Source organism: Cydia strobilella, chromosome 9 (genome assembly GCF_947568885.1).
Source record: "Cydia strobilella chromosome 9, ilCydStro3.1, whole genome shotgun sequence".
Lineage (NCBI taxonomy): Eukaryota > Metazoa > Arthropoda > Insecta > Lepidoptera > Tortricidae > Cydia > Cydia strobilella.
This window is the reverse complement of record NC_086049.1, coordinates 842,913-1,131,270: the sequence shown is the minus strand read 5'-3', so window position 1 is coordinate 1,131,270 and position 288,358 is coordinate 842,913. Positions and strand designations below refer to the sequence as shown.

The window sequence follows — 288,358 nt, the reverse complement described above, 5'->3', positions numbered from 1 at the left end:
GGGAGCCTTGGGGTCCGCTTGGCAACTAAATCACAAGAATTGGCGTAGGCACAAATTTTTACGAAAGCAACTGCAACTGCCATCAGACCCTCCAAAACAGAGGGGCTTATTTGGGAATAGCCCGGTTTCCTCACGATGTTTATCCTTCACTGAAAAGCGACTTGTAAAATATGAACAAGAAATCGTCACGGGGTTATTTTACCGTCATTTTTTGCGGGCCTAATGAGGAGTTTTCCTGGAATACTTAATGTCCCGCGAGGTTTTTTTTAGTCCCACCTCTCCTCCATTTTATTGCTGGTTTTTCTTCTCCGGGAGAAGGGTTGGCCACAGCACGGTATGGGGGCTAATATTTGTATCAAAGTATCAACCACATTAATCAATTTTACGTTTTATGCATATTAAGTTACCAAATAATATGTAATTAGTTTGGTTATTTCCTCTTTTGATTAGTGGAAATATCGCGACTTATCTTATACTTAAGCAGAAATTACGTAGCTTAATATTGCCTGGCATGTTATCTAATATCTACTCATAAATATATTTTGAAATTGCTCGAATTACTTTTCGATAAAAGATACTGAGTATTTAGAAGTTATAGATATGTGTCCCTACGGCAACCTTAAGTACGTACCGCATAGCCAATATCAGACACATTTACACTTTTCCTTGTCATCGCTTTTACTATAATAATAAACTAATACTAAGCCAATATGAGACACATCTACACTTTTTCAAACGCAAGTGCCAAAAACTAGTACAGTCGCCATCAGATATATCGGAGCGGCCAAGGTGCTCACAAATATCTGAACACGCCTCTATTGTCAAGGCGTTAGAGTGTAGTGTATGTTCAGATATTTTGAGCACCTCGGGCGCTCTGATATATTTGATGGCGACTGTACATATATTTATAGACGGAGTGAGGTAAGAAGTAAATACAGTAAAGTTAATCGAATTAAAACTATCGTGAGACATACTTGGACATACTCACTTTACGGTTTCACTCACGTATTTTTAGTCACTCGCGCGTCATGTTTCGGAGAGCCTGGGTCTCCATTTTCAAGCACTAACAGTGCATGAGTAGGTATAATAACCGTAAAATTAGCTAAGGCTATCAGTTAAACATAGGTCTTATTAACTTTAGGGTCAATTAATAACTGTTAAAATTTACTTCTTACCTTTCTCCCACTATATGGCTGCCTTTCCACTGAAGCGGAGACGAGCACGGCATCACGGCTCATCTCCGCATGAGTGAAAAGGCAGCCTAAAACTGCTGCACAGCGTAAGGTCGTGCAAAAAGTCCTCTCCCTGAGGCTCAGGGAGAGGACTTTTTGCACGAATTGGACAGCTGCTCAGGCCCTGAGCAGCTGTCCAATTGAGCTTAACGTCACTGTCGTCAGTATCAGCTTAGTAACCCATCAATGACAATATCTCAAACGGCATACCGATCGCGTCCACCTCACCCGAATAACATATGATAGTGAAGTGACTCATTCGGCCCTGTACGTATGTGCTTTATTTTTATTGGTTAACGACATGTTTTTGTTGAAATGTGTTCGGTTTAATTTAATTCGTGCACAGTTGAAAAATGTAACCACTTGAATGTTTTGATTGTGACTAAAATTGGCGCATACGATCAACTCATTAATCTTAACGTCGAGATGTATTATAAATTCAATATACGCGATATAATCCGTTTTCATAGTTTTATTTCATTAATCTTATTATGTAAATTCTGTTTTTAATTTCCACATACTTAAATTATAGTTCGATTGCCACAAATTGTCAAACCGATACGTCATTTTAGTACAAAAGTGTTACAACAGCAAGATTATGTGTACCATAGTACCATGCAGTAAGATGGCCCATCAAGCTGTAATTTTAGTACATTTAATACGGATAAAACAGAGCAAGTTCCCTAAACCCTAAACCAATACTGCGTTTTATTAAGTAACAACCATGCAGTCAACCACAGAAACCGAAGACAGCGGATTCTCAGTCCAAATAAAGCATTTTCTGGATAGCAGCGAGGTAATTTATACGAATAAATATACTAATAATATGTATGTAATAGGTTCTAGGGCGGCAAATGATGACTCACAGTCCGTTGCAAGGGGTGTGGAAAATCGATGGCAGACGAAACAAATCGCCATACAAGTGCACCCCTGCCTGCACCTACTCGTAAGGACGATTGACTGCACCTACTTTCACAAGTTTTTGCTAATGTAAATATTTGCACACATTTGCAGTCTTTCACACACGACATCAATAAGCACTATTATTACGATATTTACGATAGATGACCAAGCTAAAAAGGGTGAAACAAAACACCTTAATAATTAATATTAGTTATTTGTGCAACAAGAGAGGAAAGTTGGTTTTTCTTGCGAGTGTTGATCGCTCAAGATTCTTAGAAATTATAGAATCTTTCGCTTACTCGGGACTCAAAAACACGAGATGTAAAATAACTTTGCTCTCGTGTGACACATAATTTTTCACCTCAGTAGTGAGAACATATTAAAGGTTAAAATATATTTCGGATTTGTAATAGACCCCGAAGTATGAAGTGGCAGTTCATGGCCTTCACTAAATTAAAAAGCTACTTTGGTTTACTCCCTGGAGTGGCGAAAATCGCACTTTCCTCACTCCAAGGAGTGACGAAAGTCGCACTTTCCTCACTTCAGGGAGTGACGAACGTAGGCTTGTTCGAGCTGCTGAGGTGAAATAGTTATTAGTGCAACAAGAGAGGAAAGTTGGTTTTTCTTGCGAGTGTTTATTTTGAGTCCCGAGAAAGCGAAAGACTCAAAAACACGAGATGTAAAATAACTTTGCTCTCTTGTTGCACACATAATTTTTCACCTCAGTAGTGAGAACATATTAAAGGTTAAAATGTATTTCGAATTACACAGAATAAACAGAAAAAAAAGTATTATAATATGTACGATACGATACGAGACGAGACGAGACGAGACGAGACGAGACCGGACCGGACCGGACCGTACCGTACCGTACCGTACCGGACCGTACCGGACCGTACCGTACCGTACCATAAAAAAATGTAATAAAAGTATGAAGTTCATGGCCTTCACTAAATTAAAAAGCTACATTGTTTCACTCCCTGGAGTGAGGAAAGTCGCACTTTCCTCACTCCAGGGAGTGACGAAAGTAGGCTTGTTCGAGCTGCTGAGGTGAAAAATGAATTGTTGTATAAATGATGTTCGTTTTATAATATAACTTTAATTTAATAGCATTGTATTGTCCTTGTTTACAGGAAAAGTTTATAGCGGTGAATCAACATGATAAACGTGTGGCGCAGCCGATGACGCATCTTCCTTTTAGGGCACCGTCCGTTTGACCAGGTTTGACCTGGAATATTTCTAGTGCTTGTCATTTTAATTATAAGGCTTATTTCCGGCCCTTGAGGTAATCCGCATTTAGTTGTTAGTGGTATTGGTAGGAACTTTTTTGAGTCTAAATTTGAAAAACTCGACTCGTTATATTACGCGACACTGCGCTTAAAAAACTTTCGAGTCTTAAGTCCCGAGTCGAGTCCTTTATTGAGTCATTTAAGCGCAAACTATAGGCGTAATAAGCGTTACTGATTGATGTGTACCATACCACAAGACCAATATTATACCCATGTATCTGATGAATCATAGAAATGGCTGTTGTAGGGGGTAGGGTTACTTTCCATATAAAAAAATCTACATCCACAATCCAAACATCACCCTAAAAATCCTGACATTTTCTGGAGGGCTTTTCTCCAAACTCCACTAGAATCTTGAAGCTTTGAAATCTGCTGTAGCTAAAAGCCACCAAAATATGCTCTACATATAGCTACAAGTCTGTAGTTGGGGTTTCTAAAAACCCTGACATTCGCGAAGTCACCGCGCAACCTTACGACGAAAAATCCTGACATGTCAGGGGAAATCCTAACGTATGACCCTCTGTGTGGGGGTGAGGGTCTATAATGTCTATCCAGCTTTAGACGTCTTTCAGCTCGCCTTCTTGTCTAGTGAAGCCAATGAACTTGGTGATTGCATTGCTTATGCGCGTTGCGAATCGCGACCTTGGTTATGTGACGACGCGTGCGCGGAATGCGAATGCCACTTTAATATTCCACACTACCAACTGTAATTTGACCCTCAGTTTAAAATTAACTGTTGGAAATCAGAGGTAAGCCTTATACCGGTCTGTGTAGTGGATCTATTTGTGTCTGTCTTCCAACGTTTAACTACATACATCACAGGATGTCCGGCCAGGGGTTCTATAGAATGTTAAAAATATCACTAATAAAACTACCAAGAAGATAAACTAACGTGGATCAACCAGATGAATATACCTAATATTGGAAGAATATGTATATGCCTTACACATATAACCGACCCCTAGAATCTCTATGGATGATCCCATTCCCATTGGAATTGGACGATCTAACACGATCCCGATCCCTTTGGGCTGCCCTAAGGTGATTTCCGGATTACGTATTAATTGCTGTATGATCCTATTACGTACCTACTGGATTTTTCTATCCAATAAATTCACCTTGGGGATTGAGCTTATAGACTATAGCTTATAGCTTCTATCACCGATGAATCTTTCAAGATCTAGGCTAGGTAATCACTTTAAGGTTATTATCTCAGGTGATCTTAGTGGACTTCGTCAAGTTTTGGAAATTTTAAGTGAAGTTGTCTAAATGACAGAGCATCGAATCTACAATCACGATCTATATCGACTGCGAAATGCGAAATTAAACTCCAATAAAAGTCTCCATCTATTTCACTTGCATATTACTTAGGTATGTCGAGCGACTGGGATACAGATTCTATTCCCGTGAGATCCAAATACGTAGATAGACTAGTCAACTTCTTTTTGGAACATATAGCTTCTGTCCGCGACTTCGTCAGCGTGGAATCATGATTGATAAAAATTACTCCATGTCCTTCCCCGGACCTCAAACTTCAGATTCGGTTTCGGTTCAGTTTAAACGTGAAAAGGTATAAGAGACAGCTAGACAGACATAGTTACATTTTCATTTATAATATTAGTAAAGATTGGAAGAATATTCGTCTAGAAAATCTAAAACCGTACACTGCGCTACCATTGAGGTTATTTCCTTTCTTGAACTGTTGCACTAACGTCCTGTCCTGTCATCATTCGCGATCACCTTCGCCATCTAGGTTGTAGCCGTAAAAGGCCTACTCGCAACGTCGGCCATTTTTGGTCGTCTACGTAACAACAGCGACGAACGCCTTATCCAGGCAGGGTTTTCTCGTGCTTGGAGTGCTTATAGCGAGTTGACTGCTCGAGGAAACCATTTTATATCTGTGACATAAGCCTTATTGCGAAAAGCAAAAAGACGCATCTTCTTGATCTTCGATGTTCGCGGTATGCGTGGGTGCATCACTGCAGTCAAACTGCAGTTAACTTTTGTGGAGCGGTACACAGTATAACATAAGGTAACTTTCTTCTTTAATTGATAGATCTTCATAACTTTCTTCCCACCTCCAACGGACTAATGTAAAAGCGGGCGGAGCGGCGGAAAGCGCCGAAATTTTAAAGCGTAATAAATATAAGAGCCTCGGTAGAGAGTACCATTTCGTTCCATTTGAAGTTGAAACTCTAGGTCCATGGGGTCCCAGCGCGCACAAGTTGTTTGCAGAAATCGCGAAGCGTCTGGTTGACGTAACTGGTGACCGAAGAGCTGGCGACTTCCTCGCACAACGTATCAGCATTGCGATACAGCGAGGAAATGCCGCCAGCATCCTTTGTACAATGCCTCAAGGGCCTATTTTAGATTTAAGCTAGTTATTAATTTCTTTTACGTAGTACACACTGTATATATCTTGTATGTAAATAAAGAGTTTTTAGTTCATTGATAGATGATGTAAAGATGTGAAGACAAAGGTAGATTTTACGGGGATCATTTCCGCCGCAACCATTAAAACATTTTAAACAGGATTAAACGTTAAAAATGACTACGTGCATGGAAGCGATTGGAATATGCCACCCCACGTACCACGAATACCATAAAAAAGGCTTCGGCAATAGAAAAATTGGCACGAACTCGAATCATCCGCTGTCTGTGCCCGTGTATGGCTTAAAAGAGTGTGGTTTTGCCATATTTCATGCCTGTGTGGACTCATTGCAGTGGACTGTGCGATGATCAAAAATCCTAGGTTCAAACCTCGTAGGGCAAAACAAATCGTTCTCAAAAAATGCAAAAAGATTACAAAAAAATCGGTCATAGGATCCTTATCCATGAGTCCATGACCCATGACTAATATACATTGAATTTATAATCAAGTTTTCCTTCCTGCAAGTGGCTCAAATGACACTGATAGAAACAAAATAACTTAAGTAATAATTAAGTAAGTACAATTTAAATTTAAATTCGAATGTTTAGGGATAAATAAATAAATGTTTAATTGATGAGAGATCTCTTCCATCCAGCTAACCTTACTCAGTGATTTTTTACTAGCTTTTATTTAACTCGTCTTGATAATTTAGTATGTAGATGTAGGTATGTATGTTAGTTTGTTAGTGTGGGACGCTGCACGCTGTGGGTCAAATCTGGGAAGCAAAATTTGCCCCACTTCCCGATTACCGATTGAGCTGAAATTTTGCATACACGTCGGCACTACTTTAAAAAAAACTCGTACTTATTTTATTCTGTCAATAATAAAAAAATGTGGTAGGGTAGGGTAGGAAAAAAATTGCCGGGTACAGTGGCTCACTCAACCACTGTACAATGGGCTGTGCTCTGAAGAATTGTTTGACATGATGCCAACGGCCGCTTTCTATCACCGCACCGCTCGCCATCGGCAGGGTGTTCATCCTCACACCCTAGCACCTAAATGGTCGCGTACTGTGCGGTTTAAGAGGAATTTCCTCCCGCGTACGATTCGGCTGTGGAATGAGCTCCCTGCCGAGGTTTTCCCGAGGGGCTACAGTATGGGGTTCTTCAAAAAAGGAGTGTACAGATTTTTAAAGGGTCGGCAACGCGCGTGTAATATCTCCGGTGATGCAGGCGTCCATGGGCGGGCCGTATGCTTGATTGCCACCGACGTGGTATAAAAAAAAACTAAAAAACATAATACCAACATGATAGAGGCGATATTGGAGCGACAGAGCCACTGTTCGAGCTGAGCCACTGTTTCCTACTCTACCCTATCTAATATGTATGGGATGCATACAGGGTTAACTGCCTTTCAACTTTGAGTAGTGGTGTGAGATACGAGATGTTTTCAAAGTAAATATATGCCGATATGTAAATCGGATGACAATGCAATATTGTGATGACATGGAGCTGAATCTGATGATGGAGACAGGAGGTGGCCATGGGAACTGAGTGATAAAACATAAAACAACGCAAACTAATTGTGTTTGGGATTGTTAGAATTTGCTCGATGATTATTAGTTGCCGATGGAAAGAAAAGTACAGTCAAAGATAAATAAAATAAAGTTTTTGCTAAAATAGTACATTTCGATGCTAGTGCGGAAAGTATGTCATTACTCCACGAGTACCGAGATATCTTGCCACGAGCCGCAGGCGAGTGGCAAGACTTGGGACGAGTGAAGAATGACATTTCCGCACGTGTATCGAACGACGTTTTTTAATACAGTTGCGAAAAAATAAGAAAAATAACAAGTAAGGAATTCGAAACTTTTATATTATTAATTCTGTGACATCATTGACATTGACATTATGAAGAGGTGTTTTTTTAGCTGGGTGTTATTATTATTGAATCCACTTCAATGAAAGTTATTTTTAAATGCATATTCTATAAGACAGAAACAATTGTAAATATAAAACATTGTACTATTATTACCCAAATATCGTTAATTACGATTATTTGTGTCGTACATTTATAAAAACAATATCGAATGTTGCCTTTGGAAACTTAAAGTAGAAAGAAAAAACGCCTCTTCTTTGACAGGCGTTCCGTTCCATTCAGACAACTTATTAAGAACGGTTTTTCAATATTCAATATATAAAAATATAGACGTGTTATAATGATGAAGAGGTAAGTAATAAAATATGAAATATGTATATTTTTCGTATTCTTACATTAACAGTAGGTTTTTATGTTGATTACGACGTTTAAAGGAAACTAATATTAACACTCATCAATAAGTAGTCATGAATTGGAACAAGTATAAATTTAAAAAAAATTGGAAAGTAAAAAGCACTAGTTCGCGAAAACCAACTTTCCGCACGCTAAACAGCTACGTAAAGTAGCACTTTTTGAGCAACTGTATTGAAAACTTATTATTATTATGTATTATTATTTATTTATTATTATGTAATAACTTAACTGGCTCGTGGCAAGATATCTCGGTACTCGTGAAGTAATGACATACTTTCCTTCCGCACTAGCATCGAAATGTACTATTATAATTACCTACAAGTTATAGGGTTTTGTTTATTAGCGGATTTGCAAAGTAATACTTTTAATTGAATTGAAATTTATGGATTTCCGCAAAGTAATGCCCGATCCTATTAATCGTTAAGTGCATGGCGTTACTAGAAATTATTCCATCATACAATATGTCGCTGACTATACAAGTGGTGCAAACAACAACACAGGGCGGAAGGAAGCAGGATAATGATAATAAACTCAGTAAGTCGTGTCAAGGCGGTCGAGTTTGTTCAATAACGACTCCATATATTATTTAGTAACTTCCACCATCTTTATTCTGACACTTAAATCCTTACTATGGATATTGTAAATGCGAAAGAAGACTGCCCATTTGTCTGTCTATTACCTCTTCCGAGAAACGTGCAAAGACTGCAAAGTGATAATCATGAATCAACTTTTAAAACACTTAATTGATTTCGTGTCCCTAATAGACTCCCAGGAAAAATCGATTTTTCAAAAACCATGTTGATTTTTTTCCTTTTTTGTTTACAAGGGCATTATTAGATACATAAGTATTAAATTAACACATTAAAATTTACAACTTGATCAGATAAAAGTTACATTTTGTACGGTAACGCAGCAGAAAAAGTTTTCTCCCATACAAAAACCAGGGACACACCATTTTTGTATTTTTCTGCTGCGTTACCATACAAAATGTAACTTTTATCTGATCAAGTTGTTAATTTTAATGTGTTAATTAAATAATACTCATGTATCTATAATAATGCCCGTGTAAACAAAAAATCAACATGGTTTTTGAAAAATCGATTTTTCTTTGCTAGGGAGTTCTAAAAGTTGATTAACCCTACGAGACGGTCTACTAATAAAAATATGTAGTTAGTAACAGTACTAAAGTACTAATACAAACACTTCATATATAATGCCTACGCACATATTAGTACAGCTACAGCTAACGAGAGGTCGCTAAACTTGTTGATGAGCCCTTAATTGACGGGGGTTGTTTACCCTGTCTCGGTGCTAATGAGTCATATTCATTCTGACAATAGGTATATGTAATTAATACTCATTTAATAGACTAGAGCGAGTAAGTAATTAGGTATACAGTGGGTACACAAAAGTAAGCCATACCTATTGCGTATATCGGATAAATAACACCCAACAGACTAATGTCGATTTAATTGTAAATTAGTATTTTATACAATCGTGATATAATCGCTTTTCAGTCGAGTACCGTGTTTAGGCCACTAAGCTTGCTGAGTGGCCTAATGAAGGTACGAGATTGAAAAGATTGATTATATCACTATTGTATACAATATTTTTTCTACGAGTCATCTAAAATAATACTTTTTCTACTATAAAACCTAAATAATTAAAGAAAATTAGGTAGGTACATGGTAAGTATCTCAGTAGTACAAAAGTATTACTCGTGAAATAGTCGCGCGTTGGTATCTTCAGTAATAACATAACTAATATATGGGTGTCTTTTGTCTTTTCCACTGGACCGCGGCGCCACGTGATTGGTCAAATTCATTATAGTTGACTAAACCGTTTCGAAATGAATATTATAATTTAGTTGGAAGCCCATACATTAAAAGTACCCAATTACAGTTTGGTATACGAAATCTTAATTCAACCATTACAGTCGACGAGTAGAAAAATAATTTATGTTATATATTTTCCTTTCTTACAAATACAATACATAAGTCATTAATGACAAATAAAGACAAACAAGTACCTTTTTAAAACAAGTTTTAGCTAATTCAGGCTTGTAGTATTATGAATAACGCTTGTAAGAATGGAATAGGTAAAAAGTAAAATAAACAACATATGGTTTTTAAAAACCATCTGATGAATGTAATCGTATTTGGCAAGGAATTTGATATAGTGTAGTTAGTGACTTAACCGTCTAAGCATCTACAACCGATTTACGTGCCTCCCACGCAAAAGGGTGCATTCATTTTAAATCTCGATAAAAAAAGGCGCAACCGGTTTGTATTTAAAAAATACGCGCCGATTAAAACGATCACCGGACTTCGCCAAACAGCTCGGTAGGTATTTCTTTGGCCTCTAGGCGCGCGTTCCATTTGTGTCCGTTGAGTTTTCAAATTCAAATCACAATTCGTTGTTTCATATCTGTTGTTATATATACACCTAAATGTTCATGTCTCGGATGCTACTATGTAGAATGGGTATAAATATCATATTGTTCCTTATAAAATAGGATTCGAATAATCGAATGCATGGAAAATGAGTGTTCCCACTTCCCCGTGAACCAAGTTTGACAAGGAACACTAAAGAACTAGACGAGCGATTGCGTTAGCTATTTATTACGTATTAAATGATTTAGGTATCTAAAAATTACCAGCAAGTTGCCAAGAGTCAGAATTGGTGCGCAAACGGTGGACACCGTAAACTTTTAACGCTTATATGTATATATATGTAATGTGAAAAATATAAAAGTAAACACTAAACATTAAATATGCTTATACTTACATGAATAACGCGATTTGGTAGATGACTTCATCATATTCCCTACCAAATTCATTCTTCAAGAGAAGAGGTTTGTAATTATGATTTCGGTCACATTTCGGTATTGATTATTATTACCTGGGTACGCCATGCTGCATGCTGGGTGGGCCATGGGAATGAATCTCGTAATTTGCGTGAGTTTAGCTAGGTAGCTATAGCACCAAAAAAAATTATTAAATACTTATTATCAAAAAACACAAAATACGATATATCCATTATTATTAATTGTTAAGTACTTACTTCAAAACGTCTTCAAGACATTTTTTTACTTTTAACTGGATGACTGTTTTTTATTAATTAGGGTGATTAGGGTCAACTCATCAGAGACTATATAGAGTGAAGAAGAAGTAATTTGCCAGTATGCTGTTTACCAGAGACAGCAACCGAAACTAACGACATCTAGGTTGGTGTGCGTTATTGTAGTAAGACCCATTGCCCTCTAAAATCTCTAATTAGGAAACCTATGGTCGAAGCAACGTAAGAATTTATTTTTGTCAGTTTTCCTAGTTGATGGAATGGTAATGGCAGTGTGTATCTTTATGTAGTAGGTTTATTTCAATATACCGTAGGCCGAACATGAGAAATACCTAGTAGGTACCTCAGAAGTATGATCGTGTTAAACTACAGAGTAAACGTACTCCTAGCATTGACCTTGATCCAACTGTCGGGTCTCGTTTAAATTTCGAACGTTACTCCATTATCTGCCGCACGTCAGCATTACATCATCCAGACAATCGTGCTGTCATCACTACGTCAGACAAAAACAGGATTCAAAATTAAACCGTTGGTATTGATTATATACTGATGCAAACACTCATATCTATTGTTAGATATTTAAGAAATAAGTCTTTTGTTGTTATGTGAGTTGATTAATACTACAAACTTTATGGATGACAGGTAAGTACCGAACGTAGTTAGGTAGGTACTTCCGAAATTCGAAAGTAAGCGCAAACGCCGGACCTAGTACTTGTAAAGTGATTCGTTCAAGTTTTGCGTGCTTCGTTATTTAGGGCAATGGGTCGATGGATATTTTGTATTGATTAAAGATATTTCAAGAGCATGACGTTGCTGAAGCCACGCCATAATATCTTTCACGCAACCTAAGTCCTGTAGTGGCTCATCATAAATATTTCGTACTTATATTATGGTAAAAAAATAGAGTTTTGGGAGCTTAGGGGTGGGATGTTTGGGAGCTGTAGGTGTACTTACCAAAAAGTCATCAGATTTATGGAAACAGAAAATATAAACGACATAATAAGGTCCAGTTTACCCATCCGATACACGTGGAGAGCATAATTATTGCTATATTCTCTACACTACTTATACTATACTATAGTATGTAGTATATTGTATATTCATAAGTTGGCAGTGCATTTTTTTACTTTTCATTCATTATTACAGTTTACCTTCATGCCTTGTAAATAAATAAATAAATATTATAGGGAGATTCTTACACAAATTGACTAAGTCCCACGGTAAGCTCTAGAAGGCTTGTGTTGTGGGTACTCAGACAACGATATATACTTATGCAAATACTTAAATACATAGAAAACATCCATGACTCAGAAACAAGTATCTGTGCTTATCACACAAATAAATGCCCTTACCGGGATTCGAACCCAGATACCCAGAATAACTTCCAAGTTTTAGCGAAAGGTTTAGTTTTTACAAAAGTGTCTGCTGCTATCCTGATACTAATTGACCTATTTCTTTACGATGTTTTCCTTCGCCGAAAATTCACTGTAATTCGAACAATAATTTGGCCGCAGCTATTGAATATTTCAGGTTTGATTATTATTCAGTCAGACCTCTCTTCTCTCTTAAGCATCTGCAATAATGCGCTCCAAAGTATCCGGTGCACGCTTTCTTTATCTTTAATTACGCGGCGTGCTCAGAATCCGTGCCAGTAATGTTACAGTTTTTCACCGGCTTTACACAACCACCAACAATGCCACGTTACATTCAATTATACGATCGCGAACAATCGCGCGGCTCTCATTAAAGAAGACCTCTCGTGAAAGTGACGAGACTATATATGAATAGAGAAAGTATTTCGAACTGTATGTGAACAGCTCCGAAGTCCGATACGAAAGTAACTAGACACCCATCTCCATATTTTTGCGCTAATTAACACAAAAAAAGAGCGATCGGATGTTTCGACGGGCGAAACGCTATGACTTAAGTAGGTACGAAGATTCAAAATAAACGTATGCTTTGCCTAACTGTTATATGTGGACCTTTGGTTGGATGCATGCAACTTCACAGATAACTAGAGCTTATAGGTAGGTGTCTAAAGTATGCTTATCATTATCACTATGCGGACACGATATACCTAATAAGGTTAAAAGTATGGACAATCTTAAAACACAGTATAGTCATATATCCTCAAAGGCTCTGCCAAACTTAATGGAACACAACATCTTACACTACGTTTCTTCAGCTTAATATCCAAATAGATCGAACTCTACCTATAGTGCTGAAGCTTTTGAGGCTTTGAGATCGTGTCCTAATTTGCTCGGAATTGCGCCATAAATTTACATCGATTGCGATTGGGCTTGTTTAACCTGTCCCTTTTTGGACATTGTGATTTTATACGTATTGTAATGGCATAATGAAATATGGGTCACGCTGGGCAGGTTCCCACGCCCTTTTTTCTATTAACAATAGCAACGGGTGTGGATGCAGCGTGATATGTCCATATATGGCGAATTCCTCCAGACATGCAGTGGAGCGGATAAGAGATCGCGTGCCGATACGCTCGGCGAACATGCTACTTGATTTCAAATGACATCCCTGTCAAAACATCTTAGCAGCGACCAGGTGTAAGTATCCATTAGTGGGGCGTGTCAAAAAAATATTCGTGGGCAGCCGGAGCTATTTTAGCTTTCGTTTTCTGCATGATCTGTGGGAAGACTTCTGAACTGTCTGAAGATTAGGCAAGCCAGCGGAAATATCGAGCTTTATGGACGCTCCTCCACTGACATATATCTAATACCGTGCCATTGCAGCTCAAATGTAGGAACATTTATAAGGATTATTTGACTGAAAACTACATATAACAATTCATTAAGTGTAGTATTTTTTTCCAAGCTACCTGACAGTTCCGTTGTAATCTGCTGGTTAACAGCCTTAATTTGGTGCACTTGATGACCTATTCACGAGATAAAGCTCGAGGAAACAACCTTGCTTGGCTTAAAAGGTAACACCTTACTTTAAAGGTAGTTATGTACGTCCAACCAGGCACACGTGACTTAATATGGAATATACTTATATGCTTAGAAAACTACGAGAAACGTTTCTGATTTTTTAAGCAAACAAACAGGCAAAAATCCGGACCATCTGGCGGTAATAAGCTGACGTCTATGGGTGCTTGAGATTCTGACTAAAGAGATCATACTAACAAGTTATTTATTTAGATTCGATGTACATATTAACTAAACTGATGCAGTCCCACGCCATTACCATAATACCATAGTACATCCTTGGGAGCTCTGGCAACCAATACTTTCATAGTAATATATAAATATACGATAACGCGTATGTGCCAAATATAAACATTCAAATTTGTCACGTCGAGCGCGATCATAGTTTTTATTTCCCCCATCACGCATTCGCATTTCGCACTTAGCCTATAGCTTTTCCAGTGGGATGTAAGCGTCTCTGCCGCAAATCGTCATAATCATCATCTTTTATTGCGTTGTCCCGAAGTCCCGACACTGTCACCACGGGCCACAGCTCACTCTCGTCTGGGACTCTGGGAATTGGGATCCGCTCGGCAGATTAATCCCAAGGATTGCCACAATCACCAATGTGGTTTACAAATAATGCTGACACTGGCCTTATTACGTTTCTTGCGTAATAAAAAATGCAGACTCGGTAAATTGACGTATGTGGCAAATATTTATTCACGATCGTCATGCGAATGTTCAGCAGTGATAAGGAGAATTAGGTAACGCATAGCAATGCACGTTTAAAAGTCTCTTCGGACGAAATAACAATTTCTAGCGAAGTAATTCCGTGTTGTAGAATCCCATGTCAAACGTTTCGGTATGTTGTGTCCATTTTTATATTAAAGGGGTGGTAAAGCTTAATAACTATTCGTATTATGCTTCCTGCAATACGCAGCCACATCTCAAAATTTATGAATATTGGAGATGGAATCTTAATTAAAAATAATAAAGTTAGGTTTCCATTAAAGATTTTGGTGCCCAAGTAATAATATTACTTATTCTGTGCCCAAGTGCCCGTATTGCTTTGCAGACACCATACTATATGGCTGGTTACGAGTAGGTACCTAATAAAGTCCTCGGAATATATATAGAAAATCAGATTATAACTTACTATTAATATATGTCATATAGCTCTTATAAAGAAGCTCATTCGATATTATACTCGCTTCTATTGGCTCGGCAACGCACATGTGACGTCTTTATAGTAGCTGGCATCCATAGGCTACATGTTCACTTACAATCTTGTGGCCCGTACGCTCGTTTAAAACAACCATAAGTAATGAAACCTGCGAGCTATAGAAACAAAGGGCTATAACGGCATCTCGTTAATTTGATATCTACCAATCTACTCTCTCTGCATCAGCATTGAGTTTTTTGACTTCAACACCCGATTTCGGGGTATTGTATATCGATGACTCTTGCAACTTAATTGGCTGCACTTGAACACATTCCTATGTAATTAAATCAGAATGATTTATTTTTTATAATACGTATATAAACTATAAAATATATAAATAATATAATCGTTTCATATCTATATGAAATATGAAACGTCTATGTTTAATTCAATCACTTTTGCCGTTAGTAATTATAATTAACGTTGGTAGGTATGTAATTATAGTATGTATTATTATATTATACCGCTCCAGTGTCAAACAAGCATACCTATGGTCTGACGGTAAGTGAACCTTCACACCTGTAACTCGTGAAGTGTCACATGCGCGTTGCAAACTCTTTAGAAAAGTGTATATAATATATACTCCTTTAATGGGGTTGGCAACTGTCAAAGATTTGCAGAGATGGCGCCATCATAGCTTGCCCCTTTTTCTATGAGATTTGGCTTAAAAGGCTGACATCCACGGCATTAAAAAAACAAAAATTTGACTAAATTCTAAAGATTGACAGGGCAAGCTATGCTGGCGCCATCTGCTAATTATTTCGGCCGGCCAACCCCATTCTATTGTATTCTAGGAGTTTTCATTAGGTAGTTTACATTGTTTCTTGGTATTGGTAATGTAGGTAAATAATATGTTTTCGTATTTATTGGTCTTCTTGAGGATAATAAACTACTGCATTTTCCTTAACATGTTCTAATTATACGCTATATACTTATTTATTGAACTGATGCGTCGCATGCCTACAGCCCTACACGTTAAACATAATGTGACCATATTTTATTTGTTTTAAATAGGCACATCATCATAAACGGTAGAGAATAATGAATTAATAGTAACTTCGTTTACTTATTAATAATATGTTAAGTAAATAAGTATAATTATAATGATGGCAGTATAGGTACAATAATTATCTGTCTACAAGACGGGTCTCAAAATTACTGTAAAAAAACTGTTGGTCCCTAAGATGCACAAAGTCTGAAGTGACAAAATAAGTACTTCACATTAAAAACGCCAGTTAACTAATATTTAATTTAACTGATCAAGTGATCAAGTTAAGTGACTAATATAATTAACAAAACCAATCTTTGGTGCGATAATCTAAATAAAAATATGAATCAGTTGTTTATGACTGTTTTCCAAACAAATCACGATGTCACGTCATCTACACAGACCACCCGTCATCTATCATATGTACCTACAGTAAAGTTGTACACAGCTCTCGATAAGCAAATTGTATACCACACATACTTAAATCGCTGGTTACCTCGTGACTGCTCTCGTTGACCATAAAAAGAACAACAACCGCCTTACATTGGTCTTGTTTGGCCAAAACGACTGCAAAACATTTTTGGAACGCCCCTCCAAACCAAAGCTTTTTACAAGGCCCCGCTGGGATAACGCAAATTTTTATAACCGCTGTTCGAAATTTAAATTTCCTTATAAGTTGGTTGCCGTTTGCCATTTCTACAATAAAATTACGTACACATACCATCACATACATAATTAAATTACGTCAACAAGATAAGATCACACCATATGATAATATAATACCTACTTACCTAATACTTTTATTGTACTCGTAGCTAGCTTTCGTTCCCAAATACTTATGTTGTATCCAAACATTTAAAATTATTTACGTAACGTAAAACAATGCACTAGTTTAAAAACTAAATTTTTATCTGGAATTTATTCTCACGACTTTTACCGTGTGAATTTATTTGGCTTTAAATAATGTCTGCCTGTCTTACATACGTAGGTATGTGTGACGTGATATTTTATAGCCCTTGCACGTAATATAGCCCTTCCATTCCATTCCTAACTTTAGTTCGTAAATCGTATCGTATCTACTTTTAATATAATTATGTAGGTAGGTACCTATGTATCTAAGTCAGCGGTTCTCAAACTTTTTTGGTGACGGAACCCTTATGTAAAGCGAAATATATGGCGGAGCCCTAAATTAAAAAAAAATCGCTCGTCACTACGTGTGGACCAGAGGGCCTACCGCGAACCACGTTAGACGTGTTGCCTCTCTGTCACACTTACGTCCTAATTTACAAGTGCGACAGAGAGGCAACACGTCGAACGTGGTTCGCGGTAGGCCCTCTAATATATATATAGTTTGTCGAAGGACTACCTCAAGTGCCTCATTTCAAACATAGACATGACATAGACAGAAAGAATCATACCATTTTTGTCTTACAATAGTACTAGCACCCAAAAGAAAAGGATGATTAAAGTTTTTTTTGTTCTTATTTACTGACAATTTGGTTTACCCAACTATAATTATGTAGGTGTATACAGGGTGTCTCTGACCATGGTGCTTTAAATTCAGAGCTCGATTCTACTCGCTAAAGTGAGCTACTTTTATCATGGACCAACCCCGAAATCGCGAAAAAAAATTGGCTTTTTTACATTTTGGCTGATCAGATGTCGACGTTTTCTATGGAAAAGCCAAAAATTTTTTCGCGATTTTGGGGTCGGTCCCATAATAAAAGTAGCTCACTTTAGCGAGTAGAATCGAGCTCTGAATTTAAAGCACCATGGTCAGAGACACACTGTATATATCATTATCATTATCCACTCATTATCGTATACGCTGTAGATGGCTGTAGTACAGCCAAAGTACTTACAGCGTATCTATACGACCGTTGTCGAGTCTAGCATGTGGTCTACCTTGCAACGCCACCTATTATAATTTTTTAGCAGACTAGACGTTACGTCTAGAACCATAGCAACGATATTAACCGAAACAATTCACGTGTAGCGACATCTATTGGTTATTTTCCAATTTAGTATATCAATGAAGTAGGCTATACACGATATGCCGGGACTCTCACAAAAAGACCAACGTAGAAAAAGCCACAAGTATTTGCAATATTTGCATACCAAATTACGAAGTAAATTTTATTCAAGGACTGCATACGATTTTTAATTTATAACTGAAAATATAGTTTGTCAAAGGACTGTCTCATTTCAAACATAGACAGAGAGAATGATACTATCTTTGTCTTACACTAGTACTAGCATCCAAAAGAAAAGGATGAGTATAGTTTTTTTGTTCTTATTTACTGACGATATTTTTTTCTACGTCGTGTGTAGCTAACTTAATGGGAATGGCGCTGTTGTCGCAATCATTAAAAAAGATACGAACAAATGAATAAAGCATAAGCATTTGTCATACTTGTCACATACTAAATAAAATAACGTAATTTTGAATCAGCTGTTTATTTACTGCAGACCGTAAGGGCCCATGACGTTTGGAAAAATCTCATCCTTTAACTGGAACACATGTACTGGACCAAACAATGGAAATTATATCATCAGAAATATGACAGAAAATAGGTAAGTATCATACAACAACACTCGAAAATGTAGTTACCTTTGTTTAGGTTTGCGTATCATTTATATCAATTAAGGAATTCCCATTTTCAGAAAAAGAGCAAGGGAGGATGACTATTGCGAATTTATGCCTCTATCTAAGAGAATAAATAACTTGCATATAAACAACAACCTTGCCAGCACGAGTAACTCGCAGACGCAAGAATCGAATATGGCCAATAACATAAACCTCGAGAATGGAATCTCTTCACCTAGTTCATCGTCCGATTCCGAAAGAAGACCTAGTTATGATCCAGGAATAAGTGCAGCCCAAAGCAATTACTACTATGATAACAAGTTGTTGTTTGAATTGCATTTAGAAAGAACTCAAAGATCAGGGCAGCAATACCCGTTTTAGTGGTCCTGATGGTGGACATTTTGTGTGTATTTATTGTGAAGCATGCCATAGTATGTATGTTACTTTATATTTAATATTAATTAATGATATTAAACCTTGTTCATACATTCTTGTTGCTAATTTTATAATGCTGATTGAAGTGGATTTATTTCGTCGAAGACTGTTGTCAATCACCTCTTTTAACCAAGGAAAAAACGCCCCTATGATCCATAGTGGTACCACGGATGTAGAATTAATAAGCCGGATTGAGTACACTGGCCAAAAAGTGTGTCCACATGAGAAGTCAAACGAGAGCCTTGCATCTCGTTCTAATTATGGTGACCATAAGTCATATGTATGTGGGATATTAGGATAAGTCGAAATGCCGTTGGCGTCCATTGTCGAACTATAAAATGGTCACGTTTTTTCATTTGTGGCAGACTACTTTCGCACTCATGGTATGTTCATATACGTGATGGTGATGGCTTCCCTTTTGCACACTTCAGCTATTTTTAAGCGTAATCGTCATCGTAGATCTGTGATTGTAACAATTTTTTCCAAATTTGCCGCCTTTGTCTACTGACGGAAATATGTGTCCAACCTAAATAGAATCGATTACATATATAAATAGTTTGAATCAACGTTTCACTAATGTAATGTTTATGGACTTTGGATTTAAATTTAGGCAATTATATAGCTCTCATTACATCAACCAAATAATTAAACATGGCGGAATAAATATATACCTTTTTAGGTAAATTCATTTTTACATTAAGTACGTAATAAGAATCCTGTAAGACCGATTCACATCGTGCCGACATCATAGTCACACTAATGCAGCGGTTCGTAACCTGGGGGTAATTACCCCCGCGGGGGTAAAACTGGCATTTTACGGGGTTAAAACTGGTATTTTACGGGGTTCAAAATCAAAGATAACAAAGACCTATCTATAAGAAAGAATATTAATGACAAAGATAGATATAACTCCGTAATAGATAGATACAGTCTAAGGATAAAACGAAAATTTGATTCTCGATCAGATGGCGCCACTAGTTTTGGGATAATCTCTTATAGAGGGCGTTGACGGTTTCGTTTGTTATTTATAATTTTAACGCATATCAGTGAAAGAATATGGGTCAAAATCATATAAAAATAATTAATGCAAATAAAAAAATCATTTATCCATATTTAAATATATTTTAACGTATTTTTATAAATCTTCATTTTTAGTTTTAAAGTATGTCGATAGATGGCAGTGAATTTACAGTGGTTACAAAATTTTATATGACAGTACCGCTCTATCTTATTATATCCTCTTTGTTAATGATTATGGAGGAGGGATAAAATCGAGTTCCCAAGTTAGTCAAAGGGGTGACAGTACTGAAAAGGTTAGGAACCACTGCAGTTGCACTAATGAGTTTGACAATTGGGGATACCAATTAATATTCAAAGTTACTACAATGTCTACCATACTAAAATTATTGTTTTTTTTTTGTTGTCCCATGCTTGGTTTAATCAATTAATTATATTTACATCATAATTATTTATAAATTAATTTCAGTAGTATATATTAATATAAATACTACCACTATAGTATCTTAACGTTGGCAACATGTGCGAGTGAGACACGGGGCTCTGGTTTGCTATCTCATGTGGACCGTTTTCTCTTAGTCTGGTAGGAACACCTTTCTGGCTCGGTGATAAGGTTCAATTTAGTATGGCAAAAAAAGTGACAGCTCGCTCCACCTTAGGTACAACTTCGTGAGTGGTACAAATCTGCTTGAATGAGACAGACGGGTAGATAATTGCTTCTCACTCTACAAAATAACTGCCTCTTGCTTTTGTGAAATGAGAGTTAAGCTGTTAAAAAAACGCGGAAGTGTTTTCAGAAATTAAAAAACGCCTCACGGTACCTTGTGAACTTGAAAATTAGCCAATGGCGTGTGAGTAGTTTAGGCCAGGCGCCCTCTGGCGTTACATTTTCTAATCTCAATAACAGTAATGGCGGACGGACTCAATCCATTTGAGAGAAAGGATACGATGCTGTTTACATACACTTGTTAAATGAAATAATTAAATTGTGATCGGACAGAACCTTTAAACAAAACATTGGTGTCCATACCACGATTACTGGAGGTAAGTGTTATTTTGGCGTTTGTTTATTACGTGAGAATATCCGTGACCTTATTTCTGAATCGTGTTGTGGCAAGCGGTACTATATTGTACCGTTAGTCGCGGCGCGTGGCCGCGAGAGTGCCGCTGCCGTCGACAGAGTGCCGGACGCAGCAAGCAACCCCTCCTCTCGCGATTTCCTGGCGGTGGAGGAAGGAGTCGGGAGCGGGAGTGATTTTGTGTTCGGAGGTACATGGAGGGGATCCCGCACCTTGGTGGGGATGCGTCGCGTGCGTGGTGGGCACTCGCCCGGCGGCAAGGAGTTGGAAGGGGTGAATTACCTCTTGCGAACTGCCCGCACTCGACCATGATCAAAACTTCAAAAAGTTTTATTAAAATCCTTGTACTTTGTATTCGTTAATTGCGTAACTAAAAATTCTTTGAACGGCCATTTTTGTTACATGTCCTTTGTCTTGATGCTGCCCAATTCAGTTATCTTTGTTATCTGATTGGTTGATCAGTAGCATAAACATAAAAATGTTTTGTTTACCAAAACTAACAAAGCATAACAGGTACCTACGCAAACCTACGGTTACTCTGAAAACTGTAGATTTATTTTAATTCTGTATTAAATTGAGGTCATTGACACTGCTATGTAGGTTCGTTCGACTTCGACCATTTTTAAACTTTCTAATCTTAATTGTTTGAAAAAGTTTTAAGTAAGTAAGTTAAGATTTAAGTAGTCCTTGCTTTGAATAATAAAGGCGTTTACGCTAAAAACGTTTAGCAATGCAACAAAAATGCGCATTTTCGCATGCATGAAACTAATAACATCGCCAAGTTACTCAACAAGCAAGTTTGCACTCACTGAACCGGAGCCACACCTTGTATGTCTTGTGAAAGTTCAGTAAAGAGAAAGTGAGTATCATGTTAGACACACGCACACAGTACGAGAGTGTACCGCGTATAGCAAACTCGCCTGTCTAGTAAACTTTCTTTAACCCACTTTCTTCGTCTCGTTGAATAAATTTTAGTGTAGTGTCGCGTTTGGTGGCCGGTAGTGGTATGCCGTAGCCCTACCATCTACCATCCCAGCAGTCCAGATCCCAGTGGTGGGATAGTGGGACGTGGGGATCGATTTAAGTGGGACAGTGTTTTTTCCCGCGCGGCGGCGACGGCGATATGTGTGACATGCAGAAAATGCCTACCAGAGATGATGCTTCTTGGTATTATTGATGTTTTCACTTTTTTTGTAGTGATCATGGATAGGTTTTACGGAACACCAATAACCTAAGTTTTTCTTAGTAATTTTTTTTATATAAATTATTATCAGCTCATCGTCATTAGAATTATTTACAAAAATGTATTTCGGAACTGAGATTATCTAAAATACACAGATTCAAATAGGTATTACATAAATGTTTCCTGCTTTCACTTAAATATTACGTACATATGGCGAAGCAATTCAAATATTTATGCAATTTGAAAACCCCAATTATTTCGCAGGTGCCTAGTTATTCATAACATTCAGTAAGAACACCTATGAATAAAAAAAACATGTTACTCTTTATATGTTAAGTGAAAAGGTAATTCAGAACATATTTTAAACATTACACAATTGAACTAAATGAGTCGCTTAACTTCAAACTCGGGTAAATCCAACTGTCAGATTTTGCGATTTTGGTATACGAAAGGTAACAGGGTAGATATTTCCTAAGAGGGTTGAATGGATCTATCCGAGTTTGAAGTTAAGCGACACAAATAATAAATCCTAATAATGTTATACAATACATAATATAATTATCTATGTACAGTCGAAGGCAAAAATATCGATCCAGACAGATGGCTCAAAAATATGTGAACACGACTTTATTGTCTAAGGTGTAAGAGCGCACACATATTTTTGAAACTTTTAGAATGTATATATATTTATGCCCTTGACTGTACATACTTATTAATAAAAACTGAATAATATTTGCTGCATAACATGATATGCTCCTGCCAAGTCAAGATCATTTATTTTTACATGCTTCAACATGATTCTGGATACAGATAAAAATATAAACACTTGCCAAGAATATTACTAATTGCCAGGATGCTCACAAATAGCTATGATATAGATAGACACACCTCTATAATCAAGGTATTAATTAAACTGCATGTTCAGATATTTTTGAGCACCATGGCTGCTCTGATGGCAACTGTAACCACAGCAAAGCACCGAAATTTTGAAAATTATCTATTAGTGTCTCGATTGAGCTATTGAGCAATGCACATGCTAAATAGGGATACTAATAGGAGCAATAGGGTATTTGACTACCAGTCAAATCAGATTATTTTTTCGAACTGTCAAAACGAATACTGCGGTAGCCATCCTGGACTGTATTAGGATATTAAACCAAATAAGAACTTTGCATTGTTTTATCTGAAAAACATTAGAAATAACCGTCATCCTTAAATGTTCCAGTGACGAAGACTCGGAGATGAATTTCGCAGCATTCTCCACAGCGAATGCTGCGGGCACACACTTTGTGACCACAACCGGGCAGCTACCAGTTACTAAGCTACAGCAAAATGTCGCCAGCAATGGAAGCACTCTGCAACAAGTATGTTTTAATGAATCTGTTTAGTATACTATATTATAAAAACTATTGAAAACGAGGTATTTACCATTTATATTTGTTACGGTGTATTTGCCATGTATCTATATGTATGTGTGAGTGTGCCGAAATATCAGGAACCGAGTCAAAACAATTATACATGTTTAATACCTCATTTCAATAGTATTTATAATCTTAATTATCATTTAATTTAGCTTGAAATAGTTTATTATACTATATGAAAAACACGCATTACTGATGTTGGAGCCAAGCTGAAATAGGACTGGGCCGGCCACGTCTGCCGCATGCACCCACAGAGGTGGGCCAAAATAACCACGGTATGGGTGCCGCAAGACGGGCGAGGATCAGGTAGGCCCGGACGGAGAAGGCGGGACAACCTGGACGCATATCTCAATGACTGGCCGGAGATTGCTCAAAACTGAGACAAATGGAAATCGCGGGGGGAGGCCTTTTGCCTGTATAGGCTTATAATAATAAGGGATCTCATATTATTATCACTGTGGCTGTAAAATCATAATAAAATGTTTCCAGATGGTGGGCATGGTGGGCACGGACGGCGGCGTGCAGTACGTGCGCGCGGACGGGCTGCAGGCCGCGCCGCAGCTCATCACGCTGCCCATCTCCCTGCCCGGAGCCAAGCCGGGTCAGTAGTGTAGTTCAGTGTGGTGTGAGCATGTGACACACGGCAGCAGTACGTGCGCGCGGACGGGCTGCAGGCCGCGCCGCAGCTCATCACGCTGCCCATCTCCCTGCCCGGAGCCAAGCCGGGTCAGTAGTGTAGTTCAGTGTGGTGTGAGCATGTGACACACGGCAGCAGTACGTGCGCGCGGACGGGCTGCAGGCCGCGCCGCAGCTCATCACGCTGCCCATCTCCCTGCCCGGAGCCAAGCCGGGTGAGTAGTGTAGTTCAGTGTGGTGTGAGCATGTGACACACGGCAGCAGTACGTGCGCGCGGACGGGCTGCAGGCCGCGCCGCAGCTCATCACGCTGCCCATCTCCCTGCCCGGAGCCAAGCCGGGTGAGTAGTGTAGTTCAGTGTGGTGTGAGCATGTGACACACGGCAGCAGTACGTGCGCGCGGACGGGCTGCAGGCCGCGCCGCAGCTCATCACGCTGCCCATCTCCCTGCCCGGAGCCAAGCCGGGTGAGTAGTGTAGTTCAGTGTGGTGTGAGCATGTGACACACGGCAGCAGTACGTGCGCGCGGACGGGCTGCAGGCCGCGCCGCAGCTCATCACGCTGCCCATCTCCCTGCCCGGAGCCAAGCCGGGTGAGTAGTGTAGTTCAGTGTGGTGTGAGCATGTGACACACGGCAGCAGTACGTGCGCGCGGACGGGCTGCAGGCCGCGCCGCAGCTCATCACGCTGCCCATCTCCCTGCCCGGAGCCAAGCCGGGTGAGTAGTGTAGTTCAGTGTGGTGTGAGCATGTGACACACGGCAGCAGTACGTGCGCGCGGACGGGCTGCAGGCCGCGCCGCAGCTCATCACGCTGCCCATCTCCCTGCCCGGAGCCAAGCCGGGTGAGTAGTGTAGTTCAGTGTGGTGTGAGCATGTGACACACGGCAGCAGTACGTGCGCGCGGACGGGCTGCAGGCCGCGCCGCAGCTCATCACGCTGCCCATCTCCCTGCCCGGAGCCAAGCCGGGTGAGTAGTGTAGTTCAGTGTGGTGTGAGCATGTGACACACGGCAGCAGTACGTGCGCGCGGACGGGCTGCAGGCCGCGCCGCAGCTCATCACGCTGCCCATCTCCCTGCCCGGAGCCAAGCCGGGTCAGTAGTGTAGTTCAGTGTGGTGTGAGCATGTGACACACGGCAGCAGTACGTGCGCGCGGACGGGCTGCAGGCCGCGCCGCAGCTCATCACGCTGCCCATCTCCCTGCCCGGAGCCAAGCCGGGTGAGTAGTGTAGTTCAGTGTGGTGTGAGCATGTGACACACGGCAGCAGTACGTGCGCGCGGACGGGCTGCAGGCCGCGCCGCAGCTCATCACGCTGCCCATCTCCCTGCCCGGAGCCAAGCCGGGTGAGTAGTGTAGTTCAGTGTGGTGTGAGCATGTGACACACGGCAGCAGTACGTGCGCGCGGACGGGCTGCAGGCCGCGCCGCAGCTCATCACGCTGCCCATCTCCCTGCCCGGAGCCAAGCCGGGTGAGTAGTGTAGTTCAGTGTGGTGTGAGCATGTGACACACGGCAGCAGTACGTGCGCGCGGACGGGCTGCAGGCCGCGCCGCAGCTCATCACGCTGCCCATCTCCCTGCCCGGAGCCAAGCCGGGTGAGTAGTGTAGTTCAGTGTGGTGTGAGCATGTGACACACGGCAGCAGTACGTGCGCGCGGACGGGCTGCAGGCCGCGCCGCAGCTCATCACGCTGCCCATCTCCCTGCCCGGAGCCAAGCCGGGTGAGTAGTGTAGTTCAGTGTGGTGTGAGCATGTGACACACGGCAGCAGTACGTGCGCGCGGACGGGCTGCAGGCCGCGCCGCAGCTCATCACGCTGCCCATCTCCCTGCCCGGAGCCAAGCCGGGTGAGTAGTGTAGTTCAGTGTGGTGTGAGCATGTGACACACGGCAGCAGTACGTGCGCGCGGACGGGCTGCAGGCCGCGCCGCAGCTCATCACGCTGCCCATCTCCCTGCCCGGAGCCAAGCCGGGTGAGTAGTGTAGTTCAGTGTGGTGTGAGCATGTGACACACGGCAGCAGTACGTGCGCGCGGACGGGCTGCAGGCCGCGCCGCAGCTCATCACGCTGCCCATCTCCCTGCCCGGAGCCAAGCCGGGTGAGTAGTGTAGTTCAGTGTGGTGTGAGCATGTGACACACGGCAGCAGTACGTGCGCGCGGACGGGCTGCAGGCCGCGCCGCAGCTCATCACGCTGCCCATCTCCCTGCCCGGAGCCAAGCCGGGTGAGTAGTGTAGTTCAGTGTGGTGTGAGCATGTGACACACGGCAGCAGTACGTGCGCGCGGACGGGCTGCAGGCCGCGCCGCAGCTCATCACGCTGCCCATCTCCCTGCCCGGAGCCAAGCCGGGTGAGTAGTGTAGTTCAGTGTGGTGTGAGCATGTGACACACGGCAGCAGTACGTGCGCGCGGACGGGCTGCAGGCCGCGCCGCAGCTCATCACGCTGCCCATCTCCCTGCCCGGAGCCAAGCCGGGTGAGTAGTGTAGTTCAGTGTGGTGTGAGCATGTGACACACGGCAGCAGTACGTGCGCGCGGACGGGCTGCAGGCCGCGCCGCAGCTCATCACGCTGCCCATCTCCCTGCCCGGAGCCAAGCCGGGTGAGTAGTGTAGTTCAGTGTGGTGTGAGCATGTGACACACGGCAGCAGTACGTGCGCGCGGACGGGCTGCAGGCCGCGCCGCAGCTCATCACGCTGCCCATCTCCCTGCCCGGAGCCAAGCCGGGTGAGTAGTGTAGTTCAGTGTGGTGTGAGCATGTGACACACGGCAGCAGTACGTGCGCGCGGACGGGCTGCAGGCCGCGCCGCAGCTCATCACGCTGCCCATCTCCCTGCCCGGAGCCAAGCCGGGTGAGTAGTGTAGTTCAGTGTGGTGTGAGCATGTGACACACGGCAGCAGTACGTGCGCGCGGACGGGCTGCAGGCCGCGCCGCAGCTCATCACGCTGCCCATCTCCCTGCCCGGAGCCAAGCCGGGTGAGTAGTGTAGTTCAGTGTGGTGTGAGCATGTGACACACGGCAGCAGTACGTGCGCGCGGACGGGCTGCAGGCCGCGCCGCAGCTCATCACGCTGCCCATCTCCCTGCCCGGAGCCAAGCCGGGTGAGTAGTGTAGTTCAGTGTGGTGTGAGCATGTGACACACGGCAGCAGTACGTGCGCGCGGACGGGCTGCAGGCCGCGCCGCAGCTCATCACGCTGCCCATCTCCCTGCCCGGAGCCAAGCCGGGTGAGTAGTGTAGTTCAGTGTGGTGTGAGCATGTGACACACGGCAGCAGTACGTGCGCGCGGACGGGCTGCAGGCCGCGCCGCAGCTCATCACGCTGCCCATCTCCCTGCCCGGAGCCAAGCCGGGTGAGTAGTGTAGTTCAGTGTGGTGTGAGCATGTGACACACGGCAGCAGTACGTGCGCGCGGACGGGCTGCAGGCCGCGCCGCAGCTCATCACGCTGCCCATCTCCCTGCCCGGAGCCAAGCCGGGTGAGTAGTGTAGTTCAGTGTGGTGTGAGCATGTGACACACGGCAGCAGTACGTGCGCGCGGACGGGCTGCAGGCCGCGCCGCAGCTCATCACGCTGCCCATCTCCCTGCCCGGAGCCAAGCCGGGTGAGTAGTGTAGTTCAGTGTGGTGTGAGCATGTGACACACGGCAGCAGTACGTGCGCGCGGACGGGCTGCAGGCCGCGCCGCAGCTCATCACGCTGCCCATCTCCCTGCCCGGAGCCAAGCCGGGTGAGTAGTGTAGTTCAGTGTGGTGTGAGCATGTGACACACGGCAGCAGTACGTGCGCGCGGACGGGCTGCAGGCCGCGCCGCAGCTCATCACGCTGCCCATCTCCCTGCCCGGAGCCAAGCCGGGTGAGTAGTGTAGTTCAGTGTGGTGTGAGCATGTGACACACGGCAGCAGTACGTGCGCGCGGACGGGCTGCAGGCCGCGCCGCAGCTCATCACGCTGCCCATCTCCCTGCCCGGAGCCAAGCCGGGTGAGTAGTGTAGTTCAGTGTGGTGTGAGCATGTGACACACGGCAGCAGTACGTGCGCGCGGACGGGCTGCAGGCCGCGCCGCAGCTCATCACGCTGCCCATCTCCCTGCCCGGAGCCAAGCCGGGTGAGTAGTGTAGTTCAGTGTGGTGTGAGCATGTGACACACGGCAGCAGTACGTGCGCGCGGACGGGCTGCAGGCCGCGCCGCAGCTCATCACGCTGCCCATCTCCCTGCCCGGAGCCAAGCCGGGTGAGTAGTGTAGTTCAGTGTGGTGTGAGCATGTGACACACGGCAGCAGTACGTGCGCGCGGACGGGCTGCAGGCCGCGCCGCAGCTCATCACGCTGCCCATCTCCCTGCCCGGAGCCAAGCCGGGTGAGTAGTGTAGTTCAGTGTGGTGTGAGCATGTGACACACGGCAGCAGTACGTGCGCGCGGACGGGCTGCAGGCCGCGCCGCAGCTCATCACGCTGCCCATCTCCCTGCCCGGAGCCAAGCCGGGTGAGTAGTGTAGTTCAGTGTGGTGTGAGCATGTGACACACGGCAGCAGTACGTGCGCGCGGACGGGCTGCAGGCCGCGCCGCAGCTCATCACGCTGCCCATCTCCCTGCCCGGAGCCAAGCCGGGTGAGTAGTGTAGTTCAGTGTGGTGTGAGCATGTGACACACGGCAGCAGTACGTGCGCGCGGACGGGCTGCAGGCCGCGCCGCAGCTCATCACGCTGCCCATCTCCCTGCCCGGAGCCAAGCCGGGTGAGTAGTGTAGTTCAGTGTGGTGTGAGCATGTGACACACGGCAGCAGTACGTGCGCGCGGACGGGCTGCAGGCCGCGCCGCAGCTCATCACGCTGCCCATCTCCCTGCCCGGAGCCAAGCCGGGTGAGTAGTGTAGTTCAGTGTGGTGTGAGCATGTGACACACGGCAGCAGTACGTGCGCGCGGACGGGCTGCAGGCCGCGCCGCAGCTCATCACGCTGCCCATCTCCCTGCCCGGAGCCAAGCCGGGTGAGTAGTGTAGTTCAGTGTGGTGTGAGCATGTGACACACGGCAGCAGTACGTGCGCGCGGACGGGCTGCAGGCCGCGCCGCAGCTCATCACGCTGCCCATCTCCCTGCCCGGAGCCAAGCCGGGTGAGTAGTGTAGTTCAGTGTGGTGTGAGCATGTGACACACGGCAGCAGTACGTGCGCGCGGACGGGCTGCAGGCCGCGCCGCAGCTCATCACGCTGCCCATCTCCCTGCCCGGAGCCAAGCCGGGTGAGTAGTGTAGTTCAGTGTGGTGTGAGCATGTGACACACGGCAGCAGTACGTGCGCGCGGACGGGCTGCAGGCCGCGCCGCAGCTCATCACGCTGCCCATCTCCCTGCCCGGAGCCAAGCCGGGTGAGTAGTGTAGTTCAGTGTGGTGTGAGCATGTGACACACGGCAGCAGTACGTGCGCGCGGACGGGCTGCAGGCCGCGCCGCAGCTCATCACGCTGCCCATCTCCCTGCCCGGAGCCAAGCCGGGTGAGTAGTGTAGTTCAGTGTGGTGTGAGCATGTGACACACGGCAGCAGTACGTGCGCGCGGACGGGCTGCAGGCCGCGCCGCAGCTCATCACGCTGCCCATCTCCCTGCCCGGAGCCAAGCCGGGTGAGTAGTGTAGTTCAGTGTGGTGTGAGCATGTGACACACGGCAGCAGTACGTGCGCGCGGACGGGCTGCAGGCCGCGCCGCAGCTCATCACGCTGCCCATCTCCCTGCCCGGAGCCAAGCCGGGGTGAGTAGTGTAGTTCAGTGTGGTGTGAGCATGTGACACACGGCAGCAGTACGTGCGCGCGGACGGGCTGCAGGCCGCGCCGCAGCTCATCACGCTGCCCATCTCCCTGCCCGGAGCCAAGCCGGGTGAGTAGTGTAGTTCAGTGTGGTGTGAGCATGTGACACACGGCAGCAGTACGTGCGCGCGGACGGGCTGCAGGCCGCGCCGCAGCTCATCACGCTGCCCATCTCCCTGCCCGGAGCCAAGCCGGGTGAGTAGTGTAGTTCAGTGTGGTGTGAGCATGTGACACACGGCAGCAGTACGTGCGCGCGGACGGGCTGCAGGCCGCGCCGCAGCTCATCACGCTGCCCATCTCCCTGCCCGGAGCCAAGCCGGGTGAGTAGTGTAGTTCAGTGTGGTGTGAGCATGTGACACACGGCAGCAGTACGTGCGCGCGGACGGGCTGCAGGCCGCGCCGCAGCTCATCACGCTGCCCATCTCCCTGCCCGGAGCCAAGCCGGGTGAGTAGTGTAGTTCAGTGTGGTGTGAGCATGTGACACACGGCAGCAGTACGTGCGCGCGGACGGGCTGCAGGCCGCGCCGCAGCTCATCACGCTGCCCATCTCCCTGCCCGGAGCCAAGCCGGGTGAGTAGTGTAGTTCAGTGTGGTGTGAGCATGTGACACACGGCAGCAGTACGTGCGCGCGGACGGGCTGCAGGCCGCGCCGCAGCTCATCACGCTGCCCATCTCCCTGCCCGGAGCCAAGCCGGGTGAGTAGTGTAGTTCAGTGTGGTGTGAGCATGTGACACACGGCAGCAGTACGTGCGCGCGGACGGGCTGCAGGCCGCGCCGCAGCTCATCACGCTGCCCATCTCCCTGCCCGGAGCCAAGCCGGGTGAGTAGTGTAGTTCAGTGTGGTGTGAGCATGTGACACACGGCAGCAGTACGTGCGCGCGGACGGGCTGCAGGCCGCGCCGCAGCTCATCACGCTGCCCATCTCCCTGCCCGGAGCCAAGCCGGGTGAGTAGTGTAGTTCAGTGTGGTGTGAGCATGTGACACACGGCAGCAGTACGTGCGCGCGGACGGGCTGCAGGCCGCGCCGCAGCTCATCACGCTGCCCATCTCCCTGCCCGGAGCCAAGCCGGGTGAGTAGTGTAGTTCAGTGTGGTGTGAGCATGTGACACACGGCAGCAGTACGTGCGCGCGGACGGGCTGCAGGCCGCGCCGCAGCTCATCACGCTGCCCATCTCCCTGCCCGGAGCCAAGCCGGGTGAGTAGTGTAGTTCAGTGTGGTGTGAGCATGTGACACACGGCAGCAGTACGTGCGCGCGGACGGGCTGCAGGCCGCGCCGCAGCTCATCACGCTGCCCATCTCCCTGCCCGGAGCCAAGCCGGGTGAGTAGTGTAGTTCAGTGTGGTGTGAGCATGTGACACACGGCAGCAGTACGTGCGCGCGGACGGGCTGCAGGCCGCGCCGCAGCTCATCACGCTGCCCATCTCCCTGCCCGGAGCCAAGCCGGGTGAGTAGTGTAGTTCAGTGTGGTGTGAGCATGTGACACACGGCAGCAGTACGTGCGCGCGGACGGGCTGCAGGCCGCGCCGCAGCTCATCACGCTGCCCATCTCCCTGCCCGGAGCCAAGCCGGGTGAGTAGTGTAGTTCAGTGTGGTGTGAGCATGTGACACACGGCAGCAGTACGTGCGCGCGGACGGGCTGCAGGCCGCGCCGCAGCTCATCACGCTGCCCATCTCCCTGCCCGGAGCCAAGCCGGGTGAGTAGTGTAGTTCAGTGTGGTGTGAGCATGTGACACACGGCAGCAGTACGTGCGCGCGGACGGGCTGCAGGCCGCGCCGCAGCTCATCACGCTGCCCATCTCCCTGCCCGGAGCCAAGCCGGGTGAGTAGTGTAGTTCAGTGTGGTGTGAGCATGTGACACACGGCAGCAGTACGTGCGCGCGGACGGGCTGCAGGCCGCGCCGCAGCTCATCACGCTGCCCATCTCCCTGCCCGGAGCCAAGCCGGGTGAGTAGTGTAGTTCAGTGTGGTGTGAGCATGTGACACACGGCAGCAGTACGTGCGCGCGGACGGGCTGCAGGCCGCGCCGCAGCTCATCACGCTGCCCATCTCCCTGCCCGGAGCCAAGCCGGGTGAGTAGTGTAGTTCAGTGTGGTGTGAGCATGTGACACACGGCAGCAGTACGTGCGCGCGGACGGGCTGCAGGCCGCGCCGCAGCTCATCACGCTGCCCATCTCCCTGCCCGGAGCCAAGCCGGGTGAGTAGTGTAGTTCAGTGTGGTGTGAGCATGTGACACACGGCAGCAGTACGTGCGCGCGGACGGGCTGCAGGCCGCGCCGCAGCTCATCACGCTGCCCATCTCCCTGCCCGGAGCCAAGCCGGGTGAGTAGTGTAGTTCAGTGTGGTGTGAGCATGTGACACACGGCAGCAGTACGTGCGCGCGGACGGGCTGCAGGCCGCGCCGCAGCTCATCACGCTGCCCATCTCCCTGCCCGGAGCCAAGCCGGGTGAGTAGTGTAGTTCAGTGTGGTGTGAGCATGTGACACACGGCAGCAGTACGTGCGCGCGGACGGGCTGCAGGCCGCGCCGCAGCTCATCACGCTGCCCATCTCCCTGCCCGGAGCCAAGCCGGGTGAGTAGTGTAGTTCAGTGTGGTGTGAGCATGTGACACACGGCAGCAGTACGTGCGCGCGGACGGGCTGCAGGCCGCGCCGCAGCTCATCACGCTGCCCATCTCCCTGCCCGGAGCCAAGCCGGGTGAGTAGTGTAGTTCAGTGTGGTGTGAGCATGTGACACACGGCAGCAGTACGTGCGCGCGGACGGGCTGCAGGCCGCGCCGCAGCTCATCACGCTGCCCATCTCCCTGCCCGGAGCCAAGCCGGGTGAGTAGTGTAGTTCAGTGTGGTGTGAGCATGTGACACACGGCAGCAGTACGTGCGCGCGGACGGGCTGCAGGCCGCGCCGCAGCTCATCACGCTGCCCATCTCCCTGCCCGGAGCCAAGCCGGGTGAGTAGTGTAGTTCAGTGTGGTGTGAGCATGTGACACACGGCAGCAGTACGTGCGCGCGGACGGGCTGCAGGCCGCGCCGCAGCTCATCACGCTGCCCATCTCCCTGCCCGGAGCCAAGCCGGGTCAGTTATAGGACAACATAACAAGCTCATTGCTTCAATACTAGTCAGAACTTCGGAAAACACATCTGTGTCTGATTTCTGCCATACCAATTGACAGATTTGTCCACTTGACACATCTGTCGGGGTAGCTATTTACTCTTGTGTTAATCGACAATGTAATGATGATGCATTCGCTAAATAATTTTTTTTTTCGCGATTTCGTGGTTGGTCCGATAGTAAAAGTTGCTCAGAATAATCCCAAAACCTCCCTGGTAACGGGAATACACTTATTTTTTTATCCACCCTGTATATGCCAATACGTCCAATATTATCACTGACATAATTGTCTACCTGTCTAGGCGACCCGCAGCAAACTGTCCAGATCCAAGTGCTGAGCCCCAACATCCTCCAGCAGCAGCAGCCCAAGTACCAGATGCAGATCCCCATCCAGGGCTTCCAACAAGGTAAGGCCTGTTTCTAATGAGGACCCATTTGTAATGAGGGCTACCACTGTAGACTTAGGTCCAGAAAAACAGATCTCAAAATTCTTCTATGCTTATTTTTATAAAATCAATACATTCTAATATACACAAAGGTATTTTAACGTTTAAATGTGCCATTTTTTTCAATTATTTTAGTCGGCACTTTTTTTAAACCACTAACATTTATTGAGCTTTTATCTATTGTTCACCATGATCAATCAAAGATAAATAAATAAAAATAGTTTATTTACCAAAAAACTATACATTGTTTTATTAACCTATGATCTCCACACTAGGCTAGGCCTGTCTTGTGGAGTCAGTTGAGACAATTCCAATTTTTAATTAACATCTTCCTACGCTGAAGTTTTGACATTGTGCTAATACTAGGTGATACATATAGCTTAAAGTATTATATAAAAATAAAAACTTAATCTATACAAGATAAATGACAATTTAGGTGGACAAAGATTTACCACAATTATGAATAAGGAGTGAAAATTCCCGATAAAAAAGCTTGAAACCCCCAAAATTTCTATGCATTTGACATTTTGAAAGACCAAGCGGCGAAATTAAACGCAGTAGCCCTCATTGCGTGACCATCCCCAAACTATTAACGACCACATCTTTTGGGAGTTGAGTTGGGTTTCCCGGGTGGGAAATTTCCCCCAGTCAAAGTCAACAGTTAAAAGACCTGTAAGAATGGTGTCCAAACTAATTCAACATTTTTCCATGTCCATAGTCGCTCTTAGAGGTAAGTAGAATACGTTGGTAAGTCGGACCAAGCTTGTTTACTCGATTATGGGCCAGTTGCACCAACCAAAATGAACAGACTGATCAACGTCAAGCAGCACAGAACTATGAAACTTCCCATACAATAAAATTTAGTGAACGCTAAAACGGTGACAGTTGGTTTGGTGCAACTAGACCTATGCATCGTGTCACATTGTTACCAAGCACTGTAATTTCAAAGGATTTGTTTTAGTTTCTTAATCTACTACTCAACTTCACTTGCACAGACAGACAGACAGACAGCGAAGTCTTAGTAATAGGGTCCCGTTTTTACCCTTTGGGTACGGAACCCTAAAAAGAAAATCGACGAATATGTAGCAGTAGGTACTAGTATACGATATAAATTATGTTCTTTACCTAAGTTGAGAAATTTGCGTAGTTAGATGTACTAATTGTACTATATTATGCAATGATTATACACGGTTGACAGTTGTTTATTTCATTATTACTGTTCACTACTGCATGCAGGCACCATTTTTTATTTCAAGCAAGAACTATAATATTGAAGAAAGTACTTTAGAGTCACTTAGTTCATTATATTATGCGTGTATAGCCAGCGTAGTACTAATGGTTATGGCACACGCTAATTACTTGACAGTTCTCGTCCACCCTCCGCCTACGAATATTCACATTTTTTCATGCACTGCACAGTTCAAATATGGCTTTTTTTTTAAATACTAAGTCGGTGGCAAACAAGCATACGGCCCGCCTGATGTTAAGCAGTCTCCGTAGCTTATGTACGCCTGCAACTCTAGAGGAGCTCCCCGCACCCTCGTTGAGCTCTGGCAACCTTACTCACCGGCAGGAACACAACACTGAGTAGGGTGTAGTGTTATTTGGTTGCGGTTTTCTGTAAGGTGGAGGTACTTCTCCAGTTGGGCTCTGCTCTAGATCTGGAATGTCATCCGCTGTGCTGTGCCCTAACACACAAAGCGAGATGTCATTCACAGTGCCCATACCTGATACCTCTCTTTTGGACGTAGTTTAAGGACATACTCGGGTCTGAAAAACCCCTTTATTTACGGTATACGACGCTCTGCCGCGTTGCTATTTAAATATAAAAGTAACTACTGAATAAAATATAGTCGTTTCGGATATATCGGAGTGCCCAAAAATATCTGGACATCCACTTTGACATCTTGATAATAGAGACTCGAATTTATGTGAAAATCTTGGCTGCTCTCCGATATATCTGATGGAGACAGTTCACAAAACTCATGAGCATTGCGTTTGTTCTAAATCCATATTATAAATGCGAAAGTGTGTCTGTTTGTTACCTCTTCACGCTTAAACCGCTGAACCGATTTAGCTGAAATTTGGTATAGAAATATTTTGAGTCCCGGGGAAGGACATAGGGTAGTTTTTATCAATCAATCAATTTATTTTGCTATAATAAGGGTTGGTTTACAGGTGTTATTACAATAAGTTTTTTTATGTACACTCTTTAATTAGCTCGAATTTATTAGTCCGAATTTATCCCAGAAATCATCTTTTATGGGGGTGAAAAGGGTGAGTGGAAGTTTGTATGGAAATAGATAAAAAGCAGATTGTATAAAAAATAAGCTACCTAAATTACTAACTCCACGCAGATGAAGTTGCGGGCAAAAGCTAGTCGTCCATAAAGTTCGCCTTTATGATCCATGGGTATCGCTCGCTGTTAGATGATAGGTCTGGGAGGTGTCTTTAGCAAGACGACTGGCACAAGCGTGCCAATGGTCTTATAAAAATAGGATGCCGAAGACTGTGCAAAGTTGGGGAGAAAAAGCTGGCAATGGGACCCTGGGCTTCGAAGTAATAGTGTAGCATGCAACCGGAATAAACGCTAAGACAGGGCGGATACGTTATACGTCAAAAATCACTTGCGTTTCTATGTGTGAACGGCACTTCTGTACACGCGTCATGCGTCATTGTGTGAGTAAGTTGCTTAAAAATAGTACTGAGAGTACGCCAGAAGTCCGCCAGATTTCTGTCGCGGGGCGAGGTAATTCGAGTCGGGGCGGGGCGGGGCGGGGCGTGGCCGTGCTGTACGATAATACTATTAGTTATTCTGTGACTAAGATGAGAGGTGTTGTGTTACATGGTCGGTTTGCTTGTTGTTGTTGCAGGCGGCGCGGTGCTGACGGTGGCGTACTCGCCGGACAACAACGACGCGGGCATACAGCTGCTCGGCAACACGCTGCCTGAAGGTGAGGAAACACTCTGGTTTCCTAGGAAAGCGGGGACGTCATATAGACGGACGTCTTTATGGTGACGACACGTGGAAAGTTCCACGGCCGTATAACACGTCGGCCACCAATCATTTATTGAAATCTCGTGGTACAGAAGGTGCATTTGAAATTTCGTCGTCCTCGCTGCTCCAGTTGAAGTCGGAACTCATTTTGAATAGAATAGAATAGAATAGTTTTTATTCGTAAACACACAGACAACAGACATACATTTAATAGAACATAGTGAAAATAAAGTGTCACGAAATGGCCCCATCTCAGCATGGTGCTGGCGACTTCCAGCGCTGATCTTCCGATGAGACCATCAAGTGAGAATCACGGAAGCTAACAGACAAAAAGAAAGCAACATAAAGGAAAGAAACATAAAATATGGCGAAAAATACGCACAGTTTACACAAACTAATACAAAAAAGAGATACAATATGACGACATAAGAACATAACATTAAGTAGAATAAAATTACACGGATTTTGCTCGTCGGTCCGGTCAATAAAACCCCAATAACTATAATATAATTATAGAAATGGCTTCACCGCTTTCCTAGGAAACCAGAGCTTTACTCTCAACGCCCATATCATGCCCAAATTCTCATAACAAGCGTTCATGACGATTGCAATCAACTTTGATTTTAGTATGCGCGTGTTTTGCTGGCTATTGCAGATAGATGTCATACATAACTTTTAAATTGCTCGTAAATCTTGCAAGTAATAGTGTTGTGGTTGTCGACAGGGCTGCAGATGCTGGCGGCGCTGCCTCAAGACATGCAGCTGGTCCAACAGATGCAGGACAACAAGGAGCAACTCCAGCAGACCATCCAACACCAGGTACGGACAGAACAAGAACATTTCTATAGCGGAATATTTTGGCTGATCAGATGTCGACGTTTTCTATGGAAAGACCAAAAATTTTTTTCGCGATTTTAGGGTTGGTCCCATAATAAAAGTAGCTCAGTTTAGGGAGTAGAATCGAGCCCTGAATTTAAAGCCCCATGGCACACTGTATATGCAGGTGATGCCCTCTACAGTTCATGCATGTTTCCTATAAAAACCAGTAAGGCTGTTAGTGTTGTTACTTGTTAGTATTATATTTAAACCTTTTACTGATACATTTTGCAGGTGTTCATAACACCGAACCAGCAGATAGTGATCAACGGCCCCGAGGACACCAAGCTGAACAACAACAACACCATCACCAACAACAACCAGGGCGTCACCAACATCGTCATCAAGGAGGAGTGCGACGACAACGCTAACGATGACGTGAGTTTCATTGTTTTATTTGTGACAGTTTTGGATATGGATAAAAATATAATACAGATTTGCACATAGACATAGTAGTTATAGACATGAAACCGAGCGACTAGGGGTAAGAGAAAGACATATTCATGTATTGGCAGGTTAATGTATGGAAGCATAATCCTTTTTCTCTTTCACTTTTATAAATTTCGGTATTTCGCCATCGCCTCCTACCTATGCTACCATAACCCGACCATGAAAAAAAAACCCGGTCGGTGATAAGGACAAAGCATGGCACTCTTTCTCTTTCCTCTTATAGGAAACGCAATAAGACTATCTTTCTCTATCAAAGATTGTCAGGATTTGAATACAAATGGATTGAATTTGACAAATCATGAATTCTTTATGGATTTGCACCAGTTATTTATATTTTGCTGAGAGCTTTAAGTTCTGAACTCTGAAAGAGTTGTATTTTTAGGGTTCCGTACCCAAAGGGTAAAAACGGGACCCTATTACTAAGACTTCGCTGTCTGTCTTTCTGTTTCTCATGAACCGTGAGAGCTAGAGAATTGAAATTTTCACATATGATGTATTTCTGTTGCCGCTATAAAAACAAATACTAAAAACAGAATAAAATAATTATTTAAGTAGGGCTCCCATACAACAAACGTGATTTCTTTGCGTAATGGTACGGCACCCTTCATGCGCGAGTCCGTCTCGCACTTGGTTGGTTTTTTATTAACTCTGACCACTCTGAATTTGAATACTAGAATTCGAACTTACGATACCTCACCTGTAAAAATGGAGATAATAGATTGAAGAACCGATAGCCGCTTGTCTTATAATTCTATATGTAGTGGAAAAGTAGGAGATACGATTCAAAACTTGTCAAAAATCGATGAAAACCTCAAGTAGCCCCTTAACTTCGGGTCATTCGGGTGCTATTTTCAACAAAAGCCTTGCACAAATAATTTATACATGAAATGTAATTTGTCAGGAGAGCTCGCAGGGCACGGAGTCGAGTGAGAACTTGCAGTGGCAGATAACCAGCTCGCAGCAGGACCTCATCAAGTACTTCAACCAGTTCCAACCACAGGTACGTACCGTACTGTGCCATCATGTCATTCGCAAGCATTGTTCGGATTAATCCCTGCTCGCTTAGTGCTCAAAGATTGATCTTGTTATATTGTTTCGAGCAGGTGATGGGAGTAGGTAGTGAAACACCATAAACGTGATAGTATAAGAACGTCTATTCTCTAAATGCCTGCCTATATCAGGCCTCCTTCACTCGCTCAAGGTCACGCGCTATATGCCTACCGCTCGGCGTATCGTCGACGATACAACCGACAGAGGGCCGCCGAACGCCCGCCTGAGCGCTCGCACCGCGCGTTTCCCGCGCCTACGCTTCGAAATGCCGAAACCACGAAATTATTGTGCAGTAGATGGGTGTAAAAGTCAAAAAACAAAGGAAAATTTGTCGTATTTACAGAGTAGTATTTTAAATCTATCTTTATGAATTTTGTCACCATTTATTTCTTTGAACATAAGTAGGTAAATCGTAAATGAAGGAGTTTTTTGAGTCAGGTAATATAATTGTTGTTTTTAAATATTTAATTGACTAATAAAAAATATGGTTGATTCGCAACATTTGTTTTATTACAATAATAACATAAGTAACAGTACAACCCTAGCGCATTCTTACGATGACGCGTTGGCACGTGACTCGCACGGCGAGCAAGGCAGTCTCGACTCTTTGTTCGCGTAATTATGGTACATTTCTTCTCGTCCTGAGCAGCAGGTATTATTATTAAGATTTTGTAGGCTATTATAGCGTAGGTATTTTCGCTTTTGTATGGGAATAATGTATCTGTTACTTAGTAACTATTTATTAATCTGTGCCTATATATACATGTTAGGTTGCGCTGACTCGAGCAATATGCGTTTATGTCGCAGTAAACCAAATCGTTACTGCTAAACACGGAATGTGGACATTTGCCACATTACAGTGCGAAAAATAGGAAATTCGCAACGAGTGGCGATAAATTAAAACACCACTGAAGGGAGTGTTTTAAATCGACACGAGTTGCGAATTACCTTTTCGCACATGTATCGTACAATGCTTTACAGTACATATAATAAATCCGAAAGAACTATAAAGAGTATGTAACTTGACCGTGACGTCATTGTTCTGTATTTCATAGAGATTCCATAGTGGCTAATCGTTTTGACAGTTCGATAAAAGAAACTAATTTGACCACGGAGTAGGATTTGACTAATAGACCTGTACCAATAACTTCTGAGGTTATAAGAATATTAATGTTGCTTATTTTTTATATATAGTTTCCAGACCATATACTAAACCTAAAAATAATATTTTGTGTCATCCTAGGTATTTGCTTAGGTAGAAATTTAGGTATTTCTTTTTTCAATCAGCATTCTGTAAAAAAAAAATTAGAGACGAAATTCTTTGTTTCCCTGTAAAGGCAAAGTGGCTTCCGATGTACACACGCATTTTGTGTCATTTTCATCCACGGGTATAATGGCATTTAATAAATACCTAATATTGATCCTAAAACGCCTAAAAAAATATTAGAGTCGGTAAGTGAAGTGTTGTACTTTACAGAACATTGTTATATGTTATTCAAACAAATCTGTGTCAAATTCATCCACCGCTTTTATTAAAAAAAAAATTTTTTCTAATTAACACCCTGTATCTGCCACAAAAAAAAATTCATATTATTAAGTTTACGTCTACAATATTATAATACCACATTGAGACATCATTCATAATTTGGGTCATTTTGATCCACGGTTTTTTTACTATCTGGCAAAATAAAACTCAATTGAGCAAGAAGGGCGTGCGCGGGGAAGGGTACCTACGCGGGTGGGGTGCTTATTATCAGCTGGCGACTGAGATCTTAATACTATCTCCTTTACCCTTGTTAAGACCAACCAAGAGATGGCATTATGAGCTGTCTCGCCACTTAGTTTTGCGATACAGTGTATTTATTTCATTCGGAGGCATAATTACATTGTCTTATCAATCTTACCGTAGTAGGTATATAAATATAATTAAAAATAAACTGTAGGCTGCACTCCTCATACTGACCAACATTTGTGACGTTCCTAATCAAAAGGTACCACTTTCTCTGACAGGTTATTTGTATAAAGATATAATCAAATTTCGTCTTTATGGTAAACGACAAAGTGGTACCTACCTTTTGATTGAGAATGTCACATCAGCGACTTAAAAATTACTTTTGTTTCGATTTTTAGTAGACTAAGTTTATTTTAAGACGCAATTTATTGTGATTTTTGTTATGTTTAAGCGTGGCAAGCAACATTAATTACATTGATGATGATGTTCATTAAATACAATATTTTTTCATACTATACTGAACTGTCACCCTATACATGAAAATGAACAGCCGCCCTCTTGACAATGATCATATATTACTGGTCAGGCTTTAATATGTGTCATAATTTAGTAAAGTCCCCTTTGTGGATTCTAAGTTTCCGAGTTACAGCAGTTTAGTGAAAGCGTTTTTTTTTAAATATAAATTAAGGGTTGAATAAAGAGGAAAGAAAATTTGATTCTTTTTGCGCTACGACGCACGGTTTAGGAGATACAGCCCTATAAAGTTTTTTTTATTGTTTTTTTCTTTTTTTCTTTTTTACATTGTGTTTTTTGTATATTACTTTGGGGTTTCATAAAGGGGAACGAAAATTTAATTATTTTTGCGCTACGACGCATGGTTTAGGAGATCAAGTCCTATAAAAAAAAACTTTTTTTTTGCGTTTTTTTTGTATAAATTAATGGTTACATAAAGGGGACCGACAAGTTGATTATTTTTGCGCTACGACGCACGGTTTAGGAGATACAGCCCTATATAGATGTTTTTCTTTTTCTTTTTTACGTTTTTAAATCTTAATTAAGGGCTTCTTAAGGGGAACGAAAATTTGATTATTTTTCGCTACCATGCACGGTTTAGGAGATACATCCCTAAAGTTTTTTTTGTTGTTTTTTTTTCTTTTTTTGTCATTGCGTTTTTTTGTTATTACTTTGGGGTTTCATAAAAGGGAACGAAAATTTTATGATTTTTGCGCTACGACGCACGGTTTAGGAGATACAGCCCTAAAATGATTTTTTTCTCTTTTTCTTTTTTGCGTTTTTAAATCTTAATTAGGGGCTTCTTAAAGGGGAACGGATATTGATTATTTTTGCGCTACGATCACGGTTTAGGAGATACAGCCCTATAAAGTTTTTTTGTTATTATTTTTTTCTTTCTTTTTCTTGTGTTTTTGTATACTATTTTGGGGCTTCATAAAGGGGAACGAAAATTTTATTATTTTTCGCGCTACGACGCATGGTTTAGGAGATACAGCCGTATAAAGATTTTTTTTTTAAATTTTGCGTTTTTTTAAATATAAATTATGGGTTGCATAAAGGGGAACGAAAATTTTATCGTTTTTGCGGTACCACGCACGGTTTAGGAGATACAGCTCTATAAAGTTTTTTTTCTGGTTTTTTTTTTTTTTTTTTTTAAGTATTAATTACGGGTTTCTTAAAGGGGTTTTTTAAATTATTTTTGCGCTACGACGCATGGTTTAAGAGATACAGCCCTATAATGTTTTTTTTTTTTAAATTTTGCCTTTTTTATTAAATATAAATTATGGGTTGCATAAAGGGGAAAGAAAATTTTATTATTTTTGCGCTACGACGCATGGTTTAGGAGATACAGCCCTATAAAGATTTTTTATTGTTTTTTTTTCTTTTTTTCTTTTTTACATTGTGTTTTTTGTATATTACTTTGGGGTTTCATAAAGGGGAACGAAAATTTTATTATTTTTGCGCTACGACACATGGTTTAGGAGATACAGCCCTATAAAGATTTTTTTTTTAAATTTTGCTTTTTTTTTTAAATATAAATTATGGGTTGCATAAAGGGGAACGAAAATTTTATTGTTTTTGCGGTACCACGCACGGTTTAGGAGATACAGCTCTATAAAGTTTTTTTCCTGGTTTTTTTTGTTTTTTTTTTTTAAGTATTAATTACGGGTTTCTTAAAGGGGTTTTTTTTTTTATTATTTTTGCACTACGACGCATGGTTTAAGAGATACAGCCCTATAATGATTTTTTTTTTTTAATTTTGCGTTTTTTTTTTAAATATAAATTATGGGTTGCATAAAGGGGAACGAAAATTTTATTATTTTTGCGCCACCACGCACGGTTTAGGAGATATTATATCTATATATATAGCTATAATAGCTCTATGAAGTTTTTTTTCCTGGTTTTTTTTTTTAAGTTTTAATTAAGGGTTTCTTAAAGGGGAACGAAAATTTGATTATTTTTGTGCTACGATGCACGGTTTAGGAGATGCAGCCCTATAAAGATTATTTTTGTTGTTTTTTTTTTCATTGTGTTTTTTGTATATTATTTTGGGGTTCCGTAAAGGGGAACGAAAATTTTGTTCATTTTGCGCTACCACGCACGGTTTAGGAGATATAGCTCTATAAAGATTTTTTCCTGTTTTTTTTGTTTTTTTTTTAAGTATTAATTAAGGGATCCTTAAAGGGGAACGAAATATTGATTATTTTTGCGCTACGATGCACGATTTAGGAGATGTAGCCCTATAAAGATTTTTTTTTTTGTTTTTTTTTTCATTGTGTTTTTTGTATATTAGTTTGGGGTTCCACAAAGGGGAACGAAAATTTGATTATTTTTGCGCTACGACGGTTTAGGAGATACAGCCCTATAAAGTTTTTTTTGTTTTTTTTTTCATTGTGTTTTTTGTATATTACTTTGGGGTTCCGTAAAGGGGAACGAAAATTTTATTATTTTTGCGCTACGACGCACGGTTTAGGAGATACAGCCCTAAAATGATTTTTTTTCCTCTTTCTTTTTTGCGTTTTTTAATCTTAATTAGGGGTTTCTTAAAGGGATTTTTTTTATTATTTTTGCGCTACGATGCACGGTGTAGGAGATACAGCCCTATAAAGTTTTTTTGTTATTTTTTTTCTTTTTTTTCATTGTGTTTTTAGTATATTACTTTGGGGCTTCATGAAAATGAAAATGAAAATGAAAATTTATTAATAACATTAGGTTACAGGTCAGGGTTGTATAAGATTTGAAATTCGTATAGTATCAATAAATACAGTATACATATACCTATGAGTATATTACACATTCAATTTGTATGTCACAATGTTACAATTCTAAGTACATTTTTATTCTTATAGTTAATTTTATTTAGGTACATCAATAATTTCACTGGAAAAATATTCATCTATGTCATAAAATGGTGATTTTAGTAACCAGTGTTTTAATCTACTTTTAAAATTATGGAAGGAAGGTGCATCCCTGATACTTTTAGGTAGGTGGTTGTATATACGTGGGCCAAGTACATAGGCTGATCGTCCACTTTTCGCTAACTTATGTGGCACAGATGCGAGGCAGCCCGCGTTCTTGTTACTACGCAGATGATGATTTAGATTAACCTGTTTCACAGTAAATTTGTTCGTGTTGGCGTAGGTAAATGTCGCTATTTGCTGAATAAGTACACAGGGTAGTGTTAGTATACTGTATTCTGTGAAGTACTGACGAGCAGAGACGTCATCAGAGACACACGCTATTGCTCGTACGGCTCGTTTCTGTAATGAGAACACTCGACGCCAGTCAGCGGCTCCACCCCACAGCTCGGTGCCGTACGAAATGAGCGAGTGCACAGTTGCAAAGTAGCAGCTCCTAACGACGTCCCTGGTCGCAGTACTCGCGTACTTCATAAAGGGGAACGAAATTTTTATTATTTTTGCGCCACCACGCACGGTTTAGGAGATATTGTATCTATATATATAGCTATAATAGCTGTATAAAGTTTTTTTCCTGGTTTTTTAAAGTTTTAATTAAGGGTTTCTTAAGGGGAACGAAAATTTGATTATTTTTGTGCTACGATGCACGGTTTAGGAGATGCAGCCCTATAAAGATTTGTCCTTTTTTTTTCCTTTTTTGCGTTTTTAAATCTTAATTAGGGGCTTCTTAAATGGGAGCGAAAATTTGATTATTTTTGCGCTACGATGCACGATATAGGAGATACAGCTAATACAGCCCTATAAAGATTTTGTTTCTTTTTTTTTCATTGTATTTTTCATGTATTACTTTTGGGTTACATAAAGGGGAACGAAAATTTTATTATTTTTGCGCTACGACGCATGGTTTAGGAGATACAGTCTATATATTTTTTTACAATGCATGTGCTCGAAAAGTGCGTTTCCTACGGAGCCATATCGTGCGGAAAGTACTGCTTTTCCGCACTAGTGCTTTTTGTTTTCAATTTTTTTTACAGTACATATGGTGCTACTTTCTCGCACTAGTGCGGAAAGAGCACTTACCGTGCATATGTCGAAAGTTTAAAGGGCCATATGTACTGTAAAACGTACGATACACGTGCGAATAGGTAATTCGCAACTCGTGTCGATTTAAAACACTCCTTTTAATAATTAAACTTATTTGCCATGACATGTTTTTTATTTACTCGCACAATGCATAGTAAAACATTGTATGATACACGTGCGTAAAGATGATTTCCGCACTTGTTGCATAAATAGCAATTTTTTTATCAAAGAATGAAAGAAAGTCACGGTATTAATAACCAAATTTTACTTTAGTGGTACCTTTTCCCTATCACTGTCACAAATGTATGTGGCGTTCACGTAAACGCGATATTTTTAAGATTTCCCTGCGCAATGTTGCCAGCTCGCTCGCAAATCAAACATGTACTTACAGTTCTTTTGCATAATGGTGACATTGTACAATATCTATGAGTTTTAAATAGGTAAAAGATAATTCGACGCATTCTTTGCTTGCTTGTTGTTATGTTGTTTGCGTAACTTCTTTGAATAAGTTGCGTTAATTTGGCGCACAGACGAAGTAAACATGCGTTGCGTACGGCAAGGTCACGCCGCGGCCCCACCCTGCACGGCCTCCGTTGCCCATTCAGACCGCCCGCTAGCTTCGTTTGAACGCAAATAATATTTTTGTAATATTTGTTTATGCAGTGGATGCAAGTGACACAAATTCATACATCTTATTTATCCCGCATTTCAAATTAATAAGATGTAAACTCTAATATCTTTAATATTCTTTTGTAACGGTGACAGCCTGTTACAACAAAATCATCAAATATCTTATGAAGCTATGCCTTAATAAGACACAAAATCATTTAATGGACCTATTTAAACGATTAAATTCGACCTAAGTAATTTTTTTTAACTCTAATTTTTTTTTGTGTCATTTAGAATATTATGACATAGTATCAGATTGCAGTGGACGTAATTGACACAAACTATGTTTTCTCACTAAAAACACTATCCTAAATGCAACACAGTTACATGTTTTCTCTCGAATATTTTTTTCTCCAAGATAATTCAAAATAAAAAATAATTACCACAAAATAACAAATTACTAGAAAAGCAAATTATATATATGACACAAAACAAAATGTAAGATTTACATCTTAACAAAGTATTCATAAGCGAAAACAGAATTGACTTTAATATTTTTATAACCTAGGGGTCAAAATATAGCCAGCGGTACAGGTCTATAAGCTTAGGTTGATGAGTGCACTTGAAGAAACTAAGCGCCATGAAGTTTCACATAAGGCTTAGCACGAGAGCATCGCGACAGTTACTCGCGCGCGAGATGGCTTAACTACCGGTGCTTTTCCAACTATAATAAAGTTAGAATAGGACTGGTAGTTTATCTCTCGCGGCGCTTTCGTGCTAAGCCTACATAATAGAGAAAATTGCCGTTCTCTGATGTTGGCCATTCTCTTTAGGACACTGAGTCAGCGAGTAGCGTAGTTGGTATCAATCTAAGTTGGTCTTCTATTTCTTAACCCTTGTTTACATTTGCAGCAACCTTCGCTGCCGGTGTCGCTGCAGCAGTTCCTCCGCATCAACCCCTCGGACACCAAGAAGGAGACGACAGTCGAGATCGAGGTGCTGCCCATGGACCAGGACAAGGAGCCCATGGCCGAGGCCGTCGTCGGAGAAGGTATACCCTCAGCAGCTCCAGCACCAACCGGCAGACTGCAAGAAGTCCTCCCTGGAGATCGAGGTGCTGCCCATTGATTCGTCGGGGAAGGTACAGTCGAAGGCAAAGATATTGATCCAGACAAATGACTCAAAAATATGTGAGCACGGCTTTATTGTCAAGATTACCGCGAGAGAGCGAGCCTAAGCAAAAGGAATATGGGAAGATTGCAGCGAGTGTAACGCTGTTACATCTGCCTACCTCTCTGGGAAACGGGGTATAACTGTTTTGTGAAATGGATCACCGGTCGTTTAGAGTAACAAACCAATGCATTGAACATGCATACAGTATGCTATCTCGCTTCATTCTATTATTTTCTGTCTTTCCAGACGGCTCCCTAAGAATACAGCCGAAAAAGAAGAAAAAGTACAAAAAGAAACCGCCAAAGCCGTCGCGGCCGAAGCCGGGGCAGGTCGTGATCGCCAACGCGGCCGACGGCTCGCCCATCTACTGCTGCCCGCAGTGCCAGATGGCCTACCCCGAGAAGGAGCAGCTCGAGATGCATCTCTCCGTGCACGAGATCGAGAGGCGGTTCATCTGTGGCATCTGTGGGGCCGGGTGAGTCATCACTAGGGAACAACGCGGCCGACGGCTCGCCCATCTACTGCTGCCCGCAGTGCCAGATGGCCTACCCCGAGAAGGAGCAGCTCGAGATGCATCTCTCCGTGCACGAGATCGAGAGGCGGTTCATCTGTGGCATCTGTGGGGCCGGGTGAGTCATCACTAGGGAACAACGCGGCCGACGGCTCGCCCATCTACTGCTGCCCGCAGTGCCAGATGGCCTACCCCGAGAAGGAGCAGCTCGAGATGCATCTCTCCGTGCACGAGATCGAGAGGCGGTTCATCTGTGGCATCTGTGGGGCCGGGTGAGTCATCACTAGGGAACAACGCGGCCGACGGCTCGCCCATCTACTGCTGCCCGCAGTGCCAGATGGCCTACCCCGAGAAGGAGCAGCTCGAGATGCATCTCTCCGTGCACGAGATCGAGAGGCGGTTCATCTGTGGCATCTGTGGGGCCGGGTGAGTCATCACTAGGGAACAACGCGGCCGACGGCTCGCCCATCTACTGCTGCCCGCAGTGCCAGATGGCCTACCCCGAGAAGGAGCAGCTCGAGATGCATCTCTCCGTGCACGAGATCGAGAGGCGGTTCATCTGTGGCATCTGTGGGGCCGGGTGAGTCATCACTAGGGAACAACGCGGCCGACGGCTCGCCCATCTACTGCTGCCCGCAGTGCCAGATGGCCTACCCCGAGAAGGAGCAGCTCGAGATGCATCTCTCCGTGCACGAGATCGAGAGGCGGTTCATCTGTGGCATCTGTGGGGCCGGGTGAGTCATCACTAGGGAACAACGCGGCCGACGGCTCGCCCATCTACTGCTGCCCGCAGTGCCAGATGGCCTACCCCGAGAAGGAGCAGCTCGAGATGCATCTCTCCGTGCACGAGATCGAGAGGCGGTTCATCTGTGGCATCTGTGGGGCCGGGTGAGTCATCACTAGGGAACAACGCGGCCGACGGCTCGCCCATCTACTGCTGCCCGCAGTGCCAGATGGCCTACCCCGAGAAGGAGCAGCTCGAGATGCATCTCTCCGTGCACGAGATCGAGAGGCGGTTCATCTGTGGCATCTGTGGGGCCGGGTGAGTCATCACTAGGGAACAACGCGGCCGACGGCTCGCCCATCTACTGCTGCCCGCAGTGCCAGATGGCCTACCCCGAGAAGGAGCAGCTCGAGATGCATCTCTCCGTGCACGAGATCGAGAGGCGGTTCATCTGTGGCATCTGTGGGGCCGGGTGAGTCATCACTAGGGAACAACGCGGCCGACGGCTCGCCCATCTACTGCTGCCCGCAGTGCCAGATGGCCTACCCCGAGAAGGAGCAGCTCGAGATGCATCTCTCCGTGCACGAGATCGAGAGGCGGTTCATCTGTGGCATCTGTGGGGCCGGGTGAGTCATCACTAGGGAACAACGCGGCCGACGGCTCGCCCATCTACTGCTGCCCGCAGTGCCAGATGGCCTACCCCGAGAAGGAGCAGCTCGAGATGCATCTCTCCGTGCACGAGATCGAGAGGCGGTTCATCTGTGGCATCTGTGGGGCCGGGTGAGTCATCACTAGGGAACAACGCGGCCGACGGCTCGCCCATCTACTGCTGCCCGCAGTGCCAGATGGCCTACCCCGAGAAGGAGCAGCTCGAGATGCATCTCTCCGTGCACGAGATCGAGAGGCGGTTCATCTGTGGCATCTGTGGGGCCGGGTGAGTCATCACTAGGGAACAACGCGGCCGACGGCTCGCCCATCTACTGCTGCCCGCAGTGCCAGATGGCCTACCCCGAGAAGGAGCAGCTCGAGATGCATCTCTCCGTGCACGAGATCGAGAGGCGGTTCATCTGTGGCATCTGTGGGGCCGGGTGAGTCATCACTAGAGAAAAAAGGGTTAGCTTAGATCGCTTACCTAGAGAGAAAACTATATAGGTCTCATGTCTCATGGTGATGAGCCCGGTTTTTTTCTTACTGGAATGTGATAAATCGAATGATGTTTTGTACATACGTCCCGAAAAATCCATTAGTCTTATTAGAAAGTAGAAAGTCCGTGTTAATTTTAATTTGGTACCGATTTTGTTAATGGAATGTGGTTTTTTTCTCGTTTCTAGTTTGAAGCGCAAGGAGCACTTGGAGCGCCACAAGCTGGGCCACAACCCGGAGCGGCCGTACGTGTGCGGCGTGTGCCGCAAGGGCTTCAAGCGCCGCGAGCACCTCAACCTGCACACCGTCATACACTCCGGGGTCAAGACCGAGGTCTGCCCCGAGTGCGGGAAAGGTATATTCATTCTTGCATATTGCTTTTACACTTTGGCTGGCGTGCTATATCATGGTGCTCCCGCACTGGCTGTTATAAAATGGTATATAACATTGTGTACAACGGACAATATGATAGGGACCGTGCGCGTTGGAGGGTCTGGCCTGAATCGAAAATATAAATATGTACACTGTCAAAGCGAGTGCTCCCATCTATCGTTCTCGTACGTTTTCTTGTATGTGTGGTTCTGCCATCTTGTGGGCTACATCGGAAGCATAAACTTCACATTTAAGCCTCGCGCTAAAAATCTGACGGTTCCTATGCTGCCCCCTATAGTTCATGCACGCTCCCTATGGTATTGATAGTGTTTTATTATGTTCTCCCTGTAATTATTAGAAAAATGACTGATTGTGTCTTTCGTCAAAACAGCTAGCGAACCATAAATCTTTTTTTTTAAAGGTAGGTAATCTAATCAAAGATACGTGTGTATTCCCAGGTTTCTACCGCAAGGACCACCTGCGCAAGCACATGCGCTCGCACGAGAGCAAGCGCTTGCGCGACGACGCGGCCGACGGGGGCGGGGGGGCGGTGGGGGGGAGGGTCTCCACTCCCACCCCCGCACCCGCACCCTGCGCCTCCCCCTCCCCCTCCCCCAGCAACACCATCCTGCCCGAAATCACTATACACGTGAGTACATATTTTCAACTACATCCGCTCTCTTCTTCCCTCGTATCTGAGGATGTGGTGAGGTGAGGTGCTAATGCGATTGTTTTTCATGCGGCCCCATTCTTAATAATTGTACTACCCGGTAAAGACTATTTATGGCACCCTTGATTGTATGGTTGCGACGCACTGGAATCGGTCCTTTGTCATGTTCACCCTCCACATATCGGACATACAATTTGACAAACTGACATCAAAGACTCGTTAATTATATTAAATGTGTAAGTAAACACTTGGGTTGGACAGCTGACGTGTGTCCAGCTCCGTATAATAAACTTATAATTCAGATTTTCCAAAATGAAAACATTTTACACATTGATGATTCGATGAATGGATCTTTGCTAATATTTTTAAATTTTTTTTGTTGATTAGTAAAGATTCTAAATAATCTTTGTACATCAACTGTTAACTACTGTTAAGTATCACAAACCCCGAAAACTGATAAAAAAGAAAAATTGTCTCGAATAAAATCAGTTTTATCATCATTACCAAAATATTACTGTGCTTAATACAATGACAAAGTTTTAAAAATATGCGCTCTTATGTTCGTCAGCTTTTTATATTTACGTTCAATGTAAAGGAACCCTCCATTCTCTGAATACGCATATTTGCATTATCATCGTCATCCTATTCAAAATTATATTATTGGTTACCTAATTTGGCAGGTCTAGCATTTTGGAATATGCACTTCACAGGGACCAGAAATTAGTTAGGGCATGCATGTATGTATTATACAATTTTATATGGCTACAGCTGTAGGCCGAGCACATGATTGACGCGACAGTATTTCGCCGAGAGATAGGCTACCCGTCTTTTACTAACTGCATGAATTAAAGGGGGACGGGTAGTCTATGTCGCGGCGAGATACTCTCGCGCCAATCATGTGCTAGCCCGGCTGGTTTGGTAATATATTTCGTTCGTATTGACGTATTTTATTATTGTTCATTTAGTATTCGATTGGTATTCGTAATATCCTTTTCACGCGAAATGATTTTTCGTACAATTCCACTAGATTGGAAATCAAATTGCATTTGTCTATGTCCTATCCATTGACATGACTTGATAAATGTTACGATGTGTATTTTCTAATAATTAAAAGCCGATATAAAATTGGTCGATTAGAGCTTGTACCATTGAGGTAATATGTACACAATAGAGACGGCCTCTCGAAGAAAATGTTTCCGCACCTCAATGAAGTGCATGCACTTCATTGCTACTGGCTAGCTGCGCTTATTCTTTAGTTTAGTGAGAGACGTCAAACGCAAAAAAATGGCGGACACAATTTTTTCTCTCGAGAGCTTGTCTATATGTTAGTGGTGTGGACGAATAACGTAATTGTAGTCAAATCCTAATCTGTTTTATAGTCCGACAAGAAATTGTAGAAAATTATTGAAGGCGCCATTTCCTACGTAACTGTCTAATTTTATAACGAGAAATTCTTAAACATGGCATCAATTTAGTATGGAAATTGTTTAGTTCCATACTAAATATGTGCGACGAGTTTCATAGTTATAGTGATTAATTATGTTTCAATTGAAAATATCTGTGTTGGCAGGTGCCGACGAGCTCGAGCATGCAGTCGGTGCAGATCAACATCCCGCAGCACGTCGTGACCTCGCTGCAGGCGCAGGCCGCCCGCGACACGCACCAGCACCAGCACCAGCACCAGCAGCTCGACGCGCTGTTAGCGCAGGCGCATGCGCACCAGCACCAGCACACGTGACCGACCACCCCAGGGTAACACCCACCACACTACACTACCCCGGACCTAATAGACTAACCGACCCAACTACCCGAACATAACGGGGTAGGTGAGCGTACGCAGACTATAGTCATTATTAACAGGTTAACACCGACCACACTACTGAGGCAACCCCGAACATAATGGTGTAGGTGAGCGTACGCAACAGACTATAGTAACTATTAACAGGATAACACCGACCACACTACTGAGGCAACCCCGTACATAATGGTGTAGGTGAGCGTACGCAACAGACTATAGTAACTATTAACAGGATAACACCGACCACACTACTGAGGCAACCCCGTACATAATGGTGTAGGTGAGCGTACGCAACAGACTATAGTAACTATTAACAGGGTAACACCGACCACACTACTGAGGCAACCCCGAACATAACGGAGTTAACGAGCGTACTAACTGAGGTAACTATCCGGACATAATGGTGTAGGTGAGCGTACGCAATAGATTATAATAATGACCAACGCCAATAGGGTAACCACGACACCTATCTGATGATAATTGAGACAACCACTGGAACATAAATTGAATAGGACGAGTGTACACAACAGACTATAGGGAGCGTGCATGAACTATAGGGGGCAGCACAAGAGCCCTTCAAATTTTTAGCGCGAGGCGTAAATGTGAAGTTTATACTTCCGATGTAGCCCACAAGATGGCAGAACCTACTATGCACAAGAAAACGTACGGGAACGATAGATGGCAGCACTTGCTTTGGCAATGTACATGTTTATGTTTCCGATTCAGGCCACAAGATGGCAGACCCTCCAACGCGCACGGTCTCTATAATAACTGAGGCGACCACCCGAATATAATGGAACAGGTGAGCGGCTGTTGTCATTGAAAATCGGGTAAAACTGTGTTTATACGCAAGTTGCCGTTATGGCAAAATGGCAACTCTATACGCGAATGTTTTAGTGACTAGGCGCATACAGACCTGCACATTAAGCAGTAGTTAGCCTGGGTTGAAAATTGACCACCGCTCATGATCTGATAACAACCAGAGAGGCGAGCGGTCTCATCAATGTTTAGAAACACTTGTATATGAAAGTTGGGCAGCTAAATAGATTATCAGACACTCGAGTACTCGCTCCAACAACCTGTGTTATTTTTTAAGCTCTTTTTTGGCAAAATTAAGTCTTATATAAAGATGCACGTAAATAGGGGATATTATTGCAATGTTCTGCCACCAGAGTGCAGCACTAGCTTTTTTAGTAAATCATAAAGTAACATACATAATGTACCTTTAATAGGTTTTTGACAAGTTTTCAGAGATAATAAAATATGACATTGATGCATCAAGGCGGTTTGTTTACAGAGGATCTACCGGGAAACGCGAATCCGAAATTTCGCTATCTGCCTCTTTATCGCTCGAATATGCAAGAGTGACAAATTTTGATTTTCTTGTTTCGCGATAGACCCTTGGATCGTGGTAGTGGCGCCACCTACGCAGAGTTTTGCGTAATATGCCCTATTGTCTCACATTTTACCCAGAACATTTGACAGTGGTAGGTGAAAATGGTGGTTCCATAACTGCGACGAATCGGGCTTTGTTTGATACCTAATCGTATCGTATCGTATTCGGTCACAGGGTGAGGCGCCCGTCGCAATGAGATTGCCTTAATATTTAAATTAGAACTTAGGATAAATTAAATTTACTTTGACATATCTGTGAATCAGTATGAAATTTTTACATGACACCAATTTTACACTTTTGTATCTTATACGGACCGATCGATCAGATAGTTTATTTGTGTTTCTACTTAATCTCATTTACATATTTAATAAAAACTGAATTATGATATATTTTTACTTTAGGGTTTAGAATACAACTGTACAAAACAAGTATGAATTTTCTTTTTTCGTCGTTGACGATAGAGGTGAAATCCTATTTGGTCGATCGAGAAATATAAATATTTTTATTAATGATGCTGGTAAATCATAAAATCATTAGTTAAATAACATCATCAAATCATGATTTTTTAGTATTCTCGAATAAAATAATTCATTTCAGGTATATTTTTTTGGATATTTCAATTAGTTTTCTGAATGCTGTTGACGAGTTCTCAATGGAATGTATGTATATTCATCATATTCACACAACATATCATTGTAATGTTATATTGGCATCACATTTAGAAAAACGTATTGGTTACATGAAGACTCCAGGGGAAAAACGGTGTCCATAGTTATTTGTAAAACACCAACGAATTTGAGTATAAGTTTATGCTAGACTCATTTTAAGGATTTACTAGGGACTTCTTTTTTCCCTTGACTTTTCACATGTTTTACACAAGAGCTGACACGAATGAAACAAATGAGTGAATGAAAATATCTATGTGTGTACATTAACCAATAAAATTGCAGCTTTGACTATACTCATACAATGAAAGGTTCGTTCATTCTATTCGTGCCAGTTTTCTTGAAACGCCTATACAAAACTTGTTATGAGAAAATATTTTATAAAATAAAAACCAAACTATGAACGTTATCAGTTTATGTTTCTATGACATTTCATGTTGTACTTTAATGGAGTTAAACGATTGTAATAGCATGACAAGGTGATAGATAACTAGCTCAATATTGTAACATGACAATACTCGCACAAACTGAACGTAATGAAATGATGAACTTCCACGATTTGAGGCTTATATTTCCAAAAACGACGCAAAATATGACAATAGTTGTGATATTTTTGCAAATATACGCGTGTTTTTCTAAACAAGGAATGTGAAACTGACAACATATCAATATTCTCAGTTCTATGCCATTAGGAGGTTAAGTCGCGTCTTTTAGTTTAAGAGATTATTTTTGTATGTAAAAAATAATGATTTAAATTTGAACTTATAATCCGTGAGTTTTGAATGGCTGGTGACTTTCGCTAATATCTTTTTCTCAATTCTTGTGTATGTTTATTTTTACGAGAGGGGTGATGTTTGTTTTCGGTGCTCAATATTTCGTTCTTCATTTCATGTTTAATATGTTTTCCTCCCACTTTGCCGAAATTGTTCACCGAGTTACTAGAATAAACAATGATGCATGTTCTTCTCCTGTTGGGTATCAAAGTTATTCTATGGTACACTTCGAGCAACACCGGCTTCTGACACGTCGGAAGGGAGAAGCCCAAGTGATATTTTACCGTACAAATCGTTCTGCCGTTTATTGCGAGGGGAAACGTGCACACAGTCGCACCTCTCACTCACTACATACAAAATCCAATCTGTAATAATGACACAAATACATAGAAAATGACACCTCAAAGACAAATCTTGCACACGCACCATGCTATGCCCAGTTGGGCTTATGCTTTCAGAGGGGAAATAGTGCGAATGCCGACTCCCTTCCCGGTGCTGCTCGAAAATTGTACACGTATTCAAAACGACTATATCTTGCATACAAATTATTGAAACTTCCAGTTTTATGGAGGCCAGGAACGTGTTAAGCACTTCTATTTAGAGATTGGGAAAGTCAACAGCCGCGTTGGTCATTGTAAATATCATTCCTACTGTGATATTTAAACCACGACTGCCAGTCCCGACGTACTGTTAATATCGACAATATAACATTCATTTGCAAGTTTGGTCCCAATCGCCATTTGAGGTTGGATAGCGATTATAATTGATGTTATGTTTAACAACGCATAAAACGTGTCGATATACCTATATCAAAATTGGTACTCCTACACTAATTTTACGTTTATTGTTCCGTGAAATATGTAACTCGAAATTCTTGCATGATTTGTAAGTGCTTAGGAAATTTGATATGCGTGGACACATCTTTCTCATGAAGCCTTTTGATTTTAGAGCATTTTTCAGAAACTTGCATATTAACAGTTGTTACTTTAATATTTTTTTTTGTTAAATGCTCTTTCGTTGTAATGAAATGTTTCGCTGTTTCACCGTACGATATTAACAAAGTCAGCTTTAATGTAGGTGTAAATGATTTTTTTATTTAGCGTAAGCGTGTATTGGTAGCTGAGGTCGCAACTGAGGGACAGAGTTATTTGTTAGAACGTGAAACTATCCATGCATTATGTGAATCAATTTAAAATGTACATATTTCGTCGATATTGAATGAAATGAAGTATTTTTAGAAGAAAATGTACATAGGGACGCGTTTTTTGTCAGGATAGCCGAGTTGAATAATTATTTTTTTGTTAATAAATGTTCTAAATTTAGATCCTGTTTTGTCAAAATCGAATAGAAATGTTCAGAAATACTATTAGTTTTAAATATCTTAGAGTTAACAGCAATGACAACGAAACTTAACAATAACCATGTTCCTCAGTTGGGCCACGTGTACGTACAAATGTACATACATAATGTCCAGGTGCTATGTTTGTATCTGACTTTCCATTTAATATAAGGACATGACGGTATGTTTGTTGCATACAAGGACAAATGCATCACGTTAAAACTATAACATTGAACTATTATTACTATAGAACCGGCACAGAGAACCAGTATTTTACGCCATAGAAGCGAAGCGTGAGTCTCGCGACCTAAACGCGTAAGAAAGAAAGAAAATACATTTATTTAACGCCACAACTTAGTACATAAAAAAAGAAAGGCATGCAGACATTAAAAAAACATTTGGACGCTAAATAGGATCCCCCCACAGCATAATGCCGCGGCACACCATGGCGCTGGTTTTCTGTGGGGATCCTGTAGATAACGTACCAATCGCTATCGCTCCGTAGCGAACGAAACGCAACTGTCACTGTCACACTTATATGGAAGAGTGATAGAGAGACACAAAGCGATTCTATAGCGAAGCGCAAGCGATTGTCACCTTGGCTAGGCCACCAGTAGGCCAAGCACATGATTGGCGCGACAGTATCTCGCCGCGAGATAGACTACCCGTCTTTTACTAAATGTATGAAATAAAGAGGGACGGGTAGTCTATGTCGCGGCGATACTCTCGCGCCAATCATGTGCTAGCCCGGCTGAGCGCCATTAATTTCACGGCATTTACGACGTTTTGGTCGCGTGATAAAATGTAAATTTTTATGAATAAATAATTGAATTGAATTGATACACGTTGCGATTGCGACAATATCATTGTTTGGCACGGCTTCTCTATAGTAATAATAACTCGATGACAGTTTTTTTTTAATCTAATACGAGTCCTGGTTATATGCGAATGTATTTATTTATTCGCATAAACTAAGTAGTTGTTTTTTCTCAAAAAAATGTATTTTGTCCATAGATATTGGCTAGTTTATTTTTTTACTGTATTTGAAATTAGTTGCAAGTATTATAAGTATAAGAGTATGATAAGGGCTTCCGTTGGGAGTGTTATTGTAAACTTTTGTATGAAAATATTTATAAATAAGATAACATCAAAGTAATGATTACAATAAAATCACAGATTTTTACCATGATATTTTATTTATGAGATGTTTTCCCCACCCAGGTATTAGTGCAATTTTATTTTACTGACGCAATGTGTTCACTAGATACTCATCTAAGTTAGATGATAAAATATGATATCGAAAATTAATACTTAGTTATTTGTTTTACAAGAGGCAAAGTCGTTGTTTAACCCCTCGTTCTAATATAGATATCCGAGCAAACGAAAGACTCCAAAATTGAACCACGAACAGTGTGGTTCGAAGAGTGGAATCTTGAGCGTTGCGAGGGTTTCAAGGAACGATGGTTTAACGAACTTCTCCCCTCACTAGCTCTGAAAGCCGTCTTTTATCCTTTAAAACAAGCGGGGGAAAACGCATTTTATCCACTAGTGTGGAAAGTAATTTGACCTTGAATGGAGCGTGTTTAAGTAGCTTGACAGATAACAAAACGTAAAACGCTCATAATAATGGTTCGTTCGATATTAATTATCATTAAATAAATGGTTTGAGAATCTAATAAAAAACACCAGATTTAGCTTTATTTAATGATTTTAAGTCATAAACCTTAAAATTCCATAATAAACGTTTATTTTTTAATAATTATGTTAAATATAATTCTGAACGCACAAGTTAAGTCGATGCAATTTCAAAACGCATCATTGACATTTCATACGTCAGAAATGTCAACATTGTCAACAAAAATTTTACTTAAAAACTTCTCACGTAAAAGTACACAATTTCCAGAGTTTTTTGTTATAATATCGTAAAAAAATGAGTGATTCCAGTTGATGAAGATGATCTAACGCCTGTGGATGTTGCACTTTCCTCGCTATAGTGAGGGGAAAAGTTTTGTGTTCCACACGGGTGCAAATGTATTTTACTTCTCGTGTGTTAAAACACTCGCTACGCTCAGGATTCTATTTTAGAACCACTCGCTTCGCTCGTGGTTCAACTATAGAATCCTTTCGCTTGCTCGTGTTTCAATTCCACACTCGCGGGTAAAATACAACTTTGCACCCTTGTATAACAAATAACTATTGCTGTGTGAGTGAAACACAAACATTTTCACCACACCAACGCGAGGAAACTAACTATAAAACATTGCAAGGTTCAAATCAACGTTATTAAAAATTTAATCATTCAATTCATCACTTAAAAGTCAATAATTTATTAATTTAGTTTACGTAGGACCACTGTATATATCTTGTATGTAAATAAAGAGTTTTTATTATTACTTAGGTAGGAAAATTTCATTCTGTATATTATTTTGATGATACATTTGTTATTCAATAAAAAAGTCAATTATATAAAATCAAAATATGCATCAGGTTATGTGCATAAAATGCAATTTTATTATTCGTTTTTGAAGTACAAAGAGAGCCTTTACTAGCTGGTGTGGTAAGAAGCTTTTTGCATGTTTTATTTTAAAATGTATTCAACCAACGACACCCCACACTCCCCACAGCATAGGGTTGATACAAGATCACCCCCCACTGTGTACGGGAGGTATCCTAAAGATTATTTTTTCTAGTTTTAACTTTACCACTATTATACAAAATTTTAGCAGCAACGGACAAGCCCGCTCTAGACTACCCGGCGCGAAGCCGCGAACGCGTGTGTGGAGTCGATTTCGCTGATTAGCGAACTAGACCACACTCGCGTTCGCGGTTTCGCGCCGCGATTCGCAAGTATTTGTCAGAAAGGAATTGGTCCTTCGAACCAGGTTGGATGCTGATAGTAGGTACATTCAGTGTGTAATGGCCGCTTTCCACCAAATTAATAGCGGAAACTGAGGCAAAGGACTTAGCGACCAGGACAAAGAGTAAAGTAAGTATAATGGACAAGAGTAAAATGTGTGGAATCTTGAGCGTTGCGAGGGTATCAAGGCACGAGAGTTAAACTAACTTTGCCACCGAGTGAAACAAAACATTACACCACACCAACGCGAGGAAAATACTAACTGTAAATCATAAAAAAATCCAAAAGAACGCTATTAAATATTTATCACTCAAAATCATCATTTAAAACTCCATTCCAACTGCCAACATAAGGAAAAACTCCAAATTTACATCTAATTACTTTGCCACTCTTGTGGTTAAAATGCAACTTTCTCATCAGTTTTCCAAGAATAAAGAGAGCCTTCACGAGCCGGTGTGATCATAAGATTATTTAGATTAGCAACTAAAACTCGTAAAAACAAGGACCTCATTTGCGCGCAGACAGTTCTGCTTAAAATCTTCACATGTTTTCAATAAATTGAACAAACAACTTGATATTTACTCGAAACATTATTATGACTGCAAGAGAGAAGTTACAAATTGGCTGAAGACCATAACCTATGATGAGACAGAGACGCTATTACATTGATCACACACTCACACAGACACACACACACACACACACAGAGAGAGACACACAGACAGACAGACAGAGAGAGAGAGAGACATACATTTCTTCTTGGACTCATGTATACGATACCCAGCTTTTATTATTATTATTTTTCATTCATTTAAATACCTTAATACTAAACTGTAACCTTAGTTGTAAATAGTATAAACTAGAATTTTTAGCTAGTAAGTAAATAAAAGTTAATTAGAGTTAATTAGTTTAGCGTAAGTACGTAATATACTTATAATATAGTTATGTAACCTGAAGGAAGAGCGGCGCCACCCAACACAGGCATTTTGCTTACCGGGTGGCTCCATCACCTTATATTATGAAATAAGTGTGTCTTACGCAATAAAGAATTTTTGAATTTTTTGAATTTTTTTTGAACTAAACAACAAACTAATTATTTTGACAACTGAACACGTGTTAAAAAGGTGGTAAAAGTCGCAACTAAAGTTAATAAGCAACCCATACCACGAGTCCGTACAGCGCACCCTCGCCCTCAACAAATCACGATGCGCGCGCCGCCGCGCAGCGCGCTGCGCACCCCGCCATTTTACTACACCACCGTATTTCACCAACACCGACTCGAAAAACATCATGAAAACTTAACTCAGACCAGCAGAACAGGTAAGAATTACCTTATAAACCCTTAAAGTGTAACTCTCTAAACGTAGAGCGACGGAAAGGGGAGTTTTAAGCGAGTGGTGTGGGAGGGCCGGTAAAAATAGAGCGATAGAAATGTAGCCATTGGGGTGAGGCAATATGGCAGGGTGTGAGCACCCCCATGAGTTTCCTCGACCTCACACCACGCGTAACAATAATTATGAACGAATGGCAGCAACCTTGACTTGCCTCTCGAGATCGCCGTGTGAAATGGTCTTAGTTGCTACGAATGGCTTTATTTTGTTATAATGTTTCGGTCAATATCTCAGACTCCATAATAGGCTGAATCATATAGGTACCTGATATTTACTTACTCTAAATTAATAAGGGTCAAAAGTCGCAGAAACGGCGCGCAATGTTAGGATGCAACTAATTATCTCCGTGGCCTACATCCCTAATTCCCTAGTAGCTTGAGGCTTGCTGTCTCCCTCGTATTTTGATTTTACTTATGTTTTATACAGGGGGACATCAAACATAATGATATAATATAACCTTGCTCTGTAACTACCTAATTAATATTATCATTCTAAAGCAATAATACAAATGAAAAAGAAAGTTTATTAAGTTTACAATATGGTGTTATTAATAAAAAAAAAACAATAAATAAATCAATATTATTTATTTATTTATTCAATTAAATAATTTCCTCATTATATAACTCCATACCTAGAACTAAATAGAATACCTAGAGTTTGGGATCAATCTAATCTAGCAAGTAAAAATTTAATATACTTGCGTCTGTAGTTCCCGCTCTTCCTACAAAACTTAAAATGTAACATCCAATCAATCTTAGAAGAATTTGAATTTCCGAACTAGCGGCATTGTTAAATTGGTACATAGGGTCGATTTCACCAAACAAGAAATTGAAGAAATAGTAAATTGACTTTTATTCACTACTTTTTGCCAAACTTACTTTTTACAAGACTACGCCTAGCCCCTGTAAGTCAAAATTTTTCCAGCGGCTAGGCCGGCTAGACCTAAATAAACTATCTAAATTTTAATCTCTTATTCTGAGGGACTCGCCGAAGAAAATTAACCACCATGAATAATTGTATAGTGAAGCAGGATGAATTTCGCTCCGTTCACCGGGCACATCCCGACGGCGGCGGCCATCCCCACCATCCAGCACTTTGCCGCTAAGTTCGGGTACGAGGGCACCAGCACCGTGCAGGAGAGATACCAGGTGAGGCTTTACTCACCCGCATATGCTGACCGCGGCCGCTATCATGCAGCTAATACGGGGGCAGCAGAATTATTCAGGAGGCTCCAGTTGCAGTGGCCCTTCATCTAGCATATGCTGACCGTGCCATTCCGAACTTCCAGCAGTTTGGTAAGTTCGGCTACCAGGACACCAGCACCGTTCATGAGAGATATCAGGTGCGTTGATATTTCATAGGCGTGCGAATGTCGCGGGTTTAAGCCTCGGCTCTTACCAATCGCTTTACAGTGAAGAAAAAACGTCGTGGAAACGGGAGCAACCCCAAAAATAAGGCCTAGTTTCCCGACGGGGTTGGAAAGTCAAATGGCAGTCGCTTTCGTAAATAGTGCTTGTCGCTTGAATGTGTTGTGCCAATTCTGGGGATAAGATTACTGCGCGGACATCGCTAGGAGGATGATTTGTAGCCTTTGTAGGTGTACAGACGTTTAAAACGGCCTACTGATAGTACTGATTCTCTGACAGTCCTTGAACTATCAACTTTACTTACAGGGAAATGTCCAGTTCGTGACGCCGGCAGTCGATGTCAAGTTCAGGCAGGCGGAGATGGTGGTCCCCGCGGTGGACGTGAAGTTCAGACAGGCGGAGATGGTGGTGGTGAGCAGCGCGCCTGCTGGCGCCGTCACCTTGGCGGGGTTAGCGCCCATACACACTGGTGAGTTCCAAAGTGGCGCAAATAGCTTTCAAATTCGGTATAGAGGCTAGACGAATTTCACTTAGGTAGAAATCGAGTTAAAGCCTGATACAAAGGAGCGTTAGAGGGAGAGCAATCTTGCTACAACGCAAATGCGTCTTGTATACTCTCTGAAACTGCCCCAACATGCATATCAGGCTTCAGAAAAGAAGAAATGGTAGTAGGATGGTCTCACAAAAGAGCATGTTGAAGATGAAGTGGAGGAGAAAGTTTGAAAGCAGACCCTGAGCTCTGAGAGAGACCCATTTAATTTTAAATGCCTCGTTCCAGTGAACAGCGGAGTGAAGTACCAAGCGATATCATCATCCACCGTGAACTTAGGCAACGTGGCGTACGGACAGACGTACACCTTGCAGGAGCCTAAGGATAAACGGGAGTACCGCGAGGAAGACATAATGGCTACTATGATGCAGCAACAGGATACCATCACAGGTCAGCGTTTAAGTATTTATTTTAAAACTTGAAAACAGTATGGTGCCATTTGGAAGAAAGCGTACTAATTTTTGGTGACATTTCCAGTGACGGGAACGCCGCTGCAGCAGGGCTCGCAGCAGCTGCTGGTGTTGCTGCACGAGCCCAAGGAGGCGCGCGCCATCAAGCAGGAGGCGCGCCAGGCCGTGCCCGCCGAGTTCATCAGTAACTTACTTATATTATTTTAGGTCTACTTCTTAATTTGGACGGCGGGTGAAGGGGCTTAATATATCATAGCTGGGCACCGTAGTCAAATAGTTAACTTCGTTAATCGCTAATCCGTTAATAAAAAAGTTAACTTAAGTTAAAAGATTTAACGGTAAGTTAATGGTTAATCCGTTAACACGTTACCAGAATGGCATTTTTTATATTGTTGCGATACTTGCGATAATGATCTACTTATAAAAAATATTAGTTTGGTTCTGGAAGTTAAAAAACCGGTCAAAGGCGTTTCGGGCCACGCTCAGTGATGTAGGGTTTCGTATTTGCCCGTCTGTCACAATAGGCTGCCTAAAACGGGGGCTATTAGACGGGGTAGATCGTTGAAAGACCTATCCCACACCATGGGGTTAAAAAAAAAAACATCCCCACTTTGCGTGTCCCCTACACGCAGTGGGGATGTTTTTTTTAGTTACAGAACTAGTTTTTCGCGGCGCAGTGCGGTGTAATTGACGATTAGCGGAGTTAGGAAAATGTAACGAAAGTTAACGAGGCCGTTAAAGGTTTTTGAGGTTAACTTAAAAGTTAATCCGTTAATCGAAATATTAGCTTCGTTAATTAACGATTAACGAGTTAATTCAAGTTATTTGTATCATTTCAATTTATTATACTCTATACTTAATGCCCAGCTATGCTTAATATCCACACAGCCTGAGGAACACGATGAGGCCGAAATACACTTTATGTGGCTAGTGCTGCCACACAGAATCGCGTCTCGCACCGTTTAAAGTAGAGCGAAACTGTGGTTACTTTTCGGACTGATCTGATCTGAATCTGTTAAACAAAGCTTTTGTCTTTTATGCAGTGCTATTGGCTACCGACAGGACAGCTTTCGTTACTTATAAGTAATAAGAAACAACCCAATTTTATTTTACTGTCTTATTTATATAGCTCAAATTCGTATAACAGTTATTTCGTAGATGCTGCTGCTTAGCAAAAGTAACTGTCCCTGCCTGGCCTAAACTCTTGGTTTTGTTCATATAGATATATATATTTTTTAGGGTTCCGTACCCAAAGATTACGAAGACTCCGCTGTCCGTTTGTCTGTCACCAGGCTGTATCTCATGACCCGTGATAGCTAGACTTCACAGATATTTCTGTTGCCGGTATAACAACAAATACTAAAAAGTATGGAACCCTCGGTGCGCGAGTCCGACTCGCACTTGGCCGGTTTTTTATAAGTCGTATATCGTGTCGCAGGTATCGGCGACATGTCCGACGCGACGTGGCAGTCTATCGGCGGCGGCGTCGCCGACTATTTATCGGCGTTGCCGCTACCGCTGCACCACTTGCTCAAGTACTCGGACAAGCGCGAGGAGCCAGTGCTGGTGCAAGTGCCTAGCGCGCCAGTATTAGCACAGCAGGTCAGTACACTAGTTCAAGTAATTTTAATAACAAAACTTCTGTGAGATACAGACATATTAAATATATTAACCTCGTAAGGCCCAATATGCATTACAATGTACACTCTGTTTCAATCTAATTTGAACCTTACACTAACTGAATTAAGTAGCATTTCTTTTGTTTAATTGTTTTCTAAAACAAACGAAAGTCACCCTAATCTTCTATACAACAAGGTTCAAATTAAAAATAGGGAAACTATGTATGGTAGGCCTTACGAGGTTAATAACAGGTCACTCACGTATTTTAAGTCGAGGAGTGTCTCCTGATGACTCCTCAGTACGGAGTCAAATATGTCGAGCGTTTTTCAACTTAAAATACGTGAGTGACCCGTTATTAATATATTTAATATCTCATTCAAGTAACTCAAAAGTTTGTTCGGTTGGTCGGGCAGACGGTTGGGGAGAAGGCGGTTACAATATATTTGCAATATATTAATCGCCTACTCCCCCAGTAGGGCCTGTGGGATGGGGATCCACAATATAGGGCCTTACACGTCTGGGAAAAGGTTCAGTGCGTTGCCGATTCTTCCCTCCTTTGGGACGCGGGTGCCCCCGGTATTCTAACCGGGGCCGCCGGGGGACGACACGGTGGAATGTTCTGCGACCGCGTGGCGTCTCCCAACAACGGTAGAGCGGGCAACGCCGCAGGGGATGTTAGTGGGTATTATTTTCCCCTCCAGGAGCGAGTCCCACATACCACCCGCCAATGGGCTTCCCCAGCCCGGAGGTGAGATGCGTAAATGCATTTACCCCTGCGTCAAAAAAAAAAGGTCGGGGTTCAGTACAGGTACTCGTTAGACTTTTGTTCCTCACAGTGCGTTTATTTTCAGATCCCAAGTCCCGCAGTGAACACGGTGGTGGTGCAGACGGCGCCCGCGACGCCGCCGCCGCCCAAGAAGAAGAAAAAGAAGAAAGCTACTAAAGAGAAGAAACCCCGGCCTAAACCCGGAGAGATTCGCCTCACTACCGCGCTGGGTTGGTTGCTTATATTTGTACCTTTTATGTAGCCGTCAATCTCGTTGACCGTAATGGTTGAATTAAGATTTCGTATACCAAACTGTTGTTGGGTACTTTTCATGTATGAGCTCCCGACTCAACTATAATAATCTCCGATTTCTGTGGTCCGAAATAAATGATTTTTTTATTTTTATTTTATTTTTAATATTCATTTCGAAACGGTTTAGTCAACTATAATGAATTTGACCAATCACGTGGCGCCGCGGTCCAGAGGAAAAGACATCAACGCGCGACTATTTCATGAGTAATACCTATTTATATATTATGTACGCGTTAATGTCTTTTGTACTACTGAGATACTTACCTAATTTTCTTTAATTATTTAGGTTTTATAGTTGAAAAAGTATTATTTTAGATGACTCGTAGAAAAAGTATTGCATACAATAGTGATATAATCAAACTTTTCAATCTTGCACGTTTATTAGGTCACTCAGCAAGCTTCGTGGCCTAAACACGGAACTCGACTGAAAAGCTCTCTATTATATCACGATTGTATAAAATACCATAATGTACGCCATAGTAATGTTCTACACAAGCTCTGTTTTTTACTTCAAGTACTAAAATCGCAGTTATAGACCGCGGGCCAGGAACAGATTTCCATGTCCAATCGCTTCCCGGGCGAAAACTCGTATAGTGGTTAACGGCTATGTATGATGAACGTCAGCTGCCGCTCCGTTGGTGGGTTAAGGAATGGCAGCCACCGAAACGCGTAACACGGTCTTTCCACCGCGATACAACAGGCTGACGATTTTTTTTGTTTTCGCCTGGGAGGGGATGACTGACGAAATTTGCGCCTGGCTCGCGGTCTTTTAGATTCGATTTAAATCTAGACTAGCTACTTACTTAGTCTAAGTGACACTTCTCTAGTAAGTGTTAGATTTGAGCCACAAGGCTAACCCTGTAACGTACGAACACGGGGGGTCTAGCTGACAATCGTTGATAGAAAATCGAACCTTAAATAATCTATGGAAATAGTCAGGTGACTTTCTTTATCTGTTCATCCCGATACCGTCAACTGGGGTGAATAGGGATGGGTGGGGTAAATAGGGACAAACTTAAAATGTGATTTACCTGACAATTTCTTAAAAAATAACCCACACAATATCTATCATTCGATTGAAAATAATAGTAGATTTTGTATAATACAATTTGTGTGGGTAGTTATTAAGAAATTGTCACGTAAATCAGTTTTCAAGTTTTGTCCCTGTTCACCCCGATTGACGGTACATTTCTACTTTTAGTTCGGCGTTTGCCGATTGTCATCTTAGCTAGGCCCCCTGTATTATTAAAACAGTAACGTTTACATATGTGCCTCTGCAGATGGCAGCACTCTATACTGCTGCCCGGAGTGCCACATGGCGTACCCGGAGCGAGGGCTGCTGGAGCAACACCTGGTTGGACACACCATGGAGAGGAGGTAGGTTACATCCAGGAATATGACAAAAGTAGCAAAGTGACGTCAGCGACGTAACAATGACGTCATTATGACGCCATAAAGATGTCGCTGACGTCATAATGCTACCTGGGGAGGATACGACGTGTTGACAGCTCATCATCATCATCATCATCATATGTGCCATTTTCAACCAAAAGGGTACTTATTGTCGCTTGTCAGTAAGGCGCTATTTCCATATAGCTTCAATTAGAAATCAACCTTATCAACAAGCGACAATGTGGTACCTTTTGGTTGAAAATGTCACATATATTTAAGAGTTATACTCTTGTCGGTGGAGCGATTTCCATATGTGTCGGTCCTCTGCCTTCTCCTTGACAGCCTGATATGTCATACGACACGACGTTGAGTTTTTCCTTTACTTGATCTATGTATGTTCTCCTTGGTCTCCCCCTCCGTCTCCTTCCCGTGCCATACCCGTTCCGGGTCCAAGAGATACTTTTTACATGTTTTTAACATCTTGTAATTACCATGGTGCAATAATTTATTTTATAAAGAAATAAAGTAGCAAAGTGACGTCAGCGACGTCATAATGACATCATTATGAGCCTATAAAAACGACGCTGACGTCATAATGACGTATAAATGCTACCTAGGTTGCCTCAACTCTCCCTTCAATTATGTTTTTGATAAATTCGTCGTGTCGTAGCAGGTGCCCAAGCATTTTTCCTCTTCTTCTTTTTCTTTTGTTGACAGCTAAACTGTTTGAATTCCCTGTTGAGGCCTAATAGGCTCCTTTCTAGGTAATGCAGGGATGCCTAAGTGGATATTCAATGAAGACTTGTTATTAAAACTTGTGTACAAAGATTTATTTTGTGAATTTGAATTAAATACAGTTACAACTTTGTCTACAACTAAAAGCAACTAACTTAAGTAATTAAAATTCAAATGATGTTAAACACCATTATCATTATATCGTTGTTAATCTCTATGGAGGAGCGGTGTCTCTTGACACAGGTATTTTTTACTTAAAAAGAGGCACCAACCTGATTCCTGTAAAATAACTTGTGCTACTGAATAAATCATTTTTAATTTAATTTAATTTTTTAACTATCGTGATAGTATCAAGGTTAAAATTCATGTGACAGCTCATTCAGAGAACACTCGGGGCGGTATTGTTTTTGGAGATCAAAGCGTGTTATCTCCGAATGGGCTGTTTCATGAATTTGAACCATATAATTAGAATGGTTGCTTTTTAAACGGGCTTATTTCCGTTACTTATATCTTAGAAACCCTTATAGGATCACTTTGTTGTCAGTCCGTCCGTCCATCTGTCTGTCAAGACCCTTTTTCTCTGGAACGCGTGGAGGTATCAAGCTGGAATTTATATCAAATACTCAGGTCTACTGTCCCTTGGAGCTGTGAAAAAATAAAACTTTTAAGCCAACGCAATCAAAAGATACAACCGTTTAAGCGCAAATTTCGGCAAATTTTCGACACTCGCAAGGGAATCAAAACCTACAAGGTACTTCCCGTGAACTCAGAATCTTGAAATTTGGTACGAAGCAACGTCTTATAGCACAGATAAAGGTAAAAATGCGAAAACCGTAAATTTTTAGTTACATCATATAATAAAAATATTTTTAATAATTTTAAACTTACTACCCCTTTCCTCATGAACGCGTAGAGGTATTCAATTGAAATTTATATCAAAAAAGTACGGAACCCTCGGTGCGCGAGTCCGACTCGCACTTGGCCGGAGCCCGAAAAAATCATCTGATATAATTTATACTATAGTTTGTTAAAGGACGGTCTTATTTCAATAGATAGATAGATAGAGAGAATCATACTAGTACTAGACCCCGAAAGAAAGAAAGAAAGAAAAGGTTGAGTATAGTTTTTTTGTTCTTATTTACTGCCAATTTGGTTTGACCAACATCAGCGTTTATTTCTAGGTTTATTTGTGACATCTGCAACGCAGCCCTTAAACGCAAGGACCACTTGACCCGCCACAAGCAGAGCCACAACCCGGAGCGGCCGCACGTCTGCTCCGTGTGCCTCAAGGCCTTCAAGCGGCGCGAGCAACTCACACTACACTTCGTCATACACTCGGGCGAGAAGAGACACGTGTGCAACGAGTGCGGCAAGGGTGAGACAGACAATGCCATTTTACACAGCATTGGACAGGTAGCCTTAGAAAGGCGACCAAGAGCTTAGGGGGCTTAGAGAGGCGAGGAGGCTTAGGAGGCTTGGTGCTCTCTCCTGACCGATTTCGGCCACAGCGACTGTGTGCTCTGGAGTAGGCAAATTTTAATTCGCGTTATTAGCGTGCAGAGGGGGGGGGGGGGGCTTAGGGGGAGGGGGGGGGGGGGTAGGAGGTTTCAATATAGGCGATATAATCCGTTTTCATAGTTTTATTTCATGAGCCTTAGAAAGGGTTAACTAGACGTGTGGGTCGACCAAATTGTTTATCGGCGGCGGCGCGCGGGGTAGTCTCCCGGCGACGACGGCAGTTAACTTTACTACGAGTTACGAGCAACTGACGCGGGCGTGTATTTATGATATTATCGCATTCACATATAAATTTACATTCTAGAATTATTTTTGTATCAAGCAGGAACGTCAGTCTGTGAACGATGTTAGAAATACTTAAATTAAAAGTGACAAAACTTCCGTGAGACACAAACCTATTAAATATATTAATAACGGGTCACACTTCTTTTAAGTCGAAAAACGCTCGACATGTTTCACTCCGTACCGAGGAGTGTCATCAGGAGCTTGCGTTGCGTTGTGTCGAACGTTTTCAACTTAAAATACGTGAGTGACCCGTTATATATTTAAATTAAAAGTGGATTAATTCACTGTTTTGGGTGGGACTTGAACCTACGACCACTGGATCAGTAGTAGTTGGTAGTAGTGCTCTGCCATCGGAGCTACCAACACCGTACCCAATACAGCGAATATTTCCACCATATATGAGCCATAAGGGAGGCTCTACCGACATCTCCCGTAAGTCTTACACTTCTTAAACGGCAACCGGAGTTCCTAAAATTAAAGTTACTTTTATTTACGTGACTTCATATTCGGTTATTGTAGGTCTATATTTTTGATTGACCTGCATGTTTTCCCAGGTTTCTACCGCAAGGACCACCTGCGCAAGCACACGCGCTCGCACATCGCGCGGCGCGTGAAGGCGGAGCTGTGCGCGCGCGCCTCCTCGCCCCCCTCCCCTCCCCTCGCGGCCGCGCCCCGCCCCGCCCCCCTCCCCACGCCCGCCCCCGCCCCCGCCCCCTCCTGACGCGACGACAAGGGCGACCTCATCACGCTCATACAGGCCGCCAAGGATGTCTTCTGACTCGATGAGCTAGGTGTCAAGTATATTGATGCTTAGAAAAGTTACGTTTTTCGAAACTTTTAAGTTTCAATGAGATCGATTCGATAATTAGCCCAGGTCATTGTCTTACTTATTTTACAATAATTAAAAATATAAAAACAGTGTATAAAATCGGAATACTAAAGTTGAAATTCTATTGGTGAATCGTACTATGCCTGGAAAAGAGTTAATAAATTTTGTTTTCTTTTTTTGCATTTTTATAATCTGTCAGAAAGATGAGGCCACAGGTATCACATAAAAATGTGAACAGTAATTTTCGAATGTCATAAATGGTAGGTGTAAAAATATAAATAAATGTGATTTTATTTAAATTATAAATATTATAATTTACTGTGATCGTCAAAAATATTTAGAAAAAATAAAGTACACCTATTTAAATTGAATGTTGGCAAACTTGAGAAGAGTTGTTTTTGTTATTTGTTAGTAAATATTAAGATTTTGTATTTGTTTTCAAATTCTAAAATAATATAAATACTCTGTTCGCAATATTAGGATATAGGTAGTTAATATCAGTTCTTATTGTTATATAGGGAATATAAATTGGTTAAAATTGTAAAAAAATGTTTATAGTTAGTCATAGCGCATTTTGACATATTTTTATATAAGATCTACGTAATTGTCGCCTAAAACTGACATAAAATCAAGCTTAATAAGTAATAACTTATTAAGGAAAAAAAAGAACCCTATTACTACAGAAATACATTTTTTTTGTGGGATAACTCAAACCATTCAAGGTGGGGTAAGACTATTACCGGGGCAAGACAAACACTTGTTTGAAATCCTCATACTGTTTGTCTTGCCCCGAGCAAAATAAACTATGTTCGTCTTACCCTACCGTTTCTTATAATGAAACACTAGAACTAGTATTATAGGAGTAGGTACTTACAATTACATATTTTTGTAAATTAGTTCTAGCCATGTCAACTGTGTTCATTTCTTTAAAACGTAACCTTAGAATTAAAGTACAAAAGTATACTTACTTTACTCTGTAAATAAGATTTTCAGATTCTCTAATATAGTGAAATACTTAGTTGTACAGATTCACTAGAAAAATCTGTTTTAGTGTGTCATACAACTTCCGAAGCCTAGACTAAATTGCAGGTCGTTTCGCGAAAGCTGGCGCGAATGGAATGAACGAAACGAATTATACCTGTCATTGTTTCTGACACATTTGTACCGGTTTATACGTTACACGCATAGATATTTGCGGCTCAATTCTGGTCCCATGTAAATTCCTTACGTTGCAAGGGAGGTGTGGAACCGAAAGTGACGCATGGGGATGTAGAGTACTCAGGCCCTGAAGCCGCCGGTGCGTTCGCGTCTCACTTCGGCTCCGTTTTTCTACCCGATGAACCGGTCCTAGACCCACGGATAGCCAGCGCAAGCTTGCCAGTCAACGCGAGGTGTATTGATATCAGGGGTTTTACACAGAACGACGTAAGGAACGCAGTAAAAAAACTAAAACCTAGATCGGCGCCTGGACCGGATGCGATACCGGCTTTTGTGCTCAAGGGTTGTATTAATAGTCTTGTAGGTCCGATAGAGTTCATTTTCAATCTCATTCTTCATTCTGGGGTATACCCATCTGACTGGAAAAAATCGAGGGTAACGCCCATTCCGAAGAAGGGATCTAAACTTAAAGTCGAAAACTATCGTCCCGTTGCAATTTTGAACACCCTGGCTAAAGTCTTCGAATCGGCGACACATTGCAAACTGCTCCCTCAATGTCAGCCTTACATGACCAGTACACAGCATGCATTTCTCCCCAGAAGATCGGTGGCCACAAACCTGCTCACGTTGACCCATATCCTATCACGTGAGCTGGATAGGAAAGCTCAAGTGGACGTCGTCTATCTGGATTTTCAAAAAGCTTTCGATCGGGTAGATAATGACGTCCTTCTTTTAAAACTAGGTGCTATGGGGTTTACACCCAGACTTATAAATCTTTTTGCGAATTATCTATCCGATCGAAAGCAGTACGTGAAGTATGGTCCTTACGTTTCAGAAAGCTACCCCACGCGCTCTGGTGTCAGCCAGGGGTCCAACTTGGGACCATTTCTTTTCGTTCTGCTGATAAACGATCTACCGGTGGAAGTGCATCACTGCACGTTGCTAATGTTCGCTGATGATGTGAAATTGATTAAACCGATCCAAAGTCAAAGGGATTGCGAGGAGCTGCAACGGGACATAGAGGCGGTCCATCGTTGGAGTGTTGAAAATGAACTGTATTTCAATGCAAGTAAATGCGAAATGATGTCCTTCACCAGGTCCCATACACCTCAAGCATATAATTACAATATTGGCGGCACCGACATATTGCGCTCGGAACAGGTACGCGATTTAGGAGTTCTCTTTGACTCAAATATAACGTTTCGCGAACATGTCCAGGCCGTGGTCAAGACTGCATACAAAAGACTAGGTTTCGTTCTGCGCAATTCCGCGCCCCTGACTGTGGAAGCCACACGCGTGTTGTATGCGGCACTCGTGCGCAGCATTCTCGAAACGAATGCAGTGGTGTGGAGTCCGCATGAGAGTAAATATATACTTATGCTAGAGCAAGTCCAAAAGTCGTATCTTAGGGCTATATACAAAAAAATACACACTTATTATCCGTATATGTACCCTACTCTGTTTCTGCAGGGACATCTAGGGTACGACTCGCTCCAGTTGCGGAGGTTGCTCTCTTTGGCGAAATTCACGATCGGTGTTATTAGAAACACAATAGATAGCGTAGTCCTTGTCGAGGCCTTCATGCGATTATTTGTGCCTAACCAGTACATTCGCGCGCGGCGTCACCCGCTGCTGGCGGAGAGCACCGCGCGCACGCGGGCGCACGCGCAGGCGCCGGTCGCGCGCGCGCACGCTCTGCTCAACTCTGTGCTCGAGGCACACCCGGAGTGTGATTTATTTGTGAGTGCAATCGGACGACTGATGATTGAGTGTAAGAGAGTGATAGAGCGAGAGATGCCTGTAAGTAGTATTATATAAGTATAATTAATATTGTTTTGAAAATACTTTTGTACCCAATGTATAAATACTGTCTCCCAATTTGTGCCGCTGTGGCTCTAGCTGTTAAGGTACAATTGTCAACTTAAATAATAATAAATAAATAATAAATAAAAAAATAAATTTCCATTCACTCATTAATTCCATTCGTGCCAGCTTTCGTGAATCGACCTGTACCTACACTACAGCATGATTCGTTTTATACATCTCAAGAATAAGATGTAAATCTATAACCCCTGATGTTAACGACGTGATGGAGCAACCATCACTGATATTCAATGGCGGTAGAGGCAGGTTCAGTAGTATTAATCACGTAATCAGGATGATAACCGCGACCAAGACGGAATACCTACCACACGGAGTTTCTGCCAACTTGTGGCCTAATAGCGTTGCCTCATTGTCCGACCCGATAACGGATGATCTTTGGAGAAAAGTAGCTGTTGGAGAGGGGATCCTGCCTTTTCGCCGAAAATTGTATTGCCGAATTTCACTTGCCAACCAACTTTTCGCAGAAGTTTCATTTGGCCGAATAACTTTTACCAAATAATTATTTTGCAACCATTTCATTTCCCAACCCCATAGTTGGAAAATGAAAATGACGTACTAGGTTGGGTTAGGTTAGGTTGGATTATGTAAAGTTGGGAAAGGAAATTCGGCCAAATGAGACTTCTGCGAAAAGTTGGTTGGTAAGTGAAATTCGGCAATACAATTTTCGGCGAAAAGGCAGAGAACCGTTGGAGAGTGCCGTGTAGCATTAAGTCCTTCTTTCTTGGTTTTTAGTTGGCTTTTTAAAAGGCTGGTTTTTTTGTGATCGTATTCGACATCCGATATCGGATCGGACAATGTGAAAACGCTCTAAATCAGAAACTTGACCCTTTGACCGCCACAGACGGCTTCGAAAGTCATCGGAAAGTCTTGCCAAGGACGCCAACGACGGCCGCAGATGTTAGCTTCGCCAATGCCATAGGGTTGTTGACACATGTTGAATTTTATAACTATATCTAGTTAAATAGATAGAAAATGAGCAATTTATCAAAACAATTGGAAACTTAACAAATATATGGAAATAATAAAAGAAAATACAAGACCTCAAGTTTCAAAATGTAACTGTTTTTTAAACATCCAAAAACGGAAAAAAAATAATGGTACCTACCATTCGATTCCTTACATTTTATCAAAAAATTTTTTATATAGCAACTATATACATAAACGCAATATTCCACCGACAAAATCACAATTTCCTTGTTTTCCATACATCGAAACTGCTTCTGTTACATGATGACGTCACTATGTATTGCCATTTAGTTAGGAGCGTTTAGTCAGTAAAGTGCGTTTGTCAGACTGTATTTGTGTGTTTGTATTGCTTGAAGGCAATGGGTCCCATACAGACATTTGATCCTCAAAACAAACCTGATCGACTGAAACCATTAAAAAAAAATTGTCAACTACCCTATAGGGCATACGCGGGACTCCGCAAAGTTCAATTTCGTTTAAATAATCGCGATCGCCTGGCGTCCGGGGCCCGGTATATTCCTTCGCCGTCTGGCGCTCCGACTTGATATTAACACTTCGCGGCAATAATCAGAGGCTCCTCTGCTGCTTTCTAGTTTATACACGCTTTCTATGGAAAGCGTTTCAATTTAACCCCAACGCACCTTATAAGTAAGGTGCGTTGGGGTAAATTGAAAGGGTTTCTCGTGTGGGACAAGATGAAAAGTCGCCAATAATTCTTCGGCATACGGACGATTTTTTGTCTTACCCCTCATGAAAAACCCTTTCAATTTACCCCAACGCACCTTACTGAATATAATTTACCACTTCAAGGTTTAGGTTAAGTTATTTATTATATCATAATGCCTACATTTCCATGAAATACTTACCATTTCTGCAGTGCTTCCGTTAATTTGACATATGCGCTTTATTTAATAAAATTATTATCTATATACCTACAGTGTTTTAATCACTTAATAGAGATGAAAACTAAATGACCTCTTGGAAGGGATTTCTATGATACAATTTCTTCTGTTGTATACAGGATAACCGAAGGTTGAACCTACGATTTTTGACCGCCACACACACATGAAATAAAGGTTTAAACCATTTTTAGTGCGCGCCCCTCCCTATTGCATCTAAGCCTACATCTAAAGTAATCACAGTAGCAACGCACTCAAAGACGGCAATACAAGAGTTAGTGCACTGTGCAGTACTACAAAGGCGCACATTTTAACACTAACTGACCCTCGCTTTCACTACTGACACGGATCGATACGTCAGTGCATTAGAGGTAATGCACAAATGTATAGAGCCATCCCTTTCTGACGTCACGTAGACACGGACAGAGTAATTTGACGGTGCATGTTATGTAATACACGTACAGTAAGTGTTAAAAATGGCTTCCATTTTTATTAGTTTTAGTTTTAGATTTAAGTGATTATACTAGATTTAAAGACACAAACATAATGGTTTATATCCTAGCGATTTCGGAAGAGCGGGGTTTTCTGTCGCAAGCATATCTAATGCTTAAAAGAAGATCCCATCCCATGCTGTAAACTACTTGTAAGGAACCAATAAACATTTTTTAATTTTTTTTTTTCATTCTACAACCTTTTTAAAACTTCTTTAACCTTTTTCGACGCCGTGTCAAACACAAAAGCAGTCATCAAGTCAGTTCAAGTAATTGCTCTGTGGTCTATGACCGATTAATCGGTCTTTGGAGTTGAACCTACGGTGCGTATATATCGGTCATTGGCGTCCAAAAGGTTAAACGCTTTAGTTTAAAAATAGTGAGGTGCCCAATGCTTAAATAAAAAAAAAACAATTTTAGGTGCGTAAAATATGTATTTACCTTTTGTACTTCAAGACATTTTGTACTTACTAGGTAAAAATCACATGTTTCTTAGAGAAATAGAGGAACTTTATATAAAGATACAGTTTGGTTCACTATGGCACTGATTGATATGCCATAAGGTTGGCCTAAACATCTTTGAGACTAACTTATAATGTGTTACTTAATTGCTGTTTGTACATATGAACTTTATAATTAGTACATAATAATACAAGTGTGCTACGTTGGTCATTAAACTCGAGACAATATTGTGCGCGCGAGTTGAAAGCGAGCGCACAATAAGAAAGCCGATGTGTGTAATGACTAATGCACATGTGTTTCATACGTTTTTTTAACACTTGAGAGTAAAACCATGATTTACGCAAGGCTACTGTCATAGAAAGTAACTCAGTAAAGTGACATTTAGAATTAACTAGCAATTTTTGTAAAAATATAAATTATATTAAATCATATTTACAATTGGGTCTACCGCGAATTTATTTTGTTACCTTTATTTCTTCTTCTACCTAGCGTTATCCCGGCCTTTGCCAGGGTCCGCCACCTGCTGATACCTTTATTTTACTTTACGCACATAACTGTAAGGAAAAATCGAATAATCCCTGTTCATGCCCATCTCTAGCTATTACTGACAAAATTAAGTATTTGGGAGTCTTGATTGACGAAACCCTCACTTTCAAAAATCACATTGAATCATTATGCAATAGAGTCCGAAAGTTAATATTTGTATTCAAAAAACTTCGTTCGATTACTGATCTAAATTTAATTAAGCAAGTATACTTTGCACTATGTCAATCAATACTAACCTACTGCATTTGTTCCTGGGGTGGCACAGCTAAAACTACCCTACTAACCCTAGAAAGAGCCCAGAGAGCGGTACTAAAGGTAGCTACTTCCCGCCCATTTTTATACCCTACTGACCTCCTTTATAAATCATGGGAAGTACTAACTGTTCGTCAATTATATATATTAAGCACAACACTAAAGCAGCACGCCAGAATTCCTTTCAACCCTGAATACAGAAACAAAAGGCGCAAAGATATAATAGGTATTCAAACCGTTCAAAGGAAACACGTATTTTCATCTAGATTTTTTGTCTTCTTGGGCCCATTTTTGTACAACAGGTTAAATGTAAAACTAGACCTATACCCACTTAGCTATGCTTGTTGTAAGAATACTCTACGACGCGCCCTTCAAAATATGACGTACGATGATACAGAGAACCTACTAATAGTCGTAACATGATTGTGTACTTTGAAATTTAATACTTAAGACCCATTTTGTTAAGGCGATAAGACTTCTATTGTGTAAGTACTACTATTAATTTATAATTAAGTGAATAATTAAAAATTGATTAATTTTGTCCTTCGCTGCCTGAAACACAGGAACTCCTAGTTCAGGCATTCGTAAACCACTTTCCTCTACTAACAACTCTTAGTCTTTAAGATGAACCTCTGTACAATACTTTTTTCAATAAATTATTTGTATTTGTATTTACCAAAAAAAATATTTTAATAAAGGTAACAAAATAAATTCGCGATAGACCCGATTGTAAATGTGATTTAATATGTGTTCAAAACGCGAAAGTTTTAAATGTTATTGAACTATATCGAGTGAACATTGAAATATCCTTAATTTAAGAGAAGTACATGACTCGGATAATATTACATACATGTCCATTTTATTTTATCAAATTCTAAATACCACTTCAGTTATGTTCTGTAGAACTCGTATTTGTACGAGGTTTGACTCCATTCTTTTTGAAATGTTCTATTTAGGTATATATTTCTCAGTGTTTCTAAATTTGAAACACAGGATAAGACCTTATCATTAACTTATGTCATAATAAATCTAAAAGATATGTATTTACAATGATACAAGGCAAAACAAGACGCCATTGAATCAATCAAACCATGATTTGTTTACAAAATAATAAGTTGGTACAAAAATAAGTTTTGATAATATCCAAAACAAAAAAAAGTTAAAATAAGCCAAATGGGCCCCTATTAAACGTTCATTTTGCATATATCCGTCAAAAACATGCGATCAAAACAAGATAGTTTATAAATTATAAGTTAAACTGTACTTTTTTGCCGACAAAGTTAACAGTATGTCTTTACTTAACCTAACTAAAAGCTACAAAGTCTGACGTATGTCGTATGTCTCTACATGTCGAATATGTTGAGACATACGACATACGTCATTTCCTCCCGGGCATAACTCATCATGAAGCTTCGTGAACGTCAGCTGTCGGTCCGTTGGCATATTGAAGAATGGTGGAGATTCAAAAGTGTAGGAGAAAATTGTTTTAAGACCTTTACGCGTTATCGCCTGAGAGGAGTTTGGTCATATAAAACCGTTGTTGGCTTGCGGTCCCTAATTTTACAAATCAAACATGGATTTTTCAATTTGATCGTACACACATGTAATTCGTTTCTATCTAAGTAATTTGACTTCATGCCTTTTTATTTTATTAATAATGGATACAGGATACAGATTATCAGTTATCACATTCTGTTAAAATTACTTATAATTAACTGGTTGATTTATACTTGTTCAACAAACTTAAATGTATGAGATCAAAACTTCATTTTAAATCTCTTTAACTTAAAAGTAATTGTAATGTTATGTTAAAATTGTTAGCACGCGAAACACAATCTTCATTCTGTCTTTATCATATTGTTTTATTTCTTGTGTGTAGTGACGGCATTTTGAACGTTCCGTCATCACGTCGCTAATCAAACCAACAATTGGTCAATCTTTAGTCACTGACCCATTCAGGGTGGCCATTGTGTATGAATATACGAATTATTCTGTGGTAGCCGCACGTTTCGTCAATGAATATACGAATTATTCTGTGGTAGCCGCACGTTTCGTCATTGCATTTGCTGACGCGAAGGGGTGGATAGTGGGCATTCCGTATGTAACATTATTGAAGTAAAACTTATTTAGGCGCGACTAGAGGGTAACTCAGATTTTTTCTGACAGAAGTAACGCTCAGTAGTGACACACGCACAATAGGACACACATCAAAGTGCCAAAATAGCGACACACGTCATCGTCAAAGTTTTACTTCAATCGCGCGTAAATATTACACGCACACACTTTTTTATCAGTAGTACTAGCCATACATGAGCTCATATCAGGAGAGTAAGTCGCTTAGGTCGACGGTGCTTCTCGAACTGAGATTCCTTTAACCTTCAGTCAAAATGTCGCGGGGTGAGGTAGTTCCACTCAGGCAAGGGGCATCATGACCATTGTATGTAATATTGTTTGTTATATATAATGTTATTGTGTGGTACTGCTAGCCGTACATGAGCCGGTATCAGGCGAGCAGGTCGCGCGGGTCGACGGTGGTGACGCGGCGCTCGCCGTTGTCGAGTGACGTCACCACCTGGTACGGCACCTTCATTTGCAGCGGTACTCGTAGTTTTGTGTTCGACGGCGCCTGAAAGTAGAAAACGTTGTTATATAGCACAATGGGCTGAATCATAAATATTATAGTAATAACATTATACATACATTGTTATAGTTAGGCTAGTGCCTCTGCTCGCAACTTCGTCTGCGTTGCCAAATTAGCTTTATACCAAAAGCCTCTAAGACCGGCAAGTCTGAGCAGGTTCCGTCGTCTAATCTCAACTGTCGATAACATGCGGAAATCCATCCCGCACAAAATGACCACCGAGCACTTGGCAAGCTTCGTCGCTTAAACACGGTACTCGACTGAAAAGCTCTCTATTATATCACGATTGTATAAAATACTATTTTGACACTGACATTCCTATGCTGTGTATATTTCGTACGAAAAAAGTAATGTCAAATTATTTTTGTTTTATTCTATTTATTTGGCTCACAAAACAAGTTACAGACAATTTCAGAAATTAATACAATATTAGCATACAGTTCAGATCTAGACTATAACTCTAAGCATGTGTGCACAGAAGGATTAGAAGATTTAGTTACAATTAGTATGTTTATTGTACAAAATGTACCAGTATGCTACCAATAAAGCTTACTTCTCATCATGCGGTAGTAAGGGGCCACTAGAAAAAAACTTACAGTGATAGTGATCTCGGGTTTGACGCTGGCCCTCGTGTCGGGTTTCTTGAGCATGTGTATGGGGAACAGCTCCGGCATCTCCTTCCTGGGCTTGCGCGGCGGCGAGCGGTGCGGCCGCGCCCGGGTGTGCACCTGCGAGTGCTTCTGGAGGTGGTCCTTGCGGTAGAAGCCTGTCGACAAATTGTATACATTTTATGTTTTTGCTACGTTATTACGGGAGATCCGTGTGGATTTGTAGAGGTATGATTCCCCGTCATATCCGCGTAGCCTTACTTAAGTCTGATCCCATTTCCCTGAACCGCGCCCGTTGCCCATCTAAGTATCGATATTAGTATTGTAATTGCTTTGATAGGTTATACGCTGCATTTGACTCAAAATTTGGCGGCAGGGACTGGGTAGGTAGTCCCCGTTTCCCGCAGTCCTCGGTAAGAGTAGAGCCATATGTAGAGTCACTAGTAATGTAACCTTTCCCGCAGTCCTCGCAGAAGGACTTGACGCCGGTGTGCACGTGCAGGTGGATGCGGTAGTGGTCCTCGGTAAGAGTAGAGCCGTATGTAGAGTCACTAGTAATATTACCTTTCCCGCAGTCCTCGCAGAAGAAGGACTTGACGCCGGTGTGCACGTGCAGGTGGATGCGGTAGTGGTCCTCGGTAAGAGTAGAGCCGTATGTAGAGTCACTAGTAATATTACCTTTCCCGCAGTCCTCGCAGAAGAAGGACTTGACGCCGGTGTGCACGTGCAGGTGGATGCGGTAGTGGTCCTCGGTTAGAGTAGAGCCGTATGTAGAGTCACTAGTAATGTTACCTTTCCCGCAGTCCTCGCAGAAGAAGGACTTGACGCCGGTGTGCACGTGCAGGTGGATGCGGTAGTGGTCCTCGGTAAGAGTAGAGCCATATGTAGAGTCACTAATAATGTAACCTTTCCCGCAGTCCTCGCAGAAGAAGGACTTGACGCCGGTATGCACGTGCAGGTGGATGCGGTAGTGGTCCTTGCGCTTGAAGGGCTTCCCGCAGTACTTGCACACGAACACGCGTCGCGGGACGGGCAAGCCGGGCGACTCCGGTTCCTCCGTCACTATCGGGATGTTCATTATCTGGAAGTATGTATTGTTTCATTTTACTCTCAAGCTCTAAAAACTATTGGTGAGATACAGTTCTGCATAGTGACACCAAGACGCAGTATAAGATCCCCAACAGGTTAACCAGACTATCTTAACAATATTGTAGAAGACTGCTCAATCAAAGTAGCAGCACACATTCCGAGGTTTGGGTGCATTATTTTCAGTGAACTTATAATCTTAAAAAGCGAAATAGAACATCACGAGATCACGCGCTCTATCTAAATTCACCCTTAATGACAAAATTTAAGATCAATTAGGTATGGTATCGTGAGCCGAGAAAAAGCTTCTTAATCTTTATTCTCTCATTATTTTACAATATTTACTTCAAAAATAGTAACATAAAATTAGTTGATATTTTACTAGCTACCCGCACGGCTTCGCACGGGTTACTCAAAACCTTAACTAATTATACACCTAAACCTTCCTGAAGAATCACTCCATTGATAGGTGAAAAGCGCATGAAAATCCTTTCAGTCGTTTTTGAGCTTATCGGCTTATCGCTAACATACATTCATACAGAGAGACGCGGCGGGTGACTTTGTTTTATAAGGTGTAGTGATTATCGAAATTTAACTATCGTGAGACATGTTTCAAAATATTTAGATCTACGGTTTCACTCATTATTATTTTTAGTCGCTTTTGGCGAGATGTTTCGTACTCTTCGGGAGTCCTTCCTCAGGCACGAGTGTCTGCGGGGGCTCTACTCCTTGCACTGCCCGACCAAACATGTCGAAGTCCGAAACATGTTGCCAAAAGCGACTAAAAATCGTAGAAACCGTGGTGATCTTTAAATCATCATCTTCCTCGCGTTATCCCGGCATTTTGCCACGGCTCATGGGAGCCTCGGGTCCGCTTGACAACTAATCCTAAGAATTGGCGTAGGCACTAGTTTTTACGAAAGCGATTGCCATCTGACCTTCCAACCCAGAGGGGAAAACTAGGCCTTGTTAGGATTAGTCCGGTTTCCTCACGATGTTTTCCTTCACCGAAAAGCGACTGGTATAAATATCAAATGATATCGTGGTGATCTTTAAATATTGTGTAGTAATTAGTTCAATAGTATTTATTACCTCTACATTGTCCTGCGCCGGGTAGCTGTTCTCCTGGTTGGTCGGCGTCTCTTCAGGGTCGGCGCCCATACACTCGTGGCTCTCGAATTGGCTGTTGTTGAAGAAACCTGAAAACCGTTTCTTGTTAGTATTGTATAGTCGTTAGTTTTCAAGCTGGCCCGTAAGGGAACTTTTTTAATGCAGGTTAGCACGTGCGGTTTTACTTACAATAGAAAATGAGTAGCCGTAAGGGCCAGCTTGAAAACTAACGACTATACCCCATCAGGTATGGATTTTATTACCATTTCGTACCCTGTCACTATGATGTTACCTTCGCTGCATATGGAGCACCGCTAGTATCGTAATCTACATTTTAGTATGATTATCTTTACATAATGTTATTTTATTTAGTCACTTTTCCCGTAATCCTCACAGAAGCCTTAACATACTGTGTAGAGTCACATGTAGAGTCTACGCAAAAGAAAACTATACGTTAAGAGGAGCATGCTTTACCGGTTGAGCGAGCGTGAATCACGAGCGAAGCATCTCCATTTCAGCTTGGGCAAAAATGACATACAAACTGTTATCCTCAACCGATCGTAAAATTTGGCTAGCAGTGTTGATAAGTTTGAAAATCCTACCTTCGCTGCATATGGAGCACCAAATGGTGGGCGGCTGGTTCCTGGCGTGTACGTTGGCGTGCACTTTGAGGTGCTGCTTGCGCTTGAAGCGGCGCCCGCACAGCTTGCAGGAGTGCGGCCGCTCGTCCTCCGCCGAGTAGTATGTCTGTTCGCCCTCTTGCATTGAGACGCGAGGAATTAGGAGGGAGTCTTCTTCCTGCTGTAATTTTTTTAAAGTTTAGTCACAGATTGTTTAACATACAAATGCCTACATGAACATCGAGGTATGTCTAGTATATACCTAAGCAAATCTCTTTGCTTATAATATATCCCATCAAAAACATTACATGCAAAAAGATGAAAGTCTCGCAACGCAATTCTTAAGTTTTGAGATGTAATGCGAAACCAAGTCCGCCATCCGCATCCGCATTAAAACCGCATCAATATTAGATTAGATCTTTATTTTTTAATACCTATCGATGGTATTGGTAAGACATAATGACATGTAAAAATATTTTTTACAGTACATATGGTGCTACTTTCTCGCACTAGTGCGTAAAAGAGCACTTTTCGTGCATATGTCGAAAGTTTAAAGGGCCATATGTGCTGTAAAACGTTGTACGATACACGTGCGAATAGGTAATTCACAACTCGTGTCGATTTAAAACACTCCCTGCGGTCGTGTTTTAATTTATCGCCACTCGTTTCGAATTTCCATTTTTCCGCACTTGTATCGTAAATAACTATTATCAATAAATGATCGTATCGTATCAAAATCCTGTGACGTATACTGGAAAGTATACGATAAAATTTCCTTTTAAAATTCTTTTTTTTAATTATATAGAGATTTCTTTAAGATTTAAAACAGTTGCCCTATTACGTATAGTTTTGGATATACCTCAAAACGCCGTGTATAGACTGGTGAAGTGTGAGTGTTATCTAAACGGCTAGAATTCTAAAGAATTACCTGTACATCTTCGTCTTCCATCAAGTAGGGTTCCTCGCTCGCCGGGGAGTCCAGTTTAACGTGTGTTATCATGTGGTTGTGCAGCTGATCGTCTGTTCGGAAGGCTGGAACAAATGTTGCTCATTTTGATCGATTCAGAAAAGGAGGAGTTTGGCAATTAGACTGTTTTTGAATATTGGTTATTTATACGATTCTGCCAATTATGAATTGATTATGGTGATGATTTGGTTGGTGCTTCAGAGGTGTAGTTTTATTCCGTATTTCGTTCATACATTCACTTTTTTATTATTTATTAATTATAAAAAAACTAGCGACCCGCCCCGGCTTCGCACGGGTGCAATGCTGGTGTATTATACAAATATAACTTCCTCTTGAATCACTCTATCTATTTAAAAAAAAAAACCAAGTGCGAGTCGGACTCGCGCACCGAAGGTTCCGTACTTTTTAGTATTTGTTGTTATAGCGGCAACAGAAATACATCATCTGTGAAAATTTCAACTGTCTAGCTATCATGGTTCATGAGATACAGCCTGGTGACAGACAGACAGACGGACAGCGGAGTCTTAGTAATAGGGCCCCGTTTTTACCCTTTGGGTACGGAACCCTAAAAACCACATTAATATCCGTTGCGTAAGTTTTAAAGATCTAAGCATACATAGGGACAGACATCCATCAAGACAGCAGGAAGCGACTTTGTTTTATACTATGTAGTGATTATATTATAAATAAACAGTGTGGACCATACAAATCTGTGCTTTTAGTTAGATATCAAATTCAAATGCAACATACTTTGCGAACGTATAGCGATATAATGAAATGTGGCTAAATGCCAAAGTTGGTGAATTTTTTCTACGACATGAACGCGCCGCCTATTTACGTAAGCGCTACCTATTAGTTCATTATAAGATTAAACAAGAGAACGAGGCGTATACAACGTGTTTTAACTGCAGGCACAACGATGTGGTACAGTCGCGTTCACAAACATCAACAACAAATATACTTATTTTTGGCACGTTAGCTTGTAAAGGTGTTTGTGGACTCGACCGTACCTAAGTTAGTGTCTACGTTCCCGTTAGCTAGGTGCTACGTACTGCTACGTGTCACGTCATGTATCACCGCCCACACTGTACACTGATAACTTTTAAACCCAATTACAATATACATAAGGTCCATCGATGGTTAATTAATAGAGTTGCTGTTAGTAGGTCAGCAAATTGAAGCTTCTATCGACCGGGACATACATGTTATGCATGTGCAGACTGTATTGGTGACATGCCAGCGTGAGTTTGAAAATCAGATAAGTTTTAGTCATTTGAGGGATGTGCCTTGACTGGCAAGCCGAAATGATGGACCACGAGCCAGATGGTCAGGCGTGTTAGAGTAATATGAACGCAAGCCCCTACAAATATTGCCAAGCAAAGTTTCATGCTCGCCGCGTCAACACTCATCTGATATAGGCTCTCTCTCTTGTGCCTACGCATGTTGCCGCGTCAGTATCACTTGTAATTTAATTTCTATTTTCTTTTAATAACCTTATAAAAAAGTCTGCTTGTGTTATTTATTTTATCAGGTTATGGGCCATTTAAAATAGGGCAGGGCCGACCTGTGCCCTGTTTATCAAAAGCTTGTAGCTTGTAATACAAGCGGAACTTACTTTCTGACAGCTTCTGTTAGAAAGGGACTTCCACTTGTATTACAAGCTTTTGATAAACGGGCCCCTGGCATAGAACCGCCGTATACAGAACAAAATGGAAATCCATGACAGAGGAAAATGTCCAGCAGTAGCCGCAAATATTTTATTTCAAGAATCAAGAATCAAATGTTTTATTGGTGATAAACTTAAAACTATAATTACATACAGAAGTATAACTAAAACTATAAGTATTTATAAAATAGATAGGAGTTAAAGTTTACCACGAAAATGGTCTCGCCTCAGCATAATGCTGACCCGAAAGTCAGCGCTGATCTTCCGGCGAGACCATTTTGGGCCACGACCGCAGCCGTACGACACGGCCCAACCATAAACTGAACGCAGCCTTTGCAGCAGCGACCAGCGCAATTTTTGTTTATTATTACCTAACTAATACCAAAGCGGCACAAATTAGAGCACATTGACTACATAAAGCAATAACACATATGTATATACAGGTAAGACACATAGGTATTCATTATGGTATGATAGGGGAGACCTGTAACATAATCGAGTTTTTGGAATCTATTAACTAATAACGAGCTCTCAATAGCGCGCGTTTGTTAGTTCAAGTTATTAGCTAACAAACGAGCACTGTTGCGAGCTCGCTAACAGTTAATAGGTTCCAAAAAATCGACAATGTCACAACTCTCCTCTGTCACAAGTCACCTCGGTCTCCCCTACTATGGTACTCTCAGACATCTCTCTTGCTATTGCATTCCATTATCACTATTGAGTATTAAATATATTAATAACGGGTCACTCACGTGTTTTAAGTCGAAAACGCTCGAAATGTTTCACTCCGTGCCGAGGAGCGTCATCAGGAGCTTGCGTCGACGGTGACGGACCGGCGCAGACTGCGGGCCGCAGCCCTCCGCGCCCGATGACTCGGCGCGCACCGGTGGCGGCAGGGGGGGCGAGAAACTACCCTCGTTTACGGCATTATTGTCAAATGATGGGTCCGTCACCGTCGACGCAAGCTCCTGATGACGCTCCTCGGTACGGAGTGAAACATGTCGAGCGTTTTCGACTTAAAACACGTGAGTGACCCGTTATTAATATATTTAATATTTCTGTGTTTCACGGAAGTTTTGTTATTAAAATCACTATTGAGTAGTGTAGAATATGCTGAGAAGAGATAAGTTTGAGTCAAATAGCTTCTGCCGGCGACTTCGTTTGCGTAGAATGATGATTTCCATCTTAAAAACTAATGTATGTCCTTAGGGACTTGAATTAAACTATTTACACAGTTTAATTGGTTCAGCGTTAAAAGAATTCTTAAAATTAAGTTTACCTACTGATTCTTTCACATTAATGGCGGCGCTTTCACTACCTAAAAGTTCATTTGGAACTAATTGCTTCTTTGCGATGAAACTGTCCGTGCGATTAACAAGTTTTTCTCTTTCGGGTAACAATTAAGAATATTAATATGGTTGTATAATTTTTAGTTCGAACCTTTTACGTGCGGTACCAAACAATGGCATTGTCTTAGTTTTCTAAAGGTATGCCACGCGGGGTCGATGTACAAAATGAGCCTAACGATACGAATTACGAATACGACGCAGCGCCAAAGCATACACCTACTTCACTAGACTTATATTGACCGGGATTTAGACCGTGATTACCTTTTGTTTTATTTTATTGATGCGCTCAATATTTCGACGCAGTTACATGCATCATGTTCACGGGCGACTGAAGATAGCGGGTGGGTGTCAAAGTTGTGTAGACAGCGCTCTGTCTACCCTCATTCTTACGCGTCGGCTGCGTTCGCTTTCAACGTTACCATCGGTCGCATTCACACTTGTTGGTCTGGTCAATATAAGTCTAGTGAAACTAACCGTGAATCATTCAAAAGTCAAAACTCTAATACACCTACTTTTTTGAAATTTCTATTTTGGAAGCGGAAAGTTTCAATCTCTTTACAAAAGTGTAGGAAGTTTACGAAATTTTCGCTTGTAGAAATTTCGCAATTTTGGATAATTTCCAGCGGCACATCAGCATCGGCGTTTACACATTTTTGCCATCAGGCTAGACCAACCGAAACTCTTGAAAGTAATTATAATTAACAACGGAAGTGTACAAATTAAAATCACAACATTCTGTAGTCAAGTATTAGGCCTAGTAACAAACACTTGTGAGTCTAGTATTGGATGATAAATTATAAATTAACTTACAGATCTATGATAACTAATGACGCCTACGCTTATAACAAATGGAAAATCGTCCATTTGAAATGACCATTCTGAAGTTGGATCAAAAGTAATAGTATCCAAAGTGAATCTAGTCAAAATGTAATTGTGCTAAAAACCATTTTTAACCAAATTTGTAATTGTCGTAAATTAATTAAGCCAGAATGGAAATTTGTCCATTATAAATTATATTTTTTCTGAGTGTTGCTATGCCCTTACCTTACGGGTGCATGTTGTAACCTAATATATAAATAAGACCTACTGTAAACACATGTATGCAATAAATGATATGAATATAAGTGTACATAAACAAAACTTTAAATTGTAATTTTTCTACTTTGACGTATAATTTCGAGTGGACAATTTTCCATTTGTACCTAATGATAGTAAACCTTACGCTCTAGTCCTGTTCATTCGTTGGTAAGACTTCTTGACGTTCGATTAGGTTTACTTTGGTGAACTATATTAAATATACCCCAAACAAAATTACAGGACGTTGAAAATGGCCTGAATGGCTTCGAGAAAAGGATCGTTTTCATATCTATTTGCGGCGTACGCGGTAGACCCTGGGGGCCGTGGCGTGGTGACGTTCATAATCTTTTTCAGGGCCTAAAAAAAGACTGATTGAAACTAAGGGTGACCCTAGGGCTGGCTCATTCCTAGGCCAAAGAATAGGCATAGCTATTCAGCGTGGGAATGTAGCCGGCCTTATGGGCACCCTTCCGCAGGGGACAGATCCCCTAAGTCCCCTAACTTAAGATAGGTTGGTAAGTTTTATTTATTTATTTTATTCGTTTTAATTTACTTAGTTTGTATAGGTACTTAATTTTAATAAAAGATTATAAGGCTTATAATTGTATTTATACCTTAATCTAATAAAGCTTTCCTCAAACATGTTTATAAAAAGAATCGTAATAACCAATTTAAAATCTTGTGCAGAATATTCGAAAAATATTGTTCTCAGTAAACTACAAAGACTTCAAACAAACCAGTCCCCCAAAAAACTCCCCTACCAAGTCACCCCTCCTTAATATAAATTAGATACCCAACCGTCGTCCCTTCTACCTTAAAAGCACACGCCAAAACTGACCTGTATATCAACGACTTAACGTCTGTATTAGTGTGGTGTACACGTTACCCCTACTTTGATATTACACTGGTAAGACCAGTATAGGCGTTTTCGACTTTACGTATAGTCATAACGAAATTAAGGTTCTAGATACACTGGTTTTGCAGTTCGGGTTTTAATGGGAATATAGGTATGCCGACCCATGGGGGATCTCCCCTAGAATAAGGGGGACTGAAAGGTCGCCTAACCGGGTTTTGGATATTGAATATTGATTTTGAGTTGGGGATTATTATTTGACCGTAGGATAGGGTCTTGTTACTCGTAGTTTGGTGCGTAATTGCAATGTTCGACGAGAGTATTTTCTAAGATAGATTCCAATTTTTACCTTCGGAATCTCAATGCCAGACAATTGCATTTTGAATCTTTATTTTGACAAACCAAGATTATCCTGGTGTACATTGACTTATCAGGTAAGGGGAGTCTAAAAACTAGAATAAAGATAATAATCATTTAAGCCCCCCCACCCTCGTGAGTAAGTTACTAACCGCTAACAGCGTTTTCATGCAACGCGCACTTATTCTTGTAATTAAACCACAATAGTTTGTACGAAAATAGGGGAAGGAAGGGACAACAGTACTCGCTCGTACTGTTAGCCCTTTGAGACGAAACGCGACGTGACACGTCCGAAACGTCGAGCTAAATGAAGTCGAGTTAGGTTTAAAGTGTAAGTAAAAATTTGCAATATTTGCAGATTCAATAAAGACCAAATATTGTGTGGTTTTTTGAAATTCGTATTTTCGTATAAACAACATTCTTATTTCCGTATAAACTGAGTTATTAGAGCATGTGCGTGTGGTTGGAAGATACATATATATTTATTTTTTAGGGTTCCGTACCCAGAGGGTAAAAACGGGACCCTATTACTAAGACTCCGCTGTCCGGTTGTCTGTCACCTGTCACCAGGCTGTATCTCATGAACCGTGATAGTTAGTTGACATTTTCACAGATGATGTATTTCTGTTGCCGCTATAACAACAAATACTAAAAAGTACGGAACCCTCGGTAGGCGAGTCCGACTCGTACTTGCCCGTTTTTTCTGGATTCCTAGGATTATTGGACTAGTCCAATAAAATTAATTTATTTATTTATTTGCGGGATTTAATGTCTTTACCAAAATGTTACAAAATTATTTGCAGATTTCCACTTGTTATAGTGAAAGTATCTTCCACGAATATTCCCTATTATAATGTAGCTATGTAGGCAAGCTTAGATCCCCCCTTCAGCACAAGGAGGGTCGTGCTTATCCCCTTGTTAGGAAGGAGAACCCTTTTGGGGGCTTCTGTAATAGTATGTCCAAGTTTAACCACGGACGTAAATATAATGGATACGCAAGATGTTTACGGTTTGCATTTTATACAAATTTAGCACGAACCAATGATATTTTTGAAATGAAATATTATATGAGTATATAACTTGTGCGAAAGAAATATTATTAAACATTAAGCAGTTGCTTAACGGTGACGAAAAACTTATTAGAAAAATTAGAAAGGTCTTGATGAAGATAGACTCGAAAAGGCGGTAAAGTATGTATGCAAAAAAATTCTTTTTAAATTACTAAGACCCACTTTGTCCAGGAGTGGGTCAATATGGATTCCTCAATCCACCAACGGAGCGGCAGCTGACGTTGACGAAGGTTCATCATACATAGCCGTTAACCACTATACGAGTTTTCGCCCGGGAGCCGATTGGTCATGGAAATCTGTTCCTGGCCCGCGGTCTATTATCTTACAAGCTTACCTTTCCCGCAGTGTGGACAGAGCTTGTCCCTCGCCAGGTGGCTCACGCTGTGCAGCTTGAGGTGGTCTTTCCGTTTGAACCCCTTGTGACAGATGGGGCAGATGTGAGGCCGCTCCGGGTCCGCTGGCTGGCCCAGGCCCGAGTCGGGAATCTAACACAATATAATTTAAAGTTTCAATTTAAGATCCAGAATAATAAGACTTCGCGCCGCGTAGTATGGAGCGGGCTATACAGATTAGTATATTTAATATCAGTTCGTGTGTAATAGGCGTTAACGCGGATATTTTTGGTCCGATAACCTACTAGAAAAAAAATAAAAAAAATAATTTAGCTGTTTAGCCTGTTCATGAACACAGACGCCATGTTTACATTAAAATTAAAAAAAAAATACTTCCCGGCCTAGGCCTTCAATTTCGTATGAAATTCCTTTACAGTTCTCTCGAGTTGCTCCGCCCGAAACGTGATACTTTGAAGCCTGTTTTGACGCACATAAGGACGATATTTTATTGCATGTTTGAGAAAAATTAATGATGATGATACCGTTTAAATATACCTATCTTTAGTGGTAAAAAAGTCAAATTAATACATTTACACAGGTGAGAAACATTTATCTTAGCTTAACATAAACAAATTATGGTATATGTACATACATTCACGAGCTCACTCGTCTCACAACGCCACCCCTCCTTAGAGTATTAACTAGTACGCCACCACAGAAGGTCGCATGTCCATAAAGTCCAATACTGACATACGACATTTTGTCTCAAATGGGGGATGACATCACCGCGGTAGGGGACTTTGGGCCCGTTTTCAGGGTTCCGTACCTCAAAAGGAAAAAATTGAACCTTTTATAGGATCACTTTGTTGTCCGTCCGTCCGTCTGTTTGTCAAGACCCTTTATCTCGGGAACGCGTGGAGGTATCAAGTTGAAATTAAAACCACATACTCAGGTCTACAGTCCCTAGCAGTGAAAAATCAAATTTCTAAGTTAAATTAAAAAAATATACGGCCGTTTATGCAGCAAAAAACGTAAAATTCGAAACTCTCAAGGGAATCAAAATTGATAGGGTACTTCCCGTTGACCTAGAACTATGAAATTTGGCAAGTAATATCGTCTTACGCTACAAATACAGGGAAAAATCTGAACTCTGTAAATTTGTAAAAAAAAATATAGTTCAATTTGTACGGAACCCTCGGTGGGCGAGTCCGACTCGCACTTGTCCAGTTTTTTAAATATATTTATGTCTGACGTCAGCATACAAAATGTCAGGCGTTCCGAGAATTGGTCCCAAACGAGTTGCTCCTTAAAGCTCATTTCAAAACTCCTTAGTAATAGAAGTTGCAAATAAAGGTAATTAACATTAATAAAAAAACCGCCCAAGTGCGAGTCGGACTCGCGCACCGAGGGTTCCGTACCATTACGCAAAAAAATCACGTTTGTTGTATGGGAGCCCCACTTAAAATATTTATTTTATTTTGTTTTTAGTATTTGTTGTTATAGCGGCAACAGAAATACATCATCTGTGAAAATTTCAACTGTCTAGCTATCGCGGTTCATGAGATACAGCCTGGTGACAGACGGACAGACAGACGGACAGACAGCCAGCGGAGTCTTAGTAATAGGGTTCCCGTTTTTACCCTTTGGGTATGGAACCGTAAAAGAAGATGTCCCCAAGATTTTCGCAAAATTTAATATATTGATCATTAGTCTCTAAAATCCACACGCGACTGCAAAACGTCTCTAACCCTATATTTAGGTATTCATGCCATTGCACCGTTATTACAATTATCTTAATTAAAAACTTTATTTAAGTGACAATGCCTTCTCCAGCATACTTAAAAATAAGTTCGGGAAGGCATAGCCACTTAAATTATATTTATAAATATGCCTCAATCAAAAATACTTTTAAACTGCTATCATTTTACTCTTCCTAATTATGAATATACGTAGAAGTATCTATACGACATTCATTCTTAAGTATTCAAAGGTAGATAACGTCAAAAATATTGTGTCACGGAAACCCCACTAGTTCCACTTTAGTTATGAAGAATTCTTAAGCAAAAACGTCGTATGTGACGATAAAACTTATATTAAGATACGACCTTTTCGATCAAAATAGCAATCTTCTGACCTCTGACTATCTTTAGACCTTAAGTCTTTTCAATAAGATTTAAAAATTGTCAGTAAACAGTGCGTCGATGGTACGAGGGGAGCTTTCCCCCTATCTATAGGGAGGGGAGGACGAAAAAAGAAATTGGGGGCTAGCTACAACTGGTTGGTAAAAAATCGGTATTGGCAGTCCAGTTCGAATTGAGTATCAATAGTTTCGAGTTTTTAGGGTCCCGTTATTTTAACTTAAGGGTCGGCTAAACTAGAGATGGGCCGAATATGGATACGAATATTCGGCCGAATTATTCGGTTCATCTGTATCAATCCAATAAATCATTTGAAACGTTTAAAAGACAATAGCAGCTAAAGATGAAATCGCATCCTATCGCAGAAAGGAACACATCAAAAAGTAAGAAACTGGCAAAAATAAAAACCGGCCAAGTGCGAGTCGGACTCGCGCAAGAAGGGTTCCGTACCATTACGCAAAAAACGGCAAGAAATCACGTTTGTTGTATGCGAGCCTCACTTAAATATTTATTTTATTCCGTTTTTAGTATTTGTTGTTATAGCGGCAACAGAAATACATCATCAGTGAAAATTTCAACTGTCTAGCTATCACGGTTCATGAGATACAGCCTGGTACCAGACAGACAGCGGAGTTTTAGTAATAGGGTCCCGTTTTTACCCTTTCGGTACGGAACCCTAAAAAACAACACTTCAAATAATCAAAACATCCTATGGATTCAATATACTTTGTCACGTGTTTTCTGTTATTGTTCTTCATTTGTGATCTCTTCTTCATTGCTTAGTAGTTCCTCGAAACTCATGGGGTATATGTTCTATTTTAAAGACATATTTTTCTAGGTATAGAGTGGTATAGAGGAGGTCCTTCCTGTAGAACATTTTTAGTAAGTAACCTCTGCTATTATTTATTAAATTTTTTATTCATTACATTTCACATCATAACAGTGATCCAAAGCACTGTGACAGACATTTCATACACATAGTACACAAATCAAAATTAACATATAACAGAAGAAGGCCGTTCATTCATCGTCTCGCAGAACCTCAAGCATTCATAACACACGTCCAACCATCCACTCGCAAACACATCACAGTTTGGTGCTGATTCGAGGAGCGAGTTTAGCAGGTGCAAGGCTTGAACAAGCGGTGATTTACGGCGGGACACAGTTCGTACTGGTGGCAGCGCTAACAAATGGCGACAACGCGGTCGAAACAGAAATTTAGTCGGTGAGGGAACATATAGACGCAGCAACTGAGCTACTAGTTCGGGACAGTCAGAATCCCCACGTAAAATTCTACTGGCTAAAGTACACAGTCTGTAATTTCGCCTCACCTCAAGTGAGTTAAAACCTAATGTACCCTGCAAAAAAATTGTTGGGTATAACGTTGTCTGCTTGTTTCTTATGTAACATCTTATTTAAGGGGATCAATTACCTTCGATCTGAATCCCTTAGTTTTCTAATGTTTTTTTGTAGCATCATACTCGTATTACTGTTAATAGCCGTTGCTGTAACGGCTTAAAGCAATATAGTATCCCATATTTACTTCAAAGTTCATTGTCTTCGAGACATTTGGCATCAAAGATGAACAATTTTATGCCAAAAAACTGGTTTTCTGGCCATAACTTTTGTGTTAATTAGTTTAAAATTAAAACCCTAGACTAGACCAGTTTTTAGAGACGTCAAAGACGAACCCAAATGTGACGTTCTCAAGTAAAACGTACCACATTGTCGCTCACCACAAGGGCGCTCTGACAGGATATTCGTATAGAGATGCAATTTCAACCGTATGGTAAGCGACAATGTGGTACCTTTTACTTGAAAACGACACATGTAGATTTCGTATATGTAAGTAAGATCTTTCACAGCAATCGAGATACATAAAAAGTGTTTTTTTAGACGTTAAAAAAATTATAAAAAATAAGTATTCATTTCTTGCAAAATCCGGTAGACAAAAACGGAGATAAAAGATTGAAGAACCGATAGCCGATTGTCTTATATATCTATCTGTAGTGCAAAAGTAGGAGATACGATTCAAAACTAGTCAAAAATCGATGAAAACCTCGGGTAGCCCCTTAATAGCCAATAGTATCTGGTCACTCACGGGGAAACGGCCTACTACGGACATATTGCTGTGGGCACAGAAGGTCATATCTGCAATATTTTTAGGGTTACGTACCTCAAAAGTAAAAAACGGAACCCTTATAGGATCACTCGTGCGTCTGTCTGTCTGTCTGTCACAGCCTGTTTTCTCCGAAACTACTGGACCAATTAAGTTGAAATTTGGTATACATATGTAAGTTTATGACCCAAAGACGGACATGTAACGTAAACAAATGAGTTTTAGACACGAGAAAACTTTTGGGAGGTAAATGAAAAAATTAAAAAATAAAGTTTTTCAAACTACATCGTGTTACATATCAAATGAAAGAGCTCATTGTGAGAATCTCAAATATATATTTTTTTTTATTTTACGATAAACAGTTTAGAAGTTATTCAAAAAAATAGGCAAAAAATGACCATTCCCCCCCTTTATCACCGAAACTAATAGGTCAAAATTTTGAAAAAAATACACAAAATAGATCTTTACCTACAGATTACAGGAAAACCTATTAGAAATGTGCAGTCAAGCGTGAGTCGGACTTAATTACTTAGTTTTTAATCCGACCCCTACGGGTTTTTAAAGACATTTCACTCACGTTTCACATAAAATATACATTGTTTAAATTGTGTAATGTACGGAACCCTTGGAATGCGAGTCCGACTCGCACCTGGCCGGTTTTTTTACTTAAATAAAATAAAAATAAAAAAGCCTTTTATTTCTTGCAAGTTGTCACAATGTCAGCATAATTTTTTTTTGGAATATACATAATTATGATTTTTTTAATTATTCGTAATAAATTAAATTAAATAATGTCATGTCATTTTCTTTTTTGTTTTTACAAAAATAAAAAAATAATTTTTTTTTTTACTTACCTCCGTCATAACTTCGTCTTGCTCTTCATCAGTGACCTCTTGTTTAATGCCGAGTAGTTCCTGGTCACTCACGGGGTAAATGTTCTGCTCAATGAACATTTTGTTATGGGTTTGAAGGTGCTTTTGGAGGTGGTCTTTTCTGTAGAATGCTGAAAAAGAAAAAGTTATTACTATAAAGAAATAACATAGTTCAAACAGCAACACTCTTGACTGTAAATCGATGGACCTTATTGCAAAAGGCATAAGTTTACTGTTAAATAAAAGCTATTGTTTCTCTTGAGAGCGCGTGGCCATTGTGTCACGCGCTCAGACACAATGGGCGACCGCTCCCACAAAAGAAACAATGACTTTTGTTTAACAGATTAGGGTCTTTGGCGTAAAAATCATTTGAGAAGATTCAAACTATAATGAGTCTGCAAACCTTAATAAGTCATTTAAAAAAACCGTTAAAAAATTAAGTAAGGAATGTCTATAGTATATCCGACCTTCACTCACACAAACGAGACGGACATTGGCTAAATTTTTCACCTATATGTGTGTCAACCCAATTAAAGATGATGAGAAGCCCTTAGGCATTCACAAAATACGTGTATAACACAAATTCACCCTATAATTGTCATTCAATCCCCCAACTGTCGGTGTCTCATTTGTGTCACCCTGTCACCCTTCCCGACGTCACAAATTTTCAAATGGTTGCTTGCTCCACTGTCTCAATCAATTTGTTCAGCCAATTTGTCATTTTTGTACAAAAAGCAGGATGATTGAATAGATAGTTCCGTACCATAACGCAAAAAAACGGCAAAAAAATCACGTTTGTTGTATGGGAGCCCCACTTAAATATTCATTTTATTCTGTTTTTAGTATTTGTTGTTGTAGCGGCAACAGAAATACATCACATGTGAAAATTTCAATTGTCTAGCTATCACGGTTCATGAGATACAGCCTGGTGATGGTGACAGACGGACAGACAGACAGCGGAGTCTAAGTAATAGGGTCCGTTTTTACCCTTTGGGTACGAAACCCTAAAAAGGGGCAATCGAACTGTTATTGTAGCATGTCGGATATGATAACTATTAAATTACAAATTTAAAAAAATCCCTACGCTACGCTATATGCCAATAAAATCCATTTCATGCCAAAAATGCCTTACAATATTTTTGAAAAGAGGTGATACGCTTCAAACTGCTGGATCAATTTCTATGAAACATAGCTAACAGCAACTCGCTTTCGCGTAAAAGAAACCGCATCGAGCTACGATGCCACAGACAAAGATTGGCGTCATACATATGTACGGTTGCGTTCGTGGCCCACAAATGGTCTCACCGGAAGACCAGCGCTCTGACTTTAGGGTTACCATTCGCTAGTAGAGTTAGTTAGCCTTTGTACATCTTATCCGTTTATAACGCTAAAGTACTTGTTAAGAAATGGCTAGCCAGTTTAACCTATGACGAGACAGAGAAAATTGTACAAATTAGAAATTACTAAAATATGAGATGCAAACAAACTGAATTTAATTATTTTTAGTTTACTTCCGATAGCTTGTAAATCTGTGTAGTTTTATAATTTTTAGTCCTAGTTAACCTAACATTAAGTAAAATTGTCAACCGGTTATAACACTCTTTGTTACAACTACCTACTGTTTTTGGTCCCCGCGATACAGGCGCGCCTAGTGCGGGTACCAAAGTTAATCTTACACGAATTGTAAACTCTTAGTTAATAAATATTTTTTTCATTTTTTTTTTTTTTTTTTTCATTTTCATTTTTTATTATTTGTACCATGTAATTTTTAATATGTATATTTGTACAATAAAGAGTTTACTACTACTACTACTACTACCATTATGCTGAGGCGGGACCATTTCGTGGTAAACTATATGAGGAGTGTCTTTTCAAAGGTTTACTAATGTATTGCCAAAAATCGTTTCCCAAAGTATTACTTCCCAAACTATTTTACGCAAATTATCATTTCGCAAATTTTCATAATCCAACCTAACCTAACCCAACCCAGTACGTCATTTTCATTTCGCAAGTATGGGGTTGGGAAATGAAATGGTTGCGAAGTAAAAAACTTGCTAAAATTTCATTTGGGAAATGAAACTGATCTGATGCCATAAGTTTGTTGGGAAGTGAAATTTGGCGAAAAATATTTTGGCTAAACGGGCGGTATCCCCTTTTCAAAAGGGCTTATTTCTCTATAAATAAATAAATTCATGTATTAAGGACCAACTTGGATCAATTTGTGTTAGTGACAGTTTTATCTTAAGGCTATTGTTAGTATATACATAACAGTTATAAAATTCTAGTTTCTGAAATAAATAAGTAAGCAGATTTTCTCAAAAACCAGTTTAAAGAAAATCCGCCCACTTACCTATTCCTGCGCACAAGAATCATGCAGCAGTTATTTATGCGCAGGTGGTCTATGAAATCCATACAAAAATAAACCCTTTTACCCTACTTAAAGGGTTTATTTTTGTATGGATTTCATAGGCAAATAAGCCCTTTTGAAAAGAAACCTCATATATACTTTATATTATAAATATACTTTTTTGTAATACGTTTGTATGAAATGTAGTTTGCCATGAATAAATAAAATTATTCTTAATAATTTATAAGTAGATTTAAATAAGTATGGATGGCTCTGTACTCGATTCTATACCATATTCAAGTGAAGTAATTCCCAGAATTAAAAAAAGATGTTTACAGAAATAGGAATACCATTTTGGAGAACAAGCTTTATCAAGGGGTGTTGGAATCTGGTACAGAACAATTCAAGATAGACCCTTGTGGATACCCTGGTTTGATTCTGCCAACCTCAGCTGCCAGTCTCAGCTTTCCGAGTCCGGTCCGGACACATCCCTACAAACAAATTTCTGTGCATGATGGGTGTTAAATCGTCACCACTGTGTGCAAACTGTCAGAAGACTGATGACTTGTCTCACGTGTTGTTGGAATGCGTACGGAATTCGGACTTGAGAAAAAGAATTTTTGGTAGTCTGGGCTCCATGCACAATGGACAGATCAATTGTTGGTTGGCAGGTCGATATAGGCTCTGCCAACCATCAATCCGATGACAAAGCAATCAGTGTTTACCACTTTATTGACCTCTCCCTTGAGTAGGGAACTATGATAGCACCCATGAGGCTGACATGTTCACCTAGAGTGTCCAAAGCCTCCATAAAAACCAGATTAAAAAAAATAAAAAATAAGTATGTTTTTTATGTCAGTTAAAACTGACTATGAATACAAGGTAATGTTAACTTACATTTGTCACAGAGTGGGCATATGGCATATGTGGTTTCCCCCCGCTGTATATGTCAAGGTGTTCTTTCCTCTTGACGCCCTTGCCGCAGGCAGGACCTCTTTGTGTCCCAGGGTATGGTAGCCTAGGTTTTGTACTTACATTTGTCACAGAGTGGGCATATGTGGTTCTTCTCCCCGCTATGTATGGTGCGGTGTATGTTCAGGTGCTCCTTCCTCTTGAAGCCCTTGCCGCAGTCCGGGCAGATGTGGGGCCGGACTTCTTTGTGTTCCAGGGTATGGCGGTCTAAGTGCTCCTTGCGTTTTAGTCTAAAAAAAGGTTCAAGTCAGAAATGCTCATAGCCTACAAAAAATATGAACATGGTTATAATTTCAGAGCCTATATCGGACAAAGCAATCAGTGTTTACCACTTTATTGACCTCTCCCTTGAGTAGGGAACTATGATAGCACCCATGAGGCTGACATATTCACCTAGAGTGTCCAAAGCCTCCATAAAAACCAGATAAAAAAAAAAGTCACTGTGAGATTTTGAAACACTGGCAGATTAAAATATATCAAGTTATTGTAGAAAATAATATGGATATTTTAACTTTGAAAAGGACACAATAAGTTTTTATATTTGGCTAACTTACTTTATCTTGGGACCGGGACTTAACCCTTGAACCCAATCAGACTAAGTTACCTAGTTGGAATGAGATAAACTGTGCCATGCCTTACAATCTATTACATAGAGCATTTGTAGTATTTAAAATGACATGATAGGGAGTTAAAGTATAGATTATTTTCTATTTAGGTAACTATATCTATAGGACCACCTGTATTGCTATATTGTATTGTTTAATACACTAGCAGCAGAAAGCTGATGCGTGTATATCACTGCACTTGTTTTTTTTTACTGTGTAGGTATGTATGCCACACATCTATTATGGGTATTCTTTATACAAAACAATGCAAATAAGAATTATTATTCACAAGACGGTACTTAATCGCGTAAAATAAGTTTTAAATTTACCTCCGACGTTTCGAGGACGGCGTTGTCCCCGTAGTTTCGGAGAAGACTTATTTTACGCGATTAAGTCAGGTCGTTGTAAATAATAATGAGTAAAAATCGTGATTTTAAATCTAAAAGGAATTGTATGCAACTTACGCAGTCCCACAGATCCCACAAAGAAACCTGTACTCCTGATTATGTACAGCCAAGTGCTGCTCCATATCAGCCTTCTCATTGAAGCCCATGGGGCACTCCACGCAGCGGTACTCCGTGATGCCGGCTGGGCTGCGGACGATGATAGCCCGTTTGCTCTTCGCTAGGAGGCTGCGTTTCATCATGAACTCCTCAGTGTCCACGAATTCAGGATCTGAATTAATTGCTTTTATTATTATGATACCTTATGTTTAAATAAATTGTGCTAAGATTATTAATTTAAAAAAAAAAAAAATGTGTAATGTAAAGCACTGATTTCTGTTCCTTTCAGGGAGAAGAAACTATCTTTATAGAATTTGGTATGAAAATTTATTTATTGAAAGAGGTTTAGTTCCTCATATTAAATCTTTCTTAAAATGAAAAAGAAATGGTTATATATTATGTAGGTATACGTTTTTCAGCGTGATTGTTACCATTGTTACTATGAAATTTTATTGGGTATTAAACCTAATCTAGTGGTAACTATAACGTCTATGACCATATATTACTATGGGGGAAAATAATTATTTTTATTAAAGAATGAGACACATGATTTTTTTATTATAATATGGTCATGTCATCATTCATCAAGTACTCAGTAACAAATAAACAAACCTTATTGAGCTTACTGTGGGACTAAGTAGTTATGTAAAAATTTGATCCATAATATTAATTTATTTTCTAATAAGTTGTTTGTATTAGTAATTGTAATATAATTACATTAATGATATTACATTGTAAAGAGCTTTTTTAATAATACTAAAAGTAAGAGCGTAAATATAATGTACATTTATGAGATGAAAACTATAACAAAAGTAGTTTTTACCTTCAATTTGCGCCATTGCGCCAAAACCGCAGAACTTCTGAAAACACGAAAAACCTTGAAACTACCAAAAACTACTTTTAAAAGTAAAAACTTTCTTGCGCCAAGCCGTTATGTTGAGTCGTTGACTCAAAAAAAGAACATGAAATGGTGCTCCCCCTCTAATTTCTACCAACGTCGCCACAGCTCCCCTCCGTATAGGGGTGACTACCCTTTGTCCCTAGCTTCCCCTATTGGAGGGGACCCTCCCCACTTCGGACCGACGGGGAGGGTGGGCAAACCTTACCCTTGCTTGCATTGATTCAAAATCTACCTGGGTTTCTAAATCCGGATGCGATGTTTTGAAGTAATAATAATACCGAAGAAGATATTTTAGGACTTTTGAAGGGTAATATCATTTTTTTCGGCGCGAAAAAGTTTACGATTTTTACATGTTACAGATTAGATTATACTTAAATTGAAATAGGTGATTATGATAAATCGGAAAACTCACCGTGGCTATTCGAAATCCAACATATGCCAGTATTTTACAGTAATTACTGGATACAAAAAAAAAACAATAGCACAAACACGACGACACCAATCACCCACATCAAAACAAGTGAACTGACAATACATGAATGACGAATGACTGAATGAAATGGAATGAATGGAATATGGAATGGAAAACGGCGTTGACTCTTTTTTATGACTCACTCACTCGCTCTCACTAGTCTCACTAAACTTAAACTTGTCACCACGGATTTAGATATTAATTTGCTGCCAAGTTCACGTGTTGTTTTTTTAAATAAAACTTTAATAACAAAACAAACAATGGGCTTTGAAAATAAACTAGAAGATTTAGCCGTGAAACTGTTTACAATCGATGCTGTAAAGTTTGGAGACTTTATGACCAAGAGCGGGATAAAAACACCGGTGTACTTTGACTTTAGGGTTATAGTCAGTTATCCCGATATAATGGTAATTATTAAATAGACTCGTTTTGACCCTAATCAATGTTTGTGTCAGACCATTTGTTTATCTAAATAATATCCTAGCTTTACCATGTCATGTGTATGTATTTAATTGCTATTTACAGGAATTGATATCAACGCTACTGTACGACTTTTCTGTAAAGGGTAGTAATTGCAATCATTTATGCGGCGTCCCTTACACAGCTCTGCCAGTAGCAACGTTGCTCAGTATCCGAGCTAAAAAACCTATGCTCATGCGGCGTAAGGAAGCAAAAGGTTATGGTACAAAAAAAATGATTGAAGGACATTACAAGACCGGTGAAACCTGTCTTATTATTGAAGACGTAGTGACTTCCGGCTCCAGCGTTCTGGAAACTGTTAAAGATTTGAATAAGGAAGGTCTTAAAGTTGAAGAGGCTGTCATTATACTGGACCGGGAGCAGGGCGGCCGACAAAGTCTTGAGTCAAATGGTGTTCAAATGAAAGCTCTATTTACTATGACGCAATTTATTGATATACTGGCAAAGCACAAAAAAATTACTGCTGAAACTGCTGAGAATGTTAAAGAATATTTCAGAACTACTAAAGCACCAGCTACTGGTATGTATTTTTATAACTTTTCCTTAATAGTCCTATTAACTTAATTTTGCTTTGAATGTTTTTTATTTACTCGGATCTATATTTAACAGATTCCCTAGGCATTCAGATCTGAATTCAGTTGCTCCTCGAATTTAAAATGGAGACATAAAATTTTAAAATAACATTCAAGTAGTAAAATTTCATTTATTACATTTTCAGAAGAGCCTGTGGATAGGACTGCACTGCCTTATGAGAAGAGAGCCGAGCTTGCGACAAACCAGATATCAAAACAGCTGTTCCAAATAATGGCACAGAAGAAAACCAACCTCTGCATCTCAGTAGATTTGACGTCTTCTACAAAAATACTAGACCTTCTAGAGAAAGTTGGAGAGCATGTGTGCTTAGTTAAAACCCATGTAGACATCATTGAAGACTTCAATTCTGAATTTGTAACACAAATCAAGCAGCTGGCTCAAAGATTTAACTTTTTAATTTTGGAAGACAGAAAATATGCAGATATTGGCAACACTGTGGCTCTTCAGTACTTGAAAGGGCTGTACAGAATTGGGGAGTGGGCAGATTGCGTGACAGTACATTCCTTGCCAGGGGAAGGTATTTTGAAAGCTTTGAATGGGTCTACAAATGGAGTCAGTAGAGGTGTATTTTTATTAGCCGAGATGAGCAGTGAGGTAAATATTAGAAGCTATAATAGTCTAGACTCTAGAGCATTGGTGCGCAAACTTTTTTCAAAGGGGTGCCAGAAAAAAAAACTGACAGGAGAATCAGAAAAAATGCATTGTGATTTGAAACCGTTACGCGAGCCATATACTTCTGACTTTGACTTCTGTAACACAGGTTTTTACCTAGCTCAGAAGTCAGGGACTTCAACACCTATTTTGTACTTGTTTCTGTCAATATAAATATTTTATTTATTTATACTAATTATTTCGAAGGACCGGCAGCGGGCCAGATAAAATTCTTGCACGGGCCATACTTTGCCCACCACTGCTCTAGAGCCTCACTATTACATGCTTCCAGTGGTTAGGCCCTAGAATTATGATTTGTGTTATTTAAGGTGTACGCTACAATAATAAAACCAAGCCAGACAGCCATTTGCTAATTTATTCTTGCATTTGAGTAATTTCGGAAATTGGGTAATCCGGAAAATTGAACTGAAAACGTCATTTAGCGTTGTAATATGAGTCCCTTTCTGGAATTATCCGCCACTTTAATAGTGTTCCTTTCTGAAGTACCCCTTCCTTGAATCCCATTTTATAAAACTTCATGTTTACAGGTGTAAAATGTGGGTCTCCACTTGACCAATGGAGGAATCGTATTTTTCAGTTTTGAAAGTGTCCAAATAAAATTGTAATTTTTAGCTTTATGAAATGCCCCCCAGGGATCCAGCAATATTATTATTTAGAAATTTCATCATAAATACTTTTCCAGGGCAACCTCATCACACCAGACTACACCAAAGCAACGGTAGATATGTCAGCAAAGTACCCTGATCTGATTACCGGCTTCGTCTGCCAGAACAAAGACACTTTCAAAGATCCAGGTCTAATCCAACTTACACCTGGAGTGCAGCTGGAAACATCAGGGGACAGTCTGGGCCAGATTTATAATACCCCGGAGAAAGTTATACTGGAGAAGGGTGCTGATATAGCAGTGGTGGGCAGAGGCATTATGGCAGCAAAGAGCCCGGAAACACAGGCTATTGTGTATAAGGATGCTCTATGGAAGTGTTACATGAAGAGAATCTCTGGGCAAAAGGAGTAAAACTTCTTTAGCCAACATCTTCCGTTGCTAAAAAATTGAGCACAGATATTTTGAATGGGGTTGGCAACTGTCCTAGGTAGGTTTATAGATGGCGCCAGTATTGGTTTTACCGGTCTTTTTTCTGTGAGATTTGGCTTAATGGTCTAGCCATCATAAAAACATCCAGGCATCAAATTAAAAAATAAGGGTTTTTTACATATATTATTATTATTTATTTGATACACTAGCAGCTCTTGGAGCTGATGCGTGTATATCGAGCACTTGAAATTTATTTTGTACTTTTCAAAGTTCTAAAATGTGTATCTAGTCTATTTTTGAAAGTGTTCACTGACGGTGCACTGACAACAGTTTCTGGTAGAGAGTTCCACACATTTACCACACGATTCGGCAAGAAGTGTTTCCTATATATGTACATACAGTCTGGCAAAAAAGAGTAGAAATTAAAAAGTGGCAACACTGTAGTGTTGTCCCTTTCAAATCAATCTAAGCAAAACGGCGCCATCTGTAAGACACTTCGACCGGCCAATCTATTTAGGTAACAATAATGCTGGCCGGACCAGATTATAATAGACCAGGTTAAGAATCTACAAAATAATAGTATGTAAGATATTATAATAATTAAGTGTTATAGAATATAGATAAAGAATGATTTGTTGATCACATTTTAAACATATTTGCTGTGATAATAGTTCCTTCAGATTTGGTGCTATTTGTTGCCAATACATTTCAATGTGTACATTCCTACATTTTTAATAGTATATGTATATTTGTAGATTGTTTAAGTAGACTTTTGATAGTATGAGTACTATTTTCTATTATAAATAAAAAGTATAAATAAGTAATAAAAAAAACCTGCAGTTTGCTGTTTGCCACTCTTTCTAATAAATATAGTTGTTAGAAAGAGAAGTGAATTTTTAGCTTTATAAAATGCAGGGGATAATGCTCGTCAGGTGCTGATTGAGTAACATTTACTTAATCATACATATAACATTAAAACAAACTTGAAAAGATACATTGTCTTATTTTAATTGAAAATGCCTCATTTTTTCATTAAATTCGTTTCTCCTTTTCATTTCCTCCATTTCCATTTCTCTAAGCTTTTCATTGTGTATATACTTTTGTTTTGCATCCTCCATCTCCATTCCTCTCAGCATACGGTTATGCTCCACTCGATCCAGTTCCTCTTGCAGCTGAGTTTTGACCAACTCCTTCTGTTGCTCCAGTAACTCCATTTTGATCTGTTTACTTTCAGTTTCTAGTTTCCGTTTACCTGAAACAAATTAATAAATATTTTTTCTACTCGTGGAGTATAATCTGTGTATTACAACTTAACATGCAACACTACAACCTTACTCTTTTCAACGTTGGATAGTCTATGGCACTTCCGACTCAAGCATAAGAATTTTATCGATACGGTTTAGTCAATTATAAAAATTTTGAAAATAGAACTTCATACATTTCAATAAAATGTTTCTCGTTTAAGGAGACTCGATTCAATGCAAATTATCGCATCTGCTTTGTGATTGGTTGGCCAACAAAAACATTTTATTTTATGTTGTAGTAGAAATAACTGCTTCATAAGTCAGAAACGCGCATGTGACACCCTTCATATAGCAACATCCATACCCTACGAAAACCGCTTAGCGTTGCTTGTTAGTCTCCATAGCCTACGGTGGCCAAAATCGAGAAAAAAACTGTCTTAAAACTGAATTTAGCCAGGAGCAGGTACCAGGGCCTCATGAGTTACGAGGAGGTGTCGTTGACCAACCCGCCGGGGGCGCCGGGCCGGTCGGCCGCGCCGCGAGGTATCGCGGGCTGCGGCAGCTCGCGTATCTTTGCTGTATACTTTTGGTTTGTTTACTTATATGATTCTACTAGTTTATTTTTAAAGTATTATTTTTTTGTCTCGTAGAAAAAGTATTGTATACAATAGTGATATAATCAAGCTTTTCAATCTCGTACCTTAACTTAAGCAACTCAGCAAGCTTCGTTGCTTAAACACGGTACTCGACTGAAAAGCTCTCTATTATATCACGATTGTATAAAATACTAATAGGATAATCTTACACAAGTTTTCGTCCAGCTATAGATTCGTCCATTTGACGAAATTTGAATATAAACCTACAATGCTGCACAAGTTTGGACTTACTGCAAACCTTAATGTCTAAACAATATATCTGTCTACATTCAAATAATATTTCTCAAGTGGCAAATTAATCCGTCAAGTGGACGAAAACTAGAGCAGGGATGTTGCGAAAATTCGCATCCGCATCCGCGGAACTTCCGCATCCGCATGAAATAGATGCGGAGCTTAATGCAGATGTGGGACAGGTAGGTACAGGAACGTCTTAGCGGCGGCGTAAGTTTTTGTGATTCGTCGATTGAGCACTTTAGCCTATGACGGACAGCGACAAGAAGTGAAAAGCTTGTTTTATTTGGACTTTAGTATAGTAATGCGATTGTGGGGCACCTATATTCTTGTTCAAATACTAAATGTTTCGTTTTTGTATTATAAAAATTACTAAAATGTAATATTTAACGTTTTTTATGTGTCTAATCTTGACATCCGCATCCGCGGATGTGAGCCTTTAAATATCCGCATCCGCGTCCGCGGATGTCAAAAAATCTGCATCCGCAACATTCCTGAACTAGAGCATGGACGGAAACTAGCGCAATGACTACAAGCATAGAGTAACTTATACTAGAGCGGTACTGTCATAGTGAATTTTGTAACCACAGTAAATTCACTGCCATCTATCGACACACTTTAAAACTAAAAATGAAGATTTATAAAAATACGATAAAATGTATTTAAATATGGATAAATGATTTTTTTTATTTGCATTAATTATTTTTATGATTTTGACCCATGTTCTTTCACTGATATGCGTAAAAATTGTTAAAGAACAAACGAAACCGTCAACGCCATCTATACGACAGTAGGCCAAAGCTAGTAGCGCCCTCTGATCGAGAGTCAAATTTTCGTGATTTTCGAGGCACGTTTTTTCCTTAGACTGTATCCATCTATTACGGAGTTATATCTATCTTTGCTACAAGCTAGATTATACAGACAAAACATCACTCACGAGTCAATAAATGGTGTGGCCTTTTTTTAAAATTTGCTCCGTTATAACTGTTATTAGTGAAATATGTCTCGTTATCCTGAGCATAATCTTGTGTCTCTTGCATATCCAGCATTGTAGAATCTGAAATATAATTATTGAAATGGTATTTAAATTCCTTTTGAAACGAAAACCTAGTAATTAATAAGATAATGTACTGCAGAATGCAATACCCTCGTGAGTCAAATGTACATAAAAATATATTATAAACATATTCATTGCAATCTAATTTGAACCTTTCATGAAACAAATAAAGTAGCATTTCTTTTGTTTCACTGCCTTGTAAAATAAACGAAATTCGTTTCAATTTACTTATAGAACAAGGTTCAAATTAAAAAACCGGCCAAGTGCGAGTCGGACTCGCGCACCGAGGGTTCCGTACTTTTTAGTATTTGTTGTTATAGCGGCAACAGAAATACATCATCTGTGAAAATTTCAACTGTCTAGCTATCACGGTTCATGAGATACAGCCTGGTGACAGACAGATGGACAGCGGAGTCTTAGTAATAGGGTCCCGTTTTTACCCTTTGGGTACGGAACCCTAAAAATTGAAAAACTTTCTATGGTGTGTCTTACGAGGATACCTAATGTGGCAGGTTGATTTGGCGATTGCTGTGGCGATAGTTATTCCAACAGCAGTCTCATAGACATATTGAGATACTCTGAGGTTGTAGTTGGGTCAGAAAGCAGTACTCATTGTCACGGCAAGCTTAGTCCGGATATTTCTCTATGAAGCTTTTTTTATTATTAAAATAAATAAACAATATTTCTTTATTTCTGACAGACCATGGCCAAACAAATGCATCCATAGTGTTAGTAATACATGCAAAATCTTAATCTAGTATTATAAATTGTGCTACACTTTTAATTTGAATTTAGGATCGGAAATCCAACCTATCAGCAATTTCTCTTAGAATGCTGTTGGGACTACATCTCACACGACTTAGTAAAATGAGACTATATTGTTTTACGTAATATAGTCTAAAAACTATCCGTGTGAGCTGCCACAAACATGCACGATGCAGAGCACCTGCCAGGCAGTCCCATCAGCATTCTAAAATCATCATCTTCCTCGCGTTGTCCCGGCATTTTTGCCACGGCTCATAGGAGCCTGGGGTCCGCTTGACAAATAATCCCAAGAATTGGCGTAGGCACTAGTTTTTACGAAAGCGACTGCCATCTGACCTTTCAACCCGGAGGGGAAACAAGGCCTTGTTGGGATTAGTTCGGTTTCCTCAGGATGTGTCACCGAAAAGCGACTGGTAAATGTCAAATGATATTTCGTACATAAGTTCCAAAAAACTCATTGGTACGAGCCAGGGTTTGAACCCGCGACCTCCGGATTGCAAGTCACACGTTCTTACCGCTAGGCCACCAGCGCTTCTTCAGCATTCTAAAATAAAAATGTAAAATACCTAAGAGAAATAAATAAAATTTTACCTGATCCAATACTATGAAGTTCTATTGGTGGTATATTTTGGGATGCTATAAGACTGTTATCTCCATTATAAATTGTGTGAATACCATCCATAACAGGTCCAGTGAGAGCTTTAACTTTTTCCAATACTGGATCTTTGTCAGCGTTAAGTGGTGGCCCTCCTCCTGGTCAAGAATTAGACATTATCAACCATAAGAAAATAATATATTTGGACAAGGGGTCATCCACTAATTACATCACACGTTTAGGGGGGGGGGGGGTCAAGAAAATGTGACATGTTGTGACAAGGGGGAGGGGGGGGGGCAGATACAAACTTTGTGATGTCACTATAACTTGTGACGTAATTAATGGATGCACCCCAAACAGACAACACAGATGGGTAAAAATTCTTTTCATTGTCTTGTTTCTGACCACTGTCAAGCTTATATTTTTCTTTTATGTAATAAATAAAAAAAATTGAGTGCTATGGCATGTCTCACCAGCTGTAGGTTATAATTCACACGAGAAAAATTAAAAACTAAATTTCACCCCATACAAAAAGCTCCACTAGCTTTAGCAGCTTGTGGCAAATGAGAAGTTATGTCCCTAGTATCCCATACCCCTGATAGTCTCCCGCTTGCCACAATTTTTTTTTTTTTATAGGAGAAATAGTAAGTGTTTACACATGAAGGAAGAGCGGAGGGAGCCAGATCGCGCGGTAAATCACCTATGCGCTGGACTGACCAAATAAAGTCCGCAGTGGGAGACCGCGTATCTGAGTGTGCTAGACAGTCTGCCAACAGGGAGAGATGGCAGGAGATCGTGCGAAGAGCTGTGTCCGCCTCTAGTGACCACGACCGCTCTGTCAAGAGCGATACGACAGAGAAGAAGAAGTGTTTTCACAAAGTATCTACCTGTATCCATAATAGCAGTTTTCGAAATCATGTCGCTTGTGTCTGCTTCCTCATTTAATGCTGCAAACATTTCTTTGCACGTTTCTTCTAATGCACCCGTATTTAAAGAAACTTCTCCCCAGTCACAATTCTGGGAAGATGTGCCACACTTTTCTATATTGAGCACCAAACTAGGATCCACTGTAAAGGTAAATACAATTTGAGATAGGTAATAAAACAATATAAAACGTATATAAATTCATCGTGATGCGATCCATTTTGAGTTATTTTGTAACAGTCGCGCTAATAGTACTTAGCCAATATTACGTTTTAGATAGCTGGCGTAATTCGACTTTTTAACGAATTAATTGATTGAAAGAGAAATTAAAGTTCATGCCTGGAATATTCATCTTTTCATCAGATGCATTCTTTTTGGCTCTTTTTTTTAGATTTTTGTATGTTTGCTGCAAGCTTTCTGCAGTACGAGAGCAACCTGTGGTGGATGAATTGTAATCCTCCGCTACATCAAGCCAAGCCCTCTGTTTTTGCAGGAGGCTAGCTCCGTCAGTTTTTTTATTTTCAATTATATGTATGTATTTGCTGACTACGTCACACAAAAGTAAGTTATCACTTTGAGTGAAATTTGGAGCACGCAAACGAGGTTTCTTTTCCATTTTTTTTGATAATTATTGTCGCACAAGCCCTCCACAAAACAAACACAACATAGCAATGAGCATTGAGCAAAGAATAAATAACGGCTAGCGAAAATGACAATGACAGAAGAAAAATAAGAAAATACGCTTAAACCAAATGTCACGTCATGTTGATTTAGAGAAAGAAAGTCTTATACCCCACATTGTAATGTAAGAGAGATAGGCATACTTTTCCATTCATCGTTCGTGCTTTCTTATTTGGCTAGTTTATAGAACGGAATGGAAATGTAATAATGATGCCTGTTTACAATTTAAAACTGTCAGGTTTGCAAAATGATAGAAAACATTAATGAGAAGAATAGCATAGAGTAATCAACTAATCATAATCGTGTTTTATAATTTTATTATTTCAGAGGGCGTACCGCGAATATCGAAAGTTCGTTAGGGCCTACTGCGAATCTTTCTCTTTTACCCCAATTAAAGCGTAATTAGAGTGACAGAGAAAGATTCAATTTTCCATCATGAATCTAGTATAACTGGATCGGTCATGAGGAGTGGGGGAAAATGACCGAACGGGATAGTCTTATGTATCTTTCAGTAGGAGTAGCAGAGAAAGCGCTGTTATTGTTTGTCCTTGTCATAGTTTCACTTTTCCACCGCTGCCACAACCGAGGTTGTGGCAAACAAATAAGTACGTGACATGTCATGTTTGTTCGTTGCTTGTTTAATTATCGTTGTTTTGTATGAAATTGTGCTTTCTCTTATGAAATATAGTGATGGTTTGCGTTTTGAATGCTTGAACTTTGATAAAATAATGGTGAATTGTTCTGTAATCGGCTGTAATAGCCGCTCTGAGCAAAAATATGAGATCATAACCTTTCACACGTAAGTACGGTATTTTACACCTTCCCCTTAACGCAATATGTGAGAATAACATCGTAAAATTACGTTACACTCAAAGCAATGTAGAATCAAACGATTTCAATTAAAATATCACAATTATTTACGCAAATTAACAAAACATTATTTGTAAAATTATCCGCCCAAATTACGTAGGTAGGTAGGAGTCTGAGGTCAGCCATTTTTAAACTTCTTCTTAATTTAGCTGCATAACAATCATGTTAGGGATACCAGATGAAAATATCATAATTTTATGGGTAATTTTGACCTCGAAGTTTTTTCGTACTTCTAATTCCAAAAAATAAATAAACAAATGTTGTGAAGATTAAATGTGGTGTACATTAATTGGTGTGATTGCGATTTGTGATTTCTTTAAATTAAAACCCATAATACATTTTATTTACTAGACATGTTTAGTTTTGTACCACCTGCGCGAATTATAGAAGGTATTTCATTGTTTATACGCCTAATAAGAACGGCCCATTGACATTTTATTTAACAATTTTTTAATACCGTCAAACAAGCTAACTTTGCCTCCAGGGTAATCGCCCCAACGTGATATCAAATATTGGGGTAATTTTTACCAATATGGTATCCCCACGTTTATGACGTCATCTATGTCTATCCCTTACGGGCGCACGCGTATAGCTGGTCTATATAATGCTAGGTCTATGTTTTCCATTGGAGATATTGGAGTGTTGCTATATCAATAAATCTAATCGATATGTCAAATTTGTTAACCTCCCTAAAGAAAACAAAACAAAAGATTATAGTTTATAGAGATGGATAATATTGTTAAGGAATTAGGCATAAGCAATAAGAACATATTCACTACTGCCTCAGCAAATTTGTTCAGCGTTGTCGTGCACAGCAGTTGGCTTAAGAAATGGCTGAAGAACTTAGAAGTAGATAACACAGTGAACAATGTCGATTTCGCATTACAAGCTGGTGAAAGTGTTCCTTATCCCTGGCGGACGATATTCATTAGGGTACGTAACTATTCATAAGTAAAAGTAACGCAATAAACTATGGAATGAGTAATGATTAACGCCTATTTCTTTTGTAGGTATTAAATAAAAAGGTGTCCAAGGTACTGCCCCTTCCTCGTTACAAACTTCACGAAACCAACCCCGAAATTCCCCTAACTTTCTCGCAGCTACTCCAGTATGTCTCACAGAACAACCACAGAAATTTATGGAAGGAGTCATATAAGAAATATTGTCAGAATAATGAGAATTTAAAAGAGAGTGCTATAGTGAACTTACTGGAGCATGACCAACTACTGTCGGAGGCGTTGCTGCGGCTGTACGGCTGTAACATAATTAGGATAAAGAGTGACGGCTCCGGCAGGATCACAGAGTACAAAGAAATCATTCCTAACAAACATGTCTCGAAATCTTATGAAACCCATGTCAATTTATTAGCAGCTATGTTCATATTAGAGACTGACAATAACTACTATATAATATACAGGGGCCACTATGAAAACCACTTGCTAGACTGTTTGAATTTTAGCCCAAATCTTATAGATATGAATTATGGGCGGGGAATGTTCCTAGTGTATCAGCTACTGAATGTTTTTAAAGCTATGAGCGACCGAGGGCTGAGTCTGGGTACGCTGTCATTGCAAGATATTTATTTGACAGAGAATATGTGGCTACAGATACTGCCGGCTGTTACGAATAACATTCACACTCTGGATGCTTCATTAATCTACGAGCAGAACAGGAAGCAAGTTACACCGGTTACGAGCCAGGGGAAGTGGGGGGAAGAGTGGGGGAGGAACGAGGTAGTGCAGTTTGAGAAGCTGTGCATGTTGTGGGTGCGGGGCCGGATATCGAACCTGGACTATCTGCTGCACTTGAACACCCTGGCCGGGAGATCGGCCAATGACCCGCAGGCACACTTCATGGTGCCCTGGATCACAGATTTCTCATCTAGATGTGGTAATTGATTATAGTCTAACTAGCAATAGTTTAAATAAAAAATATGTCAAATGTTCAAACTATGGTCAGCTACAAAAAAAAAACCGGCCAAGTGCGAGTCGGACTCGCGCACGAAGGGTTCCGTACACGTTTATTGTATGGGAGCCCCATTTAAATATTTATATTATTCTGTTTTTAGTATTTGTTGTTATAGCGGCAACAGAAATACATCATCTGTGAAAATTTAAACTGTCTAGCTATGACGGTTCATGAGATACAGCCTGGTGACAGACAGACAGACGGACAGCGGAGTCTTAGTAACGGTTAAAAAAGGTCCCGTTTTTACCCTTTGGGTACGGAACCATAAAAACAACATTTATTTCTTTATTTGTAAACATATCTTATACAATAATTTATGTTTCACAATGTTTTTCCATTTGGCATACAAATATAGAATCAAGAAGCGATGGAGCATGCACTAATTATAATATGATGTCAAACGAAAATATTATGTAGAATGAGTAGAATGTCAAACAAAAATAAGAGTGTACTTAAGAGTTTTGAATGATTCACGGTTAGTTTCACTAGACAATAATACAAAAGGTAATTACGGTTCACATATCCCAGTCAATATAAGTCAAAGAGTGTACTTAAAACTAAACTAAAACAATTTAAACTCAAAATGTGTCGTTTTTTTTTCGTAAATATTTATCGAATAGTTTGCTTTTTCTACCAAAAAGCCATACAGGGTGGCACAGTAGCTGTATAGCAGCCGAATAATACCAGTTACTTGCTATTACCCAGACATTATTCGGCTGCTATACAGCTACTGTGCTACCTGGGGCACTTCTTAAACTTTATATTAAAGAAAAAAATGGAAAAAGTTAAGCTTCCGGCAGGACTTTAACCCGCAACCTCCGCAATCTGTGCGTTGCTCTTAACCAATTGAGTTACGGAAGCCTACCAGAACCTTGCAAATCTTTCCATTCCTTCCCTTATGTATACAAGCCTTTGGTCACTTCTTAAATTCAATTAAATTATCTATTGTAATAAATAATTTACATTTAGTACATCCATGCCTACAGGCAAGAATTGGCGCGACCTCAGCAAGTCAAAGTACCGACTGAACAAAGGCGATCGGCAGTTAGATCTGACATATGACGTCACCTGCGCCGAGCAGACACCGCACCACGTGACAGATGCCCTATCTGACATCACCTGCTACGTGTACCTAGCGCGGAGGTTTGTAATAATATTCATATTCCTTTATTGATAAAATTACAAATTTTACATGTCATAAATATTAATAAGTAAGTATATATATCCCAATATTTAAATGTTTTTGTCACACGTCCCTAGACTGAGGCGGTTGGGAGATATGCCCGAATGTTGTTTTATTATGTTTAATTATGTTATTTATGATGAATTGTTTGTTTTGTTGTGTTTTACTTGTCTTGTGTTGTGTATGAAATGTTTTTTCCCATGTCATGGCGTTTGGCCTCCGCTGTGAGCCGGACATGTTTTTGTAAATAAATAAATAATATGTCAGTTTAATCACAATTCATTTAAAATAACTATTATCAATTGAAATAAAATAAAATAAAACAATAAATAACACGTAATAATTGGTAGTCAATACAATTTACAATTCCACAATTAAGGCATTTAATCAGTACATTAAAATTAAATTAAATCGTTATTATAATATTCGGACATGTCATAAAATGCATTTGCAGTCAGCCATTTTTTTTAATCTGGCGAAAAATATCTGATTATTATCAATATTTTTAATGTTGTCGGGTAGTTTATCAATACTTACTAATAGTTTATCAATACTTAATAATCAGTACTTACTTTCATATTTCCGCTGGTAATTTACTCAAGGTAAAATAAAATAGCGGTGGTGGCCGACAGCCGACATAAGACACGACACTTTCTTTAACACTATATTAGAAGGCAAGATAGAAGCGAGAAGAGGCCGCGAAAAACCACGAGCAAGCTACACACAACAACTGAAAGCGAAAGCAAATGTCGTGTCTTACAGGGACCTAAAGAACCTGGCCGAGGACCGAGAAAACTGGCGCATACTCCACCGACAAGAGCCATGCTCTTAAATTATGATGATGATGATGGTGGCCGAGTGGATCTGACGTCCGACTTTCAATCCGGAGGTCGCGGGTTCATACGCAGTGCAAGTGTTATTTAAACGTCATAATTTATTATATATATTATATATATACGAATGCACAGGCAGCTTAAAATAGCTGATATGTGCATATTAATGTCCTGCACTTGTGTTCTGTCCATTCGTAAAATGTTTGTCGAGTCTGTTTTTAAAGGAGTTCACTGAAGGCGCACTGATTACGGAATAACAACTTATAGAAGTTCAACTTTTAAAATAACACTTGCACTGCGTGTGCTATCAAAATCGTTGCAGACTTGTCTTGGTCTAACTCGATTTTCGATTTTTCGATGTTCGCGGTAGGCCCTCTGGGGGCGTAGCCAAGATACCAATCGTTTGCGCTGCGGCAACGAAACGCTTTTTGTCTCTCTATCACTCTTACATATTAGTGCGATAGAGACAGATAGCATTTCGTTGTCCTAACACAAACGATTGGCATCTTGACTAGGCACCCTCCGCTCGCGATATTTTGTACAGCCTTAGGTACTTGTATTTGTTCACAGAACTCCAAAAGAGATACTCTGCAAGCACGTCCGCAACAAATGGGTTCCAGCAGAGTATCCAGCATCCATCCAGCGTATGCAGGAGTGGACGCCGGATGAATGCATTCCCGAGTTCTACACCGACCCTGCTGTGTTCCGGAGCATACATGAGGATTTACCGGTACCATAGAGTAACTTATACTAGAGTGGTACTGTCATAAAAAATTTTGTAACCCCAGTAAATTCACTGCCATCTGTCGACACACTTTAAAACTAAAAATAAATATTTATAAAAATACGATATAATGTATTTAAGTATGGATAAATGATTTTTTTATTTGCATTAATTATTTTTATATGATTAACCCATGTTCTTTCACTGATATGCGTTAAAAGTATAAATAACAAACGAAACAGTCAACGCCCTCTATACGAGAGTAGGCCAAAACTAGTGGCGCCCTCTGATCGAGAATCAAATTTTCGTGATTTTCGAGGCACGTTTTTTCCTTAGACTGTATCCATCTATTACGGAGTTATATCTATCTTTGCCGGTACCAGGCGTGACTCACTCAGCGATTTCGTCGCGCCGCTACAAGTACATGCGGCCGCCCCCAACTCTCGGGCCATAGTAGTTGCCGCGCACCGCTACGGAATTCTTCTTCCGCGATACTCTGACGTATTAAATATATTAAAACGGGTCTATGGGGGGTAAATGGGGTAATATATTTAACAGTGAACGTTAATTGCAGGACCTTGGCATACCCTCGTGGGCCACTTGTGCTGAGGACTTCATCACCAAGCACAGAGAAGCCCTGGAGAGCGCACACGTGTCCGAGAATCTTCATCACTGGATCGACATCACCTTTGGATACAAGTAAGTTATCATCTTAGCCACAGAATAAGTAATATTCGTTAAAAAGGCCACGCTGTACACCACCCAGAAAATTACCTCACTAGTGCCAGGATCAATATAATAATAGAACAAGCTGTCGCCATTTTTTACTTCTAACTTACTGGCCCGATCGCATTTACTATCGTCACTGGGCTATTAAACTATGGATGATCAAAAATGGGGATCAAAAACTATGAGGGGTCTCGAAAAAAATTGCGTTACGTAATATATGAACGCCCCCCTGAAAGTGCATTGTGTCTCGCTCTCTCCTTAAGCAAAACGTGAGACTCAAATACACATTGGACCAAGAAATTGCAGAGGTGAAGTATCTCTATTTGCAATATATCATTTTTTGTGTAGGATGTCGGGACCAGCATCAGTAAAGGCGAAAAATGTATGGTTATCGCTAGTGGACGGTCATACAACGTTGCGACGGGGCGCAGGGGTCCAAATACTGTCCGCGCCGCACCCGCCGCGGGCAGCCCGACCTGCCCGACCCTCCCCTCCCGCTTTACATTGGACCAGTCGTAAGTAATAGCAAAGATTCATTGATTCATCATTAATAAATTACGTCACACGAATTACAAGATTTTTTAATCCTTCCCCCACGTCAGCGTCACATTTGGCAAACTCTACCTGCCAGGTGTGACGTGTGACGTCACAAAGTTAGCAATTTTTTTTAAATGAAATAGGAGGCAAACGAGCAGACGGATCACCTGATGGTAAGCGATTACCGCCGCCCATGGACACCCGCAACACCAACGAAATCAGCAATCTGAATTAGACATTAATATTTTAATGATTGGGCATGATTTTTCTTAGACTACACATCGTACACATTTAGTATCCTAAGCTAGACCTAGATTTTAAAACATCAACGACATTTTTTGACCATCCACAAATTACGTCACAGAGGGGGAGACCTATATTTTTCCTATGAAGAAGTGTGACAAGGGGTGTGGGAGGAGGGTCTAAAAAATTCGAAATGTTGTGATGTAATTAATGGACGATCCCATTCAGAATGTTAAATTGTATTTAGCGCCGTCCGTTAGCGTCACATAATTCAACAGTTATTTCCAGAATGTCCTTTCCAGGAAAATCCATAAAGCCTGACAGCTCAGACGAAGGGTCTGATGATGAAGAGGAATCCCAGCACCTGCCGCAGCACGTGTCGCGCCTGAGCGTGCCCGCGCGCGTGCGCAGGCACCAGAGCACGAGCCGGGCGCGCTCGCACAGCAAGGGCGAGGAACATTCCAGTAGCATTGACAGGTGCTTTCCAAATCCTCATTTTAACATCTGTAAAATCCAAGCACACACACAATAACACAGCAAAAGCAGCGAATAACATTCCAGTTGCATTGACAAGTATCTTTAAACAATATGAAGTAATCTTTAGAAGTAACGTTTTATCGTGTACCTTTACCCCAGATGAGTAGGCCATAAGACAATTTGGTGTATAGCTAAAGTAATATACAGCTAACATCTTCAAATCATCATTATACAAACACAGGGTTTACATCATTATACAAATATGTTTAAATTAATTTATGTTCAGTATAGTTCATTATATTTCATCTAAAAAATTAAAAATTGATAAATTTTGTCCTTCACTGCCTGAAACACAGGAACTCCTAGTTCAGGCATTTGTAACCCACTTTCGTCTACTAACAACTCTTAGTCTTTAAGATGAACCTCTGTACAATACTTTTTTTCCAATAAATTATTTGTTATTTGTTATCTAATTAAATTATGTACGTAAAAATGTATTGATTTGCATATAAATGTACAAATAATTTAATAATTGTTTTGTTCTTCTAATTGTAATTTTTGAATATGCCGATGTACAATTAATACAAATAAAATCTATTCTATCGATTCTATTCAAACAATTTCTGGAATCGATTTTTTTTGCGGAAAGAAAACATTGTGTATCAGTAGCTGTGCCCCAAATAAGTATGCCATAATACATTATACATTGCAAATAACTAAAATACGGTAGGCTATCTCCACTTCAATACAAACACAGCCAGGGAAAACACTACTACCCGACAAATAAACTCAATTTAAAATTCGCGCGCGCGGTTAATGTTAATTTTAACCACACTTATTTCTATTCTAGGTCCGCACATTCCAAGCACTACAGGGTCCAAAGATCAGAGCTAGGCAAAGGCGTCATCTACCTCCCCAAAGAATTCAACCCGGTCGCGTCCATACAAGCGTTAGAGGCCCTCGACAACTTCAAAACTAACTCCTTTTTCTCAAAAGCAGAAGAGAAAGAACGCCATAAAAATGTCAACACTTTAAACTTGGTCGCGGTTGACAGAAGTGAAACGGTCACTTCCAAAGATGACGACACAGCATTCACGAACCACATGTTCATGTATGATCAGGGTTATATAAAGAAGTTTAACGATGGACACTTAGACGTCTTGAAAGAAAGGAAGAATAGGAGTTTTAACACTCGCTACACCACTGATGCGGCGGTTTACAAGCAACTTGTGACGGAAAGCAGAAGACAGGACATGCTGGTCTTAGGCTGCCTCATAGTCGAGATATTCATGCATGTCTACATGAGACCTTTGAGGACGAATAGCGGGAATTTCATAGAGCGCTATAACAGCTGCAGAACGGTTTTAAAACATAATTTTGGCGGGCTGCCAAAGTGCGTTAGCTATGTGGCCTCGTTGCTTTTAAATGTATCGCCACCAAGCTTGAGTTTCAAGAACGAAATGAGCGCGAAGAAAGACGAACCCTTAAAGAAGATCATAGTGACAGACAAAGGTTTACCCCCACCAACGCCATCTCAACTGTTGCAACCACTCTTATCGCAACATTTAATCCCCTTCCCACCATCTTTCAACACCCTCTATAAGCTTCTAAGTACTCTTCACGAATACGAATTGGCGGCCAACGACTTAAACATCCTGTACATGTACGACTGTGACGGTATACAATGCGAGAAATACCAGAATGTCGACAAAACTAAGATGTATTTCAGCCAAAGAATAGCTGAAGGGAAAGTCCAGGCGTGCGCGACGCATTTAGACGTGCTGCTCAACCAAGTGACTTGTAACAATCAGTTTGATGTGTTGGATATCTTCTTGACACACTACATAGAGTTGCTTCAGAATAAGGATACCTCGGTGCTCGCGGCGTGGTATCTATTTGACACGATGAGCAAAGCTCTAGGCCCGGCAGAAACGAGAAGGAAACTCCTCAAACATATACTAAATCTTTACGAAGACGATGAGTTTGTCGTTGACAAGCCAGACCAACACAAACTGACCGAGTCCGACCCAGTTTCCTCATCAGGTCTTGCCAGTAAGCAGAAGTTTGTCAAGCTGTACCATCATATATTCCTCCTCCAACTCATGGTTAGACTAGGCCTGCAATGTTTCCTGGACAACTTCACTCAACATCTAGTAGAAGCTGTTGGTGGTTACAAAGATGTCACTACAGAAGTCGGCTCTCCGGGACATCTATGCCATCACCGATCCATGGCTAATAAAAAACCTAGGTATTCCGACGATAACCTCAAAAGCGCGCTTTCGAATACGGACATATTCTCTCCGGACACTTCATACGGTTCTGAACACGTTATGACTCCTAGCATTGATAAGATGGAGATGAATGATTCTAAAGAGAAAGACGCTGATAACAGAAGCGAGAATGATTTGTTCCACTTTGAAACGGAAAAGGAAAGATTACCAAGTCGCAGCAGCAGGAGCAAATCTCCTGCAGATTCCATGGATTCGTACACTTTAAACGTTAATCATGACGGTAACATGCACACACCTTCACCTTCAGCAGAAGTATTCGCAAAGGACTTTAGTCCGTCCACAAGCCGACCTCAAAAAGAACTTAATGTCCTAATAACTAAAGACGAAACTCCAACGCAAGAAACACCAACCAGAGGTCCAATGTCGCCTACGATAGACATCCCTAAGAAGATGTTCACAAGCTACTTACACTTCGCTGATGATGATAAGGGAAATGATGCTCCCAACAGAAGGATAGAGAGTTTAGATTTGAATAGACAAGATGCGTCACCGAAAAGCATAGGGGAGGATTCTCAAGAAGATGAACAGAATGCGTGTAAGATTTCAGATATGAGTTCAGAGAGTTTGATCTGGTTGGCTCATAGATTAGGTCCAGTATTGACTTGTAGGTACATAACTCGGAACTTGTTGAAGATGTTGACGCTGTGTTATATCGGGAAGGATAACCTGGCGCCTTGGGAGGGCGATGGTCAGGACGAGTTCGATGAGATCTCGATAGCGAATAGCAAGGTGGTGGGGGACAGGAACGCCGCGAAGGTGATAAAGTGCCTCACTACCATTGTTGGTGAGTATGAACCAGACTATTCTAAACCATTGAAAATTATATAGATTGTTGTTTTGACAAAAAAAAAATTGGGGCAAGTAGCTCTTAACTGGGGTAATTGAGTATTCACACGATACAGTAACATTTTCGGCATCTTAAGAAATATATTAAAATGGTACTGGCTCTGTGAGCTGTCTTGTGAACCACCATGGCTCCGACATTTAAAAAAAAACCATAAAAACTCCAAGAACAAAAAAAAAACAACCGGCCAAGTGCGAGTCGGACTCGCCCACCGAGGGTTCCGTACTTTTTAATATTTGTTGTTATAGCGGCAACAGAAATACATCATCTGTGAAAATTTCAACTGTCTAGCTATCACGGTTCATGAGATACAGCCTGGTGACAGACAGACTGACAGTGGTCTTAGTCCCGTTTATACCCTTTGAGTACGGAACCCTAAAAATACCGATCACCCAAAAAACTTTCACGAGTATCGGTTGAAAAATGCTTGTAGAGAACAGTCGGACTTACGATTTGCTTAAGCTCAAGCTGAGCAAATTGTACGTGTGACTGTTCTCCTCGTGCGTCGCGCTCACTCCGTCAATAAAGAAAAAAATATACTGGGGCATTTTGGGGCAAAAAACAAGAGGCAGTTATTTATAATTTTCGACATAAATTAAAATAAACGTATACTGTCGTAGGTTTGAATCACGAATTAATAAACTAGTGGATGTGAAATGACTCCTATTTAGTATGAAAACCAGTGTCGCTAAACTCACACATTCATAGCCACGTTAAAATACGTCACACACTTACAAAATTGCTCTGATTCGTAGCAACTTTCCCTACCAAAAGGTTATTACCGGTGGACATTTCTCGAACGAATATCAACTGTAGGCTACATGAGTGACGGTTTAAAATATAATGTCAAAGCTATATGACATACGACTCTTTCATTATCTCATTCATCTCACAAAAGCTCGCTCAACGTTCACCTAATACAACTACTCAACACCAGATGGCGTTATTTTATATAATTTTAAAATCACTTACTTATTACAGGCGAGAAAAGGGCTAAAAAACCAGTATAAGTAAGGTCTAATTACGCATGGTTTGTTACGGATCTCACGGTCACGTTACACTGGTGTTTTCGAGATCTCTACACGCCTGCGAGTAGCTAACCGTTGGAACTTCTTTCCATTCGACGATATAGGGAGGGGACAGTGTAATCGGAGTATTTTATCGATATTTGTGTGTTCAGTTAGGTATTGATATTTCATTACTGTATGTTTTAACACATTTAGACGATACTTTATTTATGATTATAATATAGGTAGTGATAATCGTGATTGTATGAAAAATAATATGTAGTACAGTACAACAAATATCTAACTAGAAATTGGTTTCTTATTAATTGACCAACTAGGTTGTTAATGTGAACATTAAATATATCTTAGTCAAACAGATAAAATCATAGTTCTTTAAAGGTCTATTAACTCGGTATTGCTGTTATTTTGTAATCACAAATCTGCAATTACTTACATAAGTAAGTATTCGTCTTTAACAATATATTTACTTGTAGCAGCATTTAAGGCCAATCTAGACGGGACAACCTGATTAAATTGTCAAATTAATTGTATGGTGTGAAAGCATACATGAAACTGGCTCATCGATCCCTGATTTGATTGTAAGATTGTGACCTATCAAATCAGGAAGGGGGGCGGCAAAATTCCAATATTTGACGCTAGTTTCCATGGGACGGAACACTTTTTATTAATTTAGTGAGCCCGAATGTCACTAATAATTACTAAATTAGTAACTAAGTTTTAGGCGTGTGGACGCTAGATGAGATGTATGGCAATTTTATCCCCAGAAATCTTTCTCTAAGAAATGCTCCTAGCATATGGTGCTATATTCTTGCCCAGTAGCATTGATCCATTTATTTTTAATATCGGCATCTTGTGGTAACCTACAATAATTAATAATAAAGAAATAGAAAATATAAAACGTTTATTCATGGCACATTGCATGCATTGTACGCATAAGTGCATTAAGTACCTAGTCTAATTATATTAACGATGAAAATATGATGGGTGTAAAAAACAAAAACGTATGTAAAGGAATACGAAGGTTTGAAAGGTTGCCATGAAATGACCCCGACTTAACTTAGTGCTTGATGACCAGAGCTGCCATATTTACTAAGACATTGATTATCCCAAATAATAATTAGAAACGTGTCTAAAATAATAATTTATTACCGAACCAAACATCAAACTTGAAATATCGTAACTTTAACTTTATCGATATAAATATCGACATTGCGCAGCATCTGAGTAGCGAAGTTATTTGACATTTAGGATAGCGAATATTCCAGATAAACGTAAAGAATAGTGACAAAGGATTGTGAACTCTAAGTTCTAACTAATAAAATATAAATTTACTTAACGAACATCGTAAATAATGCAAAATAAACAGATTTTTCGTATTTATCGGATTATATTTAAATAAATAACCACCGGTGATAGGAAATACCTCCACGTGAAAGATTTTTTAAACCGCTGTGATTTCTGCAGCTTAATACTGCACAATACGGCATTTTAAATTTAATTATCAATTTTTGTTAGACGAGCGTACGTACGACGTGAATGTCATTCGAGCATGAAGTTTACACAACAACTGAGCATAGTCTGTGCATAAAGTGAGTCGGTCGCTACTAACTGTCGGATAGACGGGAACGCCCACTTGCCATCTCCATCCTACTCCGTGGTTTGAATCTGGATCGCAAAGTTTTATTCGTTCTCGATAAAACTTACTTTGTGCGTTTCTATCTCAAAATATTCTTTCAGCAATGTACGGCGAGCAACTAATCATCTTCCAATACCTACCCCACATGGGGGAGCTCATAGCTTCATGTCGAAGACGACTGTCCGCGCCGCTAGAGGGCGGTGCTGTGGCCTGCCTACAACTAGTCAAGTACTTGGTGCCTTACATGTGCGATGCTAAAGTTATGGAACAATTGCAAGTAAGTGAATTTATAAACAAATTTATTGTTGTGTGTATTTTCATAGTTTCACGTCGAAGATGACAGTCCGAGCGGCTAGAGGGCGCTGTAGCCTGTATACAACTTGTCAAGTACTTGGTGCCTTACATGTGCGATAATGGAATAGTTGCAGGTAAGTGAATTTAGTTACACATCTATTATTGTGTGTATTAATCATAATCATAAATGTTAATTTGTTAATCATAAATTAAGGTCATAGTTTCATGTCGATGACTGTCCGCGCCGCTAGAGGGCGCTGTAGCCTGTATACAACTTGTCAAGTACTTGGTGTCTTACATGTGCGATGCTAAGGTCATGGAATAGTTGCAGGTAAGTGAATTTAGTTACACGTCTATTATTGTGTGTATTAAGGTCATAGTTTCATGTCGATGACTGTCCGCGCCGCTAGAGGGCGCTGTAGTCTGTTTACAACTTGTCAAGTACTTGGTGCCTTACATGTGCGACGAAGGGAAGGTTATGGAGCAGTTGCAAGTAAGTTGAAATGAAAATGAAAAATGAAAATGAAAAATGATTTATTTGTGTATCCAAAATGCAGCTTATTACAAAGTAGAATTACATTTTTAGGAGTATTCTATTCTATTGTTAGACAGCCTAGGAATAGTGTCCTGAGCCCTAAACTAGGTAAACCTGTCTTATAGGGATCAGGGAATAAACCACCGCCAGTTCTAGCAATGCAGCAAAGGTTGGTTGTGAACACAAGTTAAAAACAGATACAGATGGTCAGATCGCTGTTACTTATACAATTTTAAAGTTTAGCAAGGATGATATGATATGACATTATCAGCTATAGTATATTCATCTGTATTATATATGTTTACTATTTGTCTATTAATTTAGAAACAAGTCTATTGTCGCGTGAATTAAGTTTATAGCTTCATGTCGGAGACTGTCGCCGCTAGATGCCGGTGCTGACACAATACAATTTTTAGGGTTCGTAGTCCACCCTTATAGTTTCGGCATGTCCGTCTGTCCGAGTCTTTTCTCCGTGATCGTTAGTGCTAGAAAGCTGCAATTTGGCATGGATATAAAAATCAATAAATCCGACAGTCGTACAATAAAATCTAAAAACATTTATGACCAGACATGCAAGGTCTCCGATTGAAAGTTTACCCTTACCCTTTACCCTTCCCTCGAGACTGCCGCGCCCTGGAGTTTACAGGCTGTTCAAAGATAGGCTAAGAAAATCAAACTTGGGGCGAAACTCGCCGCTATCTAGGTTTTATCAAACTTACAATCATCTCCCGAACTCCTTGGAGGTTGATATACTTGGTAACAGCCTCATAGACTTTAAAAGAAAAGTGCTGAAGTATTTCAGCTCCCAGGACTCCGAGAGACGGTAATGTGCATGTTAGGTTAGGCTGAAACATTAACACTTAAATTGTATTTTCATGTCCCTGCATGTTTTCCTCATAACATTGTCTCTCTTCTTAAAATATGTTAATGTTAATTAAGTAATCATCACTTTTCTATTGCAAAGTGCAAATTGCTCTTATTCTCTTAATATTTTAATAATTGTTAAATAATTGTAAAATTTTATTTATTAATAGCTTAAGTCTAAATGTCCCACTGTACCTATATAGTATGTCCTAAGATACTGGTATAAGCTGTGGTTACCTATAATTGGACAAACATTTAACCTCAATGTTATGTAAGCTACAGATTGTTTTTTCATGATGTATTGTCTGTTGGTGATCCCAAATAAATAAATAAATAAAATAAAGTAAGTTCTAAGGAAAAAATCATGGCTATACGTCTTTTACTTTAATTAAGTATTGATGATGCAAATTTGCCTTGTCTTTTTGGTTTTGGTTTGGTTTCCTCGTATTCGATATGAAAAGTAGATCGTTTAACTCGGGTGAAAGGAACCAACACCAAGGCATAATTTCATCCCTTTGAAAACAATCTTCTATACTAATATCTCTAGTTCAGTCTATTACGACGGAAGGGTAACTACGGAACCCTACACTGAGCATGGCCCGACATGCTCTTGGCCGGTTTTATTTAGAAAGTAATGCATTCAGATTTACGCTCGACTATCTTATAGGTTTATAGAACTATTGTTTTTAGGGTTCCGTACCCAAAGGGTAAAAACGGGACCCTATTACTAAGACTCCGCTGTCTGTCTGTCTGTCCGTCTGTCACCAGGCTTTATCTCACGAACCGTGATAGCTAGACAGTTGAAATTTTCACAGATGATGTATTTCTGTTGCCGGTATAACAACAAATACTAAAAACAGAATATAAATATTTAAATGGGGTTCCCATACAACAAACGTGATTTTTTGCCGTTTTTTTGCGTAATGGTACGGAACCCTTCGTGCGCGAGTCCGACTCGCACTTGGCCGGTTTTTTTGTCTCAGCAGAGTTAGTCTCTGTTAGTTATGTGTTATTTCAGGACACGTTCCTGAGGATGATCGTGCAGCCGGCGCTGCGGCTGGCGGCCACGACGCGCACGGCGTGCCCGAGCGGGGCGCGCGCGCGGCGCGCACTGGCGCGCAAGCTGCTGGACGCGCTGCGCGCGCTCGCGCTGCGCGTCGGGCCCGAGATGACGAGGCGCCATCTGTGCGTGCCCGCGCTGCAGAGGTAACATAACTAAACTTATTGATTCCATATGTGTATTTGTTTTTTGTAATTTTTGGTTAATTTTATTGCTTGTAAATATTAACATGTAAAAGTGCCCCTGTGGCCTATTTGCTGAATATATGTTTGATGTTTGAAATAAATATTATTTGATTAAAAAAATGTACAAAAAAGGTGAACCTTTTTTTGCATTTTTTTATCTTTTTGTACTTTTTTTTAACCAACATTAGTACATTAACCAAATATGGTGAGCCATATTTAGAGCGAAATCACAGATTATATAATAGTTTTTACGAACAGATACTTATCTCTCAAAGAAAACGAAAATACCTACCGTTTTGATACCTAATACCTACACAAAAATACAATGGAGTAACCTTCAACGCGCCGGCACGACGCTAGGGTTGCCGACGCTTCTTTCAAATACTTAAAGGTGTCTTAGGTTATCTATAAATGTGTCGTAAGAACATTACCTACATCTTTAAAACGCGTCAACACGTGTGGGAACCAACTAGCTGGCTTTTGTACCGCCGGCGGGACGAGATTCGTAGACATAAATCCGAGCTCGCGCGGAGAGTTCCATAGGCCTGGCGAAATGTACTGTTGTTCTACCCGACATTTCAAAACACATTTCTTAACATAAAAAGGTCAAAACATAAAAAATTCAAGTAATTATTAATTATCTTTAGAAATAGTACGCAAAATCTATTTTAAATATATTTTTAAGTGTGATTATATCACATCATTATATAATCCAGTGTGATAACTGCCTAACACAGGTTTGTTTTGTTTCAGATTTTTCTTGGCTTTTGACAAAGCGACAGGCAAGTTGGACAACTGGCCGAAAATGGACGAGTCGACTGTTGAAAAGGTAGACTACTCACAACACAATCCCTATACTTTACTTACTCAGTAATATCATAAATGTGATAGTAGCTTTGACTATCTGTTTGTATTACCTGTTCTCGTTTAAACCGGTTACCCAATGTCCGATTTAGATGGGGGGGATTTAGTTTGAGTCCCAGGAAAGGACATAAAAAATGTATACCGAAAAGTAATCCCTTAAGGGAGTGAAAAGGAGGGAGGAATTTATTTACTATGCAAGAAAGGTATTGAAGTAACAGAAGCTATTAGTTTTATTATATTTTGGTACAGTCAGCGGCAGAAGTTGCTAAGCGGGCGAGGTGTTCAAAATGATTTTGACGCAACTTTATTTATAAGAGAATAAGAGCAGGTCCAGGTAATTTTGAACACCTCGCCCGCTTATCAACTTCTGCTGCTGACTTTCAATTGCATGACTGCATTTTCATTAATCAAAATTTCCGAAAGTTAATAAGTGTAATTTGTTTAAGACGGAAACCGAAGCGTCCGAGGGGGGGTTCCTGGAGATCTGCCGCGACGGCACCACGGCCGAGTGGACCGTCCGCGACGGCCGGGTGCTCCGCGCCGACCTGCCCGACTTGGCCTGCACTCCCCCCGACCTGGCCGATCGACCCCCCGACGTGAGTATACTCTGTTTTTTTATTCCGTGGACTAAAATGACAACCACAAATGTCAAACGTACAAATAATGTGACCAGCTTAAAACAAACAGTTGTGATCTTTGATTTTGGTTTGTGATTAACTGTGGTTGGTGAAACTGGGCCTAAGAGTGGCCAATTACCTTAGGAGTATATATAAAAAGGAGAGGAGAGTCGTATTACCTGTATTTAAACTGTGTGAAGTGTGCAATTAATAGTATTGTCTTGTAATATCTACTATTCTGTCTCAGGCCCAAGAAGAACTTCTAATAGTGTTCAACGAAGAGTTGGCGTATCAAGCGTACAGTACTTTCGCTCGATTCATAGGGGCCGAGACTATCGAGCGGTGTCTGAAGAACAGCGACACAATTCGAGCGCTCTGCAGGAAGTACGAGCGGAGTACTTCGCTCACAGTCAGGTAATGTTGTCATCATAACAGGTTTGTAAAGTGGTGCGTAGACGCACAGATCAGGGATGTAACGGATCTGGTTTTATCGGAACCGAAAGCGGAACCGGATGTTTTAAATTTATTTTATCGGAACCAGAAACGGAATCGGAACCGAAAACGGAACCGAAACCAGAATCGGAACCTGAGACGGTACTGTCAGTAGGTACACATTACACAGTACGACACATACGAACTATAGTTTATATACAATAACACGAATAAAATAAACGACAAATTAGTGTAGCACGTGACAAGCGGGGCGACGAGCGAATGACTGGTATAAACCTGTAAAAAATTTTTTGCGATTTCGTGGTTGGTCCTATAGTAAAAGTTGCTCAGTATAAGCCCAAAACCTCCCTGGCAACAGGAATGCACATATCTTTAGCCACCCTGTATAATTTCAGCTCGCCACTCCGCAGCCGCGTGCAGTCCTCGTTGAGCGATGAGCCAATCAGCCGCAAGATAGACATTCCACCGCGGCCCGAGATCGAGCATATGTCGAGTTCCAATAGCTTTGGCTCGAATGTCACTCTAGTAGGCAACAGGTATTTATTTATATAATAAAATATAAGCATAGAAAGAGCATCAACTCCACTTGCTCACAAAATTTTTTTATTTATTTATTTAACTCGAATAAAAATCTATTAACCTTTTGGACGCCAATGACCGATATTAACGCGCAACGCCAAAGACCCCATATGCATAAAGTTCAATTTCAGTTTTGACACTTCGGTGACGTGGCGTCTGGATGACTGCTTTTGTGTTTGACACGGCGTCGAAAAGGTTAATTCAACTATTTGGAACAGGATCGACGTCGCCGCCGTCGACGACGTCCGAGCGCAGTCGTCGCAGCACGACGTGGTGGCGTACAAGACGGACAACGGCGTCAAGACGAACAGGTCGGTACATGTCCAGCACTCATGTACATAGGCTACGTACCTACATCCCACTTCTCATTACTGGACCCAGTCTTATTAAGAGTTTGGGCTATAGTCCATAGCGGTTGGGAGACTTCACACTATATAGTTCATACATATCCATACCTAATTTCTCACTGTTGTATACTGCTTTCCTACGAGTTTGACGTCGATAAAATAGATACATAGTTTTTAAGCTTCCCTAATTTCGATAACCTTATGTTTTATAGCTATAGCAAAAATTTCGATATCCGTTAATTTGAGCTAAGAAATGTCTTAAGTCATCCTAAATCATATTTTACGTAAATGTTATCCGCAGGCATCTCCGCGGCGACTGGCTAATATACTGGGAGCACGAAATCGGGCGTCCAGACAAAGAGTCCCGTTTCAACCTGAAGCAAATAAAGTTGCAGACCTTCGCCGGCCACACGCACTCCGTGAAGTCCATACACTGTCTGGATAACGAGCATAGCTTCATGAGTGGGAGTAAGGATAAGACAGTACGGCTGTGGTCTCTCAGGAACCAGGTTAGTTACTTACCCAGAGCAGATATAGTTGCAGACATTCGCCAACCACACGCACTCCGTCAAGTCCATACACTGAATAACGAGTATAGCTTCATGAGTGGGCGTAAAGATAAGACAGAACGACTGTGGTCTCTTAGGAACCAGGTTAGTTCACAGAGTAAATACAGAGTAATAATAATTATTAAATCTAAAATCGATCATAGTTTCTGACTTCTCCATACTGACCCATTTGGATTGATTTCCCTGTATATTATAATAGCGTATAAACCATACGATATAACAAGTTGTATATTGTTTGTATATTTATCTAAACACAGAAGCGAAATTGGATTCACACACTTCTTGAGATTTGTTCAATAATTCCAATCATACACAGCTCTCTCTTCAGCATCTCTTTCTTCTGGGTTTAACCTTTTCGACGCCAACGATGGATAATACGGATATATCCGAACCGCAGGTCCAACGCCAAAGACGGGTTAATCCGTCACAGACCACAGAGCCGCATAACCTAATTTTATTTATTTTAATTTCTTATTGCAAATGTAAAATGTAAATTATACCTATGGACCAATGTTATCTGGAATAAATGATTTTATTTATTTATTGTTATTTATAGACCTACGTGCATATGCATAAAGTTCAATTTCAGTTTTGACACTTCGGTGTCGTGGCGTCCGAGTGACAGCTTTTGTGTTTGACACGACGTCGAAAAGGTTAAGCAAATTAATTTAAGACCTTAATTTACGTTAATTTTTCAGGGCGACGGCAACGCCACAAGCCAATGCAACTGGACGTACACGGGCCATAAAAAGGGCGTTTTATCTCTCACGTTCCTCGAGTCCCTCCGCCTGGCCGTCTCCACCGACAGCGTCGTGCACATCTGGGACCCGTTCATGGAGAACGTGGTGTCCCAGTTGGACAATATAAAATCGCCCGTGAGCATAGTGAGGACGTTTCAAGGGCCCTCTACTGTGATCATAGCTGCTACTACGGATGCGACGCTCAAGGTTATCGATGCTAGAGCTTGTAACTACACCAGCGAACTGAAGGTGAGAAAGATTCACTCTCACTGATATATAATCTTTTAGACCAGGGGTCACCAATTAGTTTCTTCAGGGGTCCGGTTCTTCAAATAAAATGACCATCGCGGTCCGTTTTTCCTTGAGTTTATTAAATAAAGAAAAAATAAAATAGGTTGGCGGTCCGGATGCGGACCGCGGTCCGCCATTTGGTGACCCCTGTTTTAGACTATATGCAAAATTCATTAATCTATATTCATTTATTTCTCCATCCATCTTTCGTTCATTCATCATTCATTCACTCATTCAACCAAAAATTCATTCCTTCCTTCATCCATCATTCATTCACTCATTCGTTTATTTAATCATTCATTCGTTTATTCATTCATTCATGTATTCATTCATGAAATAAAACTATGAAAACGGATTATATCGCGTATATTGAATTTATAATACATCCCGACGTTTCGAACTCTTTACAGCGTTCGTGGTCAACGGGTGACTGAGGAAAAATTACAAAATGCAAAAATACCCACATACTAAAATAATGAACAATCATAGACTACAAACTTTAAGGCTGGTTGTACATGCAAAATATTTATTCTTTTTTACTTGAAAAATAATTATAGTGTATAACTAGCCTTATGAACCGATTTTGCATGTACAACCAGCCTTAAAGTTTGTAGTCTATGATTGTTCATTATTTTAGTATGTGGGTATTTTTGCATTTTGTAATTTTTCCTCAGTCACCCGTTGACCACGAACGCTGTAAAGAGTTCGAAACGTCGGGATGTATTATAAAATTAATATACGCGATATAATCCGTTTTCATAGTTTTATTTCATGAGTAACTATCGCGGTAACCGAAGACAATATCATGTATTCATTCATTCATCCATCTCTTACTCATCCGTTGAAGAGGCTAGAAATTGTGAAGTTAATGGACAAGTTAGTTAACCTCTTGTCATTTTTGTTTTGTTATTTTAAATAACTTTAATTACTATATTAAAATGTCCACACCATTCAACACTATGTTGTCACAGTCCTCTGCCTTGTTACAGTTACCGGCGACGGCCAGCACGTTCGTGCGCTGCCTGTGCGTGCACTCGTCGTGGGTCGCGTGCGGGCTCGCGTCCGGGCACGTGGTGGTGCTGGACGCGCGCGCCGGCACGCCCAGGGCACACTGGCGTGCTCACGACGGGGAGGTATGTACGTCTCTACTATAGCGACGGCCAGCACGTTCGTGCGCTGCCTGTGCGTGCACTCGTCGTGGGTCGCGTGCGGGCTCGCGTCCGGGCACGTGGTGGTGCTGGACGCGCGCGCCGGCACGCCCAGGGCACACTGGCGTGCTCACGACGGGGAGGTATGTACGTCTCTACTATAGCGACGGCCAGCACGTTCGTGCGCTGCCTGTGCGTGCACTCGTCGTGGGTCGCGTGCGGGCTCGCGTCCGGGCACGTGGTGGTGCTGGACGCGCGCGCCGGCACGCCCAGGGCACACTGGCGTGCTCACGACGGGGAGGTATGTACGTCTCTACTATAGCGACGGCCAGCACGTTCGTGCGCTGCCTGTGCGTGCACTCGTCGTGGGTCGCGTGCGGGCTCGCGTCCGGGCACGTGGTGGTGCTGGACGCGCGCGCCGGCACGCCCAGGGCACACTGGCGTGCTCACGACGGGGAGGTATGTACGTCTCTACTATAGCGACGGCCAGCACGTTCGTGCGCTGCCTGTGCGTGCACTCGTCGTGGGTCGCGTGCGGGCTCGCGTCCGGGCACGTGGTGGTGCTGGACGCGCGCGCCGGCACGCCCAGGGCACACTGGCGTGCTCACGACGGGGAGGTATGTACGTCTCTACTATAGCGACGGCCAGCACGTTCGTGCGCTGCCTGTGCGTGCACTCGTCGTGGGTCGCGTGCGGGCTCGCGTCCGGGCACGTGGTGGTGCTGGACGCGCGCGCCGGCACGCCCAGGGCACACTGGCGTGCTCACGACGGGGAGGTATGTACGTCTCTACTATAGCGACGGCCAGCACGTTCGTGCGCTGCCTGTGCGTGCACTCGTCGTGGGTCGCGTGCGGGCTCGCGTCCGGGCACGTGGTGGTGCTGGACGCGCGCGCCGGCACGCCCAGGGCACACTGGCGTGCTCACGACGGGGAGGTATGTACGTCTCTACTATAGCGACGGCCAGCACGTTCGTGCGCTGCCTGTGCGTGCACTCGTCGTGGGTCGCGTGCGGGCTCGCGTCCGGGCACGTGGTGGTGCTGGACGCGCGCGCCGGCACGCCCAGGGCACACTGGCGTGCTCACGACGGGGAGGTATGTACGTCTCTACTATAGCGACGGCCAGCACGTTCGTGCGCTGCCTGTGCGTGCACTCGTCGTGGGTCGCGTGCGGGCTCGCGTCCGGGCACGTGGTGGTGCTGGACGCGCGCGCCGGCACGCCCAGGGCACACTGGCGTGCTCACGACGGGGAGGTATGTACGTCTCTACTATAGCGACGGCCAGCACGTTCGTGCGCTGCCTGTGCGTGCACTCGTCGTGGGTCGCGTGCGGGCTCGCGTCCGGGCACGTGGTGGTGCTGGACGCGCGCGCCGGCACGCCCAGGGCACACTGGCGTGCTCACGACGGGGAGGTATGTACGTCTCTACTATAGCGACGGCCAGCACGTTCGTGCGCTGCCTGTGCGTGCACTCGTCGTGGGTCGCGTGCGGGCTCGCGTCCGGGCACGTGGTGGTGCTGGACGCGCGCGCCGGCACGCCCAGGGCACACTGGCGTGCTCACGACGGGGAGGTATGTACGTCTCTACTATAGCGACGGCCAGCACGTTCGTGCGCTGCCTGTGCGTGCACTCGTCGTGGGTCGCGTGCGGGCTCGCGTCCGGGCACGTGGTGGTGCTGGACGCGCGCGCCGGCACGCCCAGGGCACACTGGCGTGCTCACGACGGGGAGGTATGTACGTCTCTACTATAGCGACGGCCAGCACGTTCGTGCGCTGCCTGTGCGTGCACTCGTCGTGGGTCGCGTGCGGGCTCGCGTCCGGGCACGTGGTGGTGCTGGACGCGCGCGCCGGCACGCCCAGGGCACACTGGCGTGCTCACGACGGGGAGGTATGTACGTCTACTATAGCGACGGCCAGCACGTTCGTGCGCTGCCTGTGCGTGCACTCGTCGTGGGTCGCGTGCGGGCTCGCGTCCGGGCACGTGGTGGTGCTGGACGCGCGCGCCGGCACGCCCAGGGCACACTGGCGTGCTCACGACGGGGAGGTATGTACGTCTCTACTATAGCGACGGCCAGCACGTTCGTGCGCTGCCTGTGCGTGCACTCGTCGTGGGTCGCGTGCGGGCTCGCGTCCGGGCACGTGGTGGTGCTGGACGCGCGCGCCGGCACGCCCAGGGCACACTGGCGTGCTCACGACGGGGAGGTATGTACGTCTCTACTATAGCGACGGCCAGCACGTTCGTGCGCTGCCTGTGCGTGCACTCGTCGTGGGTCGCGTGCGGGCTCGCGTCCGGGCACGTGGTGGTGCTGGACGCGCGCGCCGGCACGCCCAGGGCACACTGGCGTGCTCACGACGGGGAGGTATGTACGTCTCTACTATAGCGACGGCCAGCACGTTCGTGCGCTGCCTGTGCGTGCACTCGTCGTGGGTCGCGTGCGGGCTCGCGTCCGGGCACGTGGTGGTGCTGGACGCGCGCGCCGGCACGCCCAGGGCACACTGGCGTGCTCACGACGGGGAGGTATGTACGTCTCTACTATAGCGACGGCCAGCACGTTCGTGCGCTGCCTGTGCGTGCACTCGTCGTGGGTCGCGTGCGGGCTCGCGTCCGGGCACGTGGTGGTGCTGGACGCGCGCGCCGGCACGCCCAGGGCACACTGGCGTGCTCACGACGGGGAGGTATGTACGTCTCTACTATAGCGACGGCCAGCACGTTCGTGCGCTGCCTGTGCGTGCACTCGTCGTGGGTCGCGTGCGGGCTCGCGTCCGGGCACGTGGTGGTGCTGGACGCGCGCGCCGGCACGCCCAGGGCACACTGGCGTGCTCACGACGGGGAGGTATGTACGTCTCTACTTGAAGTGTGGGACGTCCAGGGGTATAATGACAACACTGGAGTTGAGTATAGAATGAATCTTTATTAAAAATGTTGGCCTTATATACTAGCGAAACGTACACATGTTTCTTTGTTCTGGTTAATTGTTGCGTAATAATCGAGTTAAAATAGATTTCCTTTGTTTGTGTTCATTAGCGCATGAATGCTACATATGGGAGTGTGACGTATCAAATCAGATGGGAGATAGGTATTAGTTGTACAGGGTGATCTTCGGCTGTGGCCTACACCACAGCTTCCCCGTTTTTTTGAGACAAAAAATAGTTAATAACATAATAATATTTTTTGGCTTAAATAATCTTACTTTACTTATGGCTATGGTGTACATATGGTTTCTTAAAATTTTATTTTGGAATATAATAAAATGGTAATTAGTATTTTTTTTATGTTTTAGTAATTCTATTTTATTTAATTCTATGGGTTATATATGGTTTCTTATAATTCTATGTTGGAATATAATAAGAAGCAAAAAAAGTCTAAGTATTATCTGTGTTTACAATTTGCTTATGCTACCTGTTCCTTATATGGCTATGGAATGCATTGTTGCACCAACATGTGTTTATTGGTATCTTAACGGTTCATATTATATCTGTTTTGTTTACTGTTATAAATACAACATATTAAGCAAGTATTTAGTATTATGGTTACTAAGTTACATTGTTAAGTTATCCATAATTTGTGAATAAAATGTATTTTTTTTTCTAGAAAAATTTGGTAATTTATAAAAATATAAACTTACTGGATGACAAATAAAAGAATAATTCCTAATCTAAATTATCTTCTGTCAGTGTCCTTGTCATTGAATATACGCGTAATTGTTCTCTGTCTCTATCTTTCGTAAAAAAAATTCAACCTGTTCATTAATTCTCTCATTTGTATACACGGTATATTGTTATTTATTTCTTTATTGTGTATACATTATTTTATACCATGAATTATTTTAACTTCTTTTAACACTTTCTTACGTGTTCAAGGACTTTCATGAATGGTAACTCGACCGTATCATGATGTATCAAGCATTTAGTGCCTGCATATATGTATCTAATACCCTCGCGTGGGAATTAATGCTCGTTCCGTACACTATCGAGCTGTAGGTAAGTAAGCTTCTTTGTGATTCGCGTTACTTGTCTTTTAAATGAGTACATATATAGTACTTACACAGCGTATTTTAGCGCATGTGTATTCAGCATGTGGTCGGCCGACCTTATTATTATATTCAATATATTTTATTTTGGATACAAAATAATTATTTTTTTATAGCGCGCTGTTACATAATAATATGTAGACTTGTTAATTTCACAGTATAGTATTATATAATCTGTGATTTCACACATCGGAATAAAATAACTTTCCGTGTGGCTTAGGACCTTTTCAATTGAGAGCTCGCTCGAATTGTTTTAGTTTCAAGGGTTCTGTTTATGGTTTGTATCTTGGTGTACTACCCCGTAGTAGAATTAAAAGCATATAAGAGTCACAATAACTTTTAGGTGATCAGGCTAATCGTTTGATTGCGCTAATTATCTGATTTAGCTTTCCTATTTTTAGACAATTTTTTTTATCGTATTTCTTCCGTTAATCTTTTTATTTTCGCCATTTTTATTTTTTGGGATATTTATGCCCTTTGTTCCGAAAGTACAAGACTTGCTCCGGTGCGGGCGTATATGATATGGACACCTCTTGGTCCTTTGCACCCTGTATGGCATCCTTTAGCGAGGAATATCCTCGCGATGCTACAATGGTACTTAGTTTGTCATTGCGCAGACCCTCTGCGAATTTATTTATCGCCATTTTTTCATTTAGAGGTTGCAAGATTTTATAGGCCTCTGGCTTCCCATTTGCCTGTATTACTGTGAGGTTTACGAATAATTCCTCTAACTCTTGGCCGTATCGCTCGATTGTCCTATTCCCTTGTTTTGTAGTTAATAGTTTTGTTTGTATCGCGGTTGCTGATTTCGTTGGTAATAGTCGGAGCTTCATTTCATCAATTAAATTGGTTACACTGGTATGCTTATCTGATATGGTAAGTTTTGCACTTTGAGTTAGACGAGTTTTAGTCACGAAGTTTATTAACGTTTTTGCGTCTGATTCCTTGATTAGTGTAGAATACAATTCTATGGCGTCTATGAGCTGTTTAGTAACGGCCTCTGAACCGTCCATGGGTGGCAGCAGTGCTGCCGCCGTTTTTAGGTGAAAACTGTCATTAGACGTCATTGTGTCTTGTTCGTATGTGGTTATGATTTTAATTTGTCATGTAATTTTTGAATGTCAGTCATAATTGTCTGTACGTTATTTACATATAATGTTCACATTTATTGTGAAACTGAGATTTTACAACAGTCTTTACACCTTAATAAAAAATTTTTTCGCAAATTATCAAATTAACGCAGTTGTGTTGAATTTGTACCTGTAGTTGCTGTTGCGCACTGGCGGTGGGGTTAGTGGAGAAGGGCTGTGCAGGTGAGGCGGGTGCTAGACGCTCTGCTCTGCCTTGTTGGTGTTGCGCATCATCGTTGATACCGCTTGTCGCTCAATTTTTCTTGTGAGACATTTATGTATTTTTTCCATATGGAATACATATTATGGCATACATAAAAATGGCGCATATTATTATCAGCACCGCTGTGGTTGTATATGTTGTGATTGTGTTGCTGCCCGCTTGTTACGCGCTGGCGTCGTTGGCGGCTCCGTTCTGAGCGATGATGACCTCTTCTTTTCTGTCCTTGGTGCACTGACTTCCCATGACTTTGATGGTACTGGCTTTTGCTGGCGCAGTGGAGCTGGCTGGCTAGTGGCTTTTAAGCTGGGGCTGCCTCGAGCAGCCCGACTGGCAGGCGCAGTGCCATGAAGTGGCTGGCTGGCTGACTGGCTGGCTGGCACGGCTGGCACGGTGGTTGGGCAGCCGGGCAGCGTCTAAGCTGGGGCTGCCTCGAGCAGCCCGACTGTCACGGTCGCCATGAAGTGTGGGACGTCCAGGGGTATAATGACAACACTGGAGTTGAGTATAGAATGAATCTTTATTAAAAATGTTGGCCTTATATACTAGCGAAACGTACACATGTTTCTTTGTTCTGGTTAATTGTTGCGTAATAATCGAGTTAAAATAGATTTCCTTTGTTTGTGTTCATTAGCGCATGAATGCTACATATGGGAGTGTGACGTATCAAATCAGATGGGAGATAGGTATTAGTTGTACAGGGTGATCTTCGGCTGTGGCCTACACCACATACTATAGCGACGGCCAGCACGTTCGTGCGCTGCCTGTGCGTGCACTCGTCGTGGGTCGCGTGCGGGCTCGCGTCCGGGCACGTGGTGGTGCTGGACGCGCGCGCCGGCACGCCCAGGGCACACTGGCGTGCTCACGACGGGGAGGTATGTACGTCTCTACTATAGCGACGGCCAGCACGTTCGTGCGCTGCCTGTGCGTGCACTCGTCGTGGGTCGCGTGCGGGCTCGCGTCCGGGCACGTGGTGGTGCTGGACGCGCGCGCCGGCACGCCCAGGGCACACTGGCGTGCTCACGACGGGGAGGTATGTACGTCTCTACTATAGCGACGGCCAGCACGTTCGTGCGCTGCCTGTGCGTGCACTCGTCGTGGGTCGCGTGCGGGCTCGCGTCCGGGCACGTGGTGGTGCTGGACGCGCGCGCCGGCACGCCCAGGGCACACTGGCGTGCTCACGACGGGGAGGTATGTACGTCTCTACTATAGCGACGGCCAGCACGTTCGTGCGCTGCCTGTGCGTGCACTCGTCGTGGGTCGCGTGCGGGCTCGCGTCCGGGCACGTGGTGGTGCTGGACGCGCGCGCCGGCACGCCCAGGGCACACTGGCGTGCTCACGACGGGGAGGTATGTACGTCTCTACTATAGCGACGGCCAGCACGTTCGTGCGCTGCCTGTGCGTGCACTCGTCGTGGGTCGCGTGCGGGCTCGCGTCCGGGCACGTGGTGGTGCTGGACGCGCGCGCCGGCACGCCCAGGGCACACTGGCGTGCTCACGACGGGGAGGTATGTACGTCTCTACTATAGCGACGGCCAGCACGTTCGTGCGCTGCCTGTGCGTGCACTCGTCGTGGGTCGCGTGCGGGCTCGCGTCCGGGCACGTGGTGGTGCTGGACGCGCGCGCCGGCACGCCCAGGGCACACTGGCGTGCTCACGACGGGGAGGTATGTACGTCTCTACTATAGCGACGGCCAGCACGTTCGTGCGCTGCCTGTGCGTGCACTCGTCGTGGGTCGCGTGCGGGCTCGCGTCCGGGCACGTGGTGGTGCTGGACGCGCGCGCCGGCACGCCCAGGGCACACTGGCGTGCTCACGACGGGGAGGTATGTACGTCTCTACTATAGCGACGGCCAGCACGTTCGTGCGCTGCCTGTGCGTGCACTCGTCGTGGGTCGCGTGCGGGCTCGCGTCCGGGCACGTGGTGGTGCTGGACGCGCGCGCCGGCACGCCCAGGGCACACTGGCGTGCTCACGACGGGGAGGTATGTACGTCTCTACTATAGCGACGGCCAGCACGTTCGTGCGCTGCCTGTGCGTGCACTCGTCGTGGGTCGCGTGCGGGCTCGCGTCCGGGCACGTGGTGGTGCTGGACGCGCGCGCCGGCACGCCCAGGGCACACTGGCGTGCTCACGACGGGGAGGTATGTACGTCTCTACTATAGCGACGGCCAGCACGTTCGTGCGCTGCCTGTGCGTGCACTCGTCGTGGGTCGCGTGCGGGCTCGCGTCCGGGCACGTGGTGGTGCTGGACGCGCGCGCCGGCACGCCCAGGGCACACTGGCGTGCTCACGACGGGGAGGTATGTACGTCTCTACTATAGCGACGGCCAGCACGTTCGTGCGCTGCCTGTGCGTGCACTCGTCGTGGGTCGCGTGCGGGCTCGCGTCCGGGCACGTGGTGGTGCTGGACGCGCGCGCCGGCACGCCCAGGGCACACTGGCGTGCTCACGACGGGGAGGTATGTACGTCTCTACTATAGCGACGGCCAGCACGTTCGTGCGCTGCCTGTGCGTGCACTCGTCGTGGGTCGCGTGCGGGCTCGCGTCCGGGCACGTGGTGGTGCTGGACGCGCGCGCCGGCACGCCCAGGGCACACTGGCGTGCTCACGACGGGGAGGTATGTACGTCTCTACTATAGCGACGGCCAGCACGTTCGTGCGCTGCCTGTGCGTGCACTCGTCGTGGGTCGCGTGCGGGCTCGCGTCCGGGCACGTGGTGGTGCTGGACGCGCGCGCCGGCACGCCCAGGGCACACTGGCGTGCTCACGACGGGGAGGTATGTACGTCTACTATAGCGACGGCCAGCACGTTCGTGCGCTGCCTGTGCGTGCACTCGTCGTGGGTCGCGTGCGGGCTCGCGTCCGGGCACGTGGTGGTGCTGGACGCGCGCGCCGGCACGCCCAGGGCACACTGGCGTGCTCACGATGGGGAGGTATGTACGTCTCTACTATAGCGACGGCCAGCACGTTCGTGCGCTGCCTGTGCGTGCACTCGTCGTGGGTCGCGTGCGGGCTCGCGTCCGGGCACGTGGTGGTGCTGGACGCGCGCGCCGGCACGCCCAGGGCACACTGGCGTGCTCACGACGGGGAGGTATGTACGTCTCTACTATAGCGACGGCCAGCACGTTCGTGCGCTGCCTGTGCGTGCACTCGTCGTGGGTCGCGTGCGGGCTCGCGTCCGGGCACGTGGTGGTGCTGGACGCGCGCGCCGGCACGCCCAGGGCACACTGGCGTGCTCACGACGGGGAGGTATGTACGTCTACTATAGCGACGGCCAGCACGTTCGTGCGCTGCCTGTGCGTGCACTCGTCGTGGGTCGCGTGCGGGCTCGCGTCCGGGCACGTGGTGGTGCTGGACGCGCGCGCCGGCACGCCCAGGGCACACTGGCGTGCTCACGACGGGGAGGTATGTACGTCTCTACTATAGCGACAAAGGGTAAAAACGGGACCCTATTACTAAGACTCCTTTGTCCATCTGTCCGTCCGTCTGTCTGTCTGTCACCAGGCTGTATCTCATGAACCGTGATAGCTAGACAGTTGAAATTTTCACAGTTGATGTATTTCTGTTGCCGCTATAACAACAAATACTAAAAACAGAATAACATAAATATTTAAATGGGGCTCCCATACAACAAACGTGATTTTTTGCTGTTTTTATCCGTAATGGTACGGAACCCTTCGTGCGCGAGTCCGACTCGCACTTGGCCGGTTTTTATTTACACAACTGGCCAACAATTATTGTAAAGTAACCATCAAATGATTTGATCCATATTTTAGAACCATTCCACAAGACTGTCCCGTAGTAACACATGTGTTATCTATAAATCGATTAAAACAATTAAAAAAATGCAGGTATTACGTCTGGCGGCCGTAGACAGCAACAGACTGCTGACGTCAGGGCTGGACCAAGTCACTGCGCTATGGAAGGTTGACGACGGAGAGCTCATCGCGCACCTCAAGTGAGTTTACACCTTGTTGTCTATAGCACAAGGTTCATAATTCATAATGCAACAGACTGCCACTCTCCAACTCTCCGCGCGAGCTTTATACCTACAACTCGCTTCCCGACAGCGGTACTAAAGCTAGCCAGTTGGTTGTCACACGCGCTCACGCACGCACGTCACCGCGCGCTATGCCAAAGTAATGTCCACGTAACGAACAAATAACACAGCTTGTAGTGTGGATGGATGCAGAAACAACAAAACAAATAAAATAATATCGTTTTTTCCTCTTTCGACAGATAAGAAAAAGTAAACAGACATTCTCAATATAGGTACTTACACCTACTGTTATTATTTTTACGATAGTTACAAGCTACATAGGTACTATTAAATTGTTTTAAAGATGTAGGTTATGTTTTTTACGACACATTTATAGTTAGATAGGTATCTACCTAAGACACCTAAGTGTTTGAAAGAAGCGTCGGCAACCCTAGCGTTGTGTCGGCGCGCGCGGTGCGGGGAGCGGCGCATTGAAGGTCACTCCATTGTATTTTTGTGTAGGTATCAAAACGGTAGGTATTTGTGTTTTCTTTGAGAGAAAAGTATCTGTTCGTAAGAACTATTATATAATCTGTGCCTCAAGTAAGTTTATACCTTGTTGTCTATTCCATAAATTAACATAAGCCACGTCACAACAGAGACATACAGCTTTTGTATTGCTTTTACTCCTAGTTGATTAATTACCTAATAAAGATGCCCTTGAATTAATTTTGGTTTGACATGTTGAAGCATACTTATGAAAGGAGGCATTTGATTTCTTGTCCCCGTTAGAATTATGAAAATACAGAATGTTCCATAGCCAATTGAAGCCAATCTTTTTTATAAAAAAGAGTAAGGTCAACCGGGGTAAATTACCGGGGTTACTGTTTTTTAATATATTTTTTCTCTCCTTTAACCTCATATTAGGAAATATTTATTAAGTGTATTGAAATATTCTTTTCATTTCTCATGCTCTGAAAGAGGGTCATTGTTGTTCTAACAGGTGTACAGATAGGGTTCCGTACCAAGACTCCTCTGTCCGTCTGTCACCAGGCTGTATCTCATGAACCGTGATAGCTAGACAGTTGAAATTTTCACAGATGATTTATTTCTGTTGCCGCTATAACAACAAATACTAAAAACAGAATAAAATATATATTAAGTGGGGCTCCCATACAAACGTGATTTTTTTGCCGTTTTTTTGCGTTACGGTACGGAACCCTTCGTGCGCGAGTCCGACTCGTACTTGGCCGGTTTTTTCTTCTCACAAGTTTTTAGTTATTTACTGTTCTTAAGAAAAATCTGCATAATGAGTATTATGATCATTATGATGTAAATGTTTACGAGTAAATAATTTACCACAGAGGGACCACGGAACCCGTCCACTGCCTATCCGTGTTCTACAACGAGCTGATCTCCGGAACCACGAACAACCGCATCGGCGTGCACACCTCGCTCGACCAGGACGCCAGCTTCTCCAGCACCAAACTTAGATCCGACACCTTCCGAGGTGTACTGACATGTATGTCAGTACTGCCATTAAATAGGCTGCTATTGCTAGGAAGTGACAATGGTACGATAAGTCTACTGTGCTGATACATCTTTCTGTTGATATATTCTTCAGTATCTAACTACATATTGAATCATTCAGAGGTGTCACAAGCGCGTTTACCAGGACGCCAGCTTTTACAGCACCAAGCTCCGGTCTGACACCTTCCGGGGTGTACTGACATGTATGTCAGTACTACCATTAAATAGGCTGCTATTGCTAGGAAGTGACAATGGTACGATAAGTCTACTGTGTTGATACATCTTTATTGCTACTTTCTTTAGTAATCTAACTACATATTGATACATTCGGAGGTGTCACAAAAAAATATGAATGGAATAGTCTCTGAAAAATGCCAACTAGGTACATACTGTTTTAAATGGATCAAACCTATTGTTTCAATTTAAGCAAGAAATCTATTAGATGTATTTGCCATGCTAAACTTGCAGGCGCTTTTTTACTTTTAATAAAGACAAGGCCGTAGCTGCCACAACGGTATTTGTCGCCTCGACTTAATAGAGAATTTTAATTTTATTTCGTAACACCTATCTTGGTTACATCCTAAAAATAAAAATGATAGTTTGGTATGCTCATCAGCATCAGAATAGTAAGCCCATGCCGACAAAACTTAAGATTACAAACGTTTTGAAACAACTACTTATTAATCTATTGAGTTGGTTTGATTGATAGGAGTGTCGAGCGCATTTCTCAACAGTATGGTTTTTTCGTAATCGCGTTTTTCCATGCGTTTTGTTATAAGCCATATAGGGTGATTCTAAAAACCTACCAATAGTAAATGCGTTTGAGTCGTCGTTATATATATAGAAAAATCTGGTATATAAGACAAGTAAACGAAGACGACAAAAAATTAAATTTATGTTAGATAATTGAAAAGTTTAGCGAAGTATAAATGCTTAAATACTCCCATACGTTTTAATGGTTTATTGCGATGTGTTTGAAGTAAATGCAGAGCTTTAATGTAAACTACAACAGTTATATTTATATAGAAATGTCGATGTTATAAAGGTGTACAGTCAAGTAAATATTAAACCTTGAAATACCTGATACTAATTTTAAAAATACGCAAAATAAACTTGTATAAAGTAAAAATTAATTGAGCAGTCTGGCGAAGAGATTTGTGTTTTAAATTTTTTTTACTCGTAATGATCTCAAAATCTTACAAAATATTATTAAAAACATTCCTTTTTCCGTCTAGTACACATTGATAAGTTAAGAATTATTTTTAATTAAATATAGTATTTAATGTAAATGTGTTGCAAACATTAATTTAGTGGTATTTCCTTAACCTTACTTAGGTTGGTATTTGTATTTCTAATGAATACTTAAACAATGATAAAAGAAGCTTAATAAACTTTAATTTGTTTTAAACGAATGTCATCATGACTCTGTAATATCACAGATAGAAGTACAAATATCCCGTTACCAAAGTCAAGTTTAATAATTAGGTATTGATATTTTAATTAATATTTTCCTAGTTCTTTTCCATCCATACTTAATAATATAAATGCGAAAGTCCGTCAATCTGTCTGTTTGTGTGTTACCTCTTCATGCTTAAACCGCTGAACCGATTTAGTTGAAATCTAGCAGACTATACCTGCCAATAGGTACAGTCAACCAATTTGATTCCTAAGCCACTATAGAACCATATGTCATAATGAATCAGTTTGCTAATCTTCTATATTTAGTATGAATTATCTCACATGATTTTTCTGGCTCGGGCCCTAATCTGTTAAACAAACGGTATTGTTTCCTTTATGCAGTGGTTACACTGCTTACTGCTAATAGCCCCGACATAAGAAATTTGACGGTTACAAGCCCGTTTAAAAAGCAAATTTACCGTCATATTTATATGGTTCAAATTCATGAAACAGCCCATTCGGAGATAACACGCTTTGTTATCTACAAAGAAAAGAAAAGCCCACCCTGATTGTCCTCTGAATGAGCTGTCACATAAATTTGAACCTTAATACTATCACGATAGTTTTTTAAATGACTTGGTTACTTTGGCACGTGCTGAAGACCACTCTTAAAAGAAACAAAGGCTTTTGTTTAACCATAGAGTAACTGATACTAGAGCGGTACTGTCATAGTAAATTTTGTAACCCCAGTAAATTCACTGCCATCTGTCGACACACTTTAAAACTAAAAATGAAGATTTATAAAAATACGATAGAATGTATTTAAATATAGATAAATGATTTTTTTTATTTGCATTAATTATTTTTATGATTTTGACCCATGTTCTTTCACTGATATGCGTTAAAATTGTTAAATAACAAACGAAACCGTCAACGCCATCTATACGACTGTAGGCCATAACTAGTAGCGCCCTCTGAACGAGAATCAAATTTTCTTGATTTTCGAGGCACGTTTTTTCCTTAGACTGTATCTTTGGTTTAACAGATTAGGGCCAGAGCCCGAAAAAACGTGAAAGATAATTCATACTATACTACAGTGTTTATTAAGTGTTGTCATGTATCTTAGTTAAAGTGACAAGGTTCTACAGCCTAGAAATCAAATTGGTTGATTGTACATTATACACTGACTGTTGTTAAAGATACACATCACTGTAGAAATTATTTTTTTATGTGATATTGTGAACAATTTACTTGTTTATTGTTATAATTATACTTGTGAAACACCAACTTAGTAGAAAAAGGCGGTAAATTCAAAAAAATGTAGGCGCGAAGATTTCCCCTCCCATAAAATAATTTGAATTTCGCGCCTGATTTGTAATTAAATTCCAAAAAACTAACCTCACTCAGACAGATACTTTTTCTTTCGTAATAATGGAAAATATGTAAAGAAGTAAACTCTAATTTCCCTTTTGCATACTCTAGCATTTAAAATAAATATAGATTATCCTTTTAGCTTTGTTTAGTTTCTTAAAACACGGAAAAGAGAAAAAGTGAGGTTAGGTTATTGGAATCCATACTAATATTATAAATGCGAAAGTCTGTCTGTCTGTCTGTGTGTTCCCTCTTCACGCTTAAACCGCTGAACCGATTTAGATGAAATTTGGCATAGAGATAGGTTGAGTCCCTGAGAAGGACATAGGATAGTTTTTATCCCGAAAATCATCCCTTAAGAAAGTAAAAAGCGGGGTGGAATTGAGATAATTAACGAAGTGCCTGCTAATTTGTGTGCATAATATGCTCAAATTTAGATTGCTATGAGAATTTTTCCAGGCGCTATATTTACTTTAGCTGCTGTTACTAAGTCCGCGCAGACGAAGTCGCGGGCAAAAGCTAGTTTAATTATAAATCAGAGTTTAGTGGTGTGTTTTAGTATAGTAGCATTTTAAACTGTATGTATCTATGTTAGTTCCTATATTTTTATTTACGATGAAATAAAATATCTATACAAGTCGTCGTCAATAGAACTTGCAAATAATGTAAAAAAACTATTTTACCTTCATTACTTGGTAATCTCGCTCTTTAAAAGGACAACCATGACCTTATCAACAGTCTATATACTTAAATATTTTATTTGTATAAATTTTTAGTTAAATTATATGTTAATTATTAATATTTCAGTGATAATAACATTCGTAAAAATGTTAGGTTATGTGTCAAACGCTAACAAAATCTGTCATATTTGTTAACATTATTTGCAAGTTCTATTGAAGACGACTTATATGTAAGCAATTTTAGTTTTAAGATAAACCTGAATGTATTTTATTGTTAATAAAATAAGTTAATAAGAATAAGGTAGAAAAATACTGGAACCAACCAGACTCCTTGTCTGGTTGGAATCATTTAACATTTGGAAATGTAATCAATATAAAAAAATTTAAAGTCACACGAACAGGCCACCAAAAAGCCGCTCCCATACAATCGATGTTACGCTATCATTTGTGGTATTTTCTATTAAAAGGGACCTTATTGTCGATGGCGCTTACGCCATTAACGATGCTCCGATATAAATACAATGCGGCGCGACGCTGTGCGGCGTAAGCGCCATCGACAATAAGGTCCCTTTTCATAAAAAATGCCCCATATTAACTATGTTAAATTACGTGAAATTAATATTAAAGTTAAGTACAGTTATCTGTGTCTGGTACTAGATTTTGTTGTTATAACATGTTATACAAAGAAAATTCGTTTCAGTATGAGAGCAGCGGGTTTGCGTAGGGTTCGTGTGGATATGAAATATCTATTTGCCTCACGGAGAAATCTCTCCTAGAAATTGAGGTTATACGTAACAAAATATGCCAAAAGAATTATGTCATACGCACGCAAATGAAATGATTCTCAGAGTATTTACAACAAGTCTGTAACTATGTAAAAATAACACACTGTAAAATCACCGTAAGGTAATCGTAAAAATGGTATTTTTTGGAATAAAATGTTTTAAGAGCTTTTACATGTTTTAATTCTGAGAAAACTTGTTTTTCTCGTAAAGGCGTTATTGAATCTTCAATTTTGAATTTTGTATTTCTAATTGTTCGAAAACTGATGAGAAAGTCTGATGCTAATTTTGAGTTGTTTCCTCGTGTTGGCCAAGTGATGGTAATACATATTTAATAGCGTTCATTTTGATTTGATTTTTAGGGTTCCGTACCCAAAAGGTAATAACGGGACCCTTTTACTAAGACTCCGCTGTCCGTCCGTCTGTCTGTCTGTCTGTCACTCTCTGGCTGGCTGTATCTCATAAACCGTGATAGCTAGACAGTTGACATCTTCACAGATGATGTATTTTCTGTTGCCGCTATAACATCAAATACTAAAAACAGAAAAAAAAATTAAGTGGGGCTCCCATACAACAAACGTGATTATGCTGTTTTTGCGTAATGGTACGGAACCCTTCGTGCGCGAGTCCGACTCCTACTTGTTTATTACTCATAGTCTTTATTAAAACCTCTATCACTATGACACGGACGTAACATTTCTAGAAAGCTATAAAAATGTAACGTCAGATTTAGTCAGAGTTTAATGACAAATAACCATCAGTCGCAGTGGGGTATTGTATTTAATTTCAAAGAGAATAGTGAACTGGTTTAAAATGCCGGACAGTAAGAGACCAAAAAGAACCAGCCTGACGTCGGTGCAGCATGGGACTGAAATGGCGCACGCACTTGAGGAGACTCACCACGGGGACCATTGTCTGTCGCCGCAACAGCTGGAAGCCCTCTACTGTACCAGCATTAAGGTATGATGATTGATGACATACCTTACCTGAGATCACTCGTGATCATTGAGCTTATTTTACTTCATAGATAAGCCATTGGCCATACCAAACAATGACATTGTCGGAATCGGGGCGTGAACCACGCGACCGAAACGTAAGCGCCGAGAAATTCATGGCGCTTACGCGTCGCGAGATTCATGCTCCGCTTCCATAGTGGTCGGCCGACAACTCGTGACGCAAAATACTGGTTCTCTGTGCCGGTTCTATACGTAGTAATAGTTCAATGCCCTTGATGCATAGACATAGTATATACAAGTAGTTATAGACGCGCCACCGACCGACCTGGGGTAAGAAAGAATATTCATATAAAATTTGGGCAGCATAGGATTTTCTCTCTTTCACTCTTATAAATTTCGGTATTTCGCCATCGCCTCCTACTATGATGCCAGCCGGTCGGTGATAAGGATTTGTCCCATGCTTTGGCATGGGACTATTTTCTCTTTCTTCTTATAGGAATCGCAATAAGACTATCTTTCTCTATCAAAAAGTGCCAGGCCCTTGCCGTGATGCGAACGATAGTTCGCTACCTTCTGGTGTCGCATATTCTGAAACCATCGACACGAGAAGGTAAGTAGGGTCAAGTGGGGCAAAAGGAACATGTACTGAAGTGTTTTGTTCGGGGCAAGAAAAACAGTACCTATGAGGATTCCCTACAAGTGTTTTTCTTGTCTCAGTGTTTTTGGAACGAAGTTCCTTATCCGACGGTTTGCGGATGGGGGCTAGGCGAAAAAATGTGTACCTAAGATTTTCCGTCACAGACCATATTACTGCGAAAGATGCAAATGTTTAATATTGCCGTCACATACCATATTACTGCGATAGATGCAAATATTTGATATTGACGTCAAATACCATATTACTGCGATAGATGCAAATTTTTAATATTGGCGTCACATACCATCCCAGGTAGCAAAATGACGTCAAATGACGTCAGCGACGTCATAATGACGTAATAATGCCGTCATTATGACGTCGCTGACGTCATCTGACGTCATTTTGCTACCTGGGATATTACTGCGAAAGATGCAAATGTTTGAAATTGCCGTCACAGACCATATTACTGCGATAGATGCAAATGTTTGATATTGGCGTCACATACCATATTACTGCGAAAGATGCAAATGTTTGATATTGCCGTCACAGACCATATTACTGCGATTGATGCAAATGTTTGATATTGGCGTCACATACCATACAAGTGCGATAGATGCAAATGTTAAATATTGGTATAGTATAAGGGAGAGGTAGAAACGGGAGTTTGAAGGGGCAGACCTCGGCGGACTTTCTCTGATCAGATCGGGGAAATCCTAAAGAAAGGCCAGGTCAAGAACACCCTAATCCGGCGAGCGTGTATGAGGAATGTTATGAAAGTGAAGGAAGCGAAAGAGGTATGTCAGGACGATCGTAGCAAGTGGAAATCCGTGGTCTCTGCCTACCCCTCCGGGAAATAGGCGTGATTATATGTATGTATGTATGTATGTATATGTATGTATGTAATGTTAAATATTGGCTTTACAAGCCACTACACTACAGATCGACGTACTAGAGAACAGAACAGAACAGAGTAGGTAGAGCAGAGCAGACAGAACAAAACAAAACTCGACAAGGACAAGACCCAAGGCCTAAGACACAAGACAAGACAAAAAGATGACCATGACCATGAGCATGACCAGGAGCATGAGCATGAGCATGAACACGTCACCAGCCTTTCTTAACTTCGTTCCAACCGAGTGTTCCACGACACTCATCATTTTCTTTTCTTACCCTATCTAACTTTAATTAAGCTAATTTTACGTAGTTTTAATAGTCACTCGCGTAATGTTTCGAGGACCCTAAGGTCTCCATTTTAAAACACAGTGAGATAACCGTTTGGGGGTGATCTCAGGTAATGCTGTGACTGTACAATTAGCTACATTCTTCTACTAAGTATTAGAGAGGGTATCTTAGGTAGTCTGATGGATAAACTGGTGTAAAAAATTGTATTAGAAATTTACGAACCTGTTCCGAAATCCTCCATTGTAAGTACAATGGGCCGACGCCTAAATAGGCCCTAATGCCCTAAATGCCCTTTTTGACTTTTTTTCAAGGACGGGCTCTCCGAGGGCAAAGCGGCCGAGCTCCTGCAGCTGCACGGCCCCAACGCCCTCAAGGACCTCCATGGCACCAGCTACTGGAAGATCTTCCGCCACAACTTCTTCGGCTGGTTCCAGTGCGTCCTCTGGGCCGGCGCCATCCTCAACTTCATCGGCTTCGGCACCGCCGACCTCATCGACACGGGTCACGGCGGTGGACACAACAAGTACGAATATCTCTACCTCGGCATCGTTATCACGGTCACCATCATAGGAACTGGCACGTTCGGATTTTACGTGGAAGCCCAAAACGTGGCCACCATGAGCGGATTCGAAAACCTCATCCCACCGAACGCTACAGTCGTTAGGGACGGAATTGTAAAAATAATACCTAACAGTCATATTGTGATTGGTGACATCGTCGAGATGAAGGCGGGGGAGACGGTCCCGGCCGACGTGCGCATATTGTCGTGCTCAACCTTCTCCACTGATATGTCGTCGATGACCGGGGAGTCCAAGCCGATCGTCCACCGCACCGAGTTCACGCACGTCAACCCGCTCGAATCGAAAAACATGGCTTTCTTCACTTGTCCCATTGTCGAAGGTAGCGCGAGGGCCATGGTCGTCGACACCGGAGAAAACACGCAGATAGGAAAGATTGCCGGCCTCGTGACCGGCTTAGAGAAAGTCGAAACTCCCATCGCTAAAGAGATCACTCGTTTTATCAAAATAATTTGCATAGTCGCGTTCGGTTTTGGAATTATCTTCTTCATCATGGTATATTTGGCGCAGAGGAATTGGCTCAGCGCCCTGCAGTACATGCTCGGCATAATCCTGGCAAACGTACCAGAAGGACTCATCGTCACTCTGACAGTCTGCATGACGTTATCCGCTAAGCAGTTAAAGAAAAAAAACTGCCTCGCGAAGAGTCTCCAAGCTGTAGAAACTTTGGGTTCGACCTCCGTCATTTGCTCTGACAAGACGGGAACATTAACTGAAAACCGAATGAGTGTATCTCATCTGTTCTGCAACTTTCATATATACGAGAATACGGATCACACTCACGTGTCTGACCCTACGTATGCAGAATTATGTTTAGATGCATCCCTTAATCTTAGAGCACAGTTCAGTCACGAGACCCGCATGTTACCGATTGCAAAGAGGAAGATTATCGGAGATGCTTCGGAGTGTGCCATATTGCGATACATGGAGGAGACCCGCTCGGCGACCCTAACGCAGCAGGAAAATCCAAAAGTCGCCGAAATACCGTTCAGCTCGGCTTGGAAATATCAAGTGACCATTCATCGCCTGCATGAAGAGCCCGGGCACCCGCGTCTAGCTTACTTTACTTTGATCATGAAGGGCGCCCCCGAAATAATACTGGAGCACTGCTCGGAAATAGCGACCGACGACGGAAGGGTGCCGTTGAGCGTGCAGCTCAAGAGAGATCTGAAAGTCAATTTTATAAAGCTTGCCAACATGGGCGAACGCGTCATAGGCTACTGCGACATACTGCTGCCAATGTCAGAATTTCCTGCCGATTACAAATTCGACACGGAGCAGCGTAACTTTCCTCTTGAGCATTTGACATTCATCGGTGCGGTATCAATGATAGATCCGCCGAGGGAGGATATCGACCTGTACATAAATATATGCCGGCAGGCGGGGATCAAGGTGGTGATGGTGACGGGGGACCACCCCGTGACGGCGCTGGCCATCTCGCGCAAGTGCGGCACCATCACGCAGCCCACCGCCTACGACTACGCCTTCGACCACCACATCGAGGTGGCAGACGTGCCGCCGCACGTGCGCAAGCAGTTCACCGCCGCCGTTATCACCGGCGACGACCTCAGGAAAATGGGGGAATCGGATCTCAAGAAAACTTTAAACAGATACGAAGAGATCACGTTCGCTCGCACTAGTCCCCAGCAGAAGCTGATGATAGTTGAAGCATTTCAGTCGCTGAAGTACTGCGTAGCGGTGACCGGTGATGGCGTCAATGACTCGCCGGCGCTGAAGAAGGCCGATATCGGAATAGCGATGGGGATTACCGGCACTGAAGTATCTAAAAAAGCCGCAGACATGATACTCTTGGACGACAATTTCTCATCCATTGTGCTGGGCGTGCAAGAGGGGAGGAGAATATTCGATAATTTGAAGAAGACTATCGCTTACACGCTTACGTCGAATACGCCAGAAATGCTGCCGTTTGTTCTGTATGCGATCCTGGGGATACCGTTACCGTTAACGCTGATGCTTATCCTGGTCATCAATGTGGGTACGGACCTGCTCCCCGCCATCAGCCTGGCTTACGAGACTTCCGAGGAAGACATTATGTCCATACCGCCCCGAAAGCAGTCGGATCACCTAGTCAACAAATTCTTGATATATATGGCTTATTTCCAGATAGGACTGATACAATTTTTTGCCGGCATATTTAGTTATTTCATAGTGTTCGCTGAGAGCGGATTCTTCCCGTCGACCCTTTTCTTCATTCGCAACAATTGGGAAAAGAAGGATGCTACCGTGGAAAATACGCTCGGCCATATTTGGCATTTTGATGACAGGAAGAAATTAGAGAAACGTGCGCAGACGGCTTACTTCGTGGCTACTTGCTGGGCCCAAATCGCTGACGTGATTATTTGCAAGACACGCCGGATTTCGTTGATCAAGAAGGGTATGAGGAACCACGTGCTGAACGCAAGTATTGTGGTGGATTTGCTGGCGGCGGTGATAGTGACGTACGTGCCCGGTTGTAACATAGTGTTCGGCACGGAGTCTCTTCCCGCGCACCACTTCTTTCTCTCGATCCCGTTCTGCGTGCTGATGATTGTTGGCGATGAGCTGAGGAGGTACATCATTAGGAACAACATGAGCGACTGGGTCTCCACAGAGCTTTACTATTAGCTTTAGCTCTTTATATAATTGAATTCATGTTTTAGTTTTAATTTATGGTGGAAGTTATTGTTTAAGTTTTAATAAAATACCTACTTTTTGATTACACTATATATATGGTGTTACTCATGAAATAAAACTATGTAAACTGATTATGTCGGGATGTATTATAAATTCAATATACGCGATATAATCCGTTTACGTAGTTTTATTTACACTAAATGGTGCTATAACACGTAGGCGATTCGGTTCGTAAATTCTAAATTTCGATCTAAGGCTGTAATGTTATTTTTAATTACACTTACTAGGCTATCACACGACTGAGCGCGCTGGTGTAACTAAATGCGATTTTGACTCCAATGTATCGGCACCATTCGTAGTGCTCGAAAGGGCGGTCTTTACGAAGTAATATACTATACTTATGTCTCTCTGAATCCTTGTTGATTTGCGCGTTTCCTGCGAGTCGGCTCGTGTAGTGTAACATTGTACGAATAATTGACCTGACTTTCGATATAGCCTGAGCAAGTTTTTACCTGCATGGCATGAACTCTTTTTCAAACCGCTTTTATATAAAGCTTACTGCGTAAAGAGTAAACTTTAGGTACTTATGAATAAGGTCTAATTTTGAACAAAAACAAATTAAAATTAGACGACATACCGATTTAGAAAATTTGTTTCTCGCTTGAATGAAGGCGTTTTTTGCGGATGAAACTTAATCGCGTATTCAGTTGCTCTGGAAGTAGGGTGCTGGCAACTAATTAAAAGCTAATTGAATATATTCTAGGTTTATTAATGACTTTATTATTGCAACACTGTAGACGCAGATGGCGCAGGTTCACGTTGAAATAAATTAAGCAGATATTGAGATCGCAGAGAAACGATGATCTAGTTAAATTCTAGTAAGTTAATAACAAAACTTCCGTGAGACACAGACATATTAAATGTATTAATAACGGGTCACTCACGTATTTTAAGTCAAAAAACGATCGACATGTGAGTGACCCGTTATGAATATATATATGTATTTTATTATTTTGATGACCGGCCAGGCCTAGTGGGTAGTGACCCTGCCTATGAAGCTGATGTTCCCGGGTTCGAATCCCCGGGCCCCGTAAGGGCATTTATTTGTTTGATGAAACATATATTTGTTCCTGAGTCATGGTTGTTTTCTTATATATATATCTTTGTCTGAGTACCCACAACACAAGCCTTCTTGAGCTTAGTGCGGGGATTAGTCAATTTGTGTAAAAATGTCCTATAATTTATTTATTTATTTTAAGCTCCCTTGTCCTAAAACTTGGTAGTAATTTAAATTATTTAAAATACAATGCGGACAAACTGACATAGGCACCTAAGCCGTTGCATGGAATAGCTGAATACCCAGCAGAGTTTTAAATGAGTCAAACATAAGTTTTCTATAGTCTCCAGTAAAATGAATATTATCCATTATTTTGTAACGTTTACCTATATCCGATAATAATCTACGTAGTATCCAGCTGCCTTACAGGGCTGCCTCGATTAACATACGGTAGGAAGTCTTGCCCTAACCACATGGTAATAGCTCGTTAGGCGGCGGAAACTTCACCCAGTCTACTGACCGACATACACCGATAAATGTAATTACTTCTTAAACACTGTATAATAGAGGTATAAGTAACCTTAATATTAAATCCAAATTATTAATTATTGTCCGCACGAAAACGACCGTTTTCTAGAGCGATTTTGACCCATTTATACAGTGGGTTATTTTTCGACCACATATCACCTAACACCAACGTATGGTGCCTGCAATACGGCCACTTGGGCACCAAATTCTAGGATACTTTTCACTATTGTTTTCATATTACGATCTAATCTCGTGTCTCTAATCTCGATCTAATGTCTAATCTCCAAAAATCATTAATTTTGAGATGTGGCCGTATTGCAGGCATCATCATCATCAAGATGGAGTAGTATATTAATCTTTCGTATGTGTTGATAGTCAAAAATCGTGAGTTCAGACCTCGGTCACGTTTACAAACATGGCATCTCAAACTACAGTCGATACGGTGGTATATTATTCCAATATTTGGTTGCGCGGTACCGAAAACTCGCGGTGCTGAGGAACCTGTAACACTATCGCTCGTGAGGCTCTCATTTGGCGGTGAATGCTACTTTTTGAAAACCATAGGAGTTTCTTGAGTGTAGGTCACCTAATGTAGGTATATGGTGATCTTTAACGTTCACTGTACTAAAACAGGTTTCAAATGTACTTTACTACCTCAAATTAAGAAGCGATGACAAAGTTGAAGCAAATTGTGATCATTTTTAGGTCAGCCACGTCAGCCTCGCAAGTTGACAGCAATTTAAAGCTGTATTTAGTCAGGATTCCGACATACTGATTGATTTATCACTCGTAACTGTTGGAAGAGATCTTGGTCAAATATTTCTTTTTCCTTGAGTGATGTTGTTACTTAGGTCCGGATACACTCGGATCTTTTGATTGCCTGTTTATTAGTTGAAAATGAGAAAATATTTTTTAAGTGGACACTAATAGAACAAATAGAACCTGTTTAGGTCCTCAACACCTCTCAACAAACAGGTATCTCTTACTAGGTAAAAATTCGAGGAAAATGAAAAATATTAGTCGGTGCAAAACTTGCATTTATTTATTAACTATTTATTATAACGGTACATTATATTTACATACGTAAACGCGTCAAGATCATGTTCGTAGGCAACAGTCAAAGCATTAAATAAATAAACAATATTCGAGTCGTTCGGTCCATGGGCGAGCATTGCTGAGCAACAACCACGAATAATACTTTTAAACTAAACCGTCGAAATTCAAAAACCATTCCCTTGCCATTCTGCGCTCGCTCTCACAAAACTTAGACGTTTTTACAACTTCAAACAAAACACAAACGGATTTAAAACAGAAAAACGCCGCTTGATTTTTGCACAGTCGTTAAAACGCCTCATTTTCAAAATATCACAGACTAACCTTGCTTAACCTTTGCTATAACTAGAGCGGGTGTTGGTCAACAATGCGAGGGCGGGTGGTCGGTTAGCCCCAGGGGTGGGCGACGGCGGGGAGCGTGTAGCGGGCGGCGGGGGCGGCCACGGCCACCGGCGCGGGCGCCAGCGCCAACGGGGCGTGCGCTACTCCTACGGGTGCCTGAGAACAGATGGAAAGGTTAGGTTTTCACATATAGCAGATACCTAGCTGGCACGCAAGGACTGGGAGATGATGATAGACCTTTTTGCAATACAAAATTCCATACCTACTGACTTGTTGTTATCGTTTATCGTCATCGGCCTTAATCATCATCATAGGCACACTCTCTAACAAAACGCGTCTATTACGACAGATATGACCACTAGGTGGCGTAAGCGCGAACAGGCGTCCGTTCCGTAGCGGTGCGCGGCAATTACTATGGCTAGACACCAAAATTGGTGTGGGCCGCATGTACTTGTAGCGACGCGACGATGTCGCGGAGTGAGCCACGCCTGTCATAGGTCTAGAGAAAAAGGCAGTCTATCTAGCTAAGTATCGTATCATTTATTGGAGAACTGTATTTAGCTTTCTGTACCCTATAGATTATTTTAGGAGGTTCGCTTTCTCCAATTACAGTAGAATCATTTTTTCAGTAACAATAATAGTCACTATTAAATTGTAAAACGGGACTTAATCACGTATTAAAGTTTTAAGATATACCTCCGACCAAAGATAGATATAACTCCGTAATAGATGGATACAGTCTAAGGAAAAAACGTGCCTCGAAAATCACGAAAATTTGATTCTCGATCAGATGGCGCCACTAGTTTTGGCCTACACTCGTATAGAGGGCGTTGACTGTTTCATTTGTTATTTATAATTTTAACGCATACCAGTGAAAGAACATAGGTCAAAATAATATAAAAATAATTAATGCAAATAAAAAAAATATTTATCCATATTTAAATATATTTTATCGTATTTTTATAAATATTTATTTTTAGTTTTAAAGTGTGTCGACAGATGGCAGTGAATTTACTGGGGTTACAAAATTTACTATGACAGTACCGCTCTAGTATAAGTTACTCTATGCTCCGACGTTTTGAGGACGGCGTTGTCCCCGTGGTCTCAGAGAAGACCACAATTGAAATAATGTGTAGAAATCGTGAAAGTTTAAATCAGCGAATAATAACCACTAACCGCATGAGCAGCTGCTCCAGTCCTCTCCACAACAGCATTGAACCCATTAACCTTGTCGGCCGTGTACGTAACCTTCCGGACATGTCCGTCCGGCTCCACGAGGCTGTATGAGCCGTGGACGACGCCGTTCTGCAACGTTTCGGCGGCGTTCTTCTGGTCGCCCGTGGACGGGTCCGCCACGCCGTACGAGAAGCTGTACGCTGGGTTGGGGTCTACTGGCTCGGCGTGGATTACCTGGCCAAAAATTAGTTGATTAGGTTAATTTCTAAGTACTTTATGTCCTATGGACAGAAACGGCTTTGGACAGAGTAGCATGGCGGTCTTCCATGTTCCGGTCCACTTCGGGTCGTCGCGCCACAGCAATAAGTTATGTTCTATTAGCTTTCTTACTCACAAAAACACATCTATTACATAATGTCATTAAAAATTAAAATACAATTATTTAACCAAACATATTTTGAAGATCAAAACTTTCATAATATCTTCCTTCTATCTTCAAAATATTCTTATTAAGCTTTGATAAACACACACGCAATGGTTTTTGTTAACAATTTTTTGGCCCAGCGTATTACACAGTTTACACGTACAATACTTTTACAGAGAGTCAAACGAAATAATTGCACGAACTAGGGTCAACGTTCGTTGATGTCTTTTGGTCTGCGGTTTGGTTTTGTCCCTGTGTCGGCGGCGTGCAGGGCTTGAGATCGGTCTAATATTCATATTAGTTCACTACAGCATTTCGTTACCTATGTTATAATATTTGTTATATGTTTATTTCAAATTATACATTTCATTATTCTCAGATTTGGGTGTTTTTTTATATTATTTCTACCAGGAATCAGGAGCTCTTTCAATCCTGATAGGAGAAAAAAGTTTCCCAAGGTTTTTATTTCCATTCCGTTGCCATTTTTCAAAGACTTTGTATGACGGTAACGAAATTCTTTGATCGATAGAGCTCGTGATTGAACAGAAACTACATAGAAAATCCCAAATAAAATAAAAGTTGTGTACAACCGTGTACAACTTAAATAAAATGGCCCTTGTAGTTTGGTTGTTTCAATTCAAATACCTTTGGTAATTGATTGGCCGGAAAGGTGGGCCAAAATGGTTACTGAGTGGGACCCACGGAGCACCATAGACGGTGCAGGCCGGGGTTCAGGCAGACCAAAAAGGGGATGGCGGGACGACTTGGATGCATTCTACCCCAAATGGTGGGAAAATGCCGATGACAGGGTCGAGTGGAGAAAACGAGGGGAGGCCTTTGCCCAGCAGTGGGACACCAAAGTAGGCTAATAAAAAAAATAAAAAATAAAAATTGACTCACCGGCGCATGCGCGATGGCGGGCGCATAGGCGGGAGCGATGGCGGGCGCATAGGCGTGAGCGATGGCGGGCGCATAGGCGGGAGCGAGAGCGGGCGCGTAGCCGTGTCCTAGCGGCGCGTAGACCGGCACCGCCGCCGCCGCCGCCAGCGCGCACACCGCTACTAACAACTGCACAACACACAATTAATCTAATCAAAATGAGATACAATTTATTTTCAGACAACTAAAACACACACTTTATTATAGTTATAACTTGCACCAAAGAAGGCCAGGTTCTTAAGCTGGCCTATTTTTAAAATTTCAAGCTTTTATTAGTTGTGAACGGGTTGAAATTTGGCGTTCATGTTCACTACGAGTACGAGTAGTACTGTAGACAAAACTGCAAGTCCATATAAATGACTGCAAGTGCAATAAAAACATTTTTTATCTCTTTTTTATCTCTTTTTATATTAAAAAAAAGAAAAAAGAATAACAGCTGGGAAGCTGGAATAGGAATTCATAGATTTTAGAATTTTTCACGATATCGCAAGGTTGGCTCTACAGTGAAAGTTGTTCGGTATGCCATCAGATATATCGGAGAGGCCGAGGTGCTCAAAAATATCTGAACACGCACTCTAACGCTTTGACAATAAAGGCGTGTTCAGATATTTGTGAGCGCCTCGGCCTGTCCGATATATATGGGCATTTTTTGTAGAGATACACTCGCCTTTTTTTAAGGTAGGAAAATTTAATGTTTTTCCTACTGAGAATCACGAGCTCTTTCGATCCTACTAGGAAAAAAAGCGTCCCAAGTTTTATTTTTCCATTTCGTTACCACTTTTCAAACACTGTATGGCGGTAACGGAATGGAGAGTACGTAAAATGTATGACAGTTTTGGGACATTTTTTTTTCTCCTAGGAGGTTGGATCAGCTCATGATTCTGAGTAGAAATAACATTAAATTTACTTACCTTAAAAAAAAACGAGTGTATCACTTTACAGAAAAATGCCCATATCTGAAGGCAACTGTGCCTATGACCGACAAATTCATTTCGGTTGGACGTAATAAATAGGTTTAAAATATAATATACTTATTTTCTAAAATTTATGCCTCATTAAACGTCCCACCTGGGGACTGAATGATTTTAAAGTTAATTTTTAATTTAATTTAATAATTATTATTGACCTCTTTTCATTTTGTTATTCTTAAATATATCTATAATTTTTGATACAAACATTAAAACAATTTAATACAGAAATCGTACCTTAGCGATCATGATCTTGCTTGGAGGTAGACAGCACGTGTGGCAGGACCGGCGCACGCGTGCTATATATGTGCGCAGGAGTTGCACTTGATACATATTTCGCAACGTGCACAGTATAAAGCTACAGGCAGTAACCGAAGGTGCACGGTTAAGGAATTTGATTTCTGTGTGAATCAGTATGAAAAGCCTCTAGGGAGACATCGTATCTAGGTACTAAGTGAGACTTCTTCTTTATCGTATCTTCATGCATGACTGAGGAACATGACGATTGTGGATATTCTGTGCTGTCCAATCCGCTCTAACTTACGCCCGGAGTATGCTAGTTTGTAATGTGGCTTCAGTTTCTGATGTTATTCTGTCCGCCCAGCGCTTAGCCATGCGTCCATGCGTACGCTTCCTCATGCGACCAGTGATCATGAGCTTTTCCTAACTGTCTGGTCCTGTTCTGCTCAGATGGCTGAGGAAACTAAGTACGCGTTGGGTGTAAATGAAATTTCTAGACTTTTTAGGGTTCTGTAGTTAACAAGGTTAGTTGAGTTACTGTATTATTGTAAGTATACTGTGCTTTGGGTAGCGACAGAACTTGGGCCGTATGTGGGACTAGATATTCATTATTTCATACAACAGGACTGTGTCTGTCTACATTGTCTTACAATACTATGGCTTGTTCCTTTAAACCTCCTTTTTAAAGTGCAGTCTGCATAACCTATTAGGTATAAAGCTGTATCATTAGCTATAACGATGGTACTGACAATATTGTATGGAATTTTAAATGTTCTGAAATAAAGATATTTTTTTTTTTTTTTTATTAGCTTTATTTTTTTTGACGAAAAGCTTTTCCCACCGTTTTCTCCGTATAGGCATTTTCACTTAAAAGTGTACCATTTACTTTTTTTCGAAAATCCATCAACTTTTGGGTTATTTCTACTGAGAATCACGAGGACTATCGATTTAAAAAGAAAAAAATAAGCCCAATAAAATTACAGTTTTGTAACGCATTTTCACATACATTTTGTATGGACCGTTACAAAACTGACACCCAAAATTTGTATGAAAAACTGGGGGCACTTTTTTCTTTGTCTCATTCAATAGTATTCGTGATTCACTTCTTTGTTTCATATTTTGTCTAGTGCAAAACATATAGTGACTTTATATACTTAGTAATATCCATAAGTCAGGAACAAATATTCGTGGAAAACACACAAATAAATCCCCCCATCCCTCACCGGGATTCGAACCCGGGATCTCCTACTTCCTAGGCAGGTCATCATACCGACTAGACTAGTAGGTTGTTAAATAAATAAATAAATAAAATAAATATTCTTTATTTGCTTAAAATATGGTACAATGAGATGGTATAGATAACATATTTCTGCACTAAGACATATTTTGCTAGTTAGCATGCAAATGTACACAATATATATGTATATATATGTATGTATATATATGTATGTATGTGTTGTTGATTTACAAGAGCAATCTAGAGAATTATTAAGGCCTTACAGCCCACTTACTTTATAAAATATTGAGACATTTCTCGGGCTTCGTTACTCGTTATCTTTGACGCTGATTGGCTACATGAGTCTAGTTCTGGGTTTGCAATCAAATATCTGCATCTATTGGCTACATTTTATTTTAATTTAGACATTTACATACCTACCTAACACTTGGATACTTTATAGCTGTTAGTAGGTACTTAAGGGGCCCACTGACCATCAGTTCGCCGGACGATATCGGCCTGTCAGTTAGAACAAAAATTTGACAGTTTCGAACAACTGACAGGCCAATATCGTCCGGCGAACTGATAGTCAGTGGGCCCCTTTAGGTACCTAAACTACACCATACTTTACCCCAGTGGTCGGCAACAAGCAGCCCGCGAGCCTCCCTGGCTATTTTGTATGTAATATGGAGTTATATCTATCTTTGGTAATATTGACAAACAACAATGTCTAATGAGTCACAGAATATTAACAAAGTGCGGCCCGCGGCCCGCTTCAACTTCGTTAACTACTATGTGGCCCTTGGCTGCTAAAAGGTTAAATCACATTCAATCAGTAATCAGTAATTTATTGCTTTCATAGGTACAGTAAGGTCTTACATTAAAATGGTGATCAAGCTATGAACCCTGTAAGGGCACTGCAAATGAAGCACGTAACTTACAATACTATAATATTACATAACATAAACTTAATCTCAATATAAATATATCATGAGAGTGGGGAGGCCTTTTACAATCGGGTCTATCGCGAATTTATTTTGTTACCTTTATTTACCGACGTTTCGACACAGTTTTCATTCGCGATAGACCCGATTGTAAATGTGATTTAATATATGTTCAAAACGCCGAAAAGTGCAACCATTAATGCGTCTGCCTGGTAGGTTGCGCTATCAGCTTTCACATATTTCGGCTCCATTTTGAGATTCTTATGAATATTGTGCTATTAGATATACGGATAAATCGGAATATATCAGAAAACTATGAAACAATAACTAAAATAAACTAAATTAATTAATTTAGCATGCACCAATAAGCGTGAGCTTCTAGGTCGTATCAAAACCAGCTCAAAACTATAACAAAATATTGAATCGGAATCAAGCTCCAGGTGTGAGTCTACGTGTCACGTATGTAATGTAATGCGGGCATGGTCCGGAGCGAAATGCCGGGCGTTACTGTCACACAATTGCGGCGGGAAGGCCGCTCACACAGTTCCGAGAGCCCGATCACATAGTATTACACGTGGCCGGCGAGTAACGAATAGTTATAAATAATCAATAAAAAAATATTATAGGACTTACTCAAGAAGGCTTGTGTTACGGGTACTCAGACAACGATATATATAATATATAAACACTTAAATACATAGAAAACTTCCATAACTCAGGAACAAATATCTGTGCTCATCACACAAATAAATGCCCTTACCGGGATTCGAACCCAGAACCATTGGCTTCACAGGCAGGGTCACTACCCACTAGGTCAGACTGGTCGTTACCTTTACTCTTTGCTGGTCGTCATAGATAACGAAAAAGGTTTTAATACATGTAAAGGTGATAAAGGTCTATAAATGTGAGAACATAACTGAGCAGGAAAAATAACAATTCAAGTCTTGGAGACCCTTTACATCTCTGGATAATTTGATGATCTTTTTTATTATTATATACATTTTATCTCTGACACCTAGAGACTTTTACATCTCTAAACAATTTTAGTACTTCTTGTTTGTATATTTTTTATTAGTTTTTTTTGTGTAATTTGACATTTATATTTATGTAATTGTTTTTTGTAATTTTGGGTTAACTTTATTGTCTGTAAAATTGACATGTAAAAGTGCCCCTGTGGCCTATTTGCTGAATAAATGTTTGATGTTTGATTTGTATGTTTGCGGGCTACTTCCGATCGAAGTGCGTAGGTATCTGGTTGGTGACCCATATGTGGAGCACGGACGTGTGATTGGAGTAATTTGCTTGGACTTACAAGGAAAATAAAACAGTATGGGGACTGTTAAGAGTCCCCGGCAAGCTCGGCCGATTTGCACCTTCCCATACAAACGTAGTTCAATTCTCATTTTAAAACTACGGATTGTAATGAAACTGCACATGAAAAAAAAGTTTATTCAAAAATCTTACGTACAACTAAATACATATTACTACAATACAATACAATGACATGAGGTATATCTAGGTCTGAAATTAATTAACATAGCTCCAGATTATAAAACAATTAAACGAAGTAGAGCAATAACAAGTTTTGTATGAAAAACTTATATTCGCTGTATTTTTTTAACTATTGTATCTGAAGCTACATAAACTAATTACAGACATATATAGATATACCTTATTCTATTGTAAGTACAAAGTTTAGAGCAATCTAGCTACTCGTTTTAGCGGAACTACGTTTGTATGGAGAACCGAGCTTGGAGACCCTTAACGTGTTAAATTGGGTGAAATTGACACGTTTCCTTTTTCCTTCAATATCACACATAAATTAAGCTTAGACTAATATTTAGTTACAACACAGCATATAATTGCACCTACCACATAGTTCTAAAGAATTTCGCAATCTTACTAACTGTATCAATTGAAATCAAGCCGATCCTGTGTTATACACTTTAATCCTTGTTGATAAAGTGCAGTTTCGGTAAACAGGTGCATACGAGATATTAGCAGTGGGGTTTGTATAGAAGTGGGTCACATTCGATTCCGGTGCAAGCCACATGGTGCGTGCTTAAATTCATATCTGCCGCGCCCTGTCGCTGGCACAAGGATTAGTGCTTAGGGAGATAACAGTATTATGTAGATGCGGCATTGGTATCAACTTAGCTAATTTTTATTTTTACAAGCTTTTTATTAACTTGACCAAACTGATGTAATTTCAAAAATAAATTAAAACAATGTAAAATAACTGAATAATTTAATATTGTGATAATCTACTCTATTATGTATTATTGTGATAATGATGTGTATGCTGTGTGACGTGTAAAATTATTTAATAATGTTATCAATAAATTTCTCATTCTCTCATTCTCATTCTCAATGTACCTAATACCTATGTATGTAATATATATGTATGTAACATGTTTGTAAGGGTCAAATTTTGCAAGTTAAATTTGATCATCTTTCCGACTTCCAATGAAGCGGAAAATTTGCATACACATGTAAGTCGGGTGACAATGCAATATTATAGTACCATTGAGCTGATCTGTTGATGGAGACAGGAGGTAGCCATAAGAACTCTGTGATAAAACAACGAAATCTAATTGTGTTTGGGGCTTTTAGAATGTATTTGCCTATGGAAAGAAAAGTACAACAGTCAGCGATAAAAGCTTGTACCAAAAATATTTTTTTTGCCAAAAACTTATTATGTCCCAGATTCTAAAACAGGTCGGCTCGTACCAATGAATTTTTCGGAACTTATTGTATACATAATATATCATTTGCAATCTACCAGTCGCTTTTCAGTGAAGGAAAACGTCGTGAGGAAACCGGACTAATCCGAATAAGGCCTAGTTTCTCCTCCTGGAAGGTGAGACGGCAGTCGCTTGGGATTAGTTGCTAAGCGGACCTCAGGCTCCCATGAGTCGCGGCAACAGCCGGGACAACGCGAGGAGGATGATGATTGAGTGGGTCTCTAATTGTTACCCATATAATATGTAGTTTTAAGTCATAATGTATTGTTTCTCCACATTCTCGTTAGTCATAATTTGGTTTTTCTCAGAAACGCGTAACTTTTCAGGATTGCCATAAAACAAACATAAACTAACCTATCAATAGGATAACCTGCGGAAAATCCTAAAAAGGTAACGGCTTCAGAATTATGACTAATGATAATATGGCAATAAATACACGTGATGAAGTAGACTTCAATCCAATCATCGAAGCCCCGCGTAGGTACGCAACGCGCAGCGCGCGCGCCGGAATGCTGCCACTCGCATCGCACAAACTTGCGAAAACTAAAAAGCTAGCACATGTTATAGGTCGAAAAGTGTATATTTGCCTTCCGCGTGAAATTGTTACTGCAAAAAGTGCGTCAAACTAAACTCAGACAATGGCTCCTCGAGCAGACGTTCTATGACCACAAACAGCTTTTTATAAGTAAACCCATGTCATAGAATAAGAATAATATTGTATAATACCTACATATTGTAGTACCTATTGACTTGTAATTTTATATTATTAATAAATCAATCATTACATTATGACTTACAATAATTATGTCAAACAAAGGGACCCCTGATTGGGTACATTCAACAGCCAGCCAATTGCACACTTTGGCTAGACACACATCTATCGATAACCTGCATCAGTCCCGTATGTTGCAAGGACAGGTCCACGCCTGGCGATATGTTATCGGTCATTAATTACATTACACTAGGCTTTATCGGCCCGGCGTTTAAGTCCTATAATTCATTAATTATTCCTACTTGCGCAACACTTTCAAATTAGTTGTGCAGTACGGAAAGCAAAGGGTTGTTGATAGCATAGATAAATAAGTAAGAATAGAGTGCTAACTCCATACATCATCAGTTTTCTTACCAAAACGCGGGTTATTATTTGCAGATATTGTGTCAGTTATTTTGTAGTCTATCGCATCAAGTAATGGATTTATCAGTACTGCTTCTTGACAATAGCGCCCGCATTTTGGTAAGAAAACTGATTTATGGAGTAAGTACTTTATTTCTCTATGTTTAAGTATGGTAAGACTAGTAAGAGATAGTACTTACCGTAAAACTAATACATAACTACTTATATATTGACTACAATATCACATCTTCATTGCTATTTTAAATAAGCAGGCGTCTATATATAAACTTATTCAATTCCATATTACTCTTTAATCGCTCTCTGAAATTGATTGTGCTTCGTACATGTGGAAGCACATTGCTAGCCACTAAGGCAGTACATTACCGTAGCTCCATTTGTTGATGTACACCCGCCATCCTGACACACGTACACCACTGAGAGAAGGCTATCTATAAAAGTTAGAATTTGACAATCTAGTGACAACAAACAAACAGCGCAATTGGGAATTGAGCTTATCTTCATTATATACACAGTCAACAAAGGCGCTTTTTGCGCAAAGGTTAAAGGTTAAAGGTGATTATTAGGTATAAAAACATACAACTGAAATGAGAACCTCCTCCTTTTGAGATTTGGAAGTCGGTTAAAAATAATAAGTGTATAATGTATTCAATTTGGTATCAAACTGTTCTGCAGTTATGCAAAGTTTTGTAATATTTATAAGTATTTTTTATGCATAGCAATAAAGTAAAAAACAGTATACTGTCTACAAACATTTATTATACAGGTATCCTATTCTGCTGCGCCCAACGCGCTATAGGTCGGAGTATATGGTCCGCGCGCGGAGTCCTGCTCGCGCGCAGCAGCGCCAGCGCGTCGCGCAGCTCGGCGGCGGCGCCCGCGCGGCCCGCGGCGGCGGCGGCGGCGGCGGCGGCGGCGGCGGCGGCGGCGGCGGCGGCGGCGGCCTGCGCGCAGCCGCACACCGCGCCGCGGAGGCCCTCCCACATCTCGGGGCCACCGTCCAGTCTGAGGTCATTTCAATGTGGACTCATCAAATAGATCAATTGACAATAGTTATTTGTGCAACAAGAGAGGTAAGTTGGTTTTTCTTACGAGTGCTTATTTTGAGTCCCGAGAAAGAGAAAGATTCTAAGTTAGAATCTTAAGCGTAGCGAGGGACTCGAAAACACGAGATGTAAAATAACTTTGCTTTCGTGTTGCACACGTAATTTTTCACCTCAGAAGTGAGAACATATATGTGACGTTTTCAACCAAAAGGTACCACATTGTCGCTTGTCGATAAGGTTGATTTCGAATTGAAGTTATATGGAAATAGCGCCTTATTGACAACCGACAATAAGTACCCTTTTGGTTGAAAATGGCACATATTAAAGGTTAAAATGTATTTTGAATTACACAGAATAATACAGAGAAAAAAAATGTAATAAAAGTATGAAGTGCCAGTTCATGGCCTTCACTAAATTAAAAAGCTATACATTGTTTCACTCCCTGGAGTGAGGAAAGTCACACTTCTTCACTCCCTGGAGTGAGGAAAGTCGCACTTTCCCCACTCCAGGGAGTGACGAAAGTAGGCTTGTTCGAACTGCTGAGGTGAAAATATAAGTGCTACCCGGAAAATCGAATACGAAGACCAATTTAAGTTCAAATATAAAAGATTTCTCAAACATTTCTCAAAATATAACACTTTAAACTCTCGCGTTTTGTACACATATTTAATTATACGAACGGGTCTATCGTGATTTAATTTCATTGTTTTGGTGGTTTCCGCGTGACTACAGCTGGTGCAACTCAGCTGAAACTTCGGAATTTAAGGTAAAAGCAATTAAATTAAATCGCGATAGACCCGTTCGTATAATTAAATATTTCTCAAAATAGTGTCAAGTGTCAAAACCAAGAGTGACGACTTTTTACCACTTACTGTTATTCCTTTTTTAGCGTTCCGTACCCAAAGGGTAAAAACGGGACCCTATTACTAAGACTCCGCTGTCCGTCTGTCACCAGGCTGTATCTCATGAACCGTGATAGATAGACAGTTCAAATTTTCACAGATGATGTATTTCTGTTGCCGCTATAACAACAAATACTAAAACCAGAATAATATAAATATTTAAATGGGGCTCCTATACAACAAACGTGATTTTTTTGCTGTTTTATTCCGTAATGGTACGGAACCCTTCGTGCGCGAGTCCGACTCGCACTTGGCCGGTTCTTTAATGAGTTTTATAGAAAAAACAACGTGACACCTAGTGGTGATGGGAAACACTACCTCTGCGTTACACGATTTGCGGTTGATTTTATAATCGATCTCATATCGAGTTAATAGTCCTCACTCTGCAAAGAAATAAGTATAGGATTAAAGTGACGTACTTATCAAGCATATGGAAGGCTTTGGCAGCGACCAGGAACTGTCCCATTCTGTAGCTGTCATTAGCCACCAGCTGCAGTAGGGCGAAGCTGTCCGGAGTTCCCGCCGCCTATAACACGAATGGATCAGTGAGTTTCAGGTTTACATAGCCACTAATAGCTAATGTTTATTTCAGAGACTTGTTCGATCGGCGGCGAGAAAGTGCAGCGTCAAACATTTTATTGCCCTAGGTAATTCAAGACCTTAGTACTTACCGCCCCTTTCTCTGAATAATCGGATATCCGGGAAGGGGATATTTATTATCTACTCGCATGCAAAAGAAAAATTTAACTCGCTCATTCGCTAATCGCATTCGCTGACAGCCGCCTACAAAGTCTCTCTTCTCGTGTCATAAGCCGTGTCTCTATGTTTGTCCTCAGGTCCTCACCTTAGCACAGATGTCCCAAGCGAGATGAGCTTCCTTATTCATGATATGGCAGCGGCACAGGCACGCCAGGTACGTGAAAGAGCTTCGCATGGCGTCGTCCTGGATGGTCAGGAGACACTCCTCGGCCTCCCTGTAGAATCCCGTCGCCACTTTTGCCTATGAACAATTGATCAATTTCTGTTATGATGTAACACAATTATCATAAGCACCAGAGGATAGAGGGTTGCATCGCCTACAACTTATTTGCTTTGCCCAAAGGTTGACTGTGGATGCTTCCGCAAATATCCTACATGGGACTTGGGTTGGTTTTTTGGACATTTAGTAGTCTTGGAGATCCCACATAGATTTCTACTGGTTCGCCGCCTAGTTTGAGATAACAGAGCGTCTCGCTCCCAAAAAACTTTCAGAAAAGGCTCATAGGGTATGTTTAACGCTCCGCTTCTGACAGCTAGGTTGGAAGAAAGACCGTTTTTTTCCAAGGCATGTACAAATCAGGACGCCAATAAACTAACCTGGGCGTAGTTAAAGTTGAAGGTGTCATCGTTGACGAAGAAGCTCTTGATGGAGTTGAGGTAGACCAGCACCTCCTCGAAGTGCGTCGCCAGGAAGTAAGAGGAGGCCATGCACTGCCGCCCGGGGATGGTGTCGCACTCCGACGCCGAGCTGCCCACCAGGTGGTAGCTCTGCTGGGCCAGCTTCATCTGCTCCTCCTGAATGAAACAAAAACGTCATCATAACTTAGGGAGACTGGGCTCCACTCGACAACCAACAAGAATTGCTACAGGCGAACAAAATAACAAAAGCGTTTAGGTTGTCCAAAAACGACCGCCATCTCTGACCTTTCAACCCAGAGGGGAGACCTCATTTGGATTATTACGGTTTCCTCACGATGTTGTTTTCACGGAATAAGCGACTGGAAAACATTAAATTCGTTTGAAGGTCGCACGCCTTACCATTCAGCTACCAACGCAACAGTGTGATAATCGTGTAACCGGCCGGGTACTCACGTCCCCGGTGTCGTTGTACAGCCGCACGGCCACAACGGCGCGCAGGATGTAGTGTAAGGGCGAGGTGGGTTGTAAGGGCTCCAGCAAGGCGCGCGCTTCCAACGCGTCGCGGGCGCGGAGACGGTAGCCGGCCAGGTTCAGCCGCGCTTCGGGGACCACGTCCACTAGCTCAGGCAACACCTGCAAATCAGAACAGACATCATCCGTTTGCTCTCATACCGTTCACGGGTTATGGGAGCCTGACGGGGTCCCCTTGGTAACTAATAATCCTAAGAATTGGCGTAGGCACTAGTTTTTATGAAGGAAACTGTCATCTGACCTCCTCCTCCGGTTTCCTCACAATGTTTAAATTCCATCACCAAAAAGCAACCGGTAAGAATCAAATTATATCGTACTTACATTAAATTCAGAAAACTCATTGGTACGAGACTACGAGCCAGGGTTTGAACCCTGATTAAAAGCCCAGCCCACGCCCTAACCGCTAGGCTAATACTAACGCTTCTATCTATTTTAGTGATTTGTCATTAATTAGGTAAGGGTTTGGATTAATTGAGTTAAATTCTGAAAGTGACATGACAACAGCTGATAAAATTTTCTTACTTATACTTACGTGTCCCTTACGTAAAAAAGGAACCATACCTTTAAAGCTCCTTCTCCGTTCCGGAACACGACGAGATTGTGCTTGACCAGGTCCTGACCGAACGTGTGCTGCTCCGATGCGATCTGCTTCAACTCGTTCTCTGCTGCCTTCCCGTTGTACAGCCTATTCGATAAACAGTTAAAAATGTGTAAGGACAGTGTTTTGTTGCTGGCTTATTACCGCGAAATTTCGATTGTTTCGGTGTTGCGGTACTTACGCCTGATGGCCGTCAAATCTTTAAGACTTTTATTTTTTCTTAGCGCCGAGAGCATGATTCTGATTTTAGACATGCGCTGATTTCGGTTCAGCGACTTGGGTACCACTTTTTTAATACCTCACTTCCAAACAGATTGGAAGGAAATGAAATGATATTGAATCATCAGGGTCAACATTGGTCCATCACCTGAAGAGGTTGCAGGCCTTCAGGTTGCCGGCGACGGTGGACGTGGGATGCTGCGCCAGATATACTCCCAGCACCTCCTGTGAGACATCGTAGTAATCCAGTTTGTAGTAGCACAGGGCCACGTACACGTTCAAGGCCATGTATGTCCTAGAAGAACAACGCAATCGTTTACATCTGCAAGGATCGAATTACGCAACCATATTTTTAATTATTTTTGTTCATGTCTCAAACATACATAAACATTTGAATGTAAATGTAAAATCTAATCGAAATTAAACTATCGTGAGACATATTTCAAAATATCACTCACTATTATTTTTAGTCGCTTTTGGCGACATGTTTCGGATTCTTCGGGAATCCTTCCTCAGGCACGAGTGTCCGCGGCGGCTGTACGTCTTGCACCAAAAGCGACTAAAAATAATAGTGAGTGAAACCGTATACTGATCTATATATTTATAAAATCTAAATCTAAATATTTTGATGAATACATATTGGCAAACGTCATGACTGCTAACTCTGTGGTGGTGAGGCAGAGGCTGATCGAAAATGGCGGAATAACTTAGATGCATTCTGCCGGGGAATTGGAGGGATAGAACCGAATGTAACAGTAGAGGGACTTTTTGCATCCGTAGAATAACCAGTAAATAAAATATTATAAATAGTTTGCCATCTATTATGAGTATTATGACATGTGTAGCTACTTATCTACCAAATCTAAAATGCCTTAAAATCTAAGAATTTTCTATTATACGGATACTCGTTTGTATATTAATAAAATGTCTTCAATGATTAAACAAAAGTTACCCTGATTCGTGTGGCAATAGTTTAATCCAGTCCATCTCGTCCTCGTTTTGATATTTATTATATCTGTGAATTTTATAGTCATTTATTACATTAGCTTTTAGCCGAGGCACTAGGCTACAAGATGAAGGTACCCCAGGTACCGTAACATGGCGACCTCAAAGAAGTTGTACCTACCTAATTAAAGCCTGACCAGGAATATATGATCACGCGCCATACTATACTGAACTGTCACCCTATACATGAGAATAACCGCGCCCTCTTGACAATGATCATATATTACTGGATTGCATGAATTATTTCCTTTTTTATCCACCTTCAAGATTTCGAAGTAGGGATTATTGTGTTGTCTATGGTCGGCCGTCGTACTAGAATCTATGCATGATAAAAAATAAAGATTGTCTTTGATCTGAACTTGAAATGGTTTGATTTGTGCTCCGCTCCCGAAATCCTATTTAAATAATTAAAGCCCTATATCCACAATACTGAAGACGATACAGGGATGTTCCCCGATTTTCCCAAAACGTTTTCGAGGATTGGAAAATTATTTTGCTGATATGATTGTATATAGTACAGTCGCCATATATACCTATCGGAGTGGCCAAGTTGTTCATATTCCAACTACATATATAAGAGATCTAGATCATATTAGGCTATTAAGTTCTTGCTTATGCAGGGCATGCACTGTAGACACATAATAATTAGGTACAAACAATGTCAATGCAATGCCCTCCACGACTGTGATGTCATAATGTAACCTTCGTACTTTCAAATAATGATTAGTATCTTCCATTTGATGTTGTTTAACGAACAATTCAAAATGTAACTTAAAAAGGCTTCTGTGTTTGCCATTTTGGACAACATTTTGGATTGGAGTCTGAATAAAGCCTATCGGTAAATATCTTTACGAGCTTCGCGAAATTTCTTGTAAGCAACTATGGCCTCCGAAAAGTGTACAGAGGCCAGGTTAAACTGGTTTTGGTGACTGGCTTTTGGCTTCTGGAATAACCTTTTTTTCAAGCAGAAGTTCTAATCCTTTTATTCCGTTCAGACACTAAGCCGAGGGGCACGCTTAGAGTGCGTTTTTGGTGGAGGCGTAAGGGCACTTAAAATCGCATCATTCTTCAAGGTATCCAGTTTTACCCCTTTTCTAGGAATACCGGATAGTACGATATACAGACCACATACACGGCTATATAATTTCAATTTTAGCATTCCGATTTCAGGTTCAAATTAGATTGCAGTTTCGGGAAATATGACTTGTCTTCAAGTGAATCATCAAAGCTGGATTAGGTAATTGGAATATATTTGGATATTTTGGGAAAACCTTGTAGATTGGTGGGTACCTCTTCTCCAGTAGAAGCTTCTTGTAAACATCGATGGCCTCCTGGTAATGCGCGCGCAGATAGTGCACAGAGGCCAGGCTGAGCTGGTCCTCGGGCACGTCGCGAAGCGCCGCGTGCGTACTCATCAGTGTCTCCTCCTCGCCGAGCTTGTGGGCCAGGTGGAATTGGAGACGGGTCTGAGGATCGAAGGGAATAGGAACGTGTAATTGTCGCAATTGGTACCTATGTGATGGCTCTTCTAAAAAAAAAGGAACTATCCAAAAGATCACGATTATTAAAAATTACGAGGTAAGAAAACAGTTTGTATTGCCCAAGGAAGACGAAGAAAATTAACTTACAAGTGTTTATTTTATTTATTTAAGAAACAGTGTTCTTCTTTCTCTGTTTTTTTTTCTTACCCCAACCGACTTTAATCACTGAAGCTTTTTACATGGAACGCTTACCTTGAGTGCGCAATTCGGTGCTTCCTCTACTGCCTCTTGTGACTCCTTGTACATTCCTACACAAAAATAAGTGTTTATTTGCTTTTAATTCATACGGTACACGTTATTTCATAAAATCACGTGGAGGTTAACTTGAATCAGAATATTTTAGAGTACCACAAGGAAACGTCTTAGGTCCAACATATTTTCTCTTGGTGATTGGATAAGACCTTTATAAAGATATGTGTAATTTGCTTAAGGAGTCAACTATGTGCGATGTGAAGTGCGCTCATATTCACCCAGTATTAAAGGCATCATTACACTAACCCAGGTAGAAGTAGCAGACAGCGAGATCCATTCGCCCAGTATCAGCTATAAGCGGATCCAGAGGACTCCGTGCTAACAGGCGCTTGTACGCGTCAAGTGCGCGCCGATACTCGCCGAGATGGAAGTAGCACCACGCCGCCCACACGTCTGGCCAGACGTCCGTGTTGCCTTCGTGCTTGAGGAACTGCAATTTGTTTGTTGAAGTTAAGTAGTAAGGTAAAGTGTAGACGAATTACATCTGGCTACACATGGGATTCCGTTAAAACTGACTATAGCAAATTAAACAGCAACGCAATTGATCCGGGTTAGTAATCTGCGCACACCTTTTTTTGAAGACGAGTGTGACACCCCTGGGGTTTAGGGGAGCGCGCATGTATTCGGTGTGGCTTACCTCAAGCATAGTAAGAGCCCCAACATAGTCCCGCTTGACGACGAAGTCTTCAAGCTGCGGCACATGCTTCGCTGAGCTGCTGGTGGTGCGGCTGTCCGTCGCAGGCTTCGATCTTGACAGGATCTGTTGGAATTATTAAGGTGAATCAACCTCTTATGTTTTTAGGGTTCCGTACCCAAAGGGTAAAAACTGGACCCTATTACTAAGACTCCACTGTCCGTCTGTCTGTCACCATGGCTGTATCTCATGAACCGTGATAGCTAGACAGTTGAAATTTTCACGGATAATGTATTTCTGTTGCCACTATAACAACAAATACTAAAAAGTACGGAACCCTCGGTGGGCGAGTCCGACTCGCACTTGTCCGGTTTTTTGTTTTAGGTTTTGTTGGCGATGTCAATGAAATAAAATAAGACAAAAGAAAAATTAAAGATCTACATAAAGTTTGTCAAAGAACTGTCTCATTTCAAACATAGACAGAGATAATCATAGTATAGTTCTTTGTCTTACACTAGTACTAGCACCCAAAAAAAGGATGAGTATAGTTTTTTTGGTTCTTATTTACTGCCAATTTGGTTTGACCAACTATATTTACATACTGTTACCTTTCACACATACGCCGATGACACAATTTAAATGAAATTTGGTATGAAGATAGGAGTGCGGGGACATATATAGGATAGTTTTTACTACGAATATCAATAGGTACCCTACTCTACGCAGACAAAGTAGCGAGCAGGAGCTAGTAAAACAAAATTCTGGGATCAATCTTGGACCTTATATTTTGCGCAACTCTCACAACACAAACACTCTACGCAGACAAAGTAGCGAGCAGGAGCTAGTAAAACAAAATTCTGGGATCAATCTTGGACCTTATATTTTGCGCAACTCTCACAACACAAACACTCTACGCAGACAAAGTAGCGAGCAGGAGCTAGTAAAACAAAATTCTGGGATCAATCTTGGACCTTATAGGGTAGTTTGGAATTCGGACTAACAACACGCGAAAAGAACAGCTCCGCATTAATTAAATTGAAACAGTGGAAATAAGCCCCGGGAAACCGGAAGCTGGCATATTATTTTAGTTTAAGGTGCATGTGAATCGATAGTGACGATATTTACATTACAAAAGTGTTTTTGAAGTGAAAATAAGTGCAACAAAAGTTAACGGCTGTGATCTAAGTTTGAGTCACCGTCCATGCCGGCATCTCTGTCGCGCGCGTGGACTTGCATATAGGATTCGCTGCTCGCACGCGCCGACATCGACACCTACCCAGCGCACTAACCAACCGACTGCACAGCAAGTATAATTAGAGATTAAGTACACGATACAATAAAAACAATCAAAGATGAAGTGCTTTGCTTGCAATTTAGTTATAAATGTTCGTTTAGAGCTATTGAAATGCGCCACCTGTCAGGCAACATATCACTATACGTGCACTAGTATGACTTCCGCTTATTATAGGGAACACGGAAAGCATCTTAAACTATATTGGACCTGCCAAAGTTGCGATAATATTACACGTAGGAAAAGAGATGATGATACCCCAGTACGGAACCGGTACTTACCCCCAGCACCAGCACCGCCACCGGACCCGCGCCTCGACGACACCACCATGTCAGTCGACAATCTACTAGGCTTAGACGAAGATACACACTCTCAAATATATAGGTATGATAAAACAGAAATAAGCAACAGCATAACGACACAAAACCCGTCCACAAATATCGCACCCCTAACTACAAGCGACCAGCCCCTCACACTAGATCAACTTAGCGCTCTTCTAGACAAAAAATTGGATAGATACAAAACAATTATGTTGGCTGAGATGAAAACTACAATACAACAAGAAATAAATACAAGTATACACCAATTAAAACAGGATATAACTCAAGAAATCAATACACTATCATCACAACATGAAATTCAAAAAAGTGAACTACAGAAAACTAAGGCAAAAATAGAACAATTAGAAAAGGAAACCCACCAATTAAAGACAGAACTGCACCAGCTAAAATATCAACTAGGGACAGAAACAAACACAATTAAAAATATCGAACAAAACAAAACAATAATTCTGTATGGCCTGGACGAGTATGAATATGAAACGGAATCAGATCTATGTCGCCGTGTTGATAACATGTTCGCCGATGTTATGAATATAAATATTAACGGATTTATAGAACAAGCCACCCGAATAGGTAAAAGAGGGTACCGTCGCCCCTTACGGCTAGACCTCTTAAGCAGACGAATGACCAACTATATACTTCAAAACGCACACTATTTTAAAAACACAGGTTACGCAATTTCACCCTTCTTAGATAAAAAAGCGTTAGAAGAAAGAATGCTACTTAGAGAAAATATGAGAAAAGCACGCCAAGAGGGAAAATATGCAGTCATTAGGAACAACAAACTTTTTATAAACGGTGTAGAACACGTTTATAGCGAAAATAGGTCACTAGAAATGCAAGCGCAGCAGTCAGATACAAAACAAAGCGCACCGATGACGTCATCATGCGCACAACAACAAACAACCTCGAACGCACCGAATGAAAAAATACTAAGTACACCAATGGACAACGCTCACAATAAAACTGATTCCTTTCGTGAATGAACTTACCATTATAGTTCAAAACGCTCAAAGCCTAAAAAACAAGATCGAAATCATGGAGACGCTTCTACTAGACAAAAATATCCAAATAGCATGTATTAATGAAACCTGGATATCCGAAAACCAAAAAGAATTAGTTACGATTAACAGCTATGACTTCGCAGCCTCATTTAATAGGAGTCAACGCCAGGGAGGAGGTGTGGCAATTCTGCTACAACAAAACATCGAATTTACGGAAAGAATAGACATATCTAAACTATCAATAGAGTTCATTTTCGAGTGTTGTGCGGTAGAAATCCCTAAAGAAAATATACTGTTAATAAACATTTATAGACCGGATCGCGACATAGAAACCTTTTTTGATTGTTTAAATAGGCTGCTTTGTAAAATACAGCAAATAGAAAAAAACAGACAAACTTTTATAGTTGGTGACTTTAATATAAACATGCTGGGTAATTCACCTACTAAAAACAGATTAATTGACACTATGTTATGTTATAATTTTAAACAAATTGTAAAACAACCTACAAGGGAAATAAATAACTCATCTACATGTATCGACTTAATTTTTACAAATCAGACAAAATGTAATGTTGAGGTAGAAGATAACGGCATATCGGACCATAAAAGCGTTTTGCTGACGCTCCAAAGACAAGATACACAAAAAACCCAAAACCCGTGGTACGCACATAGTAGAATCTTTAGCGGAAAAAACATGTTACTATTTAAACAAGAACTAGCCAAAATAAATTGGAACAGCGTGTTGCTGAAAAAATATAACTTAAACCAAAACTTTCAGGCATTCCACAATACACTACAAAATATTTTAAATACCTATTTACCAATAAGACGTATCAAACTAGTACCATCAACCCATAAAAAAACATGGCTAACAAAAGGCTTAAAACTCGCTTGCCGACATAAACGACAGCTGAAAAGCTTCGCCAATACTACAAATAACTTAATAATTCATGACCACTATAAAAAATACGAGAAAATACTCAAAAAATGTATAAAAAAATCAAAGAAAATAAACCATATTAATGAAATAAAAAGATCCCACAATAAAGTAAAGACTATGTGGACGCTTATAAATAATATAACGCGCAGAAACAAAAAGAATATCTACAAAAACATTACATTAAAAACAGACAATACTATTTTAGAATCGCCCCTGCAAATAGCAAACCTGTTTAACGAGCACTTCGCATCGGTGGGTGAATCATCTGCTCCCGCGCCGTGCTCCCCGGCCGCGGGAGCGACAGCACCGCGCATCGGACGCCCTGTTATATATCCTACAACCAATTCAATCTATATTAGTCCAGTCAATGAAGACGAAATAACTAAATTGATACGTAAATTAAAAAATAAAAAAAGCTATGGTATTGACGACCTCCCACCAGCTTTAATAAAAAAATGCGATGCTGAACTAGCAGCCCCACTGACGGGACTAATAAATCAATCCTTTGACGAAGGCGCTTTCCCGGACCTACTGAAAATAGCTAAAATCAAACCAATTCTAAAACCAGGCGGTACTGCAAACAACCCAAATCAATACCGGCCTATTGCTCTGCTACCATCTGTGTCAAAAATATTTGAAAAAACTATGGCAAACAGATTATATAACTTTCTCGAAAAATATAATATCTTAGACTCAAATCAACACGGATTTCGAAAACGCCATTCAACGGCTTTAGCAGTATACAAATATATAACACATATCTTAGAGCACTTAAATATAAAACAATATAGTATAGGGCTACTCTTAGACATGACTAAGGCATACGACAAAGTATCCCATGAGATATTATTGACTAAACTATACGGCATGGGAGTACGCGGCATGGCCTACAAATGGTTCCAATCATACCTACAGAATCGGAAACAATATGTACAAATAGATTATTACGACCACCAGAGCCGAGAGGTAGCGAGCGTAAACTCTCAACTACGTCAGACCACTTGCTCCCTCCCTCAAGGAAGTATTTTGGCCTGTACCCTATTCTTAGCGTATATCAACGATCTGCCCAAAATTTTAGATGAAAATACAAAATGTGTCATGTTTGCAGACGACGTCTCTTTGCTGTTTAGTGCTACGGACAGTACCGAAGCTAACCTAAAACTTTCGACCCTTTTACACACTGTCAAAAAATGGCTTGCCGAGCATAATTTAGATATAAACCTACAGAAAACAAAAATTATTCAATTTAAACCGACACAGAAGAAACCATTAGAATTGCAACTACAAATAAATAACAATACAATAGAAGAGGTAAATGATTTCAAACTGTTGGGTATAACTATAGATTCAGGGTTAAACTGGAAAGAGCATATCCAAAGTCTCAAAACAAGAATAATCAAATTTATCTACGCTCTTGGTATATTAAAAGCGAACACGGATTTTGAGTCGGCCTTATCAGTATATTTTGCTTATATCTATTCTGGCCTCCGATATGGCGTACTTCTCTGGGGAGATAGCACAGACGCCAAAGATATATTCATCCTACAGAAAAAGTGTATACGAATCTTAGCGAACGTACACATTCCTAACAGCTGCCGCCCTCACTTTATACGGTTTAAACTGTTAACGTTGCCCTCAATATACATAATGGAGGCTGTACAATTTGTCAGACAACACACAGAATTATTTCCATTAAAAGTCGATACGTGTAAAACTAGAAGTCAATATAGAAATAAGCTGCTACTACCTAGACCTAACTTAGCTATGTATAAGAATGGACCACAGTATAAATGTATCCAAATTTTTAATAAAATCCCTAATGCTATCAAATACGAACTAAATGAGAAAACTTTTAACTCTAAACTGAAAAGCCTATTAATAGAAAATTGTTATTACACAGTCGAATCATTCCTGGAAGATAATACGTTAGATAAATATGACACCGAATTAGTGTAAGACTGTTAACTTGACATACTGCTGCCATCACTTTAATATTAATTGACATTCATTAAATAAATAATAATTATAATAATTTGACAAGTTAATTCAATCAGAAATTATTGTATCGGTGCATTGTTGACGTTGCTATTGTTGAAGTTACTAAATTAATTTATGTTACCTTAATTGCAATGTGTAAATTAGAATTAATAGAATAGGAAAACTGTACTATTGTGTGCCCTTACAGGGTGTCATGAACTGGCTATATAAAATGTAACACCTTATTATGTACATGACAATTTATATGAATTTCATGTTATCAATTTTTGTTTTGTACAATAAAGTGATTTACTACTACTACTACTACAATGCAATATTGAATAAATGACTAAATGACTATATTTTGCGCAACTCTCACAACACAAACACGTTCTCCAATATTCAATTATCCACCGTATAAGTACCTAAATCAATTGAAGTGTAGTAGTAACACTAGTAACTTACTTGGTAGGTACAGGTATTGGGTACTAAAGATACAACTTACCATTTTTCACGATATTTCACTGTAACACTGTTTTACATGTAAATATAAATACTGCGTTTCACCCCTGACAGTTTGTTGACATAAGTTGCCAACACGTTGCCATGACAACGCTTCGCGCGAAAAGTTTAGTCAATTTGAACGAAAACAGTTGCTTGGAAACGCTTTATGAGAAGTTATTGAAAATCATTTTGATAAAATTGTGGATTATTTAATTTTCTTTGTGCGAGTTATTTACTGTAGTAATTTGTGTCCATTTAACTGTGGGTAAGTATTTTTTAGTGTGCACGGTGCCTTTACCTTATTTTATAATAAGGTAAGATATACCCGTTACTTTTAGGATTACCATAACCTTTATTTGTTAAAATAAAATTAAGGGTAAAAATAGCAGACTTAGGCTATAAGGTATATCTGCCAGTCAACCTTAATATGTCGCTAAATTTAATGCTTAGGTAGGGTAGGTTCCTAATAGATAAGCTTGACCAGAGGGCCTACTGCGAACAGCGCGAACCACGCGAACCTTTCTGTCGCACTTGTAAATTCGTATTTACGTAAGTGCGACAGGGAGGCAACACGTCGAACGTGGTTCGCGGTAGGCCCTCATTATTCTTAGCACAGGAGCGCCGCGACAGTATTTCGCCCGCCCTCGTGTCTCTCTTATTAACACAGACAAAGACGGGTAGGTAGTCTACATCGCGCGTGAGATTCTGTCGCAGTCCTCAGACACGGCAAATCAGTGGCGTAGCTAGGGGGGGGGGGGCTGGGGGGGGGGCATCCAAGAGGGGGCGCCAAAATGGGCAAAAGGCAGCAGCAGGGAAACTTTTGTCAGTCGTCAGGGGGCGCAAATTTGGTGACTGCCCCGGGCGCCATATCCTCTAGCTACGCCCCTGCGAAGTTTTACTTAATTTTGCTATTGCTAAAGTACATGAAATGCATTAAGATATTAAGTACGAGTAATAAGGTTATTCCGATAGGTATTTTAGGAATAATAATCGTGATTGAACTTTTTTTTGCACTGATTACACTATTTATGCCTAGAGGATATCTAAAATAAAATAAAATGTTTTATAAAACTTCATAGATCACCATCACCATGTCTATGTCCACAAGCGGCACAAGCCGGCCGCCCACACCTGACTGCGGTTGTACTGAAGACAATCAATCTACGCCACCTCTGCTGTCCCCACACTGCGTGTGCCCCAGAGATGAACAGGACATCGTGATCCATGAGGAGCACTGTCTCATGTACAAACATGAGACGATAATTTATCCACACGTAAGCTTTAATCGCATCTCTAAAATATTATTTTACTAGCCCTCTCCGCGAATTAGTCCACGTTTTTATATATACAGTTTCAAAAATTTCCTTAAACCGTGTAACAGTTTCTAAAGGGGCCCACCCATTACCATGCAGTCCGGACGATATCAGCCTGTCAGAACAAAAATTTGACAATTAGTGTTTTGAATGATTCACGGTTAGTTTCACTAGACTTATATTGACCGGGATATAGACCGTGATTACCCGTGGTACCCGTGGGACCCGTGAACATGATGCATGTAACTGCGTCGAAATATCGGGAGCTCATAAATAATACAAAAGGTAATCACGGTCTATATCCCGGTCAATGTAAGTCTAGTGAAAAATTTGACAGTTCCGAACAACTGACAGGCCAATCCGATATCGTCCGGCGGACTGGTAATGGGTGGACCCCTTAAGGGGTTAAGATTTCAGAAGGCCTTTCTCTGTAGAGCTTAACAAGATTTGAAGAAATATGATCTTTAAGTATAAAGTAACGGATCTGTTTCATTCAATAAACGAAGATTTAAATCGTACTCATCTCACGTATTTTTAGTCGAAATTCGATCAATTACTTATGATCTTCTTCCTCTGCCATTTCCACCTGCATCCGGCTGCATTTGTACCTAACTGATCGAAATTTGTCGAACGGTGTTATATCAAAAGTACGTGAGTGATCCATCTATGGCCTGCTGCAATTATTAATAATTTAATTTAATTTAATTTCTACATTCTCGTGCGTAGCATAGAGTTACACCAAGATAAGTCTGCAGCGATTTTGATAGCACACGCAGTGCAAGTGTTATTTTAAACGTCAAACATCTGTGAAGTTATGACGTATAAATAACACTTTCATTGCATGTGCTAAGAAGGCCGCAAAGTGTGCCTCCCATGTAAGGCGCCTACCCCTATATATCTATATAGACTAAATTAAAGGTACCCTTCACTTCGCCCCCTTCACCTTATCAAAATCGTTGCAGACTTATCTTGGTCCAACTCTAGTAATTCTTTACTATGTCAACAGGAGCCAGAGGTGTGCGAGTGCGTGACGCCGCAGTTCGAAGACGGCTTGTGCAAGTGCTGCAGCTGCCCTCCTGAGCAATGCCACTGCAAGAAGGCGGGCAGAGAGGCGGTAGATGAGTGAGTCTCCTGACATTTGTAGAGAATAGCTTTGCTTTATGCTCATGTGATCAGAGCAGCTAAACATTACTTATTAGCTGGATGAATCAGCTACCGAGTCTCCTGACATTTGTAGAGAATAGCTTTGCTTTATGATCAGAGCAGCTAAAACATTACTCATTAGGTGGATGAATCATCAGCTACCCTACCGAGTTGTAAACTACCGACTTTGGCGACGATGCGATCCGCGATGCGAGCGGTGACAGCCATTTTGATGTTCAGTTTTGAGGTCCAGTTATAATACTAAGAGTTGGTGAGGATATACGGCGGTTCTGTACTAAGTATACATATCCAAACATTTCTCACAAGGGACATGACATATATGAGTTTTACATTGATTGTTGTGCGATTGATTATTAACTAAAGCAGATACGCAGAGCATTTCTTCTTTAGCTACGATAAAAAGGTAATTATTTGACATATGAATCACAGAGAACAAGACAAATCCACCTATGTTTGTCATTACTGTCGTTGATTATTTCGTACATGCAGAACATGTACTCTCATGTAACGTTTTTTGATACCAACAGATGGCGCAGAAACCGCGACGTGGGCGCCATGCCAGCTGTGCTGGAGTCCACGCACCCGCTCATGCAAAAGTTCCAGGCCTCGCTCAAGCAGTTCCTTGAGAAAGAGAACGCTATCGCAGCCGAGGAGATTCTGGAACTGGTATGTATTCATACTTCTGTCTGTCAAACCGCGAAATGGGCGCCATGCCAGCTGTGCTGGAGTCTACGCACCTGCTCATGCAGAAGTTCCAGGCTTTGCTCAACCAGTTTCTTGAGAAAAAGAACGCCATCGCAGCCGACGAGATACTGGAGCTGGCGTGTGTATGGACTTGATTAGAATGACCAATTTGTCACTGTGTATTAGGTATGAGGTGCCCTCTATTTAGGCTTCCCACAAAGATCGTCGCTAGGCAATAGGCATTAATCCTATTTGTACACATGTGAAAGTGACACAAAACTAGCTTAGTTAATCAAATTAAGTCCTGTATTCCTATACTAGCTTCTGCCCGCGAGGCCGCGACTTCGTCTGCTTGGAATGATGATGATTGATAAAACTACTCTATGTACTTCCCCTGGATTCGATCGAACTATCTCCATACTTAGTTACTCGCTTTTATAATGTTATAGGTACTTACCTAATTTTGATTCTCACGAAATCAAACTTAGGTCACTTATGAAATTAAAGATACAAATAATCTTATTTACAGAAAGACAAGCTCCGCCTGAGTAAGTTGTCGTATGACAACGACTTGGAAAACATCTACAGAAGTGACCATGACACTAATGCTCAAAGGGTAAGCATTTAGCCGTTTATTTCAAACTCTTAGCATTCTATCACACTATATCGTATATATCCCTTTGTTACTTATTATAATGTTATAATACAATAAATAAGCTAGGATAAAGTTGTTATTTTTTAGAATTTTTATTTATCTTATGAACGAACACTATTTTTAACCGACTTCAAAAAAAGGAGGAGGTTATAGTTTTAAAACTTGTAACAGAAATAACTACATTTAAGCACAGATTAATAAATAGTTACTACGTAACAGATACATCATTCCCATACAAAAGCGAAAAATACGTACGCTATAATAGCCTACAAAATCTTAATAATAATACCTGCTGCTCAGGACGAGAAAAAATGTACCATAAGTACGCGCACAAAGAGTCGAGACTGCCTTGCTCGCCGTGCGAGTCACGTGCCAACGCGTCATCGTAAGAATGCGCTAGGGTTGTACTGTTACTTATGCTATTATTGTAATAAAACGAATGTTGCGAATCAACCATATTTTTCATTACTCAATCAAATATTTAAAAACAACACTTATAATGCCTGACTCAAAAAACTGCTTAATTTACGATTTACCTACTTATGTTCAAAGAAATAAATGGTGACAAAATTCATAAAGATAGATTTAAAATACTACTCACCTTTCTTTGTCTCTCGGAAATGAAAAAAACAACAAATTTTCATTTATTTTTTTACCTTTACACCCATCTGCTGTACAATAATTATGTGGTTTCGGCATTTCGAAGCGTAGGCGCGGGAAACGTGCGGTGCGAGCGCTTAGGCCGGCGTTCGGCGGCCCTCTGTCGGTTGTATCATCGACGATACGCCGAGCGGTAGGCATATAGCGCGTGACCTTGAGCGAGTGAAGGAGGCCTGATTTAAGATTAATTTGCAATGCCAGAGTGCGCCATGTGTTCCACAAATTGTATTGTAACCACTGTATTAATGTACCAATAAACGATTATATTCTATTCTATACATAATACTATTTATCGTCGGATATAATATTATTATAATTCAGTGTCCTGATCCTGACACGATTGTATTGTCAAACCGTCAAAGGGCAAATTATCAGATATTCTTAGAACCTTTCTTTAGTAAGTAATTCAATATGGTACTTACCTACATAATAGGCGGCAAGGCGCCATTTTGCCAAGTATTTATTTAAGATATATGACATACCTATTCTATATAGGCCCTGATAGAAGAGTATGAGGCAACTCTCACCAAGAACAGGGAGCTTCGGATCGCAGCCGAGAATCGTGCGCAGAAGTCCGCGGAGACCTACAAGCGAGCTAAGGAGAAGCTGGAACATAACATGATCGCAGGTACGTACGGAGTTATCCCTTTGACCGCCAAGTGTGTAGTTAAGATGTTGACATACTACAGGCCCTGATAGAAGAGTAGGCTACTCTTACCAAGAACACGGAGCTCCGGAATGCAGCCGAGAAGCGTGCGCAAGAGTCCACGGAGAACAACGAACGAGCTAAGGAGAGACTCTGGAACAGAATATGATCGCAGGTACGTAAGACATATGTACGAATCGCGGATGTATGCAGGTTTTCCACACGGTGTTTTCCTTCACTGAAAAGCGACTAGTAATACTAAATGATAATTCGCACATAAGTGCCGAGAAACTCATTGGTACGAGCTGCGAAAGTCACACGCCCTCCCGTGCCTCCCATGGCTAGGCCACCAGCGTTCAAGGGGATAATATTGCCAGTTGAAATTATCCTTCAAATCTAAATAATCTTGTTAAACATGAAAGAAATTGATAAATGTAATGAATAACACATTTCTCAATAATATGGGTTTTAATACAGAACAAGAGGCGATCGAAGAAATGGAGGCACTGACATCTCTCTGCCAACAGCTCGAAGCGTGGCGCGAGGAGACAGAGTCAGAACTCACAGTTAACCAGCGAATGTCTGACAAGATGAGAGCTGAGAAGAAGGCGATGGCCGACGAGAAGAGAGAGCTGGTAAGTTAGAGAGAGATGCACACTTTCACAGATTGTGATATCGGGAGAGGAGAGGCTTTACTAAAAATTAAATCATTTTACGGTTTAGACTCACTTGTTTTAGTCAGTCACTTGTGTTTGTGTTGTGTTTGTGTTTGTGATGATTTAATGTTAGTATGTCTCACAACAGTTTAAATTCGGTTTACTAAAAATCTTAGTTAAAGCACAGAACAAATAATAGTAGTAGGTACAGAACATTCACTCTCTAACATAATGCGTCTATTACGACAGATATGACCGCTAGGGGGCGCAAGCGCGAGCAGGCATCCGTTCTGTAGCGTTGCGCGGCAACTACTATGGCTAGACACCAATATTGGTGTGGGCCGCATGTATGTATGTGACGCGACGAAATCGCGGATTGAGCCACGCCTGGTTAAAGTTTGAATTACATATTTATGATAATGAACTTTATTTGCAGGACATGGTGATCTACGGACTTAGCAACGAGGTCTGGAAGCTGGAGTCCAAGCTGGAGATGTTCAAAAAGCAGTTCGAGATCAAGAACATCGAGATGGAGAAGGTTAACGATAGGGTACGTCTACGTTTTAATTTTGCAACATTTTTAGAAATGTATTTTTTGTAGTAGCAATAGCAGGATTTTTTTAATTAGTAATGGTACTTACTCAATATCATAGAGTAACTTATTGGAGTTATATCTATCTTTGCTCAATATGTATCAGTAATTTTAAGTTTTAAACAAACGTGAGTTCAAGAGGCACGAAAGGGAACGTGCATGAGATAATATTGGCCCGAAGCGTGAATTTCAAGTTTGAGCTCTTCCATGTAACCCACAAGATGGCTGAAGCTGAACCTACAATGCGCAAAAAAACGTACGTTAATTGTAGAGGGCAGCACTTGCTTTTAAAGTGTCAATGTAATGTTTATATGTTTCCTATTCTGGCCACAAGTAGGCTGACCCTCCAACGTGCACGGCCTCTATGGCTCTATATGCAAATAACTTTGGTCCCATATTCAATTATTTTAAAACGGGACACTCACGTATTATTAAGTCGAATAGTTCGAGTAGCCCATTTTAAAATAATTTAATATGTTTGAGTCTCACGGGAATTTTATAGTTAAAACTTTGGTCTCGTGTGATACATAGTTTTCACATCAACACCGAAAAAACATCGATTTTCCTTACTGTTCCCACGTAGGCTAAAGTCTTTGCAAGTTTCTTGACATGGCATGTGGTTTTCTAACAATTCAGTAACTTCCAGGTGACAGCATACTCGACGGAGCTGGAAGACCTGGAACTAGACAAGCGGCGTCTGGTTAGCCTCTGGAACTCCGTGCTCGTCAACATCTCGCAGCGGGATAAGGTGTTCGACTCCGTACGGGACGATTACAAGTGAGTTACATTATTTACAATGGTTCTTCGACAAATATGAGATATCCAGGTAACAGCGTACTCGATGGAGCTGGAAGACCTGGAACTAGACAAGCGGCGTCTATTGAGCCTCTGTGACTCCGTGCTCGTCATCATCTCGCAGCGGGATAAGGTGTTCGCCTCCGTCCGGGACGATTACAAGTCAGTTACATTATTTACAATGGTTCTTCGACAAATATGAGATATCCAGGTAACAGCGTACTCGATGGAGCTGGAAGACCTGGAACTAGACAAGCGGCGTCTATTGAGCCTCTGTGACTCCGTGCTCGTCATCATCTCGCAGCGGGATAAGGTGTTCGCCTCCGTCCGGGACGATTACAAGTCAGTTACATTATTTACAATGGTTCTTCGACAAATATGAGATATCCAGGTAACAGCGTACTCGATGGAGCTGGAAGACCTGGAACTAGACAAGCGGCGTCTAGTGAGTCTCTGTGACTCCGTGCTCGTCAACATCTCGCAGCGGGATAAGGTGTTCGCCTCCGTCCGGGACGATTATTAGTGAGTGAATAGATAATAATACTTATTAATAAAAAGTAAAATGAAAACAAATATCACCTCGAGCGAGAATGGAATACAGCTCAGTACTCAGCTCAGCACATTTCTGGATCAGGTGCATCACTCTCTCAACTGAGTAAAGCTTAACCAATCGTGGCGAACACCCACATCGCAATCGTGCAATCGTGGTAGAAGGCTCTTGTAAGGATCTTGTAATTTATTGTAAATTCATTTTTTCATTCATTTTTGCGCTGGTGCATCCTTGGTGCAGAATCGCGCGACGTAGATAACTGACAAAGTCTATGGACTTTTTCTCACAGAATTACCAGTAAATAGCGTTATTCCCATTTGTCTTATAGGATAGGGATTGCCATTGCCTATACGGAACTAGCTGAGAATTCCTATTGACAACTCCCGTTCGTACTCCATAGACATCCATAGAGGTCGGAGTAGAGCGTATTGTCATGTTTGTTGAGATTTAAATGACTTTCAGCACCCTGAAGGAGAGCTACCGCACGCTCGTGAACAATCTGGAGATCACGAAGAAAGTCGCGATGGAAGAGATGAACAAGAGTGCTGAGCTGGCTATGAACAAAGACAAGCTGCTTTATGATATCGGCGCCATTAATAAGCTCGGTGGGTAGTTGGATACTGGCCATACTTTGGCCATAAATAACCGCGAACCCTTTCGTTCATTCGTTCGTCTATTTGCTTCTCTTCCGCACGAATATACAAGAGCGATAGAGAGGAAAATAGACGACCGGAAGTTCCGTGGATACTTAACCGTGATGGATAATATGGATATGGGAATTATAAGTAATTTTTAAAGTCGTTTTCATAATGTTGTTACTTTACAGTGGACGGGGAGGAAGCAAAGCGCCTGGCTTATGAGACGCAGATACAAGAACTCACGGAATCCATCGAGATGACCGAAAGGGACCAAGAGCTTATTACAATGGTTATTACGTTGTATAGTTTGTCAAGGGACCGTCTCATTTCAAACATAGACAGAGAGAATCATACTATCTTTGTGTTATACTAGTACTAAGCACCCAAAAGAAAAGGATGAGTATCTATAGTTTTCTTTGTTCCTATTTACTGACAAGATTTGCTTGACCAACTATATTTAATACTTTAAAACTTGGGGGCAATCTAACACAGATAAAGCAAGCTCCAAACTAAACAAAGCACAAGCAAAGCTTGTCGACTATACACATCTAGAACGTATAGAACTCTGCATTGCCTTGGCAAGACAGACCTTCCGCAGTTTCCACATTTCCAAACTTTGTCTCTGCAAAAACGACGCAGTGTTAGCCTAGACAGACTAGAGCACCTTGTTAAGTACTGTATTCAACAGACACAGCAATGTAATATTTGGTTCCAGGAAAACAAAACAATGCAAAATATGCTGACCACTACAGAGAAGGACTTCGATCATAAAGCGGAGATGAGACTTAAGCTGGAGACGGAGATCCTGCAGAATATACAGGACTGCCTGCTCAACGACAAGGCCGTGGAAGCCATGGCCAAAGGCATCAAGAACATGAGAGAGATGTCCAGGAAACAGGTTAGTTAAACAAATTTTTATCAAGCTGTAGGCCGAGCACATGATTGGCGCGACAGTATCTCGCCGCGAGATAGACTACCCGTCTTTTACTAACTGTATGAATTAAAGAGGGACGGGTAGTCTATGTCGCGGCGAGATACTCTCGCGCCAATCATGTACTAGTCCGGCAGAAACGTCTACGAGAGATACTAAATAGGTTAGTTAAAGATTGAAGCTGAAGGTGAAGACAGATATCTGCAAAATATACAGGATTGACTGCTGAACGACAAGGCCGTTGAATCCATGGATTATGGCATGAGATATCCAAGATATAGGTACCTACTTTCTTCTCCAAAGAAATTACGGATAATACAACTATTTTCAGATATAGATATACCTTATCCTATTGTAAGTACAAAGTTTCAGTGCAAACTAGCTACTCGTTTTAAAATGAGAGCGGAATTACGTTTGTATGGAGAACCGAGCTTGCCGGAGACCCTTAAAGGCAAATTTCCTATTTTGAAATTAGAGGTTCTCACAGGCCAGTTGAACCAATCCCAACATTCGGTGCAACCGAATTTGTAGACCCAACTGAAGGAAATTCTAGAACAAATATTGCCATGAAATATTCATTAGCTCATTAAATTTTTCACTTTTTCCAGGAAATAGGTCTAGTAGGTATGGAGAACGCCCACGCCAAGGTGATGCTGGACATCGAGGTGTACCGCAGCCTGACCGCGCGCAACAAGAAGGTGCTGGAAGAGGTGGAGGAGAAGGTGCGCGAGCGGGAGAGGGAGATCGAGCAGATGGAAGAGAAGTATGACCAAAAGGTAAGGAAAGGAACATGAGAGCATTCCACAAAAACGTCTACTTTTTCGGGTACAAGACGAGTATCATGGCGGACGCTGTCGAAGCAATTGTCCTGCTGACAGATAAGGTTTATATTCGTTATTCACTAGATATTGGCATGTAGCTCTAGGCCACGTCTTGACGCTTAAGGAAAAGCGTTCAAAAGGTAATAATCTGCAGAAATTAAACCTGAGTTATCAAACGTTATCATGCCAAATATCGGCTTCTTAGCTACCCAAATGTTAGAAAAATAGCGTCACGTACCTGGCACTTTTCTGGAATGTCCCAGATCCAATCACGAAAACTGCTTACGATGGCCTTTTGTTCAGGAATGTGCTGAGCCCACAAAGTTTTGAAAATTTTCCACATGAACAAAATACGTAAACTTCTCCCATTCGTCCTCTCGCACTCTATTTGTTATGTACACAATTTTCTAGTTTCCAAGAACTTATCTGAGAACTTTCTGCAACTTGTCTCTAAGTACTTGATATGATTTTCACTAATCGAATTTAAACTATCGTGAGACATACTAACTTAGCTAACATAGCGGTTTTACTCCAGTATTTCTCTCTCAGCTATCCGAAACATGTCGCACGAGTGACTAAAAATACGTGAGTGAAACCGCAAGTTAGCTATGATTTTCACTTTTCAGACAATGGATCTAACAAGAAAACAAAGAGAACTCGATATCGTCACCAAGAAATACTTCGCACTAAAGGAAATCTTTGACGTAAGTGGTCTGGAATGCTGATTTTGAATGCTCAAGATCTAGAGGCTCGTACCTTATTGCTTAGAAAAGGATTTTTCCCCTCACTAGCTCGGAAAGTTGTCTTTTGTCCTTCAATACAAGCGGGGAAAAACGCGTTTTATCCACTAGTGGGGAAAGTAATTTGACCTTGGATGGAGCGTGTTTAAGTAGCTTGACAGATAACAAAACGTAAATCGTTTATGATAATGATTCGTTCGATATTAATTATCCTTAAATAAATGGTTTGAGAATCTAATGAAAAATACCTAATTTAGCTTTATTTAATGATTTTAAGTCATAAACCTTAAAATTCCATAAGAAACGTTTGTTTTTTTATAATGATGTGAAATATAATTCTGAACGCACAAGTTGAGTCGATGCAATTTCAAAACGCATCGTTGACATTTCATACGTCAGAACAGAAATGTCAACATTGTCAACAATTTTTTTACTAAAAAACTTTTTTCACCGACTCGCGTAAAAATACATAACTTCCAGAGTTTTTTGTTATAATATCGTAAAGAAATGAGTGATTCCAGTGATGAAGATAATCTAACGCCTGTGGATGTTGCATTTTCCTCGCTATAGTGAGGTGAAAAGTTTTGTGTTATACACGGGCGCAAATGTATTTTACTTCTCGTGTGTTTTCAACACTCGCTACGCTCTGGATTATATTTTAGAACCACTCGCTTCGCTCGTGGTTCACCTATAGAATCCTTTCGCTTGCTCGTGTTTCAATTCTACACTCGCGGGTAAAATACAACTTTGCACCCTTGTATAACAAATAACTATTTCCGAAAACGGTGACGTGTGTCGAACGTTTTTTTGTTAGCCTGCAAATGCGGGAATATTTTCCTGTCAAGACTGACTCATCTTGATCTTAGTCAGAAGTTTCCAAGACCTAATTTAATTGCTCTTGAGCGTAGATAATACAATACAAATTATTTTTCCCCTCACTAGCTCGGAAAGTTGTCGTTTATCCTTCAATACAAGCGGGGAAAAACGCGTTTTATCCACTAGTGGGGAAAGTAATTTGACCTTGGATGGAGCGTGTTTAAGTAGCTTGACAGATAACAAAACGTAAAACGCTCATGATAATGGTTCGTTCGATATTAATTATCTTTAAATAAATGGTTTGAGAATCTAATAAAAAACACCAAATTTTGCTTTATTTAATGATTTTAAGTCATAAACCTTAAAATTCCATAAGAAACGTTTGTTTTTTTATAATGATGTTAAATATAATTCTGAACGCACAAGTTGAGTCGATGCAATTTCAAAACGCATCGTTGACATTTCATACATCAGAAATGTCAACATTATTAACAATTTTTTTACTTAAAACCTTTTCTCACCGACTCGCGTAAAAATACACAACTTCCAGAGTTTTCTGTTATAATATCGTAAGAAATGAGTGATTCCAGTGATGAAGACGATCTAACGCCTGTGGATGTTGCACTTTCCTCGCTATAGTGAGGTGAAAAGTTTTGTGTTACACACGGGCGCAAATGTATTTTACTTCTCGTGTGTTGAAACACTCGCTACGCTCTGGATTCTATTTTAGAACCACTCGCTTCGCTCGTGGTTCACCTATAGAATTCTTTCGCTTGCTCGTGTTTCAATTCTACACTCGCGGGTAAAATACAACTTTGCACCCTTGTATAACAAATAACTATTTCCGAAAACGGTGACGTGTGTCGAACGTTTTTTTGTTAGCCTGCAAATGCGGGAATATTTTCCTGTCAAGACTGACTCATCTTGATCTTAGTCAGAAGTTTCCAAGACCTAATTTAATTGCTCTTGAGCGTAGATAATACAATACAAATTAATTTTCACTTCACCAGCTGGTAAAGGCTCTCTTGATTGTTCAAAATCTAAGTAAGTAGCGTTTTATATCCACATGTGTGCCAAAGTAATCGAATGAAAATTTTGTTTCCTTTTTTTTACTTTTAAATGATAAATTTGAATGATAAATAGTTAGTAACGTTGATTTGGTTTTATTTTGTTTGATATTTTGCAGTCAGTATTTTCTTCGCGTTGGTGTGGTGCCCTGAACCACTCGCAACGCTCAAGATTCCATTTTTGAACCACTCGCTATGCTCGTAGTTCAATTTTGGAATCTTTCACTTGTTCGGGTATTTGCCCCCTTGTAAAACAAACAACTATTGTCTGTGTGCAGAGTAAATCCCCTCAAGAGCGTCGTATAGAGGAGCTGGAGACGCAGATCAAGGCGCTGCGCGAGCGCACAGAGGGCATGCAGCACGAGTGGCTGCGGCAGCAGAGCAACGTGGTGAAGCTGTCGCAGCAGCACCAGAAAGTGGTGGCAGACGTCAACCTCATCAACAAGCGTGAGTGCAACTACACCTAACCTTACCTAACAAGTGGTGCCATCCGACGGACCTATTACTAAGACTCCACTGTCCGTCTATCCGTCTGTCACCAGGCTGTATCTCATGAACCGTGATAGCTAGACAGTTCAAACTTTCACAGATTATGTATTTCTGTTGCCTCTATAGCAAATACTAAAAAGTACGGAACCCTCGGTTTTTTACTTTAAACATCGGACCGTACCTACAATTTGCCCACGAAGTTCGTGAGAGAATTGCACCCCAAGCCCCTTGCGTATATGACGCTCACTCCCTTCCATTTCATCAACTCTATTTAGGTACATTGTCTACACATTCTACATTCCTAGAACTTAGTCTTCGCCCGCCAAAAAACCACACTATCGAATGTGTAATTGTAATGGATGTAATTGCAATCTTTCTTACCTTGTAACTGAGAATTCAGGTAGTAATTTCACTCCTGAAAAGTTTTAATGGTAACCTGAAACTTGAGCCGCAAATGGTACTTGATATAGTGATAAATGTCGTACCGGGCATTTTCACTTAAGTGCTGGTACATTTACTTTTTTTCGAAATTTCATCTATCGATTTAAAAAGGAAAAAAGTATGTATATGCTTTCACTATTATAAAACTGACAGTGACACCCAAAATTTGTATGAAAACTAGGGACACTTTTTTTCTTTGTCTCATTCAAAAGTAGCCCAAAAGTTGATGGTACCATTTTTTCTGAAACCCACGTCCGAGACTGTTTTGTCTGTCCAGAAATCCAAATCTGCGATCAAAAATGCATGCGCATCCAAGCGGACATCGAGACCGTGGCCGCGGAGCGCGCAAGCGTAGATCGCTCGCTGCGTGACCTGCGCGGGCGACTAGTCGTGTTGGAGCGAGAGAGAAAGGACGCTGGAGAGAGAGGGGAAGTGTTGAAGATTGAACACGCTTCACTGGCTATAGAATACAAGGCCAAGCTCAAGGTACGTCCATAGATCATAGTCGTCGACCTTCTTTCACTCCTTTCTTTTCTTGGCGTGAAACGTCTAGGTTTGATGAGTTTAGGATAACAGTGGTTACCTACAGTCTGGCAAAAAAGAGTAGAAATTAAAAAGTGGCAACACTGTAGTGTCGTCCCTTTCAAATCAATCTTGGAAAAACGGGACGAAACTGTAGTGTTGCCACTTTTTAATTTCTACTCTTTTTTGCCAGACTGTATCTCGTCTCCGAAAATTTTAAACCCGATTATTAAAATCCAGAAAAATGTTAATTTGCCTAAACACGTTTTTTCTAAACCGTTGAATTTTTAGAAGGATCATCAACCTAACCTGACCCAATGGCTTTTACAGGATGCTTTGTACCGGTTTTTTTAAAAATGACAATTCGATAAGTGAAACATATTTCAATGTTGAGATGTGATACTTTACCCATTACTCACTTGCAGGATGCGGAAGCGGAAGTGTTCGACTTGGAGGAGTCTATAGAGACCATGGACAAGGAGAAGATGAACCTCGCGCAGAGCCTCGACCTTGTGCAGAGGGAAGCGCTCATTTGGCAGCGGAAGGTGACTTTTTCCTCCTTTTGCTGACTTTTTTCTTTGTTTGTCAGCTTTTCTCGCCCACTACCCACAAATGCTATCAATTCACGTAATCTGGACCGTTGCGCCCTTCCCTGACTGAATCAGGAGATGTACCTAGAGATTTGGCAGCGAAAGGTGACTTCTTGTTTCCTCCTTTTGCTGACTTTTTTCTTTGTATGTCAGCTTTTCTCGCCCACTACCCACAAAGCTGTACATCGATGGACCTTATTACATAAGGCATAAGGTTCACCGATGGACATTTAACGTGTGGGCGATGGTACAGTCGCCATCAGATATATCGGAGCGGCCGGTGAGGCTCATAAATATCTGAACACGCCTCTATTGTGAAGGCGTTAGAGTGCGTGACCAGATATTTTTGAGCACCTTGACCGCTCCGATATATCTGATGGCGACTGTACGAGCCACGTTCGAACATGTGACCTCCAGTTTTAAAGTTTGACGCTTTACTGCTAGGCCACCGACACTTTTATTGAATGATAAATAATTTATAGCGTTAATTTGCAATGTTTACAGTAATAATTTTTTCCTTGTATGGTGTTTTTTTTGTTTCACCCGGCAACTCCTTTTACACCTCTCGTGACTTGCAGTTGAAACCCTCTCAACGCTGAAGATTCCTGGCTTCCTGGTGTTGAAATTTCTCTACGCTCGTGGTTTATTGGGACCCAAGCAAGCTAAAGGTGTCAGATTTAATTAAATCTGATACCTTTAGCTTGCTTGGGTCCCAGTATTTATAAAGACGATTGTGAAACAACAACTTTTGCTCCCTTGTTAAACAAATAGTTATTATTGACAGGGTATTATGGCAGTGGAATTGAAGAAAAACATGCAAAACGCCAAATCAGCAGCTGGTGAGATCGGGCAGATGAGGATCGAAATTCACAGAATGGAAGTAAGGCTCTTTAACCCCTTTATCTTTCTAAAGGTATACTACAAGTACCTAATTGTGGTTACTAACTAAAAGAACACAAGCAATAAGTTGACTGAGCTGGAATCTTCTACTTTCTCAGATAGTTCCGCTTTTTTTGAATCTGTAATTGCAGGGACAAATAACCAAAACGTGTCAGTAATCAATCATAGCTAAGCTTTTTGATTTAGTAAATGGTTTTTCGTTAGTCACCGTGGCTTCGTCTAAGCCCTCAAAAGACTATATAATTGTGAGCAGGTTCGCCGCGAACAACTTCGTCGCACCGCCGAGAAGCTGTCCGAAGACCTGGCTTTGATGGTTACCCGTCGCGAGACCGCCATGGACAAGAGCCGCTCACAGGCTGCTCTAGAAGCCGCCCATGGCTCACATGGGACCACGTCACAGACGCAATATCATCATAAACTGAGGCTGGCGAGGGCTGACGTGCAGCGAGTTACCAAGGTATGAACACATAGACAGACAGTTTGACAAACGCCGAGCTCTCCGAAGACCTGGCTTTGATGGTCACCCGTCGCGAGACCGCCATGGTCAAGAGCCGCTCTTAGGCTGCTCTGGAGACCGCCCCCTCACAACGCAATACTGTCATAAACTGAGGCTGGCGAGGGCTGACGTGCAGCGAGTCATCAAGGTAGGTGTGTGTAACACACGCAGACACAGACGCTCACCAATCTACACTACACACTACGACTCCTATTGGACCACAAGTAGGTATCATATAGGAATTCGCACTGCCGCTGTTGCAGTCTCGCTATCGGGCGTAAGAAGCAAAGCGACGTACGGGACCACGTGACTCGTACCTACTAACATCACTGAAACTGGCGCAAGTTGACGTGTCCCGAATCACGAAGGTATTGAAGACCAAGGTTCACCACCCAGAAACTTAGATATTGGAAAAGCTCGAGTCCCTCCGGCTTACCTTACTTGAGGGAATTGAAATCAAAAAATGCCAAACTAGCTCCTGCTTGCAATATAATATAAGTAGGTTTTTTTATAATCTCTTGTTCGAATTTGCAGGATTTAGCAGAGGCGAATGCAAAAATGAAGAGTCTTCAACAGGAACAAGCGAGGTTGGAGAAAGAGACAAGCGAAACTAGCGCTCTCAACGCGCAGCTCGAAGAGCAAATTGCCGCGTTGCTGCGCGACTGCCGGGCGGCACAGCGGGACAAACAGTGGGTCAGTTTTAGATGTAGACAGAGATAGCAGGCTGTAGCGGAACACGGAGAACAGGGCTCTCAACGCGCAGCTCCAGCAGAGCGGGACAAGCAATGGGTCAGCGGTACTTGAAGGATAGGAGCAGGTTCGGTTGGAGCTTGAAGCAAATTTCTAATACTACATTTACATTCAGCCCTGCCGCTGCCTCTCGCGCTGCCGTCAATAATTCCCTAAATACTGCTGCAGCAGGATCGAGCTCGAGTTACATACTGCCCTAACGCTCACTTCTCTGTTGGGTTTCGGCAATGGCAGACGTCTTTCTCCTCCAGGCGCTCGGCGAGTACTGAGCGACGGAGCAGAATGTGAACACGCACTGCCGCTCGCGCTGCCGGTCCTTTGACTTCCGCACAACAAAACCGCCATTTTGGGGAGCGCCGGGCAGCGCGAGTGGCAATGGCAGTGGCATGAGAAGTATCGTGTTTACACACTCGTCCTGCCCACTTCCCTGCTCACTTCAGCTGAATGTAAATGCGGCAATAGAAATAACGATGTGTTCCGATATATTTGGCCATTATAGCAGTCATAGTCATATGAGTCATATCTATTTCATGCTGAATGGCCAAGCAGTTATAAGTAGGCAATCTAGATTGCACGTTGCCTGTATCTAGGTACTTGCGTTTGTGCCCTAGAATCATAGTGGAAATGGCAGGACTCAATGAAAATAGATATCGCTTTTTACCGTACAGGAATTACGAGAGCTTGTTCGCAGTAGGTATATACCTCATCATAGCTTCGGCAGACAGCAGACACCAACAAATTATGTCGTTCCAATTCCAACCTACTGTCTGTTCTGTTACATAAGGCATATTAAAAGTGTGGTTTGTCTCTGTCTCTCTTACATCAGGGTTTATTCATATTTTTTTAAATTTGACTATCCATAGCTCCTGGAGCGAGTGGTGCGCGCTCAGCGGCTCGGCACAGAGCTGGGGACAGCAGTAAAACGGCAGTCGCTGCGAGTCAAGAAACCTAAAGCCACCATACTGGCTGAGTATAAGCAGGCTACTGCGCTGAATGAACGCATCAGGTACCTAAGTAGAACCTTGTGGAACAGGCAAAGGCCTTTGAGTGAGTCTAATATGAAAAAATTCTATAGAAGCTTCGATCCTATGCGTACGCGCGGTCAAAGAAGGTAGATTGTAGACCAATGGACAAATCGTTCTGTGCCTGATGCAATATGGCACCAAATTTTTAGAGGAAACTTAACTTTATTACTTTTAATTACGATTGAGTTTCCAATAATCATAAATTTTGAGATGTGGGCGTATAGCAGGCAGGGGACGAAATATTCTCATTGGAGCATAGATAGATACATACTAGTAATTATTAGAGTTTGGACTAACACACAATACATAACAGCAGCAGAAGTTGCTAAGCGGGCGAGGTGTTCAAAATAATCTTGACGCGACTTTATTGTTAAGAAAATAAGAGCGTGTCAAGACGGTCAAGGTAATTGTGGACACCTCGCCCGCTTAGCAATTTCTGCTGCCGACTGCAACTTCTGCTGCTGACGAAACACAGGCATTCCCAAAGGATCTGTATTAGGCTTTCTTACTACCTATTATAAATGAATTTTACTGACTTGCCGAGCTACAAATAAATAATGGGTTTCGAACAGATAAATAATATTTCTTGAAACAACAAAAATTATTCAAACCTGACCTAGGTAATATTATTTATATGTTAAATATAGAGATCGTTTTAACATGTCATACGAATATTAAATTAAATTTTAATTTTCAGGTTCATAGTCGCCAAGCTCGGCCGCGAATACCCGCATCTAGAAGAGAGACTGGAGATAATCTCCAACACCCTGAACATCTTCGAGCCGAGCGATATGCCTCAACTTTGCGGCGAGGGAGGGGATTGTATCACTAGCGAACTGGAAGCCAGCGACGTTGCTGAGAAACCACTGTGCCCTTAACTACACTTAACTATTATTAGCATAGGTTAAAGACTCGCTGAACATCTTCGAGCCGAGCGATATGCCTCAACTTTGCGAAGGGGGAGCGGATTGTATCACTAGCGACCTAGAAGCAAGCGATGTTGCCGAGAAACCACTGTGCGCTTCTATTAAGTAGCATAGATTAAAGACTCGCTGACCATCTTCGAGCCGAGCGAGATGCCTCAAATTTGCGACGAGGGGATTGTATCACTAGCGAGCTAGAAGCCAGCGATGTCGCTGATAACCACTGTGCCCTTAACTACACTTAACTATTAGTAGCATAGGTTAAAGACTTGCTGAATATCTTCAGCCGAGCGAGATGCCTCAAATTTGCGACGAGGGGATTGTATCACTAGCGAGCTAGAAGCGAGCGAATGTAGCTGAGAAATGAGAAACCACTGTGCCCTTAACTACACTTAACTATTAGTAGCATAGGTTAAAGACTCGCTGAACATCTTCGAGCCGAGCGATATGCCTCAACTTTGCGAAGGGGGAGCGGATTGTATCACTAGCGAACTGGAAGCCAGCGACGTTGCTGAGAAACCACTGTGCCCTTAACTACACTGAACTATTAGTAGCATAAGACTTGCTGACCATCTTCGAGGCAAGCGAGATGTCTCCGTCGAGGGAGCGGATTGTATTACTGGTGGCTAGAGATAACCACTGTGCCCATAACTAACTATAAGTACGTAGCATAGACTGGAGGCCATGGAGATGACACAGGGCCCTTTTAATATGCCACATAATAAGGTTGCTTTTCAACTTACGCGGAGATAGGCAGAAATGAGAGGTGACTTGCGGAAATCAACCAATAACATTGGTTGACACACTCCAACCTAGCGGATCGGAGAAGAGATGTGGATTCTCGCACCTGTCCTCTCATCTCCGCTCATCTTCGCCCCAATGGAAAGGCAGCCTAAAATGTCAGACCGTCTTCAAGTTTTAGTTATTATAACTTGTGATTTTTTATGCTCAATATTTATGATGCATTTAGTTATTTGTAGTAATACTTAGTGTTTTTGACGACTTTAAATAAACATTGTAGTATTTTGGAATGTGGTCTTTTTATTTACTTATAAGGAGTCTTAAAAATTAAACAAATATATTAATTTGATAAAACCATATATATATTCATTTTTTTCGGAACTTATGTACGAAATATCATTTGATATTTACCAGTCGCTTTTCGGTGAAGGAAAACATCGTGAGGAAACCGGACTGATACTAACAAGGCCTAGTTCCCCCTCTGGGTTGAAAGGTCAGATGGCAGTCGCTTTCGTAAAAACTAGTGCCTACGTCGGTTCTTAGGATTAGTCGTCAAGTGGACCCCAGGCTCCCAGGAGCCGTGGTAAAATGCCGGGATAACGCGAGGAAGAAAATATATTCATTTGATGAGATCGGGAGCTTAGTCACAGCAAAGATAGATAATAACTCCGTAATATCCTCTTTGGTCACAGATTGAAGTTTTGTTCAGACTTAAACCAGTTTTTTTTTTTCAACCATTGCAGATCATAACACAAGAGACAGAAAATAACCTTAAACTCATTAGTCATTATTATACTTTACCGTGAACGTTTACGATAACGTCCCGTTTTGCCGTCACGATAAATATTAAGGATGCGGAGAGTTTCAACCATATTGCTTGGAGATAAGGTCCTCAACCCTTTGACGCGTTTTTCAGGTACTGTGCAACGTTACAGCGGTCAAAGGAAGTCGCAACTTTATTTAGGTCCTCAATGGTTTGACACGTTTATAATTTCCTTTGTCGCAATGAAAACCAGCTGCCGAGGTAATTTAAACCTTAATCCTTGTTGATAAAAGTCCTCAATCGTTTGACGCGTTTATAAATTTCTTGTGCGCGGTGAACTCGTGGCGACTGCGGTGGTCGGAGCGGCCGAAGCGCACGCCGCAGAACGCGCACGGGTAGCGCTTCTCCTTCGTGTGCTTCACCATGTGCGCAGATAGATATCCTTTCCTCACAAAACTCATGTTGCAGACCTCACAGCGGAAACTCTTGACATCTACATGAGTTAAGCGATGGTTCCTCAGCGTTGTCCTGTCTCCGAATGATTTCCCGCATTCCTCGCACCCGAACGGACGTTCTTTGGTGTGCGACCATACATGTTTTTGAAGTGAATACTTTTTGAAGAAAGCCTTCGAACATAGATGACATTGATACAGCTTTTCTTTTATGTGAACCATCCGAATATGAGTAGATATGGACATTTTAGAGCGGAACCTCTTGTGGCACTCGTCACACTCGTAGGAAAAATGTTTAGTGTGCCCCGCCACATGCGCTTCGAGCCCGGACCGAGAGATGAAGCGTTTCGAACAAAACACACAGCCGAAAGGTAACTCGTGCCGGTTGTGGACTTGCATCTTGTGCGTTTTCACACTTGATACCTCTGGAACACAAGTGAGACAACTTTGGATAATAGGTCAGACAATGAATGCTCAAAAAAGTTATAGAGGGAAATGCTTGGAACACAATTTTTGACTTCGTAACTTTGTTTGGACTAGTTAGGTAAATATATCAAAAGTCCCTGGCCGTAGCCCCTGAGAAAAACAAAATAATAAAAAAATCCTTTTTTTAATTCTACTTCACGCTTAAACCGGTGAACCGATTTAATTGAAATTTGGTATAGAGATGTTTTAAGTCCCGAGACAGGATGTTTTATCTCATTTAGTTTTTATCTTATTATATATTATCAGACGACGACATTAAGAAGACTGCGGGGAAACAGTGGCTCCAAGTCGCACAGAACCGCGACGAATGGCGCAAAATGAAGGAGGCCTACACCCAAAGGGTAGAAAAAGGCTAAAGAGAGAGAGAGAGAGAGAGAGAGAGAGAGAGAGAGAGAGAGAGAAAGAGAGAGAAAGAGAGAGAGAGTTTTTATCTCAAAAATCATCATCAATCTTCTTATTGCTTGGCTTATAAGAGTTATTAATTGGAGGTAATTTAGGGAAAAGGCTCTAATCCAAAAAATCTGGTAAAAGAATTTGAACTTTCTTTCGAAAGAATTGGAAAGAATATGACAAACTTTAGTGGAAAGATCCTTTTTGTTAAACAACGCCCAATTATATGTATGTAGTTTGATGAAATTTAAATCATTTTTAATAGCAACAGAGTTGTATTTTGTTCCATTCATTTTCAAACAAAACAAAATCAATGGATTTTTTCCTTGTGCTTGTATAGCACCATCTAGTTTTCGTTTTTTTATTTTTTTTATTACATAAAGTACCGGATAAATTTCCTCATGCTTTCTTATGTAGAATCTCAAAATTTTGTTTGTTCTCATGCTAAAGACGAACTATTATTATTATTATTATTATTTAGCTTTATCCCACATTAGTGGTCCCCAAGGGTATAAGCCTCCTCCATCTGTCTCCACCTCTCTTTGTCGGTGGCAACATCCATCCATTTTTTTCCCGCAGCCTGTACAATGTCATCTGCCCATCTTTTTCTTTGCCTTCCCGCTCTTCTCTTTCCAGCTGGGCCTGGCCATTTTGTTACAAGATTTGTCCACCTTTGATCCTGATATCTTGCTACATGACCTGCCCACCTCCACTTTTGTTTCAGACTAAACTGCAGGGCATCTGTTATCTTTGTTCTCTTGCGGATGTCTATATTTCTTGTTTTTTGTATTCTTCTTAAATTTAAAATACTTCTTTCCATTGCATGCTGGCAAGATAGAATTTTGTTCTTCGCTCTTTCCGTGTAAACCCATGTTTGGCATGCATATGTCAAGCTAGGAAGAATGCAGGAGTCCATTATGATCTTTTTCATGTTAAGATTGTAATTGCCTTTGAGAATTTCTTTTTGTGCCCAGTATTTCTTCCAGGTTGTGTTTATTCTTCTATCAATTTCATTTTCATTACTGGTTGTTGCGAAAGATACTAATTTTCCCAGATATACATAGTCTTCCACATAATCTATGGGTTTTTCCTCTATTTTGATAGTCTTCTTGTTGTAGTTTGACATGATTTTAGTTTTAGATGCATTCATGTGCAGGCCGATTTTTTTGCTTTCAAAGTCCAGTTCTTGTAGCATTTTTTCCATGTCTTTTGCTGATTCACTAAAGATGGCTATGTCATCAGCAAATCTTAAATGCGTTAGTTTTTTGTTTGATATCCATATTCCTTTTCGATTCCAGTCCATTTTCTTGAAAATATCCTCCAGAACCGCTATAAATAGTTTTGGAGAGAGTGGGTCGCCTTGTCTCACTCCTCTCCCAATTGTGAATGGTTCGCCTTGCCTTTCTAGTTTAACTCTGCTTGTGCTTTTTGAATAAATATTCTTTATTATGTCTATATATGTGTTGTTGATATTATTGTTTTTTAGGGCAAGCAATATAGATGACTGTGTTATACTATCGAAAGCTTTCGAGTAGTCCACAAAAGCTATATATAGTGGCCTATTAAATTCTTTATATTTTTCAATAACCTGTTCCATGGTGTGGATGTGGTCGGTTGTAGAATAGTGTGATCTGAATCCTGCCTGTTCAACCGGTTGATTTCTGTCGATGTTTGGAGCTATTCTACTCAGAATTATTGATGAGAAGAGTTTATATATTGTTGATAGTAGGCTTATAGGTCTGTAGTTGCTGATGTCAAGCGGGTTCCCTTTCTTGTAGAGTAGTGTTATGTTGGATTCACACCACTGGTTTGGTACTTCCTTGTTTTTCAAAACTAGGTTGAACAGTTTTACTAGATATGTTATTAAAATTGGAGCACCTATTTTTAGGGCTTCATTCGAGATGCTGTCTGCTCCTGGGCTTTTCTCAGGTTTTAATTTTTTTATATGTTTTAGGATCTCATTTATAGTTATTTGCTCTGGGATTGTTTCTGAAGTATTTTCTTTATTACAGTTATAGTTAATTTCTTCCTCCTGTAATGGTTTTTTGTAAAGTCCAGCATAGAAAGTTGTGGCATGTTTCACTATATCATCTCTATCCCTAGTTTCTCCCTTTTCATCATTCAAAGATTGTATCCAATTTTTGCAAGTAGCAAGTTCTTTAAAAGCTCTCTTTGAGCTTCTGAACTTTGACATGTTCCTTTCTATTACTGATTGTCTATGGCTATCATAGTCTTTTCGGATTGCCTTATTTGTTTGTTTGAATATCACCTTTAATTCTTCTTTAATTTCTCTGGTTCTTGGCTTCATGGTCAATAGTTCATGTCGTCTAGAAATTAGACTAAGTGTTTGATTGGTAAGAACTCTGTGTTGGGTAGTGCTTGGTTTTTTAGTAGATTGTAGACTTTTTGCTATTATTATTTCCAATTTATTACTTAGGGATTGGACATCTTCGGACTCGATCAGTGAATTTTCTGATGTTGTTACATATTTTTCTAGATTTTTAATATAGTTACTTCGTTCTATTACACTCTTCAGCTTGTTGGGGACTGTATTAAACACTCTTCGACTGACTTTAGGTTTTTCTGTATTAAGAGTACATCTTACTAGTCTATGATCCGAGGGAAAGCTTACATTGTTCAACACCTCTATGTTTTTTATAGTATTTGGTTTAGGGCTGAGAATAAAGTCGATTTCGTTTTTTGTGTTGTTATCAGGTGAGACCCATGTCCATCTTCGAGATGCTTTCTTTTTAAAGTATGTATTCATTATAGATAGGTTAGGTAGACGAACTATAACAAAGGCCAAATAACATACTATATAGACCACCAGTCACTCAATAATCACTTAAGTAATAAGTTAGCTAAACTTACAGAAACCTCAGTTCACCCAAGTATTCTTTTGGCAACATAAATTAACAAAATAACTTACCTTTATGACAAATATCACATTTCATTTTATGTCCTAAATGTGCGACCGCATAATGCTTGTTTCTACCACTTCTAGACGAGAAGATCTTCGGACAGGCCTGGCACTGAAGCATCTTCCGTTCTTCCTTCGGTCGGTGCTGCAGCGAATGCTGCCTGAGATTAAGAACTGTCTTCCCACATTCCTCGCATATTCGTTTGTTTGGCTTAGTTCTTTCTGCTTTTACTGGGCTTAGTATCTTGGGATGGCCACGTTTTTTATATGATGATACTAGAAAATAAGAAAACAATACTTACAAATTATTTCTGTATGTAATAAATAACTTATACACACATAGTGTATAATTCAAATATTCTGTGTAATTTGAATGGGGCATAAAATCTGTAATGTTTAAAGTAACTAAATTCGGGATGTAGTATAAATTCAATATACGTTATCATAGTTTTATTTTATTACCTTTTTGTTTAGTCTTCCTCTCTTTCCAACTTTCACTGAGTGACTTTTTATCTCTGTTTTTCTCATTATGTTCATCCTTAACATATATTTCTTCATGTCCTGATGTGTCTACATATCCAGTATCTTCTTCATCTAATGTATGTTCATGTTTAAAGTCTATTTCTATTTTGATTTCGGTATTGTATTCTTCAACTATACTTGGACCATATTCATCAATTTCTAAGGGATTTTCATGTTTAATTCCATTTCCGTCAACATATACAGATAGTTTTTGGTCTATCAACTGAACAGCTGGCTCCAGAGACCTCAAATATGCATCATTTTTCAAAGATAGAGCCTTAAACTTGTAAAACGATATGATTTTTCTATAGCAGCTGTTGCATAGTTTCGTTGTTATTTTGGAGTCTTCTGTAACCTGTAATGGTACTTAATCATGTTATAGTTGTAATAAAACTTATATTAAAGTTCAAACACCATTATTTACCTTTATATCTAGACAAAACTTTATGATATCAATGCATTTTCTGTTGTCGTCTTTTATACTCTTTTTTAGCTTAGAAATATCTTTGTCGGCTGGAGTTTTAAGGCAGGTTCTGCAAGTATTCATTCTTATTGATTTCGGTGTTGAATATTTAAGCCTAAACTGCAAATCAAAAAAAAACTTCTAGGCTACGACCTATTGTTATGATCAATAATTGGTCACAAATTCAGTTTGACAATGGCATAATGTGACATTGACAATGCATTGACACCACTGAGTGTTTTTTTTTACACGAACAGGACAGGCTAAAGCACTAAACCATACCGCCTTGTTATAATGAGGGCTATCGTTTTTTTGCCCACCAGTTGGCGCCTCTGTTGATGGTGGTCCAAAAGACTATAGAACAGCTGTCAGTCATTGAAGTGACAAATGACATTTGACATTTCGAACTATGGAAAAGACCTCCATCTACACTAGCGCCCCTAGCGGCGAATTCATACGCGATAGCCCTCAATAAATTTCCATTCGAAATATCATTTTATAAATTAGCAATTTAGAAGTAGTATTTTATTGTTAAAGTTTCGGTATTATTCGTATACGCATACGCAGTCAATTTTCTAGTTACCAATGACGATGCATGTTTGCCGTTTAAAAAGACCAAACCACTTCCCGAATCTTATTTAAAAGGGGAAATACTTACCTATGTACTGCCAACTTTGGAAATATAGCCGGTCAAACAAGTTTGTCAGCAGAAAAAGGCGCGATATTCAAAATTTCTATGGGACGATAATTCTTAGCGCCTACATATTTTAAATTTGCCGCTCTTTTCTACTGACGGAATGGCTTGACAGAGTATAGGTACCTATCACCGGACCAAAGGTAGTCGGGTCAGCACAGTTCAAAATGTATGAGAAATCTATTTCTAGAGATGTGATTAACTGATTACCTATGTTACAAATAGGTATTAATTATATTTTGAATAAAATCTCCACGAAATGTCTTTTTTTTTTAATAAATCCAAATTATAGTTTTTTTTTAATGCTACGTCGGTGGCAAACAGGCATACGGGCCTGAAGGTAAGCAGTTACCGTAGACGTGCCGTAGACTATGGACGTGTGGCATGCGCGTTGCCGACCCTTTACAAACATGTACACCTACTTTTTTGATGAAACTCATACTGTAGCCCCTCGGGAAAACTATTAAAATGTATTATGACTGTTTGTGTAGAGCGAAGAGTGTGCAGATTAATAAATAATGATTTTTACCCTACTTTATTCTATATAATTAATTATTAATAAAAATGTTAGCACATACCTACCTTTACCTACTGTTAAAATACTGCTTTTATATTTTCTATAAATCGTATATACAGATGTCAATCACAATGAAAAAATCAATGATGATCACAACTCTGGTCAACGTGGGACTCGAACCCACATCCTTGGATTGCCGGTCCAATGCGTTACCAATTGCGCCAGCTGACCATTCGTCTATCAACGCGAATTTAATCATTGCAACTGTGACGACGTCATCATCGTTGATTTTTTTATTGTGATTGACATCTGTATATACATTAATTTTTAACAAGCAGAAACGTCTGCGATCGATGCTATTAAGCTTAGAATAAATTTAAAAGTGATCCAGAGGCCGTGAGTTCAAGTCTCACCCAAGGCAGTAATTTTTCCACTTAAATTTATCTGTATATACAATTTATAGATTGTAATAATGTGGTACGTCCCACAATAAAAAAGGAAAAATATATTAACATTTAAACTGCTTTTATTCATTCGACATTCTGACAAAACCGGCGTAGGTATACCTACGGTAAACGGTGTAATTAAGTACATAATATGTAGCAATTGAGTATATAATATCAAACTTTGAATCTAAAACGTACTTCTTTTATGTAGGTACGCAGTGCTGGGTATTTTAGTGGGTAATAAATGTAACAATAAGTATAGTTTATCGGCAACCGCAACTCTTAACTTTCATGTTAGGATAATTTCTAAGCACGATATTGTTTTCCTTGGAAAAATATAACAAATCAATAGGCGCAAGCTCGGTCGGCACGCAGCACGGCCTCGGCACAGCGTCCTGTAGTTTATTGACAAGTGCTTGTATGATGGCGTGGCTGGTCGCGTTCGGGAGGTTCTGAGGTAGACACTCGCCAGAACAGTAACCGGCATCGTAGTCGTTCGGAGCAAGTATGTAGTCGCTCCATCCGAGGTCTGCAAATTTGACGATCAGCGGCCGGCGTTGGCACACGTATTCTGGCGTGCTTGTGGTGACTTCTTCTGGCGTGCTGGTTGGCTTTTCTGGTGAAGACAGGACAGATGGTCTAGCCAGCTTTTCTTTTGGCTGGTTAGTGGTGACTTGCTTGGCTGGCTTGCTGGGTGGCATTTCTGGTGGAGACAGGACAGATGGTCTAGCCAGCTTTTCTTCTGGCTGGTTAGTGGTGACTTGCTTGGCTGGCTTGCTGGGTGGCATTTCTGGTGGAGACAGGACAGATGGTCTAGCCAGCTTGTGTTCTGGCTGAATAGTGGTGACTTGATTGGCTGGCTTCCTGGGCATTGTAACTACTAGTGAAGACGTTAGGTCCTCAGGTGTAGTAGCCTGAAAATAGAAGCTGAAAAATGGTCTTGAAAAACATTTAAATCCCCCCAGCAGGAGGAGGGCATCTCAATATGGGACCGGCAAAAAACGTTAAGTATTAAATATTTATTTATTTATTTTATTGATAAGAATGTTTACATGACATTACAGTTGAACCAATGCGTCACGAAACTTAAAACTAACAGCAATAATAATACATAAAACAGCAACAATTATAACAACAATAATATCACATAACATTAGAATAGACAGACAGACAAATTATGTTGGAACAGTTGAGCACCTAGCATCCATCGCCTCACAGAATCTCAGGCATTCATTATACACTGCCGTCCATCGCCACGCAAATAGGTCGCACTCAGGCGTCGATGCCAGGAGCGCATTGAGCAGTGAAAGGGCGCGGGGCAGCGGCGAGTTCCTGCGCGATACGGTGCGCCCCGGCGGCACGGCCAATAGATCGCGTTGTCGTGGTCTAAGGGCCATTCTCGGGACGTCCGGGATAAACAGACGCACGAGACCAGAGACAATTTCGGGACAGTCCGACTCACCACGCAAGGCTCGGCATGCCGTGACTAGGAGTTGGTAATTCCGCCTGACCTCCAAGGAATTGTACCCGAGGGAGCCGAGAAGATACTTTGTCGGGTACAGGTACGGATAGTATCCAAATATTTTTTTATAAAGGAACCTTAAAAACGCTTTCTGAACCTTCTCAAGCAGTAAAGCATACGTCGATTCGTAGGGGTTCCATACGATCGACGAAGTCTCCAGCTTACTCCTTACTAGACCATTGTAAACCATTTTTATAGCCCCCGGGTCATGAAAATAGCGGAGGTTTCGGATTACGAAACCTAGCCTTTGAAAGGAACTCTTGGCAAGAGAAATAATATGTTCGTGAAAAGTTAGCCGTGCATCGAACACTACGCCCAGATCCTTGACGGAAAAGACACGATTTATCGGCTCTGACCCCAGTATATAATGCCCATATATAGCGGAATGAGAGCGGCTAAATGTACACACACAACACTTGACTGGGTTAAAATGAAGTTTATTGTGCATACTCCACCGAAACACCAAGTCGATGTCCTCTTGTAACGTCTCACAATCAGTTCTTTGCTCTATCCTATATACCAGCTTCAGATCATCAGCATACAAGAGACATTGAGCCGCCCGAAGAACCGATTTGAGATCGTTAATCATGATGCCGAAAAACAAGGGCCCCAAGATGGAGCCTTGACTCACGCCAGACCGGGTATGGTAAGGAGTCGAGACAAAACAACCATGTCGGATGAATTGCTGTCGATCGCGCAGATAGTTGGCGAAAAAGATTAGTAACTTGGGAGAGAAACCAATTTCATCAAGTTTCCTAAGCAGCACATCATTATCCACACGATCGAAAGCCTTCGAGAAATCGAAATAGATGACATCGACTTGAATACCTCTATCAAGATGCTGAGCAAGGTTGTCAGTTAGTATCAACAGATTCGTGTTGACCGAACGACTAGGCCGAAAGCCATGCTGTGCGTCACACAAGAAGGGCCGAACCTGTGAAGATAGAATCCGGTGAAGTATGGACTCAAACAGCTTGCCAAGGGTGGGAAGAACGGCTATGGGTCTGTAATTCTCAACGACGGAAGTGTCACTCGCCTTCGGGATCGGCCTAACTCTAGACACCTTCCAACTTCGAGGATATGACCCAGAAGAGAGCGCCAGGTTAAAAATATATTGTATCGGGATCTTTAGAAACTCCACACAACCTTTTACAATATACGCCGGTAAGTTATCAGGTCCAACGGAGCTATTGGCCTTTAGGCGTTTTATCCCAGCTTCAACCTCTTGCAACGTTATTGATTTGATATCAATGCAGTTGGCGTTAGGTTTCCGATCGGCATTGTCTAACAAGTTTGGATCGAGAAGCGGAATGTCAGGTAGAAAGACGTCTGAGAAATAGTTAGCAAACGCGCTCGCCACCTCCTTACCAACAAATTCTTTATCTTTACACTTGACTCGGGAAACAAAACCACCATTTGTCTTGAGACTGCCTACGTGCTGCCAGAAAGCGCGAGGATTGACTTTAAGAGTACTTTGGATACGCCCAATGTGGCTGTCATAAGCAGTCGCTAGCAGCTCTTTTACCTTTGACCTTAATGTTGCAAACTTTTTGTAGACGTCTTTATCCCGTGTAGCCTTCCATTCCCGGTGCAGTTTACTTTTTTGTTTGATTTCACTAATCAGGTCAGCCGTGAACCACACAGGATATCGTCTACTCGAACCTGGCGGCCGTTTCCGTTTTGGTACGCAGAGGTCAAATATATCATATATCATATTGTAAAATGTGTCCACAGCGATGTCGACATTGCCAGCACTGAGAACTTTCTGCCAACTCGTTTCGGACACTAATTTATACATTAGCTCAAAATTACTCTTAGTAAAGTTCCAGTCCCGACACATATCCACATTGCTAGGATCTAGACGCTCTGCAGTCGGTCGATGCGCACAGCTACCGGGCACCGAAATTTCCAATGGAGGATGGTACGTATCAGATCTCGGGACCAACCCCTCGCCCGCCATCTTTGAGACCGTAGCACTAGTGATGCGCTCCGACACCAACACGACATCTAGCTTACTTCCATGTACATTCGTCACTTTATTCATCTCATTCAGACCGCAAACAGATAAGAGATAACCATAATAACCAAGGACACTCTGGGAAGTATACACCGGGTTCAAGTTCAAGTCGCCAAGCACAAGCACTACACCTGCAAGAGTGTCAATCACCAACTCCACTTTTTCAAACCACCGCATATAGGTTTCCTCTGAGGCACTTGGAGGAATGTACACGACGCATACGTAAAACACTACTTCACCCACCACAAATGTGACCCATAAGTCCTCGCCGTTCGGCGTCTCTAGATCCGCACGACGCCGGAGCTCGATGCCAGGGCGCGCCGCGAGGAGCACGCCGCCGCCGCGCGCGCCTGTAGCGCGGTCCCGACGCAGCACGCTCCACTCGCCGCACACCAACTCAGCATCGTTTACGGCATCGGTAAGCCAAGACTCCGTTACCGCGATGACGTCACAATCAAGAGCTAGCAGGTTTTGCCTGAAGTAGTGAAGTCTCGTGTTCAGGCCCCTGACATTTTGGTATACTATGTCTAACATCGATACTATTTCCGTCTTGGGACTTGGGCTTTTCCTGGTATGTGTCGTTTCTCTGCTGTCCTCGAAAAAACCATGGCTTCACCCGAGCATTCTTGGGCCAAATATCTGCGGATAAACATTTGTCATATAGCTCGCACGGGATGCCGATTTTGTATGACCTGTAAGACCCCTTCGGTTTGAGTTCAAGGACTGTGCAAGCTCTTTCGGGAAATATTGTTTCCAAATATGCACGTATTTCGTCGGCGCCTGACAACATGTTCCAAAGGTGTATGTACCTTTGGAATTCCACCGCCTTGAGCGACGTGACCTCAGGCCCAGCCGTACCTCGTAGTGAGGAGAAACGCTTTTTTGGAATATCTTTATCCTCACCTGGGTCACGGCCGACGAAGACAGCATCTATTTCTTCTTCCGTAGAGATGTCGCTACTGCGCACCAAGTTATCGCCCTTAGACTCCACTGAGGATGAAGTAGCATCGCGGGTTTCATCGCAAGCCGAAACCCCTGTACTGCCTTCCATGTTTCCCTTCGATACTGACGAAGATTTTTTTGTATTTCGCTTCTTGCGTTTCCGTCCTGGTTTCGTCTCTGATACTCCAGTAGAAGGGGGCTCCGCACTCGGTTTCTCGCAGTGACAGTCGTTTGCCGAGTTCAGTTCAAGTTGTTGTAGTCGCTCATTGACAATATCGAGTCTAGAAGAGCAGTAAGTGAGCGCAGTATGGTATTTATTGACAGCGGCAAGGGCATCCGCCAGCTGCTCCGATAACGCGCTCATTTGGTCACGAATAGCACTTATTTCCCTTACCATGAACCCAGCTTCACCTGTAGGGGACGTTTGTGTACATTGTGTATGTGGTACGGGCGTCCCGCTTTTATTTCTGATGCAAATGTTCTTAGTTGTCAATGGAGTACCTACTGGAGTCGCACAATTAGATCCTGTTTTTTTGTATGTAATATGTAGTATGAGATCGAATTCATCCATTTTCAAAATTAAAGTTTCCCTGAACTAATTTTCCTAAAAATTTAGGGAACTTTGCGAACATTTTGGAAATCTTCCGCCTCTTGCACATCTGTATTAGGGTCTAGGATCTACCGTGAATGCAGAAGATGCTGATTCAACTTATCCCTGGGCACTGAGGTCTTGTTCACTTTATCTTTATTGTATTATTTCAGTAAATACTTACCAGTTTTTGAAGGTCCGGTGGAGCACCATCTGCAGTTATACACAGTGCAAGCAGCACGCTAACCGGGACGCACGCGCAACTTTTTGTACGCATCATCTTGTTTCCGAAAATTCACTTTTTTTTTGCCTGCGCCAACTTAGAACTTAGACCTCAGGTTTTAAAATAACGGGACAAGCGCTAGGAGAGCGTCCAGAAACTGAGTACAGGCTAGCGACCCCGGGACTTCTTTTAAAATGTATCCGGTAAAATTAATTTAAATACGGACAAGATGTGACCTCACGCGTGGCACTAGCAGTGCAAGTGATGGGTGCGAGAAAAGCGCTCGTTATTTAACTGAGTTCAGCCCGTTGTCTATCATTGTTATTCGTATGGTAAATAACAAATATTCCGTAAATGAGTTTGAAGAATCTTGGGAGTTCGAACCTACGCCACGTCCAGGTTCAAAGGAATTTCTTTATTGGCATATTATAAATATAAAACATATTTATTATAATAATAGAATACTTACGTACACACGCCGACTCTAATGAATAAATAGGCATTGTGAGAATATACCTATGTTGTTTTATTATTTACGGTACCTATATAAGAAGCCTGCCAAGACAACAATCGCCATACAATCACTTAAAGAGCTCCACACGATCAGGCTGTAAAAATGCAGATTATTTACATATATTTTTCCTTACTTAACTTCATGACAGTGAAAAGCGAATGCTGCGGCCCTTTCACCATTTCATTCGTACCAAAAACAAATGAATTCGGCCCGTGCGATACACACGTACGATACGGCTACAGACACACGGAATTCACCAAAGACAATCCGGTCCGGGTTATTCCCGGTCCGTGCAGGGTTAGGGTGTGCAACGACGGCGAACCGACGATCGGCACATACTGTGGAAAAGGACCGTGTAACATTTTCGGGTGCAATTGCGATGGAGGCTGTATTAAAGGGCATCCTGATTATCCAGAGGATCCTGTAAGGAATTTTATGGATTATTATACGATTTCAGTGGATCTCGCTACTAAACCGCCTACCACCACCACCCCGAAACCTCAGCGAAGGAAATGCCCTTTCGGCAAATGAGAGCAAGAAAACACCTGCGTAACGAGGCCAGGATTACACTTGTAAGTTTTACTACTTTACGTAAGTACACAGCTATACTACAGAATGAGATATGAATATCGTTCTCTCATTCTAGCAAATAGCTTTGTCCTTACTTACGTAAGTAAAACTTACAAGTGTAATCCTGGCCTAATATCAACAGGCAATGGGCAGCATCAGCTCTTAAGATTTAAGTGAAATATAATAATTTTTTGAAGAAAAAAAAAATTTTTTTTTTGCAAGCTTTATTTCACTTGCCCTGTTCATCTGTCAGGTAGTTGGTTTGTTTGTTAGGTGCGTCAAATCTTGGAGGCCAAATTTGACCCACTTCCCGCGTTTTCTGATTGAGGTGAAAATTTTCACACATGTATATGTCGTGCAATATTATGGTACCACATCGAGCTGATCTGATGACGGAGACAGGAGATGGCCATAGGAATTCTGTAATTAAACAACGCAAGTAACGCAACCTAATTGTGTTTGGGGTTTATAGAATTGACTTGATGACGATGAGTATTAGTTGCAATAACAGTCACCGATAAATAGTTGTACCAATGACCAAAAACGATATTTTTAGCAAAAACTTATTTATGTTTAAACCGCTTAAAAGTTATGACTTAATTGAAAATAACTAATCATTTTCCAACAGCATAAAATAGAACTGAGCTCTGCAATGCGCTTTTAGTGTGGTTCAGTCTTACATTATATATAAGTTAAATAAATAAATAAATATTATAGGACATTCTTACACTGATTGACCAAGTCCCACGGTAAGCCCAAGGAGGCTTGTGTTATAGGTACTCAGACAACGATATATGTATATAATATACAAATACTTAAATACATAGAAAACACCCTTGACTCAGGAACAAATATCTGTGCTCATCACACCAATAAATGCCCTTACTGGGATTCGAACCCAGGACCATCGACTTCACAGGCAGGGTCATTACACTCATTACCCACTACGCCAGACCGGTCATCGAAGTTAAATCAAATATTAATTAAATATCAGCCATATTTTAATTTTATAAGCAAGAAGATTATATTTTTAACCAACGCTTAGCGGTAAGAGCGTGTGACTTTCAATACGGAGGTCGCGGGTTCAAACCCCGGCTCGTACCAAATTAGTTTTTCGGAACTTATCTACCTACGAAATGCCATTTGATATTTACCAGTTGCTTTTCGGTGAAGTAAAACATCGTGAGGAAACCGGACTAATCCCAATAAGTCCTAGTTTCCCCTCTGGGTTGGAAGGTCAGATGGCAGTCGCTTTTGTAAAAACTAGTGCCTACATCAATTCTTGGGATTAGTTGTCAAGCGGACCCCAGGCTCACAAGAGCCGTAGCAAAATGCCGGGATGACGCGAGGAAGAAAAAGAAGCAAGATTAGAATAAAACAAAATTTTTCCAAAATATATCAGCGATGTCCCAAATTTAATTGTGTATTATATTACCCGATTATTACAGATCACATTCTATATTAGTAATTTAATGATTGCTAAACTAAACATTTACTTTTATATATTAAAATTAGGTGTTATATTACAATTTACAGTGTAAATGACTAGATTGGTTACCAAATCTCACTAAAATGGATAATTTATCATTGTTGATACATTTGGAATATTTTCCTCTATAGCGAGTAAAAAATACATTTCAAGAGATTTATGTGAAATTTTTCCACTATATTTTTCAGATATATCAAAGCGCGTTCAATGCGTTTAAAAATATCTGAACATGCCTCTTTTGTCAAGCAACACACGTTAGAGTCCGAATTAAGTAGGCCGAGCACATGATTGACGTGACAGTATCGCGGTAAGTAAACACTTTATTGTACGAAAAAGAAGAAATCAAGGTTACATCAGATAAAAGTAGTACAAAGGTGAACTTATCCCTAAGAGGGATCTCTTCCAGTTAACCTAAACCTAACCTTTTACTAACTGTATGAATTAAAGGGGGACGGGTAGTCTAGGTCGCGGCGAGATACTCTCGCGCCAATCATGTGCTAGCCCGGCAGACATTTTTTTAGTCACTAGAAACCTATCCGCCGCCATACGCTCTAATTTGAAAACGACATTCTGAAATATATGAAATTTTACATGAATTTTTTCAGTATCGTTTTAAAATTAGTGTATTACTTTGATTGTATGGCGGCAGCTAGGTTCGTGTGACTACACATTAAAATTACACATTATTAGCAACAAACAACTTAGGCAATTCAGATTCTAAACGAATAACTCTAACTACCGACGTCAAATGCAAATCATTAGGTTCCATAGGAATGTCTTTGGGACTGTAACTTTCCGGCGCCACAAATGTACTGTAATACGATATCAACTCGTGCGAATGGTCACCGTCTAAATCCGCTATCATTAGTGAGTTGTCCTGATACTGCAAATCAGGCTGACATATCGGCAGAGGAGTTGGTGAATCTACTGAACCCCGCACACATATTTGAACGATATCCGTCTGACTTACATTAACATTATGTGTCTGCATGTTATCAAATGACACTAACACAATCCGTTCCGATATATCATGAGCAGTGAAATTCTCATATTTGATACATGATGATATAGAAGCAACGTTAATCATGGGCCGGTAGTAGAAAATATCATAAGTATTCTTCGGGCTATGATTTTGCACATTATACTGAATATCGTTGATTTTCTGCGCACCCTTTGCAAGGTGTGCGCTGTTCCACTGTCATAACTTTAGTACAAACCCTCGTATAGAGTTAGCAAAAGCAAAAGAACTAGGTCTCATCGCGTATACGTGGTTAGCAGTGTATTCCCAACTAGTGTTCGTAGAATTATTCCTTCCTAAGAATAGTTTAAGCTTGACTTGGCAGTTGTTTGGGCATTCTCCAAAATTCTCTACAATCAACTTTCCAGGTCCGTTCGTGAATATCTCCCTCGTATTCCCAATACTTTTCTTTAAGCTTATTTTCTGTTTCTTAGTAGCATTTGTTATCGGTGAAACATGACTGACCACTGTCTGATCTAACTTGGCCAACTTCCTGCTCAGAGCGGAATAAGAGGTCCATCTGAAGGCTTCCGAAGACCCATTTTTGCAAAGATAGGTTATGTTTACCAAATCTGACTCGGTAAGTAGCTTGACTGATAAGCAGTCTTCTATAGTCATTGGTTCACCTATGATGTTGCCCGTAGCGCCAGAAATGATAAGCAAGGAGTTGTGATTAGTGTTAGGCTCAACCGTAGCAACTGTCAACAGGTCATAAACCTTGTCTTTATCCATGTCTTTCATAAGAATTGGGAAGTCTATAGCTATAATTTTACTAAAAACATTACCATGTTTATGTATGTACCAATAATAAGTCCCGGAGATGGGGTTTATAGCGGCTAGCAATCCTTGCGAGCCTGATACAATGCAATCTTTTTGCTTGTCTCGGTTAACATCTATAAGGTGACAGTTGATTTCAGTCGGAATCCTTTCCTCACGAGTATACCAACCAACCTTACCCGAGTTTCCCACAATAAGCAACACGCCATTCACAATTTTGTTATTTTTTTCCGCATGCACCATATGGTTACCTCTATAGATGAAAATTAAGTTCTTCGTGTTGGGCGCGACTCCGTCCACAACCTGTATAGCACCGGACAGCTCAATGTCTTCATACGGCAACTCCCAACTAGTAGTTTTGTCTTGCCACTCGTTATTCATGCAACTATTCAGCTCCGAGCACGGGATCCCCCACAAAAATATTACCACAGTGAATATACAGACCAGTATAGACGCTATGAAGGCGCAGCGACGCGGGAACGACATCTTATTCGAGGTATCGGACTGTAAAAAACTTACGTTATCCATGGTGCTTTCTACTGTGTTTTCATTTGTGTTAAAGTCATCCATATCGCTCAAGCTAATATTCTTCGCATGTTTAAGACCACTGTTGATGTCCAGATCGCTGCTACCGATGACTTTTGTGGCATCTTCTTTTCGCTCATCATCAGAATCAGATTCGGTAAGTATTTGCTTCAGCGGCGCGTAAATACCGCTATTTCCATTGACAGACATGGCGTGAACATAAACGGTAATTCACATTGTCTATTTTAAGCGCGAATTGGTTAAATCGGCAAATTTATTTATAGTTTTGATGAATAAATAAATGCTGCAGATCAATACAATATCTACGGCACGGCTGAGGCTGACTTTGACGTTTCCTTGACAGATGACAATTGAAGAACGCGTTGGTATATTGCCCGATGCTCCCACCAAAGTAATTAATTGAGTATTTCAAATGTTCTTAGCTTCTTGGACAGCGCTATTTTACATTAAGCTATACTAAATAATAACTAATCTACATTTTGTTATTTCTTCTGCCTCTTCTAGCGTTAACTTATTGGAGGAAAATTAGGATCAAAATGTATGTTTCAGAACGCTCTTCAAAGCTAAATACGAATGCGTTCGGTTATTACTGTTTTCCTATTTCTTCTCAAAGCAAGTATACTCTGGCACAGCCACATTGTCAGTAAGAAAAGGCGGCAAATGTAGGCGCGAAGTTGTACTCCTATAGAAAATTTGAATTTCGCGCCTTTTTTAACTGACAAGTTGGGTGTGTTTCAGTACACTTATTTATACTATAGGAAGCGTGCATGAACTACAGGGGGCGGCACAGGAGCAAAACCTACGATGCCCAAGAAAACGTACGAGAACGGTACATGGCAGCACTTGCTTTGGCAATGTACATGTTTATGTTTCCAATTTAGGTTATTCAGGCCACAAGATGGCTGACCCGCTAACGCGCACGGTCCCTAATTGCTACATGCGTGCGCCCGTGACGGACAGAACATACGCACCACGATTCACGGACTTAGTCCCCGGCAAGCTCGGTTCTCCATACAAACGTAGTTACGCTCTCATTTTAAAACGACTAGCTAGATTGCTCTGAAACTTTGTACTTACAATAGGATAGGGTCTGTTATTAAATTAGTTTATATAGCTTCAGATACAATAGTTAAAAAAAATACAGCGAATTTAAGTTTTTGCTCTATTTCGTTTGTTTTATATACTAGAGCCATATAAACTAATTACAGGCATAGATATACCTCATGTCATTGTCTGTGCAAAATTTCATTACAATCCAACACGTAGTTTTAAAATGAGGACGAAACTCCGTTTGTATGGGAAGGTGAAATTCGGCCGAGCTTGCCGGAGACTTAATTGTTGATCAATTTAGGGTTCAAGCTAATTTGGTTGTCAATACTAACGGTATGATACGTCCAATGTAAAGTAAACCCCTAATGGCTCAACAAATAAAGTCTGTGATTTAGTCGGATTCATTGTTGCCCACCAAGCACTGGCGAGTGGTGGGCACATCCTTATTAATGATGCACAAACTAGAGCTAAGGCGATATATTAGGCGATTAGGAATTATAAGTACAAATAAAATTCAGTATATTTAGTCAGAACGTATATTTGTTTCTGTATATAAATTATTTTCATGTTTAGCATACATTAGTCTACACACACGCACACACACATCATTTCTATTATGTCACACTTATGTTGAACAATCGGTGATACTTTCTTAGAAAATGTACAAAACTAATTGAATTTATTTTGCATAGCATTTGCATAGGTATACTCGAAAATTTGGCGCAAAATGTATCGCAACCTATAATCTAAAAACACCGTATGGAAATGCCACCATAAACGACAAATTCATATGAAAATATGACTATGGCAATTCCATACTATGTCACTGTGGTGATACGGATTCGATTGTCCCATTAAAATTATTATGCGCCATATTTTCGAGAATACGTTCAAAAATAACGATAAGAACAGTCCGATTCAATATCTTCCTGCAGAGTAATGCTTTAAATGTCCTAATACCGGCCACCTATTTTTGATAATTTCTTTGGTGCCCGATATCAGGATTATAGCAATAATATGAAACCCTCATTGGTAAAAAAAACTTCAAAATGCATATTTATTAAAGTATAATTTTAAAGTTATAGAAAAAGACTACTGGTTCTAATTCTAATGCATTTTGAAAGTTTAGTATTCAGTATTCAGTATTCATTTATTTCTTGCTTCCATGGTACATTTTTGGGTAGTATTTACATATTTATTCTTTTCTTTAATTACGATGAAAAGGAAGTTTGAATGGATGTTACATAGTTCCACTTATATCCCTGACCAAAACTGAAGCAAATTTTGAGCTTGTTGTGACACCCAAGGGCGCCAACTGCTTTGAGCTTTTAGTTTTTAATCTCATTAAATGGGTTTAAAAACTACCAATTGTTTACAGATGGTTGAAAGAATAGGGCCCATCTGACAGGCTGACTAAGTCACTCGGTTGATTTTTTTCCATAAACAAGATTTTTTTCTAAATTCGAACACATAAGCCCATCTGTCAGATAGTACCCATTCGATTGCAGCGCCATCTGCATCAAGCTCTGCTTAACTTTGTTAGTTAAGGGACTGTGGAACCTAGGTGAACTAATGAACAGGTAAATACTAAAAATAATTGAGATTATTCAAGGTACATGTTTATATTCTATATTATTAGTGATCACTAGCCCCCCTGGCTCTTGGTACACCAACCAAATACCGCCACAGTTCTCCTGTCCCATACAACTCGATTTCCACAGGCTTGCCTAATTTTCAGAAACTTGAGAACTACTTGTATTGAATTTGAATTTCCAACGTGAAAAATGTAGCGGTATCTAATATTTCCTTGTTTATTGAACATAAACGCCATCACATGGCGCGCGTATAATTATTCTACTTAACTACATTACGTCTAAGAAATAAATAGAAAACAATAACTATTTACAAATTCAGCCTCAAACCAGCATTCTCATGGCGACCCTGCCGAAGGCGATTGAAATGCCAGACGTTTAAGGTTGCGTTCGAGAGCCTTCAAAATATCCAGAATATTCTATAACGGATTATTATGTTTCAGAGTCCATATTATACTAGCATACAGTTGTTAAGTTTATTCTTTTTTTTTACAAAATAATAAGGTGTATTAGCAACTTCGAAAACGGAGTGATTTTGACCATGTTATCAATATAAATCTTCTGACAGTTGAGTAGAAGAGTCGATAAGTAATGTTTCCGCCCAAAGTCTCCCGCCACGTCTGTACGTTCGCGATAAACTCGAAAACTACTAAACGGATTTTCATGTGGTTTTCACCTCATCAATAGAGTGATACTTGAGGAAGGTTTAAGTGTATAATTTGTGAAGGTTTTGTGTAACCCGTGCGAAGCGGGGCAGGTCATGATTTGAACTGTATGTTAGGTATAGGGCTCCGTTATTCGTGGCATTGATTCAAGTCACATTTTTATTTGCGTTTGCGCCGAAAAAGAGAAGTAATTTTCAACTGAATTTTCCAACTGAAATAGGAACACAATTTAACCTTCATGTAAATCTAATTCTTAACCGAATAATAAATAAATTAAATAGTTTTCTAACAAAATAGTGTGATGATTTCTAATTAGAATGGACAAGAGCGGCATTAGGGAACAAATGAGTCAAATTTGCGATTTGCAAAAATCTAAATTTAAGAGTTTGATAAATATTTCTTGTTGACCGTTGGCCGTTGGGTGTACAACTTTTTTTAAATCGGATTATCATCCGATCTATCCCCCGCCACACGTATAGGAATACACTAATTTTCTCGCAAATTTATTGTCATTGTCAACCAATCGGGAACGTTCTGTCTCGAATTGGAGATGGTGATAAATTGCAAGTCAATACGGCGTGTACGTAGTGTACGGTGTGTTCTTGTGTGTAATTTTTTCCAGAATTAAGCCATGGTGAAATTCATCAACCAATATAAGTGGTACTTACTTAATACGCTCAGCGCTCACAAATATCTGAGCACGCCTCTATTGTTCAAGAGTGTTTGTTCAGATATTTTAAAGCACCTTGACCGCTGCAATATTGATGGCGGCTATACTTATAAATTTTTCAATATCTGCATCCGCGATTTCATCGCGTTGCTACAAGTACATGCGGTCCACACCAATTTTGGTGTCTAGCCATAGTGGTTGCCGCGCACCGCTATGAACGGACGCCTGCTCGCGCTTGCGCCACCTAGCGGTCATATCTGTCTTATTTATTCCGTGATATTGGCCACATTTTAGTTCAATGTTTTACATTTTGTCTAATAAAATTTGTTGCTGTGTTTCTGGCTAATGGAATAAAATAACAACAAAATATACTTAATCTATCCTTAAACTTGTTTAAACAAGAATTTACAAATAATATATTTGTATGGTATGGATTCAGTTTAAGCAATTGAATTCACAAAAAAACAAATTGAAACTGTAGCGAATTAAATTAAGTAGTAAACAAGCATAGCCGAAATATAGATGCTCTCAATATCAGTCTTACAAACAAACCTTTATATACAAACAGTACTTAATTAAATAATATGCAGATTTTCCGCTAAAAACCATAGTTGAGTCCCTAGTCCTATATTATAATACATAAGTTAAAATCGGTAAAAGGTCCCTGCCTTAGCAACCAGTGCTTACAAAAAGGTACCCGGGTGTAGTGACTTCAATTGTGGTATTTTCTATAAAAAGGGACCTTATTGTCGATGGCGCTTACGCCATTAAACGATGCTCCGATATAAATACAATGCCGCGCGACGCTGTGCGGCGTAAGCGCCATCGACAATAAGGTCCCTTTTCATAGAAAATGCCCCAATTTTGTGATTGTAGGGCGTCCGGCGCTACTACAAGTATGTAAGTTGGCCAAAATACTAAAATTAGCACATTAAGTTATTGAACGACCTTCCAAGGAATCTAGAGTTTCACATCTTATTGTATCTGTGGCAGCTTTCAACAAGGCTCGGAAAAAACTGCCGTCATTTTAAAAAGGGTTCGAAAGGATAATTATAATGATAGTTATCTTGATAATTATCTGGATTTTTATGCCTGATAATTATAGATTTGATAATAACCTAAAATTTACGAAATATAATTAGATTGTTACATGATGATTTTATCATATATTTCAATGGTTAATAAAAAAAAACTAATCAACATTAGGTCAGTTTATACATAGCAAAAAATGCCCCGATTATTATTTTTTACTATCAAAGAATTCAGAGAAAATAAATATAGCACCATCCATACCTGGGATAATTATCGCGATTATTATCAGACTATAATTATCTGGATAATTTCGAACCCTGATTTTGAAAACATAACCTTGTTCCGTACAAAGACTTCATAACAATGCCAATCATTAAATATCCCCAAAGACGTCCGTAGACTACGAACGAACATTTTCCACCCATAAATGGGTCCTAAATTATGGTTGTTTTCAAAATTACGGGCGTTTTTCCAAGCCTTTTCCAATCTAGTACAATTTGTAAATTAAATCTAAAACTGTACTGGAGTTATATGTGTCGTTTTCAAGCAAAAGGTACCACATTGTCGCTTACAATGAGGACGAAATTTGCTTCCATCTTTATATGAATAACCTCATAGAGCGTTCTTATTGGCAAGCGTCAATGTGGTACCTTTTGTTTAAAAAGGACACATATACAGCAATCATAGGCACAACAAGCTATCGTGGGCTGTATTACGGCCCGGCCACGACATCGCGCGGCGGCGGCCATAGGTGGGAACGAGAGGTCCGATCGCTGTGTCTCGCCGCGCGATGTCGTGGCCGGGCTGTTAGCCGCGTTTGGCGGTCAGAGACAGCACATTTTGAAGTCACATTAGACCTAGGTTGAATCTATCTAGTCTAGGTGCATACATGCTAGATCGAGTAGGGGTACTCGCCGAGGTAGTCTAGGAGCGTCGTCGGCAGCCGCAGGAGGCGGTGTTTCGGCGCGCTCCATAGTTTAGGCGATCTGAAATAAAAGTTTTATGTTAGACAATTTAAATTGAAGTTTTATATTCATGTTGGGTATGGTTTATATCAAAAAAATATACAAGCCCTTATGTGCTCTAATAAAATAAAATAAATCGGCCAAGTGCGAGTCGGACTCGCGCACCGAGGGTTCCGTACTTTTTAGTATTTGTTGTTGTAGCGGCAACAGAAATACATCATCTGTGAAAATTTCTGTCTAGCTATCACGGTTCATGAGATACAGCCTGGTGACAGACAGACGGACAGCAGAGTCTTAGTAATACGGTGCCGTTTTTACCCTTTGGGTACGGAATCTCAAAAATGGCTGTGACATATGAACAGACAGACGGACATGACGAAACTAGAGCTCGTTTCCACTGTCGGATGTCGGGTCCGGATTTAAATCGGATGTTCCAGCGGCAGAACATTTTATATGAAGAAATGTTGGCTGTTTTGCGAGCCCTCTAAGTCCGAAAAAAAATCGTGTCGGATCTCGCTCGCCTACGACACCGTATGACGCTGTTCACACTTGTCGGATGTCGGGGCAGAGTTCCGATTTTGCCATTTTGGCTACGGAACCCTAGCCCTACCTACCTAGCCACCCTAGGCAACGTGGTAAAATATCAGGGGAAACCCGACGCTCGGCTCCTGGCACACTCCAACATCGGGGTCCTTGTATCGGGGTCCTCGGGGGCATGTAGCTTAGGCTTAAAACGCACTGCGATTAACATCTTGCGGTTTCAAAACAGCATGCTTCGCGCACGCACTTGCAAAACTGAAACCGCAAGAAATTAATGGCAGGGCGTTCTAACCCTTATCTTATAGTTTCGGGGGCCCTTACGGATACACTTCGACCCATAGGGATCTTTTGTGCAGTTACCCCCTAGGAAAGATCCGTCCGCTACTCAAGAGCCTTCCCCACCATCTCCATATGCCGGATGATGGACCTTATGGGTAGCTTTTTGAATTCCTTTGGTCCTTCATCCTTTGTCTGGCGAGGGCGTGACATTCACACATAAGGTGTTCTATTGTCTCTTCCTCTTCGCCACACATACGACAATCGGTGTTGTCAGCGTGCCCCATCTTGGCCAGGATTCCCTTGACCCCGTAATGGCCAGTAAACACCCCCGTTATTATTTGGAGTTGCCGTTTGCTAAGTTTCCAAAGCTTTTTGCTCCAACCAGAGTCTACCCCTTGTATAAAGAGCTTTGAGTGCTTTAGACCCGCCAGACTGTCCCATTCTTCCTGGTGTTTGGTCTTAGTAAGGTCTTTGATAGCCGCGTTCTAACCCTTACAGTTAGAGTGAGATAGATTGCCTCGCGCTCTCGTCGCTTGAGAAAGACCATTAAGGGGTTTCCTGAGCCAGAAGGCGAAAAATCTCCTTACATGATCATGTTTTTCTAAGAGGCGTTGATGTTCGTAGACGTGGAAAAAAATGTATGTAGTTCTTGACTATATTATCTTTAATAACATAGCTTCCGATACACGAATTATGACACTTCGCTCGATACAATTAATTCCCAAAGTAACCTCTAACTCGGACTTTTAATCCTACTTTACTCGGTTATTTATTATGTGATACTATAAACAAAAAAGTAGAAAAAACAATAATAACTTAAATAGTAATTTCACAGCTTTCGAATTTCGATATTGTAAGGTAATGTTTTTAAAATAAATCAAAATCGACAAAAATCGATCAAAATTGACACTTGGCGCGCGTGATCTTTCCCGTTCTTTCTTGCGAAATGTGACAGTGCCAGCGGCAAACCGACGGAACGGCCTTACCTAGGGTCAGAATCCAGGGCTTTATGTATGGCCAGCCTCGCACAGTGCAGCAAGCTCGGCGGCTCGCTCCGTCTCGGCGTCTGCAGCAGCACGGCCGAGTGCGGTGCGCCGGCGCGGTCCACCCACACGGTGCCGGCGCCGGCGCGGGCGGCCGTCTTGCCCGCCCCCGCGCGCACGTAGTGCTGCACCAGCTCCACCACGCACCGGAAACGGGGCATGTACCGCGCGAGGGGCTTCTCGCAGTCTAGTCTGAAAGAGGAAAAGTTTTTAAATTAAACGTGATCAAACTCTCGTAAGACATATTTCAAAATATTGTATGCTGTGCACGGCGTAGTGCCGCCGCGGACACTCGTGCCTGACGAAAGACTCCCGAAGAGTCCGATACATGTCGCCAAAAGCGACTAAAAATAATAGTGAGTGAAACCGTAGTGACTAAATATTTTGGAAAGGTTTTGTTAGCGCTGCAAGGTCATTTTAGTTTCGAGAATTATTTGAGTAATTTTTTTTTTATGATGAATAGGCAGCCGTTTGACCACGATCCCACCTGACATAAATGACATAAATGTTAAGACAATTATTTATACCGGAATACAAACGAGTTATCACTACATAGTATAAAACAAAGTGTCTTTCCGCTGTCTGTCCACGTAACCACAGAAATAAATATGCCATAGAGGACGCAAATACATCTACTTCGCGTGTCCGAACCCCGACCGAGCGTCGAGGTTGACCGTCGCTCTTTACAGTCCACGCCGCCGGTTGTTGCAGCCGGACGTCCGTGAAAACTTAAAAATGCTTCGTTGCATGATAATTAACTGCAACAGCCCAAAAATTGCGAGCACCCAAAGACAAGAACATATTTCCTATCACAGATCAGTAATTTTAAAATTATATTATGCGTAAATTTTGTATGAAAAAGTCTGCACGCTTGGTTTCAATACAAATCGTGTTATTTGCGTCATCTAGCGTATATATTAAATCTGTGTACGCAACGGATTTTGATGAGGTTTTTTTTTTAATAGATAGTGATTCAAGAGGAAGGTTTATATGTATAATTTATAAAAGTTTTCTGTTAATTAGTTGAACTACCCGTCCGAAGCCGGGGCGGGTCGCTAGTCACAAATACTATGAAGCTCTCAAATTCCATGGTTCCATAACGTTATATACGGCCAATAAATGGATACAGTCTAAGGAAAAAACGTGCCTCGAAAATCAAGAAAATTTGATTCTCGTTCAGAGGGCGCTACTAATTTTGGCCTACAGTCGTATAGATGGCGTTGACGGTTTCGTTTGTTATTTAACAATTTTAACGCATATCAGTGAAAGAACATGGGTCAAAATCATAAAAATAATTAATGCAAATAAAAAAAATCATTTATCTATATTTAAATACATTCGTATTACATATCGTATTTTTATAAATCTTCATTTTTAGTTTTAAAGTGTGTCGACAGATGGCAGTGAATTTACTGGGGTTACAAAATTTACTATGACAGTACCGCTCTAGTATAAGTTACTCTATGATACGGCCAAGGAATTTAATTTCCAACCCACCTAAGGTTCAATATCGTTCAAAAAACTGTCACCATAAGAGCTAGCTAGAGCATGACTTTGCTTTGATACGTTTTTGTCTAACAACGTTTCAACGAAATGGGTAACGTTATTTACATCACAATTCTAAGCTGTTAATGGTAAGACCCTCAAATTTGAAACATATATTCTTCAAATGTTGTATCTTCCTTCCTTCACCTAAGAAAGGATTTTCGAAATTATATCCCAAAGATATAAAAATAAAGTTGTACGTTTTTTAACAACCTCGAAGTGAGCAACGGTTATTTTCCTTATAAGACCTTGTAAGTTAAACACGATTCGACGTTCAAATAGTTGACATTATGACAGGTTTTTCATATCAAACCTTCCTCGAGGAAACTGAATAATATGTGGTATTTTCTATAAAAAGGGACCTTATTGTCGATGGCGCTTACGCCATTATAAACGATGCTCCGATATAAATACAATGCCGCGCGACGCTGTGCGGCGTAAGCGCCATCGACAATAAGGTCCCTTTTCATAGAAAATGCCCCATATGACGAAACTAATGAAAAGTGATACATAGAAAACTACATAAGGAAGTAGATAGGGAAAAGGGCAAACTGTCCAGAAATAGGAGCCCCGCGCTACGGGGCTCCATTGACTCAGGGAACGAGACAAAAAAATTCACGTTTCCCGATATGCCTAGGAATTTATCGATCTGCCTGATCTTACGATCGGCCGCCGACATGAATAGAGGGGTGTATATTTACCTAAAGAAACCACACTCGAAGTGTAGTCTGACCGAGGTGGGCCCTCTTTCGGTCTGCACCGAAAGTGAAAATATGAAGTTCCTATCTCCCGAGTCCCGGACCACGAATGCCCCCACACTCGCTTCTTTAAGAAGATTTCTCGCTCCCTGAAAAAGAAAAAAGGTTTAGTTAGATATGTATATGAAATATCTTTCCTAGAATGGAATGGAAGCCCTAAATCGCCTTTCACTTTTACGAAGATAGGTAACTTAGATGCGTAAGTAAAACAAATACAGGAACTTTTTTATATAACAACTTTGGCAAACAAGCGTACGGTCCGTATGATAAGCAACCGATAGTTACAATTACACCTCCAAGGGAGTCACATATGTATTATAACATTTAAAACTTTCGCGTTTTGAACACATATTAAATCTCTGTTATGACATTTTGCTGGGACATCAGTTAGCCGCGACCAAGAGCAGTGAAACCTGTGTCGAAACGTAGGTAAATAAAGGTAACATAATAAATTCGCGACAGACCCGATTGTAAATGTGATTTAATCACATATGTACTGTTAAATATACATTATTAACATATTAAGCGACAAAAGTAAACAGCCCTTACAGCCAAAATAGTGCATCCTAGTTATGGGAGCTGATACATACATATCTACCAAGAAGTCTAAATAGGTATTATTGTTTTACGAATACATTTCATAGATACATGTAGATACATATAAGAAAATACTTCTTATTTTCAATATATTGCCCTTGCAGTGAATTTACAACAGGAAATAAGATATAAATATATTAAGAACGGGTCACACGTATTTTAAGTCGAAAAACGCTCGACATGTTTCTCTCCGTATTAGGAAATAATATATTTTTCATGGAAATCGTCAATAACAAGAGTATGATACGTTTGCTATAAATATATCTTATCTCTTCTAAAAACGATATCTCTGGTCTTTCCCCACAATACTGAGAAAAATACGTAAGTACAATTCGCAGAAGCCATATAGTGCGACCGTAGGTACTTACTTAAAACCATGGAGACTATATAAAGGAGCCAAATCTCTATGTATGAAGAGTGTCCATCAAAAAACAGTAATTAGGCGGCGCCACCATACACCAAAAACAACCTACGTAATTTGGTCGGGTTATTTGTTGCGTTATATGGTTCATGTTATACTCATGTCCCAGAGCCTAACTAGCGCCACCGGAGAGATTAGGAACTATTATTTAAAGCTGAAAGCGGTCACTTTTGCAACAATTCTGCCATAAGAGATTGGCATCCTTTCTATACCATCCATACTTAAAACTACACATGTACAGATACATACTTAAAACTACACATGTACAGATAGCATCAAGAGTAATGATAAGTCTTACGTTATCTACCAATCTCTAATAGCTTTACAATTACGAGTACAATAGACATGTGTCGTTCACGAGTGAGTGATTTAAATGAACTATATTTATTTATTTTAAGTGGAAAAATGCCAAAATACAAATCCAGAGAAATCGAAATCCAGAGGCCGTGAGTTCAAGTCTCACCCAAGGCAGTAATTTTTCCACTTTTAAATTTATTCTAAGCTCAATAGCATCGATCGCAGACGTTTCTGCTTGTTAAAAATTAATTTAGAATGGGTAGCACATCGTAACTGGTGAATTTCCAATATGACTTGGAACTCCGGTGGCCGTTTAAGAAGTGTAACACTCTTACGGTAGATGTCGCTAGGGTCCCCTAGACCCATATAGTGGGAAGATTTGCTGACTATGGATGAGGTCTTGGTGGCTCAGTTGGCAGAGCGCTGCAGTATCTATCCAGAGGCCGTGAGTTCAAGTCTCACCCAAGGCAGTAATTTTTCCACTTTTAAATTTATTCTAAGCTTAATAGCATCGATCGCAGACGTTTCTGCTTGTTAAAAATTAACTATATATTTTGATTGAACTCACTCTCTTCAACTCATTGATGATTTAACTCATATTTTTTTCAAATATTGAAAAAATCTAATTAAATGTACGCATTAATTAGAAAATGTTATATATTTGTTAATTTGTCGCAATACGATTTAGATAACTACGCGTTTTCTACAATTTCGCGTTATAGATAATGGACGATATCGGCCTGTCATTTGTTCGGAACTGTTTCGATCTAACTGACAGGCTGATATCGTCCGGCGGACTGATAATCAGTGGACCCCTTTAGAACGAGAGAGTCTAATGAAGCCTTTCGGTCTAACATTAACAGTTTTAAAGCAAATACACACCTGCCAATCAAGATTCCCATAGTACCATCCAGACAATCTCAGTGCCTTCACGGTGTCAGCTAGCCTCTTCAGCTCCTCGTTATACGGCGCGGGGTAGAGGGGGGACGTGGGCGTGGCGTACGCAGGGTAGTGACCCTTGCACCCCAGCAGCAGTTGCTGCCGGCAGTTGGGGCAGCACACGCCGGGCCAGCCGAGGGGCAGTGCCACTTCTGTTGCATCTGGAAACAAAGGAAAAAGAGGTTACTTCTTTCAAATCTATATATAAAAGATACGCGGTTTCCAGTACAGTGCCCTTAGCACACGGGGCCAGTGCCCAGGGCCCCCTTCCTCAGGGGGTCCCGAAGGACAGACAGTAACAGTGCATGAGCAACCGAGTCTGGTCGGGTATGGTGTTAGTTTAATGGGGTTGGCAACTGTAAAGGTTTGCAGAGATGGCGCCATCATGGCTTGCCCCTTTTTCTATGAGATTTGGCTTAAAGGGCTGGCATCCAGGGCATTAAAAAAACAAAAATTTGACACAATTCTAGGGAGTGACGGGGCAAGCTATGCTGGCGCCATCTGCTAATTATTTCGACCGGCCAACCCCATTTGCAACATAACATAACATAATATTGATAACAGGTAAATTAAAACGATTTCGCATAGCAGTCAATTAGAGGTAATATCAAAATCACAATTTATAGTACGACAAGAAATAGTAGAATATTATTGAGGGCGCCACTTCCTACGTAACTGTCACATTTTTGACGTAAAATGCTTAAACATGGCAACAATTTAGTATTGCTAATCAATGTCATATTATTTATTCTGTGTCAATGAGACAGTCTTCTCCGAGACCACGGGGACAACGTCCTCGAAACGTCGGAGGTATATCTTAAAACTTAAATTATTCTACAATTTAGTCTATTATAAAAATCCGCTTATGAATATTCAAAATACAGCTTGGGCAAACTCGACTATCTCGTTAAGTGATTAATATTATTCATGTCTGACAACAAATCAACTTCATAATAATCATAATTTTGACAACTCACTAGTTCCACTATATCATGAGTTCATGACATTAATGACTCATTGAATACTAAGAATTAACAGTTTATAGAACCCTCACTCATCATAAGAGTTAATAAATGACAAACTAAATTTACAAATAGCACAGATTAAGTAGGTTCAGAGTTGCCTCTCGCCTTAATGCTGATAGGTATTTACTACCTACTTATGTTGGTTATTATTATTACGAGTAGGACCTCGAGTCTGTCGAGTCTAAATTTGAATAACTCGTTCTTACGAGAAACAACGTTAAAAAAACTTCAGTCTTAAGTCCCGTCCAGTCCAGTTTTTTAAGCGCAAATCAAAATCGGCAACGCGCGTGTAATATCTCCGGTGTTGCAGGCGTCCATAGGCTACGGTAACTGCTTACCATCAGGCGGGCCGTATGCTTGATTGCCACCGACGTGGTATAAAAAAAAGGATACGAGCCTCAGAAAAGACTCCGTCAACAATTTTGTACCATCGCCCACACCGTTAAGAGGCCGTAGTCGATTATGGAGCAAAAATGTTAAATTGTTAGATTTAGTCGTTGAAATGATACACGTTTTGTTACGTAATATCTAAATAACAAGTATTGGTTTCTATTAGCACGTCTTCTCATCTTGCCTTTTAATTACGAGGTCGCGAGCGATATATGAAAAGAAGGGGCAAATTGATTTCGTCTAACTTTCATTTACACTACTTCAAAGTCATAAAAATAAAAATGTAGTCTGATAAACGTCAAGCACAGGATATGTGTAATACAAAATTACCATGTTTAGCCGTCCAAACTTTACGAAATTTACAAATAAGAGCGACAAAATCAGTGCTTTACGCGCGTTTACCTAAACGTCCATCAGAAAAGCAAACATTACTAATTTAGTGAGTCTGTTTTCAAAAAATTTATCTGATAAAAGGTAAGACAAGAAGACGTGCTAATAGAAACCAGTACTTGTTATTTCAATTAGGTAACAAAAGGTGTACAATTTCACCGACTAAATCTATCAATTTTACATTTTTGCGACTAAAATCGACACCGGCCTCTTATCTGACAGCTCGTAAACATTATTACAAAAGGCATAAAGGCAGCTGGATGTATGTGTTATCTAAATACTATTAGCAGTAAAGAAAACAAGTATTATTGTGTTCCTAATTCCTAACTTGTGAAGTTTACATCAAGGAAATGAGTTTAGAAAAAATATTTGCTCAATTCTATTATTCATCAATCATCATCATGATCCATAAATTCCATAATTCCATGACAGCCTAATATGTCGGTTGAGCAATTCCCATGTAAGTATTTTTCTGTTATGTGCCCACACTTTACAAGCAAAGTTAATTTCTTTGTAATAAATTTCCTCCTTCTAAAGGCCTCCGTCAAATTCTACGAAATTTACAGTATAGGGCTTCGCATAAGTCAATCTGGCTGGAAACCTACTTCTCGGAAAGTTACGTTTATGTATTTAAGCGAAATTCAGTACTATGGTTTTTTTCTTCATCTTGGTGGACTTGAGGGCACTATGGTATTTCATAAATAAATTGCTCGAGTATTAATCTTAAGGGGCCCACAGACTATCAGTCCGCCGGACGATATCGGCCTGTCAGTTGTTCGGAACTGTCAAATTTTTGTTTTTAACTGACAGGCCGATATCGGCCGGCGAACTGATAGTCAGTGGGCCCCTTTAAAGGCAGAACCATACCAGTATCCTTACCAAGAGTTTGACACTAACATATTTGCTAGCAACTGCGTAAACTAACTTACAATGCATCTCCCTCGCACTGACATTGGTGCAAGCGAGATGCACTGAGGTGGAGTTGAAGCAGTCGCTAGCGTTTAAGAGGAAAGGGGACAGCCGCTTCTCCATACAAACGCAGTCGCCATTTTCCTCTATGGATACTGTGACATTATGAAAAAAGTTTTTACATAATTTGGTGCATATTAACCATACTAGAGTCAAACCAAGAAAAATCTGCACAGATTTTGACTGGACACGCAGTGCTGGTGTTATTTTAAACGTCAAAACTTCTATGAATTTATGACGTATAAATAGGACTTCCGGTTCGAACGCCATCTTGATAGTAGCCTCGTGATTAATTTCTTTGTTTTTTGCTCATTAATATTGTTTAATGTGTAATATCGATAGCTTTATTATACAGGAATCTAATGTGGAAGTATGCAGTGAATGGAGAATTAATCTCAAAGCGTGTTTAACCACCATTTTGGAGTCAACGGCCGGTAGTCCACGTGCTTCTCGTAAAATCCAGCCATCGGTTTTACGAGACAACTACAACAACCACCGAACAACGTCGTGCTCTATGAGCATTTGGTATTTCTACCTCTAACCGTGGCTGGCTAGAGCCCTAGAGGCCCATAATTTTATTGTTTACCGTACACTGGCTATGGCCGATGGCCGATATGTTTTAATCAAGAAATAATAATTCGATCCCACGTGGATCCCACTTTGATGTTGGCGAAATCATCGATAGTATCGATGGAGCCATACTACCTGAAAAATTGATTGACGTATAAATAACACACCGGCACTGCGTGTTCTGTCAAAATCTCGCCAGACTTTTCGTGGTCTAACCTTGTGCCCCTACGTTTGACGTTTTCGATTTTTTGATTATTGCAACAATTAGGAGCGAAGAAAAACAGATTTAATGCAAATTTTTAAATGCTCTTATAATAATTAAAAATTCGAAAAAAAAAAACAAATCATCATGTAGGGACATAGCTGTGGATGGACATACTGGTATGGTTCTGCCTTTAAAGGGGCCCACTGACTATAACCAATTGTTATATACTTTCTTACATTTGTTCTGTTGTCCTTTCTAGACTGTATCATGTACCTTGTTTGTATAAATACTTTCTATATTATAAATTTTTCAGCGTATTAGTTCGCTGTAATGCTGTGTAATTTTTTTGAATTAATAAAATAAATAAAAAATTGTCTCAAAATGTTTTCAATAATGTGAATATACAGAGAGGAAAATGAGGACTATGTTTGTATGAAAAGGCGATTTCGCGCGGGTCTCCACTTTCGTCTTAAGGCCGGGCCGCGTAAAACTCATGGTGAGGGTAAGGCATTAGTGCGGCGGTTCTTACGGATTACGTTACGGGTTACTAGCACGCAACGCAAGCAATGTGACAGCTGACATAAGTGCTCCAACAGTTTTTATACATTTAAACTATATCATACATAGGCTACGGAGTACGGAGTGTGCTTCATCAGGCAGGCCACTATGCTTGTTTGCCACCGACGTAGTATAAAAAAAGCTACTTTAAATGTTACAACATGATAATGATTATATATTACCTATATGTATATTATCCTTTATTTCAGACAGTAAAGTGAATTTCATATATTTTTTCCAGTTCTTGCGTATTTATTTGCATGATAAGTCTACTTTAAATCCGCAAATGTAAATGCACGCAATGTGGCCATAAAACCTTTCACTTCGTCCGACAAAATTAAAACAATCCATGGGCCCCAAGATAGAATTTGCTATAGCCCCGCGCTGGCTTAATCGGGCACTGCATACTCCAATATAAATCAAACATTTATTCAGCAAATAGGCCACAGGGGCACTTTTACATGTCAATTTTTACAAGCAATAAAATTGGGGCATTTTATATGAAAAGGGACCTTATTGTCGATGGCGCTTACGCCGCACAGCGTCGCGCGGCATAGGATTTTTATGGGAGCATCGTAAATAATGGCGTAAGCGCCATCGACAATAAGGTCCCTTTTTATAGAAAACACCGCAATTAACTAAAAATTACAAAAAACAATTACAAATATGGAATCAATAAAATATTAGATACTTTGATAGAGATGTAATGTATCCAGTCTAAATGTCAAATTACACAAAAAAAAACTAATACAAAATATACAAACAACAGACAAGTACTAAAATTGTTTAGAGATGTGTGGTGTTCATAAATAAATAAATCAATCAGATGCATTGGCAACACTAGTCAGACTGTCATGGCGGAGCGGTGTTTCGAGCGCACTGTGTGGAACAATAATACATTGTTTTATTTATAATATAATTAATCCAAGAGTGGTTAGATTAACGGATGTAAATTTAAACACCACAAGATGTAAAAGTCTCTAGGTGTCCGAGATAAAATATGTATAATAAAAAAACGATCATCAAATTATCCTTAGAGGTGTAAAGGGAGACTCCAAGTGACTTAAGCCCCATTGACAACAAGGTTTATAGATAATGTCAAAGTGATTTAGCTATATCATTGTTTAAATAACATGGTGTCATAATTTGATACCATTATGCCACTTACACAATTATCTCAAGTTAGCAAGGGTCATCAACGTTTATCACTTCAAAATAGCATGATAATAACATTATGACTTTGTTTGTTTAAATTAAATCTTTTTTAGTAGTGGAATATTCCAGTTTAACCTCCTAAGGCCCAGCCATACAAAAAAAAACCCAAAATTTGCCACTGAAATGTGTACCTATAGTTAAGTTTAATTTGTTAGAAAATTTAACGAAACAAAAGAAATGCAACTCTGTTCCAATCGAATATGGTTTAGATTCCATCGAACTGAAAAAGTACTCTAGGTAGGATCTTGGGCCTTAGGAGGTTAAATAAGACAAATTTAATGAGATAGGTACAGAAAAAAAAACTAATAATGGAAGACCACACTGGATGCATATTTTGCACATTTCTAGTTCTCTGCATAGTATATCGCTAGCCGCATATGTTATGAGTAAACCTGGTTATCAATTTCATTGAAAAATAGATTTCTTATGAAATTAATTATGGCTGTACTAAAACCAAAGAATAAATAATACCACTTCCGTACAGAAAGGTTTGACAGCGATTCAGGGACGAATCACGCTGTGCCTTTCTAATGTATGGCACTATCCCTTTTGGCTATTTAGGGTTGTTAACATTCAAGCCATTATTTTATCTGTGGTCGAAAGGGACGTCGCATTGTATCAACCCTAATAATTGCTGAGATCAATGCTGAGCCGAACGGAGCAGAGAAAGCCCGAAAGGAAGGTGTCCCCCCACTGTTAAAACCACATTTTAGATAGAATTATACTATAAATCTGAGTTATTGAAGTTTATTAGCCAAAGTATGGTCAACAAAATACTATTCGCTTACCACCTTTGCATGTAAAGCTAATCGTACAAGAAAAGCTATGCAGTTAGCAGGAGCTCCCATACAACGGAGTTTTGTCGTAATTTAGAGAAGAGGTGAAGAATGGTGGATAAATGGACAACCGGCCAATTCAGCCGCATAGCCTTATTCTTCGAGACAAGCCTTGTCTCGAAGAATAAGGCTATGAAGCTTTGGAAAAACTTAAAATTATCTATAGTTCGTCAAACCAAATTGTCAGTAAATAAGAAGAAAAAAAAAACTATACTTATCCTTTTCAAAACCTGAAATAAATGTCATATCATATACTTAAAAACAAATGTAAGTATTTTGTGAAAATATTTTGATTTGTTCTGATACTTCTAACAGTACTTATCCGTTTTTTTTTGGGTGCTAGTACTAGTGTAAGACAAATATAGTATGATTCTCACTGTCTATGTTTGAAATGCAATGCAATATTATATGTAGATTTAAAAAAAAAACATTTTTGTTCACCATTTTTTTTTTTAACTTTCGGTGTCGGTGGCATGTCACCGTTTTTAGTTCAACCAAAAATGCTTAACTGAATAAATATCCGTGTCAGTTAAATTAGTCCTCAAAATTTGTATAAAATCATATTATTTATCAAGACGCATGCACGAAGCTTATGTGCATACGTTTAATTCTGCTTAGTTGTTATATGATATTAACGATACCTACACAAGTGTACATACTGTACATTCAGTTATAAATAACTACTCATTTATATTCTCGGAAACTGATCAGAGGATGCCAAGGTTGAAAGCATTAAATATAGGTTTCGAAAGAAACAAATTATAGTATCTACACATAAATAGTTTCACGTTTAACACATTAGAAATAACCATTTCGATCTTGAATAAGTTTCCTAACCTTAAAGTTTCAAATAAACTATATTTATTCAAAAAGTTATAGTAAAAGATATGGTTTATTTCGTATAACTTACATTGTGGATATCTGGCTGCCAAAGTCATGTCTAAAGGACTGATATTGGCCTTTCGTTTTTCTAGCAAACACATTTGTTGTATAGCACTATTAGCACTACACGGCGCACCGCGGGCTCCGCTAGTTTCCTCTCCAGAGGCCACGGTTTATCACAATAAAAACACACAGCACAAATTCCAAGCGGCATTCACTTCCATAATTTTCACCGAAGTAACTTTGTAAAGTCGCTTGCACGCAACTTTTAAAATCCCTCCCGAAACGTCACTTCACGTTCACATAAAATTTGACTAGTGTTGGGCAATGTCCGTCAATGAACGGTACCGTGAACTGAATGAATGAACAAATATTTTAAATTAAATAAACGAGTTTAAAGAAATAGCGCGCTTGTAACCGTACAAGACAGCCGACTATGTCGAGCGACAGCTAACAACTGAGTCAAGTCAACAGTCGGCACCGCGTCTATATTCTTCACACGACTCGTCAGAGCCCGGAGCGAGTAGGTACGAGCCCTCCGTCACTACTACGGTCTGCTAACAAACTGGCATGTCGAATGTCGATGCGAATGAAACTTGGCGCTGGCATGCCTACACTGTTTGTTTTCCTAGAATCCATTCACCTACCGACAATGATTTAACCATTTTATCTAGTCATTGCCATTTTGCATTGTATATTGTTGGCATGTCGCGGTTCCGGGTATCGTAGTAAAACGTGCTTTCACGCCTGCCTATATCTATGTATGAGCCTCAACTTAGGTGTTTCTAATTTAGAAATAATATTTTTATGGTTTATTGCTAAAACTTTTTAACTACTATATAACAAAAACTTGGTGCTATCAAGTTTTATAGGTTTCCAATTAAGACATTGCGTCAGATTATACACGAATTTTGAGACATAAAATAAAGTCGTTTCCGAGAATACACACCGAGGATGAATATGCAATTTAACCCGAAACGGACATGGTAATATCAGTCTTAAAATGAGATTTGCCTTGATCAGAAAACGGGGACAAGAACCGTCCTACTTATTATTCATAGTTGTGATCCAATACTAATTATGCCCTTCTCCTATAGCTTAATCATCAGTACTTCTAAGAATGTTTTATTGATTCCTTATCAGTAAGTGGAACAATAAGAATGAGTTTGAGTAACAAGAATAAAATTATCGGGCGCATGCGATAAGTCAGAAATAGAAGATGAAAAACATAACGTCGATGTCCCTCGTGCTGTTGAAACTAATTTGTGGAATTCTCGTAACAAGGCCCGTGATTAGCGATTACGGGCACGCGCGATTGTGAGGGGATTTTTGATGTTGTTCTTGTTACTAATGGGTCAAGATCACCAGTAAGCATATGATCAGTGATTTTTTACATGTTGTCAAGTTTGCTCGTGCGCAAGTTTAGTTTACTTTTGCTTTTGAGATATTAATCGGCATTACGAAAACGTATTATTTTATTTTGTGTTGTTTGAAAACTTTGAAAACACAATACGCACTACATATACAACAATAGTAGGCCAGACAATTGGTTGATTCTCCATCGGCATTGACATCGCATTCAGGACGCAGGTGTTCAATTCGCGCTGCGCCGCGCCATAGAGAGTGAGTTCTCCGTATTGCGATTATATTCGGCGTTCTCGGAATCCCTTACCTGCGCCCGCGCGGCTTTCACAACCATCTGCCTCGCCGCATGTCGCGTCGAAAAACGCAGCTGTTGCGACTGCCGAGTACTTTCAAATTTATCTCCGAGAATTCAATTTGGGACTAATTTCTTACTCGGAATGAGTTTCTCAACGCGGAAAGTACGTTTTATTTAAGTGCCGTATTTAATTAACTTTTTGCGTAAACCAGGGGTTCCCAAAGTTGACTGGGCTCCGACCCACCTAAAAAAACTGCCATTTTTGGGGCTCAGCTCTTGGCCGCCTTAAAAAGGGGGTATAAAATAGTATTGTGAGATTGTGACTTCCTAGTAGTTCCAGGGCCCACTCAATAGTCAATATTCGCTCGCGACCGATAGTTTAATAAATAATAAATGCTGGCGTAAACAAGTACAAAAGGTAAACTTGAAAGCATTACGTATTTGTGCCATCATTACCAGTAAACCAAAAAATTAAGGCAAAACATGCCATAAGCACTGAAAGCCTTTTTATTCAGTCATATCATGCATGCGTTAACACGTTAATTAAGCATGCGAGTGAATACATATACATACCTATATATCGAATTAAAAAAGGCAGATCAGACAAAAAAACATATTTCTTTATATTTTATATTCGCTATAAATTAGTTAAACGTCTTAAACTTGTTCCTCGCATCGCAGTACCTACGTACCTACTGACATTTAAGTTGCTCACGTCACGTTATTCATAATAGCACGTACTAAAATATAAAATATTAAAACTCAATAACGTGTTACTGTGAATATTACCTTCGTCCTTTCAAGTCTTTGACCCCTCGGTTCTTTGTAACACTTGAGGTGAGGCGACCGATGGCGATGGTCCCTTTCCGAGAAACAGTCTAGAGGCAATGCGTTTTTTCTATAGAACGCCCGTCGATGTGTACACACTGCGACAGAACATGTGTACTTGGTTTAATGGTATGTGTGTGTGTAAGATTATGTTTTAGTATGATGAATTGGCAGTCTCTTTCGTAAAAACTAGTGCCTATGCCAATTCTTGGGATTAATTGCCAAGCGGACCCCAGGCTCCCATGAGCCGTGAGATAACGCGAGGAAGATGATGATGATGAAGTCGCAGCTTAGTGAACCTCCTTGTAATTTTAACTGTAGTAAATTTAATTGTAAATTGGCTATTGTTCGTTGCCGACGTCTTAAGACTTTTGGTACAGTGTACAGTGACTAGTTTAACAATCGTAGAATAAAAAAATCTTCTTTTACACAAACATTGCAGAATAAAATTTATCAATGATTTTCTCACCTTACAGCAAGATTAAATCATTATACAACTTAACAAAAAAGTTGCCATCCGGTTGACAAAAGGAACTACTAACTAGTTTTTTGTTCGTTCTATTTTTGTCGGTCATCTAATAAGCCTTCGCATCAATTGCCAAGTAGATATTTTGTCATTAGTTAGATGAAAACCGACGTGTACCGGTATACCAACATTGACTCCCGCAATATCTGATGCCTCTTATCACTTTCTGTTATAGTATCTCTATTATAGTGTCTGACTTACGGCTGCGAAACCTGGTCTCTTACTAAAAAACCAAGGGATAAACTTGCGAAGTGCCAGAGAGCTATGGAGAGGAGCATGCTCGGTGTAAAATTACAGGATAGAAACCGCAGCTCTAACATAAGAACCAGAACAAAAGTAGCAGATATCCTCACCCACATAGACATGCAAAAATAGAGGTGGGCAGGTCACACTATAAGATGCAAGACAGAGAAGTGGAGCCAAAGAATTCTAATGTGGCACCCTACCCATGGGTCAAGAGCGCAAGGCCCTCAATTAACACGATGGGAAGACGAAATTATACGTGGACCACTCTGGACAAGGGTGGCAAGAGAGAGGAAATACTGGAAGGAGTTGGAGGAGGCCTTTGCGGACAGGCACACTGAACTAAGAGACTTCAAATAAACACTCAAAACTACAATCACAAAACAAATATGTTCATAAAAAAGGGCTATATAATAATAATCTCTATCTAACTGCGAGAAGAAAAAGGGAATCCTGTCGAAATGACTAAGAACTTTTTTTAACTTAAATTAAACTAATAAAAATATCATCCCATGGTGAACTAAAATGCCGTTTTGTCGAGCGTATTTGTTTTGAAATTAGGACTTTATTACTTGTGCGCTGACTTTTCATGACGAATATGTATACCTGGTAGACCATTGGTAGACACAGTTGAAATGTTCATCCAATAAAAACAAATGCCTTATCCAGCTGGCCACCTGAATCACCGTTTATTTATAATCCTAATAAGTCTACACTAAATACATCCTAATTACCTATCTAAACATTTGTGGTATTAGTCTAGTCGTTATTTGTAGCTGAAACGTAGTCGAGCGAAGTGACGTAACTGTCGTCGCCCGGACCTCGCCCAAGATACCTCGGTTCTAAGAATTTACCTATAATACCTATACCTATATAAGTACGGTTTTCAAAAACGTATAAGTCAGGTACTTATTCAAATTTTAACAGCTTCTTGGCGAAATAAGAACAACTGTGACAGTTTATTACCTACGTTGGCATTTTGGAATTCAGTAACGAAAAGACACGCAAATAAAATATATAATATGTTCATTTTAAAACAAACAATTTTTTTTTATGAAATAGGAGGCAAACGAGCAGACGGATCACCTGATGGTAAGCGATTACCGCCGCCCATGGACACCCGCAACACCAGAGGGGTTGTAAGTGCGTTGCCGGCCTTTAAGATGGGAGTACGCTCTTTTCTTGAAGGTTTGAAGGTCATATCGGTCCGGAAATACCGCAGGCGACAGTTCATATCACAGTTTAGCTGTGCGAGGCAGGAAGAATTATCAAGCATGTATGTAAAAATTTGGTCAAATGTGAAATATAACTAATCTTATCTAATCTTGTAATTACCTCACGATAATTTTAAGATAATTCGCTTCATTCAAAGTTTATAAAATCGTTCGTCACTTGATTACACAGCTATTTTTATTTCATTAAAAACCAGTACATCACTTCAAGAAGCTCTAGTTTAATAATCAGTTTTATCTTTCTGTGTTTGTTTCCGTTTATTATTTACTTTGAAAAGTTACCGGGTTGTTAGACACCCTAGGGCGCCCTTAATTGGCTTTACTAACCAACGGTTTGCATTCGACACTTTAATTGAAACTAGAAGAAAGCTATTCCACTCGGGATCGGCATGAGCTAGTCGAACTGGAGAAAGCGTGTTACTTTATTCTTTAAATATAATTATTTTTTACTATTTGTTTTGCAATTAGGATCAAATTCAATTTAGGATCGAAATATTCAATCCGACAATAATGTGTCTTGTTCAGATCTAAAAAACCTGGTTAACTCCTTATTTGCTAAGGCCTAACTTTTCAACATTGATAATAGGATCTTTCAGTCTCATCAACCGCGTACACTGACCCAAATACGTGTACCACATTGATGTGACGCCATTACAATAAATATGTGTGTTGCATAATATTAATATTTCATTAAAAAAATAAGGTTCAATTGGACAAATATTATTACAAGAATTGTTAACGAGTTTATCCTTGGATTAATTAGTTAATTATTTCCGTCTGATATCAATTAGTGATAAAATATAAGGTATAAAATATAATAATAAATCTCATTCGATAAACAAAACAAGCGGATTTTTTTGTCATCTGCTACCACTAAGAAAAAAATTTACTATGGTGTTTTTTTTCAGTTGTTCGATATAAAAAGGTGAGAAAAAAATCACAGCTGACGTACCAGTGGTATGTTTCTGACAATTCTGACGCTTTCTAGACTTATTTAGCCCAAGGTTGTATTATAAATAAAACAAACGAAAGGCCTATGACTCAGTTCGTTTAAAAACAGCCTATTAGTGACCCGACATTTTTGTGACGAAGAGTTCCCCGTATAACGATAATAGAATGATGTTTTCGTGATTTTTGTTTTTGTAGTCTGGACATGTTTTTAATTTGACTCAATTACTAAATAATATTTTTTTGCGATAAGAACGCCTGTTGTTTACCTCTGCTTGTGTTGCTGCTTGTGTATTTGTATTGTAAATAAAAATAATGCCCAATACAGCACCTTACAACTTTACAACTTTTTTTTATTATTTCAGGTATTCAGACCGTTTCATTCATGAATTATGTCTTAAAGGACATATTATTATCTTTATTTCTACTTACTTCATTTCATTCTTCATATAATCACTACTGAAAATAACAGGGGTAAGGGTACTAGTAAGTTCGCAACTTCGCATGAATTATCTCACGAAATTGCTATAAATGAAACAACCGAAAGGCTTGTGAGTCAGAGGGCCTACTGCGAACCACATTCGACGTGTTGCCTCTGTCACACTTGTAAATTCGTACGTAAGTGTGACAGGGAGGCAACACGTCCAACGTGGTTCGCGGTAGGCCCTCAGTTCCTTATAAAAGTCAGCCTACTCTCGCACGACAATTTTACATTGTGGCGGAGAGTTCCTCGTATTCCGTTAATAGCACGGCGTTTTCGCGGCTTTCAATTCTTCGGAACTGACACCGTTATTGTGCGACTAAAGGACGTTGAACGGTAACTTTCGATGTTAGTTTACCTGGGCCTCCATAAAAAACTGATTTTTTTTGGCAAATAAAATATGGTTTTATTATATGGGAGCAGGTAGATTAAAAATCTATGGACCGTTAATTGTTTCTATTAATTTGTCCTCCTTTAGCGAAGATATGGGTGATAACCGGGTCTTGTAAAATATTTTAATTGTTTTTTATTAGTTTGAAGCACGTTTATTTTATAGTACCGATACCGCCTCGCAAATCATATAATTAAATTTTTCATTCCAACAAAGAGTAAAAAAAGTTTGAATTTGTCATTCCAACAGAGTTAAAAAAAATACAAAATCATAAGTTCCCTTTTGCCAACCATTTTTTTTTCAGCAGCTGATTTCAATATATAATTTTTAAATTTTATATAAAATACAAAACTTAAATTATACGAATTTCAAATTTTACATCCATCATTCATTCAATTTTAATCATTCGGTCACTCGCGTACAACACTATTTCTACGTATTTCCCGCGCAGCGCAACTAGCGCAAGTGGCAAAATTAAATAACCCAAACTACGAGAAGTAGTAGAAACAAGGTTTAAACATAACAAACGTGGAATTCATATGATTCACTAAGCAGTATGCTGAGTTCGTGTCGCGATGCACACTTAGTGCCAGTTGCACCATCCGCACTTGACAGACTGATCAACGTCACCGGGCGCGTCGCGGCGGTCTACTATGAAACTTTCCATACAGTTTGGTGCAACCGACCCATGTTCTTTTTTTCTGCGTTTGTTGTCTATACATTTGTACATGTTCCTACATGTTTTGTGATTGTCACGAAAAAAAGTAGGTATTTTATATTTTTATCTTTATCTCTGTTGATAAAATAACCAACTCCAAACAAGGAGCGAATAATACATATAAAACAATACAACAAACTTGAGAAATGTTCCTTGAACTCATGAAGACGGGCATCCATTTTATCTCCGGCTTGTCTACGAATATTTTTCACGCGTCGCCACTGAGCATAATAGGTTATTTGACTGTATTTAAAATAAATTATTTTACACCATGCATGAAATAAAGCACCAGAAGATTAAGGGGATCCCATGCCCCAATGACCTTCGATTTAAATCCCTTCGTTTTCTAATGTTTTTTGTAGCTTATCATATTAACAGCAACGGATTTTAGCAATATAGTATCCCATATTTACTTCAAAGTTCATTGTTTTCGAAATATTTGGCATCAAAGTTGAACAATTTTAGGCCAAAAAACTGGTTTTCTGGCCATAACTTTTGTGTTAATTAGTTTAAAATTAAAACCTTAGACAAATTTTTAGAGACGTCTAAGACGAACCCAAATATGTAGATTTCGTATAAGAGTATAGTATTTCAAAATTTCAACTGTCTGGCTATCACGGATCACGGTTTATAGATAGGTACAGCCTGGTGACAGACAGACGGACAGCAGAATTTTATATAATAGCAAAGAGAATATATAGGATAGAGGGATACTGTCGTTCCAACCATCCAATGTATGTGATGACTAGGGCTATGACCACTACGAGTATAATGCCGGCCTTTCCAAACGTCACCGACTCACCGATAATCGCATGTGTTAGCAACACTGTTTGTAAGGATCATTATTTATTAATAGCTTATATTTTGATCATTTTTACTTTTACGATTAGCTTAAAAAAGAGTATCAGTTGACCCTTACTTGTCACTGGTTCCCGCCATCTTGAATTGTTATTAAAAGGTGGGTACACTGTGACAAGGGGCAGTTCGTGGACAGACGAGTTACAGTGTAGACGTTTTGGAATATTTATTGTAAATTGGTTGTTATTATGTTGGTAGCGAACGAATAAAGTTAAAATATTGGTAAAAGTATTAGTATTCATCATCAACCCGGTGGTAACCTTACACATGCGTATAGCAATACATTGCGGCATTTGTACGATCGATTGAATTCGTAGCCAGCAATTATCTAAAATCGCATGCCAATTGTCGCAACGTCTGTAGACACCTCAATCAAAATTTCATAGAAACCGCTAAAAACACGTTCCAATTCATGTTAAATACGAAACAATAACCAAACCGATTCCGAGAACATTTGAGCCGTACGAAACTGGAATTTTTACACCGGCCAATGTTTATCTTTCGCGAAACGGAACGTTTGATTGAACGCCCGCTTTGTGCCACTCGCGATTCACGAAGATTGTTCCGGGAATCGATAATGTTAATGTTAAATGTAACTCGTTAACCGACTACGGCGAAAAATAGCGGGTTGCTCAGATGGGTTGATTTGTGCAATCGTTATATTGTAACATAAGTAAGAAATGGGCTGTTTCCGATTAAATTGTTTCCAGTCATAAAATTTAATTAACAGAAATGTGCTGGAAAAAATAATGATTTAGCGCTTTAAATTATCATTTTTGAGGTTCCGTTAGTTCCGTACCCAAAGGGTAAAAACGGGACCCTATTACTAAGATGAGTAAGACTCCGCTGTCTGTCTAGAGCTAGACCAGCCGTGACCGTCGTGACCGACCGTGATCGGTTCATGAGATACAGCCTGGTGACAGACAGACGGAGAGTGGAGTCTTATTAATAGGGTCCCGTTTTTACCCTTTGGGTACGGAACCCTAAAAACTATCCATGAGTGTATGAAAAATATTTCAGCTTATCTAGGACGGACTAACTCTGATTAAATTATTACTCTGTGAAGGAATTGTCGGTAGGTGTAGGTGGGGGTGGCACCCGCTTTCACCCTTTCAGTTTAATTCACTTAAGTAAGACGGTTTCATTCCATTAAGGTTGTCTTCTTGAGTAAAACAAAGTTTTTCGTTTTAGTAATTTGATATTCCTTAAACGTTGAATTTAGAACAGTACTTCATTTATAATGAATGTTATTTCTTTGAACTTTAGGGAGCGTGCATGAACTATAGGGGGCAGCACATGAGTCGTCAGATTTTTGGCGCCAGGCGTAAATGTGAAGTTTATGCTTCCGATGTAGCCCACAATGGCAGAAAAGAAAATGGTCCCGTTTTTACCCTTTGGGTACGGAACACTAAAATCATCTTCAATAATAGTTATTGTTCTAGGAATGAAAATAGTCATTAAAAAGAAAAATTCTTGGCGTTAATTGAATGAAAGCGAAGTGCCGAGAAAATTGCTTTTACGTAAAAACCGCTCTAATAATCACAAAGATAAAGAACGTTCGTGGAAGCCATAAAAAAAACTAAAAAGGAACAAACCGACCGTGTTTCTTTGTAAAATAATTTTCCCCTCACTAGCTCGGAAAGTTGTCTTTTAACCTTCAAAACAAGCGGGTAAAAACGCGTTTTATCCACTAGTGGGGAAAGTAATATGACCTTGGCTGGAGCGTGTTTAAGTAGCTTGACAGATAACAAAACGTAAAACGCTCATGATAATGGTTCGTTCGATATTAATTATCATTAAATAAATGGTTTGAGAATCTAATAAAAAATATCAAATTTAGCTTTATTTAATGATTTTAAGTCATAAACCTTAAAATTCCATAAGAAACGTTTGTTTTTTTATAATGATGTTAAATATAATTCTGAACGCACAAGTTGATTCGATGCAATTTCAAAACGCATCGTTGACATTTAATACGTCAGAAATGTCAACATTGTCAACAAATTTTTTACTTAAAAACTTTTCTCACCGACTCCGTAAAAATACACAACTTCCAGAGTTTTCTGTTATAATATCGTAAAAAAATGAGTGATTCCAGTGATGAAGATGATCTAACGCCTGTGGATTATGGATGGTATAGAAAGGATCGCAATCTCTTATGGCAGAATTGTTGTAAAAGTGACCGCGTTAAGCATTAAATAATAGTTCCTAATCTCTCCGGTGGCGCTAGTTAGGCTCTGGGACATGAGTATAACATGAACCATATAAGGCAACAAATAACCCGACCAAATTACGTAGGTTGTTTTTGGTAGTATTTCGGTGTATGGTGGCGCCGCCTAATTACTGTTTTTTGATGGACACTTTTCATACATAGAGATTTGGCTCCTTTATACAGTCTCCATGCTGTGGATGTTGCACTTTCCTCGCTATAGTGAGGGGAAAAGTTTTGTGTTACACACGGTTGCAAATGTATTTTACTTCTCGTGTGTTGAAGCACTCGCTACGCTCAGGATTCTATTTTAGAACCGATATAGATTTTATTCGAGTATAGAATCCTTTCGCTTGCTCGTGTTTCAATTCTACACTCGCGGGTAAAATACAACTTTGGACCCTTGTATAACAAATAACTATTATCTAAGTACATCAATATCATAACCTCCCTATAATATGAATTCAGAAACGTTAAGCTAACGGCCTATATTAATATACCATCTGCGGGTGTATCGTAATTTTAACTTTACGTTATCGATAACCGATACCTTAATTACATTCAAATTTAGAACATCCTGAGAAACAAAGAAATGTGATTTGGCCTCTATTTGAATATCAGTCGCGATGAAGTTTTATTCGAAATGAAGTGTCAGTTGCAAACCATTTTGTCAAATTTCGCATGTTATGATGTCGAACTATATGGCAGTCGGCCCCCGACTCTAGTTTGTCTCTGAATAAAAAATAAAAAACCGGCCAAGTGCGAGTCGGACTCGCGCACGAAGGGTTCCGTACCATTAGGAAAAAAAAAACAGCAAAAAAAATCACGTTTGTTGTATGGGAGCCCCATTTAAATATTTATATTATTCTGTTTTTAGTATTTGTTGTTATAGCGGCAACAGAAATACATTATCTGTGAAAATTTCAACTGTCTAGCTATCACGGTTCATGAGATACAGCCTGGTGACAGACAGACAGACGGACAGCGGAGTCTTAGTAATAGGGTCCCGTTTTTACCGTTTGGGTACGGAACCCTAAAAAACAACGGATGCGTGACATGCGCGAAAAAGTTTGCATTACCGCCATTTGACGTTTAATTAGTTTGTAAGTATAAAATTACTTTATTTGTTGAAGCTTATGATATTGATGTAGATAAAGTAGTGTATGTAACTGTACATAATTAGGCATAAAAATACTCGTGTGATCCTTTTATGAAACTCATTTCATTCGTTTCATAAACCCACACTCGTATTTTAATGCCTTTCATTATGTAGAAGTCACATAAACTACTATTAATTATACCCGACTGGTAAACAGGAGGTACTGTTTTTCGAGTGTCTGTCTTGTTTATACATTATTTTTATACACTATTACTAAGACTCCTCTGTCCGTACGTCTGTCTGTCACCAGGCTGTCTCTCATGAATCGTGATAGCTGGACATCAGTTGAAATTTTCACAGATGATGTAGGTATTTCGGTTGGCCTAAAGCAAAGGGGGTGCAAAAAAAAGACTTAGAATTTTTTTAGTAGGTACAATAACATGTCTGTTCTGTTTGATCGCGATCATCGCGGTCAATCTAACACACTCCTCCTCGCTTCGCTCGTCGTTGCACCTATCTTGTCTCTGTTATTTGAATTTACTGTTCCAAATGATTGCTTTTAATTTGTCAAGTTGCGGTTTCAACTTGCGGGTCAAATATCTCGGCCATTTTTTGTATTAGAGAAAAGTTTTTCCTACAAAACATGCTTATTTTAGCGTATTCTCTACGATAACACAATAAAAAACAGGTGTCATAATAACATCACTCCGATGAAATTTTTTCTTAAGTGTAAATAAAGGAGCTTATTTCTGTTTTTACGAAATATTTGAAACTGGTAATATACATTTTTATTTGTTTTTTTCGGATTCAATTATATTTTTTGATAAAGTATTAGCCTGAAACGTTCGTGGCGTGGAATGGAATAAACTCAAGTGTCACAAAGCTCAAGCTATTTGAAAAGGATATAAACTACAAGCACATTCTGCTGTGAACATATTTACATATTTATTTACTGTAGAATCAGCTTAATACGATTTCCCATGTAATATGCCATATATTCATATATTTTTTTCACTCTTTTAAAGGGGCCCACTGACTATCAGTCCGACGGACGATATCGGTCTGTCAGTTAGAACAAAAATTTTAAGGGGCCCACTGACTATCAGTCCGCCGGACGATATCGGCCTGTCAGTTGCTCGGAACTGTCAAATTTTTGTTCTAACTGACAGGCCGATATCGTCCGGCGGACTGATAGACAGTGCCGTCAGTGGGTTCCGTTACGCTTAAGATGCGTTTTCGGTACCGTCAGCAAGTTGAGAGTTTGAGAGTTGTTAAGCGGGCGAGGTGTTCAAAATTACCTTAACACGCTCTTATTCTCTTAACAATAAAGTCTCGTCAAAATATTTTTGAACACCTCGTATCCTAAGCGAGTTTTAGTTATATGTAATGTATAATGTCGATAATTTTCAGAATTTCCATTAAGCTCTTATAATTTACTTCCATTTCGCTCAATTTCAATAAAAAACCTCTCGACATCAACTTTTCCAATCCATTCCATACTTAATATTATAAATGCGAAAGTCTGTCTGTCTGTCTGTCTGTCTGTGTGTTACCTCTTCACGCTTAAACCGCTGAATCGATTTAGATGAAATTTGGCATAGAGATAGGTTGAGTCCCTGAGAAGGACATAGGATACTTTTTATACCGAAAATCATCCCTTAAGAGGGTGAAAAGCGGGGTGAAATCATGGTGGAATTGAGATAATTAATGAGTTGCCTAACAATTTGTGTGCATATTATGCTCAAATTGAATGATTGCTATAAGACTTTCTCCAGGCGCTATTCTTACTCTAGCTGGGGTTACTAAGTCCACGCAGACGAAGTCGCGGGCAAAAGCTAGTATCTAATAAAACATTTACGATTAAAAAGAAATACAAGCGGACGGCTTCTGAGAAACTGAAGTATTCATGTGAAAAAAAGTATCTTCAGTACTGAACAGAATAAACAGAATACTCAAAGGAATAGGATTGGTAGTGCCAGGCCAAGCTAGAACCCTTCAAACTTTTTTCCACCCACGTAATTTTCTGTGTAGGAGAAAGAAAAAGCGGAGCATTTTTTCGTAGAAGTAGGAGGAACGAGCAAACTTTATACCTAATTACCTACCTATAGATATAGTTACGCTATGCCCGTTCATTTGTTTACGAGTAGGTAGTAGGTATCCCCGTTTTAGCTTAAATATCAGCTTTTAGAAACTTGAAGTATTCATGTGAAATTGTGAAATAAAGTATTGTCAGTACTGAACAGAACAAGAATCGAGCTGCGCCTAAATGAAGTTTTTAGTCAGGTATCGCGGTATTTCAGTGTAAACGGCTTAGTACTTAATCTAAATAAGACCCATTTCCTGCATTTCCATCTTGCAGGAAGGGATCCTAGGAATCTAGTGGTACTCGTGGACAGTGTCAAAGTAGGCCAGGTCCAAAACACCGCATTCCTGGGCATTGAACTTGATAGGGGCCTCCGGTGGGAGGCACACACTACTAAAGTTTGTAACAAACTGGCGGGTGCCTGCTTCGCACTGCGACGCCTGGCAAGGGTGGTGCCCAGGGATGTGGTGAGGACTTGCTATTTTGCCACTGTGCACTCGATCCTCCAGTACGGCGCGGAGCTGTGGGGCCGCGCTGCCGAATGGGAGCAAAAAAGAGCCGTGCGAGCGATTGTGCAGGTAGGACAAAGTACATCTGCAAAACCACACTTTAAGGACCTCCACATACTCACGCTGCCCTCTGTGGTGATATACCAAGTGGCTGTCTATGTGCGATGTCACCTTAATGAATACGCGAGAGGAGCTGACGTCCACGGTCGTAACTTGCGGAATGCCCACAGACTCATGGGTGTTAAGCATAGGTTAGCCAAGTCAGCGAAACTAACCCACGTGATGGGGCCGACTGTGTACAACCGACTGCCGAGTCATGTCACGAATGCGTCGTCATTAACGAGCTTTAAAATGCACCTGAAACGATGGCTTATCGAGCACACTTTTTATAGCTTTAATGAGTTTATGGAGTTCGAAATAAGTTCCTAATCATAGATTATAATATTGTGACATGTAATACGAATTATTATGAATAAATATATGAATATGAATATGAATACGCACAGGAATAGGCTGGGTAGTGTCAGGCTAAGCTCGATAAAAAAGTAGGAGAGTGTGTTGTAGAAAGAAAAAGCGGAGACTTTATTTAGTAGCATGGCATTGACTTATTTGACTGCACAAATTGAACCTTAAGGATTCGTATCCGATCACTATTTAATGATATCCAGACAGCGTGCCTATTTTAGTCAATAAATCACATACATTATCCCTTTAATATACACTCACACACACACAAACTCCCACAACATAAACAAAATAGTAAATTCACGTTTACTTACAAAAATTAATGTGTTTTTTTGAATTTCTTGTATCAACTCTTAACGAAAACGCGTTTTTAAAATGAAAAAAATACTGTAATTTTTCCAGGCGTTTCTTGTCTCTTCTTAGAAAACAGGTATTCTGTCAGTTTTCATACCTGAAACAAATAAAAAATGGCGTTTTTCAGTGGGTAATATTATCAGTACTATTTTCTTAGGATGGCATGAAACTTAAAAAGTTATTCAGTGGAGAAGCTAAACATGATTGTGAGGTGATTAATTTTTTTTGCTTTGCATGTCGTTTTTAAGAGAGCGTTTTTAGATTGTATGGGAGCGGCTTTTTGGCGGCGTGTTCGTGTGATGCTTAAGTTAAAAGACATTTATTACTCAGCTACAAGTTTACAAATATTTGTCAGCCTAATCTGAGAATATACCTACTTCATAGTCTTCATATAACTACAATATTATACACTAGCGACCCGCCCGCGGCTTCGCACGCGGATGTATTATACATATAAACCTTCCTCTTGAATCACTCTATCTATTTAAAAAAAATCGCATCAAAATCCGTTGCGTAGTTTTTAAAATCTAAGCATACATAGGGACAGACATCCACCCAGACAGCAGGAAGCGACTTTGTTTTATTATGTGTGACGTTTTCAACCAAAAGGTACCACATTGTCGGTTGTCGATAAGGTTGATTTCAACATGAAGCTATATGAAAATAGCGCCTTATTGACAACCGACAATAAGTACCCTTTTGGTTGAAAATGGCACATGTAGTGATATAAACACATAAAAACTTGGCCTGCTTTTACCATTTTCCTACGATCCTTGATACATCAATACCTATCACGAACAAAAGAATCCTTATATTATAACGAAAATAAGTCCCGATTTCCGAGAAACAGTAATTTAGGGGCGCGTTCACCAATTACGTGCGCATAATACGTAGATAATGATATAGCAATTTTATTTCTATTACATCATCGTGGAACCTGTCTTCTAGGACGTCCTTATACACACTGTATTATAAGACGTTTCTTTGAAATATTTCTTGAATAAATAAAAAAACAATAACAAAACTTATAAACTATTATTAAAATTAACCTATAAACCTAAAAACAAATTAAAACTAACAAAAATAAATTAAACTACGAGCTAAACAAACTAAACTAAAACTACCTAAAAAGTCCTATAAATAAAAAATTGGCCCCAGGTCTGTGCCGTCCGGTAGGGTGCCCAGAAGGCTGGTGGCGTTGCCGCTCTGAACGGCAACGCCGATGCGTTGGGCGAGGTATGCTCCAGCCTTCCGGTCACCCGTTGCGTCTATTAGGCGCTTGGCCAACTCCTTTTCTTTGTTCTGACAAGAACTCGTAATTTTTCCGCACCCAAAGGGTGAAACGGGACCCTATTACCTATTACTAAGACTCCGCTGTCTGTCTGTCACCAGGCTGTATCTCATGAACCGTGATAGCTAGACAGTTGAAATTTTCACAGATGATGTATTTCTGTTGCCGCCATAACAATAGTTACTAAAAACAGAACAAAATAAATATTTAAGTGGGGCTTACATACAACAAACGTGATTTGTTTGCCGCTTTTTGCGTAATGCTATGGAACACTTCGTGCGCAAATCCGACTCGCACTTGGCCTTTTTTTTTTTAATTATAGTTTTCTCAATAGATTAAGGGACCTATGGAGTTGTTAAAAAGGCGGCAAAGCGCATGTGATAACCTTTCAAGTTTCAGTTTCAAGCGTTCATAGGCTAAGGCTACAACCATATACAATTTCAAATAACCAGTTAGGTATAATAAACATTATTTTTTTGCAATCAAAACGTTTTAACGACTGGAGTCTGGTAAGGATTAGGTTCCCCAAAAAACCGGCCAAGTGCGAGTCGGACTCGCGCAACGAGGGTTCCGTACTTTTTACTACCTATTTGTTGTTATAGCGGCAACAGAAATATAGGTACATCATCTGTGAAATTTTCAACTGTCTAGCTATCACGGATCATGATATACAGCCTGGTGACAGACAGACGGACAGCGGAGAATGTAAGTGCATCTTGTGTCATCCCTGGAGTTGCAGACTTCTATAATAACCGCGTGGGAGCGTGTGTGTGGCGTGTCTTAGGCGTAAAAAGAATTTGAGAAGATTCATACTATACTTCGCCTGACATGTCGCCGACGCGTGTTGCGTGACATTTGTCCCCTAGCGTATCCCTGGCATGCCTGGCTTAATGCGCATGTTACAGCCCTTGGGGACAAAGCCAGGCAACTTTGTTAATCATTATCTCCCGGTCCCGGACTAAAGAAATTAGATCCTGGGTCAAAGAGCGCTAACAAGGGTAGAAATGGAAATGTTTAGGTATACAAGGTATAGCTCATGGAGACTATATAAAGGAGCCAAATCTCTATGTATGAAAAGTGTCCATCAAAAAAAAGGTAATTAGGCGGCGCCTCCATACACCGAAATACTACCAAAAACAACCTACGTAATTTCGTCGGGTTATTTGTTGCCTTATATGGTTCATGTTACTCGTATACTCATGTCCCAGAGCCTAACAAGCGCCACCGGAGAGATTAGGAACTATTATTTAAAGCTGAAAGCGGTCACTTTTGCAACAATTCTGCCATAAGAGATTGGCATCCTTTCTATACCATCCATAGTATAGCTATTGTAACGTAACGACTCGTGCCTTATAACGGAAAAAAATCCATTTATTTTATAGACTGAAATGAATTATACGAAAGAAAACGCGACGAAGCCGACGAAGTGGCCGACGGCGTTCCCAATTTGGGCTTCAGTACGATGTATTACACTTCCCAGTCTTCCAGTGACCATTATTGTACGCAAAAATACGTTAATTTCAGTCCTTGGAGGATAAAATATTGACATAATAATAAAAAGCTTTATTACATCCACACATACTTCAAACAAAATAAATATAAAACATAAGTAATAGAATTTAACTTTAAAAAATATGTGGGCCCCTTTCGGGTAAAAGTAACTTTGGGTAATAGTAGTTACTACACAGACCACCCCCTACAAGGTCTGGGGCATAGGGCGGAAAAAACTGCAAATCCGCCACTGTACAATCCTAAAGGGGTTATTTCATCTACCTTTTCTCAGGACACTTTCTGCCATCTTTTCGCTGAGTGGGACAGAGACTGACAGAGTAATAAAATATCGTCTCTCTGTTCCTCTCAGCAGAAAATGTCCTGAAAAGAAGGTAGACAGAAGAATGGAGAATGGCTTGACATGACATGTTTTTAGTCATACAAAACTTTTATTTAGCAACTGCAATTTTTTTTATAGGTATAGCAGGGTATTGGGTAAAATGGGTAATAATCGTATTTTATGCAAAGTTACAGGCGGGCACAGATTTAATATACAATACGCTAGATGACGCAACTTGTATTGAAACCAAGCGTGCCGACTTTTTCATGCAAAATTTACGCATCATATAATTTTAAAATTACTTATCTGTGATAGGAAATAAATGTTCTTGCCTTTAGGTGCTCGCAATTTTTGGGCTGTTGCAGTTAATTATCATGCAACAAAGCATTTTTTAAGTTTTCACGGACGTCCGGCTGCAACAACTGACGCGCGTGGACTGTAAAGAGCGACGGTCAACCTCGACGCTTGGTCGGGGTTCGGAAACGCGAAGTACATGTATTGCGTCTTCTATAGTAGATGTAGATGTAGTTTTTGCATGCTTATTATTAGCTAAGTGTGTGATCTAATTTTACATATTATGACCATGAATGTTACCACACTTAATGCAAATAAATATATTTCATTTCATTTAATTTATGGTATATTTATTTCTGTGCAGGCGGGGTACATTTATGGTGTAAAATGCCCGATTCGAACCCGGGAGCCCCAGATCCGCAGGTAGCCAGTAACAACTAGGCTAAGTTTAAATTGATATTCAAATAGGCTTCGTTCGGCTGTTGCCGGAAGTCATACAAAGCACAACGGTAAATTTACTTCCTGTGCAAAGGCTAGAATATAGAAGACTGACAACCTCTATACATACAACACCGCGAGCGCATGCAATCATTGTTGTAGATGGCGCTATCACTACATAGTATAAAACAAAGTGGCTTTCCACTGTTTGTATGTATGTCTGTCCCTATGTATGCTTAGATCTTTAAAATTACGTACCGGATATCGATGCGGTTTTTTAAATAGATAGAGAATTCAAGAGGAAGGTTTATATATGTACAACTTGTAAAAGTTTTGTGTAAATTAGTTGAACTACCCGTGCGAAGCCGGGGCGGGTCGCTAGTATGCTATATTTTTCATTTCAGCTTTGTGCGTGAAACTGTCACTATACTGTCACTAGTATTCGACCGAAACCGGTTTTTTTGCCGAAACTGAAGGTTTTGCTCTAGTTTCGGCCAAAACAAGATTTTTATGCCGAAACCGCAACTTCGGTCGTACACTACCGAAATTACAGTATCGTGGCGGCTGAAAGGTTCGGAAACTTTTTTCCGAAACCGAACCTTCGAGCGAAAAATTATTTTTATGCTAAAACCTGCCGAAATTAATACTTGAGCCGGACACTGTCACCTTACCTACTTCTATTAATGACTTCGAAAAGTGAAAATAAAAATGAAAAAAAATTATTTTGCACACACAAATATGGGTTTTACAGTATGGAATATATAGGTACATGAAGTCGAGGTTGCATGCGTACAGCGGTTGAAATTAATAAATCTTTGAAGTACCGTAAAATGGTCCTACTTTGCTCCACGTTAAGGAAATTATCAATAGAATATGACCAACGTAGCAATTCAATATATATATGTATGCATTTAACATAGAAATTATAATATTTGAATATACCTATTAAACGTTAAACCAATAATAAAACGTATAACCTACCCACAAGAGAGCATATTACAGCACAGAATAAGTAACAGTTCTACCGTATTACAGAAAGGACACTTCTTACAAACCGAAGTTGGACAGCGATTCAAGGTCGAATCATGTTGTCCCTTTCTAATGTATGACACTATCCCTTTCGGCTATGCGCGCAAAGTTGTGCCAACGCTAATAATTGCTCGGAGCAATGCTGAGCCGAACGGAGCCGAATTTGGCCGAAAGGATGAGGGTCCCCCCACTGGCAACAGTCTGATCATTTTAACGCCATCTATAAACATTAAGAAGGTAGGCGGTATTGTATAGATGTTAACCACAGGACGGTAGTACTCTACTATATTCTGTGCCACAGGTTACCACTCTTGATTAACTTACTACTCCCTGCACTTGATTAACTTACTACTACTGTATGTTTCGGAAGTAATAACTTTAAACTGGCGCCGCGTGACAATGAACTATGAAGTTTAATTAAGCTCACAATGTCTGCCTGCTTAAAGGAGCCAATTTAAATCTGGGTTTTCGTGAAAATATTAAATTAAACGCAATGGTTCGAAATTAATCATGAAACTGCATAGTGTCTCCCGTAGTTACAGTTCGTCTTGGCAGTGACCATCAAGCCAGACCAACGGCCAAGCCACATATTTTGACTAAGGTGTAGAGTTTGTGAAGTTATGGCTTGTAGAGTTAGAAGCTTGGCTCTACAAAAGATCTGATAACTTTTTGACAGTTGTTTCGTCTTGGCAACATTTTACATGAAAATGTTTTTGGAGGATAAACTCGTTATAAAGACCCATTGGCCTTAAAAACTGGCCAAATGCGAGTCGGACCCGCACAGTTCCGTTCAGCAAGGGTTCCGTGACATTTCGCAAAAACGGCATAAAAATCACGTTTGTTGTATGGGAGCCCCACTTAAATATTTACTTTATTCTGTTTTAGTATTTGTTCTTATAGCGGCAACAGAAATACATCATCTGTGAACATTTCAACTGTCTAGCTATCACGGTTCATGAGATACAGCCTGGTGACAGACAGACGGACAGTGAAGTCTTACTTCTCTTTTTACCCTTTGGGTACGGAACCCTAAAAAAATACAAATCAAAAGCGCAAAAATTACACTGGGTTTAGGAGGTTAAAATACTTAAAATGATCTACAGACTTATATTATCCTTTGAGAATACCTATAATTCAATTAATCATACATATTAGAAATCCCGATATATTTTGATGTAGTCTGGTCGTTCGGCGCGCGCGCATCTCGGCCCAGGTACTCCGTTCCCAGAACCGTTTTTGCTCGTTTTTCGAGTCGAGTACGGGGAACGGCCGCGGCCCGCCACCGCCCTACTCGGAACTCGTAATTAATCCGTGGAAGCCTTCCAGGGTTGTTATGAGAATTATGACTTCATTTTTTATTTCATTGTCTTGAATTCGTAAGTATTGTTCGGGGAATTTGGGCGTCGCCTTTTGACCCCGCGACTGTTGTTTGCCGTATTGCTTTCACATTTCGTTTGTTGGAACTGAGGTTCACTTAAGGGTCCGCAGCAAGCTCGGTTCTCCATACAAACGTAGTTACGCTCTCATTATAAAACGACTAGCTATTAGATTGCTCTGAAACTTTCTACAAACAGCAACACTCAATGCCTACAGCAGGGATGTTGCGGATGCCGATTTTTTGACAACCGCGGATGCGGATGCGGATTTTTAAAGGCTCAAATCCGCGGTTGCGGATGTCGAGATTAGGCACATAAAAACGTCTAATTTTTATAACAATTTTTATTTAAAATTATTATACTAGTCCAAAAGTCCAAATAAAACAAACTTTTCACTTCTTGTCGCTATTGGCTAATGACGAAATTACCTAGCACTTACGCCGCCGCTAAGACGTTCCTGTACGGCTTGTACCTACCTGTTCGATTTTATGCGGATGCGGATGTTGAAAATAGTGCGGAAATTCCGCGGATGCGGATGCGAATATTCGCAGCATCCCCGCTCTACAGTTTCACTTCTATGCTCTCACGGGCCTACCTCGGATCGGTTGGGATAGGGCCGGGAGCAAAAAGACAATTTCCCGGAAAAGAGGTTTGTTTAAATTTCAATGGATTACTGCGATGTCGCGGTCTCGCGGTTTCTCATTAGTCGAATAAAGAATACCAGTGTAACATGACCTGGGCTAACAAGCGTCCAAAATTAGAACTATAGACACAGATTTAAAAGACTGCGTAGTTCTTTTTAGTTTTTGGAACGTCTTTCAAAAGAACTTCTTTTAAAAAATGGCTTCAATCAAATTTATGATGATTTCGGTAGTTGCTTTTGAACTTTACAAATAGCCAAGATCGATGGATGAATTCAACGCGTTTCAACTTTTTCAAGATTAATTGTTCATTAGCTGCACATTTCTACTTTAGTTCACTGCATAATAAAGCTATCAATCTTATCTTTTACCTTTAAACGAACAATTCTTGTATATATCTATATATATTTGATATATTTCGGGGATCTCGAAAACGGCTCTAAGGATTTCTATGAAATTTGCTACATGGGGGTTTTCGGGGGCGAATAATCGATCTAGCTAGGTCTTATCTCTGGGAAAACGCGCATTTTTGAGTATTCCGAGCAAAGCTCGATCTCCCAAATATTATTCATAATACGAGTACATAAGGCGTATAAGCTAGGGTTGGAACAGGTTTAGTTTTCATGCCAAGTTCTACGTAAAGTCTGGAGCTAGGGATATGTATGCATTCTCACCGCCAAGTTTGTGCAGTTAGCATGATTAGTCTTATACTGGTTTCCTCAAGAATGCGACTCTGTCAGACTGCTAAGCGTTTGAAATTTTACTCCCCAGTTCTAATGAACTGATTGAAATACTGCCTCAAACTCGACACGCTATATCTAACCCTAATAGGTACTATTTAGAGTTCATAATTCAACGGACTAGCGTATTTTAATATGCTGATTCTGCGAACGCGTTTTGAAGCATCTCAAAAAGTGTTAAAAATAAAAATACTCTAACGTAAGTGGCAGATAGGTATGACCACGTTATTCGGAACGCGAAAGTGGTTCCGGGAAGTGGCATAGATGTGGTAATTTTGTTCAATTCAAGAGTGGCAAAATTCAAAAAGCAAGTGCGAGTCGGACGGACGCGCACGAAGGCACATAATGTATATTAGTATTATCATACAGAACGGCCACGCACCGCCCCGCCCCGATTCGAATTACCTCGCCCCGCGACAGCAAATTGAATAGATTGACGAACTTTTGCCGACCGCTCATGCACAATGACGTATGCCGCGTGTATAGAGTCCAGACGTGGCGTTCACACATAGAAACGAAGTGATTTTTGATGTATAGCGTGTCCGCCCTATGACGAAGGGTTCCGTACCATTACGCAACAGAAACACATCATCTGTGAAAATTTCAATCGTCTGGCTATCACGGTTCATGAGATACAGCCTGGTGGCAAACAGACGGACAGACAGACATACAGACGGTCAGACGGACAGTGGAGTCTATAGGGTCCCGTTTTTGGGTATGGAACCCTAAAAAAGAGGGCTGTTTAATAGTATGTTTGCATGCAAATCTGATCGTTAAAATGTTATAACTATAAGCGTGTAAATGTTATGAGTTGTGACCATTAGATCACCCTTGGTGTTGTGACTGTTACAATGTTTTGCTATCCTTGTGTGTGGGCTTCCGAGTGTTCTGACGTCACATCACACACGCGTCTTATGAATTATGTATGGATCGATAATTAAAACCTCACGCGTTCCGATCCAACCGATAGACGTTTTGACGCTGCGGCTGTTACGAAAATAATAAACAACACGTAAAATCCTCAGAAGCATTGGCAATCTTTAAACACTACTCGGAAAATCTTAAATAAACTTTATTGCGTTGCTTACGAAACAGAAATCGAGACTTTCTAAGTATTCGCGAAACAGCTTTAATATAAGCGAAAGCAAGAAACTTGTTTAATCCACTTTCACTCGCAGATAATAATAGTGACGGTTACATAACCTCAAAATAAGCGCATATCGAGACTCCGAATTGAAACGTAGAATGGAACGTTCTATTTTAAAAATCGAACGGCTGGACGTCTTTCCGGGAATCACTGGGACGTATTTATCACTAACGCATCGCAAACCAGATTAAGCATGACCTCTGTGTGTCTATGAAGTATGAGGAGACTGTTATACTGGTTTTTGGAGGCGAATGTTTTATAAGCGATGTTAAAACAAGGGCGATCGACTCGAAGAACACAGTAAGTATGTACAGTTACGTATGGACTTGAAGCGTTCCATTGCGATGCGCGTTTCCGAGAAGTTTGAGCTAACTCTTTACGTCGAATTGGAATGGTTATTGCGATTTTATGTAGCACTCAGGATATTGCCTCGCTATTCAAGTAAAAATAAAACTATAAGGTAAACGGCCTAGTGCTCGACACGCTAATAATGACCAATAGATAACACCCTACTGTCACCTCTATTGACAGTGATTTAAGTTATACTGGTTACACTTGGTCTAGTGACGAGCATTCAAACATCTATGTACTATGTATGTATACGGTTAAAAGAGGCAACTCAAACGGTTACCTCCCGTATGAAAGTATTTCACAACTTTTCATCTCTTACCCGGTTCTCCAGGCCTGCTCATGCCCAGGAAACCCTAACCCTACCATGAACATAGCCAAACGAAATTTAATCATCTCTGCCCTTCGCTCAAGACGTTATCCTCCTGAGGACCGTGTTTTGCCAGCTTATAGGCCAAGCTATTGCTCTATAGCTTCTTATAAGAAGCTATATAGAGGGAAATGCTTGGATGGAACACAATTTTTGACTCGGTGACTTTGTTTGGACTAGTTAGGAGGTGAACATATCAAAAAGCAAGCAAGCCCTTGAGCAAATTTCCAAGATATGTGAAAAACCGAAAAATGGAACCTTCAAACCCCCCTCCCCTCCGGGTGAAGGGCTTCGGCCGGGGACTCTTGATAATATATGTTCACCTCCTAACTAGTCCAAACAAAGTTACGAAGTCAAAAATTGTATTGCAAGCATTTCCCTCTATAACTTTTTTTGAGCATTCATTTCCTGGCCTAGGTATTATTTGACTCTGTCAAGCTGACATTTCAAGAGGTTAAAGTCCATATTCAGATCTATTTGAGCACGTTGGCCGCTCAGATACTATACATCTGACGGCGACAGTAAAACGACTTTGTAGTTCATTGAGGCCCGGCGCCGCGCCGTCGCTCAAAGATCGCATCAGTTTACGTTACGGCCCAGGAATGCCCTAATGGCCCTCCCACGGAAAGTAAGATCAGAGATTCCCGACGCAGAGGATCCGGAAATTGCGCTTACAATATACGGACAAAAAGCAAAGTTGCAAACAAGTACACGGCTCGCCTGAGGCTAAATGAGCATTGTAGTGTTTTCAGAGGCATTTCTGACAGCGTTGCAGAAATGCATCGCAGCCATAATGTGTGTTTTAGTTTTCAAGATATATTTCATAATGTGTGCTATAGTTTTAGTATATATCTATGGTCCAATAGTTGCCTTAAAATAAAGATTTTTCATTTATTAGTTGAAACCTAGTCAAGTGACAATCATTTGTATAGAATTCCAAAGGAAACTTGAACAAATGAATACCGTCAACTTCCTCAATCCTCAAATACAACATCACCTAAAGCCTGACCAGTAATATATGATCGTTGTCAAGAGGGCTCTGTTTATTCTCATGTATAGGGTGACAGTTCAGTATAGTATGAAAAAATTAGTTCCAGTGAAATTCCGCAACATGGCGCGTGATCATATATTCCTGGTCAGGCTTTACTATGCACCGTGCCCAACATTGCCTAATAGTCAAAGAGTAGTATAATATAATAGTGCAACAGTGATTACTTACAAAACAGTGTTTGTCTAATTCCTATGGTAGCGATTCTCTTCTCCCATTATTATTTTGTATGGAATTTGTTTTTCGCTCCTAAATCTTACAATAGTAAAAAATATACAAAAGTCAAACATAGGGCGTATTAGCCGTAGTTAATCTTAATATACAATAAATTGCGTAAAAATCTTTTCCATAATGAAAATCGAGAGAGGAAAATGGGGACTACGTTTGTATGGAGAAGCCAGTATCCAGCTCTTCATATCACATAATGGGTCTCTTTCGTATGAAAAATATTTAAAAGTCTATACGATTTTAGCGTCATCTGTTGTTTACTGGCATGGCAGTTAAATGTGGCATTTTCAACCAAAAGGTACCACCACATTGTCGTTTGTCAATAAGGTTGATTTCAAATCGAAGCTGTATGGAAATAGCGCCTTATTGACAACCGACAATAAGTACCCTTTTGATTGAAAATGGCACAAATAACGATTCGCAATAACATAAATAATGGAATACAATAATTTTATTATAATTACAAACACGAGCTTCACGGATGAGTAACACGAGCACGAGTTCGTTGAATTCGCGTAATGGCGAGGTTTTGGATCATTTATATTGACAATACAGGTTTTACAATGGTACGTAATTCACCAGCACAACAATTATAGTCCCTACCAGGGATGTTGCGGATGCCGATTTTTTGACATCCGCGGATGCGGATGCGGATTTTTAAAGGCTCACATCCGCGGATGCGGAGTCGGATGTCGAGATTAGGCACATAAAAACGTCAAATATTACCCTTTAGTAAGTTTTATTTAAAAAAAACAAAACCTTTAGTATTTGAACAAGAATATAGGTGCCCCACAATCGCATTACTATACTAAAGTCCAAATAAAACAAACGTTTCACTTCTTGTCGCTGTCCGTCATAGGCTAAAGTGCTCGATTGACGAATCACAAAAACGAAACGATATTCCTATTGGCTAATAACGAAATTACCTAGTACTTACGCCGCCGCTAAGACGTTCCTGTACCTACCTGTTCCACATCCGCATCCGCATTAAGCTCCGCATCGATTTTATGCGGATGCGGATGCGAATATTCGCAACATCCCTGGTCCCTACACAGGCTACACACCTATAAAATCAGATACTCTTTTGTTTAGTTTACCTAGATCACAATACGGTTTGAAAATGTGATGTCTACTCCAAACTTTTTCATACACTTTTCGGTAGGCATAATGTTTATTGTAGTGTGCATGACCGCTAAAATCGGTGTCCGGGCACAGGGAGACACGCTATACATCAAAAATCACTTGCGTTTCTATGTGTGAACGCCACGTCTGTACACGCGTCATGTGTCATAGTGTGAGTAAGTTGCTTATAAATAATACTGAGCGGCCGGCAAACGGCCGTCAATCTGCTGTCGCGGGGCGAGGTAATTCAAGTCGGGGCGGGGCGGTGCGTGGCCGTTCTGTATGATAATACTATTACTTTATTCTGTGGGCCGGTCGCGCCCCGCGGCCTGACTACGCAGATGTAGGATCCTACAAACGATATCGGATATCAGATTAGACAATGTGAAGACGCTCTAACTCTATAATATGCCCTAGCAATGAGTGCTCGTTTTAAGACGGTTCTAAATCTTGCACCCGTGTGCTTAAAAATTTCTAGAGGAATTTTGTTGTAGAATAATAGAACTATTAAGGGATAATTTCGCGATATCACAACGTTTGCATGTCACAATCCAACAAAAAATAAAGTACAATGCCCCTTCGTCGAATGCGATAATAGTTCCGAGTATTATTGCCTTCTCGGTAATCGTTTCCTTTGTATTCATTTATTGACTTGACTTGTTTTTACGGTTTAAGAAGGGTGACAGTGACAGTGAGTATTTACAGTTTCCATGAAAGTTTGAACCTAAATATTTAAAGAAAATTAGGTAAGTATTTCAGTAGTACAAAAGACAACAACGCGTGCATAACATAATATATGAATAGGAATTACTCATGAAATGTGCCTTTCAACCAAAAGGGTCCTTATTGTCGGTTGTCAATAAGGCACTATTTCCATATAGCTTCAATTCGACAAGCGACAATGTGGTACCTTTTGGATGAAAACGTCATAAATAGTCTCGCGTTGATGTCTTTTCCATTGGACCGCGGCACGTGATTGGTCCAATTCATTATAGTTGACTAAACCGTTTCGAAATTAATATTATAGTTGAGTTGGAAGCCCATATATGAAAAATACCCAATTGCAGTTTAGTATACGAAATCTTAAGTCAACCATTACACTCGACGAGTAGAAAAACACATTAATTACACAGATTCTACAAGCGCCTGCAATAATATGTTACACAACGCAGGCCGCAAAAATATCTGACACGATCTTATTTGTAGAGCCATAAGAGCGTGTCACACAGTTTTGCGGCCTTCGAAGAGTAACGTATGTGACATTTTCAACCAAAAGGTACCACATTGTCGCTGGTCAATTAGGTTGATTTCAAATTGAAGCTGTATGGAAATAGCGCCTTATTGACAACCGACAATAAGTATCCTTTTGATTGAAAGTGGCACATATTTTTGCAGATGACTGTACAATGCACTTCGAAAAAGTAACTGATTTACGATTAAAGGTGCGACCACATCGCTGCTTAAAAACGGTGACGGTACGGAATCGGAGTGACGTACCGTAAGCGTACCGTTTTTTTTGCGTGCCATCCACACCGCTTCAAAATACGCTGACGGTGCTGTCAGCGTATTTTGAGTCTGTCACCAAGCTGTATCTCATGAACCGCGATAGCTAGACAGTTGAAATTTTCACAGATGATATTTCTGTTGCCACTATAATAACAAATACTAAAAAGTACGGAACCCTCGGTGCGCGAGTCCGACTCGCACTTCGCCGGTTTTTTTACCATTATATCACGCGCGAAAACCATGACCCTCCGGCAATCGAAAAATAAAACACGTAGAATCGAAGTAAACACAATAATTAGTTCCACTACAAAAAAATATTGGGACAAACGGTTCGTAGAAGTGGCCATTACCGTGGCTAAACAATAACGCGCTGTACGGCTACATCAGTTTGGCACTGACATAAACGCCATCGAGAACGTAATTTCTTTTTCTTTTTCTTTTTCTTGATGGACTTGAGGGCGGTGTTGCCCGTAGCCAATGTCACGTAAAAGGGTAGGAACAAAATAAATGCTCTTAGAGCACGACGCTGTTCGGTGGTTGTTGTAGTTGTCTCGTAAAACCGATAGCTGGATTTTACGAGAAGCACGTGGACTACCGGCCGTTGACTCCAAAATGGTGGTTAAACACGCTTTGAGATTAATTCTCCATTCACTGCACACTACCACATTAGATTATTGTATAATAAAGCTATCGATATTACACTTTAAACAATATTAATGAGCAAAAAACAAAGGAATTAATCACGAGGCTACTATCAAGATGGCGTTCGAACCGGAAGTCGAGAACGTAATTTACTTTCTATGCATCTCGCTCGTACTCCCATATTAGTGCGAGCGAGATGCATAGAAATTAAATTACGTTCTCGATGGCGTTTATGTCAGTGCCAAACTGATGGTAGCCGTACTGGTAACAATGGGCTATTAGATGCGCGTGCGCATCAAGACTTCTTAGTGCCGCTACTGTAGTGCAGGGTGCCTAGTCAACGTGATAATTCACTACGACAACGAAACGCTGTCTCTATCGCACTAATATGTAAGAGTGATAGAGACAGCGTTTCGTCGTCGCAGCGCAAACGATTGGCATCTTGGTTACAGGTTTCGAAATTATCCAGATAATTATCGCGATAATTATCTGATAAATATCGGATAATTATCCCAGGTATGGATGGTGCTATATTTATTTTCTTTGAATTCTTTAGTAAATTTTAAAATCTCGTCTTAGAATCTTCGTAAATTTTAGTTTATTATCAAATCGATAATTATCAGGCATAAAAATCACGATAATTATCAAGATAACTATCATTGATAATTATCCTTTTGAACCCTGCTTAGTTAGGCTCCCTGGCTTGGAATGGGGTTGGCCGGTCGTAGCAGATGGCGCCAGCATAGCTTGCCCTGTCAATCCCTAATATTGACAATTTTTTTAAATGGAATTTTATGCCCTGGATGCCAGCCCTTTAAGCCAATACTCATAGAAAAAGGGGCAAGCTATGATGGTGCCATCTGTGCAAACCTTTGACAGTTGCCAACCGTATTGTCGTTCGGACGTTCCCTAAAAAAAGGAATCATAAGTCACTTTAGCATGTAGCCAAATTGTACTTGCGTCGAACCGAAGTTCATTTCATAAGCCCTGCCTGAAGATTAAGGATTTCCTATTCGAAATATAAACTTAGAGAGGCTATAGAGACTTAGAGAGGCAGAAAAGGAAATATCGATTTTAGTTATCCGCGGTAGGCCCTCTGGCACACTTTTGAATAGAGATGCCCCGAATAGTGGTTTTGGCCGAATACCGAATTTTCGGCCCCTCTCGGCCGAAGCGCCGAATATTCGGCATGATATGCAAATATTTTGAGTCACAAAAAACTGTTTGCCAACTAAGCACACCGTTTCCACATAACAAAGCACACCAAGATATATTCTCGTTGAACAAAATAATGCATATAGTCAATCAAATCAGAATGCATGATAAAAAATAAAATATTTTGTAATCAATAAATCGTCAGGTGACAATCAAAACTCACTTATTACTAAAAAATAATTAAACAAAAATCAACCTTATTTTATTACTAATATGGTTCACTTTGGCTATGAACTTGTGGTGGTAATTAGTGAGTTTTGGTTGTCAGTGTCACCTGACGAAATGCTCAAAAAGGGTCTTCGTCTTCGCATTTAACAACTTTTCAAGAATAGATTTTAAATATTAAATACACCTAGTTTATGTTACCGAATATTCGGCAAATAGCCGAATAGGCTGAATACTGAATAGTTGCCGAATTTGTGGCATCTCTACTTTTGAATGCCTGCAGAAATAATTACGTTCTTAACAATGTCACGATGTTTTCTTCACCGAAAAGGAACTGGTGATTCTCAAATGATTTTACGTAGAACCGTATTACCTTACTGCAAAGTCGTAAAGTCCACGGAAGGTCAGTTCAGTGTGGTTCAGTGTTACAGTTAGTTCAACCGCGTGTCATGTAACATCGACTCATGTTTGTGTTGTGACAACACAACGTTCATTTGTCTCTAAACTGCCTATAGGAACTTCCACACTAATTACCTATAGGCTATAGGTACTGGTGTGGAAGTTCCTTTGTAGCTGGATTTAGGCGTCAGCCTGAAATATATCAAAATGATATATATAACTTGCCCTAGATGCTAAGCGCGGGGAAAAAATATAGCATAGATTGGACCTGGGGAGCTGACCCTTTCCCCCCTCTTTTTGGGGGGTAGGCACGGTACGATCTCGTGGATACCTGGCCAAATCAGCTTTGTTTGACCTTAGGATTTAGGAACAATCGTGCCAAGCGGCATCGCCCGAGACAAAAGTGCATACTCACTGCACTTACAATTCACATAGCCGACGAATTCAAGTTCAAAAAAATTATAAATTTTGATAGGCTTTATCTCGGAATCGGAAACTATTAGATCTACAGAGACAATTCTAATATCGTATTGTAGCAAATTTTGTCTACTTTAAAAACGTCTTGAGAACGTCCTAGTCCTTTATATAGGGAATCGCCCGAATCTTAAAAAATCTCGGTGTTTTTCGAATTTTGACAGTTGTGTTCGGCGCTCGAGGTCTCAAACTTGGATTATTCATTGGGCCAACATCATAAATAAGTGCAAAAAATCAGAACTACCGGATTTGACGCAAACGCTAAATGTATAAAGTTACTGTATTACCTACTATACCTATCCCATATGGATATGACCTAATCGCACAGTATAAGAACGTTGAAAAAATACTCTGTATAAAATATACTTTCATAATAATGCTGCCTTTGTCTATTCCTAGAATTTGTTTTCATATTATAGACATATGGCGCCATTCATTTATTACGTAAGACGATTCAGGGGGTGAAGGGGGTTGAATATGTCTTATTTTTTCTTACAAGGGGGTGATATAGTTCTTACGTAAGACCACAAAAATGAGAAACTTTTTAAATGTCTATGAAATGACGACGTTTAAAAAAATACTCCCACAGACCCACACACTATGTTAGCTATCAAACACAGTGCAAAGTTAGCTTAGGACGGGCTCCACTACCTTTGTAAATAAGTACAAATAATCGTTACAAAATTATTTTTCTGAAAAATAAACACTAAACCACTAGCCTACCTAAGGTTGACTGGTAGAGAATGCCTCATGGTAGTCATGACATTAAGTCCGCCTTTTGTACTGTAATTTTTATTTTGAGCATTAAAGGTTAAATAAATAAATAAAACAAACCAAATGTGTCTTAATTTTTCCTTTAGATTCTTACGTAATATAGGAGGAGGGGGTCCGGTATATTCTTATTTTTTCTTACATAGTGGAGAGAGGGGGATCAAAAACTGGCAAAAATCGTCTTACGTAATAAATGAATGGCGCCTATGGATTGTGTGCAATCCGCCGCGGCAAATTACAGACTTGCGTTTCGTTGTACGACTAAATTATCAATGGGCAATTTTATTGTTTCCAAGAATGTTTACAATATACGAGAAACGTATCGGTACGTAAATAACAGATAATAATGATTTCACATAATGACTTACGAACGAAAATAATCCCTAATAATACTAATATTAAAAATGCGTGTGTATGTCTGTTAGTGACCTACTCCCTCGTCCCTAGGTGTGTATTTGTACCATTTGCATTCAAAAGGGTACTTTATTGTCGGTTGTCAATAAGGCGCTATTTCCATATAGCTTCAATTTTAAATCAACCTTATCGACAAGCGACAATTTGGTACCTTTTGGTTGAAAACGTCACATTTGTGAAAAGTAGGCATTGAAAGGATAAAGCAAATAAAGTAAAACAATACAATAAAAGGACAGCCAATTTTTTTAATTCACATTTGAAATATCAATATCGGCAAAAATAACGGAAGCTGAATCAAGCGCGTATCCGTCCGGGGTTGTGCTTTTCAAATTGGCTTAACTGAAGTGTAAAAAACCGGCCAAGTGCGAGTCGGACTCGCGCACTAAGGGTTCCGTATGTAAGCATCACAATAGTTAATATCCTATATGTGGCCTAATACTACTGATAATTACATGTAGTATGTACCTGGCTCTATACTTTTGATTGTTGTATCTATGGTCATTTTAGTTTGAGAGAGAGAGCTGTCAGATTTGGCGGCAGGCCTGTGCGCGAGGTTATGTTACTTATGTTCGATTTGATCTTTATGTAATCTTATAATTAATCCTGTATATCAATGTAATAAAAGAAATGTCAAAGCAAGCAGTGGTTTGTGTGCTAAACCCCTTTTACTGAGCATTAAATCTATGGATGATTTCAACTCAGAAAGCGGGATTGTGAATTCAAATGCCCACATAGAAATTGGATGATTATTTTCACCTATATAGAGATGAAGCACACATCTCGAAGAATGTGAAAAAAAAACGCTTAGTTAAGGCGTATATCTGGAGCATTGCTTTAAATGTTTGTGAGACGTGGACAGTGACACAACGGGACAGAGAGCGATTGGAGGCCTTTGAAATCCGGTGTTGGCGGAGGATGCTAAGGATTAGCTGGACAGAAAGGAAGACGAACGTTGAGGAACTGAGCATGGCAGGAGAGAAGAGATGCCTGTTAGGCACAACAGCTAACAGAAGGTGCAAGATGATTAGTCATCTAATACGGCACGACCCGCACGACAGATTCTTTTTAAACATCCTGAAGGGCAAGATTGAGCGAGAAAGACGCAGAGGAACACATATCTCAGCCAAATGAAAGATAGAGTTTCTGTCATGTTGTACGAGGGAGTCAAAAGGCTGGCCAAGCAAAGAATGGTAATTACTCCATCAACAAGAGCATAGCTCTTAAAATTGATGATGATGATGATGAAAGAGGTACATAGTAATGTAAGTTGCTTGGTCTTTTGAATGTTAATTTCATAATCAAGACAATAGTGTATATATATATAAATATATATGATACACGATTTCATTAGTTTGTTTTGTACGGTAAACAAAATGATTGACAATTGGTTTCATTTGTTTAAAATAAAAGTTGTTTTAAATTTGCAATGCACTGGACATTTGCTATGTATTGATCTAGTTATTAACCTGTGTTTTTTTGTCATTGTTTGTTTTTGGACTGACACATTGAGACACGTTGGAATACAATGAGAATAGATCTCGACGAAAATGCAAGCAAACGACCATCACGGTGAGATTGGTGAGACGCAGAGAACTATCATTAAGAGCCAACATGGTTATAAGAATTCAAAATGGTAAGGATGGTATTGTGCACTGTTCAGGTACAATTCAGGTGCTCAGTGAAGTTAATTATTAACAATGAGTTGTAAAATGACAATAATTGAATATTTACTAGGTATTATTACTATTATTTTTTGGATAGTCTAATGACACTAAAAGGTTATTTTTTGTTCTAATGATGCATGAGTATATAATGCCTATATATGGTAAGAGATAACAAAAAAAGGTGATTGATTAGTATTGCAGAAGTTATTGCCATGATGAAATGATGAGATAGCAAAGATGAGAGGTAGCGACTGACAGCGGGCTAGAATTGTAGGAGATTGGCCCATGACGGTTGTCAATGGGAAGATTTAGAAAAGGCCTTTACCAAGCATCACACTTATTGAGATAAATACCCCGGTCTCTAATTCAGAATAAAAGAATCTTAATAGATAAATGTGCATATCGGTTATTTAGGTGAAAAGACAAAGAAACTAGTTTTTGTTTTGATGCAAACAAATTATTTATAAACATTTGTATATAGGCAAATGTAAAAAAAAAAAAAAAATGTTAATTAAAGATGGTATATTCTACATAGTAGTAATGTAGGTACATGCATTTAGTTGCCAATCATTGTTGTACTGAAAATTATTAGTCTGGATACTCCGAGAGATGCATATAGAAACAATAATGAATTAATGGAATTACACACAGTATGAATTCTAAATTTGAAATGAATGACATTGATAGTTTTACATCTATTTCATACTACTGTTTTAAATGTCATGCAATTGAAAATCAAAGTAACAATTTTAAAACATCATTATTATCATTCAGGGAGCATGATTTACATGATGACTGGTTGCGTTGTGGATATTGACATAGCATAAGAAAATGAAAAAAAATTAAATATAAATGTTTATTTTCTGATAACAATAAGTACAGTTCACTTTCAGTGGTTAAGATCTCCTAGTAGGTATTTAAAAGAAGTTATATTTCACTCTATTTAGAAATCTTGAATACCTACTTCATACCTTTGAATTGGTGACAAGCGGTATTTATATTTAAACCTTATTGCACAAAATATACACCAATGTACACATTTGTTTCTCTAAATTTATAAGTTTAGTGCAAGTTCTGTCTAGTAAAAGCAGATTGGCTAAACAAGAACAGATTACATTTTCCATGCTGTTGACACAATATTCAATATTTGTATTAAGCATATTGCATAGTATTCAGTTATATTTTGCAGTTGTACAATACAATAACAAACCACAAATGAAACTATGAATTGTTGCTATGAAATACAATTAATTTGTGACTTTATGGTTTCATTTGCATAAAGGGTGAATCTGAAATAATTATTGTATGACAGATTCAGGTTAAGAAATTTTACAGTTAGTGATGCCTAACTAAGTTAATCAAACTCTTAGGTCACAAATTATAAAATTCAGGTTACTAATAGGTAAGGACCATAAAGTGTCAAGAAAAGGCAAAAGCAGCATACTTGTGTATACATTATCAAGTTAAGAAAGTCTATTTGTAAAATTAAAAAGTTTACAAAAACAGTCCCTGTTTGAAAAAAAACAAGACTTACAGATTTCTCATTGAAAATTGACTTGAAATGCAAAATCGATGAATAAGTACAACCACTGTCACAAGTGTTAGTACAAAATTTTAGTATGGTCCTGAGCAGAAGTCTGTGACTGACCTTAACAAAAGAATCAACACCAGAGTAGGTAAGTTAAATAAACGAAGCTAAAAGTAGATAACATTCAAACTTAAAGAAGCCTTATAAAGTAGGCTCAAGAAGCCTTATAAGGAGCTTGGAACTAATTTTTATTTTTCATTTCAATTCATGAAACTTTGTATTCTTAAAATTTGCTTGATCAGTAGGTTTAACAGAAGGTACCATGGAAGGTAACATGTATGATTTTATGACAGAGACACAGTGATGACAAGAAATAAGTTGGTAATATTAATTAAAGTATAGTAAGGCAAAAGAACCATGATTCATAAAGACAAAATGTATGGTTGCATTTTTGTCATCAAGTGCGTTGTCGCCACGATTAGCATAGCCAGGAAATATTGGCTGTATCAATTAACAAAAAGTGAATAAATGTATATTGGAATAACTTTTAATCACTTCCAATACTTCCAATAATATAGTAGGTGGGGTAATGACACTAATGACGCTAGTATATGTTACGGTGTACTCGGTGTAGTACCTATACGCTATAAATTAGAGCTACTTTTTTTTGGGTGCATGTCATCCCGAGATATAGTTGCTGCGTTCTTGCCGATTCCTGGGGCTGAATATTACCATTGTGACATACTGAACGAAGTTTAGGACGAAACATCAGGATCATAAGGTCATTGAATAAATAATTATCTGTTTATATAAATAAATTAATAAAAACCTGTTTTAAATGTAATCTTCTTAAAGTTGATGAATCGATGGAATATTTGTCATTTTATTTAATTAATGTTGAGGATTTTTCGATGAAGATAATGACTGATATCCATGACGTCATTGACGTCTGATTACGATTTCAGTAACGATGAGTAGGTATCTAAGGAAGATCTTAGGTAACAGAGGTCCGAGAACGATGATTATGTATATGACCGAACATATCGATTACAGTGTCGATGTCAACGAATGTTTGCCTCGATGTCCACGACAGGGTCAATAACTGACCATATCGATGATGAAAACGGAGCTGAACGACTTCGATAACAATGTCGGCGATAATGTTTGACTGACCATATTGATGATGATATCGATGATGATTACCGAACAGATCGATTTTGATGACGATATAGATGATGATAGATGATGATTAGGTATATAGTAAGATTAATTGATGATGATAATGATTGACTGAGTCGATGTTTATATTTCAATTATTAAATTGTTGAGGATGACTGTGACTAAAATTATCTTTGCTACTGCTAATGATTATAACTATTTTTATTTTTGTATGTTTCAACGCTGGTAACCTGGCTGAACGGATGAAGTTGATGATAAGCGAGGCCATCGCAGCAAGAGCTGACTGAAGCAAAGGAGGTGAAACTGTTAACACAGAGCTGCCAGCAGTGGGCAGGGCCCAAGCTGCCGATGGTCAGGGCCGCAGAGTGAGCAACCGATGTACTATGCGTCGTGTCCACGATTACCGTCTTATGCATCTGATCGAGCGACTCGGCGAGAGTCTCTCTCGGTGTTGGTCGAGACTCTTCGCTGACACGACTGCTAGTTATTATATTAATATTATGAATCTAGAATATAACCGTTGAGTTTTGGCAGACTGTCTAGTGCAGGCCGTAATGGCAGACTGTTTATTATGTTAGTTTATATTTTGGCAAAGATAGGTACTTGTAATATGGACCTTGTAGTTAGATTCAAAAATAAATAAATTTTTAGTTATACTTTGGCAAACTGTCCAGCGCAGGCCTTGAGGGCAGACTGTCTGGGGCAGGCCGTGATGGCAGACAGGCCATAACAAATTAAATGATTAGGTTGGCTATAGGTATGAATGTTGGCAGACTGTCTAGAACAGGCTTTGATAGCAGCCTGTCTTCTAGAGCAGGCCGTGATGGCAGACTGTCTAGACTGGTCTAGTCTAGAGCAGGCCATAACAACAGTCTAAATAAATAATTAGATTGACTAGGTTGAATGTTGGCAGACTGTCTAGAACAGGCTTTGATAGCAGCCTGTCTTCTAGAGCAGGCCGTGATGGCAGACTGTCTAGACTGGTCCAGTCTAGAGCAGGCCATAACAACAGTCTAATTAAATAATTAGATTGACTAGGTTGAATGTTGGCAGACTGTCTAGAACAGGCTTTGATAGCAGCCTGTCTTCTAGAGCAGGCCGTGATGGCAGACTGTCTAGACTAGTCTAGTCTAGAGCAGGCCATAACAATTTTTATACTTTGGAATGATGTCTAGAGCAGGCCTTAAGGGCAGACTGTGATTGTTTATGATAAATTATACTTTGCCAAACTATTTAGAGCAGGCCTTAAAGGCAGACTGTGATTGTTTATGATGTGTTATACTTTGCCAAATTGTTTAGAGCAGGCCTTAAGGGCAGACTGTGGTTGTTTATCATGAATTATACTTTGCCAAACTATTTAGAGCAGGCCTTAAGGGCAGACTGTGATTGTTTATGATGTGTTATACTTTATACTTTGCCAAATTGTTTAGAGCAAGCCTTAAGGGCAGACTGTGATTGTTTATGATGTGTTATACTTTGCCAAATTGTTTAGAGCAGGCCTTAAGGGCAGACTGTGATTGTTTATGATGTGTTATACTTTGCCAAATTGTTTAGAGCAGGCCTTAAGGGCAGACTGTGATTGTTTATGATGTGTTATACTTTGCCAAGCTATTTAGAGCAGGCCTTAAGGGCAGACTGATTGTTTATGATGTGTCATACTATGTCAAACAGCTTAGACCAGGCCTTAAGGGCAGATTGTGATTGTATATGATGTATTATGCTTTGCCATAGAGCAGGCCTTAAGGGCAGACTATGATTGTTTATAACGTGTTATACTTTACCAAACTGTTTAGAGCAGGCCTTGAGGGCAGACTGTAAATGTTGATGTTGGTTTATACTTTAACAGACTGTCTAGAGCAGACCATGACTGTAAGTTAGTTCATATAGTGAAAGACTAGAAGAAGGCTGTAAATGCTACTATAGGTGCTAGTTGTATGAAATGACTGTTTACATGATCTCAGGTTAAAGCGTCAGGTTAATATACATATTGTCACTGGCTGCGATTGATTAATGAGGAACTGAATAACCAGAAGGTTAAAATAATGTTGTTATGTATGTTTATCTTTCGTTAGTGTTAAGGTGAATGACATGTTATGATATATGGTTGTTGATATAAATGTTTAATTACTTTAGTGAGAGGACTCACTAAAATAAAAAGGATGGCCGAGCTGTAAGCATCACAATAGTTAATATCCTATATGTGGCCTAATACTACTGATAATTACATGTAGTATGTACCTGGCTCTATACTTTTGATTGTTGTATCTATGGTCATTTTAGTTTGAGAGAGAGAGCTGTCAGATTTGGCGGCAGGCCTGTGCGCGAGGTTATGTTACTTATGTTCGATTTGATCTTTATGTAATCTTATAATTAATCCTGTATATCAATGTAATAAAAGAAATGTCAAAGCAAGCAGTGGTTTGTGTGCTAAACCCCTTTTACTGAGCATTAAATCTATGGATGATTTCACGTACCATTACGCAAAAAACGGCAAAAACACGTTTGGTGTATGGGAGCCCCACTTAAATATTTATGTTATTCTGTTTTTAGTATTTGTTGTTATAGCGGCAACAGAAATACATCATCTGTGAAAATTTCAACTGGCTAGCTATCACGGTTCATGAGGTACAGCCTGGTGAGTCTTAGTAATAGGGTCCCGTTTTTACCCTTTGGGTACGGAACCCTAAAAAAAGGCACGGACAAAAATGCTACAAACGCTACACGTCCGGATTACAGGGATCACTGGATTAGCGAGGCTCTACTGTATATGGGGCATTTTCTATGAAAAGGGACCTTATTGTCGATGGCGCTTACGCCGCACAGCGTCGCGCGGCATTGTATTTATATCGGAGCATCGTTTATAATGGCGTAAGCGCCATCGACAATAAGATCCCTTTTTATAGAAAACACCACATTTATTCTGTGCTTAAATTACGGCTATCAGCTAAAACCGCTCTATTCCGGTTATCCATGCATATGCAAATAACTTATTAACAACAGGAAATATTTCTACTACGCGCTCATCCGAATTCATGGCGCGTTCTGTATAGATTGTATAAATAAGTAGATTATCTATACCAGTTAGGATAGTATTATACGTATGTATATGAAATTCATACTGGAATATAGATAGGTAAATTACAGGGTTCGAAATTATCCAGATCGCGATAATTTATCCGATATTAATTATCCCAGGTATGGATGGTGCTATGTTTATTTTCTTTGAATTCTTTAGTAATTTTTTAAATCTCGCCTTAGAATCTTCGTAAATTTTAGTTTATTATCAAATCGTCCAAATCGATAATTATCAGGCATAAAAATCACGATAATTATCAAGATAACTATCATTGATAATTATCCTTTCGAACCTTGGTATATTAATATCAAAATATTACTTTGAAATGAAATGGAATGAAAAATGAAATGAGATTATTTTATTCCGGAATTAATTTCCATATGTACGATACAAGTTTAATTATTACACTTTGCTAATCCGCAAAAAGATAACGTGCTAATCCGTTATACTTACTTGCGTAATTTTTACACGCAATTAATGTTACCACACTCCCACCGCGAAAATAAATACGCAAATAAATACAACAAACCAAAGAACAATACTCGACACGTGTTTCGCCTCTACGAAGCATTCTCAGAGGGCCTACCGCGAACCACGTTCCACGTGTTGCCTCCCTGTCACACTTACGTACGAATTTACAAGTGCGAAGAGAGGCAACACGTCGAACGTGGTTTGCGGTAGGGGTTGGGCTAAAGCAAAGGGGGTGCAAAAAAAGACTTAGAATTTTTTTAGTAGGTACAATACGGTACAATACTACAATAACATGTCTGTTCTGGCTCTGTTTGATCGCGATCATCGCGGTCAACCTAACACGATCCTCCTCGCTTCGCTCGTCGTCGCACCTATCTTGTCTCTGTTACTTAAATTTACTGTTCCAAATAATTGATTTTTATTTGTCAAGTAGTGGTTTCAACTTGCGGGTCAAATATCTCGGCCATTTTTGATTTTAGAGAAAAGTTTTTCCTACAAAACATGCTTATTTTAGCGTATTCTCTACGATAAAACAATAAAAAATTGGTGTCATAATAACATCACTCCGATAAAAATGAGTGTCGGCACCCCCTTTGCTTGTCCAACCGCGGTAGGCCCTCTGGCCTCAGGAAATGTTGACGGTCTGGTCTGGCGCCCGGATACGGAACGGTAATATTATTTTGGTATTAATTAATATGGATTTCCGCAAAGTAACGCCTGATTATATTCAAAATATAGATAGGTGTTTTTGATAGGTACCTATTCAATAAAGCTCGTCACAGACGGAGCGATAATATATCTGCCGATATCGGCAGATACCGACAGATATCTGCGAGTATAGCTAAGCACCACACACGCAACGATACCAAAATATAATATCGCTCTGTCTAGCACCTACATTGTGAGAGACGAAATATACTAAAATATATCGTAATATACCGAGTAGATATAAGATATCATGATCGGCAGATACCAAAATATACAGGGGAAAAATTAATGGGCCCTGGAGGGAAAGTGCCTTAAAAACTTAAGTTAGCTCATTTTACTTTTTATTTTTAATGTATTTACTAACACACAGCTATAACGATGGTACTAAAAATATTGTATGGAATTTTGAACGTTCCGAAATAAAGAATTTTTTTTAAAATTTTTTTTAAAGGAAACATTCTTTTATTTATAAAAAGAAACATTTAATGTTTTTTTTTCTTATTTCGCTGTCTCGCCCGGGAATCGAACCGACTAAAAAGTAAAAAAAACACGCTATTGTATTCCACTATTCGATACAGTTCATGTTAATGTTAAAATTTCTACAAGAAACAGTCTATAGTACAAAATATCCGGAAAATCGGAATCGGAAAATTATAAGTCGGTTCGATTTTCGGGCGAGACAAGCGATTAAAAAAAATCGAAATGCAGTTTTGTTTCTTTAAAAAAATAAAAGAATGTTTCCTTTAAGTAAAATGAGCTAACTTCAGGTTTAAGCTACTTTCCCTCTGCTCATTAAATTGTTCCATACTATTACAGCTTAGTGTGAACTCTGTCAAATAGTACGAAAAAGATATCGTAAGACGTAAGATGCCGTGTCTGTCGGTATCTGCCGATATATTATCGCTCCGTCTGTGACGGGCTTAATACGGCGATGGACCAAAACACAATTATGCGATTCGACGTCGATTCCTGAAAATTATACGACGCGGATAATGAAAAACCAGCCAAGTGCGAGTCGGACTCGCACACGAAGGTTTCCGTACCATTACGCAAAAAACGGCAAAAAATCACGTTTGTTGTATGGAAGCCCCACTTAAATATTAATTTTATTTTGTTTTTAGTATTTGTTAAGTGTATAATATAAAAAAATACTTAGGACTATGAAGGACCAACATTCAGACGTTATTTAGATTTTTATTTTATAAGCACGCTTTAAAAATAACGGTCTCCCAAATCATGTCACCAAACTAGTCCCAATTATTAACAGATTAAGGTTCAATTCCGTTAAACCCGTTCCCAGAAAAATATCTACAACTTTGATAACGATACGCTGTGTGTTATCATTCAAGGCGTCAACATCTGGTTAATCGTGTTTATGTATGATGTAATATTCGCAATTTATAATTAGTTGGCCATAAAGACGGCAAGCGGCGTCACGCGTTGTTTACGCTCGGAAAAGCGTCACGATAATGTGCCATTTTCAACCAAAAGGGTACTTATTGTCGCTTGTCAGTAAGGCGCTATTTCCATATAGCTTCATTCAATTAAGGGGCCCACTGACTATCAGTCCGCCGGACGATATAGGCCTGTCAGTTAGAACAAAAATTTGACAGTTCCGAACAACTGACAGGCCGATATCGTCCGGCGGACTGATAGTCAGTGGGCCCCTTAAGAAATCAACCTTATCAACAAGCGACAATGTGGTACCTTTTTGTTGAAAATGTCACATTTATTCATTTGACCTCGGTTGATTCGATATGGGTTGGCGCCACATGTTTATACGGTAAACATGATTAAAATGATACTGAAATAAAATTGGGAAGTTAGTAAATAAAATTTAGATAATTACCTGGTATTTTCACCACCATTTGAGGTGTTCGCTGTTGGTTGGGATCCAACTTAAACGTTTTAAAATGACACCAATACACGGAACACTTATAATTACTGATATTTCCTCAAATCCACTTCGCGTCCGTTTTCTCGGTAAACTCTATAAGCAGTTTCGTAGAAACAAGTCCAACGGAGAAATTAATTTGCGGGAAGCGCGTTCCGTCACAGAAAACGGTTCTTAGAACGCGGCACACGTTTAATTTCACTGTATGTAGGTAGCATTTATCACAGAATAAAGATATCACGAGAGGTGAAAGTTCGAAGGCGAAACGCCTCGCGGCAATGACGTGCCTCTACTGTGTTCAAAAGTAGACTGAACTAAACGAAACGAAACGCAAAGCGTGGTCGGCGCGACCGCGCACGCGCGAGAAAAGGACGCACGATTTACGTTTTTGAATAACCCCCAATTAAAATTCCACATGGTAACTGAGTACTACTTCGATTCAACCTCGAAACAGCTGTGAAGCTAGCTACCCTTGTCAATTAATGTGACCGAACAACTCGAAGGTCAAAAGACAAATATAATGCAGCTCGCCTGCCATGTACTTAGGTTCCTAGAATTCTATAGCGCGGCAGTTTCTGGGAATCGACACTGTCACTAATTTATTTGAAGGTTCTTGCTGTAGGTAGCCAGGGGTAGGAAACTAGAGCGTTCGAGCTTTTTCGGCTCAGCATTGCTCCGAGCAATTACTAGTGTTGGCACAACTTGACGTCCTTTTACGTGTACGACGTACGACCACAGATAAGATAAAACCCTGAATTTTGACAACCCTAAATAGCCTAAAAGGGATAGTAACATACATTATACATTAAGAAAGGGACTGTCAAGCTTCGGTTTTGTACGAACTTTCTGTACGGTAGGTATATATATTACTTATTCTGTGGTATAGCGTGGTATAGCCAACAAATTGTAGGATTCGTAGGTGTGTTGACCTCCGTCCTAAGCAACAATGTGTTAAATTAAGTTCTATCAATCATATCTCCCGCGAGTGTGGGAAAGTTCATTCACTTTTGGTCTATTTGTGTGGGTGGGTGGGCCGGTGGGCCTCGAAATCTCTTGCTGTAAATAAAGGCTGTGTGTGAGATTATAATTGTAGACGAGCTGGTAGATGGCATAGGTGACACCAATGAACAGGTGCCAGATGCTTAGATCTAGTACCTAATGATAGTGTCGTAAACTATGTAAAGGTATTTCGTTGCTCTCAAATTTGGGTTGGTCGGTCGAAGTATTTGACAGATGGCGCCAGTATAGGTTATTTATACCTGTCAGTCCTACGAATAGTGTAAAATTCTTGTTTTTTTTTTCTGGATATTTATGGCTGGATACCATTCGCCCTTTAGTCATAGTTCGTCGTTCAGTCAGTAGCGGTAGCATTGGTAACCGCTGAACAATAAACAAAGGCTTTTTCACCTCAGCAGCTCGAACAAACCTACTTTCGTCACTCCCTGGAGTGAGTAAAGTGCGACTTTCCTCACTCCAGGGAGTGAAACAAAGTAGCTTTTTAATTTAGTGACGGCCATGAACTGCCACCTCATACTTCTATAACATTTTTTTTTGTCAGTATTATTCTGTGTAATTCGAAATACATCCTTTAATATGTTCTCACTACTGAGGTGAAAAATTATGTGTGCAACACGAGAGCAAAGTTATTTTACATCTCGTGTTTTTGAGTCCCTCCCTACGCTCAAGATTCTAACTTAGAATCGCTTCGCTCGTGATTCAATTACAGAATCTTTCGCTTTCTCGGGACTCAAAATAAACACTCGCAAGAAAACCTCCCCTCCCCTCTTCCTCTCTTGTTGCACAATAGTTATTTGTGCAACAAGAGAGGAAAGTTGATTCAATTATAGAATCTTTCGCTTTCTCGGGACTCAAAAACACGAGATGTAAAATAACTTTGCTTTCGTGTTGCTCACATAATTTTTCACCTCAGTAGTGAGAACATATTAAAGGTTAAAATGTATTTCGAATTACACAGAATAAACAGAAAAAAAAGTATTATAATATGTACGATACGATAAGATACGATACGATACGATACGATACGAGACGAGACGAGACGTACCGTACCGTACCATACCATAAAAAACATGTAATAAAAGTATGAAGTTCGTGGCCTTCACTAAATTAAAAAGCTACATTGTTTCACTCCCTGGAGTGAGGAAAGTCGCACTTTCCTCACTCCAGGGAGTGACGAAAGTAGGCTTGTTCGAGCTGCTGAGGTGAAAATAACTATTGTTTAACATTAACAGATTAGGATGTGAGGCGCAAAAATGATTTGAGAAGTTTCATACTATACCTATACGTGACATTTTCTAACTTATTATACATATTTATACGCATCACGCACGCACGTATCGGTCTAAGAACTCTAAGATAAGAAATTTATTATGAAACATGCGTAAATTGCCTACCTATAATAAATATCGAATTTTGATTACGCAGAATGTTAACAATAGTTGATTAGTAGCCTAAGTAGGTATAGGTATGTAGCAACGCGTATATGTACACTGAAATTACGCACGCTATATCAAGACGAAAGTGGAGGTCCCGCGCGAAATCGCCTTTACATACAAATCCTTTCCATAGTCCTCATTTTCCTCTGGATATTTTAACATTATTGAAAATGTTTTTCTAATGGTCGACTAAGATTTCGTTTACCAAACTGCGTAGCATTCATGTAAATGGGCTCCCAACTCATAATATTCATAAGCAAACACTGTAGTCAACTATAATGAATTTGACCAATCACGTGGCGCCGCGGTCCAGGGAAAGACACTAACGCGCGACTATTTCATGAGTAATATTCATATGTGTATTATGCACGCGTTGATGTCTTTTGTACTACTGAGATACTTATCTAATTTTCTTTTACTATTTAGGTTTTATTGTAGAAAAAGTATTGTATACAATATTATAGTGATATAATCACGTTTTCTATTATATCACGATTGTATAAAATACTATTTGACGCAATTGGTTGTATATCAACCACAGCTATGCCCCTACGTTTGATTTTTTCGAATTTTTAATTATTATAAGTTAGAAGCATTTAAAAATTTGTATGAAATCTGTTTTTCGCTTTTATTTTTTACAATAATCAAAAAATCAAACGTAGATGCATAGCTATGGTTAAAATATTTTCCTTAATGTGAACATCCAGAGAGGAAAATGGGGACTACGTTTGTATGGAGAAGCGGCCGTCCCCTTTCCTCTTAAGAAACCAAATAAAGACACAAAAATATAAATATAGTTGGTCAAACCAAATTGCCAGTAAATAGAAAAAAAACTATACTCGTCCTTTTCTTTTGGGTGCTAGTACTAGTGTAAGACAAAGATAGTATAATTCTCATTGTCTATGTTTGAAATGAGACAGTTCTTTGACAAATTATAGTTTATTTTCTATCCTCTTAAGACGCGTACAAAATTTTGTACATATTCCAAAATCTATTTTGAACTTTTGATGAGTATAAGGGTTCCAAATTCAAAAACAAAACAAATGCTTCTGGGTCTCAGGAGGCTATGATCGATGGATCGCACGTGTGAAATTGATGATAGTAAAATTTCCGCTGTTTACAAAAAAACCTAGACAAAAAATAAGACACGATGAATCAAATGAAGATGCGCAAAATGTCACACGGTTCGGCAGGAAAGGTCGCGACTTGCGCATTTTTTGCTCACAATTCGCGCGCCAAGATGGAGAGCATACCGGAATTTCGAAAATCGAAATGAGGGCTATCGTTTTTGTGCTCACCAGTTCGCGCCACTGTAGATGTAGGTCCAGAAAAACAGATCACAAAATTCTTCTATGCTTATTTTTATATCAATACGTTCAATACACAAAGGTATTTTAACGTATAATTCGTATAAATGTGCCATTTTTTAACCTGTTTAATTTAGCATATATTTTAGTTGGCACTTTTTTTAAACCACTAACATTTATTGAGCTATATCTATTGTTTACCATGTTTAATCAAAGATGGGACAAAGATTTACCACAATTATGAATAAGGAGAACACTAAAAACGTTTTCAATATATGAAAGTTCGGCAGCCATATTGGGGCCGATTTGGTTTCGAAAATTTGATAAGGTTTTAATCTTGTTTTGACACGACCTTGATGAGGTCCTTAAGTCATCTCACGCGCATTAATTAGCGGGTATTGTGATAATGGTGCAAAATTGTCAATAGGTAAATCGAAGCATTTTGTCTAAACTTGTGTCAAGTTGTATAGGCTGTAGAATAAGATTCTAAAAAAAGCCGGCGGGAATCGTGTGTGTTTTGTTTTTTGACATATTTATAATTGTATGTAAAGTGTGCTATACAGAAAATGTTAAATGACGTGTAACACATGTTATCAATAAACGATTGATTGATTGATTGATAGGGTGAAAGGCATCATTTCAGCCTCGGACTATTGGCACCCTCACTCGCGTTCGAGCGCCAAACTACCTCGGCGAGTGCCTTTCATCCCTTGGTTAACAATCTACTATTTCATCTCAGAATTGCATGTCACATCACTCACATCAGTGTAATAGGGGTTTATACTTTATATATAATTAGTACGGAAGTATAGCTCGCTCCAGCCGGGCTAGCACATGATTGGCGCGCGAGTAGACATAGACTACCTGTCCACCTTTAATTCAAACAGTTAGTAGAAGACGGGTAGTCTATCTCGCGGCGAGATACTGTCGCGCCAATCATGTGCTAGGCCTTCAGCTGTACATGTGGCTGCTTGGCTGTATAGTTAACGCTATCTTTACTGAGCTCGTTCACTTACGTACTAACAATGGCATTCTGTTAAACAAAAGCCATTATTTCTTTTGTGCCTGAGCGCGTGGCCTTTGTGCCTGAGACTCACACACAATAGCCACGCGATCAGGCACAAAGGCCACGCGCTCAGGCACAAAAGAAATAATGGCTTTTGTTTAACAAAATGCCATTGTTAGTACAGGTAAGTAAACGAGCTCAGTAGATAGACCGCATACTTACATACTCGTAGAAGCAAAGAGAATTAGTTCCGCGAACGCCGCGTGCGTGCGCCGGCGCGGGTTCCGCGAACGCAAGTGACAGTTCCGACTGTTTCTCGCCCTCAGTACTGGTGGGCACACAAGCGGCATTGTGCAGATGTGCAAATTGCGGAAAGTTAAAAGAAAATTGGAAATGTCATCGGAAATTACGGCTATTTGTTTTTAAAAGTGTGAAAAACTAACTCGTAAGTATGTTTAATTATAGTATAATTTAAATATTTTTTTTTTACTGATGAAGTTAAAGTGACGTATAACATTTAAAACTTGCGTTTTGAACACGTATGAAAATGAAAAAAAGTAGTTTACAGCATGGGATGGGATCTTCTTTTAAGCATTAGATATGCTTGTGACAGAAAACCCCGCTCTTCCGAAATCGCTAGGGTAACAAAACCATTATGTTTGTGTCTTTAAATCTAGTATTTAAACTATTTAACACTTAAATCAAAAACTAAAACTAAATACTTCTTTTATACTAAAAAGTAGTACTAGCATGATGGTTACAATAATTAAATTTTTTAACTATTTAATACTTATTAATTACTTCAGTAACAATTCCTAATTATGTATTTAGAGCCTGAATGGTGCGTGCGTGCGCACAATTCGCGTATTAAATCACATTTAAAAACGGGTCTATCGTGAATTTATTATGTTACCTTTATTTACCGACGTTTCGACACAGGTTTCACTGGTCGTGGTCTCGGCTAACTGATGTCTCAGCAAAATCTGTTTAGTGACGTCACAAAGTTTGTGACTACCCCCTCCCCCTTGTCACAACGTCACATTTTCTTGACCCCCTCCCTCCCCTAAACGTGTGATGTAATTAATTGATGACCCCTAAGTTAAAAAAGTGGATACATCTCTTTGTAGTCGACTGTACCGTACTTACCTAAATACATATGGCGTTATTAAAAACGCATAGACATAGTATTTATTATACAAGTAGTTACAGACGCGCCACCAAGCGACCGGGGGTAAAGAGAAAGAATTTTCATGTAAAATTTGGGCAGCATAGGATTTTTTCTCTTTCACTCTTATAAATTTCGGTATTTCGCCGTCGCCTCCACCTATGATGCCACCCGGTCGGTGATATGGACAAAGCATGGTACTATTTTCTCTTTCCTCTTATAGGAATCGCAATAAGACTATCTTTCTCTATCAAAAAGTGTCAAGCCCTTGCAAAAATGCGTTACTGGGCTGAATTTGCTATGAATCGTTTGTCTTTATCTGTCATTTTGACTTTTGTATTTGTAAGAAAGGGATAAAACATAATTTAACTAAACAAGCACCGTAATAAAGTTTTATGAATAAGGGGGTTCCTCTTTAACGTGCACCAACAAAGTGAAATAACATATATAGAAAACGAAATATTTACAAAGATTAAAGTGGTCGCTTATAAGTATCTTAGGGTACGTGTACCCAGTGGACACTTAAGAACTTAAAAGAATTACAAAAATATGACGTTTTCAATCAAAAGGTACCACATTGCCGACCATAAGGACGAAAATTGCTTGCATCTTTATACGAAAAACCTGGCAGAGCGTCCTTATGGCAAGCGAGAATGTGGTACCTTTTGCTTGAAAACGACACAAATATGAACAGGTGTGGCGACACATTACATAATATAATATCCCATTAAATTCTCGCTTACAAATCATAAGCACTTAAGCCGGTAAGTGTACCGCAGTTAGCATCAAAAGGTCGTAAATCACCTATAAAATCTATGCTTATACGACCTTTTCAAACGGACGGTGGACAACAGATGGTCGCCGGGTGCTTTATACCAGCATCACGCTTCTGCTTATTGGGAACATTGTGCATAATAGGATAGTTGACACATGTTGAATTTCACAACTAAATCTAGTTAAATAGATAGACAATGAGCAATAATTTATCACAATAAATAGGAAACTTTATGGGAATAATAAAAAACCGACCAAGTGCGAGTCGGACTCACGCACCGAGGGTTCCGTACTTTTTAGTATTTGTTGTTAGCGGCAACAGAAATACATCATGTGTGGAAATTTCAACTGTCTAGCTATCACGCTTCGTAAGATACAGCCTGGTGACAGACAGACGGACACAGACGGACAGACGGACAGCGGAGTCTTAGTAATAGGGTCCCGTTTTTACCCTTTGGGTACGGAACTTTTTTTTAAACTCAAATAGGAAAAAAATAACGGTACCATTCGATTCCCTACATTTTATTTAAAAAAATATTGTATAGCAACAATATACATAAACGCAACATTTCACCGACAAAATCGCAATTTCCTTGTTTTCCATACATCGAAACGGCTTCTAAGCAGTGACACAGTGACGTCACGATGTGTTGCCATTTCGTCGCTATACTTACTCAACCTCATATCTGCAACAATCATTTGATGGAAATGTCGCTTCTCTTTCATTCGGAATACGGATGTTTTTGTCATCAAATGAGTGTTGCAGATACGAGGTTGAGTAAGTATAACGGGCCGGCGATTTGTGATAAGCGTTTGCTATGTAAAGTGGCGATGCCAGATTTTGACCATCATTTGTGACCTTCGTATTGCTTTAAGACAATGGGTCCAATACAGACATTTGATCCTCAAAACAAACCTGATCGACTGATGATAGTGCGTTTCGAGACTAGTGCATTCGCCACCGGAAAGATACCATTAAAAAACCGGCCAAGTGCGAGTCGGACTCGCGTTCCAAGGGTTCCGTACATTACACAATTTAAACAATGTATTTTTTATGTGAAATGTCTTTAAAAAACCCGTAGGGGTCGGATCAAAAACTAAGTAATTAAGTCCGACTCACGCTTGA

The 288,358-nt window shown here is 40.5% G+C and overlaps 14 protein-coding genes and 1 non-coding gene across 19 annotated transcripts; 7 read left to right on the top strand and 8 right to left on the bottom strand.

The window, feature by feature from the left end:
* The first annotated feature begins 18,691 nt into the window (after nucleotides 1-18,691).
* Nucleotides 18,692-19,371, top strand: LOC134743853 (uncharacterized). Its single transcript, XM_063677478.1, has 2 exons — nucleotides 18,692-18,879; nucleotides 18,970-19,371. The coding sequence occupies exons 1-2, from the start codon at nucleotides 18,788-18,790 to the stop codon at nucleotides 19,271-19,273; spliced, it is 396 nt and encodes a 131-aa protein (XP_063533548.1). The 5' UTR covers nucleotides 18,692-18,787; the 3' UTR covers nucleotides 19,274-19,371.
* Nucleotides 19,372-22,157: 2,786 nt separating this feature from the next.
* Nucleotides 22,158-53,267, top strand: LOC134744034 (zinc finger and BTB domain-containing protein 24-like). Its single transcript, XM_063677672.1, has 13 exons — nucleotides 22,158-22,590; nucleotides 23,832-23,970; nucleotides 24,517-24,628; nucleotides 33,843-33,947; nucleotides 36,860-36,940; nucleotides 37,709-37,803; nucleotides 38,095-38,238; nucleotides 39,212-39,310; nucleotides 47,128-47,266; nucleotides 47,635-47,863; nucleotides 49,955-50,121; nucleotides 50,597-50,787; nucleotides 52,379-53,267. Exons 1-13 carry the CDS (start codon nucleotides 22,547-22,549, stop codon nucleotides 52,544-52,546), a joined length of 1,713 nt encoding a protein of 570 aa, XP_063533742.1. The 5' UTR covers nucleotides 22,158-22,546; the 3' UTR covers nucleotides 52,547-53,267.
* A 7,481-nt stretch (nucleotides 53,268-60,748) lies between these two features.
* Nucleotides 60,749-70,789, top strand: LOC134743852 (chorion transcription factor Cf2-like). The gene is made up of 10 exons (XM_063677477.1): nucleotides 60,749-60,956; nucleotides 62,050-62,175; nucleotides 62,701-62,863; nucleotides 63,173-63,334; nucleotides 63,422-63,538; nucleotides 64,793-64,968; nucleotides 65,826-65,970; nucleotides 67,333-67,429; nucleotides 69,361-69,554; nucleotides 70,537-70,789. Exons 2-10 carry the CDS (start codon nucleotides 62,059-62,061, stop codon nucleotides 70,701-70,703), a joined length of 1,338 nt encoding a protein of 445 aa, XP_063533547.1. The 5' UTR covers nucleotides 60,749-60,956; nucleotides 62,050-62,058; the 3' UTR covers nucleotides 70,704-70,789.
* Nucleotides 70,790-78,137: 7,348 nt separating this feature from the next.
* Nucleotides 78,138-102,164, bottom strand: LOC134744028 (gastrula zinc finger protein XlCGF46.1-like). Of its 2 annotated transcripts, XM_063677666.1 has the most exons (12): nucleotides 102,075-102,164; nucleotides 101,585-101,621; nucleotides 100,723-100,933; nucleotides 99,717-99,883; nucleotides 96,317-96,465; nucleotides 91,208-91,358; nucleotides 84,463-84,566; nucleotides 83,517-83,715; nucleotides 82,897-83,003; nucleotides 81,625-81,799; nucleotides 80,707-80,876; nucleotides 78,138-80,095 (listed from the first exon to the last, which is right to left on the bottom strand). In XM_063677666.1, the coding sequence occupies exons 2-12, from the start codon at nucleotides 101,598-101,600 to the stop codon at nucleotides 79,973-79,975; spliced, it is 1,572 nt and encodes a 523-aa protein (XP_063533736.1). In that variant the 5' UTR covers nucleotides 101,601-101,621; nucleotides 102,075-102,164; the 3' UTR covers nucleotides 78,138-79,972. The 2 variants fall into 2 exon arrangements, with proteins under 2 accessions (XP_063533736.1, XP_063533737.1); XM_063677667.1 differs by lacking the exon at nucleotides 102,075-102,164 and having other exon boundaries at nucleotides 83,517-83,712.
* A 148-nt stretch (nucleotides 102,165-102,312) lies between these two features.
* Nucleotides 102,313-105,081, top strand: LOC134744029 (uridine 5'-monophosphate synthase-like). The gene is made up of 4 exons (XM_063677668.1): nucleotides 102,313-102,541; nucleotides 102,660-103,134; nucleotides 103,333-103,802; nucleotides 104,563-105,081. Exons 1-4 carry the CDS (start codon nucleotides 102,395-102,397, stop codon nucleotides 104,893-104,895), a joined length of 1,425 nt encoding a protein of 474 aa, XP_063533738.1. The 5' UTR covers nucleotides 102,313-102,394; the 3' UTR covers nucleotides 104,896-105,081.
* Nucleotides 105,082-105,896: 815 nt separating this feature from the next.
* LOC134743851 (uncharacterized) lies at nucleotides 105,897-111,057 on the bottom strand. The gene is made up of 5 exons (XM_063677475.1): nucleotides 110,725-111,057; nucleotides 110,349-110,528; nucleotides 109,458-109,619; nucleotides 107,982-108,101; nucleotides 105,897-106,165 (listed from the first exon to the last, which is right to left on the bottom strand). The coding sequence occupies exons 1-5, from the start codon at nucleotides 110,999-111,001 to the stop codon at nucleotides 105,915-105,917; spliced, it is 990 nt and encodes a 329-aa protein (XP_063533545.1). The 5' UTR covers nucleotides 111,002-111,057; the 3' UTR covers nucleotides 105,897-105,914.
* A 1,550-nt stretch (nucleotides 111,058-112,607) lies between these two features.
* On the top strand, nucleotides 112,608-144,957 carry LOC134744026 (WD repeat-containing protein 81). The gene is made up of 20 exons (XM_063677663.1): nucleotides 112,608-112,869; nucleotides 112,947-113,826; nucleotides 114,891-115,047; nucleotides 116,491-116,650; nucleotides 117,219-117,343; nucleotides 117,722-117,888; nucleotides 118,456-118,630; nucleotides 119,481-121,705; nucleotides 124,531-124,706; nucleotides 127,141-127,328; nucleotides 128,121-128,196; nucleotides 128,678-128,827; nucleotides 129,096-129,262; nucleotides 129,697-129,837; nucleotides 130,099-130,191; nucleotides 130,529-130,736; nucleotides 131,495-131,785; nucleotides 132,817-132,960; nucleotides 142,195-142,301; nucleotides 143,687-144,957. The coding sequence occupies exons 1-20, from the start codon at nucleotides 112,663-112,665 to the stop codon at nucleotides 143,916-143,918; spliced, it is 6,069 nt and encodes a 2,022-aa protein (XP_063533733.1). The 5' UTR covers nucleotides 112,608-112,662; the 3' UTR covers nucleotides 143,919-144,957.
* A 3,939-nt stretch (nucleotides 144,958-148,896) lies between these two features.
* On the top strand, nucleotides 148,897-154,069 carry LOC134743974 (sodium/potassium-transporting ATPase subunit alpha-B-like). Its single transcript, XM_063677605.1, has 2 exons — nucleotides 148,897-149,043; nucleotides 151,158-154,069. The coding sequence occupies exons 1-2, from the start codon at nucleotides 148,897-148,899 to the stop codon at nucleotides 154,059-154,061; spliced, it is 3,051 nt and encodes a 1,016-aa protein (XP_063533675.1). The 3' UTR covers nucleotides 154,062-154,069.
* A 2,606-nt stretch (nucleotides 154,070-156,675) lies between these two features.
* On the bottom strand, nucleotides 156,676-160,905 carry LOC134744025 (cuticle protein 7-like). Its single transcript, XM_063677662.1, has 4 exons — nucleotides 160,795-160,905; nucleotides 159,551-159,718; nucleotides 158,227-158,460; nucleotides 156,676-157,206 (listed from the first exon to the last, which is right to left on the bottom strand). Exons 1-4 carry the CDS (start codon nucleotides 160,888-160,890, stop codon nucleotides 157,096-157,098), a joined length of 609 nt encoding a protein of 202 aa, XP_063533732.1. The 5' UTR covers nucleotides 160,891-160,905; the 3' UTR covers nucleotides 156,676-157,095.
* A 6,670-nt stretch (nucleotides 160,906-167,575) lies between these two features.
* LOC134743850 (intraflagellar transport protein 56) lies at nucleotides 167,576-181,119 on the bottom strand. The gene is made up of 13 exons (XM_063677474.1): nucleotides 181,018-181,119; nucleotides 174,963-175,085; nucleotides 174,572-174,755; nucleotides 174,266-174,321; nucleotides 173,823-173,998; nucleotides 172,480-172,542; nucleotides 171,676-171,822; nucleotides 171,272-171,395; nucleotides 170,633-170,812; nucleotides 170,138-170,335; nucleotides 169,626-169,781; nucleotides 169,201-169,307; nucleotides 167,576-167,838 (listed from the first exon to the last, which is right to left on the bottom strand). The coding sequence occupies exons 1-13, from the start codon at nucleotides 181,018-181,020 to the stop codon at nucleotides 167,592-167,594; spliced, it is 1,764 nt and encodes a 587-aa protein (XP_063533544.1). The 5' UTR covers nucleotides 181,021-181,119; the 3' UTR covers nucleotides 167,576-167,591.
* A 988-nt stretch (nucleotides 181,120-182,107) lies between these two features.
* Nucleotides 182,108-200,435, top strand: LOC134744024 (coiled-coil domain-containing protein 40). Of its 3 annotated transcripts, XM_063677660.1 has the most exons (22): nucleotides 182,108-182,290; nucleotides 183,336-183,451; nucleotides 184,021-184,159; nucleotides 184,707-184,793; nucleotides 185,988-186,120; nucleotides 186,616-186,773; nucleotides 187,231-187,344; nucleotides 188,033-188,163; nucleotides 189,194-189,336; nucleotides 189,558-189,658; nucleotides 190,085-190,267; nucleotides 190,909-191,076; nucleotides 191,748-191,825; nucleotides 194,023-194,191; nucleotides 194,952-195,160; nucleotides 195,622-195,741; nucleotides 196,571-196,666; nucleotides 196,940-197,143; nucleotides 197,717-197,875; nucleotides 198,796-198,938; nucleotides 199,655-199,860; nucleotides 199,998-200,435. In XM_063677660.1, exons 1-21 carry the CDS (start codon nucleotides 182,108-182,110, stop codon nucleotides 199,833-199,835), a joined length of 3,015 nt encoding a protein of 1,004 aa, XP_063533730.1. In that variant the 3' UTR covers nucleotides 199,836-199,860; nucleotides 199,998-200,435. The 3 variants fall into 3 exon arrangements, with proteins under 3 accessions (XP_063533730.1, XP_063533729.1, XP_063533731.1); XM_063677659.1 differs by lacking the exon at nucleotides 199,998-200,435 and having other exon boundaries at nucleotides 199,655-199,963; XM_063677661.1 differs by lacking the exons at nucleotides 182,108-182,290; nucleotides 183,336-183,451; nucleotides 184,021-184,159; nucleotides 199,998-200,435 and adding an exon at nucleotides 184,192-184,318 and having other exon boundaries at nucleotides 184,711-184,793; nucleotides 199,655-199,963.
* Nucleotides 200,436-200,996: 561 nt separating this feature from the next.
* LOC134743849 (gastrula zinc finger protein XlCGF46.1-like) lies at nucleotides 200,997-206,799 on the bottom strand. The gene is made up of 4 exons (XM_063677473.1): nucleotides 206,579-206,799; nucleotides 206,095-206,509; nucleotides 205,642-205,908; nucleotides 200,997-202,261 (listed from the first exon to the last, which is right to left on the bottom strand). Exons 1-4 carry the CDS (start codon nucleotides 206,699-206,701, stop codon nucleotides 201,681-201,683), a joined length of 1,386 nt encoding a protein of 461 aa, XP_063533543.1. The 5' UTR covers nucleotides 206,702-206,799; the 3' UTR covers nucleotides 200,997-201,680.
* Nucleotides 206,800-207,987: 1,188 nt separating this feature from the next.
* On the bottom strand, nucleotides 207,988-208,059 carry Trnaa-ggc (transfer RNA alanine (anticodon GGC)). Its single transcript has one exon. It is a non-coding gene; the product is annotated as a tRNA-Ala (tRNA).
* A 9,239-nt stretch (nucleotides 208,060-217,298) lies between these two features.
* Nucleotides 217,299-218,799, bottom strand: LOC134744030 (protein FAM234B-like). Its single transcript, XM_063677669.1, has one exon. The coding sequence runs from the start codon at nucleotides 218,668-218,670 to the stop codon at nucleotides 217,339-217,341; it is 1,332 nt and encodes a 443-aa protein (XP_063533739.1). The 5' UTR covers nucleotides 218,671-218,799; the 3' UTR covers nucleotides 217,299-217,338.
* A 1,946-nt stretch (nucleotides 218,800-220,745) lies between these two features.
* On the bottom strand, nucleotides 220,746-280,867 carry LOC134744020 (suppressor of cytokine signaling 2-like). 2 transcript variants are annotated; one of them, XM_063677654.1, is made up of 5 exons: nucleotides 280,483-280,867; nucleotides 230,818-231,035; nucleotides 228,564-228,709; nucleotides 226,261-226,509; nucleotides 220,746-224,476 (listed from the first exon to the last, which is right to left on the bottom strand). In XM_063677654.1, the coding sequence occupies exons 1-5, from the start codon at nucleotides 280,499-280,501 to the stop codon at nucleotides 224,383-224,385; spliced, it is 726 nt and encodes a 241-aa protein (XP_063533724.1). In that variant the 5' UTR covers nucleotides 280,502-280,867; the 3' UTR covers nucleotides 220,746-224,382. The 2 variants fall into 2 exon arrangements, with proteins under 2 accessions (XP_063533724.1, XP_063533723.1); XM_063677653.1 differs by lacking the exon at nucleotides 280,483-280,867 and adding an exon at nucleotides 237,943-238,618 and having other exon boundaries at nucleotides 224,246-224,476.
* Nucleotides 280,868-288,358: the final 7,491 nt, after the last annotated feature.

What these genes read in the sequence shown, in the direction of transcription:
- LOC134743853 (XM_063677478.1), top strand. Translation starts at nt 18,788, where the DNA reads ATGACGTTTGGAAAAATCTCATCCTTTAACTGGAACACATGTACTGGA. An exon ending in AGAAATATGACAGAAAATAG is followed by an intron (nt 18,880 to 18,969) that starts GTAAGTATCATA and finishes TCCCATTTTCAG; the next exon opens with AAAAAGAGCAAGGGAGGATG.
- LOC134744034 (XM_063677672.1), top strand. Translation starts at nt 22,547, where the DNA reads ATGTGTGACATGCAGAAAATGCCTACCAGAGATGATGCTTCTTG. An exon ending in ACGACAACGCTAACGATGAC is followed by an intron (nt 38,239 to 39,211) that starts GTGAGTTTCATT and finishes GTAATTTGTCAG; the next exon opens with GAGAGCTCGCAGGGCACGGA. An exon ending in TGTGGCATCTGTGGGGCCGG is followed by an intron (nt 47,864 to 49,954) that starts GTGAGTCATCAC and finishes TCTCGTTTCTAG; the next exon opens with TTTGAAGCGCAAGGAGCACT.
- LOC134743852 (XM_063677477.1), top strand. Translation starts at nt 62,059, where the DNA reads ATGAATTTCGCTCCGTTCACCGGGCACATCCCGACGGCGGCGGCCATC. An exon ending in CCGTGCAGGAGAGATACCAG is followed by an intron (nt 62,176 to 62,700) that starts GTGAGGCTTTAC and finishes CTTTACTTACAG; the next exon opens with GGAAATGTCCAGTTCGTGAC. An exon ending in GTGCAACGAGTGCGGCAAGG is followed by an intron (nt 69,555 to 70,536) that starts GTGAGACAGACA and finishes ATGTTTTCCCAG; the next exon opens with GTTTCTACCGCAAGGACCAC.
- LOC134744028 (XM_063677666.1), bottom strand. An exon ending in TGTGGGATCTGTGGGACTGC is followed by an intron (nt 99,884 to 100,722) that starts GTAAGTTGCATA and finishes ACCTTTTTTTAG; the next exon opens with ACTAAAACGCAAGGAGCACT. An exon ending in GTGCTCCATATGCAGCGAAG is followed by an intron (nt 83,004 to 83,516) that starts GTAGGATTTTCA and finishes AACGGTTTTCAG; the next exon opens with GTTTCTTCAACAACAGCCAA.
- LOC134744029 (XM_063677668.1), top strand. Translation starts at nt 102,395, where the DNA reads ATGGGCTTTGAAAATAAACTAGAAGATTTAGCCGTGAAACTGTTTACA. An exon ending in TCAGTTATCCCGATATAATG is followed by an intron (nt 102,542 to 102,659) that starts GTAATTATTAAA and finishes TGCTATTTACAG; the next exon opens with GAATTGATATCAACGCTACT. An exon ending in TAGCCGAGATGAGCAGTGAG is followed by an intron (nt 103,803 to 104,562) that starts GTAAATATTAGA and finishes ATACTTTTCCAG; the next exon opens with GGCAACCTCATCACACCAGA.
- LOC134743851 (XM_063677475.1), bottom strand. Translation starts at nt 111,001, where the DNA reads ATGGAAAAGAAACCTCGTTTGCGTGCTCCAAATTTCACTCAAAGTGAT. An exon ending in TGAAAAGATGAATATTCCAG is followed by an intron (nt 110,529 to 110,724) that starts GCATGAACTTTA and finishes TTACCTTTACAG; the next exon opens with TGGATCCTAGTTTGGTGCTC. An exon ending in ACTTCATAGTATTGGATCAG is followed by an intron (nt 108,102 to 109,457) that starts GTAAAATTTTAT and finishes ATTATATTTCAG; the next exon opens with ATTCTACAATGCTGGATATG.
- LOC134744026 (XM_063677663.1), top strand. Translation starts at nt 112,663, where the DNA reads ATGGATAATATTGTTAAGGAATTAGGCATAAGCAATAAGAACATATTC. An exon ending in AAGTTATGGAACAATTGCAA is followed by an intron (nt 124,707 to 127,140) that starts GTAAGTGAATTT and finishes GTGTTATTTCAG; the next exon opens with GACACGTTCCTGAGGATGAT. An exon ending in TGTGGTCTCTCAGGAACCAG is followed by an intron (nt 130,737 to 131,494) that starts GTTAGTTACTTA and finishes TTAATTTTTCAG; the next exon opens with GGCGACGGCAACGCCACAAG.
- LOC134743974 (XM_063677605.1), top strand. Translation starts at nt 148,897, where the DNA reads ATGCCGGACAGTAAGAGACCAAAAAGAACCAGCCTGACGTCGGTGCAG. An exon ending in TCTACTGTACCAGCATTAAG is followed by an intron (nt 149,044 to 151,157) that starts GTATGATGATTG and finishes TGCCCTTTTTGA; the next exon opens with CTTTTTTTCAAGGACGGGCT.
- LOC134744025 (XM_063677662.1), bottom strand. Translation starts at nt 160,890, where the DNA reads ATGTATCAAGTGCAACTCCTGCGCACATATATAGCACGCGTGCGCCGG. An exon ending in GCAAGATCATGATCGCTAAG is followed by an intron (nt 159,719 to 160,794) that starts GTACGATTTCTG and finishes TGTGTTGTGCAG; the next exon opens with TTGTTAGTAGCGGTGTGCGC. An exon ending in CTGGAGCAGCTGCTCATGCG is followed by an intron (nt 157,207 to 158,226) that starts GTTAGTGGTTAT and finishes ATCTGTTCTCAG; the next exon opens with GCACCCGTAGGAGTAGCGCA.
- LOC134743850 (XM_063677474.1), bottom strand. An exon ending in TGTCTGCTACTTCTACCTGG is followed by an intron (nt 174,322 to 174,571) that starts GTTAGTGTAATG and finishes ATTTTTGTGTAG; the next exon opens with GAATGTACAAGGAGTCACAA. An exon ending in AAGCTTCTACTGGAGAAGAG is followed by an intron (nt 172,543 to 173,822) that starts GTACCCACCAAT and finishes TAAAATTCACAG; the next exon opens with ATATAATAAATATCAAAACG.
- LOC134744024 (XM_063677660.1), top strand. Translation starts at nt 182,108, where the DNA reads ATGTCTATGTCCACAAGCGGCACAAGCCGGCCGCCCACACCTGACTGC. An exon ending in ATGACACTAATGCTCAAAGG is followed by an intron (nt 184,794 to 185,987) that starts GTAAGCATTTAG and finishes TATTCTATATAG; the next exon opens with GCCCTGATAGAAGAGTATGA. An exon ending in ACCAAGAGCTTATTACAATG is followed by an intron (nt 189,659 to 190,084) that starts GTTATTACGTTG and finishes ATTTGGTTCCAG; the next exon opens with GAAAACAAAACAATGCAAAA.
- LOC134743849 (XM_063677473.1), bottom strand. Translation starts at nt 206,701, where the DNA reads ATGAATACTTGCAGAACCTGCCTTAAAACTCCAGCCGACAAAGATATT. An exon ending in GAGGAAGACTAAACAAAAAG is followed by an intron (nt 205,909 to 206,094) that starts GTAATAAAATAA and finishes CTTATTTTCTAG; the next exon opens with TATCATCATATAAAAAACGT. An exon ending in ATGTGATATTTGTCATAAAG is followed by an intron (nt 202,262 to 205,641) that starts GTAAGTTATTTT and finishes CTTGTGTTCCAG; the next exon opens with AGGTATCAAGTGTGAAAACG.
- LOC134744030 (XM_063677669.1), bottom strand. Translation starts at nt 218,670, where the DNA reads ATGTCTGTCAATGGAAATAGCGGTATTTACGCGCCGCTGAAGCAAATA.
- LOC134744020 (XM_063677653.1), bottom strand. Translation starts at nt 238,015, where the DNA reads ATGTGTTTGCTAGAAAAACGAAAGGCCAATATCAGTCCTTTAGACATG. An exon ending in ATGGGAATCTTGATTGGCAG is followed by an intron (nt 228,710 to 230,817) that starts GTGTGTATTTGC and finishes TTTCTTTTTCAG; the next exon opens with GGAGCGAGAAATCTTCTTAA. An exon ending in TTCGAGTGTGGTTTCTTTAG is followed by an intron (nt 226,510 to 228,563) that starts GTAAATATACAC and finishes TTCCTCTTTCAG; the next exon opens with ACTAGACTGCGAGAAGCCCC.